The sequence below is a fragment of the Acanthochromis polyacanthus genome, chromosome 15 (genome assembly GCF_021347895.1).
Source record: "Acanthochromis polyacanthus isolate Apoly-LR-REF ecotype Palm Island chromosome 15, KAUST_Apoly_ChrSc, whole genome shotgun sequence".
NCBI classification, from domain to species: domain Eukaryota; kingdom Metazoa; phylum Chordata; class Actinopteri; family Pomacentridae; genus Acanthochromis; species Acanthochromis polyacanthus.
In genome coordinates, this window is record NC_067127.1 from 8821883 (window position 1) to 9054981 (window position 233099).

General features: G+C 40.2%; 13 protein-coding genes across 18 annotated transcripts in view; 7 read left to right on the plus strand and 6 right to left on the minus strand.

Annotated features, from left to right (window-relative positions):
- The first annotated feature begins 5864 nt into the window (after positions 1 to 5864).
- Positions 5865 to 15904, plus strand: LOC110945529 (filensin). The gene is made up of 8 exons (XM_022187120.2): positions 5865 to 6934; positions 7876 to 7936; positions 8103 to 8198; positions 9807 to 9899; positions 11575 to 11688; positions 12988 to 13208; positions 14060 to 14151; positions 14366 to 15904. Exons 1-8 carry the CDS (start codon positions 6567 to 6569, stop codon positions 15352 to 15354), a joined length of 2034 nt encoding a protein of 677 aa, XP_022042812.1. The 5' UTR covers positions 5865 to 6566; the 3' UTR covers positions 15355 to 15904.
- Positions 15905 to 17095: 1191 nt separating this feature from the next.
- On the minus strand, positions 17096 to 45252 carry pcsk2 (proprotein convertase subtilisin/kexin type 2). Of its 2 annotated transcripts, XM_022187130.2 has the most exons (12): positions 45064 to 45252; positions 43107 to 43211; positions 38392 to 38505; positions 37868 to 37976; positions 37014 to 37051; positions 30996 to 31072; positions 29958 to 30046; positions 29205 to 29380; positions 24961 to 25176; positions 23479 to 23579; positions 22023 to 22250; positions 17096 to 18192 (listed from the first exon to the last, which is right to left on the minus strand). In XM_022187130.2, the coding sequence occupies exons 1-12, from the start codon at positions 45250 to 45252 to the stop codon at positions 17703 to 17705; spliced, it is 1932 nt and encodes a 643-aa protein (XP_022042822.1). In that variant the 3' UTR covers positions 17096 to 17702. The 2 variants fall into 2 exon arrangements, with proteins under 2 accessions (XP_022042822.1, XP_051816268.1); XM_051960308.1 differs by lacking the exon at positions 43107 to 43211.
- A 388-nt stretch (positions 45253 to 45640) lies between these two features.
- gtpbp2a (GTP binding protein 2a) lies at positions 45641 to 77514 on the plus strand. 3 transcript variants are annotated; one of them, XM_051960309.1, is made up of 14 exons: positions 45641 to 45764; positions 48928 to 49721; positions 51142 to 51247; positions 67967 to 67993; positions 68413 to 68597; positions 69013 to 69121; positions 69213 to 69410; positions 69638 to 69812; positions 73142 to 73361; positions 73509 to 73644; positions 73769 to 73827; positions 73930 to 74101; positions 74305 to 74469; positions 75293 to 77514. In XM_051960309.1, exons 5-14 carry the CDS (start codon positions 68464 to 68466, stop codon positions 75473 to 75475), a joined length of 1551 nt encoding a protein of 516 aa, XP_051816269.1. In that variant the 5' UTR covers positions 45641 to 45764; positions 48928 to 49721; positions 51142 to 51247; positions 67967 to 67993; positions 68413 to 68463; the 3' UTR covers positions 75476 to 77514. The 3 variants fall into 3 exon arrangements, with proteins under 3 accessions (XP_051816269.1, XP_051816270.1, XP_022042861.1); XM_051960310.1 differs by having other exon boundaries at positions 45674 to 45764; positions 49676 to 49721; XM_022187169.2 differs by lacking the exons at positions 45641 to 45764; positions 48928 to 49721; positions 51142 to 51247 and adding an exon at positions 66344 to 66930.
- On the minus strand, positions 62917 to 64324 carry LOC110945561 (otoraplin). Its single transcript, XM_022187144.2, has 4 exons — positions 64093 to 64324; positions 63796 to 63935; positions 63420 to 63530; positions 62917 to 63305 (listed from the first exon to the last, which is right to left on the minus strand). Exons 1-4 carry the CDS (start codon positions 64205 to 64207, stop codon positions 63282 to 63284), a joined length of 390 nt encoding a protein of 129 aa, XP_022042836.1. The 5' UTR covers positions 64208 to 64324; the 3' UTR covers positions 62917 to 63281.
- On the minus strand, positions 77487 to 82755 carry polh (polymerase (DNA directed), eta). The gene is made up of 10 exons (XM_022187158.2): positions 82459 to 82755; positions 81411 to 81545; positions 81100 to 81332; positions 80815 to 80993; positions 80628 to 80731; positions 80384 to 80503; positions 79956 to 80079; positions 79802 to 79867; positions 79533 to 79705; positions 77487 to 79439 (listed from the first exon to the last, which is right to left on the minus strand). The coding sequence occupies exons 1-10, from the start codon at positions 82593 to 82595 to the stop codon at positions 78473 to 78475; spliced, it is 2238 nt and encodes a 745-aa protein (XP_022042850.2). The 5' UTR covers positions 82596 to 82755; the 3' UTR covers positions 77487 to 78472.
- A 1170-nt stretch (positions 82756 to 83925) lies between these two features.
- On the plus strand, positions 83926 to 89640 carry LOC127537604 (uncharacterized). 3 transcript variants are annotated; one of them, XM_051960313.1, is made up of 9 exons: positions 83926 to 84897; positions 85112 to 85438; positions 85560 to 85892; positions 86101 to 86224; positions 86614 to 86705; positions 86797 to 86831; positions 87979 to 88047; positions 88134 to 88202; positions 88346 to 89640. In XM_051960313.1, exons 1-9 carry the CDS (start codon positions 84852 to 84854, stop codon positions 88400 to 88402), a joined length of 1152 nt encoding a protein of 383 aa, XP_051816273.1. In that variant the 5' UTR covers positions 83926 to 84851; the 3' UTR covers positions 88403 to 89640. The 3 variants fall into 3 exon arrangements, with proteins under 3 accessions (XP_051816273.1, XP_051816271.1, XP_051816272.1); XM_051960311.1 differs by having other exon boundaries at positions 83926 to 85438; XM_051960312.1 differs by having other exon boundaries at positions 83926 to 85438; positions 88137 to 88202.
- Positions 89641 to 90793: 1153 nt separating this feature from the next.
- On the plus strand, positions 90794 to 91752 carry LOC110945263 (polymeric immunoglobulin receptor-like). Its single transcript, XM_051960099.1, has 2 exons — positions 90794 to 91130; positions 91318 to 91752. Exons 1-2 carry the CDS (start codon positions 90794 to 90796, stop codon positions 91632 to 91634), a joined length of 654 nt encoding a protein of 217 aa, XP_051816059.1. The 3' UTR covers positions 91635 to 91752.
- A 1667-nt stretch (positions 91753 to 93419) lies between these two features.
- LOC110945587 (polymeric immunoglobulin receptor-like) lies at positions 93420 to 103809 on the plus strand. Its single transcript, XM_051960100.1, has 20 exons — positions 93420 to 93538; positions 93730 to 94029; positions 94165 to 94225; positions 94355 to 94443; positions 94564 to 94598; positions 96549 to 96605; positions 96967 to 97023; positions 97124 to 97150; positions 100107 to 100131; positions 100266 to 100328; positions 100598 to 100915; positions 101104 to 101403; positions 101538 to 101589; positions 101696 to 101790; positions 101911 to 101945; positions 102218 to 102271; positions 102377 to 102430; positions 102730 to 102816; positions 102918 to 102992; positions 103189 to 103809. The coding sequence occupies exons 2-20, from the start codon at positions 93822 to 93824 to the stop codon at positions 103240 to 103242; spliced, it is 1746 nt and encodes a 581-aa protein (XP_051816060.1). The 5' UTR covers positions 93420 to 93538; positions 93730 to 93821; the 3' UTR covers positions 103243 to 103809.
- Positions 103810 to 105132: 1323 nt separating this feature from the next.
- On the plus strand, positions 105133 to 111632 carry vdac2 (voltage-dependent anion channel 2). Its single transcript, XM_022187221.2, has 9 exons — positions 105133 to 105280; positions 106601 to 106672; positions 106794 to 106843; positions 107450 to 107602; positions 107744 to 107796; positions 109539 to 109766; positions 110130 to 110280; positions 110390 to 110447; positions 110599 to 111632. Exons 2-9 carry the CDS (start codon positions 106606 to 106608, stop codon positions 110688 to 110690), a joined length of 852 nt encoding a protein of 283 aa, XP_022042913.1. The 5' UTR covers positions 105133 to 105280; positions 106601 to 106605; the 3' UTR covers positions 110691 to 111632.
- A 1632-nt stretch (positions 111633 to 113264) lies between these two features.
- Positions 113265 to 116978, minus strand: LOC110945619 (neurofilament light polypeptide). Its single transcript, XM_022187210.2, has 3 exons — positions 115869 to 116978; positions 115661 to 115785; positions 113265 to 114962 (listed from the first exon to the last, which is right to left on the minus strand). The coding sequence occupies exons 1-3, from the start codon at positions 116811 to 116813 to the stop codon at positions 113729 to 113731; spliced, it is 2304 nt and encodes a 767-aa protein (XP_022042902.2). The 5' UTR covers positions 116814 to 116978; the 3' UTR covers positions 113265 to 113728.
- Positions 116979 to 118452: 1474 nt separating this feature from the next.
- Positions 118453 to 122022, minus strand: comtd1 (catechol-O-methyltransferase domain containing 1). Its single transcript, XM_022187229.2, has 7 exons — positions 121855 to 122022; positions 121638 to 121756; positions 120180 to 120285; positions 119464 to 119582; positions 119019 to 119073; positions 118801 to 118934; positions 118453 to 118681 (listed from the first exon to the last, which is right to left on the minus strand). Exons 1-7 carry the CDS (start codon positions 121907 to 121909, stop codon positions 118529 to 118531), a joined length of 741 nt encoding a protein of 246 aa, XP_022042921.2. The 5' UTR covers positions 121910 to 122022; the 3' UTR covers positions 118453 to 118528.
- A 69724-nt stretch (positions 122023 to 191746) lies between these two features.
- On the minus strand, positions 191747 to 194646 carry znf503 (zinc finger protein 503). The gene is made up of 2 exons (XM_022187237.2): positions 194014 to 194646; positions 191747 to 193654 (listed from the first exon to the last, which is right to left on the minus strand). The coding sequence occupies exons 1-2, from the start codon at positions 194266 to 194268 to the stop codon at positions 192221 to 192223; spliced, it is 1689 nt and encodes a 562-aa protein (XP_022042929.1). The 5' UTR covers positions 194269 to 194646; the 3' UTR covers positions 191747 to 192220.
- Positions 194647 to 208381: 13735 nt separating this feature from the next.
- lrmda (leucine rich melanocyte differentiation associated) overlaps positions 208382 to 233099 on the plus strand; it is a 207079-nt gene continuing 182361 nt past the window's right edge. The window contains exons 1-2 of the mRNA XM_051960316.1: positions 208382 to 208626; positions 209138 to 209238. Of these exons, the coding sequence (XP_051816276.1) occupies positions 208585 to 208626; positions 209138 to 209238 (143 nt within the window). The 5' untranslated portion in view covers positions 208382 to 208584. The remainder of the gene's footprint in view (positions 208627 to 209137; positions 209239 to 233099) is intronic.

Consider the following 233099-nt stretch of genomic DNA (forward strand, 5'->3'; position numbering starts at 1 on the left):
TTGCGATTTTTCTTGCTTTTCTTGTTTACTGTGGCTGTCAACATAATAGATATTAGTTTTGAAGACCTGGGAGAAGTGGCATATTGTCAGATAAGCAGCCTTTAAAAAAAAAAAATCACAAACATATATAGCTGTCAGTGACTAATGATCATACTCATGTAGTCTGGTTACATCAGACACCAGAGCCATGCCTCATTTCTTTCTTTCTTTTCTTTTCTTTTTTTTTTTCAGATTTACACTGGAAACTTATGAAAATGAACAATATATAACAAACTAATACAAATACATTCCTGATGTCTTTGTTCTAAGAAAGGACTGCAAATACACCACCAACCATGTGGATTTTGCATTTCATTATCTGAAACTGCTCCATGAATTTGCAAACATCTTGACACATTCTTGCAGGCCATGTCACACAATGTCATCACCTCCAGAGTGTCACGTCAACACTTGTAAGTTTTGTTTGCTTATCAGTTAAATTGTGGTAATAAGCAACTTGTACCTTCTGCAATACATTGCATGACATTCAGGCAAGTAGCATTTTATTTTTGTTTGTAATGTATCTGCAATACAGGTCAGGGCCAAAGAAAAGCGGGAGTTCAGAAACTGTCATCGTGATGCTCCTCTTCCCAGAATTGTTGACCACAGCAGGGAAAGAGTAAACTTGCTACCCCACCATTACATTGCCTTTTTGTTGTCAGTTTCTGTGCAAAATACTGTGTAGCTGCTGGGTAAATGGTACCCTCATTCCCAAGAGAAGAAAAAAAGCTCCTACTTTTTTCTGATCACTATTGCATTGCACAGAGTCCCATCCCAATGCCATCTGTAGCTATTTGCTGGTGCCCCATAGAAAACAAATCAGCAATTTCGTGCAGTGTCCGACTGGTATCATGACGACTCATATGAGTAAAACAGTGTGTTCCTCTGCTTGTTATCAGAAGGCATTTTTTGTTTTGCATTTTTGAAGTGTCATTGCAAACCATGAAGTCTTGATGAAAAAAGCCATCCATTCTCACTTCAGGCAGACCCTAAACTCTGGCCTGAAACATTTCCTGTGTCAATTTAATGCTGCAAAATGACACATGAAAAGCTTAAAAAGTATAGGCTTGACATGTAAAGTTTCCTTTTAGTGGCGTGTTATTTATACAAATCCCATGGTATCCTGCCAGCCATGCTCGCTGGGTCTTCATGACAGTTATGCTTCACTAAGAAGACATAATGGAGGTATACAACTCTGCTTCTATAAAATAAACATTGGGAATGTTCGTCTTTTCTGTATTCGTTCTGATGGATATCTGCTCTGAAGAGTAGAAAAACCTTAAAATATTAACCAAACACTACTCAAATATTTTGGTCAGACTGGAATTCTGGCTTTTCCTTTAATCATGTAATTTGTAAACACCCATGCAAACATGCAAAGAGAGAAGCCCCACCGCACATAAGCTATGTTTGGATGTAGTTTGTGAGTGAAAACTGTAAGACGACCAAAACCAAAACTTAGATAGTAGCAAGAGTTAACCATAACTGCTTAAACACAAAAGAATAGTGATAAATACAAAGAAAAAAGGGCTAGTGGATGTTGCTAAATCAAAGAACCAAACAAAACCAAATGAAGGCTAACATAGCTCACAGACTATCTAAACACAAACAAAACAACTAAACTCCATAGTCAAACTTATACACAGAAGCAACACCCACTACACGTAATAGAAACTAATACAAGCAGTGTGCAGAACAAAGTGCCTCTGAACATACACATTTAGCGCAGGCTCCACACGGAATTAGCAGCCGCCAACAGATGCTCTAAATGTCCGTAGTCACCCCTCAGTGACTACGGAACTGACGGACCATACCAAAATACAAACAAGTCACAAAGAGGCACCAGGGTGAACTGCTTACATCAAATCAGCCACCCCGACTGAGAGTCTTGGCTGCAGGTATATACTAACGTGCAGTGATTGCTGGGATGTTGCAGGAGGAAGAGTTGTGTTGAGATGTGGAGGACCAGGGCTGGGAGGAGGTCTGGAGCTCCAAGCTAATCACTCCTCATGAATGCCAGGTGGGAATCTGGAGCTCAGTCTTCAGCCAGGTGTAATCAATCCATTCTCCACAAGACTTCCAGACACAGAGGCTGTACAAAGTCCATTTCCAAACACATGCCTCCCAAAGGTCATAATCAACATCTACATAGTTTAATAAGACACAACATACCTGCTGGGTTCGATTACTGAAAAAGCATCTCTTGTGATACCAAAAATTCTTCAACAATGGTGGTATTTATAATGTGAGAGTTCTCTGGAGTTGATTAACTTACCTGAATTTGGATAGCTTTCATTCTCCCATAATGCAATTTGACAGTGTAATTATCGTTGGTCCATCATTACATTTGAGACCTCGCAGTGAATCACTTGTGAGCAAGATGTCAGATAATCTCTGGTTGCAAGTGCTCTTGTGTTGAGGCTAATGGCTGTCACTGACAATGATTGCATCGTGGCTTTGGGGAATGTAATCAGCCGTCAGTGGTGAAAGTTCATTTTTCTGCTGTGAAGAAATGCTGCCTCCTTTAAATTTTGCCATCTCCGATTAGGTTGCTTGCATGATGAACTGCAGCACTCCTTGGAAAAAAAATGCTATACCATTAAAGCAGCTATATGAGAATTAGCGAAATTGCGAATGGAACCTGATCTTCTTTCTGTTGGCGGTCATTGGTGCATAGGCAGAGCTGTGGAAAGCTTTCAGTGCCGAATGTCTGTGGTCAGCCACCCTGAACAGCAGATAAACACACAGAGACAGCAGCACTGATGACTCTTCAGGATCAATTTCTTATTGTGATGGAAAGCTACTGCTGCTGTGTTCTTTTTCTTTTTTTACATGGCCTCTGACAATCATCTGTCGATAGCAGCGAGATGGCTTTCTGTGTCCTCTTACATTCAGTGCAGCAGGCTGGCAGGTATAGTGGGCGCAGTTTAAATATAATAATGAACAACTGGACTCGCAAGTGAAGCAGCAGACAAGCCCTCATGTGATCTATAGTGGGCACAGGAGGTGAAGAAACTTGTTTTCTTTCCTACAACTTGAGCATATCCACCCCCCACGCTCACACAAGAGACGAAGGAACTGTCTTTGCATGCTCCGATTAGTTTTTATTACCCCCTAAATATTAGCTACTTGCTCAGCCTTGCTGGTGTCTGTCACTGTAGCCCAGGAGGCCTGACCAGCAGGATAAACACTAGACTTTCATTTCCAGCGACAGACAGCTCTCTAATCTCACCCAGGCCTCAGATTTACTGCCACTCGTAACCAGCGAACATAGATGGAAAAGAGAGGAGAGTGATTCTGGTGTCCTCTCCTCAATCATGGAGAATATGCACAGCACCTTTAATCTATAGTCGCTGCATGAGGGTGGACGGATTCCGAAGTAGTTTATCGGTAACAGCAGGCGTGAAGCAGAATCCATACAAACATCTGGGCCCTGAACAGCAGCAGCCGGTTAGCACAGAATGCTGATTTTGCTGAGGACAACATGACTCTCCATTCTACATTCTAACTCACTTCAAGTATTTTTCTCTGTGGTTCCTTATCAGCCACTCATTAATTCTCTGTATGGACTTGTGTGAGACAGGTTGCTAGATGTCTCATTGTCTTTCTTCGCCTGTGCTGGACACTGGAGTAAATTAATCCGCTTGTAGGAGTCTTACTTCCGACCTTACTGAAAGGAACACACCTTTGTGAATCATTCCCTTACTGGTTCTATGTTGAAGGTGCACTTTAAAGTCACAGCACATTTTCTTCCTGGCTGCAGCTCTAAAGCTCAGTACGTGGAAACCAATTCAACAATCAAATCTCTGTGACATGTGTTTTCGTGAAACAAGTACATCGATGTTCACAGCACCAGTATAATTGCAGGTAATGCAGCGTGTAGTCATGTCCACACCTGTGACATACATCGATGATCAATATCGCTTAGTATTTGTAATCAGTACATGTAGCGCAAAAGCTTTAGGAGTCAAGAATACAGGCTGTTTTGTAAAGCATGCGACGATTGTATTACTGACCGATACGGATTCCTGAGTACATCTGGAGAGTCAAACCAGCAACAAAACACAACAGGAACTCCCCTCGGAGGCTCATTCGTTGAAAGAAGCATTCAGGGTTTTGGTGCTGAGGGGAATGCTTAACAACAGAAATCATTTAGAATGCAGTTTCAAATTCTTTCTTTTCCACCTTGGGTCAATGACCTGAACATTGTTTTGCTTGTGCTTTGTGTCTGGCAATAATGGAACAGCCCAAGAAATTTTACAATCGATTGAAGAGCAATGAAGCTTTGCAGGACATTTTTCCAAAGGAATCTGAGACGGTCATGTGCTTTGATACAAGAGGGGAATCTTTTCTTGAACCGTACTGTGGCTTTGGCCCTTATATGGAAATGCAGATCATAATGCACTGTAGGAACTTGTACTCCTGGGAATGTTGTGGACTCAGAAAGTTGCTAAAGCTTTTAGTGTAAAAGCACCTTGTGGTAATATTTGGGTCAATATATAATTGAGGGACTTTTGAAGTCCATGGGATATACTTTTCATACATTTTTATTAAAAGGTAAAAAAAAAGTTTATTATGGTCATGTCTTTAAAAATTCCATAATTATTTCTTATGGAAACAATCATTTATTTAAAAATGACCGGATTTCGCTAAAATGTCAACTAAATAACTGTCCGAATTTAATAACAACCACCTTCTAATTAGCTAATAATAATAAAATGAGCTCATTCCAAAATTGTTTTGATTGTGTTCTTTTTCTTGAGTCCAGATAATCATGACACATATTTCTTTTTTTGGCAATATATCACATTTTATATGGAAAATAACAAATTATACCTGTCTAAGAAATCACTTTCAATTGAATTACCCATTACAAAAACACCTCTCATGGAAGTGTGTTAATTCCAGATCACAAAAAAAAAAAAAAAAAAAAAAAAAAAAAAAAATTCCAGATCACATGACCTGCTCCATATGAGGTCATTTCCTCCTGAAGAAAAGACTCCAAGGCTTTCTAAGTTATTTAATATAAAGTAGTGTGTGAATCAAGTGTAGATTTATCACATGTCAACAGGTTTACTACAATATCTTCATACATAACTTTCAAATTTCAATTTTACTCAATTGTAGTTACATTTAGAAGAATCTTTCTCTAAACATGCCATGTGGTGTATGGCTATAGGCGGCCATGTTGATTTTAGGCCTGAAAACAGCAAAAATGTCAACTATGATACCTGTCAACTATGTTCCAAAGTCCTGCAACTATTTACTGACCCATTTAATTGATCAAACAACTGAATGTGACAGAAAATAGCGCATCTATTGCTTGAATGAGACATCAGTGGCTGTGCAGCATTATTTACAACCCTTTAGTAGCTTCATTTCTGTATCATCACGTCTGTCCCTGAGCCGTGGGCTTTGCAAGGTACAAAATACGCTGAAATGCTGATGTAAACCCATGTGACGTGTGTTTCATTCAGCTGTTTTGCTTTGCTCGATCTGTCCAGAGAGATATTTTGACTGACCTTAAAACACAGCTGGTCAAAAAGGAGCCAAAATAAGGAAGCGGTCCCTTCCTCATTTTTCCATCACTCTCACTTTGAGAGACGCAGAATGGAAATACAGCAGGGAAAGAAGGAAATACAGATATGTCGACTAATCCTGAATGACAACAACTTGGGGATTTAATTTTCATTATTTAGGAAAATGCTGCAATGTTTCTACTTCAAAGCCATCTTTTGAGCAAAACACAAACATTGCCACTTACTTTGAATTTGAATATCGGCTCTGCTCTTTGAATGTTTTCATTGAAACAGATAACACATTGTGCGGAAACAACAGCAACAAAAAAAATCTGATTAATTACACCTTGTTTGTTTGATATATTTCAGCAAAGAAAGTCAATAATTAAATTCTCTACATTGTATAATCAAGTACTTCAGTCGTCTGTCTAATGAATCAACAAATGTAAATTAATGCTTTGTGTGATGTGTAATTATGAACTAAAAACATAATTAGTACCAACCTGTAGATAAAATAGCTTTTACAGCATAGTGCGTCAACACTTAGTTACATTTGGCTGGAATATTTCTCCCCAGTCCCCACAAATTGCTCTGCACGAAATTTCCCCAGTGTCCTGTGGTGGGCCAACGTCCAGTCTGCCATATCAAACAGGGCTCTAGAAAGCAGCTGACTAAGAACCAAAAATAATGGCGTGTGACACCCCAGTGCTTTCGCGGGCTACCCGATTGTTTGTTTTCGTGTTTCTGCTTTGTCATCAACAGCGTGGCTTTTCTAATCTCTGCCACAAAGGCGACAATAAACTCTGGAAGGCCCCAGGCTCGCAGCATGTGCGCTAACGGCCAGGGGGAGGTTTTGGGGGCTATTTCGTCTACAGCCAGTGCTGCGCAGCATTCAGTCTATCATGAGACAGCCAGGGGTGAGCACCCAAGTTTTCACACAATAAAGGTGCTGAAGGGGACCAAGCACTCCGGGGATACCACCGACCCAGGGGAGAGAAGTGCGCCACCATGTTCAAGACCAGTTACCTGCGCGAGGTGCGCAAGGAAAAGTATGAGCGTTCAGATGTCTTCGATGAGGAGGCCGAGGACTCGTTTGCAGGCATCTCAGCCATCCAGGGATGGGAGAGCCTTCAGGAGCTCAACAGCCGCTTTGCCCGGTACATCAACAGGGCTCGAGTCCTGGAGCAGCGCAACGCCGTGTTCCGCAAGCAGCTGGAGACACTGCAGCGGATGGAGGAGGCCAGTGGTCTGGAGGAGGCCTTCACGGAGCAGATCGAAGTCAACAGGCAGCGCATTAGAGAGCTGTTCTCCGACCATGCCAAGCTGGAGCGAGAGCTGAAGGAGGCTTGCCGCATGCTGGATGAATACACCAGCAAGTAAGGGAGTGGGAATTTGTTGGTCTTGTTGTGTTGTTAAAGATCAGACGTCTTCCTCAGAGGTGGAGAAAATCATAGAAATGCCGTCAGAATTAGGAGAAACTGAGAAAAATCTTGAAAATTCAAGTGAAGATGTGGGTTCTAAAATAAAGATATTCCTCGGAGAATACCGGAAACCTAATTAGATGTTAAAATGCCTAACATTTGAAAAGGTTGACAAAGGTATCATTGCACTGCCTAATTTTATGTTTGGATAATCATGAAAACTATAGGTTAGTCATTTAACCACCAGCAGCACCATTAAAACCCAAGATGTTATGCAAATATGGAACTGAAATAAAATAAAGAATCAGTTTACTCGAAAGGCCAAAACAAAAACCTATTTGTTTATCACCTGTTTGATAGAACCAATCTCCATAGTACTGAAGATACTCTGTTGAATATAATCTGTTCAAAGGCAGTATTTGAATGCAGCTCCAGCTTGAACTGTGTGTACTAGTGTCTGTGAGTCATCCAGAAAAAACGTTGTTTAGCCTCATACGCACCACAAACAGTTTTTCCGTTCCCTTCCCATAACATGTATAAACATCTGCATGGCTCCATTACATACCATTAAATAGAGCAGTTTTGTAATTAGCTGAAGCATTGCTTTAATTGCAGCTGTCTAACATCTTGTAATCAGCTGTCTACAAAATGCCTAACCACATTATTGATGAGTTGAGAAGAATATCGATCAATTCTGCTTGAATTAGCTGGTGAAGGGAGCTGGATTTCACCATATGTAGGTTTGATTAATGACTCCGAAACATTACAAACACAGACGTGTTGAGTTTCAAGATAGGCCTTGGTTTAGTTGACTGTATGAGCTGTCGCTTAATATAAAAATGTCACGTTTCTTCTGTCTTTACATTAACACATAATTGAGAGGTTTTCTGTTCCAGATATAGAAATGAATGTGATTATCAAGAACAGCTACGAGGCACGCTTGAACAGTTAAACAAGGTACAGTATGGATGACATTAAGTATGTTTGCGCAATTTTCCAACATTTACACAAAGAAAAACCTCAGTGTTTTTTGTTATAAAACCAGAAACACTTCACATTGTACCTTTAAGTGTTTTTTTTCTTTCTTTGCTCCCCAAATTTTGTGCTCCTCTCGCTCTGACAGGAGGCCGACAGCGCTCTGCTGAAAAACCTGGAGAACCAGATTCAGTCTCAGTTCCTGCAGGATGACATCAATTCCACCAGAGATAGACACAAGAAAGTAAGTGGCACTAATGAGAAATGATCGGAGTTAACTAAACTGAAAAGGAATAACATGTTGTGCACATTCTCAGACATCTCTGCCGATAACCAAGCTTCTTTAACTGAAAAAAATATTCATGCAAGTTCCTGGACAGAAGATATTGATGTATTGGTGAGATCTGCTATGCTCAATAAAAACAAATAACTTGGATTGATAGTACTGACAAAATTAACATTTCTAAATGTTTATGACAGCCATCTAAATTTCGTACATTTGAAAACAAATACTTTTTTTGATAGAACATACCGGGAAATACTGCAAAGCACCACTCTGAGACCCAAGTGTGATCAAGATGAACTATATTAATCGACTGAACCCACTTTGGATTTTTCAATATTTCACTAGGACAATCTGTACCTGATCTATCAAAAGATCCTTCAGTTTCTTCAAGCAGATATTATATTGGAAAAAATGGTAACCTAGAAAAATAAATGAGATCCTTGTCTCCCAAATTGCAAATCCTTCCAAAAATAATTTTGCAGTATACGATTTACAGAAGATTGAATTGCTCCCAGACAAAGCGTTGCAAATTCTTTTGCTGTTATTATGTGGTACTTAGTGTGCTCTGTGACAGTGCTATGATTGTGTACATCATATAGTATAGGCCTTTGAAATGCCATGGATATAATACACATTTATTTTTGTTTGCGACAAAGAGACAGTGCTTTTTTTTTTTTGTTTGTTCATTTCGACATTGCATTTAAATCAGTATGAATTGATAAAAGAGCACATATGGAAGTAAATGTGATGGTATCTTGGATGTCAGGACAGTTTATTCTGAATATAGATTTACCGGTTTACTCACACCGAAGCCACATCAAAGAATATTAGTTCAAAGAGTTTTACATTTCTGTTGCTTTTGAGCACTGCTGACCTCGGGCCACTACTCTGTGACTGACAAGGCTCAGAAGCTTGACATCGGTGCCAACGGATGTGTTATGATTGTTCCAGGGCTTTAGCAATAATTTCCTTTGTGTGAAGTGAGTGAGGAAAGGATTGCACAGAAAATGTAACACCGCTCTTCACAGGCATTGACACATGACACAGAGGAGCGACCAAAGACTGAAATATTGCCCTCTGTGCCAGAGAAATGGCTGGAAGGTCCGACACAATGGCGACAAAACATGCTGAGACAAAACAAGACTAGAATGTTACATCCAGCAATTTCTCTCTTTTTTTTTCAGTTTCACCCAGAGTTGTTTTTGACGATGAATTAATCCATGACTCTGCAGTCCTGAGATAACATATGAAAGGGCTTTCTGTTACTGTATTATGTGAGAAGGAATATGGAGGTCGTCTCCACAGAAGTTCATCATGCTGTACAAATGGATTTGAAAAGAAAGTCTCCAAAAGAAAGTTTGTGCCATTTTTAAATATATTTCAGCTAAACGAAAGCCTTCTATTGGATGTTTTTTTTTTTTTTAACTTAATCCCTAATATGAAGTTCAAAGTAACCAAGAGGTTTCTGAGCAAATGGTCTTAGTCTGCACAATGGAAAAGTGTTTTTCTCCTTTTGCTAATTTGTACATTTGACTCGTTCCTTTTATATCATCCTCCTCCACACAGAACCTCGCAGAGATCCAAACCTATGTCAACATTCTGCAGCAAATCAACCAGACACTTCCCCTTGTTCCCAATGTGTCAGTGGGCATCTCTGAGGTGAGGTCACTAATGTTGTCATTGTGTGTACGTGTGTGCATGTGTGTGCGCGCGCTATCCCTGGGGGGAAAAGATGGTGATTGCATGTGTGTCAGCCCTGGCTACGTGTCTGGGGTTGATGAGGTTACTGGCTTTTCTCTCCAATTGGTTGCCAGCGCCTGCCTGTGCGTTTGTATCGAAACACATTGACAGACTAGCAGTGTCAGGGCACATAATGAAGAAAATGACATGGTGAACGCCCGCGCATGCTAATTTTTAAGTAGCTGTGCCACACTTGGGAGATTTATTTATACACGTTTCCCACAGGGAGAGCTTCCCTAAATTCAAAAATTGTTTAATTGGTTGGGTTAAATCTCGGTAGGTAGTGACAAAGAGCCATGGCACTGAGCTTAAATCAAGAAGAAAATAAAAGAGAGAGAGAAGAAGAAAACAGCAAGCAAGGAGTTGTTCTTCTCTGTCTCACAGGGTCAGCTGTAGACAGATGGGTGACAAATTAGAGGAAACCTCTAATTAACAAGTGGTGAAACATCACAAATGCCGATCTTTCCATACAGGTCCCTGAATGATGTCATCAGTATTGAAAAATCCTGTAAATCAAATAATCTAAAATACATTTTAAATTGTACTACTCTCGATCCAAATCTTTCAAAGGCAAAATATTTTTGTTTGTTTGTTTTTGCTTTTCTAGGAGAATATTGTTGACCTTCCAGTATACCACAGGAATTACTGTAGATAACCTTAATACAAGTCTTTTATTTTGGATGATGCTAGTTTTTCCTCCATTTTTTAAGCTACCAACATGCTAAACTAAGTTTGCTGCATGCTTATGACTGGCTAAAAACCTGCTTACAACAATAATGTAAACAGGTCAATAATCAAATCTGGATGAAAAATCGCTGTGACAAATGTAAACTAGTTTGGAAATAGATTTGTCTACAACAAAACTCTTGTTCCAAAAAAAACAGCAATAATGTAGTTGGTTCATGAGTGAAACTGTATAGCCCTGCGAGCAATTTCATTTTAATCATTTAATTAAATTGAAATTGCATATCTAACCTCATTAGCTTCACAATTAATTAAATGGAAATGTCTCTTTCCACTTGCTTTGCCACTTTAAGACAGATAGCACACAGCAGTGATAGTTTAGGAAGCACACTGCCTGCAAATTTGTTCACAAACTTCCTATTCAGCTTTGATTCATGATATAACAGACGTATGCTTAGAAGATGACCACAATTTATATGTCTAGCAGCAATAATAATGTTTCTCAAACATAAATTGGAATAGAATTTTAAATGTGTGCAAATAGAATGTTTTGCTGTAATTAAATGATTGAATAGGTTATTATATAATAAACTGTAATAATTTAGAACATTTGTTATCTGTCATGCTCTAAGGAAAACCATGCCACTTCACTATTGTGAATTTAGTTTCTGAGTAGTGGGAACTTCAATGTAAACATTCACAAGCTTCATTTCAAAAAGCAAATGAAGGGAAAACATCACCGCTGTTAGCTGGACAATTGTTACAAAGCCCTTAAATAAAAAAAAAATCAATCAGTGAACCTTTACATCCAGTGAGAGACACTGTTGTGTTGTGTTGTGTAGCCTTTGTGCTGTAAATACGCACTGTAACACTCTGCATGTTGTCATCGATTTGTGCTGAACGTGTGAAGGAGCAGGAGAAGCTGCTGGCCCAGAGGAAAGTACCAGGACTACAGAGTCAGCTGGAGGAATACAAGAGCGCCCTCTGCCAGCTGCAGGGCCAGAAACAACGCCTACAGGCTGAGGTGGGTCACCATGACAACGGGAGGCATCACAACCTTTTTTTCCCCTTTTTTCTTTTCTTTCTCTCTCCTTTTTTAAACCAACACACTGATAATTACAGAAAGACACAATGAAAAGGATTTCTGAAAGAAATCAGAGAGGGCAGACGCCACTAAGACCAGTCCAAACTCCTCTGTACAGTAACTACACTTGTCTTTGTAAATCACTGGTACATTGTGTGACTCTGCAAACTGACTCTGATGGTGACATCTGGTGATTGTATTTGAAACATTCATCCCAGAGCTCATGGAGACATTTTTTAAAGTCCTAATTTTGTCAAAATTCCAAAACATAATTTTTCTTTCATTTTGCTGTCATGTAAGACTTACAAAATGACAAAGTTGGCACTGATCATTTTTGGCATTTGCGCTGTAAAGATGAGTAAAGCAATGCATCAGAATTTTGTTAAATATCACTTATTTACTCCTTTTAACCCTAATTTTTACAAAATAAATCGTCATTATCCAAAACCTCTTTAGAGGAAAAGTGTTAGGGACGTATTGTGAGAAACACAGAAAAAAACACTAAAAATTAATTAGACAACAGTTTACTTGTTATTTTGGCCTCTGTCAGTCAGTACATTTAATTTAATGTAATACATGTTTTGTAGTTTAGACTACACTGAATTGATTTTTCATTTTACTTTTTTCACTTCACTGTTTTATTGTATTAAGTAAACAATGATCAAGTATTCAATAAGACCTCACCTCCATAATATTGTGCTGATAGCTACACAGATTTACCACTAGGTGTCAGCCATGACCATTTCATGACGGGTTTGTGAAGGCAATGCTTCCTTTTAAGAAAGACAAACAGTACTGCTTTATTATAATGGAAGAAAAAACACAAATCAAATTAATGTCTGCTTTTTTTTTTTTTTTTTTGCATAGTTCCTCACAGGTTTTGGCTAAAGATACAACTGTACTATGTGCACCAATAATAACCTTTATTCAGCTTACGTTATGCACCAAACATGTCTCATATATGTGGGCTCCAAAGATGTTCCCAGTGACATATGTTTAGTCCATATTCAGGTGTTAATTGCAATGTCTTGTTTTAATTTTATTTCTATAAAATACTGAGGGGCTTTATGTATTTATTTCCTTAATTATGAATCTTGCTGAATTCTTTGTTTCATTAGCAACACTTATAAAACTACCATTAATGGCATTTAATTTGCTCTTCAAGAAGGTGCCATTTATTAATCGTTTAATTAATTCGTATCATCATTTCCCAATCCCTGCTTCCGACTCTTCTTTCAGACTACAATGTTGGAGCAAGCCATCAAAAGCACACAGGAGAGTTACGACGACGAGATCCAGATGCACAACGAGCAAATCGAATCTCTGCGAAAGGAGATTGAGGAAGCTGAAAGGTCCCTGGAGAAGTTCACCAGTGAATGTCGCCACCTGGCCATGTACCAGACGTCTCTTGAGAACGAGCTGGAGAGGTACAAGAGGATCATCGAGAATGAAGATAACAGGTAGGCTGTCGCCGTTTGGTTGCTGACACACACTGAGAAGTTTAACTGTTCAATTCAGTTAAATTAATTATAAGGAACTGGCCTGTAGAGGATTGGAGCTCTATTTGAATCCCAGTAAATGCTCCACAAACATAATAGGAAAAAAATATTTTCACAGACAAAGCATCACCAAAACAAATGTGTTTAACTATAAAATTAACATGACTATAGATTACCAGTAGAAAAAACATAACAAAACAAATGTCTAAGGATTATTTTTCCACCAAAAATTTGAGCAAAAGCAGAGCTACAGCCTGAAACTCAGAAATTATAAGGTCACTCCAAGATTCAAACAGCCCAAGATATGTTTGACTACAACTAATGAGCAATATTTAATTATTTAATGATAGTTTCTGTAAATGTTATCTTTCAGTAATTTCCTTAATGCTCTTCATGGCTTCTTCCACACATCCAAAACAAGAGGATCTAGTAATTTCTCTTGTACACTTGTACCTCAGTTTTACAATGCTGACTCCTTACTTATTAAAGCCCCCACATTCCCAAAAAGAATGCCTTGGTGGCTTATAGGTATATAAGTTGTGTTCGCTCCTTATGACATAAGCAGTTCATGGTTGAAAAGACATAATGTAGACTGCAGCATTAGCCAGTAGATGGCAATGTGTGACAACATTATTTCCTTCTATTGCACAATTGTAATCTTTTCTTTTTATGTAAGATTAGATTTGTATGTATGATTTACAGCTACTCTTGCGCCAAAAAATGTGAATTAATCATTTCCTTACCAGATTTTCCTGAAAAGGAAAGCTGTTCACTTCAACGCTGGTGACATTTCACTGCTCTCTTTCTTGCAGGTTGAATTCAGCGATAATTGGCACTCCCATTACCCTGTTTACCACTAATTATCGCTACACTCACACACCCACTGCATCAAGCAGGGGGAGAGGTAAGGACACCGTGAGCGCATGACAGCTGGTTTACATTGAGAATCAACACTGCATGCAGAATCAGCTTCCTTTATAGTTGAAGCAGCAGTCTTACACAGCTAGCAAATCTCCTGGCCATTCAAAGCAAGATTTAGGTGTGCTGGTTCATACAAATTAGATTTTTATTAGCTAATTAGTTCCAGCTAGTTGACTTACAACCTCATGTTTTTTCAGATATCACCCAGGCTATCCAAGATATCACCAGCATCAAGCCAAGACAGAAGATACTGGCCAAGAAAGTCCTAAAGAAGAAGGAGCTGACCCCGAAGGATGTGATGGACAACGGCCAGGAGGACAGAAATGGTGGAGCCAGTGGAGAGGCTCCAGATGAAGAAACTAAGGTGTCGTCTGAGGAGGTGCAGGAGGAGAGGGCGAAGAGAAATGAGCAGAGACCTGTCCTCACTGGAGTGTCTCCACAGGATGTCCCTGACGGAGCTCAGATCAGCAAAGCCTTTGACACTCTTTGTAACATCGTCAGAGACAGAATGAGGAAGTACAAGAAGCCTGAGCCAATCGCTGATTTCTACACCAAGGGTCGTTATGTCCTTGTCACTGGCGATGGCAGCTACCTGGATCCCTGCTTTTACACCTCCACACCATCAGCAGGCCACATCTACGTCACTATCAGAGATGGAATGATGTCTCCCTATGAGCCTTACAGGGGTCGCTCACCCTCTCCTCCGCCTATTCAGCCCATGCCAGACCCCAGGCCTCTCAGTCCGGACCTGCCCTCTAATGGAGGAGGAGGAAAGGACAACAACAAGGGTGGAAAAGCTAAGGATAATGGAGGTAAAGGTAAACATAATAACGGAGAGCCTCACCCTCACCCCAAAGGTCCGAGCCCAGTCCCTCCACCCCTTGGCCCAAGCTCCGGCCCCACCCCAGCACCCAGTCACCCCAAGAAACACAGGGATGACAATGGCCCAAGTGGGCCCACTCCAAAGCCTGCACCTCGTGGTGCCAGCACCAGCTCCAGTTCAAGTTCCAGCACCAGTACCAGCACCAGCTCCAGCAGCTTTACCCCCGACGCTATGAGCTACGAGAAGGTGGAGGTGGTGGAGTCTGTGGAGAAGTTCTCCAATGGCCGCAAGATCAAAGGTTACGAGGAGACTTCCATGGTGGTGGAGACCATGATTGAGAAGTCTAGCAAGAAGAAACACTGAGACGATGCCACCTGACATTAAGAGTCATTCATCTCCACTGGGGTCCTACATGCACCAGGTGTTCTACACAATGCGGATGCTGGTGTCAGACTATTTAAATAGCATTGTTCCTCAAACTACTGTATTAACACTAATGTTTTGGTCTCTTAGGGAGACCAACCATGCATTAAGGCGAACTACACATTCCTGCTCTGAAATCTACTGCTCTTCCATTTGCTTGCAGTCTCTGGTCAGGCGTCCAGAATCTGTTTTGCTGGTTCCATAAGTGCCGCTGTAGTTGTTCGACTTGCACCCATACTCATGCTATGAGTCCTTTACTGTCTGAAAACTTGGGACAAAAGAAAACAAAGCTCTATGCCACCAATAAAAAAAAAGAAAATGAAAAAAGAAAAACCTAAGAAGTTGTGCCACCCTTCTGAACTCTGTCTGAAACTCTAACTTCCCCCTTTGAGCTCATTTGTTCAATTGGATGCCACTGCCTGCCCTCAGCACAATTTTGCTGTGTATTAATTTGCTTTGGTATATTGAATAATAAAGAGTCAAACATCAATTGATACTTTGCCGTGTTTGCTTTTAGACTGACACTGTGTACCAGCGCCTCATACGTTTATTTGAAAGGTCATAAAACCACTTATACATGTGTATCGGTAGATTAGAAAGATACTGCATGTTTTGGTAGTAGTGATATAAAACTTATTTATTGGCTTTTAAAATATGCCTGTTGCTATTGTGTTGAAGTCTGTCAGAGTATATTACAGCCTCACTCTGGGTTAAGTCTTTAAAGAACTGCAGCATCCAAAGGAAACTCATTCATTTTTGATGTGACCTTGAGGATCACAGTGCCTCCTACATTTAGTCTAGTCTGTCTTTAGAAAGAATTAAAATGTGAAGGGAATAAGTAGACATAGAAAGATGCAACGATGAATCTGTGTTGCAGGAGATTTCTGGGGAAAAAAAAGAAAGACTGGATCTAATTAAGATTTGTTTGTGATGGTTTGGTATATTTAGACTAATGACATAATGACTGTTAATTAGTAGTTCTTGGGGCAGTAATACTGGAGGGAACCATACTTCTTATATCTGTTCCACAAATAGTGAGTGTGTGTGTGTGTGTCTATCTGGACTGTGCAAAATCCTGAAAATCTTAAAAAAAAAAAACCTTCCCTCCAGGGATTATAGTTTATTTTTTTAGATTCTGAATTTAACTAAGCTACAATAGCTAGGCACTAACTGTTTTCTTTTGGCACTGCAGGGGCATGTAGTAGAGTTTTGGACTATTTAAAATATTTCTCATAAGTATTTTGCCTTCTGTTACAAGAAGTGTATTTTTCAAGACTACCCTCCTTCTGCAATAAACAAATCTGTTATATTTTTCTTGCAAAATCCAGCCAGTAGCAATTTTTATGGGAGTTGGAGTTATTCGTGTTTTGCAGATTTATAGTGGATGCACTCCTCATGATGCCAAGTTTAGTTTCTTTATATAAATTGTATCTATAAAGTGAACAGTAGGAGGACTTTTTTCTTTATTAAACAGCACAGAATGACTAAAGAGTGTTGAATAATTAAATTAAAAAATTTAAAATTAAATCAAATTATTTAAGTCATTGCTGACCAGGATCCTCCTTGTGCTCTGCTTCTTTAGAATATGCTTTGGCTTTCCGCATTCCCTGTCTTTGGTCTACATCTAATTAATGACATTTATCCAGTGTCTTCAGTCATGTGTTCCAAATCACTCAAGTGCTTTAATAAACAGCTGAATAGATTTATTATAGTTTATGTCAAAGATTATGAAATATGAACTGATGACCACAGGCTGCAAAATGAATTACACATTCCTTTCCTTGTTTATATAAACAGTGCATGTCACAAAAATATAAACAGAAAGAAATATCACTGCTCTGTTTGCAAGATATTAAACTTTAAGTAGAATGACACAGAAAATCATTTACAGTCACAAACTGTACAACAGTTGGCAGAAGAGAGGTGCAGGGCAGTTAAAGCAAGAGCATGAGAGCGTGGCTTATATCTGCTTTTATGTACAATTCTGTAGAGTGTAAAAATTTAAGTGGTATAGTTTGCTTTCTCTATGTAGAACAGATTATTGAAGGTTACACTTTTATCATGATTGGATTACAAGAAACATTCATTGAAGGGCGGGGCTAAGTGAAACACTTGATAACCAAAAGCAGGGTGAGGAGGGGACAGAGAGGTAGACAAAAGGAGGATGCTAACAAGAGACGGAGAAGAACTAAGGAGATGTAGTGAGATTTGGAGGAGGACAGAGCAAGACTGCAGACAGGGAAGAAAGATCAGAGAAAGAGTTGGCAACATGCAGATGGGATTTATTTTTAGTTGTTTTTACTCAGCAAACTCTTCAAACTTCTCTCTACAGCCTCATCAAGCTCCTCCTCCAGCTCCTCCTTTTTGGACATCGCAAGTTTGGACTGATAATCACGCACTATCTGGTCTATGTAAGGGGCACTTTGTGTTCCGTGCAGCATGAGAGTCCACTCCTTCAGGACTCCCCGCTCTGGTTCTTCGCCCTGAAAGCCCACCTCGAGGACCCAGGTCCCGCGGGGGTCCTCTCCCCAGGTGTGGGTGGTCATGAAGGGCCACTTGTCGAAGCCCACCTTGGAGTCGTCGTCGCGGGGCCTTCGGCTCAACAGTATGGACTTGGTGCCCATGGGCGAGGTCATGTTGATGTTGAGGTCTCCGCGGCGGCTGGCGTTGACCGTGATCACCGCCTGAACGTGCTCCAGGTAGCGGACAAAGTTGTCCTTCCCCTGACAGGCTTCGGTGGTGATGGCCAGCAGCAGCTTGTTGCCAGATTGGATTTTGCTGGTGAAAAGGGAACAGGAAACAAGTGAAGAAATAGTATAGTGGGAAGAAGAAGACTCTGAACATCCTTGTAGCTAAGACTGAGAGAGAAGAAAAGAAATATTGCTTCTGCCCCAATCCTCTCTGAAAGCCCCAATAAATGCAATACTTGACCTATTTTTCTCATAGAGCCATCCAACCCTGACGAAAAATGAGGCCTCTTTTGAACTTGGTCTCTCATCGCACAACAGCATCGACAGCTGTCATGTCTGCTTGCTTTACCGCGTAATTTATTTTTGATGGTGGGAGCAAAATGCACTCCTCTTTGATCAACAATTTACTGCCATCTTTTGTGTTTGGTGCCACACACATTTTGCCATATGAAGTTCTAGTTGTACCCAGTTTGAAGTGATTTTTAAAGCTTGCTTTCCAAAAATCCTAAACTCCTAAAGCCGCTCTGGTTTTATTCAGATCACTATCATTTCTCAGTTACCTAAATATGCATTGCACAAGACAGAATAGAAAGATCTTTCACTTAAAGTTGTTGTGCATCAAGAGTTGGAAGTGATGCAAAAGTATTATTAAACCAAAACAGATGAGATGAATTTATCATTCTGTGAACGCCTGCGAACGAGCTTCAAAACAGCCTACAAATAGAGCTAAAGGTGATTAACAACCACATTTTAAGTAAAAAAACAAACAAACAACTAATTCAACTCCTATGACATCTTCTCAGAGCTTCAGCTCATGTCTTCAAAATGCATCCAGTAGTCCAACATCAAACTGCCACATGTGAGAAGCCTGGAATTGAAAGTGTTTGAAATTTTGCTCGATAAATTATCAATTAGAAACAGTTGTTTACACAGAAGCAAAATTCTAAACAGTGTGCCACGCATTGCTTTGCTATTTATTAAATGGAATTAGACAATCATATCGTGGAATAGTGTTTATTATTTACTCATATATGGAGCCAACTCTGACTCTACCCCACTGTAAATGTGAGTACATGTCATACACTCAGCCACGACTGAATCTTAGGTCCTTTTCAGTACGTGTAAAGATTTTTATATACACTTTTTTTGTCACAATGGATTTGTTCAGAACATAGTGTTAAGAGCAGGCTGATCTTGCTATTGTTGCTGCTTTGTGTTTAGGAAGACATACTGCTTTTCCATCTCTTTGGGTAATGGAAAGACAGTGAGAGCACAGCAGGGCAGGGGTGGTGGCCAAAGGCTGTGAAGAGGCTTAATAACATTATTATAAGCAGAGGCCGCATCGCGAACGGTGGGAAGTGTGTGTGTGTGTGTGTGGGGGGGGGGGGGGGGGGGGAGTGAGGTGGGTTTGGGGGGTTGTTGAAAAGGCAACGGGGATAAGACACATACAGAGGGAGACGTGTGGAACAACACTCAGTTTGAAAAATGATTAATAGAACACTATGCTGAGCACAGCAAGGTGATGCAGCGGTGAGCCGCTAAGGGCTGATGAAGTGAATTACTGTTCCCAGAAAAACAGAACAATTCTAAGTGGCGTGCTGCGTTACACTTTACACTCGATGCTGTGAAATATGACACATAAAAATATTAAACCGTCTTTCCATTAACAACATGACTCTACATATGTGGGCTGTTCTGAATAAAAACAGCAGGAAAGTGAAATGAAACACCTCGAAAGCCATTTTACGAACTCACAATTTACTCAAAAGCTTTACACTTCAACACAATTAACATTAAAAGTCTCATTAATACTTGGGTTGAATTAATATCAGAAGATTTTAAGTGCGTTTGACTGTGAGTATAAACAAACCTGAGACTGAATATGTGCAGGTTTTACTTTTGCCCTCCGAGCAGATTGTGTCTGCAGCAGTTGCACCGTTCCCATCAGATAGTATGCAAGAGTAATTACAGCAGTCGGTCAAAGAGCAGGGAGAGGGATGCCACTGAAGGGCAGGACCTGCTGAGATTAAAAACAACCCCAAAGCACAGGGGGGCACCGCTTGCCAGCTTCCCTGATAATGAGAAGTTCTCCTCCAGCTAAGTAAGCCGCAGCCGACCAGAGCAGCTATCAGATCAGTGCTGAACGGTGAGTTTGCGAGCATGGTTGTGTTGGTGTTTATTGCCTTTCTCTGGTGATACACTATCATCGGAGGTGGGCTTGTTGTAATTATAGCTCTACCACAATAGAGGCAGCACAAGCCCTGCAGTGCTGCTGTGGAAACAGTGAACTGATGAAAAATATGACACAGCCAGCAATACAGCTTTTTGCACAAAAAGAGATGTTACTGTTGGCATTTCCCACCCATGAACACTGTCTGCTTGAGCAGCTATTATTCAGACATTTAAGGTTTCTTCACGTCTGAGCAGATGCCACTTTCTACAATGGAACCCTCTGCATAACAAGGCAGGTCCCCCCCTTTGTATGTGACGGATGCAGTAAAAGCTTTATGATGTTGCTTTTTTATTATATCTGGCACTGCACTCAGGGGAGGGACGCAACCATAGAGGAACACTTTCACAACATGTTGTCGTGACTGCATCTGTGGAGCACCGATTAGAGACTAAAATAAGGAACTGGGGGTGTAATACACAGACGGACTGTATTCAGTCTGCTTTTTTATCTGCACCCACACACTGACAGTTTCACAATGCATGTTAAAGCATGGGGTTAGGTCACACACATCTGCACACCTCCGCATGGAATCCCTCCCTGGCTGTCAGTAAGTCTAATTGACAGCGTTTCCAGGGCATGCCAAGCTGGGTCATTTGTGGCACGCTAATTAGAGTGAATAAGAGGGCTAGCCACAGGAAACCACCAGGCATCACACTTGAGAGCTCAAAGCCTCAGGATACGCTAGATGAATGGATAGCACAGCCCTAGTGGGGACACGGGAAAAGGGAGGAGGGGGAGGGGGAGGGGGAGGTGGAGAGCATAGGATGATGAGGATGGAGGCTGAAAGCACAGAGGAAAAAAGTGAAAGCAGGACTGTAGATGGATGAGATCTGGGGAGGGAGATAGGGCGATGCGAGGGGAGATATTGTACGGGCACTGGGAGGATGAAAAGGAAGGACGTCTTAACTACAGCTGCATCTATGACAGATGAGGGCAGAGACTGAGGATCTTGTCCAGAGCAGAGGCCATAGTTCGGTTCTTATCAAAATGCTAAGAGCTTTGATAGATGGAAGTAAAGACATTCAACCTTGTGTTTGTTGTCTGCTTAAGTAACTCTATTCAAAGTTAAACTAATGCACACCTATTTTACAAAAAAGTCCTCCTAGTAAGGGAACCTCACACTTAAAGATGAACCATGCCTCTTTCAACAGATAGCTAAATAAACAGTTCTCTGTCAAGCTATGTGCATGCACCGTCCTTCACTTTAATGCTCAAACATCCAAGTGAAGTGAAAATGAGCAAAACTGAAAAGGAGCATCAGTTACAATCAAAACAAAACGACACTAGATGACACCTCAGAATCTTTTCAGCAGTGTTTTGTTGCGGGTGTCTGTTGTGATCTGTCATACAGAAATCCTATTCCGATGTCAAAAGACTAAAGCCACAACAAGCAACAACTGTCAGACAGATATTGTCATTATAAGTCTATGAGATCACCAGACAGACTGAGCAGCCAATCTAAATAATACAGGTTTCTAAAATAGACACTCCCATCGCTGATGTTTTATTGACATAGGCCGAATTGGAATTACCCACTAATTAGATGTGTCTCTTGCGCTCAGCAGGGTTTCCCTTTCAAAATCTTGGAAAGGACAGTCTGAGATAGTGGAATATTCAATGTGCCCATGTAGCATGCAGTGTGTGTAGTATTGAAAAGCTATAAAATGAGCAGAAATGTGACTCACTGGGCTTCCTGAATGGATCCAGCTACGCAGTGGAAACGCTCGGGCACCGTTTTCCATTCCTTGGCCATTTTCACCATGCCCCCGGCGTCCAGCACGCCGTAGCCGAACAGATGGTTGAACTCGAGGCCCACGCCGTTCCTTCTCCATTGGTGGACTTCGTCATGGAGCTGGTTCCTCTTGGAGGTCAGGACTGACAGGTGCTGCATGTCTCTCCATGTCAGGTTGGGACTGGGATGGACAAAGAGTCAGACTGTAGATTAATCATGGGCAGGCTTATGAGAAAAATTCAACATTTAAAGTTCAGTATAACACCTAACAATTGCAAACATTTCTGACTGATTTTTATTTATTTTTTTGCTTTAATCAAATGCTTTCAGTTACATTAACATCATAGTGTCTGTGCTGTGAGGCAGATGGCTGCTTGTGTGTGGGTCTCCCTCCATTATCTTGGCCATGTTTAGCGACAGCTTTGTTCTGGCCGATTCTGACTCCTGCTGTTGCATGGTTCAAGTGTGTTTGGGCAGTAAAAAGGCTGGTGGGTTATTTGCCGCCGGACAGGATGAGCATCCGCTTCTCCCAACAGCAACATCATTATTGTGTGTGCAAAGCAAACAGGGTTTCTTTGCTCAGCTCCACTCGCTGGTGTCAGTTAATGGCTAGAGAATCTTGTCAGCCTTTAATGTGAGAAATGAAGCATCTGAGAGAAGGGAAAGTCTCTCCTCGAGGGTTTGAGAAGCTGTAACTCTCCAGGTTTGTCTAACTACGTGTGGGTGAGTTTGCTTAAATGGTTTTCAGTTTTTTTTTGTCCTTAAGGAACAATCAGTTTTGGATTTACATAGATTATTAAACAAACTCCAACCTTTACTACAGTGTTTATATGGCATAGTTCACAAATTTTGTTGCAGATATGAAAAACAGAGATTTTTGCATCATTATTTTCAGCATGTGAGATGATGATGAAGTACTGCAGATTTTTTCATCATCCAAAATAGTGTGTTTGCTTCAAGCCTAAAGGAAGTGCAGTCACAAATAAAATATAAGAGTTGAGCCCTTTTACCAGCATATGAGCGAGATGTTTTTAGCCTTGTGCCGAGCTACAAAGAACATTAAGCCACATGTGATCAGTGTCCTTGGTACAAACATTTGTATTTAAGGAGTTCTAGCACAAATGGGAAAACACAGAATAAACTATCAGTGGTTAGAGGTTGACAGAGGACATCAAAGATGCTGCGTCGGTGCAAAAGTGCTCAGATGTGCTTACACAGAAATAACATCTCATGAATGAATAGCTTTAAAAACAAATCAAACATTATCGCAATCTAATGCTTGGAATTATGCCATCTGACTGGCACGCTCAGCCGAACGAGGTAACCTAATAATGCCTTATACAGACAGTCCATCTAAATCAATAATCCCAATTATTACAGGTCGGTGGAAGGGCCAGGAGAGAACATACTTAGCCTCAAGAGCCAAAGCAAAGACGCCAGCTGCCTCTGGAGCTGCTGCTGAGGTTCCAGAGTGACGGAGCGTGCAGTTTCCATACAGGTCTGTAGTGGCCTGAAATAAAGAAATCACAGGAGAGAAAGAGCAGAACTGTTGAGGTGTCGAGGCTACACATTCTGCAAAACACAAAAGCCTCCCTTTTGGGATCTCCCAAAGAGAATAAAGACAACATTTCATTGACAGAAGTATGCCAAGATTACAAAATTATCAGCTTCAAATTAACCCCTAATATGTCAATAACTTCTAACAATAATAATGGCACAGTCGCTAATCCATTCACTTAAATTTAGTTTTTTGGCTTCAGGACATGCCCACAGTCAACATAACCTGCCTGCTTTAAATATAATAAGTCTTGGAACAAAGATAAAAAAAAAAGAATAAATAAGACTGACTCGTGCATATTGGCTAAGCAGTTAGGCACACACCTCTGGAGCAGTTATGTTTATATTCAGCAAATAAACATTTATTTCATTAATTTGGCGCTTAATTAGAAATGATAACAGATTGACTGCAATTACAGAGAGGACCCTAGGGAAGAGCCATGACTTTGTCAACAGCCAAATGTGATTTGCATAATGTCTAAAACACTGCCGCCTTTTATACACTTTATTCACGTGCATTTACAGAACGTCTATGTTTACAGTGTGTGCATGCTAACATACATGCGCATTCATTGTCGTAACACGCATCAAGGTCAGGCATTCGTCCTCAGGCACAGATGGATTCAAGCTTTGGCTGTCTCGTCCACTCATTTCTTCAGAGATTCAACATTAAATGACACAATTTTCAACATAAATGTCCAAATAGCTAATAGTTAGAGTTATGGGCCATTTCTTTATGTCTCTAGATTCAGCTTGGCGTCTCAGCTATTTGCCCTGTTGCTTTTCTTTTAAAATACATGCAGAGAGAACGTTAACTTCTTATGGCTAAAAATGGAGACAATGAAAACACATGAGAGACATGGGAAATGTTTTTTTTTTTCCATTTCTCCTAAGCACAACCACCATGCCATACATGCTGGGATCAACAGAGTATGGCCACTACTCTGAGCACTGACGCCTAAATGACCCATCTGGATGTCCGGGAGGGTAATCAGGTAAAAGCTATTCCTCCACCTGAACCTCCACTTTTCACAAACAGCCAGCAATTACAGCATAACAGCTTCTCAGGTTTTATCCCGGATCTCCTGCAATCTCCTGAAAGGTTTGGGATACACTGCCAGCTGGCTAAATTGAAAATAAGCTGTTTACAGTTCAATCTACCAATAAGGAAACATATTTGAAAGACATAAAACATCATAAACTAGAACTGAGTCATCTTTGAATGCTACAAGAGCAGGAAATGACAAATCAAAAGCGACTGATTACAACAAATATTTTGAGATTATTTTCTTTTCATTCATTTGAAAAATGTAAGTAAACACAAAGATGCTCACAACGCCGGCCTCTGGGTTCCTCTTGCGTCCGTTGCTGAATGTAGATGCCAGAGTGGAGGAGCAGCTCTCATCGTACAGGGCGGTGCGTCCATCGTTGATGGCGGAGTTGATGGAGATTGTCCACATGCTGGAGGCATAACCATCACAGTTGCAGTCGTCATAGCTGCCGCCGTCTCCCGATGCCCAGACGTAGATGCTGCCTTTTCCTCCGCGCCCCTAAAAAGAACATTGTGATTATTCAAGTGAAGTAAAAATATGTCACAGTTTTGCTTATTACCAGTGGGATTCACATGGCTGAAATGAGAGCAGGGAGGGTGGGACTTTACCCTGACTGTAATTATAACAGTAGGTGTCAGTGTGTGCTATAAATAGCCTGTAAAGCGCTTTATATTCAGGCTCCTCTGTACATTTATGACTTGCTCACTGACTACAATTCAATCAGACTGGTGGTTTTCTAATCGTTTCTGGACTCATTTCTTTTAGTCACCTTGGCCCTGCTCAATGGGACTAAACCCCGCAATCACACATCAACTAGTGAGGCCTGTTTTTTGTGTGTCTGTCGAGGGGTTTGTTGTCTTTGCCACGTGGTTGTTTTATTTATTTCATGAGAGAGAGAGGAGAAATCTGGGGGGGGGGGGGGGGGGGGGGGACTGACAGATATTAATGGAAGAGTAAACTATTTTACACAGTACTGACAAAAAACATAGTATTTTAGGAAAAGACAGGAGAAATCTAGGTTCTAAAATGCTTAACAGTCGCCTGCTTATTAGTTTTAAAACTGTTTTCTCTCCAGACCTAAACAGTTTAGGAAAAAACAGATGTTTTGGGTTCTAATCTGTGCATATAGTATTTTGCTACATCAACCAGCCCTCTGTTTTTATGAAAATAACAGTACATTGCTTCTGTTTTTCTTCTCCAACAAAGTGTTTTCCCACTTGGTGAGTAAAACAGCTTTATTATACTAACTAATTTTAAAACCGACATGGCTAATACTAATGATTGGTAATGGTAATCGGTATGAAAAATAGTCACCCAGTCAAGAATCATTCTAAAAATGTCAAATTCATAAAAGACACGTGAATGTACAGATAAAATGATTCATATTTTATCATATCAGCATAATATATCAGTTCTTCATAATTGACATGAATACCAATGACTTGCACGCATGTATGAGTCATTTTCACTGTTTTAACAACTTGATCTAATAACCGGTGTTTTGCTGTTCCGAGCGTTTTATTAAATCTAATTTCACTTCCATGGTGTGTTGCCCTTAAGGCAGAATTATCGATGTACTTTTATTTTGAAGTTGTCTGTTGACATGTGTTACTTCCTGTCCGCTATTTTGTTGTTTAACTTTACACACGTACGCGCTTTTCTGGATGCACAGCTTTCTACAGAGGCAATGTCGTAAGTAATTAACTTCTTTTTTGGACTGACTGGTTAAGGTAAAAAGGTCTGTTTACATGTGTTTATGTTGTTTTAGTCTGTTTTTGTTGCAGTTTTCACTCTGTTTGCAATGTGTATCAAGAGCCACAGTAAAGAAGTCAAGTTTGCTACTACTCACGATTCATTTTGCAAGCACGAGTTTAACTAGTTTGATAGCTGCAGCTTTTACCATCACCATTTTCTTTGAAAAGAGTCTGACTTACACTTGGGAGCCATGATGAAGGGCAAAAAAATTAGCGAATGTAGCACGACCCGAAGCGGTGTGCAACGGAAAATGTAAACAAGGCCGTCTTGTACCGCCGCATGATGACGTATTCGTCCGCTCCGCTCGTACAAGTAGTTCCATGTAAGCAGTTATGACATAACGCCGGAGATCGAGGACGTCATACACCGAGGACCCCCTGTTTGAGTGTATGTATATATGAAGAGTTCATTTGCAAAAACGGGTAACTCCGTTTTCAGAAAACTCATTTTTTTATTGTTTACTTGAGATAATAATAATAATAATAATAACACTAATAATTAATTTTTTCTCTATTTTGTCATGTATTTTTCGACTGAGTCAAATCCACTCAACTTCAGTTTGATTGATATTATCTCAAGCAAACAATAAAAAATATGTTTTCTGAAAATTTATCAAAAACGGCGTTATCTGTTTTTGCAAACGAACTATATATATATATATATATATATATATATATATATATATATATATATATAAACACAGGCCTGTTTGGTCCCGTTTGTCCTTTCCTTTTTTCCTAGCAGGTAATAAGCATTATGGTAGTCAAGGTAAAAAAAAAAAAAAAAAAGAGAGAGAGAGAAAATTTTATCCTTTTTGTTATTATCTAAACCTCATTTCAAAAAGGAGCATAAATCCTTCTGTACATTTGAACACAGTAAAATGTCACCTTTGTTACTGCGAGACTGCCTTGAAACATGAAACAACGGACTGTGGCTTCACGCAGAGAGCATCCTCCTCACCAAATGGTGCACCTGTTTTCACAAAAGGCCGACCATTTCCACACAGAACAAGGGATCAAGTGGAGGAGGAGTGGCATGTCCTTCCCTTTGCTACGCTTATTTATGTCTCTCTATTTGAATTGCAAAATGAGATTCAAGCATCGTTGAGCTCACCTATGTACTTCACGCCTTCTCCATTCTGTCTCCGGCGCAATTCAAAGTGATTTAATTTCCCTTCCTTTTATGCGCATCATTTTCAACCTACACAGTAGCTCATATAAGCGATCACTACAATCTAAGTGGCAGATCACTGCTTGATTACTTGTGTTTACATGATCAAAGATTACAGTAAGCTTTGCTCCTACTCACCCACCCTTCCTGAGACAGAGTCACATCAGATCAGCCCACACCTCCCTGCACATGGTGCATGATGATTGATCAAGCAAGTAATTGGCAGTGGCACTGTTAGCATGGCAACTCAGTGTGTGGGTGTGTGTGCTCATGTGGCTCCAAGAGGACTGCCCTTCAACCGGAGGCCCTAGATGTAGAGCCCTGTTGGCAGCTTTTGCCAGTTGGGGCGTTTCACCTTGCTTAAGTGTCCTTTCTCAGGAAACAGAACAGAATATCTAATCAGCTTCAGAAACCCCCCAATGTCCACTCTGACCTTCTGGAGTGCTCGGTTAATTAGTAAGGAAATACTCCTTTCTGAAGTAGTGGGGAGTTAAAAGTAGCATCACATATAAAGGTAGTTTGTGGAAAATTAAACTTAGAGCTGATGGCAGTGCCAGATGAAAATGTGCTCCATCACCAAAATTATTGCAATTTGACTTCATGATGGTGCCAGAGGAAAGTCAGGGGATCAACAAAGTCATTAGGACTGATCTTTTTGGTACAATGAATGTCTCATAAACATTCTGTGAATGTCCATCTAATAGTTGCTGAGACACATTTGTACCTTTCTAGACTAACCATCCAGACACTGCAAAATGATAGGTATAAAGAAACCAAGGAACACACCCATCCTTTTAGCAGTTTTCAACAGGACCTGTTACATATCTCTAAGAAGGCAGTAGCTGACGGAATAAAAGACCTCATATACCTGCTAGTGCCTCCTCAAAGGACTTAAAAACCTCTGTCCTGATGAAAGCAAATTAAATTTGCTTTGTAAAGGGTGACTTGGTACAAGTGGCAAAGAACTGGAACTGTTCCACATTATTATAAAAGTCTCAGCACAGCAGATGCTGCTTTACTGTCATGGTCCAGCTGTACCTTGTCCCCTATTCCCAATGTCCCTCCTTTGTCTTATCTGCCTGTGTGTGTCTGTCTGGTTGTGACATTCTCTTCCTGCTCTGCTGCCAATCATCCAGCATAGCAGAGGTTCATCACTCATCATCTTCACCCGTATATCAGCCCCAAGTTTTCCCTCCACTCTTTGTCAGATTATTCAGTTCACCTGTGTGGGACTGATGCAACAGCTAGCTCTGTTGCTCTGACAAGTTGCTGTTCTTCATGTTTTTTGATTCCTGGCTGACCAGTGTTTTGTGTGTGCCTCAGGGTCACTGTCTCCTCACTAAGTCTGCCTGACTGCTTTAACCCAGCGTTTGTGTAACCACCTCCCCCACTAGTCCGTCATGCAGCCAACAACCCTGTTCACCCAGCCAGACTCAAATCAACCTCAGATTCACTTTCTCCCAGTTTGTGTTTTCCATTATCTCATCTCCTTTTGGCCTTATCATCTCAAACTCTCAACTTCAGTATTAAATCAGTGTTAAATTGCCATTTCTCTCTGAGTCTGCTTTTGGGTGCTAGAGTTGTTGCTTATGACATTTTACCTTGTTGACGCCATCAGCCATAGCCTGCAATGTGAGCTCTCGGGGTCCGTCCACCGTCTTGCCGTCATCAGTTGGTCCCCAGCTGGCGCTGTAGATGTCAATAACCTGGGGCATGTGGCTGATGGATGATGCCTCAATGATGTCAGTCATGAAGGGCTGGTCCAGCATCCTGATTCCTGAAAGAGGAACATTCTGGCTGCAGTTGGTTCACCGTCATGTTGCTGCTGGAAGGCAGCTGTAAATGGGTTTTCCAGCAAAGTGCACGGTTACAATATCTAAATTATTAATGCAGTATTCATTCAAACTCGTAACAATGGCAAAAAAAATGTCTGCTTTGTAGCAGCACTCAAGCTGTCAATACAATTAAATGATTTTTTTCCCATTCAAAATTACTATTGTGTAACTTCCATTTCACATTTTTAAGAAAAATCCATATGAGACAGATGGATAGAGCTGTCTGGATTAATGGTGTTGTTTTTTTCCTTATGCAGACTATAACTGGCCTCTTCATTAATTTGCAGTAATTCTGTGAGTAGAGGTTTACCATTTAAATGTGCTTTAACAATGCAACAATATTCTTCCACAGTGACCTACATTTTATATAACATGCATTTAGTATTTTCCCTCAGTGAATCACCCTCATCAAACCTCTTATCCTTTCATCACACCATTATCCGAGCTGTTATTTAACAATCTATCTTCTCATTTTTATTCCTCTCAGTGTCCAAACTGCAGGGTCAATATGACACACACCTGCCACCTTAGAGTTGTAGGCGACTCCCACACCGCAGATGTTATTGTTGGCTGCCGCAGAAACCTCTCCAGCACATCGTGTGCCATGACTGGTGACAGTAAAAAGCAAGGAAACACTTAAGAGGATTTGCATGAATTTGCATGTGTTTACAAAGCATGCATTGTGGGTCGTATCTGAGCTAAGATTACTCAGATTAAATCTAATATTGAAAACTAATAGGTAGGTTTTGCATTTATTGTAACCATAAATCAGCTGAAATTAGCATAAATACTTTAATTCTGTGACTTGAGAAACCTTTGTTTGAGGAGAGGCAACAAAATTTCCCTCCATTTATCCATCGGAGTCTGACTGCATATGTTTGCACATTTCAGTGTTTTGTGTTCTCCATGTGATGTGTGTCTATCTCTCCATCCCCTCGCTCCCCACAGGGACACTGCAGAGAGTCAACCCCTCTTTCCCAGCATGCCGTGGTACAGGCAGGCAGCTATTTATAACAACCAGCTGATTAGCCAGCGAGAATTGCCTGACAGTCAGCAACTGCTACACTACCATACCCAAATACTCCCTTCTCCTGCTCACATAGGCTGATGTGTCTGAGCAGACGGAGGCACAGTGAAGAAGGAAAGGTGGAGAAAGAGTACGGTTCTGTTTGTTGTGGTGCTCGACATGTGTTTTAGTGGCAGTGGATCACCTGGTGTGATTGGGAGATGGGGGGCAGATAAGGAGTTATCAGACAGAAGGGCACCGCTATGAACACTCGTCCCTGAGAGCGGACTAGACTTGTGCTAGTCCTCCTTTTTTTATCAACCGTATCTCCTTCAAGTGAGTGGGTAAAAATAGGCCCTGTGTTTCCTATTGTCTTGTGTTGGACAACGGCTCTGTTTGTGCTGCACCATTATGTCTTAATGGAACTATGTGGAGAGAAAATCAATAGTGGAGAGCTGCCAGACTCCAGGGAAAGCAGTCACATTTGCACATGAAAACACACTGGGTGTATGTGTGTATATATAAACAAAGGTTGTCTGGGCGCGCTTTACCTGTTGAACCAGTCATCTGTGTAACGTGGAAATGGGAACGGGTCATTGCTGCTGAAGTCGTAGCTGGCATCGGCATTCTGAAACGACCAAATGGATGCATTTACAAAAACAACAGCATGGACTCAGAAAAGAAACAACAAGAGAGAGAAAAAGAGAGAGGAGCATTGCGTGATGAAGTGCTGACCTTATCACAGTCTGTTGTCTCATCTAGGCACAACACTTGGGGATTGATTCTGAATTCTACCAAAACAAAGCTTTCTACTATGGAGGTTTACTAGGTACACCCTGCTATAACTAACCTCAGTTTACCATTTTAAGAAATATCCTTATTTATGTTCTTGCCAAAGAGTTCGATGAGATTTGATTAGTTTAGAGGGAAGATAGGATACAGTGGAAAACAGATAACCTCAAGAACTTTACTTTTGGACTTCATCATTCAACCTTCATGAGCTGCTATATTTCCATTTTCTGCTATTACATTGCATTTCGGATGGACATTTTCTTCTTTTTGAGACTACATTTGGCAACTGGCGTCATGAGTTCCTTATGAGCACTGTCACATTCTTAAAAATTAAGCCATTGGCCTCAACATTTTATGGTATGTCCATGAGTTATTTACAGTCCCACTAAAGATAGATTTCCCTTTTAAACTTTTACATATAGTTTCGATTAAAAAACTTTAAAGGTCCCAAATCTGCCAAAAGAGCAAAGTTTATAGAGAAGCCTAAAGAATTAAATTCCAATGTAAGTATCAGAACTTTTTCTTTTTTTTCTTCTTTCTTATCAATTCTATAACCCCTCAAGTTTGTTTTGTGACCCGCTTGAGGTGACACAGTGCCAACTTCAGAACCACTGGACCAAATTATCTACCTGTGATTAAAACCAGCTTGCTAGCTATAGTCAATACATCAGTATCAAACAACTCCTATATATATAAGAATCAGCCACAAAGATCTATTTACTAATGTCTTGATTCCATTTTTTTGTAGATTGTAGTTTGCAATACTGTTGAGCTAAGATGGTTTTCACTCTGTGCTTATGTGTAAAAACAGGTTGGACAAAAGCCTGAAAAACCAAACCAATAAAATCCACCCTGCACATTATAACCTTCATGAAGGGGAGATTTGTTGTAAGACAACACTGTATTATTGTTGTTCTTCGTAAATTGGCAGCTCAGTGCATGCACATTAACCCTGATGCGAACACCTTGATGCAGTGATAAACTCCGAATTTCACGATTGCAAAAATACGGCAATAATGCATGGACACAGAAGGGACTTCAAGCTGAGAAAATAATAGGCCAATCACTGCTAGCATTTAATTTCACATGGCCAAACGTAATAGGATAAGAGCGAACAGCAACGGAAAAGCAAGAGAAAGAAGACGCAGGAGACACACATCTGCCGGGGAGACATTAGTGCAGTCAACATAATTATCAGAATAGCCATGTCTGGACGACACACGCACAATAATATTCTACAGACATCCTTGGGAAAGTGTTACACTTATTGCTCTTGCTGTAAGACACTTTGAAAGCCCATTAAGGCTGTCGCAGTCTGCTGTAGTCTCTGCTTTACTTATCAGTCGGGAGTGCTATCTGTTTTCTGCGGTGTAACCAGCAACAGGTGCTTTGTGTGGTCATGAGAACGGAGAAGTCGAAGCCATGTTCATTAGCTATAGACCCAAACACATCAGATCAGGCTTGGAGGCTGTATCCATGCTGTGGGCTGGCATTTAGACGAGATGACTCAGTCCAAGCGGCAAGGAGAGAAGGCGACTGACAAAAGCATACTGACCCAATGGAGAACCCTGTAATTATCACGATGTGCAGCAGATAACTAGAGGAAAGTAGAAACGCCTGCAGTGAGCAAGGTTACATGGACACAGGGTCAGGCCTTTGTAATTGTTTAAAGAGAAGAGGTGATAAACAGAAGGCTAAATGCCATCTGAACTTTGTCATTGATGATTATTCCCCTTTCTCTTCACTTGTCTATTCTCTCAGTAAGATGAAAAAATGTCACAGAAACAGCAAGAAGCAAACACACGGCAGAATAAAAGAAGAGAAGCTCTAAAAAAAAGTACAATAATTGGCTTTAAAATGTTATTATTATTCATAGCAGGACATTTCTGAAAAGAGAACATGTCGCCCCCAGACAGATTTTGCACTCATGTCAAAAGCAAGAGTGTTCTCTTTTTTCTTTTTCATTAAATGGAGTGAAAAGTGGTGAGTACTGGTAATAAATAACACTGGGGCATGTCCATGAATTACTTGATGTGCTTCTCAAGCTCATATCTTCTGCTATCAATCAGACTCTACTCTTCCTCTCGTGTCCTGTGAGCAACCAGGGTCAGAATAATGGATTTTACAGAGCTTCAGCCCCCTCACCTTTCCCTAGCAGCCCTTAGATGTTCCACTGTCCCCACAGCAAGTGGCACTTATGCGAGTAATGACTCCAACTTGCTATAGTGAGGCCACTATGTTTTTCTAGAGTCAGATATAGGGAAAACTGAACCATAAGAAAATGACGGTGACATCATGAGCTTGATGTTAATGATAACAAAAAGTAAAAAGATTTTTGCAGTTGTGGAAGGTAAACATGGTCATTTGCTGAAGTACTGTGTACATTTTTGGTATTTGTACCGTCATATTTCCATTGTCTGTTACTGCCACATTTCAGATGGAAGTCTTGTTTTTTGGATGCTGCATTTATTTGGCAACTGGAGTTATGACTTACTTGTAAGCATCACATTGCATTCTTAAAAATTTAGCCAAGGGCCCCAACATATTACAGTTTGTGGCAATAGTTTGTGTGTCACTACAAAGAACTAGCCTAGCCGCGCTAGACAACCCACGGCAATGAATTTAATTCTCTGCCAGGGTGGGTCTAGTTACCCTCCATAAGGCTCGAGGCTGGATGCTCCTAAAACTGGCCGGACGAATCACCATGAAGTGTAGAGTCAGAAGGCAGGCGTAACGAAGTGACGACAGAGGCGCGACGATTCTGACAGAAAAAAAACCATAGATATGGAAACAACCGGCGCACAATAAACAGTTATCTTTCGACTCGGCTTTGGCCACAGCCCTTAAAGATCAGAAGCTAAAATTCAACTTGAAAGATAAACAAAGGACGGCACTGAAGTGTTTCATTGAGAAGAAAGACGTATTTGGACTTATGCCAACGGGATATGGCAAATCCTTAATATACCAGTTGGCTCCGCGGCTCCGCTGGTTGGGAAGCTAATGGGACTTAGCCACAATCCGCCGGCGCTCTAGGAACTACGTCAGCCTATTCGTTGCACTGATTGGTTGTATACCTACCCAATTGCTGCAGAGTGATTTGAAAGACAACCTTTTAGCCCGCCTCCCTCCCTGTCGAGCGGTCCTAGACCCTTGTGCCTTCAGAACATGGGTCTAGCGCGGCTAGGCTAAGAAAGAACCACACTATCAGTTAGTTGGAAGCTTGTTTGTTTATCAGATGCAAATGAGTGTTAAGTTGGTGATGAGTGAGCTGAGCTGATGTGATGTTGGGAAAGCTTAGTCAGGGATGAGCAGTCGACGGACACCTGAAAAACACTCCCAAAAGAATGAAGTGAGGAGTGTCTGTAGTGGTTTGGTGTGGTTTATCATGTGTTGAAAGCTCTGAGAGTTTGTCAGAAGTTGAAATAGTTGAACTTTGTTGTCAGCGAGGTGTCAGGTGAAAACTTTCTCTTAAGCTTTCTGAAGACCAATGTCGATCAACACCTGTCGCAAATGTGGGAGTGTGATGAATGTTTCTGGGTGCGCTGAGAGAGTGATTCAGCTTCTCTGGAGGCTTGCCTGCTTCAGACATAAACGCTGGCAGTGTCCAAAGTTAATCACTGTATCAGAGATTGTCTTTGTTGTCATTGTATGAGAACAATATGCTGTATAGTGCTCTAAATATGGGGTTCGGAATTTTGTAGTGCTGTCCGAAAATTAACTTACACCCAAGCAATATCTACCATCATGCATTGCTCCAAGGAGAATGCAAATGAAACAAACGAGAGTGCGAAATCTAAAATGTAAGTCATTTCCCCTTTTGGTTGTATTGTTGAATTTGACTTTACCTGTTTCTTAGCCATGTAATAAACTGTGAATTTAATGTGTTTGCACTACGCTGCTACAGCAAATTTCTCAGCTAGCGAGCTACGTAAATAATAGCTCAAGTAGTGTCCGAAATGTTATGTTTGTGCAAGTGTTCCCTACATAGTTTGCTATAAAGTGGTGCCTAGATAAGGAGCAAGGAATGAATGGATTCCTAAAGTGTAGAGGGACAGTCACACAAGAAACAACATATTCCACAGAATGGAAACGCTAACTTAATTCAACACCTTTGCTTTTTTCACACGGTGCTCTTTGAAACGGGAATAAAAAGGCCACCCGGTGATCAATTTCGCCATTACTTAGACATCCTCTAAATACTGTAGTAGCCATGCAAAATACCAGTATTGATCAGGTATTGACAAGTGTGTAGATAAAAAGAGCAAGTGCACGCTCCTGTGCAGGAATTAGGTCAAATCCAACACCTTAATTGTCCTATTTCATTCCACCGGTGACATTTACTACTCTATTAAACTCATATTACAGTAAATAATCTGATCGATTAAAGGTAAAACAAAACGGGAACTGTGTAACTGTTATTTTAACATTTAGTGTAATGCTAGAATCTGTAAAGATGTATTTATTCATGGTAAAATCATCTAAAGTACTACGACCATTAGCATTTACAGATAAATGTGGCATGAAATTGAACTATCAAGTTAGAAATTCCTCATTTCAGGACACGCTCGGATTTGCAATGAATTCACCATATGAAAATATATCTTCAAAACTGTTCAGGTACGATTATCACATCACATCAGGAAATCCTGAAAAACAAACAAGCAATCCAAAACCCTGGCAAAGCAGATACACAAACAGATCTGCCCGCAACTAATTCAAATCACACTGAAAGGTGTGATGAACCCAAAATGAGATTTTATTATGCAATATGCATTTTGGCTAATGTTTTTATTCAGCTGACGGTAGGATGTCTTTGTTGGTCTGCAAAACTCCATGACAACGGTAATAATACAGGACTGCATGCACAGTATCAGGCTCTCGCATGCAAACACACACTTTAGATCTATGCACAGCGTGATCCATCAGTCCAGTGGAGCATGTTGCTGCATCGCCACAGCTGAGGCTAAGTGTTATTTTTGGGCCACAGATCATCTTTGTGCACAAGCAGAACCATTTAAAACCAAGCAAACATGCTGGTGGTAAGTGTATAGGACGCAGATACAGTACATAGCACAGAATAAAAAGCACATTTTTGCTAGAAACATGTAAAATACACGTGCACAATAGCTGAAGCAGAAATGTAAAACGGAGAGCACACTCATTCATGAGCAACTCTTTGAAACAATACCTGAAGCAATAGGTGAGATAAACACCTCTACTACAGGCATTTCTCAAAAAAATACTTGTGAAAAAAGCAGTTGTGAGAAGGGGGTGTTTTGGCACCAGTAAAGCACTTCTCTGGAAGGAGGTGTGCATTTGTACATCCCTGTAATGGAGAAGATGGCACAGTGCAGTGACAAAACTGCAAACATTACAGTGAAATCAAACTAACCCCTCTGCATCCCTGTGTTCCATTTAGCACTGCCTCTTGTCCTTTAAGGTTTTATCAGTATTCTGGAGATAGAGCATCACATTATGCAGCGCCAACTACCCTGGCATTATCTCTGCTTGTGACAGATCGGCCTGCCATTGTGCCTGCCACAGTGCAGTGTGCATTAACATTAAACAGCTTGGCTGGCCGTCTGCCTGTCTTTGCGTCCTCCAGGAATACAAGGAGACTCGGCAGCCATGAAGCCAAGTTGGAAAGCACCTGTCACTGCCAATGACAAACCGCATAAAGCCCATGAAATCCACCACCTGAACCCTTTCTTCACGTATGAAGAGCAAAGCGGAGGAATGAAGCAAAGTATGAAATTCAATAACACTTTGGTACTCACATAATTTGATGCCAGGTCTGGATGTAGATAGTCGATACCTGAAATGGGATATTGACATTAATAAGTGATATAATTAGATGAAGAAAGTGCACAACAGAGGATAGCATGACTTCAAATACTGCTATTATGCCACATTTTAATATTTTTCTTTGTTTTTTCTCTAAATGACTGTGACATTGCTGAATAATTTCATGGTGGCAAAAACATGCAAAACAGCAACCAATAGGGAAAAGTGTGGAAACAACGAGATGATCAGTTTGTTGAAAACTATCCACAGTATCGGTTTCCCGCCTTTTGTATTTGATGAATTAGATTTTTTCCTCTGTCCCTCTGTCTGTTATTGATTAATTCATTGATTGATCATAGTTGCAACATTTCTCAGCAGTGCAGATCTATCATAAATGTGACGTAAATAGCAAACAGTAAAAATTAAGCCTATAATCAACTCCATATTTGGTCATTCTTAAACATACAGAAAGGATTAAATGCTGGCTTATGAGCTGAGAAAACATAGTATTTCAAGCATAACAATGGAAGTTTTGGAAAGTATGGAAAGTTTGTACTTGATGTTCATTGAGGATTGTGAAACTCTGACGAGTAATACATCACAATTTGATGTGACACACCTTAAACAGGAAATAGAACATTAATCTATATATGCTATATAATGATTTCAACCTGTCAGTGGTTAGGATATATATTCTGTAAGGCAGCCCTTGGTTACTGTCATTGCTTTTATTTCAAATTAAACTGATACAAAGTAATTAATTAAATCTGTGTGATGGATGCACAAAAGTATAATCAAGTGTTTCCTGACAGGGCTCAAGTGTACAAACAAGGGACTTGATGCTCACCGTCATCCATGATTGCGATGGTAACCCCCTTGCCCGTGTAGCCGAGTTGCCAAGCTTCGGCCACATTAAGATCCAGCCCTGGGGTCCCGTCGGCCTGGCCTGTGTTTATCTAATCACTCAGACAATATGGAGAATATCCATGACTCACGGCACCCAGGTGAGCCACCGATAGAAAATTAGTCAACATGGTGGACGTGCGGGGAGGTGAGTTTATGAATGAGGAGTGCTTGGGGGTGGGAGAGTGAAGGGGAAGTAAATGTCAGGGATACTCCATTCAGGTGAGCTTGGTGCAACGAAAAAGGCACGCTTGCCAGTTTGGGTGAACAAGAAGGGAGGAAACTAGAAAGTGTAAACCCAAAGATCAGATGGCATTGAATTGGAAAGGATGATTTAAGAATGAATAACAATGTTGATATAGAAAGTAGTGGGGGAATATGCCTGGCCTCTGAGTAATTAAGGCGGAAGTGGTGGGTTGCTACTAAAGGTCAGGCAGCATGCAGACAGCTAGTTGGCCGATTACTCACCAGATACCACTGTTTGGTGAATAGAGGGTCACTCATGTTGACTTCGATATCGTTGATATTTCTGTAGCCTCGCTTCTGACGATTAAAACCCTCCTGCTCAAAGACATTCTTCACCTGCGGTAGGAAGCAGAAGAAACGCAAGGTCAGTTTACAGTCAATAAGGATCTCACGAAACATTGCATTAAAAGATGGCACAAAGAACGCAAGGAAGCCCAAGCCGAGCAAGACACGATTTGTCATGATGGTTGGGATGTTAGCGTTAGAATACCCCAGCTGTGCTCTACTGTATCGCTACTGAAGGCAGAACATTATGTAAATCAAAGGCGCTATTCTTTTTCTCATTGTAAGAGATGCTGCAGCTGGAGACAAGGCTTACAAATGCCGAACCTTCCACATGAGATGAGCCCCCCCCCCCCCAACCCCCCTTGTTTCTAGTGTGCTGAAAAGCCACTGCAATTACATGCCTGTGTTTCTGTGAATCATCAAAGAAACTTAGGTGGATGAACAGCTGTGCTCTGAATTGCAGATGCTTCCTGAGAGCTGCCACAATACCATTATCAAGCACTAAAAGATAACATAGGACAGAGAAAATATGAGGGAAAATGTCTTAAGTGCAATTTCTGTGTTTGATTAACTGGCGGCTCAAAGCGATCGGGTGTCTCTGACAGTGATGTTGTATTAATTTTCTTTTGAAAGATCAAGTCACAGAGCAAACAAAACCCTCCCAGTATTTCACCACCTTTATCTCTGCCAGTAATAATGAGGACAGCAGGAGAGAATGATAGCCTTTCAGTGTGAATGCTTTAAGTCGGAATAGCATCTCGTTTCATGGGAAGCTTCAGTGAGTTTTATCAAATAGCCACCCTTACAGATTTGCAAAAACTGAAGAGGTTAAGGACAGGTAAAGGAAGGACAAGTCATTTAATCTATTAGAGTCTGGCAAAAGCTAATTCAACCCTCAAGTGAAGCTTTAAATTTGAAATTTATCACCAGCATTCTCCTCATCACCAAGCTGTCACAGACAATGATCTCATTTCACTTTTTCTCTCTTTATACTTGAATATGTGTGCAGCATCACTGGGAAAACCCCAAATTTGGAATTTTTTTTAGCTCAAACTGCCAATAAGCCGAAACGCCTCATTAATAAATATTCATTCAATTCTATTTTTGTACCTGAAATACCGATGCTGACAATAAAAGCACTCAAAATGTCTTTTTTAGAGTTTCAACGCTCCATTTTGAAAATGGGTTCCTGGCTAAATGTTCCTCTTATGCTTCCCCTTAGGAAATTCACTCTAGTGTGTCACAGAGAAACAGACATTGTCTGCTGTGTTTACCACCACAGATAAGAGAGCAGAGCAGCACTTAAGATGTCCCTCTTAAATGGCCTATTCATCCAGATCTCTCTTTTATGGTATACTCTAAGCAATCAGGAGGCACACACATTGTAAATCTGCACATCAGTGGGGCCTTTAAATGAAAAGGCAGTCCTGAATATCTGAAACCAGCGTATTTACATATATATTTTACCTCTGTAACAGTATTTTGGCTTGATGCTACATTTGTCGTTGCATCTTTTTATTCACATCCAGAAGGGAAACGAGCAGCACTTTCGACATTATCCCTGCATTTCCCCTTCTTCTGTCCATCCGTCATCAATTTATTCCATCACTTGGCAGGAGAGCTGGTATTTCCCTTGAGACAGCATGTCATACTGCCCACTCACAACATCAAACAGTGCCCATGCACCACCGTTGCTCTCCGCCTTTTGCCCGCTGCCTGCTCACAACGCTTCACTTCACTTCAAATCAAAGAGCTCCGCTGCCTCTCTCCTTTCGCCTTGTCCTCATTTCCCTCCCGGCTTTTCCATGCATGTGTTGCTCAGGTTCAGGGAGTGCGGCTCGCTCGCAAGAACATTTCCACCTTTGTTTGCTTCACTCCCACTTCCTAAAATACAGTTTGAATGTCTTTGTGTCACGTTAAAAGATATACATGGGTAGAAGGAACCATCGGTGGATGGATCGATGCATGGATTTTATTGGGTTAAGTCACGGATGTGTGGATGAACAGAGCTCTCATTGGGGCTTGAGATGTAAAGGGACAAGACAGGACAAGAACAGGCGAGCACAGAGGAAGACGCAAAAGAGAGACACAAGAAAGTGACAGTGGGTGAGTCAGAAGTGGGTCAACAAGCTCCACTAATAGAGTCCAAGAAAGAACAGGGCTCCTGGGACACCATCCAATTCAGTCATTGCAGCTACTCAATTAGACATGTTTTTAAGTATGTTAAATGAGTGTGTAATGCCTCCTTTAAAGGCGGAGTCTGGGATTTCGATCCAATACACTCGTCAGTCCAGCAGATATCTGCTAGCTGTGTGTCTGCTTTAACAAAATGTGCACAGCCTTGGCTCTTACTGTGACCTCTGCTTGTTTATGTAGATGCTTGTGCACAAACAGAACAGGTGAAAATGGATGAAAAGGCAGCAGAGGAAGCAAGAGGGACAGTAAATGTGGCACATGCAAGTTATCAAAACATTTTAAGTAGCTAAATGTAAAGAATCCAGAACTACAGAGTCCACTTTTACAACTACAAGAAGTGATACTCTTTTCTTCAGCCATTTGCATATATTTTTTTATCATAAACATGAAGATTCAAGATTATCTCTTTGTCAGACAATTATGTGCACCTCAGCATCATTCCGCTCAAGGGATTAAAAAAAAAACCTGTCTCCTTCGTATTTCTTTAAACCAATCACAGTTGTCAAGGGGAGAGGCTAAGCTTTGGTTTTTCCTCCAAATAGTGATGGAAGGAATTCTTTTGCTGGGACATTTGCATGCAGGGACATTAGCATCGTGATTAAAACTCATAATTCTCCCACCAAAAAAACACACTGCACGATCCAAATCCTTTGTAAAACTTGAAATTTTCAGTGTGGTGTTTTGCTAGAGTGGAGGTTGTTGTTGTTGTTTCCCACTAGTAAGCTTCCACTGCATCCTACATCCAGTGAGTCAGACTGAGATGCAACCAACTAGTTCCTTTCTTTTTGACAGAACTGCAGCTGAAAAGTCCATGGTGCTGGGTTGAAAGATGGCAGAAAGACACTTCTGAATGACAAACAGGCAACATTAAATCATACTTTCTGACCACAAGCATCCACAAAAATCCAAAATTGCAGTGTCAAATACGAGCATGTCAAGCGTCTGATTAAAATCCAGCAACTGGAATGTAGACCTGCCCATGTCCGTGTTGTCTCTCTTCCATTAGCTGTATTAGCTCGGTGGAGTGGTTTGCATTTATTTTCATTAGCACCTCTCACAACTGCAATTAGAGAGGTTAGTTGATTGTCTGCAGCAGGACCTCCACTTTCACCGCCTCCAACAGTGGACGGAGCTAAACACCCAGAGCTCAGCACACAGTCTCACTGCTGCATCACCAAAAGAGCTTGAAGACACAACACATCCTTGCATTCCATAGAGTTTTAGGAGAAAAAACTAAAACTATTTATCAATCAGTCAAGTGCGCTCATTGTTAAATTGTCAAGTGGGCTTTTGGTCAGACAACAAAAGGCTTTTAGAGAGTGTCACTTGAGGATCTGCTAAATAATAATAGACTGTTTGACTGCTTTATTAGGCAAAATAATTTACGATTAATGAGGAAAATAATTACCAGATTAGTTCTGCCTGAAGAGTAGAAAAAAGTGACAAACAGTATTCCGAAAGTTCTTATTACTACTTGCCTCACTGTCCACATCCAAAAGTATGTAATAGCAAATATATCAACACTGCTTTAAGTATATAAATATATGTTTGGTATTCAGACAGCATATTAGCATGTTGCAAACAAAGCTTTTACAATTTACAATGATGTTTTATTGATATTGTAAATGCAGCACTACTGCTGCACCGACTGCTACAACAAATAGTCTGTTTTAGAACATGATTCATCAAAAGGCTTTGCAGAATTGCACAGAAACACAAATCACAAAATACAAAATGGAACATAACAAGGACGTATATTCAAAGCAATATTGAGAAAGAAGTCCAAAGCCGTGGACAAAAGGCATGTCTACAAAAAAAGAGTTTTAGACAATGATTTAGAGCTGGATATTGAATTTGTGGCATTCCACAGGGTTTTCATTTGCCCTGGTGGGGGAAAAAAGCAAATTTTTTTTCTGGCAGTAAATTGAAAGAAAGTCAGAACGCACCAAGGATCTTGTGTGGTTCATCATGATATTATTATATATCTACAGTGTAATAGCATAGCAGCCATGAATTCTTGTTCACACAATAAACCACCACACTACATGTCAAGACCAGTGATTTTATCATTATAGTCGCTTCAGCACTTCAATAGTAGCTTCAGTTTGAAAAAAACGAAGAACATTATGTGCTAGTTTCGCTTATCTGTTCAAATTTCTCATATCCTGCAGTTATCAAGTGGCTTTTAAAGTAATGTGCTCTGTCCCTTGAGGCTCACTTTACTTTGTGTTTATCTTTGGCGTATTCTGCACATCAGAAATTGTAATAAATCCCCAGAAATTTGCTAGCTAGGTGAATCAGCTGTCTTAAAGTTTAGGGCTTTGTAATACATGGATGCTAGCCTCAGAATAACAGTTGTCATGCCAAGTTAATGTGAAGCCATACTGATGTATACTCATGCATACAGAAAACACAGAGCATGTTTTTTTGTTGTGTATCTCTGCAAGCACACTCACTCTTCTGTCTTTTTGTAGTCGCTGTCTGCTGTGAGCGCTACGTTTGCTCCGCTTCTTTGAAGTGCCCTGAGGATAGAAGTGAAAAAGCCCCTCTCCAAAGGGAAGCTGGGAATAAAAAAAAAACAGATAGGAAAATGAATTAGGAGCAGAGTCAGAGATGAGAACAGACATAGAGGCTGCAATCATAAAGTGTGAATGGCAAATCAAAATACAATGGGTCATAAATGGAGGAGAAGCACAGCGGGTCATCTTCTAGATGCAAGGGCATTGATTCTCTGCCTTTCACAGGGGATCTATTTTAAGGCAATGGAGAACAGTGCTGGAATCAACCATAATAAATTGCAGGGGCAGGGAAATGAGATGCATCATCCAGAGCTTCCCCTCCAGCACTGTGCACGGATTAAAGACCCCCTTATGCTTTAGTAACAGCCAGGGTGCAGGTCAATCCTCAAAATAAATGCTCTCAGATGTGCCTGTCAGATCTAATGTGAAAATGTAATTCTCATAGAAGAATAAAGATGATTCTTATCTCCCATTGCTCTACCAGTTCAACCACTGTGGACAAAAAATTACCATGCAAAACACTGCACTTCCATCGAATGCTGTCTCAGTATTTCCGTTTCTTTTTTATCTCTGTCTTTTGCATCTCTTTGTGCTCATGTTTGTACACGGGTCCCAGCTACGTATCTCAGTCTAGTTAATTAAGCAACTAAAGGAGATAATACAAACACCACAGATATTGTTTAATGGCGCATATCCCATTAAGACAAATATAGCTGTAGATTACATAACCTGGGAGGCAGTAGATGGCGGAAATGATCGAGTGCCTACAAGAAAACGAACAAGCAATCACAAAACTGGTGATGCTGCACAGCGACCACGCAGATCTCACATAATGATGAGTTACAAATTGAAACAGGATGTGTTTTTGTTTTGTTTTTCTTGTTATTGTGGCGATAAAAGATGAAAGAAAGAGAGAAAATCCTCATTCAGAGGAGGGCAGACACCCCTCTGTTCACTGCTACGCCTCACTGATTAAGGCTCCAGCCAATTTCACCCACACATTTATTTTGACATGTGACAAGGAGCACACACTGTCAGGGAATTATTTAGATTAGTTTGCCATAAACAGCCTCTTTTGACATTTGACATGTTGCGAGGTGCCTTGCGTTTGTCAAGCCGTTTAATGAGATGCATTGTTTCAGGTGAGTTAAACGGCATGTCTGCAGGGAAGGCCGTGCATGTGAATGCAAAATGTACACATAGAGGGCAGGAGATGTGTTTGTTAAATGTCATGGATTGAAAAGGACAAGTGTTTGTCCCACAAAAATAAGGATGTATCTATCATGTTTAGATAGGATTTAGAAACTAAATACACTATTAGATTGTCAGGGATGAGATCACACTACAAGTTGATGTTGTGAGAGAAGCCCCTGCTGATGTAATGCTTGTGTTTGTTTTTTGAAGGAGCATTTTTCACAAATAACTTCCTTGCAACATACTGAAATGGGATACATTAACAATACACACACACACACACACACACACACACACACACACACACACACACACACACATATATATATATATATATGTATACATAATGTAAATTGCCCTCTATTCCAGCGGGCAACCTACAAACCATGGTCTGCATTTCGGTGGGAATGACGTCATCAAATTAAGCAAAAGTGGGATGAAGTCAAACCAGAAGAAAACCACGAAGAAGCCTCTCAGCATCTCTTTTAAAGGGCAGCCTGTCTCACTAAATGCAGCATGCGTGACTATTTTGACAGTGAGTGTGGATGGAAACGTCGCCAAATGCGTAAATATTTGATGCAAACACTTGTGATGTGTAATTAGAAGCCGTTTATCCATGATTGGTTGAGTCAAGAGACACAAAAATAAAATCTGGCAGTGGGTGGCTTTTTTTTTCTTCTTCACATCAGAGCATCCCTACCTTTCGGGCACTCTGGAACCCATGTTGTGTTGCAAGTTGGTGCGCCTCGTCCTGTGCGTCCTCATGCAGCTGAACCAGGAGGTGATCCGTTAAGGCTCCCTGTGCAGCCTGCGTCGCCAGCAGCAGCAACAGCGCGTTCAGCAGCACCATAAATCCCACGGCTGTCCCATGTCGGGGAGATCCACGCATCGTGTCTGCCTTGTGTCAAGTCCGCCCGTGGTCTGCCTGCACCGTCGGAGTGAGATCAGCGCGCGGGATGGGAGGAGGAGGACGAAGAGGAGGATGTAAAAGGAAAAAAAAAGGAATCAAAGCTTTTGCGGACGCATCCTCCCCGTCGTCAGCCGATGACACCACTGGATGGAAGTTGTATTTCACCGAGGTGCAGCCGCTCCTGCTGTGTGGGGTTGGATGTGTGTTGTGGAGCAAACCTGCATCCTCAGCTTTCTATCTCTCCTCCTCCTCCTCCTCCTCCTCTTCCTCCTCATCTGTAATTCATTTACCTTCCTCGCTCGGGTAGTTTCTGAGCGTGACGTTGTACCAATGGGCTCTGGAGGGTGTGTCCTCCTCCGGATGGGCTTCGGGGACACTTTTCAGCACCTTGGAGAATTCCTTCCATCATCCTCAGAGCTGATGGGAATTGTGTTGATCAGAGTGCTGTCTGGTGAGCGTGTCATGGACTGTGTAGTGACCTTCATTTGAAGGTAAACCGCCTTATTTCTATAGAATTCCTATAGATTCTACAATTTAGGTCCTTAATTCTCTAGTCATACATCTGTTTTGACCGTTTATGTGCAGTGGAATGTCAGAAACAATGGCACTGCTCTCACAAAGACAGCTCATTAGGCTCCAGCTCTCTTTCTGCCCCCCTGCTGCTTCATGCTAGAACACTGGGGCTGCTGTGAGGTGATGTAACACTAATGTGAGAAAATAGGGGTAAATTGTGTGTGGTAAAGTGTGATGCTACTAATACTACCTGCATAGACAAGATGCTGTTGCTATATGACCTTTACAGCTCCACCGCAAGAATATGATAGCGGTTAGATGATTTGTTGCACTGGTTTGACTTAAGATTCCCCCTGAGAGTCCATTATTTACATGCTCGTTTAGGAATCAACAAGTTCTATAATTAAACAAACTCCGTTTGTGTTTTTGCACATGAGCAGTGGATCAAGTGCAGCAGGATTTTTGACCTTCAGTCATATCATCTGTTGTAAATAATCCTGTCATTCCTTTAATTAAAGTTGTTGCAAGGCTTTAAACGTCCAACACATCTGAAGCACAGAATCAAAACAAAAGCAAGTTTCATAAAGGTGTCACCAGTCCCCATATTTCAAATGCTGCATTCATTTTAAGAAACAGCTTCATGAATCTAAATGTACGCGGAAGAGAGTAAGAAAGGCCTCATTATAATGTGCTTATGCATATTTTATTGACCGTGTTTTGTATTTTAAAAATCATCTCTCTTCAGTCTGCATCCTAATCCGTCACCATAGTGGTGAGCTGTCACGCGTGATGTTCATTATTATGTAATAACATCTAAAAAGGTGTGGTGACAAGAGAGCATAAAGGCACGTGGATCAGAGAAGTCTGGAAAAATAATGAAGGTGGATTTTTCTATAAGTGGATCCGCTTACTAATCACCGTTTCCATGCTCCCTGCAGACCTCCTCCCACACTCCTGCCATTCTGCAGCCAAGAGATTATTTATTTAGCCTGGGCAAGTCAGCGTCCTTCTCCTCTCCATCAGTGTACCAGACTTCACTGCTGAGTCCTCGTGACTGATGCAGTCCTGCACTGATTGCCGAGTCCCATGTGCTTTATCATCTGCATCATACAGTGTATGTCTGAGCTGCAACATGTTCTGCTTTTAGAGAGTGAGGGAGGGGGTCTTGATAACAGTTTTGCTATGAGAGGAGTAGGCTGTGGGATGCCTGTTACAGGAGGAAACAGACTCAATTTGTTTGGTGGAAGTCTGTTGTTTGATACACGTTGTGCTCTTGTTCTGTTATATGGCCCCTATAATAAAAATACAGAATGGTGAGTGAATTATTGCACAATAAGATATATTTAGGGTCTATTTTAACTTTAATGTTAAAAAAACTAAAAACACTATTTTCCTCATTTTTATGAGAATTGCTCCCGAAGATGAGTCTAAGCTGATGACATGAGATGTCAGAGGTCATCTACACTGAACTTCCTCTGTTTGACCTCTAACAGAATGAAGCTGTGGTAAAATTCAATGAATTCTGATGATGCTCTGTATCTGTGATCGGTGTTGGCATTACTTTCTATGCCACACTGCGCCTTCCAAATCCCAGACAGTTCTTGTGAATTTCCATTGGGATTCGTAACAGTTTGTACATAAGAGATGTATTCTCAGCACATGGGTGGATGAAGACTGATTTTTTTTTATATTTCAGTGAAGTACAAGGAATCCTGTGAAATATCCAATTAAATATTAAAGATTGTGAGCAAACATAAATTGAACAGCTCATACTTATTAGGATTTTATGAAGCAGAAGCTAGTTGTTATTAATTATTTCTGTTAAACTATTTATCAAATATAACTGGAGCTTATGAAACAAGATGACTGGACTCATGTGATTGAAACAGAATGTAAAATTACAATTTTTGAGTCAAAATAGTTTCCCAGGGAGACAGAGATGGGGAAAAAATAGCTGTAACATCTTGTGCCCTTTCAATCCTCTTCTTTTATAACTTTTCTATCTCTGAGAGACTCAACGGTGCAATTCCATTAAAGATAAAACTCTTTGCAATAGTTTGCTTTGCAGTTTGCTCACTTCATTGGAAACTGAAGACGCTGCAATTTGAAATGTTTTAGACGTCCATTAAAGAAATCTTCAGGAAAATCACCTTTTTTTTTTTTTTTTTTGCCATATTTGATTTCTGTCAAATATGGCAAAAAAGGCTCCTTACCTTTACTGTACACAGTACACCAATCCTGCTTACAGTTCAGCAAAGCCGCCCTCCAAAGCCCCATTCATAGAAAAATGAAATAAACATCTAATATCGTAGATTAAATATTTATTTCAATCTCTGGAGTTCTTTAGAAATTGCATTTCCTACAATATTGTTTCATAACCAATGATTAGAGAGCCCTCAGATGACATGAAATAAATGGAGCTGTTAAAATGCATGGAATATGTGTCTGCAACGGTGTCGGAGGAGGAGCTGAGAAACACGGATCTTTAATTTTTTATACTTGCCTGAGGCTGTAGTGGATGCGGGCTGAATGTCAGAGATTCAGCAACCTGCAAGCTTATACTCAGCAGATAATCATGCATGTACACACACACACACACACACACACAAACAGTGCAAAACACAAAGATCTGTAGCCTTTGACACCGACCTCCCAACCAGACAAGGATATGGATGTTTGATCCTGCGCTCTGTAGCATGTGTTCAGTTTAACAGAACAAAAAAACTATGAAACAGTGAGTTTGCACGAACAAGACTTCGATTTTATGAACAATGTTTTGGAATTTACTAAGACACCAACTGTGTCAACCTCAAACCTGCCAATGAAAACACGAGCCGCTTAACATATTGTCCTCTTTATTCACAGAAATTAAAAGCAGCAACAAAACAAAAAAATAAGAAAAGAAAAAACTGAAGACCTTTCTTATCCCTCCCTGTAGTTAAGCTGTCATTTCAGTGGCAGTTCTATATTATACTGCTCCGTCAGTGCCAGCCAGTGCTGTGGGATGGGGCTGTCTCTGAGTGAGTGTGGGATTGTGGTTACTATATCTGCATTGATTGCAGTGCGGATACTGTCAGGAGCTTCGAATCTGATGGTTTCATTTGCTCTGTGTGTTTCTGCTCCACTGTGCCTTCAACACAGGAAGAGATTTCACCTGCTTCTGGCCATGGGAGATAAGATTCCAACCTTCACAGGTAGACGGATATCAAAACCAACAGACGACGCTGGTCTTCATAACGGCAGAAGGGTGACAAGCGACGACTTATCATCACCTCTTGCTTGAAATCGCTCAATATGACTTCAGCTGGACATGAGAGCAGACACTTAAAGTGATTCTCAGTTCAGTCACATGCACTAGTTATGGATGTTAGCTGTGACTGCGCTGACATGTGGCCTATTAGATGTGAGATTTGGTACGTGTGCCCAGGAGATGTAAAGTCTCCTGCTTCTGATATTCTGAGTAATCCGCTGTGGAAGCAGGATTTAATTGCAGCTCCTCTACAAGCAGACTTGGCTGTAACACTGTGTTGTGCAGATCCATTACTTCCGTCAGGGCAGCTGGAGAAGCAGATAGCGGCAAGCAGAGGGACGGAATGAGGTTATGTCGGGCTTAATGTGCTGCAAGGCGTGGCAGACAGCACGGCCAGCTCAGGTGGAAGCGCCAGCTTGATTTATCGTGGACCACACAACTCAGCGGAGAAGATTAAATTGAACTCTACTTCTTTCCCCCCCATTCCCATCCTTTATATCCCCTCATTCTCTCCCTCCTCCCCCTTCTCCCTTCATGACTTTCTTCTGCAAAGCACTGTGTCATTCAGTAGTCCCTCTCTCATCTACCTCCTGAAATTGTTATGTTGCCATCTAAGTGCTATTTACATCCCCCCTGCAGATCTGAGGGAGTCTCAGGAAGGACTCTTCTGTCCTGTAGGAAACAGGTAATTCAAGTTGCAACACCCACAGCTTTCATTTGTGAGGTCCAGTACTTGCACTGCTGTGATGTTTTGATTTTCCTCTCCACGGGGTGCAAAGCCAAATGGATACTACTGATATTCCAGCCTGTGCTTCTGCTTAGCCTTGAGTCAATATGAAGCATAATACAAACTCGTGTCTGCAAAACTGCAGTTTTTATGGACTCAGTGGGCCACATTCAACTAATGTTTAATGTGCAAACCAAGCAGGGCTAGCATATTACGTTTTATATTTCTAAGAAAAGATTTGTTCTCCTTTTGTTTATGTAGTGAATCCATTTGCACAGCGTTACCTATTTCCACATCCAGCAGATACAGTGCTTCTGTCTACCTCACAAATTATCCAAGTCCAAAATTCTCTCCTTTTAACTGCATTTTACTCCTCTGTTCATTTTAGCAGTGTTCTGGTAAGCAGTAGTATAGCCAAAGTGCTTAATGTGCCTGGTATACATTTGCAATACTAACAAATGTCACACATCAATGTATCCATGTATATTATTTTGATGTGTATGTATTTATAGCAAACATTATGAAGAGGGCAGTCCTATTATCGTGTAAACTTCACATTTTGTTCAATGTTTTAAATGTGTGTATTGGGATCAACGTGTTCTCTAAACTGCCAGCAGAGATTGTTTTCAAATCTTAAAAGCAAAATTATTGCACTTCAGCTGCACTATTGTGATGATAGGTGAACTTAATTTTAAGGGAGAATGATTTTTTTTACATATTGCACCCAAGAGAGCAGCTTACATTATCCACCTCAGATCAATACTGGCAGCACTCAGGAGAACACTCATTACAGTGTTTCAGTCTTGAAGTTCACCATATTTTAATCCTAATTTGCCACAATACCACAAGTGCAATTTAAGTCAAATTTGAATGTAATTCACACAAATATTTTTTTTACAGTATAACCAAATGAGACCTGAATAGCCATTATCCTGAATGATGACCCAGTTGAACAATGTTTCATGCTTTGAATACTGACTAAACTATCCTGACTTTTAAATATAAGTTATTTCAATTTGTGACAAACATCAATGTAGATTCAGTTTTCTGCCTGAAAGATTAAGATAATCTTTAACTAACCCTAACTTTGCCATTGCTACCAAAAAAGATCTTGAAAATATTTAATGCTAAATAATTTGTCAAAAACATGCCATCACTAAGCACTATGTGGTGTGTTTAACAGTCCATTAGCAAACAAGCTACAAAGCCTGATAGTATTCATGAACATTAGAAATGATTATTAGCTTCAGAATTTGATGTAGCTTCAGTCTTTTATTTCGGTACTGTATCGTTAAATCATTACATCTTCCATTTTACATTTTTTAAATTCATTTCTAAACTGTATTTCTTTTCTACATTCTTCTCCAATTCCCTGTAGAAACTGAACAGAGACTGACAAAACAATACACTGCTGCAGCCTGCAGCAGTGCAACGCTCACGCAGCTCTCCTCACAGACAGCGATGGAGGTGCAACGAGAGCAAAGGTACCACCTGCTTTGATATTCAGAGCATATTCAGAATATAAATTTAGTTTAATTGGAAAAGAAAAACAACGGTGCAAGCAAAGATTATGCATAATCACAATAATTATTTCCCTCTGTGTATTACTTATTTTGAATTGAGTATTCGGTGCCTGCTAATGAATGCACCACCTAGGAGGGAATTAAAGGACATGCAAATTAGCTTTAGAGATGAATCACATTGGAGAGAGAGCAGATGAAAAAAAAAACAACAACAGATTCAGTCTTGATTTGATTAATTAGCAAACTCACTTGGACTCTGAAGGAAATAATTTTTGCAGTTTGCTCGAAAATACCCAAATTTTAAACGTGTTTCAAGATTGCAGGTAGTTTGCCAGTTTGTGTCCAAATTATTGAAATAGTTTACACTTTTCTCAAAACATTTTGGACGTTTTGTTGCACTGTCACTGGAACATCTGATCCTGTCATTATGTGCCTTTTACTATCTGATCACACTGTACAGCATCTTCTTTCATAAGGTCTTTGGGTTCCTGCTGTGTTGCTAATGGAACATGTCCAAACAGCAATATCACCAAGGTATAATAATTTAATTGTCGTCACTGTAGTGTTTTTAAAATCGGTAGCTTTGAAATATGTTTTGACCCTCAGTTTGTGGGGGAGAAGAGTATAAAACATGGTTGTATTTTTTTCAGCTAAGCCCATTTGCCAGCAGCTACTGCTCTGTGTCACATAATGGGATCATTTGTCAAAAGCACAACAGTAATCAGCTAAATGATATCAGTGGGTGCTTCTGAGTTTACAGTAAGTTTGCGGATAAGCAATCCTCATCACCGAGATGAGCTTTCGTGCCCAGCGTGTGCTGTGAAATTATGTTGATGTCATGACTGCAGCGGTTTAATTGCCATTACCAGTGTATCATGCTGAGAGCACCCAACCTGCCAGAATCAAACACCTCAAACACATTTGTTGCTGATGATTCTGATTGGACACTGTGGAAAATATCACCTCAAAGTTAATTTTTTCTAATCAAGCCCCCTGAAGCTGGACCTGGTCCTCAGCTATTCATAGCACTGCCAACTTCCCCATTTCCTTTCATATGCTCATTAGGTTGTCGGTGAAGTCAGCCACCTCCAGTCTGATGGGAGAGCAATTATGAGCTTCAGCCGGGCTGTGACGTTCGACTGTTCGCTGTTTAACATTGCATGTCCTTTTAGAGAGAAACGCTGACCTTTGAGGCGCCACAGAAAATACTCAACATTTTATCTCAAACTATCGTCACAAGCCCTTGTTGCTCCATGTCCTCAGTCTGGGCATACATGTTGAACAAAGGCCTGACTCACATGGAAATTGTAATTTTACCGAGAGGTCATCCTTCCCATCTGTTGGGAAGTTACAGACGTCACAAATGGTGTGTGTAAGTGTGTTCGTACATTCTCCCTCCACGCAAGCACTTCAGACTCCTATTGTGTCAAAAATCGAAGTGTTGAAAGCTGTAAAGATGACTATATCATAACTGTAATACGAACACTACAAATACTGGGAATAGTGCTCAACATCAGCCCATAAGCTTCAGAAATGTGCCTGTTTTGTTTTTTTTAATTCTGTCTAAGAGGCTAATTTCTAATGTGTCTGTGACTACAGGAAGGGGACAGGCCTAGTGACCTTGTCAGGATGTGAGGACAGAGAGGTTGCATCGCACAAACAGCCTACACAGCAGTCTCTGTGTGTGGGCTCTGATGCTCTTTCCATTTTAAAAGGACATTAGGGCTAATGGTAATGGTATCTCAGAGGTTTCCAAGCCTCTTTCCACTACTGTCCTATACACTTACAGCCAAAGAGCATAGTCCATTAAGAAAGCAAACAGTGGATATTTTTCATAGGCCACACAGTGCATAGGGTAAACAAGCCTCAAGCAATTAACAATATATCACGCTTTTTAGTGGTTTTGCAATGTTCAGAATTCTGAATTATCTTTCCACGATTCAAACAAGAATAAAGGAACAGATGAATGAAACAGGAGTTAACATTTCTAGGAATCTAGACACAAAGTCATTACCGAGACCACTGGTGAGCATTAAGCACAAGAAAGGTTACAATGGATACTGAGAGATGCTGTTGAAAGACAAAAACATCCATTGTGTCTATTGTTTGTGTGCATGAACGAATGCACAGGTGGATTCTTATCTTTTTCCATGTTGCTATAGTTGAGAAGGCTCCCTCTGATTATGCCCTTTGTGTATAAGCTCTTGTAAGCTGCAGCAGTGGCTCTCATGGAAACATTTAGTTTGACACTTTTCATATGACTCTTAACAGAGATGTGAGAACCTGCATCATTCGAGCCAGGCTGGGATTAGTGGTGGCGACAGTCTCTTTGTAGCTCAGTAACCGTGCAGGGTTGACAGCAGCTAAGCGATAAGCCTGCCATTCCGTCTACTGACCGTGAAGTCGGCTAATTAACAGTTCTATTCTGCGCTGTTTAATTTATTCCGTGTAGCCTCATTAATTTAATCGAGTAAAAGTAATTCATTTGAATATCGTTTAATTGTTTTCGCTCCATAACTCTACTAACCGAGGCCACTTTTTCCATTTGCATTAGTAAAAATCTGCTCACCATTATAACCAGCCAGCTGTGATGGATGTGCAATGCTTCCTTTCTTCATAGAGCCATCCTGGCATTGTATAAGAAACAGGCTACACGCACCATGTGTAAATAAACCCTGCACTGGTTGCTCCAGGAGGGTCAATAAAACTACAAGCTGAAATGCATTCAGAGATCCTCAATGAGAGTCTCATTGTTCATTCCACCCCTGCGATTTGCGAGGATACCCCAGCCAATCAATACAAGGACCATTAGGCTTAACAAACCTGGGTTGTCTATAAACTGCCCGCAGGCTCTCTAGGACAGCCTGCCTACCTGTAAAGGCTTAGAGGCAGGTGGTTTATACAAAACAGGATGTAATTTTGCTCTGTATTCTGACACTCAGTTCTCTTTTAATACCAAGAACTTCTCATGTCTACCCCTTAGCTAATACCCCTAATGTATTCTGCTTGATGATTTGACATTTAGCAAATATTGGAATACATAAACATTTTCCCCATAATGAGAAGTTCTATTACAGCTGTTTTTATTTCCCTATCACTGTCAGTCATGTTACTGCCTGAAAACAACCCCTGGGTGGCTGCAAGACTGAGATATGGAACTTAAAAGGAACAGGGCCAAACCTAGTAGATGAACCGCAGCCTAATTCTGCATGCTGACACAGTACATCAAGATTCAGCATTCAAAATGAGAACTGCTGGGCTGAAAAATCCTTCCATAAATATTGTGGTGGTCTGAAGTCACAACTCATCAAAGACAGCACAGTTGTACAGTTTGACATCTGAATGTTTGTTTATTGTTGCCTAATTGCTGTTGACTGGGAAGACTCATTCAATTCTAATTTATCTTTTGTTACGCCCTGTCAACAACCACCATTATCTAAAAGTAAAGAGCCATTTAAAGTTATTCTTGCTACTTGTTGTGCACAGCAGTACCTATTCCCTGCAAAGTGTGTTTCCTTTACTAACCTTATGAACCCCAGAATCCAGCAGCAGGTTAAAAAGGCATGTTGTCGTTTAAAAAATGGCCTAAAAGCCACCATTTTTCAGAGACAGGACAGAAAGAATACATATTTAACTTTCTGACTGTGATTGTGGTTCTTCAATTAATGTGTGATGTCTGGTTCTGTCTGGAAAATTAACCAAATCCAAGCTTAAAACCATAGCACTTGGCAAAAAATATCACTATTGAAGCCATATTCTACTAGCCTAGCCACACTAGACAACCCACGGCAAGAATTTAATTCTCTGCCAGGGTGGGTCTAGTTACCCTCCATAAGGCTCGAGGCTGGATTCTCCTAAAACTGGCCGGACCAATCACCATGAAGTGTAGAGTCAGAGGCGCACGATTCTGACAGAAACAACCGGCGCACAATAAACAGTTATCTTTCGACTCGGCTTTGGCCACAGCCCTTAAAGATTTGAAGCTAAAATTCAACTTGAAAGATAAACAAAGGACGGCACTGAAGTGTTTCATTGAGAAGAAAGACGTATTTGGACTTATGCCGACGGGATATGGCAAATCCTTAATATACCAGTTGGCTCCGCTGGTTGGGAAGCTAATGGGACTTAGCCACAATCCACCGGCGCTCTAGGAACTCCGTCAGCCTATTCGTTGCGCTGATTGGTTGTATACCTACCCAATTGCTGCAGAGTGATTTGAAAGACAACCTTATAGCCCGCCTCCCTCCCTGTCAAGCGGTCCTAGACCCTTGTGCATTCAGAACATGGGTCTCGCGCGGCTAGGCTAATAATCTACGGTAATCATTTTTGCTTGACTGGGTTGAACTGTGTGTTTACACAGAGCAAATGAAAACAGCAAAATATCTCTCTTTTTTAAAGCTTTATGGCAACTATGTCCCACTACACTGAAGACATATTTGACATCTTTCTACTTCTATCATGTCAGTCAGGCCATTTTTGTGCAGCCTTTATTGCATTTAAAAATGAGCCTACAGTGAGTAAAAAGTGACGGAACTAGAAAACACCCAGAAAGTGCTTAAGGTTGAGATTCTATTTCTTAATACTAAATTTGAATATCCCTATTTGTAAAGTAAAAAATATGTAACAGAACACCATTAAAAGTATGTGTAAAATACATAGGTTTGCGTAAAGATGGGCATGGAAATGAAGCACATCACAAATATCCTTATATAAAATACAAGAACATCCAGCTGTCTTCAGGCATACATTTGCAAGCAGAAACACACTGCAACACACAATTTAGTTTCACCACTTAATTGCCTTACTTAGCCTTGCTGCTTTTGTAATGGGTAATTGGTTGTCATGACAAACACTCAGTCTATTCATAGCTCAGAGGCTTGTGCAAAAAAAAACCTCTGCAAAAACATTCAAAGTCAGGACGTAGAAGATTCCTGATGGACGCTTTCCTCACATGCATTAGCTAGAAATAGTAAAAACAGCTTGTTAATTTCTCTACTCTCCATATAATACTCAGCCTGATGCAGGGATACTCCTCAGAACAGAAAGGACCGTCTTTTAGTTACATGTAAGAAAACCGCAGTCTCTTACTTCCAAGAACTCTAAAGCATACTATTATGTGACAGGTTACTAAATCATTGTGTCTCAACTAAATAGCTTTTATGGTGTTTATATACTGAAGGAAAATAAATAAAAATATACAAAAGGAGTCACTTTCATTGGTATCACATTGAAATCCTGCAAAAAACACTGAAAAGCTGACTTCTACTGAGATTAAAAATGTGTTTTTTTTTCTTTTTCTGCAGGCAAAGTCATAAACATGTAAGAATCAAACACATCACACAACATTGTCATCTGAAACATAGTGCATTATGTATGTATAAGGTAACTTTGCCCTCCAAGCGGCAAAAGTACAGCAAGATGAATAAATAGAGGATGTCTTTTGTTGACTACTTTCAGACGGCTTCATCGCTCTCAGCTTCTTCAGTAAGGTCAGTTGGTACAAAAGAACTTTTCAAAGCTTCGCAAAACCCAGACATGCTTACAGGATGATGTGCTCATACTGAAAAGACTAAGGAGATTCTGTCTATTCATGCTTGTCAGACATTAGATAGGTGTGGGGAGGGGGGGTCTTAGACTATGTCTGACCAACAGATATGCCACCAAAATGTATACACTGGCTGTCCAAAAATAAAATCGCCACCTGGATTTAACTAAGCAAATAGGTAAGAGCCTTCCATCAGATAATTACTGCAGTGATGAATATGTTTCAGCTGCAACACCTTATTTAACCCTAGCTGATGCAGCGAGCAGCTTCTCATTTCTTAAACAACCGTGTTGGAAGACATATTCTGTGGTCATGGAAAGGATGTTAATCTGTTTCAGAAGGATTAAATTATTAACCTGCATCAAGAAAAGAAAACAACTAAGGAGATTTTGTACCATCCAGCACATTATTAAGGATGAAGAATAGTGGTGAACCATCTTCTTCAAGGAACAAATGTGGTCTGATGAGTCCAGATTTCCTCTGTTCCAAAGTGATGGGTGCATCAGGGTAAGAAGAGAGGCGGATGAAGTGATGCACTCAACATGGCTTGTGCCCACCGTACAAGCCTGTGGACGTTAGGGTTATCATCTGAGGTTGCTGCAGTTGGTCAGGTCCAGGCTCAGCAACATTATGTGCCACAAGAATGAGGTCAGCAGACTACCTGAATATACTGAATGACCAGGTCTTTTCATCAGTGGAGTTTTTCTCCCCTGATGACAGGGGCATGATTCATGGGGCTCACATTGAGACGGAGTGAATCAGGGAGCATGACGCATCATTTTCACATGTGGATTGGCCTCCACAAAGTCCAGACCTCAATCCCATTGAGAATCTTTGGGATGTGCTGGAGAAGACTTTGTGCAGCGTCCCAACTCTCCCATCATCAATACAAGATCTTGGCAGAATATTAATGCAACTCCGGGATTCGAGGAGGGGGTCCGAGGGGGACTCGACGTGGGCAGACAGGTCGGGAAAGGATCCGAGCAGCTGGGTCGTACTAGGGGGAAGGAGAGGACAAACAGGGTTAGTCACAAGTCTTAATTTAGACAGTTTTAAGACAGAGAGGGGAAACTGACTATGAAGTCAAATGTACATACTGGCGGCATGTGGGTGCAGGAGCCGGTCTTTTATGGAGGAGTTTGTAATCAGCGGATGAGCCTCAGCTGCCCGGATTCTGGGAAGAGAAGCAAATTGCCAAGTGGAGGCAGCCGTGAGACTGTGCTCCACCTGGTGCAGTGCTGGAGAGAGAGGGGAAGGAGAGAGAGAGAGAGGGAGAGAGATAGGAAAAAGGGATTTGGATGCCAGGTGGGACAGGGGGAGGATGAGGCCCTAACAACATGGGTCAAAAGATACCCATATTCCAGTGAATATGGTTCACTTTTGACCCATCAATGGGTTAAGAAATATCTATGAAAACATAAAAATATGCAAAAAAAATATACACAAGTATTAGTTCAGATCGTACAAATTCCTTTGGATGTGGAAATAACGATATTGCACATATCAGTGGTATTGCACAGATTTTTTGCACAGAGATACTGGTAGAGACAGATTGCACAGATTTTATCTGTACGTGTATTTGGTGTTATGGGTATAGGTTTCTGACAAATGTTACTTCAATATCCAGGATAGCACACTGACAGATTTGTTAAAACTGCAAAATCTAAGTGCCTAATGATATATATGCAATATGCTTCTCTGGATTGTCTTCAAAATTTAAATCTGATGAGATTGCATGCAGATTTCTTTCTTTTACAGTAGGTGATACCTACAAGTTCTTAAATAAACTTTGGATAGCAACAGATGACAAATTGTTTCATTAATAAAACACTGCTAAAAGCTACTTTTAGTAAAAATTATAAACTCTCTGTCATTCAGTGATGATTCTTAGATTTTTTCGACACCGTACAGTCATACACTCACAAGCTGGACTCTTTTGTATCAGTTAATGCACCTATAATACATCAAAGCAGTCTCAGATTGAGGCCTCTTGATTTGCATTAGTTAAAATTCATATGGTAGTGCGTCTGATTTCCTCAGAGTATCATTCATTTCCTGCCTTTTTCTTTCAGCCTTATGACCCCACTGACCTTAAATAACACAATTAGCCAAATGGAGACAGTTAGTTGTTCCCATAAAGCTCCTCTTGGATCACGGTTGAAGGTCCGCTGATGCTAATTCCCCCAAACACCAGCCGCACACATATACACAGTAACCTTTCACTGACTCATTCTGGTAACCACGGTGACTGGCAAAAACAGAGGAGAAAAAAAAGAGAGAATGAAAGGAGGTTGGTTTTCTCGGATGGACAAGGTGAGGAAAGGGTTGTCTTGAAGGAATGGGTTTATTCAGGTGTGACAAAAAAAAAATGGAGGTGAATGCTGAGTTGAGAAGAATGGAATAACCGGAAAATCATCAATACCTCATTCACACTCATTCAGACAGTCTTCTTCCTCTTCACTCCCACTGAGGCCATCCCACACACACTCTCAATCTTTCTAGAAGACATTTAAGCTGTTCATTGGAGGATCTATGTGCACTGACTCACTTAAAAGGCAATTGTAGTGAACAAATAGTGTAAATGTTGCCTATTCCACTATTTATCACTTGTCTCTCCTTTTCATCCCTCCAAACTGCAGGTTCTCATGTGTCTTTCTTCCTCTAGAATTGAACAGTAGACATCAAGCAGTGGATACAACAGAGTCCCGAGTCGTGTGGAGGGTTGAACACACAAGAAAAGAAATCAATGGTTTCTTTGTGTTATTGTGTGACTGAGAAAATGGGAGGGAATTACACTAGCTCTTGCAATTACATGACTCAGAGATATAACAGACGCAGTGAAAGAGAGGGAGAAAACGAGAGTAACTTAGATAAATACAGCCAGAGAGAGAGAGAATATCGTTGAAGTTGCACTTTTCTTCACAATGAGTCACTTCTTTTGTCACGTATCCTTGAAATATGGCAGCAAGCACATGACACGGTGAGCTTTTTTGAACACATTCTTGGCACAAAGCAAGACTGACAAATGCATTTGGAAATGTAGGAGATTTTACTCAAGCAAGAAGGACACCGCTGATCCGCAGGCTTTAGAAGTGATTGATTGGAGCCGACTGATTGATTGATTAGTTCAAAACAAGCAGTGAGCTGGCATTTTCTGACATTCTGAAGAATATTTGCACCGACAAACCCCGATCATTCAAGCACCTTGAAGACACTACGGATTAAGTCAGCTCTTTGCCTGTAGTTATGCATGTATACATAAAGCAGAGAGGCTTCCATCACACTAGAGGATAGTAAATTGGTTTTCTGTCTGTCATTGTCCTGAGTAAATACCTTTTTTCTCAGGGGGGACAACGGGACCTCCGTTTGCCAGTGGAAGGAAATGAGCTGCTTCAATGAAAAACATTCACGCTGAGTCATCCCATGTCTGGGGAGCACTACAGCATGTTTGCGCTTCAAATGTTCTTCGAAATCTTTTTATTTTCTTATTGTAAGGTTACATCATTTCTTCATGACTTCAACACAGTGCTCAGGGTGCTTTGTCATATCCAAGAACTTTTCCCCACACAATTTCTTTTTGTGAAATTATCTTTTACTGGTAATATCTTTCACTCCTTTTCTTATAATTGCTTTTTCTTTGAAACAAGAAAACTTACGGTTTTATAACCAACACTGCATCACCCAGACATGATGACTTTTTCTGGAATGGAAACGACAACAACAAAAATATTGTTTTCCAACTCTAAAATGTCACACTCAGATGCTAACCAGATCTGAAGTTGTTGATCTCTCGGCTCTACAGGGTGCTGTGCTCTTAGCTGCAGAGGTGTGGGTGGGACACTGGGTGGAAAAAAAGCACACACAAAAGAAAAGAAAAGAAAAGAAACGCACCTACTGTAGCCTGCATTTGGCAGCTGCTCCTTTAAGCTCACAAGGAGGACGCACACACACATACACAAATGTGTGCGGATACATCAATCTCTTCTGTCACACTACCCCTGCCTGTCACCATGGTAACACCCTAAAGCTACAGCTGTCTCGCTGAAGATTGACTTAACTTGCTGTGATTTGTGGATTTTGTGGATTTGCATAGGCCCACGCATGCACGCTCTTACAACTTCAATTGGCAATCAGCTGAAAAGATCCTGAGCTTTTCACCTCGTTGGGACAATTGTTAGTAACAACCCTTGAATTCAGCATCCAGTTCCTTTGCGGATACTCCGTAATGATTCCAGTTTCATTGCAATAGCACTACATATTGAGACAGATGCTATTTTTCTGAGATTATTTTCTCAAGTGCATTAGGAAATATCTCATCTCATCTCATCTCTTCTCTTCTCTTCTCTTCTCTTCTCTTCTCTTCTCTTCTTTTCTCTTCTCTTCTCTTCTCTTCTCTTCTCTTCTCTTCTCTTCTCTTCTCTTCTCTTCTCTTCTCTTCTCTTCTCCTCCTGTCTTCAGACATGCCTCAGCTATGTTTCTGCTGACTGACATTTTGTGATAGCACATCTGAAGCAGGTTTGTATTGATCTGTGCTGAGTAGGGGACAGCGGGAGATTGATCGTTTGTGTGACAGCCCTATTTCCTAAACTTGTAAGCACAACCAGAGAATGCCTCTGGTCAAACAGAAATAAACTAATGAAAATAACCTGTCTGCAGCGGCCGCAAAAATCAATGCATGCAACAGTCATGCAATAGACCTCCTGAGATAGCAGAGAAATTAAATGGCAGCTCTAAAGAACATAAAGTTTTCCTTTATCAAAATGAAAGGTCTTTGAGTTTTAATAATCCACCCTTGTGAATGGAGGGAGAGAAAAAAAAAGATTTGAGATGGTATATTCGTCCACCTTATCTGGATGGGGGCAGTGACACAGAAAGAAAACATGACAGATGACTCAAAACCAATCAAAAAGAGATTCCAGTCGACCTTTGGAAAGAGTCTTAACAGCGAAAAATATGTCAGGCCACGTTTAATCATGATACTTCTTTGGAAGCTGTGTGGGTGGGTGCATGAGACAGACGGACTGGTAAACAGATATAATCTCCTTGAGGAAATGATAATTTCATATCTTGTCTTATTCAAGCATTTTTGAACTCAAATGCTGTATTTACAAAATATTTGGAATACTAGCAAAAAGCAGTCTTTGCAAGCTTCTAAGGAGGTCTGGAGCTGGAATACTGACATAATGCAAGGCAACAAGATATAGCTAACAGATTTAAGCAAAACTGGTGCAATTTTTTTGTTGTTTCTGTTTCACAGTCAAAACACAACATGCACACAAGAGGAGCAGCTAAATCAACTGCACTGTAGCTTGCTGATTGAAAACTTTTTATGCAATCCACCTTTGTAATAGCATTTAGACTGCTGATTTTACTCCAATTTGAATATGTGTTATGCCATATAGTGTTTTTGTGATTTGCTTCAGGTTTACTGAGATCTCCTGAGCAGACGCCGCGCCACATATCATCAAAAGTCAGCACCTCACCTGTACGAATGGTACTAAAACATTAAATTCATCAGAGATAGCTAAAAGGCAAAACAGACATGGTCGACAATGAATGGATTCTGAGACCAATATATCTTTGTGTCATTATTTCTTCCTGTGACCTCGTCCTCAACTTCATTTTCATTCTTATCTTTTTCTGTCATCTGAATTCCTCATCCTCCTGTCCTGCAGTAACACCTTTTACCCCATATTTTTGTAATTTTCCTCCCACATTTAGCACTTGTTCCCATTTCCCCATTAGCCCTGCCACTTACTTGTTCAATTTTGCTCTCTTTTTCAGTTTGTCATTCTTTTTTTTCTCCCCAATGTGTTCCAGGTATTGCCTGTAACAACCATGCCAGTTTTCTGTATCCTAACTTGTACTTGCCTGCTATTAAAATTACTCTGCATCTTGGCCCTGAGCTCTGCACACCAGTGATGACATCTTCGCACAATTATTTCTCTAATATCACATTTCTTTTCAGGAGGAAGAGATAATCAATTGACTTCCTCCCCTCTTGCTTTAGAATGATTAACGTGTAGCACGAAACTGTCTCTGATAACAGCATAAAAAACCTTGACACTCAAATAAAAAGACCACATCAGGGGAACAAATTGAATCTGATCATATGTTTGCGGCAGGTAATGGTCATCACAGCTGTAGCAATTGCACGGAAGTTACTAGATGTGTCAGCAGAAATGCACAATAAAATTACAAGTCTTTTGAAAATCAAATTAGCAAACTGGAAAATTGATTCTTATCTTTCATATCATCACCATTTTGAATGTGGGGAATTAAAAAGGTTTATTGAGCAAAATATCTTAAGCAACACAGAGCGCTTGAGTGTCCAGACACAACAGGATATAATGACACAGTCTGACACAGGGACTCAACCGAATAACTCTCCTGTTAAAGTCAGAGCTACGAAAAGAAAAGCTTGAAAGGAAGTTGTCAGTCTGCCATGCCTTAGTCACAGTAGAAGTCCATGTCCTGAAAGAAAAGCAAAGCATAATGTTGACCCCATCTACAGTTCTATAAAAGAAATAGAGGAAAAAGTATTCATCACAAAATATAAAAAGTCATAAAAGACATTAATATACTCACAGTTGTTTGCATCTTGACTGTTTCTACTGCAAACTTCTGTGTCTCCTTCACCACAGTTGCAGGAAAGTATCCAATGATGCCCATCTGGTCCACATACCGCTCACTGTAAACCTGCCAGCGAAAAGAACAAGGGCCTCTCTAGCAAATTAGCATGCACCACACTGTATATGTTTTATGCATTTAACCGTCCTTGTAAAACTTGACATAATTATAAATGCTTGCTCATTTCAGATACAATGGAATTCTATATTTAACCAAATGTCTCTCTTGACATTTTGCTCCTGTCAAGAATGGCCAGGATGTTTGCCACAGCAAATCCTCTGTACCTTGCAAGTGTGCAGTGCTGTTAAATAACATGCCACAAATATGCACATACACTTCCAGACCAGAAGACTCCAGTGCCCTCTGCTGGTACGAGTTTAGAATACACATAAACCATCTGACCCTTCCTGATGTTGATGAATCTGCAGTCAGGGGCAATGAAGTCATCCAGGGCTGTGGCCATGGACAGAACATCTGACAAAGCACAGAAAACAAAACAGAAACGTGAAATATAAGAATCTTTGAAAACGCTAACAAGCATATGTATTTTGTTATATGGTTTTGATATGAAATAGCTTTCCAGATGCATTCTACACTCATCATCATGCTTTTATTTAATGTTCTAACTTACATGAGCATTCTGCATCGCCACAAATCTTGTTGTCTGCTAGTTTGTCCATGACGACAGCTCTCGCAGTCTGATGCAGAAGTCCCACACAGAGCAGAATCACCAGTGGATAACTCATGTTGATCAGAAGAGCAGAACCAAGAGAGTGTCGTGTACGCGTGCAGATGTGAATGGGGATGTTTGAAGGAACTTAAGGCTATAAAAATCCCAAAACACTTCTCTCAGCCAGGACTGAATGGGCTGAGCCCTTGCATCAGAGGTCGCCTGACCAATCAGTGTTGAGTTTCAGAAATGCCAGACTCTGAAACTATTCATTCCCACAGGGGAGTTGGCTGACTTTTCTCAGATCTCTGTCTCTTTTGCAGGAACAGGGAGCCTCAGTTCATAGGAACTGTGTGTTTTGAGCTCTGTAGAACAGCTAATAAATGCTCAGAAACACAGTATATTGCTTTTTCAAAAGGCCTTTGTGTGGCATATTTGTGGACAGACTGCACATACTACTACTAAATCTATCTGACCATGACCCATCTTAAGTAGACTTCAAAATGAGTTTGGAACATATTTAGCTATAATTCAGAACTTCTGTGATGCTAAAATGGCTAAAATAATAAGTCATGCAGATTTGTTATAAATTGGAAACTTACAAACTGCAAAAAAATAGTGTAAATAGAAGGGATGAACCTGGGTTTGAAAGAGTTCAAAGAATCACTGTACAAAATGTGAAAATATTTAAAAATAAACTATTTGAATTTGAAAAACCTAAGAATGATAGAACCAATGTACATGTGTACTAGGTACTGTAAGTATCTGTAGCAACAGAAACAAATGCAGCAAAGCTTGATGGTGACTTGTCATCTAGTCTGGAGGTAAATTAACCAATTTGCAAGACAAATTATTAAATTTGAAAATCTTAAACATCAGGTAAAGTTTAAACTATGATTTAAGTACATAGGGAGGTCCTCTTTCAAATGGCATCAAAAACTATGTCAGCATACTTGTAAATTTAGCATTACAACCTTTTAGATTTTCTCAAAGGGCCCAACATATTAGTATTTTCAGAACACTTTCAAAACAGAGCGTCCTTAGGGGCGCTCTTGTCCCTTCGCTGTCTCTGCAGGAAGACAGTCACTGAGCTCTGTGAAATTAAGAAACTGCTGAGCAGAAACACCTAATTTTGTTTTTTCAAAGGGTCTTTTAGTGACATATTTGTAGACGGACTAAAATTCCCAGTGTAAGAAGGAGATTAATTACTTTATACGCACTTTGTGTGTCTAGTTCAACACGTCTGTGAAGTATGTTTATCCTACATACACAGTGCTTGTGTGATGCTAAAGAGACTCAATAATGTGTCAGTGAAAATAGTTTGAACTGGAAAACTTACAAAATGCAAAATATAGAGTAAAAAATAAATTGATTCAGACTTAAGGAGCTGGGGAAAAAACTGTGTCCAAGATGTGATAATATTGGGAAATAAATCATTTGAAGCCAAATAACCTGAGAATAATACAATTAATGTATGTATAATGTCCAGAAAGGCATAGTAACAGTAGGAGCAAATGCAGTGAAGCTTGTGGTAACAACTTCTAGCCTGGAGGTAAATCAGGTAATTTGCATAACAAATGTACTAGGAATTGGAAAAAATCCAGTACAGCCTTCATCATGATGAAATTGTTGAACAATGCTTGAAATACACAGTGGTGCTTTCAAACTGTATCAAAAATTTACCCAGAATACTGAGAGGTTCTCTCAAGGAGCCCATTGAAGCTCAGATCAGTTAAGGACACTTATATTGTGTCCCTAGGGAGCATTTTTGTCCCCTGGCAATGTTTATTTTTCCTTTGTGTTTGTTTGTTTGTTTGTTTGAAATGGGAGGGGGAGGTAGCAATAGATATATAAATATAATAGATATGACTACCTAAACTCTGTTGTCAGCTTTTAAGGGTGTGATGAGAGCTTTAAAGAACGTAAAACAAACCTTAAAACAAAACAAAGTGATCACAGAGTGAACTCCTTTTGCAGCCAAAATAACAAAGCAAACACGTAATTGAAAAACAAAAATATTGAGAATACACAATATCAATGCAGAACTGAAAGGGTATCAAAGCCTCTAAATGCCAGCCTATAGGTCAGACACTGCGTGCCTATGCTGATGACACATTTCTTCGATTTTGTGTCATCATCTTTTGTGAACAGACTTCTCAAAGTCTTTGTAAACAAGCACGAAAATATTTCCTTTTTCGTCTGATGCAAAGCGCTGCAAATCGGTGTGTGCAGGTGTGTGAACGCTGTGTCGACCTGGTTCAGATAGGCGGGCGGAGTTAACAATACAAGGCGGCCAGAAAACAAAAGCAACCGCTCAACCGCGTTGTGCAGTTAATTAAAACAGGCTCACCCTTGACATTTCGGGTCGTGACGCTGTAAACGCAAAAGGATAGTCTCGGACGGTACTGTTATTGTTCGGTTTCAGGAGTTTGGGGGGAGGTCGGTGCTTTGTTTTTATTCTGGGGCTGTAAGCTACCACTAGCAGAGAAATTTCGCTTAAATGTTAGCAACTTAATTCCTAGCCTAAGGTCTTTTTAAAAAAAATAACATAGCGCCTTATTTCGTCCAGGTAGTGGTAAGCTAAGAAGTTAGGTCCTAAAGTAGCCGATGGAAGCGCGGGTTTCGGACTTATTTGGCTCAGGAAATGGACACGGCTCTGGGTCTCAAGGTGTTGCGTCCAAGTCGGGGAATGGCTTTGGGGTAGCCCCTAAAAGGTCTTCAGCAAAGAGCAAGAAGGCAAAAGCTCGATTCTCTCGCAACTTCAAACCAAGCAATAACACCCCGTATCTACCTCCAGAGGTAAGCCGGAAATTATGGACACAACTAAGCTAGGGCAGTCGAGCTGATATTATTTACGACACGTATATGGTGGTAATAACAGAAAACTAGCCGGTGTTTGGGTGCTTGTAACGCTAATGATGAATGTTTGGTTTCATTTCCTGTCCCCGGCGTTAGCTTCACTCCTCCTGACTTGAACCTGTAGTGACACGTAGCTCGTCGGTAAAGGAAAATGAATGAAATGTTGGTTCCAAGATTAGCAATTTCACATTAGCTATGAACTGATAATTTGCAATTTTCTGTGCTTTTTTGGAGTTACAAGCTACATGTGTGTAAATCAAAAGCCATGTGATATAACTAAATGGCTAATATTATGCTAGCTTAGCATTGCAAACAGCTGTGTTTGTAAATAGGGGGCGGGTGCAGCCTAAATATAGTGTTACCAAGGATTGGACACTACACAATAACGAAATATCACTTGGATATTTTTAATGCGTGAGTTACTTCACTTTTGACTCACACAATAGTTGCCATTGTCTTTGTTTTCTCAAAAACGAGGAAGTAAACATTATGTTGACTTCGAGCGACCATCATATGCTACCTTGGAGTCAAATGCGAAACATATTGCTTTCAGGTCTAGATTGTGCTGTCATTTTAATAAAACTCACATGCAATTAAAGGGATAAAGTGTACTTTATCACAGCACCATAGTCATAAACTGTTTATGAGACTCAACATATTCCATGATCTAATTGTTAGTGTATATATGGATTTGTCCCACTTTTAGGGACGTCGCCTAGTTACCCTTACACATATTTAAAATAACTTTTCCACTTTAATACTGCATTAAGTATATGTGTACTATTAAGGCTAGCTAAGCAGTTAGTTTGTATAGCTGTCAGTGTTTGCCTATTCACAGGAGGACAGTGGCTGCTCAGTCAGTCAGGATGCTTTTCTTTTTGTCTTTAAACAAATCAATAGCCTGTTGTCTCACTTCTCTACAGTGTGACAGCTGTTGTTCCTTTTCTCTCTCTTTGTCTCTCTCCCCATCTCTCAGGCTGAAGAGGGAAACATAGAGTACAAGGTAAGCAAATCGGCTATGATGCTAGAACCTTGTTTTGTTCAGACTCTATTTTGGTTTCCTTCAGAGAGAGCTAGTTGCCATAGATAAAACTATGAAAATGGTTCATGTAGGCCACACTGCTTCATGTCAGTAATGTAGATGTTATAGCTAATTTATTTTTCCAGTCAGTCAGCAATATATACGTCAGGATATACAAGTACAATCTCACCATGGAAATTTAACACCACAGTGGATTAGCAAGAGCATTTTTAGTATCTGGACAGCTGCTTCTCCTTTACACCAACACTGACTTTATTCCAGCTTCTTATTGCCTCTCACCTACAGTAATCCTTTGTAATGTTAGTTATTTTAATCAGTATTATTAAATACTCTCTAGAATTTAGATTTAAGGTAAACACTGTTGTCTTGCCCTTGTCTAGCTGAAGCTGGTGAACCCCACACAGTACCGCTTTGAGCACCTGGCCACGCAAATGAAATGGAGACTGCAGGAGGGTCGAGGTGAAGCTGTCTATCAAATAGGTGTTGAAGATAATGGCATGTTGGTGGGACTATCAGAGGAGGACATGAGGACGTCACTAAAAACCCTCCATAGGCTGGCAGAAAAGTAAGTCCACAAACATAGATATTACTTTTATATATCTTTTTCACAAACATATGACAGACATATGACTTGTCTTTGCAGTAAAACCACAGAAGTAACAAAAGCTGAGTTCCATTAAGTGTCTAATTAACCCATGTCAGCCAGCCAGCAAGTACAATAAATACAATGCTTGGAAAGGGGCTCACCTAAATGGATTGCAGCCATTGTTTCTGTTAGCAGGTGCACCTGTGCTTTTCCTGGGATAACCTTGTCTGTCATGTCTGCTGTGAGAAACATTTAATATTCCACTTTGACAGTGACATTTACCCTTAGATTCCATAACTAAACCTGACCTAAACTAATGGAAAATAAAAACTTACCAAAACTGGTGAGAGGTTATTGTACAATTCAGATATTAAATCTTTTTTTTTCCTGACAGAGTTGGAGCTGACATCACCGTTCTCAGAGAGCGGGAGGTGGACTATGACTCCGATGTGCCTCGTAAGATTGCTGAGGTTCTCATTCGCAAGGTGCCAGATGACCAGCAGGTTAGTGGGCCTACTGTGAAGGCGTGTTGTTTGTTGACTGTTCATTTTTAACTGTATGGCAGTTTACCTGTTTCCCCCCCTCCCTCTGCAGTTCCTAGATCTGCGGGTAGCTGTACTGGGTAATGTGGATTCAGGAAAATCCACTCTGTTGGGTGTTTTGACACAAGGTGAGCTAGACAATGGACGGGGAAGAGCAAGGCTCAACCTCTTCAGACATTTACATGAGATCCAGACTGGACGCACTTCAAGCATAAGCTTTGAGATCCTTGGCTTCAACAGTAAAGGAGAGGTGAGAAAAGAATGAATGCCAAAGAATAAATAATGTATATCCTAGTTATATAAGCTTACAACATTTGTCTTAAGTATCAGTGAGAGTTAAATATGTTATGTTCTTGCAACTTGGGTTAAACTCCTGTACAATTTAATGCCATTGTTCAAATGAAATTTTCATCAAACTGCTGCATCAGCAACTAGTGTGACTAACTGATATCTAACTTTACTTTTTTTCCCTCCTAGGTCGTGAATTACAGCGAGTCTCGGACAGCTGAAGAGATTTGTGAGAGTGCCTCTAAAATGATCACATTCATTGATCTGGCGGGTCACCACAAGTACCTGAAGACCACCATCTTTGGCCTCACCAGCTACTGTCCGGATTTTGCAATGCTGGTTGTCAGTGCAAACACTGGCATTGGTGAGCATTTCTTTTCATTTGACTGTGTTTTTTTTTTTTTTTTTGGTGTGTCAATTGAAATGTGCTTGTGTCTCCTCATTCACTCTTCGTCCTTTGTCTAGTCACATGGATATTTAGTTAAGCCAAATTAAGAATGAATCTTTCACAAGCTGGTGGTACAAATCTGCAGGGCTGATCTGACTGAGCCCATGTTTGTGTACACCCCACTCCACACTGTCGTGGACTTAACCAGCTGTGCTTGACACTTTGCAGACATGTGATATCTGAGCTTACGTAACAAACTGCCCTTCCTACCACGCCCCCTTTATCCCTCCTCCTTGTCCCTGCCTGCTACAGCCAGTCCCAAAATATCTCAAATACCACTCATTCATGTCGACCCACTGGAAGTAGTTCTGTGCTTGATCTGAGTGTTAACCGGCAAATGTGTCCGTAAACTTGTGTATTTTAACATTGCTGACTTGGCTAAAGGACAAAACAATTCACAGTCATTCCCTAAATACCTACAGGCAGCCTTTTAAATAGAGTTAAGGCTTTCTGTTTTGTGTGAATAAATACACGAATGTTTTTTGTTTTTTTTCTGAATAAGCCGATTATTTTAGACTGTATTCTCCACTCCTCTGAAAGCTGCTGTGTTTCTTTCAACAAGGAGACACTGTGCAGGATACAGGGCAAACAACAATCAGGCAACAGCTCAAAATACACTCCTGGTACCATAAAAAGGCAAATAGGAAGACCATGCAAATAAGTTGGTCATGTGCTACAAAAGAACACAGTATTTACACGTGATTTGTGTTGCGAAAAGGATTTTCACAGTACAACTTCACCCAAATTGGAACCATTTAAAAGCAGTTAATATTTTTTATTTAAAGTACTTTATCCTCAATTCTGCTCTTTACCTGTAAGAGGACAATAATGAGCCTCACTTAGGGTCTCATATTTCAGCTCCTTGTTTTATTTATAGATTCTATAGTGCATGATTTGCTTTCACCAACCCAGACCCTTTATGATAACACTAAGTGAAACTGAGTGCAGGAAGTCTCTTTTCAGGGAGAGACATACTTTGAAACCTGAGCTGCTTAAACTAGTGGAACAGGCCAGACTGTTACTGGGCTGACTGTACTGTGCTTGTGATGATATGTTGTTTGTTTACGCTTGTTGCTATAAAAGTAAAACACATTATAATGTAGTTTGTAGGACTTGGTATTAAAAAAGAATGTTGTCAAAAGTGAGGTTCAAATCCGCATATCTCTGTTTAGCTCAACTCTGTCAGATGATGGGGTGAAGGTGACACTTTGACAGTCACAAGTGAATCTAAGTAAAACCCCCTCTGTGTGTCTGTGTGCTTTTGAAAGAAATCACATTTGATTATTTAGAAATCTGTAGCTATATTTCATTTTTCAAGTTGCAAGGAGACCTGTATATGAAATCTGAGCCTTTGAGACAACACTTGTTACTTAGCACTCCAGGTCGCTGTCTGCTTATTAGATGAACTATATTGAGCTGTTGTTACTGTACAGCTGGCTGTGTTTAGCTATTTTTAGGGTCCTTTTTAACATAATTTGGGTAATTTTTCAAAAGGTTGTTGACCCAAACACGCAGAAGAGTTGTGCATTTGTGAGTTATTTTTGACTTAACTTTATTTTTTAATCAAACTTTTTGTTTACTTTTGTCTAACCAAAGTAGTAGGATATGTACAGACACAAGCAGAAAACTATTAGAATGCTCAAAGGTTTTGTTAGGCATAGTCCCAGTGTGTTTGGAAACTGACGTCAGTAGAAAAAGATGCAAATCTCTGATTACTCTGTCCTTGGCCTGGATGTGACCCTCAGTATACAGTCAGTGTTTTATTCATATTTATTCATTACTATTATGCCACCGCCAAGAGGAAAAATATACCCAGTGCTGTAGAAACACATAATTAAAATATTTTTTTCTACAAGGAAATTTAATTCAGTCCTGAAGTTTAGAAATAGAGATTTCCCCTGATAAGAAAGGACATGTGTATTTGCTGTTTTGTTATTTTATATATTATAAATTATCTGATTTTGAAATTGAAATCTGAGGAAAAAAACTCCATCTGCAGTACTACACATTTTTAAAGCCTGCATCTACATCTTCTTTAATTGATATCTGTGCTTGAATTTCTGTATCGCACAGTAGGCATTGGTGTGTTTGTGCGTCTGAAGTGGGGCATGCTGGGGAAAATGAGGTCAAGAATGGGGACCATCTTAGCTACACGACAGACAGAAAGGGACAGGCTGTCTGCAACCCAAGAGCTACAGCTTTAATTATGAAACACAGTAATTGATCTGTGTAATGCATAGCGCTCGTCTTAGGTTGTAACTGTGACACGGCAAAGGGCAAGTAATCAAAGTCTAAGGATGAGGTACTACACTTTCTTCTATGCATCTTTACCTTGAAAGCACCGACAGTAACACATCTAGCAAAACACTGCAGCTCAGCGGACAAGAGGTCAGGTTGTTTTGAATCTCTGGCAGTCAAATGTATGTTATGGGACAGTATCCTTAAAATCCTCCGTGACCTTACACAAGTTGAGACCTATACTCAAATGGAGACATAACCTACTGCTGGTATCGTTTTCTCTCACGTGCCAGCTTTGTTTACAAAGAAACATAACCCACCAGACATGCACTCAGGACACGGCTGTCTTTGGAACAAGTCGCTTGGTTTAGACTGGGTATTAATTGTCATTCTGGACGACATACATTATGCATAAGTGACATAGTTACTATATATGGTATATATCACTCTGCTCTGCAATCCTGTCCGTTCTCTCCAGTTACATAACAATGTACACGTCATGGGAATTCTTCCCAGTCTTGTCAGTCTGTATGTCATCTTTGACTTACATTAATTGCCAGCTTCTGGATAACCAATGTTATCTGAGGTCACAGCAGGTCTTAACTGCACAGATTAGAATGCTGTAGTATTTTCCAAAGGACTGCTTGCCATTCCCTGAGAGAGCCACTGTTGTGTTTGTACACAGAATAAATTTCCATACTTCAGAAGTCTCGTTGATTTGATATTTTAAGTTCACTATGTTTCCCTGTGTGCATCGTGACATTTCCATACTTGGTGGTTTGTATGTTTGATTCTATCTGAGGCATCAGTGTGCATTAATATGTTCTTCTTGGTCGTGTTTAAGTAAGAGACTGTATCCCTTCCTTCTTATTTATTGTAAAATATCCTTGGATCAGATATAGTCCATCATATTGAACAGATCAAATAAACATGGCCTCAGTTGCGAAAGCTCTTTTAGACAATTTATCTACAATTTATCACTTCTCCCCCTTCTCACTCTTTTCCAGCTGGTACAACACGGGAGCATCTTGGCCTCGCCATGGCACTGAAGGTCCCCATCTTCATTGTTATTAGTAAGGTGGACTTGTGTACACGGGCCACGGTGGAGCGTACAGTGCGGCAGCTGGAGCGAGTCTTGAAGCAGCCGGGCTGCAACAAGGTGCCTATGGTTGTCAGCAGCACAGATGACGCCGTCACAGCAGCACAGCAGTTTGCCCAGTCACCCAAGTAAGAAACACATTCATATGCATCAATACTTGAACTTGTCATCTATTTAATGCTCTGTAGTTACATGTCTGCTTCCTCTAGTTGAAGTTAGAAACTAGACTGTAATATCTTTGTGTCCTGATGATGTTCTTGTACTCTTCCTTTCAGCATAACACCCATCTTCACCTTATCCAGTGTGTCTGGAGAGAGCCTTGACCTGCTTAAGGTCTTCTTCAACATCATTCCTCCCCTTAGCAACAGCAAAGAGCAGGAGGAGCTGATGCAACAACTAACTGAGTTCCAGGTAAATCTTGGTATAACTTTATTCTTGTATGCCCATAATCAGCTGGCTGGAATACACACTTCTAGATGCGATGTAAGTACTAGGTGATATCAGATGTGATTCACGGCAGAGTGCATCATTACAGGTGGATGAGATCTACACAGTACCAGAGGTGGGGACAGTAGTGGGAGGTACTCTGTACAGGTCAGTGTGTGGATTTTTTTTTTTCCTTCAAGTTGCTTTTTTTCATTTACTTCTCCATTTAGCATGAGCTACTTCTGATTCGCTATTTTTAAAAACATGCAGTGGTATTTGCCGTGAGGGGGATCCTCTTGTGGTAGGGCCCACTGACTCGGGCCAGTTCCACAAGTTGACCATTGGCAGCATCCAAAGGAATCGCTCGGCATGTAGGGTACTCAGGGCTGGCCAGGCTGCGACACTTGCACTGGGCAACTTTGACCGCTCGCTACTACGCAAGGTCAGACTCTTGACACTTACTTTCTACAGTGTGTCTGTCGCCGTTTTTAAAGGAAATATTTGTTTCTTTATGATGGTGCCAAAGTTGCTACTTGAATTCAGTTTTTAAGTACATATTTTTTAATATTAACACTGTATACTAACTGTATTTTATTATGTGACACGTGTGTAAACCATCCATATCATCTTCTTTGCCATTGACAGGGCATGGTAATGGTGAGTCCAGAGATGGATCCGACCATTTGCTGGATGTTTGAGGCTGAAATTGTGCTGCTTTTCCATGCCAAGACCTTCCACAAGGGCTTCCAGGTCACTGTGCACATTGGCAATGTGAGACAGACTGCAACTGTGGAAGCAGTGTATGGCAAGGTTAGTTAATCTACTAAGCAAACACTCTTCCTGTTGGACAGTTAATCCCAGCATAAATCACATTGTTACCTACTGTATTACAACTGTGTCAACAGAAAATGTTTCTCTTAATTAGTCTAATTTATCAAATACATGTTGGGGTTACAACTGCTTTGGTCAAGGCGAGACTATAAAATTACATAAGTTGACACTTTAATACAGGTTCTAAATCTACCTGACACACCTATTCTCATTAAGTTTTTGGTTATGTTGCTCAATTGTTAGATTTATATGCATCGTCAGTTTGGGCGGATATGTTTGCTTAATGGAGCAAGGCCGGTTTTACTGCGTTGCATATATGACTTGTGCTGAAGTTCAGTAATCCTTTTACCTCTAGTAGTGCTACAGAGCTGTATTTGTGTGAGTGGGTCTTTTGTTTTGCCTTGCTTATCTTACGCAGGCGCATATGCACGCACATGGGTGATATGATATAGTCCTGCTAATAGTGTCACACTAATCCACAGCTGTCAGAGGCGTGCTAAGATATGCAGAAGTGCTGCAGCAAATGCATGACTGATTTTTAAAAACTGGCTTTGCAAGTGTTTTATGAGGGAGAGATTCATTTCATATGTTTGTTACCCCTTAAGGATTGACAGTATTAACAGTGCGTTTTAGCAAGTAACTTTGAATCTAACCATTTGCTTTCAACAAAGCATCACAAGGTTATTTTAATTCATAATAACTCAATACCACTTAAACCACAGTCTTTTGCTGCACTTGATCCAACTGACCAGTTCATAATGTTGTCTTTGTTGTATTTTTGTGCTACATCATTGTGCCACAGGAGGAGCTGAGAACAGGGGAGAAAGCAGTGGTTCTCTTCAAGTTCATCAAGCACCCAGAATATCTGAAGGTGGGAGCGAAGGTGCTCTTCAGACAGGGGGTGACCAAAGGTATCGGTCATGTCACCAAGCTGCAGCCCATCGGCCAGTACCGGCCATCCCAAAGGGAGGATGAGGAAGCTTAATGTCGCTTGGACAATCACGGCAGAAAACACCGTCCCACCCCAAACAAGGTGCTCTACAAACCACCTCCTGCTTTCTCCAAAGGCCACTCTGCCCTTTTCCTGGCACAGTAAACCCCTTTTACAGGGTTTTGTTGTTGTTGTTTTTTTCACCCTTTTCCAAAGCCTTGTTACCATCTTACTTGTTTATCGTTTTCAGCCTTTTTAAATGACTGCTGATGTTTTAACGTGCTTTTTGGTGTTGAGATTTAAAAGGGTGTTGCTTTTCATGGCACTGATAAGAGGTTACCTCTCAACCATCACTTAGCAACATCTACCAAAGTGATATAGAGTGAGAGAGAACATGTTGCAATGCACAGATCAATAGATGGATACTAGAAAATTGCATTCTAACATCTACAGTGAAGTGCTGCTTACAAAGTTTACACCAAAATGCACTCCTAACACTCGATTCAACCAACATGCTCACACACACTTTGCACTGAAACATAAAAGCCAGTGTTGATATACCTGTGGCAGATAACTGATTACAAACTCAACAACTGTAAGTATGAGATGCTTTGACATGAAGGTTGTACTCTGTATCACCAGTGTGATACCCCACAGCAGCTTGTCTGTGTTACCAGCATAGTGCCTGACTGATAATTACAAACCTCTGATCTCATATAATTGAATTCCCTTAAATCATATCATTTTCATAGTAACTGCTGCTGAATTATGTGAGATAAAAACAATGAGATTCAGTAATGGGTTTCACATGACTTGTCAGTCACACAGAAGCTAAACCATCTCTCTTTAAGCCATGTTACTGACAACGGCACTTTACGAAGGTGAAGGAGAGCGTTGTGAGGTAGGACTTGACCCAGTTTGTATGTACGTCTGCCAAAATAACTCACATTGGCGGTCACCTTTTATCTGTCACGTCTGTCTGTGAGAATTATTTTTTATTCACAAATAATGCCTCACAATAGTGCGGTGAGACCGTAACAATCTTGCTGCCTATGTTTCAAGTGCTTTAGTTACTCAGGTCAGTGTACAGTAGATATTGTATTAGCATTCCACTTTCACAGAACTACTCCAAGTGGGTTTCTGTTGCAGAGGGGAGGGGTAGTAGGGAGATGTGAGGAAAAACAGACAAAAGTTGTGTCTCCCAAAGAGATTAGTTTGATTATGCATTAGTAATGAAAAGTCTACTCTTACAGCTTTGTTTAAAAGCAATTATATTTGAGGTACTTGATGTCGTCTCTTCACCTTCAGTTACTGATGTCACTAACTTTGAAGGGGTTTATCACAGTGCCTAATGGAACTACAGTTTGAGTAGCCTTCTATTACAGCCCAAAGTTTTTACAACTACTTAAGGTGGTGCTACTACTAGAAACAGCTTTTGGTATTTAGTAGACAACTTTGAAAAAGAATGTTAAATACTACTCTGTTCTGTTGTTGGCCTCACCATCTGTCTTATTATTGCATGTTATAGTAATTTATACACACATTATTGTCCGACTGGCATCAGTGGACAACTGAACTCTGTGCTGGTTTCTTGCTCCTTTGTTGTTAATGCACAGTTTGTGTGCAGTCAAAGACAGATAAACTAAGAATGCATTTCAACCAAAATATTTTATAGCATTTATAAAGAGTTCAGGTGTTGAAGCTTGTTTTAATGCATCTCTGAAGTATTTTATAGATTTGTAGTAGTTCCAGATTTTACAGTTCATTCAAACACATTTTTCACAGTTGCAGTGTTCTCAATAACACCGGCACATCTTCACGTTTCGGAAAAATCACATTTAAGGCCTGTTTTCATTTGAATTGAAAGCATAATATTTTGATCATTGTTTGGGTGAAATGCAATATTTATGTACAGATCCAATTTGTGTATCATGATGTACATGAATACAACTTTTATTGCCTCTTTAATTGGTGTTTTATTGTGTCATTTTCAAAGTTGCTCATCATCAACCCTGAGGTTGCCTTCTGGCGTTCACATCACAGCATGATGAGTCACTAAACAAAATTGAATTATAAAAGGCTTTATTTCCTGATATGACTCCTCCTATTTTGTTTCTCATCTGATACAAGACAGTGCAACTCGCTCAGGTCTTTCAGTGCACATGAACCGTAGAACAATAATCACCACGACATAAAAACATAAAGAGGGTGGCTTTATGGGTGCATTGCTCTCCTGGTCCTACTGTCAGCTTGGTTAAAGGTCTGACACACCTGTGGCTCCTCATGATTTATGTCCTAATGAATAAAGTAGATCACGATCAATCACAGGCTTTTGAACAAGCACCTTATTAGTTCCCTTCACATTTTTTTTCACATGTAGTTTCAGTTACAAAGGTAGTTGTTGTGCTAAGCAGCAGAATTACTACTTTTTGTATTTGTCTAAAAGAAACTAAAGTCGAATCTTCATGTTGTTTGTGCAGGTCTTATCACCAGTGTGACCGGTGCTCTGGGTTTGTCTGATTAGTCATGTTGTTTTCTAATTAAACACGACAGTAAATAGAGTAGTGTTTGAGCTGCTCACCAACATCACTTGAATTTACTGGCATTTCCAATACTGTATAATGTTTCACAGAACCAATAATTTTCTATTACTTAAATTCATAAAAAAGCTTTATATTGACCAAGTGATGTTTTTTTCTATATTAAAGTGAGTACTGGCACCTGGTGGTGTGTCAGAGTACTACAACATATTGTGCGTTATTACTAAGTGTAAGATTGTTTTTATATACTTCAGTTCACAAGAGCATATATATATAACAAATCAAATAAATAAGCATTGTCTTCTTTAATTTGTACACTGATATAATATAAAGCACAGTAACATTGATGATTTAGAAGTCCTAGTGTATCTTAAAAGAATACAGCTTTCCATTCTTTGAGCAAATACAAGAACAAATCACATTACCTATTCCACAAATTTTGCTATAAATATGTGTGTAATCAGAAGTTAGTTTCTCATTTTACTTAAAAATGCAGTTCTGTGTCACATCTTCAGTTCCTCTTGAAAAAAGAATCCAGAGTACCTGTACTTCCTCCTTGGGAGCGGTGCCTTTTTGTCGGAGGTCCAGACTGGCCTCTGGTTTTTGTCTTGCCCCGGGAGGACTGGGCTGTGCCTGCTGCTCCAACTCTGGGAGCATTTAGAGAGGCACTGGAGGAGGAAGAAGAAGAAGAGACGGCGGATGAAGAGGAAGGGATGGCTGCTGACCCTGTGGATGAAGACAGTGAACTCTGGAGGTCCAGGGCAAAGTGATAGTCGTTGTGTTCGGGCATTTCCCAGACCAACACCTCTTGACCACAGCGTTCACATTTTAACAGGTCTTCTCTGGCCACACTGGGAGGAAGGTGATTTAATTCTGGATCAACGTCCACTTCATCCTTTAATTCTTCACATGGTGACTGGTGAGATGTAAACTCTGAGGTATGGTTTGACTGCAGGCTTGACATGCAAGCAACAGTGTCTCCAGAGTCTTCGTTTTTGACAGATTCAGGCATTCGTTCTGTTTCAGGATCAGGTATTGTTGAGACTGAGACCTGTGAGCTTTTTTCAAGGCTCTTCTTGTGGAAGAAGGAGGAAATGCCAGAGCGTGGACCAGTTTTGGTTGAAGCAGGGCAGCTGGTATCTTTATCCAGCTGGCTATCAGCAGCTGGGGTTTTGTGAGGGGAGGAAGACGTGAGGAATCCTGTGGAGCCTAAATCATCACCACCCTCATCTACATCCTTTGTCGCCTCTTGTTTTTGTTTCTCAGCTGCTTTTTTAAAGAAGGACTGGATGCTGCCAGGTTGTTTGCGTGGAGAGTCATTTTTTGGTTCAGAGGATGACTGGATGGAGGTCTGTGTGTTGGAGAAGAGAGGCTGGGTTGAAGTGACTTCACCGGAAAGAAAGCCAGCAATCCCTCCTGCAGTGGGAGCATCACTGAATTTGCTAGCTGAGATGCATAGCAGGGTGAGGGGTGGAGTCCTGGGGACATGGCACGAGACAGAGGGTATAAATCACACAGCATTTCTTCAGCTAATGACTCTAAATGTTACTGCATCAGGACACTCTAATTACCATGCAGCCTGGTGGTTTCCTGCCGTGTTGAGACTCTTGATAATGGCAAAGCTGTCACTGGATATTTTGGTCGCCTCGTAGCGAGCTAAAGCACAGCATCGAGAGAAGCTGCTCGCCCTCTTATCACCAAGCTGACGTACGCCAACTGTCAACAACTTAGCCACTCGACCATTCTGTAGGATGGTGACAAATGACAGCCAGTCACGTGAAGGTAGTTGTACTTAATATATCTGACATTATTAACTCCATTTAAGAACCCCATAGCTTACCGCATCTCTGTCTTTGGTCAGCCTCTCCTCCAGCTCAAGGGCCAGTTGGTGAAGCCAGTATTGTACCTACAAGGAGGTTATGGATAATTAACAAGATAGATAATACATTTAATATGGTGGTGTAACAAAGGGAAAAGAAAGTTATGGCCTGTACCTTCTCTTTAGTTGCCAGCGATGTCCTCCCAGGGAAGTTTTTACTGCAGCCAATGGACTTTGGAAGCTGTCTGGGTTTCACAGCTTCAAACTCAATTCCCCGACACAAGTCATACAGCCACTGGCTACAAAGCAGAGGGATTCAATAATAAATGCATTTGGAAATCAATTACAAACACACCTCCAGTGGATTGCTGAAGCACCTTATTAAACAGCTTGTATTTCTAGGTGAAACTTTGATATAGATTCCATTTTGTGGCTAGACAATAGGCGATGTTAAGTAAGATATTAGGGAAATAATGTAATGATTATCTTAACACTTTGCAATCATTATGATAGTGAATGAGTTATTAAATGCAAAGATGAGGTGAGTTTACCAGTCATCTTATGTCACTTTCAACTTCTAATGCGGAAACTGTCTTTTCTTACCCCGTTTTATCTCCAAAGTGCTGTCCCAGTTGGGCCTGAGAGAACTGAACGAGATCTCCCATGTTCTGTACTCCCAGAGTCTCTGTAATTGAAGCACCCAGCTTGCCCCCCAGGTTACGACTGCATGAGTGAAATAAGGAAAACAAGAGTACAGGAATTTGTGAGTATTTGTTTTGTTTTGTTTTCACGCTTCTAAGTTAGACCATAAGTAATATGTGATGAATAAGTGATGCTTTGAACTTACATCTTGCTGATGGGCAGAGAGTTAAAAAGTTCTGCAACAGAGTCCAAAGGCAGAATAGTTTGCCTGTTAGGTTTGTTCAGACCACAGGCTAGTTTAGCCAGTACCTGATAAAAACAGACAGTAAGTCATTACCATTCCAAAGATTACTACTGCACTTACATTAGCATTACATATGAGCCTGGTCTACCTTATTGTGGGATATCCCTGCTGAACAGCGGAAACCTGTGTGTTTCTCCACTGCAGTTCTCATTTCTTCAACAATGAGGGCCCCAACAGTAAGCTGCAGGTCTGCAGAGCTCTGCCCCCCTGATAAAGGGCCAGGTAAGGATGGCAGCCACTGCAGGAGACCTCTGGACCGTTGTTCCTCTGCGGACAAAACGTGATGCTGTGATGGTTTGCTAAGTGTCCAGCTTCCTGTGTCCAGTGCTGAGACAATTCAGTGAGTAACTGATTGGCCAAAGTTAGGTCATACCTTTATCTATGACAGAGTCCTCTGCTGGTGATTCCAGCTGAGGTGAGCTTTGCGGGTACCCCTGGATGTAAGTGGTCTTCAGGAGGTGATGGTCTATTTGTTCATCACTCATGTTTTTCAGCCGCTGCTGGACTGCAGCAGTCAAATCCATGTAGGCCTCATCAATGCTGGCTCTCTCAATCACAGCAAAACGAGACATCACCTCAATCACCTCCACACTCGCCTCCCTGTAACTGCACAGGACGAAAACAGAATTACAATTCGTCCAACTAAAAAGAGGAAGTTTGAGGGTGCCCATCATCGGCACTTACAGTGTCAAGTCTGCCTTGCCATGAGACTCGCGCACTCGTGCCACCTGGAGATCCTTACATCGTGTTTTTGCATCATCCACCCACATGTTCCTGGTGACACCATGGGCTCTGGCCTCGTAGCTCACTGCTATGATACTAACAGAGGACAATATTTAGTTAAAAACCACGTAGTCAAGTTTTGCTGTAAGAACATGTTAGTAATGAATCCAAAATGGTCATCTGTGGGACATGAGGGTGAGTGAGTTGCCAACATAGAGATGACAGTCTAAATGGCCAATACAACTGAACTGTGAAACACTGAGTACAGGTTCATCTGTGTGGATATGTGTTGGACAGACATATATTTATAGTTTGCTTAAATAATATAGCCACCATCTAGTTACATGCTGTGTACTAAAATCATAGACTGTAAGGGGTTTCAAGCTTTTAACCAGAGATGAGTGAAGGGCCAGAGAAAGATTTTAAAAAAAAACGTTAAAGATCTAAACCAAACACCATCTTTTAGCTCAGCAAGAAAAGGATCACAGAGATGCACACTTCACTCCACAAAACTGTACAAACTCCATCTGCTGAAGAAAAATTTGACAGTAAAGCTATAGAAAAGCTAAAAAATAATGTGTTCAGAACTTTAGATTCTTTTTCTTTGTCATAATTAACTCCAGGTTCAAGTTTTCTGCAAAAAAATCTCGTTAAGTCATTTATCAGGTTCTAAAGCTTATTGTTTTGAGTTTTATTTTCTAATAATTATAATTTCTCTGGGAATAGCCATCTCTATTCTAGTATTTAAGCTCCTACATGTTAATACAGTAAGGGTGGTTTGACAAGTATTTTTCTCATAGCGGGAACGCTGTCTCGTGAAACAGAATAAGTTAAACTAATTTTAAAACAGCCGCGAATAAAAGAAGGAAACAGATGTTTGCATAACTTCCGGTTTTGCTATGAAATGTCATCCAGGTGTCCAGAGGTTTGACAGTTTGTGAAACGGTCTCAGCGCTCGTAGGCAGTTGTGTTGGCCATTAAAACTTTCTTCTCTGTGTCTGAAACTCACCTGCCTCCTTTCCACGTCTTGTACTGGGCAACCACACAGGGAGTGTTCCTCAGAGCCGGATTCAGCCTCTGTTCCACCTGCACGTAAAAACAGTCCATGTCGACTAACGCCACCACTCTCTCCTTGCCGTATTCCATTAATGACGAGAAGAGGTGGTTTAGTGGGAAGAAAGAAAAAATACACCAACACTAGCTGGAAAGCTGTAAAGTCACTGCTTTCAACCTCAGGCTCTGGGTGGTCAAAGAAGTTAAACTGAGCGCCGAAATAAACCTCTGTCGCTTTGCATTTCGCGCACTCATCCGTAGTTACATAAAAACGTCATCAACAGTCGACGAAGACGTACACAGCAGCAGCGTCGGAGGTGAGCGGCCATGGTGGTGAGGTCATGTCGGAACTACATAACCTACTGTTTTTACACTGTAAACACAACTACAGTTTTTACAGTGTAACAGTGGGAGTTGTTTTGCTATTTTTATATTGTTAAGACTTTACATTTTGTGTCGTACTTCATAAAAAATTGGAATGTGGGAAAACAGGCACAGGTTTTTGGCACTAAAAGTTAAGTGATAACCCTTTCAAAAAATAGCAATGATAGTTTTTTATATATATTAATTAATGTGCACTACAAAGAAAAAAAATCTAATCAGCATTTGTTGTCTCCAGTCTTTGTGTTCAAATAGCATCAACTGGCCTTGGTATTCATCACCACCTGTTGTCAAGGTACATGGCATTCATGGTTGTTTGCTTCTTTTAGATCTTGCCTGAGACGCTTCTGTCTCTTTGTGTAATGGCAGACTTATGTTAATGGTAATGTTGGGATCTGTACTGTTAGGCTTACATTGACATCAGAACAGTGATGGAGGGGAGAGAAAGACCTTTAATCAATGGGACAAAAAAGCAAATATGAGTTCTACGCTCCTGTTTACTAAAGCTTGACTGGCCTAATTGATTGTATAAGCCCATTTAACAAGTGGCAAAAGCAGGGTTTGTAATAGATATTTTAAAGTAAAACCAACAACAGCAGTTTGAGCCATTTTTGAGGGGGGGGCTGCCAGTGTTATATTTGCATAGTTTGTCGACCATACAGACAGGAAGACCCTACCATGCTCTCACTTAAAAGAACAGTGCGACTCACACTTCTGCAAAGTTACAGTCAGTGTTTTGGAAATGTCGGATGTTCACATACGATTTTATAGATAGTTTGACAGATTTAAAACTGAGACACAGAACTTTTTCAGAAATAAGGGCAATTTTGAACCCTTTAAATCTGATTTATGACCGTCGCTTGTCAAAACTGTATAGAACTGCCAATGTTAGAAGACCAATGGTTGAACACTAAAAATAAACATGTGCACATTGAGAAATGTAAATGCTTTTTGTCTTGTTTCTGTAGTCTCAGTCACACAAACAGTTTACTGCAAGTTTGACAAAAGGTAGCTGGAACATGATCTCCTGTAACTTGCATTGTATGGACTGAAATAAATGCTTATAAATTGAAACACTGTTTAAATCAACACATTAAAATTATTAATTATAACAGATTTGGTGACAGATTATTTTAACTGTCAAAAATACCTAATCAGTCCTCCTCAGTCCTTCTCAAAAAATGTTTATATGTATACTTTTTCAGTTTTGATACATTTAAATTGACACGTTGGCCTTTAAAATCCTGCATCAGTCAGGTCAGGCTTTTATTGATGCTTGCTTGAGCCCTTAGCCAAACATCAATTGCAAATTCATAATTAATACTTCATATGAAAAGAGGCATGTCAAATTTTGCATCTGTCTGTATGTTGAACTCTATGTCAGTGTTTGATCCTAGATAAAATGCAAATGCTAGCATGTCTGGAAAACTAACTTCGTCGGAACAACAGCCTATCTTGATTTCCAAGGAAAAGCACTGGGACATGGTTGACTAGTTATTAGTATTTTGTTTGGTCTGTTCAGGCGTGAAACATCCACTGTGCCATCTAGCGGTGTTTAGAACTGAGCTGGTCCTACTGCTACTGTAGTACCAGCAACTTCAACTGGAATTCAAAGCTAAACTTTATGAGATTAAATGTAATGTACAACATCACACCTAAACGATCAACTCTAATAAGATAGATGTTTGTGTATTGTACATTGTACTTTTTCAGCTTTATATTGAAATATAAGGCAAATGTAAGTTTAACAGTATAATGAAAGGTCTTGGATAATGTTTAACTTATGTGTTAAACATTATCCAAGAATAATAATGTAAATTACCTTTTGATAGTCTTGTAAATGAAAGCCTGAAAAACTACAACGGCATTTATAGCAGGACAAAAGGAACCAAAAAGAGGAAGCAACCCGGTTAGAAGTAGCATCTGTCATACTGAAAGGGCTCATTTGCTGAAACCACTGATGCCAGCATGGCTTTTTTATATATTCCTTATCTAATTCTTGCTGGACTTGTGGGTAAGTGAGCTAAACCCTGAGCTGTTCAGTCATAAAATATGAACTGTTGCATTTAAAGTGATGAGTCACTATTTTTAATCACTAATACTGGGTTTTGATGAAATTTACAGTCTGTGACAGAGATGTTGGCTATGTGGCAGTGACCTATGGATGATAGTAACAGTGCATTTAAGGAGCATCACTGCAAATCACCTGTCTGCTATTGCTTTGTCAGGAATTCACTGTGAAATTACTACAGTGAATAAAGTGCCAGTGAAGGCCGGAGATTCCATTTCTGTCCCTTGTCTCTATGAGCAGAAATATGAGGACCATGTGAAATACTTGTGTAAAGGAAATCCATGGCTTTTTTGCCAAATTGTGATTACAACAAACCAACAACCTTGCTCAGAAAGGTTTTGCATCTCTGATGACACAATACAAAGAATCTTCACTGTGACTATTAATAATGTGACTGATGAAGACAAGGTTTTCTGGTGTGCTGTGGAAAGAAGTGGACTTCTAGCAGATGTTCATCAGCGTTTTGAGCTGTCAGTTACCACAGGTAAAACCCTTTAATGTTTCAAACAATACTTTCTTTTAAATACCTGTTAGAAAAAGATAAAAGATTTTCCTGTGTTTAAAATACAGTCAGATTATGCTTTATTTTGTGTTTTTTTTTCAAGTTACACCAAGTCTGTATGTGAACCAAAAGGAAAAAATTACAGGACATGAAGGGGGAAGTGTGACTGTTCTATGCCACTATAATTATCCAGAGGTAACACGGTGGTGCAGACTGGGCAGCAGCTGTGTAACAGCTCAAACTGGATGCATAGATGGAACAACTCTGGAAATCAATGCAAGTGTCCCTAATGTTTTCAATGTGACAATGAGTAAGCTGAGGACTAAGAGCAGTGGCTGGTATTGGTGTGCCAGTGAAGACCTACAGATGCCAGTGCATCTAACTGTTCATGAATTACCCTCAACTACTGCAGCTATACTGATTCCCAACACAACAGGTAAGATACTAATCTAACTCATTCATTTTAATCTTCTTAAGTTAGAAACTTTTTATGAAATGATTTGAGATGAAATTAAAAAATGATTCCAAATCTTGTAATATACAGCCTGCTCACTAACTGTAATATAATCCACAAAAAGCAATAGTAGACCAATATGATGTACAAAATTAATTTACATGACTTGCTACATTAATAAACCCCACAGGGACGCCTTCAACCACTCACCAGACTTCCTTCTTGCTCACAAGTACTGAAACACATAAAGCTCCAGCTGCAAACGCCACCGTGAACGGAACAGGTAGTGGTAGTTCCCAAGATGAACACCAGAGGTCTGTACTCTAATTTCTTTCACTTCTACAACTTAGTAGGTTCAGGTCTGATTTCTGCATGTCCTCCCCTCTCCACTATCAGAGTTTTTATCTGATGTGATCCACATAAAGTATCTTTAAAAAAAAAAAACACCAGAGGACAAATTTGGGCTTGAGAGATTTTTCTTCCACATCAGTCTTGAAAATAGATTTTTTTTTTTTAATCCGTTGAACTCAAATTCTCTGTAACACATAGATGAGAGATGATGGCATTTATTATTATTTTTTTAGTATATAAGAATTATATAAGCAAAAAGGAGTTCATTTCTGATAGCATTATGACTTGTACAAGGAGTGTTTTATTAAATACACTTGAATATTTGACACATCTGCATATCTCTGTCTTCTAGTGTCACAATAGTAATAGCTGTCACTACCACCCTGTTCTTGGCACTGGTAGTTGTACCTGCCGCTTGTTTTGGATGCAGGATGATCATGCGTAGTAAGTCAACTTTAAACTCTGCTAAAACAAATTCACTTTAAAAATATATATATGTTTTTTAATCTCTTTTTCAAAAATGTATATGTTTCAGATAAAAGCAAACCTGAAGTAGGGGACATCAATGTGGTGAGTGATGTCTGTTTGTTTTGTAATAGAGATAATATTCATCATCATCATCATCAATTGCATATTTCCTCTTTTCTTGGTAAATATTTTACAATACTACATATATGTTCTGCTGATAAAACGGAAGAAGTAAACATCATTAAATAACTTGACTAATCAGGTGTACAATGTAGTATAAGTTGCTGATTACAAATTCGTAGATTGACATCAGCTGCACACTCTGGGAATATGTTGAATTACGTTGATGAAATTAAAGAATGAAGACATTTTTCTGTCATCTGAACACTTTAGACTCATCAGGTGCTGAGCATTGTAATTGGATTGATACAGACCAGCATAAGGATTCAAATTCATGAATATTATCAAACATTTTAAGTGTAAATGGTCTTTTCTGCTACATTTGAAACATTTGCCGAATTGTTATTTGCAAGTTTACCTCTTTCCAAGCAGCCTGAGGTACATATCAGTCAGATTTGTAAGCATTTAGACAGATGATACAATTTTCATAACGTCTCTGCACAGCACCACAATGGATTTACAACTAAGCAGTCAAGATGTGATTAAAGTGAAAACTTTCACCACTAAGTTAAAGAGTTGAACAAAAATGGTTGCACATCAATTTAGCAATTATAGCCTTTCTGTTTATTTATTTTACACAGTCATTTGTCAGCTTTAAACTAATTGGATGATTAATTAGCAGCTTTATGGCTAGATGTGATCTATTTCCTTGTAGGGTTACGGCAAATTAAGGATAAAAGGTTTTGCAATTGATTTCAAGTGGTTATTTGATACCTGTTCAAAAACCTACAAATAAAAATACAGCACATGCTTGTGCATTAAGTAGTGCATGACCATGGAAATAAATTGTGAAGTAGGGTAAAAAATAGACAGGCCCAAACAGGAAAAAACTGTGGTCTTGAATAGAAGTCCAGGTTATAAACATACAAATACATTTAAGCAGAGTTTGCAAAGATTTTATGCTAGTGCTGCTGGAGATACCTAGAGTTTGTCAGTATTCAGTATAGCATTTACATACCCCAGTGATTTTCAAATTAAACAAACCAATCCTCACTTCGACGGGAGGAGCAAGCAAATAAATTGAACATATTGTCTATTTATTGTTATAATTGTAATTTATTCCTCATAGGACTATCCTGATTCTGATGTGACTTACACTACCATTGTTCATAACCAGCATGCAGGAGCCAAGACAAAGGTGAACACTCTATATAAGGAAAACTGTGCTGAAGAATTTATTTCCCCATAGATTATTTTTTCATATTCTCACCATATCTCATCCAGCAGGACTGCATTCCTGTGGAGAATGTGACATACAGCACCATTGTCCTGAAAGATAGCATGCAACAAATGGTACATGATTAAATTTCAGTTCATACAGACCCCAAAATATCTTGGTTATCCGTCAATGACACACATTATGGTACTTAGTAGTGTTGTTCTGATTAATTGATAGATTTTCAGTGTCACTTATCAGGGCTTGTTTTCTTCCTTAGGCTGAACCAGCTGATAGAAGTGTGATCTACAGCACCATAAAACATGACGAGCCTTAATGAGCAAAATGGGATGAGGGGACATCAACCCAGAAAGTTTACAACACAGATGGAGTCATTGTAATGTGCACATAGTAGTTGTATCTTCAATTAAATTTGATAGATGAATCAATTCAGCAGTAGGTTTTAGAGACATAGTTGAGAAACAGCAGATACAATGACCCACGGAACAAAACTCTATCATTGTGCTGAACAGTGTGACAGACGTGTTTGGGTGTGTGAGTGTTACCATTTCCCGTGAAGAGAAACAGGACATTTGTAGTGTACTGTACATGTTTGTATTATAATTTCAACACTCATGTAACACTGGTATTTCTAAAGTTTCAGTAACTTACTGTGCAAAAAAAAAACCACAAGCACATTGCAGTTCCTCAAGAACCGAGAGCGAGGAGAAAGAGAGATTTTACAAGCCACAACTATTTGAATATTTGCAAAATGTAGTAGCATTGCAAATGCATTGAGCCTTATGTGATGTTTTGTTCTGTTGTATATAATCTGGAGGCCCTTTGTGAAGTCATCACTTAGCATAACGATCTCTATGCTATTCGAAACAATAAATATAACTATCTTCAATAGGCAGGTCAGGTTAGTGTGTGTCATTCTATATGGGTTTTTTTATGTTGTTTTGTTTGTTTTATTTTGCAGGAAATAACTACAGTGATTAAAATGTTGTAGAGGTTCAATCTCAATGCAATCATTACCCACAATACAGATCTCATGTGATGTACTTACATATAGGATATTGTTTGACCTTTTGCGCACATGAAGTTAAAACAAGCCATGTACATGTCACTAAAAATAATCTGGCAGATGAAGACACTGATTATTACTGCTGTTTGTTAGTGGAGTCTTTATTCATTTCATTTGCCAGAGTTGATAACATCACGAAATGTATTTCTGATCTTTTCTACAAATTTTCCTTCACTGACAACATGAATGTTGGATTTGCTGTTCACTGTAATGTTTATTAGGCCTAAAGTTCATATCTGTAAGTAAATATTTATTATCTTGTTCTTGCACTTTCGTGACTTTTGCACTCCTCTGTTTTTTGTTTCTAAGAGCCCTGTAATGTTAAATTTCTCCTTTGTGAGATTAATAAAGTCTATCTTATCTTATCTTATCTTAAATAATGTGTGTGTCATATGCAAATATGCTCATACTAACAGGAATAACTGGATTTGTAAAAACATCTGATTAATTAGTGTATATTTCCTTATTAAAATTTGCCTTGTGCTTCATATTGTTTGTTCCTGTTTTTAAACCATCCATTTATTGCCAACAGTCTTGTAGAATCTAAGCCAACACTCTTACAACACTGAGGTGCTGCACCTGGATGACCTGGCAGATGTGCTGATTATCAAACCTGATCAATCACAGTCCAAAATATATCTTCCATAATACACAACAAACAGTAACATACAGAACCACAAGTAAATTCAGCAACAACAAAGGGCTTCAGTGGGGATAAGATGTTCACCTTCTGGGTGAAACATCTGATTACAGAAAGACCGTTTCTTACTCATAGAACTGAACTCTAATTGCTTCCTACAAGGCTGATCAGGCAATCCAACTGTTCAGGTTATTGATTATTAGCATTTGTATGTATAGCAATGGAGAGTAAAAATTGTTTCCTGTATGTTGTGTTTAAGAGTGGAGTAAATGAGACAGCTTCCCTAATGAACTTGCACTATGTTGTAGTACTAATAACTTCCAGTTTTCATTTACCTCTGGAAATTCCTACGGAAATTCTGTGGCACTGTTTCCCTTTTGCAGGAAACACAAACTTGACAACACTGCATTGACGCCAGCTGTGAATGAGCCTAAGTAAGGAACTGGCTTTTACTGAAGTTACTCAAGACTTGACACCTTAAAGACATCTGAAGATGTTCTTAATCAGTGGAAATCCTTTTTTTTGTTAGAGATGAACACATTTGCCATTTCAGATTTAAGACATTTTTTACTCATTCTATAAGTATTTTCTCAGTCACTTCCAGTACCTTCAGTTTTTCCATAAGTGGGTTGCCAGATATTGCTAAGAACGTAGCAGGAGAGTCACCAGCTCACCAAAGAATAAATATTTTACTAGCCATTAGTCAATTTGGATATATTAATATTTAGGACTTTTGGAGAGGAGGAAGAATGACTGCACGTGGCCGTGTTTGCATAATTACAAAAATTAGGAAGTGTAGAATAAGTCTTGTAGTGCAGCAGTTCAAGTTCACATCGATATGGCTGTTCATCTTAGCACTGTTCTTATTCTCACCGGACTAGCAGGTCAGTGTCGTGGGTCATTGCATATATATGACAATAAATGTTATTTTTCAGAAGTTGTGAAGATATCAGTGACTTTATATACAAAACATGCAGGTTTTAGAGAGTGTCTGCATTGAAATGTTGTTTGTTGTTGCAGGAATTTGCTGCCTAACCACAGTCAGTGAAGTATCAGTGAAGGCTGGAGACTCAGTCACCATCCCCTGTCTCTATGACAGAGCGTACATAAACCACGTTAAATACTTGTGTGAAGGATATTATTGGAGTTCCTGCTCATATGCAGTTAAAACAAATCAACCAGATAGATCAGGAAAATTTTCCATCTCAGATGACAAAAACCAAAGAATTTTCACTGTGACTGTGAAACGGCTGACGAATAGCGACACTGATTACTGGTATGTTGTGGAGATTAACGGAGGCTCAGACATCGCACATTATTTTCACCTGTCAATCACCAGTAAGTGCCCTTGTTTTTGAACCTTTACTAATTATAAAAAACTTGAAGGACAAACCCTAAATAAGGTCTTAAATGTGCAATAGCAACTGTTTGTATTTTTACTGTTACTTTGCCAATCAAAGTTTATGATGTAAAATAAGTGTGAAGTCTTTATGCAACCAATGATTTCTCTTTGTTTGCCATCAAGGTACGCCCAGTCTCTATGTGGATCGTCAGGAGGTGACAGGAATTATTGGAGAAAACATAACCATCAACTGTCACTACAGAAACACTGGAATAATGGGGTGGTGCAGGCTGGGAAAGAACTGTGTAACAGGGTCATCTGGATCAATAGATGGAACTAGAGTGACTATCGATGCACGGTCTTCAAAGGTTTTCACTGTGACTATGAGTGAACTGAAGGCAGAGAGCAGTGGCTGGTATTGGTGTGCCATAGGAAACTTCCAAATGCCAGTGCATGTAACTGTTACTGGAAACCACTTCAGAAGTAAGTCCTCTAAGTGATTCTAAATTCTAAACATACATACTATGCTGTTAACAACTGGACAATAACTATTCACTTCTCCTTTTTTATTTTGAGCTATTACATTTTTTTTCTTCACATAGTTGCCAAAGATTTCTAAAGAAGCACTGACCTGTTTTGTCTTTATAATTTTATATATACATATGTATATATATATATATATATATATATATATTTTATACTATAGATGGCAATGTATTGGGTCCCTTGGGGCACCAGCCAAAAGCATCCAGTTCTTCCAATACATTGTAGGTCGATGGGATTTTTTTTTTAAAAATTGAATTTATGCTTGCAATCGGTCCTAATTTGACGTCTGTGCTCTCTTGACAATAAAATGATGTTCAGCACCAGCAATATGGCGCATCATTTCATGAAAAAAAATTATCAACCAGCAAATTGAATGTTTATCATTTATGAAATAACTTCAGACTTAAATAGTGTCTCATACGCGACATAACATGCAGTCTTAGCTCATATCGGACATGGTGTAAGTGAGTGGGCGAAGGAAGCAAGGTTTGCAATGAAACGGTTTGAGGAAGTTTGCTTTGTTTCTCAGCACTCCTCGCTGATGAGTGACAGCACAAGGCATATTTTCCATAATACACAACGAACAGTAACATACAGAACCACAAGTAAATTCTGCAACAACGAAGTGCTTCAGTGGTGATAAGACTGTTTACCTACTGGGTGAAACATATGATTACAGCATGCTGAGTTTAAGGGTGGACAGCTTCCCTGGTGAACTTGCACTATGTTAAAACAGTACTAATAACTTCTAGTTTACTTTTACCTCAGTTTTGAAATTTCAGCTGAAATTCTGTGGCACTGTTGTAGCTGTGATGTAAACCTTTTGCAACACACAAACTTGACAACACTGCATTGACATTAGCTGTGGACTCTGGTGGTAAAGATGTGTTGTTTGTGTCACAGCAACAGCTGTTTGAACAGACAGCAGTATGAGTGAGAAAAAGTGAGCCATCATATTTAGTTGGCTTTTACTCAAGTCACTCAAGACATGCCATCTTGTCACTGAAGATGTTCTTGATCAATGGAAATCCTTTTTTAAAACAAATTAACACATTTGCCATTTCAGATTTGACATTTTGTACTCATTGTATAAATGTTTTTCTCAGTGACTTCCAGTATCTTCAGTTTTTCCATAAGTGGGTTGCCAGATATTGCTAAGAATGTAGCAGGAGAGTCACCAGCTCACCAAAGAATAGACATTTTACTAGCCATTAGTCAATGTGAGTGCATGAATATTTAGGGCTTTTGAAAAGTGAAAGAGTAAAAATTACTGTGAATGCAATCATGCTTGCATAAAGAGAAAAATTAGGAAATGTCTGATCAGTCTTGTAAAGCAGCAGTTTCAGTTCACATCAATATGGCTGTTCATCTCAGTGCTCTTCTTATCCTTACTGGACTAACAGGTCAGTGTCATGGCTCATTGCATACATATGACAATAAATGTTATATTTCAGAAGTTGTGAAGAAATCAATGATACCAAATGCAAAACATGCAGGTTTTAGAGAGTGTTTGATTGAAATGTTGTGTTTGTTGTTGCAGGAAATTGCTGCCTAACTACAGTCAGTGAAGTATCAGTGAAGGCTGGAGACTCAGTCACCATCCCCTGTCTCTATGACAGAGCGTACATAAACCACGTTAAATACTTGTGTGAAGGATATTATTGGAGTTCCTGCTCATATGCAGTTAAAACAAATCAATCAGATAGATCAGGAAAATTTTCCATCTCAGATGACAAAAACCAAAGAATTTTCACTGTGACTGTGAAACGGCTGACGAATAGCGACACTGATTACTGGTGTGTTGTGGAGATTAATGGAGGCTCAGACATCGCACATTATTTTCACCTGTCAATCACCAGTAAGTGTGTTTCTTGTTGATCTTTTATTAACTGCAAAAAAATGATTGAAGGATAAATCCCAAATAAGGTCTTAAATGTGCAACAGAGACTGTTTGTATTTTTACTGTTACTTTCCCAATCAAAACTTGTGATGTTAAATAAATGCGAAGTTCTTAGGCTCTCAATGATTTTCTCTTTGTTTGCCATCAAGGTACGCCCAGTCTCTATGTGGATCATCAGGAGGTGACAGGAATTATTGGAGAAAACATAACCATCAACTGTCACTACAGAAACAGCGGAATAATGAAGTGGTGCAGGCTGGGAAAGAACTGTGTAACAGGGTCATCTGGATCAATAGATGGAACAAGAGTGACTATTGATGCACGGTCTTCAAAGGTTTTCACTGTGACTATGAGTGAACTGAAGGCAGAGAGCAGTGGCTGGTATTGGTGTGCCATAGGAAACTTCCAGATGCCAGTGCATGTAACTGTTACTGAGAAACCCACCACTAGTAAGCACACCAAGTGATTCTAAATTCTAAACATACATACATTACAATCATCTGTAAATGTTTTGGTAGAACCCCATCAGATATAAGGAATAACAATTGTCACACTACTAATAGTTGTCTTGTTTTGAATTATAGCCACAAATTCTTACAGTACTGACGTTGGAACAATCACCACAGTTACAAATGGACAGAACAGGTCAGAAGTCTTTGCATGGTCAAAGAAAACATCCTTTCTAAGGAGCGTCTTCATAAATGTTTTAAAGATGTTATCATAATTGATTAAACTTTGCCAATTTTCTTTGTCTTCTTGAAATGTTTGTCGCAGTGTTGGCCTAAAGAGCCTCATCATCCGTCTGAGTGTGTTGGTCTTCATTGTAATTGTGAGTTTGATCGTCTGGTTTATGTTGAGATACAGTAAGTGCGATTATTCTTATGTGCCAAAATTCTTTGTAATTCTTTAGTATTTTTACTTCCACTTTAGATTAATGTGCATTGTCACAGTGAGTCAGTAACAGCAGTTTTGTTTTCCTGTAGAGCAGACCAAAGCAGAATCATCATCCAGAACAATGGTAAGTTATTCATTCATTTCCCTGCTTGCATGATCAGTGATACTACAAGAACTGTGAAAGTGAATCAGACAGAAGAGGAGGCTGTTGTCTTCTGCTAAGCTCTTCAACACGATAAGCACACCTGCAAATCACCATACTGACACTGTAATTGAGAGCATTTTGTCATTTCTTTGTCAAGTTTTTACTACTTATCTGAGCTTATCTGAGATGAGTATTGATAGTTTCGCAAATGTTTCATTTCCGACTGCTTTCAAAAGAATTCATCTGCTGGATGTAAAAATAGATCATTAGTCAGTACAGGCCTGTCTATAAACAGAGTCATACCCTCCACATTCACTTTAGCTTAGTTGGCAGCTCTTTATCTCCTGCCTTTCCCCTTTTCCCTCGGGTAATCAGCCTAGTGAGCACACCTGTGCCAGGAAGTGGCTCACCTGCCACAAATGACCACCGCTTGGCGTAAAAAATGGGCTCATCTCAACATTCAACGCAGGACCAATGATTAGACAACATTCAGTCAGCTTGGACCAAATCCTTCTGCTAAGTTGTTGTTTGTTCTAGTTTATCTGTCTTTCCTTCTGCTTTGTGCTTCATTCTGCCCCCTGCTCCCTGGAAAACGTTCCTCACACTGTACCCGACAGCCTCTTGTCTGGACCTCGGCTCTTCTCTGAACCTTCATCCCTGGACCTGGAAAAGGGTGCTCAAGAACAAGCTTTTCGTCAAGACTGAAAAGTGTGAATTCCATGCCCCAACAGTCTCTGTTATAGGCCGTATTATCTCCATGGAAGAGCTGAGGATTGATCTGGCAAACTCACGCCTCTCAAAGACTGTTCACAACCTTAGAACCGTAAGCAGCTACAACGTTTCCTGAGGTTTGCCAACTTCTACCGTCGACTCATGTACAGTAAAGTCGCCGCTCCTCTCACTGCCCTGACCTCCACCTCCAAACCTTTCCTTTGGACCCCAGAAGCCCACAAAACCTTTCAAGATCTAAAACTTTGTTTTGTTCCTGCCTTCATCCTTGTTCAGCTCCTTGCTGAGATGCTTCTGACACCAAAGTGAGAACGGTCCTGTCTCAACAATCCCAATGTGACAACAATCTCAACCTTGTGCTTTTGTCTCCAGAAGACTCTTCCTTGCAGAGTGGAATTACAACACTGTGAACCAGGAGCTGTTAGCAGTTAAGCTCACTTTGGACAAGTGGAGACACTGATTGGAGAGGGCAGACCAGCCATTCATCATCTGGAGAGACCATAAGAACCTGGCCTATATCCAAACTGCCAAGAGGTTAATTTCTTGCCAAGGCCTGTTCTTCGATAGATTCAACTTCTCACTGACTTACTGTCCTCATTCCCACAACATTAAACCTGATGCCCTCTCTAGACAGATCTCCACAGAGGACTATCCTGCCTACCACCTGTTTTGTCTCCTCCCTCTGCCCCTCCAGGTCATTGTTCTTTGTCTTGTCATACTTGGTTTTGGTCAGTACCCCTCCTGAGAAGTGTATATTTGCCCTCTAGGTTTAATCTGTAATATTTGCTTGCAGCAATTTTGTATAGCTTGGCCCCTCTAGATTCTCGTAGCCTTTCTGGATCTTGGTCTTGCACTATCCAGTCGGATAGCTTATTTCACCCAGCTACCTCCAGTGTCACTCTAGCTCCCTGTTTGTATTATAACTCTATTGCCCCAGTACAGCTGTTAGATAGTCCCCTGGTGCCTTTCACATTCAACGTTCCCCATCCGAATTATTCTTTGTGTAGTAAATTCCCTTCACGTAAATCTAGTCCGCTGTGTTTTCTGTCATTGCGTGGGTCTCTGATTTCCTGTGACAAATAGCTTTGGGATTATTTTTTCTCGTGTAGCTGTATTCTAACTGATGGATTTTTGAAGTTATCTATAAGAAGAATTGCGGAAAGTCTTCTGACATGATTTTGGTCTTCTCCTTCACCACAGGTGGATGAGGGCATAACATTCTCCACAGTCAAACACAATAATGAACTGTCCAGCCAGGTAACTTAAAACTGCAGTGTTATTAAGAAATCAAGTTGAACCTTTTCAGTGAATGAATAGTCTCTCAGTGTGTAAGCAGCAGGACTATGCCATAACAGATGGATCTTTAGTATTCTAATTCAAGAGAAAAATAATATTGTTCTGAAATTTGTTATTTTTCTTAACATTAATTGTAGAGTGCAAAAACCGTCATCAGAAAAAAAAATCGTGATTACTTGGCCATATTTTGCCTCCAGTAATTCTACAGATTTTGATGGGTTTGTTTCTAAAGGGGCTCATTGTTAAAGGAATACTTATGATGAACTGAATTCAACTATTTAGTCTTTCTGTAAGTGACAGTTGGTTTACTCATTTAATACAGACTCAAGAGGACGCCATCTACTCTGAAGCTGAATGCTTTAGAGAAAATTCACCTCAGGTAACCTGAAGATACTAACACTAAATTTGTACTTTAAAAAACTGTTTCAAATTAAACAGATCAGGAAAATATTATGTTTTTCATATCTGTACTTACCTAGAGGTCAAATGCTGAAAGTGATGTGGAGGTGATGTGAAGTTCTGTAGCTGCCATAAAGAAAGTGCACAAAAGGTAAATATTAAGAGATCTGAAACCAACCTCACATTGTTTCTAACTTTCAGTTTTGTATTAATTTCAAGTCATTTTTGTTCTTTGTTCCAGTGTGTTATGGGAGTTCCCTTGAATTAAACTGAATTTGGCTGCCTTCATGTCATGTTTGAGGAATTTTTATGCCTTTCTTTGCTTTTCCTTTCTAATCTCTGTGTTTACTTCATTTCTCCAGCAGGGTGAAGCTAAAGATGTGGATGTTCCATATATCACATAAGCAGCTGTGCACCACCAAAACCTTTAAATGTTATAGCTGTTTGTCTTTTGCCTGTATCTTATTGCACTCTTTATATTGTTGTCATGCCGTGGTCTCTGCTGTTAATCACTAAATAATAACTTTTCACTTCTCCTTTTTATTGTAAGCTGTTTATTGTAAGCTGTTACATTTTTCTTCTCACATAGTTGCTAAATATTTTTAAACAAGCATTACCCCATTTTTGTCTTTACAATTTAATATATATTTGTATATATAATATAGATAACAATGCATTGGGGTTCCTGGGGGCACCAGCAAAAGCATCAAATTCTTCCATTGTGTTGTAAGTAGATTGGATTTTTCAAATTGGATTTATGCTTGCAATGGGTCCTAATTTGAAGTCTCATCATATAAATATTTTTGTCTGTGCTCTATTGTCAATAAAATAATGTTCAACACCAGCAATATTGTACATCATTTGAAAATATATATATATATCAACCAACAAATTGAATGTTTACTTTCTATGAAATAGTTTCAGACTAAAATAGTGTATCATTGTGGTTTGTGCTTGAGATACAAGTTGCAATTTGTTTTCCTACACTTTGTGCAGATTAACATTTTTCTCATACAGTCTATGGTTGGAACATAGCAGCTCTGTAAGAGTCTCACTCACTTGTACAGCTGAGAAGCTATCTAGTTGTGTTGGATTCTTGTCAAATATTTGCCTTATATTAGTTTGTTTTTGGGGGGTCCCCGGGGATCTCAGTATTAAAGGGCCTAAAATTCATTTAAAAGCCCTGAAAGCAATGATGAGATTTTCCAAAGGATCAAAGGAACCACTGTCAAAAATGAGAAAGGCTCCCAGTTAGAATTAACCTCTGTGGTAATGAAAGGGTTCATTCACTGAGACCACTGATGCCAGCATGACTTCTCCAGATATTCCTTCCCTGATTGTTTGCTGTTTTGCTCATATGAAGTCAAAACATAACCATGTTCCAGTCATTAAAAATAATCTGACAGATAAATACACTGATCATTACTGGTTTGTTGTAAGAAAAATAAAAATGGAGGATCAGATGTTGGTGAGTCTTTTTACCTTTCAGTTGCCACCATTATGTGCATTTCAGATCTTTCTACAAATTTTCCTTCACTGACAACACGAATGTTGGATTTACTGTAATATTTATTAGGTCTAAAGCTCATATTTGTGGGTTTATATGGACTCAGTGCAGTAATGGAATGCCCTGGGATCAGTAGTGAGAAACAGCTCCTTTTGTTGTTATGCTGTATCATTGTTAGTATGTTCAGCGCCCTCTGCTGACAAAGCTTTGTCTAATTTAAAGTCAGACTTTTGGCCTTTCAAAAGGTTTCGATCAGCCCTCTGCCTTTGTTATATCTAGGTCAACCTTGTTCTTCACCAGATTGCAAATGAAAACTTGTCCAAATTTTACAATTAGCTGTATAATTGAAGCTCAAAATCTAAAAACACAAGTCATGTTTTAAGCAATTGGGTATCTGCTGAGATGATGAATTATCTTTTAAAGCTCACATCAAGGAAGTCACTAAAAACATATTTAGTTACTTACATAAATTAGGCTTCTGTTTTTTTTTTAAAAGCAGGGTTTCTCCTTCAGCAGTAAGTTGAAGATTGTTCTGAAAGCCTTTCTATCAGTGCAGGAATACACACATGGGGTTTACATACATGCAATTCCTCAGACCCTCAAGCCTAGTGATGCTGAGTTCTTTTCAGAGTTTTGAGAATGTTGATGTGGCATGTGTGTGTATCATATGTAACGAACAATCTCACAGAAAGAGCTGGCTTTTCCAATACATCTGGTTGTATTCATATGTATTGTGTGTATTATGTACTAAACATGGCCTGATGCAACATATTGTCTTTCTGTTTCTGAACTTATATCTTCCATTTACTGCCAACAGTCTTGTAGAATCCAAGCCAACACTCTTACAACACTGAGGTGCTGCACCTGGATGACCTGGCAGATGTGCTGATTATCAAACCTGATGAATCACAGTCCAAGACATACTTTCCATAATGCACAACAAACAGTAACATACAGAACCACAAGTAAATTCGGCAACAACAAAGTGATTCAGTGCTGATAAGACTGTTTACCTTCTGGGTGGAACTTCTGATTACAGAAATACAGTTTCTTACTCATAGAACTGAACTCTAATTGCTTAATACAGGGTTGATCAGGCAAACCAACTATTTACTGATTATTAGCACTTGTATGTACATCAGTGGAGAGTGAAAGTCATCTCCTGCATCCTGAGTTTAAGCGTGAGCAGCTTCCCTGATGAAATTGTGCTATGTTGTAACAGTACTAATAACTTCCAGTTTCAAATTTCAGCTGAAATTCTGTGTCACTGTTGTAGCTGTCCTGACAATCTTTGGCAAGAAACACACAAACTCGACACCAGCTGTGAAAGGACCACAGTAATTAGTTTGTTTTTACTCAACTTACTCAAGACTTGACACCTTGTCACTGATGATGATCTTGATCAATGGAAATGCTTGGTTAGTTTTTACACAATAACACTGTTAGCATTCCAGATTTAACATATTTGTACCACTGTGCTCATTTTGTAATTATTTTTCTCAATGACTTCCAGTATTTTTAGTTTTTACAAGAGTGTTTTGACAGATATTGTTCAGAATGTAGCAGGAACTTTCAGTGTGGGTACATGCAATATTTACTTCATCAACCGACATTTGAAAAGAGACAGCCTGTAAAAGAGGAAGTGATTGCAATGCGGTCGTGTTTGCATAATTATAAAAATTAGGAAGCATAGAATCAGTCTTGTAGTGTACCAGTTTTAGTTCACATCGATATGGCTGTTCATCTCAGCGCTCTTCTTGTCCTCACTGGACTAACAGGTCAGTGTCATGGCTTATCTTAAAGTGGCTCTTTATGTGCTTCTTCATCTTCATACTTCTAATGTCAGATGATGTTTTGTAATAACCAGTAATCAGATTAAGAATCAGTTTTTTTGCCAACAAAGTTTTCACATACGTGAATTTGACTGTGTTTTAGTGCATAACAGTCAGTGTTTCATTTCTTAAATTGCAAAATATCAGTGATTTCATATGCAAAACATGCAGGTTTTAGAGAGTGTTTGATTGAAATGTTGTGTTTGTTGTTGCAGGAATTTGCTGCCTAACTACAGTCAGTGAAGTATCAGTGAAGGCTGGAGACTCAGTCACCATCCCCTGTCTCTATGACAGAGCGTACATAAACCACGTTAAATACTTGTGTAAAGGATATTATTGGAGTTCCTGCTCAGATGCAGTTAAAACAAATCAACCAGATAGATCAGGAAAATTTTCCATCTCAGATGACAAAAACCAAAGAATTTTCACTGTGACTGTGAAACGGCTGACGAATAGCGACACTGATTACTGGTGTATTGTGGAGATTAACGGAGACTCAGACTTCGGACGTTATTTTCACCTGTCAATCACCAGTAAGTGCCCTTGTTTTTGAACCTTTACTAATTATAAAAAACTTGAAGGACAAACCCTAAATGAGGTCTTAAATGTGCAATAGTGACTGTTTGTATTTTTGCTGTTACTTTGCCAATCAAAGTTTATGATGTAAAATAAGTGTGAAGTCTTTATGCAACCAATGATTTTCTCTTTGTTTTCCATCAAGGTACGCCCAGTCTCTATGTGGATCATCAGGAGGTGACAGGAATTATTGGAGAAAACATAACCATCAGCTGTCACTACAGAAACACTGGAATAATGGGGTGGTGCAGGCTGGGAAAGAACTGTGTCACAGGATCATCTGGATCAATAGATGGAACAAGAGTGACTATCGATGCACGGTCTTCAAAGGTTTTCACTGTGACTATGAGTGAACTGAAGGCAGAGAGCAGTGGCTGGTATTGGTGTGCCATAGGAAACTTCCAGATGCCAGTGCATGTAACTGTTACTGAGAAACCCACCACGAGTAAGCACACCAAGTGATTCTAAATTCTAATCATATATAAAATACAACCACTTGCTTTGGTAGTACCCAAAGAAATATAGGGAATAGTAATTGTCACATTCCTCTACTAATAGTTGTCTTGTTTTGAATTACAGCCAAACCTCCTGACAGCACTGGTGATGGAGACACTACAAATAGACAGAACGGGTCAGAAGATGCTTTAAGAAAGTGTGTTTATAAATGTTTTAAAGATAGAATTATAACTTATTAAATTTAACTAATTTTAATTGTGTTCTCAAAATATTTGCTGCAGCACTTCTGTTGACCTAAAAAGCCTCGTCATTCCTCTGAGCTTGTTGGTTTTCTTTGCAATTGTGGCTTTCATCGTCTGGTTTATGTTAAGACACAGTAAGTCTGACTGAACTTCCGTGTCAAAATTTGTTTTAATTCAATAATCATTTTAATTCAAGTTCAGACGGATGTGCATTGTCACAGTCAATCAGTAACAGCAATTTTGTTTCATTATAGAGAAGACCAAAGCAGACTCATCATCCACAGAAATGGTGTGTTATTCATTTTGTCTTTTTTTCCCTCATATTTAACACTTTACTGAATTCAACTGAGATGAGCATTGATAGTTTAACCAATGCTTCTTCTATGACGACATTCTAAAGGATTTATCTGTTTTGTCTCTTTCAGCACAGGATTCTATGTTGACTAATTTATCAAACAGTGTAGAGCTATTTTTAATGATCTACTGCAGATGTGTTGTAATTCATGGATTTCTGAAGTTATGCAAAGGTCGCTTGACCTCTGGTCTGCTTATTCACTCCAGGCGGATGAGGAAGTAACGTACTCTAGACCAGACAAGAAAAAAACTTCAAGCCAGGTAAACAGTGGAGAGCTATTTAATCTACTGCAGATGTGTTGTAATTCATGCATTTCTGAAGGTACGCAAAGGTAGCCTCACCTCTGGTCTGTTTCTTCAACACAGGCAGACGAGGAAATAATGTACTCTACAGTAAACAAGAAAAAAACTTCAAGCCAGGTAACCCGGAACTGCAGCATTACTTTGGAATCAAGTTCAACATTTTCTGTGAACAAATAGTCTCTTAGCAAGTTAGCATCAGGACTAAACCACAACAGATGGATCTTAAATATTCCTCTTAAAGTGAATAATACTATAATGTTCCGTGATTAATAATCGAGCGCAGTAACCACTATCAGAAACAGATACATTATGTGGTCACTAAACCATGTTTTGCTTGAGGTGATTCCAGAGATTTTGACGGGTTTTTTGAACTAATGTAAATAAGGTAAACTGTTCATTCCTTCTGTAACTGGCAGTTTGCTAGGTCTGCTCGTTCAACTCAGCCTCAAGAGGAGGATGTAACATACTCCAATTTTGAATTCACGAGAGAAAGCTCCCCTCGGGTAACCCTGTTATCAAAATTAAAATTTGTTCTTTGAGTAAAACCATTTCAAATGCATTAAAGCTGGGAAATGTTCATTTTATCACATCTGTCCTTACCCAGAAGTCAAATCCTGAAAATGATGCGGAGGTGATGTACAGCTCTGTGGTGACCACAAAGAAACCAAAGAAAAAAAGGGTAAATATTAAGAGACCTGAAACCAAGTTCACATTGCTTCTAACTTCCAGTCATTCAGTCATTTCAAATCATTTTGTTCTTTTTTCCAGTATGTCAGGGGATTCCCTTTAGTTTTCCTGTCAGGCTTGAAATTTTTTTTCATGTCCTCTTTTGCTTTCCATTCCTAATTTTTCTATTCACCTCTGTTCTCCAACAGGCTGAAGCTAAAGATGTGGATGTTACATACAGCACGTTAGCTGAGCACCACTGAAACACTTAAATATTGCAACTGTTTGTCTTTTCGTCTGTATCCTACTGTACTCTTTTTTTTTTTAGATTAGTGTCATACTGTGTTCTCTTCTATCATTGATATTATCTTGTTTTATTATAAACTGATGCTATTTTTTCTAGATGCCAAACATATTTGCATATACATAATGAATAATCCTGATATTTATTGTCGAGATGTTTGGTTCTCAATGTATATATTTCACATTTTTTATTTACATTTGGATATATATTTGTTGATGTTGTGTATTCAGGAAATGCATTATTTGTAAATGAATGGATAAATGGACAAACTTGCTGTGTATAGAATAGCTGAACTACATCAGAGAAAATTTTTTTAAAAAATCTGAAAAAAATTATTAATTAATAAATGGTAATTAATTATTCTGTTGTTGCTACTGTAATAACTCACTCTGCACAGCTTTTAAAAATGTTTGTCTACAGCAAAATATACTCAATATTTTTACACATCTTACTTAGGGGGAAATGGCAGACTGGCAAAGTCGGACTGTTATATTTGCATATATGAATAAACCATGAAGTAGATTAAGATCTGCGGCACACTTGTTCAGTGTTGTAGTCTGCTCACTCACTTGTCGTTTTGTTTCTGATGACCTCTTCTGCGTGTTTTCTGTCTTACTTGGTGCTTTAAAAAAACATTTAAGATTATTTACTGCACTGTGTTCTGTTGATGATGTTCAGTCAAAAATACAGTACATCATTTCATGCTAAAATCTTTTTCAACCAGCACATTAAATGCTACTCTTCTATTACAAAAGATAAAACTAAAATAGTATGTCATGCATATGATACACTTCAGACAGTCAGAGCTTGTATCGGATATGATGTTCATGTGGGAAAAAAGCACAAATGTAACTCTTTTTGAGGGTGAAAAGGAAGGAAGGTATGCAAGGAAAAGGTTTGAGGAGGTTTGCTTTGCTTGTCCAAGATGTGTTTGACTTCAGTAAATCTAGAATCTATCTCAGTAAAATAGTTTTGTATGACATCAGTGTTGGTTATTAGGCAAAAATAGAGAGCAGATGCATCATTGCTTTTTGTTTGTACTTGGTGTGTTTACGAATATTTAAAGATTAGCATGTATTTTGGTCTTACACTCTATGCAAACTAATTAACATCTCTCAAAAAAATCCTTTCAGATTGCACTGATTTCATAACTAATTAGTGTAGAGAAGAAATTTGTTCAAGGCCCCATATAGACCCTGCTGTTCGTGCTGTTCTAAACAGGTTGTTTCTGTGTTGCTGCTGTCTAAGCCCCCATCAGGAAGAAGACTCTCTGCATCTGTCTGTGATTGACAGTGTGAAGCATAACAGCTGACCACCAGGCAGCCAACACAGAATCCTTTTAAATTGGGGTCAGAGTTCAGTTAAACTTCTGGTCAGGAAAAATAATCTGCCCTTTATGAATGTCATATGTAATGAACATAAGAATGATCTAATATATTTTATATATAAATTAACTCATGTAATAAAAAAATAGTTGTTTCTAACTATGTTTCATTCAACAGCTTAAATTTTGCACTATTGTTATTTAATTTAGTGTCTTAAAGTTTCATAAGCTGACGGATCAGCATGTTTTCTTGTCAGCCTATTTGATTACGATGAATTTTTTATGGGAAATGGTTGTCTATGACAGTGGACATGCTGTAAAATCTAAAATAAAATTTTTTTTTAATAAAATTCTAAATAGTGAGATGTTTTAGCTCTAAAAAGGCAGGAAGTAACAAAAAAGGTTACATATATTGAAAGATGCTTTTCCCCCCTTCGGTTCTCAAGATGACATTGGTGGCAAATACGCGGACGACAGTGACGTAAAGCCATTTCTGCTCAGGCACATGTGCGGCCCGCCCGGGTCCTGAGGCGGGATGTGATAGGTCTGGTTTCATTGCAGTGCAGTCTCCTTCAGCTCGCCCTCCAACCGGTGACGCCTGCTTTGGCCGTGCGGTGTGAGGAACATCTCCAAAAAAGTCACTTTAGTTTACCACTAGCTCCATCTCTTACCGGTAAGAGACTCTTTTATTCACTTTGACACTGTTGTTCTACTTAAAAACAAGAGAGAATCTGTGTTAAAGCGCGCTTTACACACACCGGCACTCTGCAGGCTAACAGTTAGCTATGCTAGCTGCACTTAGCATGCTGCGTCTGACACATGTCGGGTGAAACGCGCAGCTTTGCGTAATTTCACACGTTTCCTTCTGACGACAAAAGCACGATGTGTCCTTTAAAGCTACTCTGGGAGCAAGTTAACAACTTATATTTTAGCCATTGACGATGTTGGTGTTGCTAACTTCCCTCTGGCCTAGTTCACAGCTTGGTTTAACAAGCAAGGGGACGGTTTAATTAACACATCCCACTAATTGGCACAGGCATGTACCTTGCCACGCCTGGCTGTGGCTGCCAGTTCACGGCTGGAGCAGTTTAATAAGAGCCAGGCCTGAACGAGGTGCACTAGTGCGTCAAAATGGCTCCTGTCTTAGTCAGTAACCTTGTCTGTCGACTGGTAGACACTGCTGGGACTACCTGCACCACTGGAATACTTGAAGATGTGTAAAATAAAAAGTGAAACCAACTTTGTGACTGTCATGGCTAAGATTGGGAAAGTCTAAATACGACCACGAGGACTTTGTTCTTGAACCTTATTCCATGTTGGAGAAAGAGGCTAACAATGAGCATTAAAGGCTGTATTTCCCACAAGATTGTACATTATGCTCTGACACTGCAAAACAGTCATATCTGTGGAAGTAATGAAGCCCATTCATCTGGTTATCAACAGGATGATAAAATCAGTTAAAAATGGGCAACAATGAAAAGGCCCAGCTTTCCTCAACAGGTGTGACAACTGCAGAAAGGTTACATACTACTGCAGTTGGTGTCCTCGGTGTGAACCAGGCCTGTTTTCTTTAGCCTTGAAAATAAAACTATCCTCTGTACTAGATGCAGAAATGTAAAATTACAAAGTTGCTAGCTTGAAAATGCATTCATATTGTTACTACAATGATTCAGACAAACTTTATGTAACTGAATGGCTTATGTTTACTGCAGCTTGTAGATTCATGACATGAATGGTGTATTTAAGAGATCTGCCCATATGTTTAAACATTGGTATCATCCAACTCATACAGAGAGACTTGTCCAGCTTGCAGTTCAACAGTTTACTTGCATTTTCGGTTGTTTAATCAGTCTGCATATGTCATACTCAGGGATTTTTTTAGTAGTGTTTTTGTAGTCCACACAATTCCCCTTTTGTATTGTTGTAACTGTATGCTGTAAATACACTTAAACTGTAAATCAGGGGCATAATGGTATTTTGCTTGTATGTACAGATACAATGGCTGTGCCTCCCACATACGCCGACTTGGGCAAGTCTGCCAAGGACATCTTCAACAAAGGCTATGGTATGCCACCTTACAGGTTGACCAAGTAGTACTGGGATGTTAAAGTAGCTTAATTGCCAAATCGAGTTGACTTAGTTTACCAGCTATGAAATAATCTGAATAATACAAATCTTTCTTTCAGGATTTGGCTTGGTGAAGCTTGATGTCAAGACAAAGTCAGCCAGTGGAGTGGTACGGTCATTTTTCTTTTAATTTTATTTGTGGTTTAAAAACGGAAACTAACCCCTGACTTCATGGTCACTCCACTTTGTGGTATTTCCAGCAGTGACAATAGTAAGCTACCTCACAGAAAAGAAACTTAATGCTCATCCACATAGATTCTCTGCAACTGATTAGTTTTATTTATTTTCTCTACATTATGTGTGTTTTATTTATTTACATATTAGGCATCTAAAATTTGCCAGAGCTTAATTTGAAATCTTGAAATTGCTTGTTTTGTCTGAACAACAGTCGGAAACATCATAGTAATTAATTTACGGCATTATACAAAACACAGCTGCAGACCTAACCTCACGTTTATGAAATTTAAACCTCTTTCTGTTTGGCATTTTTCCTTGAAGTTTATCATTAAATGTGCCGCTTTACTTTGTTAAAATTATCCTTTGCATCAACATTTTATGTGAAGTAATTGTCTTTCAAAATATTTTTTTGTCATTAACAAGATTTGCTAACAGTCCAGTCAAACTCAAAGCAGGCTTATTTTATATTCAATATTATTTCATCTACAGTAACCTGCTTTTCTTGTGACCGGCATTCTTCTGATTCTGTCTTTTGCAGGAATTCAAAACATCTGGCTCCACCAACACTGACACCAGCAAAGTTGTCGGCAGCCTGGAAACTAAATACAAGAGGTCAGAATACGGTCTGACCTTCACTGAGAAGTGGAACACTGACAACACCTTGGGAACAGAAATCACTGTTGAAGATCAGGTGAGCAGACTTCTCAAGTATTTTCTCTCTTATTATGTAGCAGTGGGTGTCAAAAAGAAAAGTGCCTACACATTACACATGCATGACCTCCAGTATTCATTTCATTAATTGTTAAATGGTTTGCATTGTTGCTTCACACAGATTGCCAAGGGACTGAAGTTGACTTTCGACACAACCTTCTCACCAAACACTGGGTAAGGTGATAATTAAAATGAGCTTATTTGAATTTCACTTGAAATGTGAACAAATGTGGGCTGCACTGCCTGCCGTCTTTCTACACGAGTAATTATGGCAACTTGATCTTTGCTGCACATGCTTCTGACAAGTGTCACTGCCGACCATGTGACCCTAGTCCCCAGTATGAAGCCAGTCTGTCGGAACACTTTACTGTGACGGATTGTCAGTTTTTGCTCCATTTGTGTCTCTCAAGTGTGTTTAAGTTCACTGGAAAGAAAAAAAAAAAAAATCAAAGCAGTTTTAGTAATGTGCCCAGATGCTCTGGCAGTTTCAAAGGTGTTTGCTTTAGAAGTTTAAGTCACATGAAGAACAGAACAAGTGGCCCAGAAGACGCGTGTCCTCTTTCATGTTGACTGCTGTAGGGTTGGTGTAGGGTGGAGTTATGTGCCTACATTGAGACACCATGTTCAGGGCTACATGTCATGATCAGAATGGCAAATAAACACCAGTGCTGAGCAAAATGCTTATTTAGTAACAATAATTGCAGTATTAAAAAAAGAAGTTAGTAGTGTCTCTTTATCTGTTAACGATTTTAAATTGTTTGCCTTGTGTTTTAAAGGTTGAACCAGTGATTCTCAAGCAAGATTGATATTTTCTTTAGAATTTGTATATACCTAGATTGTGTTAAATTGACCGTGGCTCTTGCTCCCATGGCTCCTTTCCACAGTCCTGTGTACAGTTACTCCAGGGTTCCAGATGGACATTTTCCACTGGTAGCACCGGTACAAGCAACTTTTCCAATTGGTCGCATCTCCCACCTCGTCACAGGCAAAACGCATAACTTGCTGAACACCTATTTATTGACAGACACCAGATTTATCGATGCTCTCTAAACGCCCCATATTGTAGGCTGTGGTAGCTGGATAGTCATAGTGCGCCCTTACAGATGTGACCAAAAAATGACAGTGAAAAGACTGAACTAGGGCGTCCTAATGTCAGATTTGTCCTAGATGAAACTGAGTGATATCTTTTCTGCAACTTTTCTGATAGGGAAAATAAATTCACGAGAAAACTGCAGTAGATAGTGATCATATTCATTATTGTGATTAATATTCATTTAATTTTGTGATCCTACTTCTGCGTTAGCCATTGTAAGTGAATGCATGGCTTTATTTCCCTTCACCGGTTCGGTATCTTCCTGCCTCCACCTGTCTCCTGATCATCAGGTGTGTCTGTCGGTCGTCTTGTTGTGTGCCTCTTACCTCTTTTTCTTTTTAAATCATGAACTACAGATCACTTTATCTTTTTAATACGCATCAACTGAACAGCTTGTTTTACGCACCAGGTCGGGACCGACTGACAGAGCCACAGAAGTTTTTAAAGTAATACAGCCACACCGATTGAGCGAATAATGATCATTATTCACTCGCACAAATTTCAGCTCGAACACTCAAAAAAAGGGTCACTAATGCAGCCATTTTCATCGCAGTCTGGAGCCCTGTGGTGTGGATCACTCCAATCCACTTTGTTTCCCCATTTACAGAATGAAGACTGTGTAGAAATGCCACATTTTTGTTTTCCATACTGAATGAATTGCAAATGAGTGTTATACTTAGTATCATAATTTTAATGTTTCACTCTGATCGAGTACTCTATTCATCTCCCCATAGAAAGTTGCAGTATAAATACAGCATTATTTATTTGCAGTAGGTAAAATGTGGGTTAGTTTGAGCTTTGAAAGGGTTCTTCTTATCAACAGCAAGAAGAGTGGCAAAGTTAAGACCGCCTACAAGCGTGAGTACGTCAATCTGGGCTGCGATGTTGACTTCGACTTTGCTGGCCCCACCATCCACGGGGCCGCTGTCGTCGGTTACGAGGGATGGCTCGCTGGTTACCAGATGAGCTTCGACACTGCCAAATCCAAAATGACCCAGAACAACTTTGCCATTGGCTACAAGACAGGAGACTTCCAACTACATACCAATGTGTAAGTAGAGACTGGATTTATATCATGTTTGAATTTGTTTTATTCTAATGAGTCTTGAAGGCTACATTAAAAATACATAAGCAACCACAGAAAGATCTTATACAAAATGTGCATCTGTAGGTTGCTGTATTTATGCATCTTTCTTTTTTTTTTTTCCTTCCGTCATGGTGGCAAGAAAGCCAACCAAATACCATTCCTGTATGTGATATGCGATACTGAAATTGTTTTAAGCTTGTAACAGAACATGACTAATCAGAAGGACAGAAGGTGGAAGAATATGGTTTTGCAAGCAGATGACAAGACCTCAAATCCTCATAAGTCTCCTGTTGCATAACATCTTCTCTTCTTTTACAATATTTACAGCAATGATGGTGCTGAGTTCGGTGGCTCCATCTACCAAAAGGTCAGTGACAAGCTGGAGACAGCAGTCAACCTGGCATGGACCGCTGGCAGCAACAGCACACGCTTCGGTATTGGAGCCAAATACCAGCTGGACAAAGATGCCTCCATCAGTGTAAGTAAAGGCAGCTGAGGATTGAAGGATGAGGTGGATGAGAAGACTGTAAAACCCAAAGAATTGATTGTCACTGACTGACTTGTATGTTGTGTTTTTTTCCCTACAGGCTAAAGTGAACAACAATAGCCTTGTTGGTGTTGGGTACACCCAAACTCTTAGACCAGGTAGGTTGGTTTCCTAAAGTATGACTGACCACTGAACTATTCAGTTCATTACCTCTCTTTTGGGGAAACATCCTTCAGAACCTGTGTTTGAGATGAGTAATTTTCCGTTTGCACATGAGGGTTAATGTTGGTTGCTGTTGTGTGTGTTCAGGTGTGAAACTCATCCTGTCTGGCCTGGTCGATGGAAAGAACATCAATTCAGGAGGCCACAAGCTGGGCCTGGGCTTGGAACTGGAAGCTTAAGCTTTCCTCAAACTGCAAGGGACTAGGGAATATCAGAAGAATCTGGCCTTAAATGTATGTCCAACTCAAACCAGCAAGGGGATATCTTGAAGAGATTGGTTCAAAGGCTACTGCAACAAACTCTTAACTTGAGTACCACTTCAAGCTGGTGCTTTTGTCATTGGTACATTTTACCTTTTGTTGCTTTTTACTTTGTAGTTGCATCTACTCAAGAGACAGTTTCTGACATGTTATTTAAAAATCATGTCTTTGTTCCTGTCCAGCACTGCCATAATAATTCGATCAATACAATCCCTCTGTCATCAACTCTGTGTGGCTTTATTGTGCTAACCCCAGACACTCCGTTTTGTTTTTTGTTTATGTGAGAACAGTAGTTCACGGATTTGTGTGGTGAGCGTTGCCATACTTTCTCTCTGATTTCAAAAATCATAATCATCTGATATTCCTTTGTCATCTGAACAGTGTTCATTTGCAAATAATGTTAAGTACACTAGACATTTTTTTCTGCTGATATTTAAATACTGCTGCATCCCTCCTGTTCATGCACACGAGGACTAAGTTAAAGCTCTGTAATGTTCTGGTTTGCGTCGGCCATCGGGGTTTGTGATGTTCTGCTAAAGCTGCACACGTGACCATCCCTTAAACTTGGCAGTTTTTGGGTTGCTTAAAGTTGGATCTGTAAGTTTGAGAGAAACCTGTACACACGGCCGACCAAGCAGAAGTCATTTTTGTTTATTCTGTACTGACGGATGACTCGGGAGCACATCATTATTGTTCACAGCAATGCCAAACTATCATTCGTGGGGAGAGGTGTGACTTAAAGTTGCACATGTGCACACTCAAAAGTTCTTCCCTGTACTGGGCAGAGACACAGCCCACAGGAAGTCTTGGAGGTCCTTATGTGTATGTATAAATTTTCAATAAAGTCTTTGAACTCCAAAATGCATCTTAGCATGTGATGCTCACTAATGTTAACCACCAATCTCAGCCCTCGGCATCAGTCTGGTTGATGGAGTCTTATGTTCACCGTTAGCTAGCTTGTTTGGTTGAACAACTGTTTCTAGTTAAGTATTCAAATGAAACTTCTTCATAGGCTTAGCTTCTCTGGCCTTTTTACGCAACACGGAAGCTTTAAAGCTTTATGTAATGTTTTATTTTACAGCATTTCCTGGCATCGACGCACTCTTCAACACAGAAAACATGTTTTGAAGCTGTTGCAAGATATATTTTTGGTAATAGAAGCATTGCTGACAGCAGTCATGACTTTAAATATTCAATTTTCCATTTCAATTAAAGCAGTTTCTGCTGTTCCTCCTTGTGAACCATCTCAAGCTCTGACAAACCGAATAGTTAGCCTTAGGAGACTGTTTTAAAGTCCAACACAGTCAGATTTGATTAACTTTAAAGCTAGCACGCCACTCAATTTTGTTTGAGGCGCTTTCCATGAAACCGAGATCCTTGCTGTGTACTTAAGTTGGTGTCTTTAAAGTGTTATTTTGGGAAGAAGGATTATTCCACCTGTAAACTCTTAGCTCTTGATTAGACCAGAGTAAATGTAATTGGTAAAACTCAGTATTGTTCCTGTGTGAATTCAATGCTGTGAAACTGAGCTGATGTTTAAAATGTTTTCGAATGTGCATTTGAAAGCATCTTAACATGTAGACTTGAAACTTTGCAAAGGAAAAAAGATGGATACAAATGTAGAGAAATTTTCCTGTGAAGCATCAAAAACACAACTTTGGAGCACAAAGTGGTCAGATTTTCTTTTAACAGGAAACCACCCTTGACAAACTGAGGAGAAACAACACCTGGAGACTAAACACGCATTTATTGGGTTTCAGAAAATAAGACCTTCAGAAGTGATGAATGATGCCAAGAGATTGAAAAAATCAGAAAAGTAATTGTAATAAGACTCTTTAAATTGTCTGCTTTGATACAGAAAAACAAACTGGTCAGGTAGCTTGTCTTCTAGTCCCGTTAAGTTGTGCTTGCTTGTACTAATGGGTTTGGTTTACCCACATGCTGACTGTAAAAAGGTTAGAGGAAATATGATAGATGACACTTAGCGCTGCACTTTCCTGCAACATGCGGAGGCGTCAGGGACGCAGTGGGGGAAAAAAATGTCTATGAATGATGCTCCTTCATGACAGCAGAGAAACCTCTCTATGCAGTAGTGCAGTCAATGTTAAAGCTGCACTGTAAAATGCAATCAGGATGATGTCGCATAATGTTGGATTTATTGCCGAGCTTGTCATTAGTGCAGGGTTGGGTCTGGCCTTTGTCCCTGTGTAAAATGATTATTACTAATGTAACGATGTGATAGTAAGCTACGGTGATTTTTTTTTTTTTTTTTTTTTGCTTTAAGTACAAGTTCTTGGTCTGTGTGTCGAAACCAGTCGATCTGATGAAACGAGGCTGTTTAGACACATAGGGACAGACAGACTTTGAAAGGAAGTTACATTTATAGAAATACAAGATGTGCCAGTGGACTGGTTTTATTTCAAGAAAGCTAAAAGAAAGCATCTGTCAGCACACATATCAGCCGTTTGAGAAATGTAACCCAGAACCACAGTATCTTTTGATATTGCATTTATTTGTCAGCGCATTCCAAAGCAGATAAAGATCAGCAAAAATCCAAAAGTGGACCCTGCATTTACATTCATAACCACATTAGTTTTATGGTGAGTCAAGACATTTTTTTTTTTAAATTCATCACATTTAAAGTTCAAAGGCAAAGCTGCTGCAAACACTAGAAGGATCATGTTCTCTCCTTTAAAATCTGTGACTTTGAAGAGAAATTACAGCTTCGCTCTTTTGGCCTGACTCAGCTTGTGCCTTGAATTTGCATTTGCATCAGATATGCCATTCGCTATTTTCAGTCTCTCTATCCCTGATATTTGCATTCATCAGTTTCTGTCTTTAAAGTGGAAGCGTCTGTTATCCTTTCTTCCTCCTTCACTGCAGATATGTCTGTGTTTTTGTGCACTTTTCCTTGTGTTTCTCTCACTTTCCTCCCCACTCTCTTAGTTTTACCTTGATCATTTATTTTCTGCAGGCAGCTTTGCTTTCTGAACCTGGCTGCTCTCTGCTGCCCCCTGATGTAACCCTTTGATTTCTGCAACCCCAGTAATCTTTTCTTTTGGCATAACAGTTTGAACTATTTGGATGTTATCGCCACTGTTTGACTTTGTACCCTCCATTTTTGGAAGACTTTTTGTAATGGATTTAACAGATGACTCTTCATCTTTATTGCTTTCATGTTTTGCATCTTGAAGGCTTTTTGCTACTTTATCGTCACCATTTGCAGCATCAGGTTTACTGATTTCCTTTGGCCCTGCGTGACTGTTGGCCTTTTGTACATTTTTTGGTGTTGAAGTTACTTGACCATTTTCTAAAAGTTCCCCTGTCTCTTTGGACAGAGTGCTTTTTGTCTCTGCTGTGAAATCTGTTTTAACCAAATTTTTGACTTTATCCTGCACTTGAGCAACACTGCTTGGCTCTGGAGTTTTGTCTGATTCTTTAGACACTTGACTCGAGGTTTCATCTACAGGCTTCTTTATGTGAGCTGAGTCCAAACTGTCTTCCTCAGCATCTTCTTGTTTACTATCTTCAGATTTCGTTAGCTGTTCGCCATTCACAATGACCTCTGGCTTTAAATCAGCCAATTTTGGAGACAGATCTGTCTGATCTGTTTCTATGATCACTGCGGCTTCTTTCTCATCCTCGGTATTTTCTTTCTTTTCCTCATCAAAGCCCTCACTCAGTAAAACTTTGCTTTCAGTATTTTTATCTATGCCACTGTCTCCTTTTTCGTCAACTGCCTCAGTAACCTCTCCCTCTTCTTCTCTATTTTCATCTTTTTCACCATCATTCACCTCACCTGGGCTCTCCTCACCCTTATCATCACCCCCATTCACTGAATCTTCCCCTGGCTGATCCTGCTGACCGTCAGACATCTGGTCACCTTGTTCCTCTCCACTGTCTTTATGATCACCGTTCTCTTCCTCGCTCCCCCCTCTCTCTCTTTTGGCACACTCATCTTTTTCCTCCTCCGATCCCGTCTCCTCAAACTCCGACATCTCAATTTCCCTGGTGGTCTCCGTGATGATCTCCTCCACGAACTTGTAGTGGGGCTCCACTCGCCTGTGCGGGCCTCCTGGCCGGCTGTGGCAGGGCAGGGTGTAAATGGGGGACTGGTGGTAGATGTAGGGCAGGGAGATGTGGGTGTCGGACATTGTGGAGAGCCGAGCCTCCTCACCACAGAGAAGTTTCCTGCAGGATGGGGGGAAAAAAACACATTTTATCTCCAAAAACCAATGCAAAGTGATGATATTTAATCAAAGATAGTAGACGATAGCTACTAAAACAAGTGCAAAAACTACTCTTATATCATTTTGCAGTGCGCTAGACTTAACAAAAATGCTGTTTTTAAATATACTGTGGGTTGCATTTATGGCTTAACTGCTTGTATGGATTCTCCTTCAACTTTTATTAGGCAATTTAATTACATATTCGCATATTATGGGCTGTTGTGATACTGTGATTCCCAAAGTACAACATAGTGCATGTTTGTCCAGGTACTGATTATTACATTTAAATGCAGCTTTCATGACAGATGAATGGTAAATGGTCTGTATTTATATAGCGCTTTACTATACCTGCAAGGTACCCAAAGCGCTTTACATGATACATCACATTCACCCATTCACACACACATTCACACACTGATGGCGGAAGCTGCCATGCAAGGCGCTAACAGCGACCCCATCAGGAGCAATTCGGGGTTAGGTGTCTCAGGGACACCTCGAACACGACGGGGCGAGGATCGAACCGGCAACCCTTCGGTTGCAAGACGGCCACTCTACCGGGGGCGGCATGGCTCAGTGATGAGGCTCAACTGTGGACACTTAGAGCAAAAAAAAACAACAACTATCATTTAGACATTTTTTCATCTTAAAAAATACTTATACCTGTAAGACAATATCTCCACATCCAAAGCCATCTTCACATTTAACAGGTCCTGGTACTCCCTCAGGTATCCAGACATGTCAAATTTGCAGTTTATGAGCTCATTTTCAAGTTCTTTGATTGTGTTCTGCAGCAAGAGAAGAAACATTTGTTAGTGTGTGTGTGTGTGTGCATGTGACCAAAAAGCACTTATTCATTCAAATGTTATACCTGATAGTGAATAATTTCCTCCTTGTGGCGATCCTCCACATCATGAAGTTGCTTCTCCATTGCCTCTCTGGTGCCTTTAGCGCAGTCCAGTTCGACGGTTTTGGCCTGCAGGCGCCTCCTGTACTCCTGGATCTCTTGCTGGGACGCTTTTAACGCGTCCCTCTTGCTCTCCGCTGCTTCCGTTAGTCGGGCAAACTGAGATCGGAAAGTTTCTCCGACCTGCTGGACGTCGCACACGGTGTGACCTTCCAGCTGCGTCCTGATGTCCCGGAGTGCCGCAGTGACGCCGGGGTGGCCAAATTCGTGCGCTCTCACAGTCAACTGCGCATCCTGTATTTGGTCAAACATTTCTGACACCTCGACCTCATGGTTTCGCTTCAGAAAGTGGATTTCGTCCACCAGAGACTGCGCCTTCTTGTCCAGCTGCAGTTTAGCCTGATACGCGTCGCTGATGTCCTTCTTCAGGACCATGATGTCTCGCTCTGCGTCGGATCTGCTGCGCGCCTCCTTCTCGTGTTGTCTCCTCAAGCTGGACAGTTCCTCCTCCAGATTCTGATGCTCAATTTCAATCTCATGCTTCTGATGAGTGATGTCCTGAACCAGCTGCCTCAGGTTCCTCAGCTCTGGTCCGTACTCCTCCTCCAAACACGATGCGGGCTTTGCTTTCCCTCGGATCTCTTCGATTTCTCTCTCCAGCAGATGGTTGTGGCGCTCCAGCTGGTGCACCTTCTCTATGAATCCCGCAAGTCGGTCGTTCAAGCCGTGCATTAATTCTTTCTCATTAAACTTTCCAGATATGGCCTTGGAGGAATTCATGTCCGCTGACGTCCCCCTAATGGCTGCACTGGTGTTTAATCCCAAACGTCTCGGTTGGCGCTGTGAATACGCATCTTGAGCGGTTCTGTTCAAGATGTCGAGCCTGTAATCAGTCATGCTGTGAGTCATGCTGCCTCCGTGAATCTCCGGTGCAGAAAGGCTCCATGCGGGCTTTTATAAGCGTCGCCATCTGCTCGGTCTGCAGAACGGAGCTGTCCGCGGTGCTGAGGAGGTGAAGAATCAGCTGATGCTTCAGTGAAGCGCTTACTGCTGGGTTTGTCGCAGGCAGCACTGACGCAGGTGAACTGACTGTAGATGTCAGTACACATATAAATAAGTCATTATTATTATTGTTATTGTGCTGCATTTACTCAAGTACAGTACTTAGATACACCGTTAAAAAAATCCTCAAAAAGGTGAAAATCTGGCAGAAAGAATGCTAGAAAAAAATACGTTATATCCAAAACTATAGAAATTATTTGGCTGATTTAAATACAGTAAAACCGCAACATACGTTGTGAAATCCAAAATTACTATTTGTAAAAGTACAGGTTTTAAATTGTGACGTAATTGACAGTTTTGTTTTTGTTTTTGTTTTGTTTTGTTTTGTTTTACAGTTGGTATGTTAGTTGGGTCAATATATAATTGAGGGACTTTTTCTATCATGGTTGACATTTTTTGCTGTTTTCAGGCCTAAAATCAACATGTCCGCCTATAACCAAACACCACATGACATTTTTGCAGAAAGATTCTTCGAAAATATTATATATACAATTGAGTAAAGTTGAAATTGAAAGTTATTTATAAAGATATTGTAGTAAACCTGTTGACATGCCATAAATCCACACTTGACTCAGACACTACTTTATATTAAATAACTCAGAAAGCCTTGGAGTCTTGCCAGTCTTCTTCTTCTTAAATTACCAAATAGCAGTAAAAGAATTATGTTTTTTTTCTGATTAAGCCAGAAAAGCCAGAAAACACTCATCTACTACACACTGTAAAAGTATGAATTACTTTACAATAAGTTATTTGTAAAATTACAGATTTTTATGTTGACATAATTTATGGTTTTGTTGATTTTTTTTGTTTCTTTTACAGTCGATGTGTAAATGAGTAATTTTGTCTGTCATTTTGCTAGTTATAGTCTGCAACTGAACAATCATCAACTGTTAAAAAAAAAACGAACCATGTTTTTTTCTCAGTTTGCTCAAGAGCAAGATTCTTTTACACTAGAACTGTAGTGCAGTTTTAGTTCTAGTGTGAAGGATTTGGTGGCATCTAGTGGTTGAGGATCCAAAGTGAAATCCCCAGAATACAGCTTGCCTCCCCTTCCTCTTCAAGAACACTGGTCTTCCACTGAAAATATGAAAAGCCCTGTGAAGTCAGTGTTTGGTTCGTCCAGTTGGCTTACTATAGAAATACTCCAATGAAAACACAATTCTATTTTTCAGTGATTATGAATATGATGAGTAAATGCCATTTCTGGGTCACCGTGCCACTGTAATGATATACACTGGACCTTTTGACTGAAATGTTTACCAGTTCAAAGGTACTTCTATAATATAATAGAACGTGTTAAAGCCACTGGATCACAGAAATCAAAACACGTGCCTTGGCTTTATTACATTTTTTGATGTGTGATCTGTTGTAGTTGCAGTCATAAATGTTCATTATCTCATTCTGAGCTGTAGCAATGTACTATTTATTGATTTTTATGCTTGAAACTAGTTGTGTCGAGCACTTATAAAGACAGTAATCACAGAGAGTCAGTTGCAATGTTTAATCTGATGTACGATATACACACTGCTAAGAAAAAGATGTGCAGTTTCTAACTAGGGATTTCAGCGTTTCATGGCAAGGGTCAGCCCATCTCCCACAGTGAGCATGCTCAGATCAATCCTCTGGTCCTTGTGCAGCTTCTTATTGAGAGCATCCAGACTCTGAGAGGTCTGGTCATCGGGAGCAGGATTCACAACCTTTCCGCTCCACAGCACCTTCAAATACAGCAAGAACAGAGATGTTTCATTCGGCTCACAGTCGAGACATGATGCACTCTCCTCAGTACCTCAGCGTGAATTCTCTAAGAAAGGCTTCTCGTGTGAAATGTGCTTACATTGTCAATCGCGATAACGCCTCCTTTTCGTATGAGCTCCAGGGACTTTTCATAGTAATTATCATAGTTGCCTTTATCGGCATCGATGAACACAAAGTCATACGTCCCAGCTTCTCCAGCTGCTATCAGTTCATCTGATAAAACAGAAATGGCAATTAAATTATGAAAAATGGCATTTTTAACCGAAAATCATGGCTGACACATACAAAGGCACTTACTGAGGGTCTTCATGGCCGTTTGATGTTGTATATCTATCTTATTTTCAACTCCAGCCTAAAACAAAGAGCATAGATTGAGAGTTACACAACGATTTTTTTCTTCTTTAAAGAGAATGTTAGTGAAGGCTAAAACAGGAATTGATTTCACAGCTTAGCTTTGCATCTTTATGTGACACAGTTTCCTGAGCCGACACCTTTTACTGTCCAGTCTGCAGGATTCTGAGGAGGCAGACTGACAGCACCTGGATGTACAGTTTGCTGTCTGCTGCACAATTTTGCTCTGACAGAAGCAACAATCAACGGTTCCTTAATTTGCGAAACGTCAAATTCTAATGTTGTACAAGTGGAAGGAATTGAACATTATGCACTTGTGTCAAGGGACTTTTACAAGATTGAAAAAGAAAAATCTAATGTAAGCAACATATTTATGGATGACTGTTCTCACCTCTTTAAAAAATGGTTTGGAGATGTTGATGTAGGAGTCCTCTATTTCACAAGCTACAACACGTCCATTCTCTGGCATGGCCAAAGCCATACTTAGTGCATTATACCCCGTGTACATCCCTGCACAATAAACAATGGTTAGATTATTTTAGAGTTTCATTATAAGTTCTTTTAAAGTCATTAAGAGAACCTCTGAGAGTAAAGAAAGGCAGTCTGGATCTGAATGTTTATCAGTAATAATCAGTGAATACTTAGCGTTGTGATTTGAAACATCTGTCTGAGGATGTCTTAAGGTGGTGAATTATCCTCTTTGAAATTTCTAATTTAATTTTATGCAATCTGAAAAACTGGAGCAGTATGTATTAAAAAACATGATGGTTGGGTTGTTCAAATTATAATTTAAATGTATTTTTTTATTATTATAAATGCACAATAAACCTGAATAGATCCGAACTGATTTCTGTCATTTAAAAAAAAGTCTTTGGAAAGTCATGATCCAAAGCAAAACAATTTGAAACAAACAACAACAACAAAAAAGAGCAAAAAAGAAAAGAAAAAGAAAAAAGCAATCTTAAATCTTAAATCATAATTTAAAAAAACTGTGATAATTTGTTGTAATATTCATTAATAAATTAATTCCACAATTAGATGTTCTATTGCCTTCAAAATTAACTTTCTTTGCCTCCAAATCTTCCAGTCAGTTTCACATAATCTCACCAACTTCAATAGCTTTAGTGGCATTAATCAGTCTGATGAGATTTGCCATAAACTGGGCTTGGTCAGTGGAAACCATCATGCGGCTCCACTGGTCTTGCAGGGTCCTCTGAAATGCAAACATCAAATAATTCAATGAACAGTAAATCATTTTATTGTCTTGACAGTAGACTGCATGTGGCTGTGCAGTTCTGTGGCACTTTGCTGCCTTCTACTGGCCAAAATATGAACTGCTTAGAGCCTGAAATCATGAATTACGTCAATGATGCATTTAAGTCCTTTTAAGTTTATTATACTTTGAAGCAAAAATACAAATAGACCACAGATAGATAAATAATAAATAAACTGATGAAATTCCAAGCAGGTACTTTTTAAAAATCTTCACTGGTGTTAAATCTAGTAGCAGTGAGGTCCAAAGTTTAGAAGTTGCAACTTCAAAGTCACAATCATCTTTTAGCTTGGAGCACAAGACGACCAACTGGCCTTCATCTGACCTAAATAACTTGCTGGTGGCTGCAGAAGGTAGATTAATGCTGGCAGATGTCTGCACATGCAAAGTGAAAGTTGATCAGAAGAATCCTGATCCATACATTAGCTCTATCCTTAAGGGGTGCATGACAGAAATCTGTCATTCCAGCTGAAGTTACAGATGGGTCAATATATAATTGAGGGACTTTTGAAGTCCATGGGATTTATCTTGCATACATTTTTGTCAAAAGCATAATAACTGAAGTTTTTTATGTTCATTATGATCATGTTTTTACAAATTCCATAATTATTTATTATGGAAACAATCACTTACTAATAGAAAATGGCTGGATATCACTAAAATGTGAACTAAATAACCACCTGAATTTAAGAACAACCACTTTCTAATTCGATAAACAATAATAAAATGAGCTTATTCACAAATTGTTCTGATCGTGTTATTTCTATTAAGCTGAGATAATCATGACAGATATTTCTTGTTAGCCAAGATATCAAATTTTATATGGAAAATAACAAATTGTATCTGTGTCCAAGAAGTTATGTTCAACTAAGTTACCCGTTATAAAAACACCTCTTAAGGAAATGTGTTAATTCCAGATCACATGACCTGCTCCACATGATGTCATTTCCTCCTGAAGAAAAGACTGGAAAGACTCCAAGGCTTTCTGAGTTATTTAATATAAAGTAGTGTTTGAGTCAAGTGTGGATTTATCGCATGTCAACAGGTTTACTACTATATCTTCATAAACAAGTTTCAATTTCAATTTTACTCAATTGTATATAATATTTAGAAAAATCTTTCTCTAAAAATGCCATGTGGTGTTTGGTTATAGGCGGCTATGTCGATTTTCGGCCTGAAAACAGAAAAAATGTCAAATATGATACCTGTCAACTATGTTACAGAAAGTCCCACAATTATTTATCGACCCCAACAATGAAAACATTATAAGTCACTGACTAAATTTTCTTTACCAGTCTGAGTTTGGTGAGGACCGGATGCTCCCTCAGTGAGTTGTTGAAGACATACTGCAGCACAGGATCTTCCACTCCTGAACCGTGGGTCTTCCCAATTAAAGCAGACTGTCCCACACCTGATCAACAAGGAATTGAAACAGCAGTTAAAATGACCGACTGTAAGAAATCTGAGTCACCTGCCAGGTCACATCTCCTCATTCTAGTTCTCTCGTACCAGTTAATCCAACAGCAAGTCCAACACAGAAAAACATTTTAATGTCAGCAGCCATTGTGTCCTGAGCTCTGGGCTTCGTCAAAGAAGACACTGAACAGCTCTTTTCCTGAATCCGCTGGATCTCTCAGTGTCCGTTTTTTTTTTTTTTTTTTTTTATACACAGCTCCATATATGTTTGCTTTTGGTTAACCTTTGAGAGGGAAGCGCTACTTATTGATTTTTCAAAAAATATTACATAACGGGGGTCATTTTTGTATGTGTAGTTAATTTAGGATGTTCCAGAATCCTCTAAAATGATCTAAATATTCATCAAAGCGGGTGAATCAGGTTTGGCATTCACTTTTAAAGAGGCTGCAATGATTCAATGAAACAGTTGAAAATCACATCAGATTTTGCCACTTTTTTTTTTTTACACATTTACTAAAGGCAGTAACACTTTCCAGTAGTTGTTATGTAAGTCAGCTCTTTTTATTTGCTGAATCCCTGAAGCTCAAAAATACTGCAAACAGACCGTCAGTCATTTTGCAATCCAAGACAAGCACCCTTTGAACTGTTTCATCTGTGTTTGTTGTTCCGACTGTCTTCACCACACTATTACTCAGTACTCTGTATCACTGGTGTTCAGCTGAAGCTACTTTTAAGCACTTGTGTAGTTCACAAGACTGTCACTGTCATACATTGAAGCAGATAGCAAGCATTTTGAGATACAGTTTATTTTAGGTAAAAGTCAGAAATACAATAAAGCATTTGTTCTAATTAAACTAAGCAGCTGCAATTCTGAAGAGGCTGCAGATCTAAACGACATTTCTAGCTAGTAATGTGGATCTAAGTATATTAAAACCAACAGAGATATTCATTGTGTTTTGCTTCTATTTTTTGTTATTGTACGCACTTCAAAATGATGGACATACATTCTTTGTAATCTTTTTTGATAGAAACTTTAGGAAAGCACTAAAAAATGACTAGAAATTTCTGACAGAGTGCAAAGATCGCAGCAAACAGTTCAAATGTGTGAGTCAAATGAACTTTTTCTGATTTGTTTTCTTGAAAATAATGACAAATATCTTCCGCAAGCCGACACTTTACAATCGATTACGGAGAATATTAGACTGCTGCTTACCAGACAGGCCTTTTGTGTGTATGTTCCTTCCCTTTGTTTTATTTCAGGTAAATCCTGTGATTGCTCTCTAACTGTGTGATGCAAGGAAGCTCCACATTGGCCTCTACATACATGAATCAGCCTATTATTCTTGTCGGCCTTCGATTGAAGAGGACACCAGCAGGAGTTCAGTAGCTTCCCCTTGTGTCCACTGTGTCTGAATGAGCTGTGCTGGTTTGTATAAAGTCTTTGTTGAAACTATGATAAGAGCCGTGGTAGGAGGTTTGTAGATTCAGAGAAGTTTATTGCATCTGTATGGATACACTAGGTTATTGGTTGGTGCCACCTTTATGCTATTCAGAGAAGCCTTGTTCTACACTAGCAGATTAGGCGTTTAGTTTCTGCTTATGTTCAGCGGTAGAAGTGTGTCAGTTTTCTGTTCTATTCACATTTTGTGAGCCTTTTGTCTTGCTGCACATTTGAGTTTAATTTGAGCTAAATAATTAAATAAAAGTGTAATTCCCCCCCCCCCCAGATCAATTTTATTTCCCTCACATTCTTTGATTAACTTGTTTCCCTCTGTTTACATTCAAAGCCAACATAACATAGATTAACACTTTTATTACTGGCTTTCTAGCTGACAATGCTGCCTCCCTGTGGTAGATATATGAAAGAGACCTTTTTTTATTTGAAACAATCCATACAATAATAGATGAATAGAATAAAATTTTTATTTAAACTCCCCCAGCTGATTGCATACATTAATATAATTGTAGTTTGAATTATTCAAAAATGTTCACATTGGATAAAACCAGCTTTATAGTCCTTGTTTTATATTGCTGATATATTGGAGCAAAAGGTGTTTTTTTAAACAAAGTTAATTTCATATATCTCTTTGTGTCACTCAGAAAATACTGTCAACAGAAAGAAAAAATGAAATTTTCCCTGTTGTCGGGAATAAAATGTTGTAATATATAATATATATATAATATATATATATATATATATATATATGATATAAAATATAATAAATCAGGCTGTGAATGGTTTATGAATAGACCTGTCAAAATAAACCTTCAGACTATAGAATAGAATAAAGCTGGTAAGATTGGTGTATGTAAGTGGTACTAAAGTGGACATTTTTTTGATCTATGAATAAGAAACAACTCATTTTGACAAAACAGCCTTTAAAGCTGTGGATTGTAATTGGAATCCACGGGCACAAATAGACAAAGTGTAGAAAAATAAACCCCTAAATGTGTATTTTAGGTGTTCCTCTTCTCCACCAGTCTGAAATCAGATAATTTATGGAACCCAAATCACAAAACTGACCAGTGCAGAAGAAATGATTGTATTAGACATTACAGTTATTGTGAAATCCCATCATAACCTTGTTGAAAGGTTTGCATTAGCTGGACCTTATCAGGCTGCAAAAACTCCATTTGTCTAGTGTTTAGGTTTCCTGCATGATTACACACACAATGACAGATTTGTCCTCGGACCGAGAATGCTAAATTGAAAATCCCTAGAATTTAAACTTATAAAACAGGTGGTCTTTGCGGGGTATCTCAGCAAGTCAGCAGTGATGGCCTCAGTCGGTATTTCGGCCGATGTCATTCGAACCTGCAGTGCTGTTTATTCAAAGGCAGAGTACCCATCAACCCAGGCCAGTGTGTGCAGCCTAAGGGCTCCCAAAAACAAGGCAAAGGTGTGTTGAAAAGCAACAGTAAGAGAGAAAAAGAGGATAGGCTATGCAACCGGATAGCAATATTAACACAATCATATATTTAGAAATGACTCATATGCAATAAAACACAGACAGTGCACTCAGGGGTTTTGCAGCTACAGCACCACTTAGGTTAAATTAGCCAATATTAAATAATGTTCGCAGATTTTAGATGGATATTGCGGTGGAGCTGGCATTATTTTTGTGAATCTTTTCTGCTTGTGCCTGCACTACCTTTGAGTCACACGACTATAGAGGAAGAGGCCAAACAAAGGTTAAACCACAAGCAACAGTGACAAAGCTTTCAATGCATGAGTAAGTGCAGTAATGTAATATTGAAACCAAAGCGAACCCTAGCAAGCAGCTACACGTGTGTGAGTCAGCTACATGGTGCTATAACATCACAGGAAGAAATAAACGACAGAGAAACAACACTAAGGCTGCACATTGAACAACTGTCAGAGTCTGATGTTGGCAGATTACTTCTTTTACAAACAGAGACATTGAAGATTTTACCTTGCTTACAACAGCTGTGATGACTGAACTACATATTTACCCTGCGGCATATGATGGAAGGTTAGGGCTGATAATGGTCCCCAGTTCTGTGGCAGACAGTTTGCGTTTAAGTCACTTTTTCACATCTCCACCTTTTCTATTTGCTCAGCGTAAAAAGGAAATTGTTAAAGAAAACCACCCTGCTCAAAAGCTCTGTTTTCTTGTGTAATTTTGGTTAAATGCTGACGCCTTACGTAAATGACAGGCTGTATTTCTATCCATTTCCGTGGCTGCATGGTTGACCTTACAGTCTACAGCGGTCCGCTCACACTTCGATGTTTCCCCACAGGTTCACGAGCGTTTTCCAAAAATCAAGCCTGTCATATTGTATCCTAAATGAAGTAGAGGCTTCAGCAATTCTTTAGTGAACTGGAACGCAGGTGTTAAATATTCTGGGACGTCTGAATAATCAGAACAAGACAGAATAATCCTCACACTAAGCTGGAAGTCAGGGCAGTCTGTCTCACCTCTGTAGTTTTGCTGAACCCAGTTCATGCAAAGCATCACACAATTTACATATTACAAGGGAAATCCCTTTACCAGGAGTTACTTTTTTAAAATTAATTTTCAGAAATTATTAAAAAAATAAACAAAATATAGAAAAATAAGAGTAAAATCAGGCAAAACACAAGCACAGTGTTAAATCTATCTCATTTACAACCGTGAAGAGTTTTTTCTAACTTTAACTCTGATAACTGATGTGATAAAAGAACCCTTGTGGAATAGATTAGAGAATTTTTGTTGTGTTTTTCCCTCCACTTGATTAGAACAACTTCTCTCTCTAACTTTTACTTTCCCTCTCTAACAGTGTATTCATGTTAGACAGAGGTCACTTCACGGCCAGGAAACGATTTCAGTAACCAGTGACTCATATAGTTATGTGACTTTTAAGACAGACTTAAAACGATCTGCATTTTGGGCCTGTACAGAAAATATTCCACTTCATTCTTTTTAATGTTCAACATTTACTTTGAGCTTCTCTGTCAAACAGGTAAAGCTTAATGAGCAATGCGTCATAAAACAGGACTGGTAGAGTGTTTTCACAAACCATGCTTTCAGATCATCTCGTCTTGTAACTTCAAAACGGGAACAGGGAAGACGGTAGCCAGGAATGTTCAAAAAGGAATTTTGGGGATGTGAGTGGGATGCAAGGTCTCTCCAAGGACACGGAGCTTCCTGTGTCTATTCCCTAATTAAGAATGCACAGATACAAACAAAAACACGCCGCCGACAAGAGCGCATCACTTAAATGAGCCATGACACAAACTGTCTCTAAAAATGTTTGAGTTGTGATGAGGAAAGGAAGAGGATGTCTCAGAGTGTGCGCACAGCTCTGCTAAAGTCCTCTTGGTGAAAATGAGATGCCGTGTTTTTCCACCATCCTCTCCCTCTCTCCCGCTGCTTCAGGCCTCTGCTTATGTGACGCTAATTGTTTCTGCTACTTGTGCCAAGTACCTACTCTTCCCCGGCACATTCTACAGACAGGCCCTGGTCCCTCAGCTGCTTTTTGTGTCTGTTTAAGGAATGAAAAAATGTGTGCTGCCATCTGCAGCGAGCACACCACTGTTCCTCCTCCCGGCCGTTACTGTCATGGTGCCACAATGATACACATTCACATACTCTCTCTGAGGTGGAAGAAAAAAAGAAGAGCTATGTGGTGGAGAAACAAGAAAACAAAACTGACACGTACAACTGCTAATATGAAACAAAATAATTCAAGAGGTTCCTGTTTTGATGCATTTAGCGCGTGGGAAGGAAGACACTGTACATCTGGAAAAAAAAGGCTTTTAAATTTTGCAAACTATGCAGAATAGAAATGTAGGTGTGTAGCAGATTAAAACAACAAATCCAGGGCTGCATTTGAAGCATTAAACAGAAACTCCTGCAAGAAATCTGTACAAGTTTTAGGCCTTACAGGACAATCTGAGTTCAGTCTGGCTGTACGGTGCCTTTATTCAGTGCATAAAAGTGACCAGCAAGTGGCAGTGTTGATCAGCTAATGCACATACTTTCCTCTGCACAAGCTCAACACGAGCTCATGGCACAAAGACAGCCAGGCCCTCAGTCTGCTGTCTGGCAAGTAATATCACTTTCCTCTTGTTGAACTGACCTGTGACACCATCAGAGAGTATGCTGGTGCCATATATTGACATGCTTGTAATGCCACACGGCTGTTACATCATCCGTGTGTTTATCGCAGGGGAGGCTGCGTCTGATGCACTCTTACAACAAGAGTCAGCTTGGCACCATCTCAGCAGTCAGATAAGCTCGCATGAATATTAAGTGATGCTAATCACAATGGAGAGACCAACGTCAAGACGACTGACAGACATTCCTCGGCATTCAATTGACATCCTCAGATTTGTCCTGCGTTTGACAGCAGCATCTCCCAACATGACAAGTCTGTTTAAAGCTTCCAGAAGTGGCACACACACACACACACACACACACACACACACATACACACACAAGCACCGGCACACACGATTACAGATGCATTGACACTGATTTTACTCAAACTGGGCCACTGTGTGTGCAAGACCTAATCTAGTGTTTCTCAGCTCATGTGCACACAAAGAGGCGTCAGTTTATGTAGGCCATTCACAGGGCTGCAGAATGTAGAGGAGGATATAATAAAATATTCCCAAGAACTGCTTTTCAATCATGGAAATCTGAATTTATCGTCTCTGCATTAGACAACACTGTATTTTGCAGCAAGAATGTTGAGGATAAGCCATTCGGTTCATTATCATCCTCTTTTTGTGTATTCAAGCCGTACAGAACAAAACACTGGATCTGCTTCTGTGGAAGAAAGAAAGGGGGGAAAAAAAGCAGAAATGAATGGCAGGTGTGGTTGTTTGACTTTCAAATCACCTCGGCATCTATTCTATTAACCTGCCGTGTAAATAAATACAGAATTCAATTTCCATGGAGTCACGCAATAAGTTGACAGTCCTCAAGAAGATCAAACAGGCTGCTCCAGGGCACATGAGCCATAGTGAAAAAAATCTCGGGCATATGAAAGGTGTTGACACCTTGAGCAAGCCAAGGAAGAGACAAATGTCACATCCTCAAAAACAATTACTGGATGAACCCTTGGTTTTAAGCCAGCAGGTCTTCCAGCATTCCACATACAGTAAAGCTGCACCTCACGGTGGTTGTCAGTCTTCGTGTCAGAGGAAGGGTACTTGCTCTTTGTAGCGCAAATATTCTAACTGGCCATTTCCAACATTTCTCTAATGTTTTGGGTACAGAAAAGTTGCATTTTTATTCCCTCATCTCCACAAATACTATCTTTGCCTCTGTTCGTGTCCGAAGTCGCTTCATCCTCACTTTCGTTTAGTCTCACTCTCATCTGACTGCCGTGTCCCATTGTGACCGCACTTGAGGCACTAATGATAATGTTATAACCCAGACCAATTTGCCATGGCAATCAGGCTCACTTAATTGAGTTGATTATAAGCTCCCTGTCTGAGATGACCCCTCCGGTCTTGGAAAAACTGAACAGAGAGTGGGAGAGAAAAGGAGGGTGTGGATGGAGTTTCTTCAGGCATTCCATCACTGTGCAATAGACACATGGAATATGACTGTTTGGAGGCATGAACTGAGGCATATGTGCATGTGTGTGTGTCCATGACAGTTCTTCGTGTAGGGAGATGGCGTGTTTGGGAGAACAGGCCTTCGGGGTGGTTGTAAAGGAGGAGAGGGGTGGGACAGCGGCTGAGGAAGAGGGTCGTGACGGAGGGGACGGAAGGTGGGGGAGGAGTTGGGCTCGAGGTTTGAAATCACAACAGAGTCTGTGTAATAGACCCGGACACACACCACATCTGAAGTTAATCCAATCAGGGGGAAGCACAGCGCTGCCATCCGCTCAAGACACACAAACATAAGGTCAAGAGCAGCTTGTATTAGCGCGATGATGTCAGGGAGAAGTGGTGTAGATAATTGACTTTCAGCATGTTTAAGAGGCTAAGAGAGATGAAGAAATGAAGGAAAGCAGAGGCTCTGCACCAGTTCCAGACGAGCAGATGTGAAACGAAGGCCAAATGAGTCAGTATTTAACCAGCAGGTTGACATCAACTTTTGTTTTACAGGTTGTCTGGCTGTTTTACTGTTTCCGTTTGTGCTTGTAATCCAATAATACACACCAGTGAATACTCGCAAACATTCATGACAAAGCGTCCATATCAAATTAACCCTTTGATAGAATGTCATACACTGATAGCTTTAAATGACAAATTTAAATCTTATATCCTGTGCTTTTCTTTGATGGCATATTTCCAGATTTAAATAAGGGTTATGTTATGTACACTAATATATTTAGATACAAGTGGCAACATTTGAAAAAAAAAAATTCTGTTTGGTAAATTTTAAAAAAGGGTACAATGTATCTGAAAATATGTTTACGATCTGATATTCTTCAGAGCAAGGTGTCAAAAAGTGTAACAGCTCAGTCGTGACTTTGCCATCTCGGAATAGTTTTTAGCGGCTTGAGGACGTTCAAAAAAAAAAAGAAAAACAAGAAGAAAAAGTTTGAAAACCAAATTTTTGAAAGTCGGAATTTAATTTGTTCTCATTTTTACCCTGTAATTGTCCCTTACATTCATTTTACCGTACTTGTGGGGATCTTTGTGGTTTGAAACACAGTTTTAAAGACTTACAGCACAAAAAGAGAGGAAACAGTTTTGAATGCCTTGTCATTTATGGTTACATGAGTAAAAAAAAGAACATGATGAACAACATGAAACATATAATCAAGAGGTGCAATTGTCAGTCAAGTGTTGTTTGGCAGAAGGTGCTTTAGTTTAACCAGTTCTGCAATATTTAAGTGGAATCCCCATACATGCCAGCACAGATACAATACATGCAGTGCTGCTTAAGTGCTAAAACCAGAAGTACATAAAGTACATATGCGTAAATGCACATTTGGAATATAACAATGGAGGACAAGCATTGCAAGGCCGCGCTGAGAATTGTACTGTTTTATTTACAGTAAAACAGGACACACTAATAAGAGATACAGAGCACCGTGCCGTAATATCTGGGGATGGAAAGCAAATGGGCTTTTGAGAGCCAAGTATACCGGTCCCTTTCATAGGCGACTTGGTTCCACCCATGATCGAATGCAACATTCTAAAAGGACTATTTACTCTTTTCATTTCCTCTTGTGTATAACAGACGAAGGAGCGTGTGGCTGGCTGTATGAAAACAGGACCTGGCCTAATGTTGCATGAAGACCATGGTGAATTCATATTGATGGGAAAGCAGCCTCTGAAGCCCAGCAGCCATGATTTTTCATAAGCCACCGGGAACAAGAAGTCAGTCAGCTGACAGGTGCTAACGCCGCCAATTGTGCCGTGGATAAGAGATGGGACATGGAGAAAAGAGGGAGAGAGGGAGAGAGAAAGCAAAGGCAACAACTGGCTCCTCTTTTCTAAAGCGCTTCTGTGTGCAGAATGTGTACGTGCTGCGTTGTGTGTGCTCCCTGCACCCTGTTCCCTTCTATAGCTGGAGAGGATTTTACGGAGGAGACTGTGTAAACACCAGAATGCATGTCAAATATGATGAGTCTTGATAGCTGTAAAACATACCCAAGGACTGCTCCTCACTTATTATCTACAACCAGAGCCCTGGAGCTATGTCTGCATCCTTCTGCCTTCCCTCCACTCATGTCGCGCCACAAGTCCCTCTCTGGAAAGCATTGATTATTTTGGCATGAGCCAGGGAGAAAGAGAGGTGTGATTTCTTTTGTGTTTCCTCAAGAAAAAAATCAGCAAAAATAAATATTTTCGCGAACATGGTGCAGCCACAAGAAAAATACGAGCACATTGGGGAAGAAATAAAGATGATGGATTTGCTAGCTGACGTGTGCGCATGCTTGTGTTGCCTTGTGGAAGAGTGTGTGTGTGCGCGCGCGTGTGTGTGTGCATTTTAGCTCTGCAGAGTTTTTTGGCTGCTACAATTGGTGCGTTGCTTTTCGCTCACGTGAGCGTTGTCTCTGAACTGTACATCTGGAATAGTATTATCTGTATGTAATTGTGTACGCCTGTTTTGCTGTCTCTCTCTCTCTCTCTCTCTCTGTGTGTGTGTGTGTGTGTGTGTGTGTGTGTGTGTGTGTGTGTGTGTGTGTGTGTGTGTGTGTGTGTGTGTGTGTGTGTGTGTGTGTGTAAGAGGCAGAAAGACTGCATGCTGAAGAGAGCGACCGAAGCTGCAGGCAATGTGAGGCTCCAGGGAACCACTTGAGATTGCAGGCAGAGGGACTGATAAGGCAGCTAGCCATTCATCAGGCCAAATGAAGGCAGTAAAGTTGACTGGAGGAACCCAGGCATCGCCCCAGGATGGCTCTCGGCCCCTCAGTGGAGACCTGTGACTAACACATGCAAGCGGGCATGCATACGTGTACGTACACACACAAACAGCTGAAAGAATGGGGGAAAAGGACAGGATGAATGAACTGGGAGGAGGTATAGAAGCCTGGACTGGGGCTCAGGAGAGCAGGGGCATATAAGTGTAATAGACCTCTAGGAGCAGAAGCCCCATCTCCTCAGAGCTACACCCAGCGTCTCAGGCTCCTGTCTGGGGTGCACGTGGCCCTCTCCACTCAGAAAACATCCATCAGACAGATATTACTGTAATCCAGAGGTGATACATTAGCTCGGGTGCCAGGGGGACAGTGTGTACTGGTGATGGATACCTCTAGAGCTCCCAGCCGTTGTCACAGGGACCTCTCATTGAGAGAACTGCTCGGCTCACCGCAGCTGCTGCTTTATGTCACAGTTTGAATTTATTCCGCTGTAACTGTCTTTGTATTTTATTCTTAATCACATCACCCAAAGGATGGATGCATATTTCCGCCAAAGAAGGTGCTACAAAGTTGCACACTTATGAAAACAATACATTACTTAAGCACTTAGGCCGGCCGAAGAGGAGAGATGAAGCTATTTCAGAGTGTAGCTGGTGTGTTTATAAGACTATATTAGTGTCTCACTGGTGCTTTGATAGAGCTTGTACCATCAATTTGCACAAAGACTCTATCTTTGCTTACATAAATCCCACCTCAGGGTTATTATGAATCTGATTTATTTGCTCCGCTTATGTTTATTATTGTGTTTTATGGTTTATATTCTGTGTTAAACGCCATCAATAGGACTGCAGAGCATGTGTGTCTCATCCTGCAAGGGATGAAAATGGTTTATGGAGCACTGAGTGCCAATAAACAGGCAGCCACAGCCTTTTGGATGTACATCTTTAATGTTTTATGCATGATGAATTCAATAGTTTAGCACAGGTTCAAGGCCAAATGGTAAGCGCTGACAGGACTTCCCGAAGGCGGCTACACACGACAGGAACAGGAGATTGAGCTGTGCGTTCGAATAGGGATCCTGTCATATTCTGGTTCTTCTGGGTGCATGTGTGTATCTGCCAAATGGACAGAATGAAGGAACCCACGAGCCAAACAGAGCATACGCATTTGGCAGGAACACCAACCACCTTCTCATCCACGTTTAGTGTCTGGTCATCTGGACACCGTCATCCTCATGTTGTCTTGGGCCAATAAAGAGGTGTGGTGTGGGAACTGTGGGCCGCGTACGTGATCTGTCTCAGGAAAAAATGAAAAGCAGACAGCTCACCAAGGACAGCACAACAGATTGATGCTATCACCAAAGCAGCGTGCGGTGACACACTGTCTTCAAAATGTTCTGTAGCAGCCAATAATAAGAAAATAAAGGCAACCGGTGTGGGATTTCATCGTAATAGATCACTGCTCAATTGATCACAATATCGACCATCGGAAATATACGACTGGACTGCTTTCTGCTGAAATATTGGCCCTGCTGTAGTGCTTTGGTTGCATGACCATCCCATCAAATGTTTACTGCTGAATGATTTGTCACTTGGAGCTTACAGAAATGACCAAGAAAAACAAAGAAGAGCATTAGAACCAATGCTATTGTTTGTTAGAGGCATGTATTAAGAATTAATAGAGCTGTGTTAAGGCATTAATAAGATCAGCTTTTGGTTGTATACCTACTGTGTTGTTTTGTTTTAGTTATAGCCGTCATCTTGCTTTGGTGTTGTATATTCAATTTCTAAGGACAGTTATTTCCAATATGTACTAACTTTAACATTGATTTAATTTAATTTCTTTTGCTATTTTGGATGGATTTATGTAGTGAAAACACCAAATAATGACAATTTATGCATGTACAATATATAGCCGCAGACATAAAATGAAAGTCCGTCAGTGATCCTGATTAAAATAACTTTCTAAAAAAGCACCAAGATGAATTAAAGCTAAAAAGACAATGTGAGATAAAGCGAGGATGATATTCACTGGGTAATTTTGCAACCTGGAAGCTCAAATGTAAAGCATTAATAGACTAAGTGCATTTGATTAGTCCAAAGCAGTATCTGAGCACAATAATGTAATCTAAGTAACTAAAATATTTTTAATTTATAGTACACAATGCACTTTTTATGCTCATTGCTTCGAGGTCAGGTGAGAACAATCAGCTCCATCACAGACCCAGATTTCACAAAGTTTATACGGCAGGTGTAAATGAGCGAATGTGTGGATTTCCTCGTGTTTCCAGCCCGGCGCCTGTCTCTGCTGTGAGTGAGTCTTTGATAGCTGCTGCACTGCGAGACAGACAGGCCTGTGCCAAGACGATGGCATCAAAAAGCCCACGATTGACAGCTACTGACAGCCATCTTCCTCCTAAACACACTTCAGGTCCCCTGCGCTCCCTCTCTCTCTCTCCCCCAATCCCCCCCCCCCCCCCCCCCCCTCCCTATCTCTCTTTTTTCTCTCTGTCGGGGGAAATTGAGGAGACTCAGAGATAAAGAGAGGGATGTCGTAAACTGGCACCTGTCATCATGTTTTGTTTTGGTCAGGGCACAGAGAACATTCGTAAAGTTTTAAAAGACATTTTGAAGGATTTAGTACTTTCACAGCTACAATTTGAATCTCTAGGTGATCTGCATAGTCCCTCACATTGGTTTATATAATTTTTGAGCATTAAGATGAGTATGAAATATACTGTATGTGTGTGTTTGAATTGATACGAGCCCAAAGGGTGACAATTTTCCATGCGAACAATCTGACAAATTAATTTTTTACATTAATTTGGCTAAATGGGCTGAGACAAAGTATCTAGTGGAGATACTTAGCCTTCTCAGTTTTGTTTTCCAAGGCACGGCACATCAATGTGAAATGCTGTCACCGAGACTGAGACGCCTGACATGAAACACAAAGAACGTGAGATCTTTGCCAGGCAGATATGCACACGCACGCGCCCGCAAGAAAACAAGCCCACATTTAAACACACGGATAAACACGCACGCACATGGATTTCTCAGGTTGTTGCTGGGTTTCATCAGCTTCAGGTTTTTAGCCAGTGTTTCTTCACGGCATCTCAACCTGTGGAGCCATTATCTCATGACACACTTATCCTCCTCTAAATGATTTCTCTTCATCTTCTGCAAGTCACCTAATCAAAATTGAAAGAAGAGAGCTTAATGCCATTCAGGGATCCCACTGCTTTCAACTGCATTTACTGTCATTATGAAAATGAATGGCGGCAGCTGAGAACTCAGATGTTCTTTCACATCGTGACGGAGTGCCTCTTAATGTGTCTTATGATCTTTGCCGTTTGCTGCCTTTTGAGTGAAAGGCCTTGGTTGGGGACCCGGCTAATCACGCTACACATCTCACGCATTGCATTTGGTTTCTATATCATCTCTGTTCCTCTTTTTCTCACCCGCTGCCTGTCTCGGTAGCGCATGTGTTGCTCATCGAGATCATTAGTGCATGTTGAAAAGAGCACAGACAGAAGGGACGTATAAAGTTTCACCTAACTTGAAGCCGGTGGTCTTTTTGTGTAATGACAGAACGTTGGCTCAGAGGAGTCTAATAAGACAAGGATTGTCAAGCCTCACATTGGACACTGGGGGAGGAGGAGGGAGAGGACTTGAAGTAAATGTCTTTCTACTCGGGGAAACCTGACATAGATGTTCACAAATATAACAACAAAAACATTCCACAGTAGCTTGAAATAAAGTAATTCTTTACAAGGATAATCCTCATGATATTTTCTTGTGTGTTAAATAAATCCAATGATACACTGAAGCCAGTAAAAGGATTTCGGTGTAAGTTCAGTGTGACACATAATTAGTTTCCGAGGTTGTCGTGTTTTTGTTGCGATGAGGTGTTGATGTTCCTCAGAACAGCTTGTCTTTGGGTTGTCACTGCTGCACTAACTCCTACACAGTTGAAATTTATTTGGAGACTTTTTTTTTAATTATTATTGAAAGAACCTATCACCAGCTGTGGGTTTCAGAGTTATATTCCAGATGTGCCATTGTGAGGATGGGGGATGACATCTCCATCTCACCCCTAATCCGCGGCCGTCTGCTGGGCGTGTTTGCTGAGGTTTTATACGTGTTTACAGAGAATGTAATTACCTCTTTTAGACATGCAGCTGTTAGGAAAACTGATTTTTATGGATCGTGGCCATTGCCAAAAAATGTAAGCTCCCTTGGCTTAATTTGTCAATTATTAAATCATAATTACTTTTTCTTTGAAGCCATTAGTTACAGGGGTTTAACAATCATTTTGTATTAGGCCAATAACTTTTTCTTTTCCACAAAAGAAAAAAAAAGTCATTTAAATCTCAATGATGTGTCTGAATTCTTTACCCCAATTTAGCCAACACAGAGCAGAGATGATTCATGGCAGATGGAGGCATGATTTATAATTAGATTATGGCTTGATAGAGTAGAATTTATTAATGACGAAGACACACACACACACACACACACACACACACACACACACACACACACACACACACGGCCTTTAACGCGTTTTTCCTCCACACTTTTCCCTCCAACTTCATCGGCACATTGCTCACTCATCTGTAGTCAGCTGCTGGGCCGAGTTACCAAGTTGCAGTAACACATTCTTACAAGAAATTATGCACAAGCACGGACGGGCCAGCCTTTAAGTGATGGCCACAATATGCATTTGCCTTTAAAACTTAAAGGGGGAGTTTAATTTATTGAGGGTGTCACTTGGCAGGAATGAGTAATTATTCCCAACACCCCTGTGGACCCCAGTGGTTAATGTATTCCAGGGCCCTAGGGGGAGCTGTCAGGAGGAGGACACCCTCTCTGCAGCTCTGCTCACTGGCCATGTTGGATGGCTCAGTGTGCAACATTCCCAATACAACACCACAAATTATCCTCTGGGTATGTATGTTTTGTAGCCTAGCCACGCTAGACCCATGTTCTGAAGATGCAAGGGTCTAGGACCGCTCGACAGGGAGGGAGGCGGGCTAAAAGGTTGTCTTTCAAATCACTCTGCAGCAGTTGGGTAGGTATACAACCAATCAGTGCAACGAATAGGCTGATGTAGTTCCTGGAGTGCCGGATTGTGGCTAAGTCCCATTAGCTTCCCAACCAGCGGAGCCAACTGGTATATTAAGGATTTGCCATATCCCGTCGGCATAAGTCCAAATACGTCTTTCTTCTCAATGAAACACTTCAGTGCCGTCCTTTGTTTATCTTTCAAGTTGAATTTTAGCTTCAAATCTTTAAGGGCTGTGGTCGAAAGATAACTGTTTATTGTGCGCTGGTTGTTTCTGTCAGAATCGTCGCGCCTCTGTCGTCACTTCGTTACGCCGCCTGCTGACTCTACACTTCATGGTGATTGGTCCGGCCAGTTTTAGGAGCATCCAACCTCGAGCCTTATGGAGGGTAACTAGACCCACCCTGGCAGAGAATTAAATTCGTTGCCGTGGGTTGTCTAGCGCGGCTAGGCTAGCTGTTTTGTGCTCTTTCCTCTAAAGCTCAACAGAAACCATTAAGGTGTTATTTGGGTGGTGCTTGCTAAAGTTTGTTAGCTATTCTTGAGGCACACAAATGGCTACTTGGTTTTCCCCCTCAACAGTTGGGGAGACAATCAGAGATGTCATGGCAGGAAGGGAAGCCATCATAGATTTTGTGTTGGTTTTTTGAAGTCGGAGCCATCAAACATTTGTGTTTATCGCTTGAGAGGACCATTGTTTTGTTGTCTTCCTGTGTTACTGTTCAGTGTGAGGTTCTGGCAAACTTGTCATTTCTTGTCTGAGCAGCTGTTGACAATAACTTATAGAGCAGGAGAATGCAAGCTCTGCCTTTGATGTTGAGCTGTGTTTTGGGGAGGCGGTCAGAAACTGGGTCAAACTACGCTTACAAATAGGCCTGCTTTTGTTTTAACCCACTTCTTGAGCCAAAATGGTGCCATGCTCAGTATTAAGATTTAGCTGTGACTGTTGGTTGCTTTAGTTGTTGCTGTCTTGTCATAAGTTTAAAGCTGCTACTGTCTATATTCTGTAGTACACAGTGGTGTGGTTGCACCTCAGTATCATTCTGCTAACTGCAGTCTGGCTCGTTTGTATTCTATGAACCGACTGCAAAACCCAAAAGCAGAGGATGCAGCTCATTGTTCTGTCAAAATGGTGAAGGCTGGAATTGTTTTAGTGAAACATTTGCACACAGATTGATGAGCACTGTCAATAACATGGACAATCCCCTGAGGAAAAACTAGCAGGGCTGCTCAAATCCTGGACATAACTTGAATTTTCAGAGTGGTAGGTTACTAACCTGGAGGTTGTTGTTGTTTTTTTTCCAGTAGCAAAGGGAATTTTGAAAACTATATCCGTAGCTCACATCTGGTGAATCAGACTAGCATCACAGAGGCAAAACCACAGATATTGTATAGCTTTTGAGAACACAACTTTACTGTTTTCCTTTCCTCTCACAGCATGCAAATGTGAAAAAGCTAAAGCAAAACTGTAAAACACAGTGAGCATTTAGCAGGTTCATTGTGAGGTGTTTCTCTCAGGAGTTGGTGGAGATCAAAAGAGAGCTAAAAGGAGACTGAATATCACCCTAGAAACATGATTTTAAATGAATGCTGCTTCATGTCTGCAAATTTTGCCATATCAGCTTGAAGGCATGTCACTGCAGTGTGCACAGCTCGAACTACTGTCCATAAAAAATGATTTATAGATTTAAAGCATAAATACTTAAGAGCACTTTGAATAACACATGTTAATTAAAAATATCAGTTCATTTTTAAGAACAATTTGTAGTTTAAATAATGTGATTTTAACTTCAGAAGGTTAAATTGTTCAGGATTTTCTTATATCCTCAAAAAGAGGCAAACTAAATGTTATCGTCAACCTATTAATTTTATATATTCCTTTAAAAGGTCTTGTCCTACAGGCAAAACAAGCGCAAAGCTAAAAATGAAAACATTAGCTCCTTTGTGATTGTGATGCATAGTGTTGGTAAAATAGTACAACTGTAAATCGAGAGCCATCATAAGCTTCTGCACAAGAGCTTTTTTCAGTTCTGGAATAAGGTTTTGTTCATTCAGATGCTCGAGCCTCTACTCGTCATAAGTTGACACAGTTTAGAACATGTCTGAGGCATTTGTCTGGAAACACTGTGAAACTGCTTTTACAGAGTTCAAGCAAAGTGTAACTTTTATTTGTAGCCCTCTCGCTACCCGAGAGTGTAGCTCAAAGACAAATAAGAGGCCTTGCTCTCTTAAACAGCGCTGATAATAACCGTGCCTTTTGCATCCATGAGAAATCTCCCATTATCTATTGATTCAGTCTCACCCTGTGTCTCGGTGACTTACGCCTCCCTCTAATTCCCATTACCGGGAACACTGTACCCTTATCAAGGGAAACAATAAGCCACTTGTCAGCGCTGCAAGAAAATATGAGGAAGCATCTGCCCGAACCAGAGGAACTCATGACTCTGTGGTGAAAAAGCGCTCCGCCTCCCTCCTTCTGTCTGCCCTCTCTCGCTGCAACCCTCCCCTTTGTCAGTCCTCCCTGTGACCTCTGGGAAGGCGTGGAGGCAGCGGCAACTGAACAGCAGGGTAAATCTGATCATCGGGGGATAAGTCAGAAATTAAATTTTGCTCCCTCTGCAGGGGGCAGCGTTTTCATGTTGGGGACAGGAGTGATAGGAGTGTTTGGGCTACACACAGGTGGGTGTTCAGGGAGGTGTAGTTAAGGTGGAGGGGGACCTCGATGCTTCCTCATCTTCCACCCCCAAATAGCAGCCCTGCTCCTGAGCTGTAAAACCTGTCACTGAGATATGTCTCTGTCGATGATGGCATCCGACTTTTTTTTTTCTCTACTTCCCCCAGCTGCCCCCGTGCAGGGCTGTTATCTCCTTCCTCCCTGCTATGTCTCCATGCTCTTTAAGACAAAGGGTAATAAAGCTATAAATTGTGTGGTCTGCGGAAGGTATGGACATTCTGTCTGGGAGACGCTGTAAGAACTGCCATAAAGCACCCTCAAAGTCATAGCTAAAGATTTACAGTTATTTAACATCCTCCTCTTCCCCTAAATCACAGTGATAAGAGAATTAAGTGATGGCTATAGGTTCTTTGTCCTTAGTCTATTGATTTTCTTCGCCCCTCAGAAGGATCCTGAACATTATAATTATTGAGTCCTGCAGTTTAATGCAGGTTTACAGAGTAGGAGAGGCGCCCTCAGTTCGATTCTAACACAGTTAAAACAAAAGGCACCCGTTTTTCAATTTTGTAATGGGCTTCCAATTATGCTTCATTTACCTTGTTTGGCCAGAAAACGGTTTATCCGGGGCCTCTGTGCTATAAACAGCTTCTTTGTGCGGTGACAAAACGTCAGTAACAGCTCTATTTATCTTGAATCCTGGCCTGCTTCTTCAGCAATTATTCAGCCGCGTGGATAGAAAGGTTTTTTGTAACCCAGTTTTTCCCCATTAAGAACGTGGCTCATGTAGTTAGTCATTCTCTCAATACAGCGATCCATGAGATCATAAAAGCATCTTCTCTTAGATAAAAATCAACATCAGCTGGTGTGTGTCACTGTTTATCTCCACATTATGAAAGCTTTATCCGCCCTGGAAATTGTTGGTCTGATAATAGAACAAATTCTTGACCTTTTGCAGACGCTTGGTCACGAAAACTTCGGCCTTATCTTCTTGAAGTCTTCACTCTGTGTTTGTGAAGGTTGCTCCCATGAATAAGGCATCTCGAACGGTTGGTGATCAATACGTATCTTCGACAGCAGACATCTTGATTGATTTTGGATTGGAGAATTCAGCTGCTTCAGAGGAGGTCTCAGTCTGTTCAGAGGTTTGTTTGTGAGCTGTGTGAACGTGTACTGTGTGTGTGTATTTGCATGTGCAGCATTTAAGTAACAATCCTGTCATTTTAGTCACATTTACTTGTTTTTAAATGTAATGTGAAGCCAAGCCTGAAATTACCTGTTGTCCAAGGTAGCAAAACTCGCCCAATTACGAAATCATGTCAACTTTGAATAGAACGCAGAGGAATACAGAAGGTTTTTATGTTTGCTGTGATGGACTGTGTAGCCTGAGACATTTTTCAGGGAGAATTAAAGGCAACAAATGTCCTTTTCTCAAGGTAAGATGTCACATTTGCTGCTAAAAACACAACTTGGCTTATAAAAATAGTACAAGACAGTATGGTGGTCAGAAAACAAATTCTTAGTTGTCAAAATGACACGTTTGCAAATGTTAGCCAGTGATAATTTTTCAGATTGTGAAATTCCAAAACCAAACATCCTTATTCATTTCTAGAAATTTTGTTCTTTACTTTCTGCTTTTAAATGAGCACCATTTAGACAAATAAGCATGCTAACTGACAAATCCTCGCACGGAAAAATAATTTCCTTCCTAAAACATCCACATCACCATAAAAAAAATGTTGAAAATGATTTTTTTTTTAATCCATTACCGCTATGATGAAAGTTGCACTCATTGATATTTTTATGTTAAAAATGGATCAAACAACAAGAGTAACATGAACCGGGTTACAGCATTACTTTTCAACTTTCAACACTGTTCTTGCCTTAAGGCTAACATTTTGCTGTTTTAGTTTAGTACTGATGTTGAGATCAACGCTGTTTTATGCAGATGCAGTTGCTTTGACTTGATAAACTGCTTGATAACTGTGCCAAACTGTACACAGTAAAAAATAGCAACTAGCTTGTGAACATAATTGGGGAGTTTAGCAGCGAGGGAACAGATACTTCCATGAGAAGGTGGTGGTGACCCAAATAGAGCTAAAAGGAGGGAGAATATTGGACTGGGAGAAAGATGGCTGCAAATAAATGTTAATGCTGCTTTTCTGATATTATAATATATACTAGTCAAAGTGTGTTTATGGCTTGCTCTGCTGCCATCATGTGACCAAAATCAGTGTTATATAGGGCACTAGCTACATACAGTTGTCAGGAGTATGCCTGAAACGTTTGTCTTCTGCATCGGTTGCCTTCCTTTGAAGACTTTTATCCTTTGTCTGAACAGCTAGTTTGTTTTTTATGTGGAGCATTAGAAACTACACTTAAGTGCTTCCGAGGTTTTGCCACCGCAGGTTCCACTGTCATTAAGATTACTCCCCTCTTCTGCTCTGACCAACTAATAATTGCTGGTTAGCACAAAACTGGTGCAGCAGACCCCCAAAAATCTACAATGCTATCAGATTTTAATCTCTGATATACTGACAAATACAGAGAGAATTACCTGGCTCTGATAGGTTTAATCAGCATTGTCTGAACCTGCTGGACAAGAACTTTAATGTAATGGAAATTAATTGATTTGTAAAATCCCACAATCCAGCTTTACTACAAACTACTTTGTCAATATTAGTGAAGGATAATGTTCCTAAACGAAACAAACCAGTGCCTGTAAGAAATGAGATGTGCAGTCTATAGTGTATCCAGACCATGTGTACATTCAAGTGGTTCAACCCAATAACAACGCTTGTGAGGGGACATCTGTGTGTTATTTGTACCTTTTTTTTTTTATGACAAACAAAAATACAACTACTCGAGCTCGCTTGTCAAGAAAACACCATCACAGCATTTTGAAGACGGGATTCTGTAGACTCTCAAACTTGCAAGCACATTTTTTTGTAAGTATACTAATACATTCTGCCTTTTTTCTTCTCTTTTTCATTTTCTGTTCTATGTTAAAAGGACACACACTCGCACGGAAAGGCAAACGTACTCACATTCACACACCCACACTCACCCCTGAGGCGCCACAGAGGGCCACAGCCCCACTTACCACTGCCTGACAGTTGGCTTCTTAACAAAGACGCAGGGAATATAATTAAATCATTTACCTTTGATACTCAGCCAGCTTTGTAATTAATTAATTCACCCAGGGTGTGCAGGAATTACATTCAACACGAGAAGAGAGAGGGAGGGGGGTGGGGGTGGGGCTGCATACTTTGGGGACAAAACCCGATACTGTAACTCGCCTTCCTCTCTCCGTCGTCTACCTGGCCACTGCGGTGTCCGCGGAGACAGGGAGTAAAGAAGTTAAATGCTTCTCTAGTTGAAATAATGACCCTGTGCTGATGTTTAGGCCTCATCAGCCGGAGTGCCTGAGGCCAGATAAGACTGTGGCAGGAGGACAGGCCCTGCTTACACATCCCTCTCATTTGGTCTGACCTTTGCGGTGGCTGTGATGTGGGAAGGTGATTGCTGTCAACATCATCAGTGTGACACGGCTCCAGGAATAGCCTCGACGGAGATCGGTGGTACCTGTGGAAGAGCAGGGCGTAATGAACCCTCACACGGGTTATAATGTAAAATCTGCACATCGTGTCAGGCATTAGTGACACTCTTTATATTCCAGTGCAATCAAAACATATCCTTAAATCATCCCTAAGACTGTTTCTGCTTCAACAAGATCTCTGTGTTGTGTTTCTAGTTAGACTATGCAAATAGAGTCTGTTTGGTATGAATAAGTGTTTTTTTTTCTTTTTTTTGTACTCTGCGCTGTCTGTTAGCTCTTTGCCTTGGGTGCGTTTTTGCCGAAATGATTATCACATTATTATTTTTTTTGCTCTGGATCTGAGTCAGACCTCTGTAGTGCTGTGCAAGAGCAGAAGGCAGCCTAAAGCGAATGCTTCAGTGTCATCCTTGTGCCTTTCCAAGAACATCAAGCATTTGAATCAATGAGCTTTCATCAGCTATCTAATTTTTTACCCCTCCGTATCACTTAGCTACTGCACTGCCAGTCAAGTAGAAGAAATACAGCGGTGTTGTTTTCATTTTTTTTCTCCTTTCCTCTCAGTTTGTAAATTACTGCCACAGCAAAGTTAAAAGCATCTGAAAACCACTTCTGTAAATTATTGTCAATAAATTGCAATGAATCATATGGATCTGCAAGAAGTTTGATTTATAATTTGAGGCTGACGTGCGCGTGGATATATTGCCCCGAGAGCTACTTGGAGGATTTGGTGGGCTCTATGGGCACATTCATCATTCGATACTGATGCCATTTTTTAATGTGTACCACTATTACAGCTTGTACTGTTCTGCCTATAATAGGATCATATACAGGCTTCTGAGTGTCAGCCAGCTATGCTTTCTATAGTGTGCTTTTGTCTGAAATTTGTCAAAAGTCTTGCAGAGGACAGCAGCATTTTGTTTGTAGATGCATGGTGTGTGTCTGAAACTACTATATATCACATATTTTTCCATTTTTGTCATAGTTTTTCATCAGCTGAAGATGTATACCAGGCTCTGCGAATCAGGTTTGCCACCAGCACATTCCATGGACGCTCTGGAGAGTTTGGAGGCCAAAGATGAACAACTTGGGCTCTTTGTCGTGTTCCTCAAGATGTTTTTCTGATGTGCTAGGGTCCATTGTCTGTCTCTGGTTTTAATGTTTAGTGTTGTTCACATCAGAGGCTTTGTATCAACTATTGCTCAGTTTCTTTGTTTCTTCCGTTTTAATTTCTTTCTAAATTTTAACTTCATGACGACTCACTAGTATTTTACAAACCTGCTCTGCAAAATTTCTAAAAACAAAGAAAAAGTCCATCCCTTGATGAACTCGGTGAGGTGCAACTAAAATCCTTCAAGCAGCATATAAAATAATTTTGCTCTATTTTCATGTAAATATGAGCACATCAAGGGTCAACTTAATGTGTTTATACAAACATGGAAGCATTATTTGTGTAGTAAAAATGCTTTAGTCAAATTTGATCAAAATGTTCTGAGCAACAGGAAACAAACATTCATCAAAAAATAAATTAATTATTATTAAACGGCAGCTAATGGAATTAGATGCAAAAAAAAGGATATCATTACTTCTGGATTTTTGTAGCTTTGTTGATGCTGTTGACAATATCTTGGTCAGGTCATATAAACAGGAATTGCTAAAGATATTAAGTGGAAATGTATCTGCTTTCAAAGTTTGACATACTACTCAAAATAAATAAGGTTTCTAACTGGGGGAGGCATTCACTGTATGTCACAGTAATTGATTTTAGTGCATTTTATTATTCAGTGTGTCCATTACTTTGTCTTTTAATTCTATACATACTGTGAATGTGGTTAAATGGAGCTGCAGTAATAGGAAAAAAATGACATAGAGGAGAGCTAGGTGAGAGTCTGAATTAACTTTCACTCTCATTTAGTTGTCACTACATAAACATGTTTATTATTTATATGGAGTTTTTCACCTGCCCTAATCACCCCTCTAATATTACCAGTTTCTCGCCAGCTGTTTTGAAATGTGGGACTCATCAGACTAGGTGACCTCCTTCCGTTGCTCCACCTCTAATGCTCGCATTCCCATTATAGGTGCTTCTGGCGGCGGGCAGGAGTTAGCATGGGCACTCTGCCCAGCCTCCATCTAGGCTGGTCCCATAAGTAGCAGGGCACAGTGCACTGTGTGCTGTAACACATTCCTCCCATACTGTGGCCTTCTTGTGCCACAGCAGCCCTCCTGTCAGATAGAGAAAGATGGGTTGTTGCTCTTTTGCAATGATGAGTCTTGGGTGTCCGACACCTTGTCCCTGGATTTTAGACAAAGGGATTCATTGCACATCTGTTTATTTGAGACAGGTGCAGAGGAGATGATTGAACATTTCCAAAAGGACACTGTCTAACTTTCAAAAATGCATTTATTCATGGCTTTCTGATGCTGGACCGTAATCAGATTAAATCTTTAATATTTTGCAAAATGCTCAATATTTTTTGGAGGTCATACAGTGTTTGGGAGTTGAAAACTTTTGTACTCTGTCCTTTTTCAGCTACCAAGTCCATCATCTGCTCATAATTATTTGGTCCTTGTCATTTCCTTGCATCCACAAATTTCAGATAATCCATGTTTTTTGCTCCATTTATGTACAGCATGATATATGCAAGTTTGAAATTTAACAAGCAACACCCTGAGATGCTTGGGATATTTTTAAATCAAAAATATACAGATAAAGTTTGAGTGCATTTGAACTGTACTTAAGTAAAGTAAAAAAAAATTCCACCACCGATTACCACATAAATTTTATGTAGCATGCAACAACCCATAAACTATTTTAAATCTGCCCACAAATGAGTAATAATTACTGATCATTATCAATGTGCACAGAAGGTTGTTTGTTAAATCTTTCCATTTATTTTTAAGAATCTGTACTGTTTGCTGTACAAGCTACTAATTCTAGAAAAGTGCACACGCCTCCGCCCGAGCCTGCAGGTCAAGATATTGCATGTATCAGATGGTAACGAACGAGGGCTTTCATGTCCCGCGGCCATGAGCAAACCAAGGGCAGTCATGTGGTGACAGCATTTACATCCCTCTGAGATCTGAAGAGCATTTACCCAAACCATATGCTGCCTTCATAATGGTTAGTGATATTTGTGTGAACGCACCCAACAATTAACGAGGGAGAAATGAGGCTGGCGTTAACCTCTGGGTATTCCTTGGAAGTTAACACCCCTCTCCCTGAACCTCGTCTCTCTCCCTGTGCTTGCCCTTCTCCGTGCTCACTTCATCGAACTCTCTCCATGCTCGCATCCCCCACCTCCATCCCTCTCCTTCCTTGCGCTTGGGGTCCAGTGGAAGTGATTTATCTTAGCGTGAAAAGACTTGTGATGACGCCGAGACAGGAGGCCCCAGGCTCTTGGCATTGAATGCTTCAATGGCGTTTGCATGAAGTTCACGGCCCCCGAGCCACGATAAATGTCAAGTGCAACAAACGTCCTGTAAATAAGATAGAGCACTGCCAAAGCCGTGGTCTGCTTATTGGCTGCCCAAGCAGAAGGTGGTGTCAGTTTGTTTGTGCATGTGCGTGCATGTTTGTGTACAATTGTGTTTCATTGTATAAACCCCAACTTTATTCTCTCTCAGAATAAAAAGCAACAAATCTTGGATTTCATAGACACAGGCTATGCTCTCAGAGCAGTTATGAGCTTTCCTCTGCAGTGGTTTTATTTGACAGCTATGTAAAAATGAGAAAATGTTGAAGGTGAAGACCATTATAAATGTGTCATTAAAAGAGTGTGTGTTCTGCACATTGTCCAACACAAAATCTGCTTAGCTTCAATGTATATCCGGAGGGCAGCTCTTTAAACTCTATCACATATGACAGAAAACTGCCAGAAGGCATATTTTCTTGTTCCCTGTCAGGGCTAGCTAGTGGCTACTTAAATTCTAAAATTTTCACCCTTTCACAGTTGATTTGTGAAAACAATACACTTCTATTTTTTTATGGATTTTTTTATGGAAACAATTTCAATTTTAGGTCACAATCAGTGCTGCCTCCCAATGGATCTCAGTTGGATTAAAGGTATCTTATTAGATTAAAAAAAAGTAGAAGAAGAAGAAAAAGCTAAATGATTTTGCTCTGTAATGTGAGGATATAAATTCAGAAGCCACGAATAGATAGGATATTTGTTGCAAAATAATCACATAATACATCCTGTCAAGAACATAGTGTACATACAGTTGGAGCTCCATCTGCTTCTGTTGGTAGAGGACACACATACTTCTGCCATGTGTTCATCCTTTCTACACAAACATTTGTGGCTCGAGGCCAGCAGACACATGTTGGCCTTGGCTATATCACACACCATGTCTGTTCTTTTATTAAGCAAGACTCTCAGATTATTTCAGTCCACACGTCTCCAGCATGTGTGCGCATGGTACACATCCTTTCTTTAAAACTGCAGAATGAAAAACATCTAAAAATTGTTCTTCAAAAGGAGACACCTACCAGAGATGGAGGCTGCCTCCCCCCTTTTTTCTTACTGGAATGACAAGGTGCCTTTATTTAATTCTAGGATGTCATTTAAGGACTTGGCGAAGCCATCATGGGAATCAACCACAGACTTCAAAGTATCATTTTATTTGATCAACCTCTCCTACTTCAGGAATTTCCCTGTTGGTTGAAAAGGAGAAACAGTAGAGGAACTTACAGGGCTTCACGTTATTAGAGTTATCTGGGGAAGTACAGTCCTGCATATATCACCTCTGCTGGTGTCATCCCTTAGTTGATAAACTGCATTTCCTGTCAGTGGAGGACACTGAAGGTTGCAGCTGAGATTAAAAAGAACAAAACAACCTCCCAACTGGAATGGTGACACATTCTACCAGCTGGAGGGCTCTGAATCATTTTGATCATTCATATGAGGAGGAATCTATGAAACCTTGATGAATCCTCCAGTGAAGCCTGAATATGGATATAATGACAGTGTTTAACGTGTTATAGACTTTCTACATGCGTGTGAACATCCACACATGGGGACCGGATCACACGCTTACATTTGACTTAAAACATACAGCAATATGCAAACATTTGACTACATGCACTCAGCTGATTAAAAAGGCGCATAAATTATTGTTCCTTGTCATTTTTTTGATATAAAGGCACTGGGTTGTTCCTCCCTCTATTGAATTGACTCACAAACATCACTAGCAACACTCAGAGTTGGTTCTGCCCAAGGAGCGTGGCCTGCTGTATATCCAAACCTCAGCAGGGACCATAAGCTGCGTTTGTTCACCAGCTCCAGACACACTGAGGCAATTTATGAGCCTCTGGCTGCAGGCTGATTAGAGCACCGCTTGTAAAATGTATTTTGGCATGTATGCAGGGTTTTACTGGATCTCTCCCTGTCACACATTACCCATACATCAGCGCTGAAAGAGAGAGGTGAAACAAGAGGAGCAGAGGGAGGGTGGTGGTGTTCGTGTGGAGAGAGGGCATTGTTTAATCCTCAAGAGCCTCCATTTTGGAAACGGTTTCCATCAAAATGTCAACACCTCATATTTTTAGGGATAAAAACTAAATGAAGTTTGATGATAATCTACTGCCTTCGCTGTCCTTCATTTTTAGTTTTAAATCCTGCAGTGTTTATTAATAACAGGCATCCTGGTGTATAGATCTCACGATTCTGAAATATGTTTCTTAAATCATGCCAGATTTTTATCATTGCCCTTCACAAAATCAAATGTTCCTGTCCTTTAGTAAATCCATCCTTTGAAAATTTTTGCTCAGACATTGTGCAATGCTTGGTTTTCAACAAGACAACACAACAGCACGTGCAGGCACTCCCTGGCCTGTGTCCAAACCTTCTCAGGAAGCATCCATGAGCTCTGCTACCTGTCACCCAACTTTCAGCGTGATTTGTGACAGCAGCGTCTGACCAGAACAATTGCATTAACAAGCGCCGAAAGGCCCAGCCTGTCAGGCTTCGCTGATACCATGTGAGATCTTTATTAAATTGCAATTATGAGACGACAAATCCTCTCATTGTTTCACCTTATGGTCCGCGTTTGGACACGTGCCATCGTCACATGTGAGCCATTTCTCAGGAATGGCTCTTTACCATAGCTTTGGTGAACTCAGAAAATATGAATTGAGAACCTGATATGTCATTGATAGACTCTTTCTTTTTTTAAGAATTGCTCTGTCTTGTTGGCTAATTTCATTTTATGCCACCTTTCGATGTTAGGCAAATATGATATCGACAGGCCAACTTACAGCACACCTTCTTTTTACTGCAGACATTCTGACTTGTTATAGCATCAAAAAAAGAAAAAAAGGTGTGATTAAGAACTTTACCGATAGCTGCATTCCATTAAGGTGAAGTCATTCCTAGTCTGACTGTTATACAAGCTGGTGCACTGGCAGGGCTTACTGGGACACTAGATGGAACTGAGCCATCATTAGGGTTATTAGTAACACCTGTGCTTCCCTTGGTGACAAGCCAAAATGTCTGCTGTGGAAAAGGAACAGAAGAACTGCTAATTTAATCATTGAAAATTACTTCAAATAAATTATATCTTGCTATCTTGTGGACTTAAAGTATATTCTTTAAGTCCAAGTGATTTAACTAATTAAATCAGAATAGGCTTAAATATATCTTGCTGTTCAGAAGTGGAACCTGCTGACAAGAAAACGTTCACTACAGTCAATGTGTCTTTTTTTTTGAGTGTGCGTTGTGTGAAGGTAGCTTGCCAATTAGTTACTGTATCCTTGTAAAATATCCAAGAACTGAAATGAAATATAGATTAACAATTTGACTTTTGGTAAAAAGTGTAGGTCTGCTGCTATCTTCATTGTGAAGCCTGTTATCTTCCTTTTTGTCAGTGAAATAAAAGGTGGACCTCCATTAATTAACATCAGGTTGATGATAGTCCAAAAAGGCTACCTGTCTTGTAGGGGGTCATGCCATCCTTCTGAAGACATTTTTAAATTATAGCTGTGTTAAATGGACTTGCTCTTCACCCAGACATTCACACACTAATCAACCTGCAACATCAATCAGTATACATTCATATACCAGTGCAACAATCACTGGTAGGCAATTCAGGGTTCAAACTTCGGCATGCAGCCCATGACTAGGCGAGAGCGGGAATCGAACTGCCGACCCCTCAATCATTGGACAACCTGCTCTACCACCTGATCCACAGCCGCCCCTGAGCCACAGCCACCCATGTTAAAGTGCATTGTTGTGTAAATATTTTGTTTGCAAACCATATTTTAAAGAAGCTAATGACTAACTGGCACTGTTCACTGTTTACTGTACATTAAGATGAACAAATTCTAAAGGTTTCCTGAACAGTGAATTTGAACCTCAGTGTTCTTGCTCTGGCTATTACTGTCTTGGCATGACCTGATTTAGCATATCGCATGGTTAATCCAAAACTAAACAGAGAGATGAAACATTAGTGGAGATGAGACGAACGATAACCTGCTGTATGATGTCATTCAAAGTAGCTATGCCCTTAATTGTCCATAACTTTGAGCCTTAGTACAATTTTATTGGGTGAATTATATAAAAAAAAATTACCACCAGAAGAGTTGCCATTATTAGCAAAGTTAGCTATACAAACCAAAGTTGTTTTTGTACTGGGCTGTAAACATTTTTAATTGCCATGTAAAGTTGGACATTTTAACATAGGGATCAGAGGATGGACTCATTTTTGGAGGCAGCCTCAAGTGGCCATTGGAGGAACTGCAGTTCTTAGCACTTCCACATTGACTTACATTCCAGCCCCCAAGGTGTCCACTTGACTGGCATTCAAATGGCATGTTTACACATTCAATACTCATTAAATATCATTCATCAGCTGAGATTTTGATATGCACACAAGTCAGCAAACATAAAAATTGGTGTGTTTAAATACACCTTTGAAACACTGCATACTGCTGTAAATAGAGAAAACAGAATTTTTCAGCGTCTTGGAATCACACCAGTCTTAAGCTAAATATTGAAGTGCTCATTAACCACATTGTCAAGCAAGTCCACTAGGAAGCAAATAAACAATTACTCTGACCACACCGCCTTGGTGCATTAGCATTATTTATGACCCGGGTGTAAATATAAATCGAGGTGAATAGGAAATGAAGCCCTCTCTAGGGTGTCATTCAAGTTGTGCTGGCATGCAGTAATTCTCAGATGCAGAAAACAATACAGTCTGCATATGATAATTCTCCTGGTGGATAAAATATGCCTGATACTTGGCATGTGTGTGGGCTGAGGCAATCACATATGCAGAGAAGCAGCAAGCGCTCCGGAAGGATCAATAAAGTGCATAGGATTTGGGATTTATGATGACGTCCTATCGATCATTTAGGAGCTGACTGTTTGAGGCACTCAGAGATGCCAATGGGTATTATAACTAAATCAGAGGTTAGACAGAATTACTGTATAAGAGAAGATAAACTATAGCATTTCACTCTGACAGTTACTGTCGCACCCTTTCAGGACCTGAAAAGTGTAGGCGAATACAAGCTGATTGTGAGCCAATATTGTCTGCTAATAGATGAAGTGACTTTATTTAGTTTCCAGAAGTCAAGAAAATGTGTTACTATAGCTCAGTAAAATAAGTTTAAATGTTCCTTGGCAAAGCTGCACCTCAAGAAAACTCTCTCTCTCTCCTGTCTTTGGTTATCTCTTAGCATCAAACATGCATGTTAAATATGTCCTGTAGGCCATTGCTGCATGTCATGCATATCTTTATTTCTGTTCTGCAATGCTTTGTAGATTTTCAGTCACACCGTTTCTTCTCATCCTCAACAGTATGTCTGCAAATATCAGACAGAGGGCTAAAATGAGACGGAAAGCGAGAAAAACCCTCCTCCTGTTACTTCTCAGGGGGAATGGAGTCATTTAGTAGATTTCTCTCCGTGAGCCTATCACTCAAACCGAGCTGCTTTCACCACACAGCTGATAATCATACATATTCTATGCGCCAGAGCAACATAAATCTCTGTCCCTGTTTCATCCCTCCGTCATTCATCAATCACGCAGAGAGCAGGATGAAACACTGCCTGCTTGAAAATATATCATATTAGTACCTGGGATGTTTACCAAGATAATGTGAGACAACAGCACAGGGTGAAATATAGCACCACTGCATTGCTTAAATTAAAAGCACTCCTCCTCCCCTTCAGACTACCCTCTGCTGTGGGTGTCTGACTTTTATGTCTACAAGGAGTCCTGAAGACTGTGCTCAAGTGTCCTTAGCCTTCTCTCGCGTTAATGCGTAACTAAGTTTCGAGGCGAGACAAAATACTCACGAGAAGACACTAAACAAATCATCTGAAGCCTGTGCTGTGCTTTTTGTTACAACACAGGAATGCAAACTACAAATTGTGTGTTGCATTGAATAAGCGACATCAAACCTAAGGGCATCTAGAAAACAGGTTTGTATTCAAAATAACAGTAACAACTGAAAATGCACCGTTCTCAGTGTTTTGCTCCCCAAACACGGAGTCATCATCTCGGCTCACTCTGGTGCCCCATCACGGACAGCCGCTCCAGACCTCAATGGCTTACATTCACCAAACTTGGACCATGAAATAAATTGCGCCTCGTAAAATCAATACTGATCTAAGACAGATGGCCTTGAGTGACTCAGAACCCAATTGAGTGGATCAGTGGACATCCTCACTCAATATCCCTGCACCAAATTTTGCAATTAGTCATCAGCGTTTGAATAGGCCTTTGATATCCATATTTCACTCTTCTTTGCTTTTTTCTAATCTTCTTTATTACTCCCCTGATATTGAATTTTTTTAATCATCAAGTTTCTTCAATCAAGAGTTTCATGGAATTCCAACTTGCTGTCACATTCTCAACAAGAAAATAACTCAGAGAGCACAGTACAGCGCCAAGGCTGTTCATTCCCCCATAAGGCACTGTCAGAAATGCAGCTGTTTTTTTTTTTTTTTAGAAATGCAGCTTTTGTCTATTAGTTATTGATGATCAGAAATCCAGACACTATCTAAAATCTATGTCTGAAGCCGCATTGTCGTCGGGCTCAGTGTCTGAAGTCCTGAGTTGCTCGATGCTCATGTCCAGGACGTCATTAGTTTCCTCCTCAATGCTCCTCGTTTTGTCTGGCACTATAATTACACTATTTTAACATTTTTCGGGTTTTTTTTCAGATTTTATTTTAAAAATAGTTTACTGACATCACTCACATGACGAGTCACCCTAATTCTCTTAAATAATAGTTGGCTTGCTGCTACTGCTCCATGCTATTACTGCTTGCAGGCAACATGATAAAAATGCTGAATTTCACAGCGTAACAGTCGCCAGCATTGACAGTGAGGTCAGCAAAGCCTATAATTCGTCATCCATCTTGAAATAACTTCTAATGTCAATCCTGACGTCTTGATAGAAGTGTCACAAATCAAGAGAGGACATGTAACAACTCATAGGACACAATCTAAATGTGATGTCTGTGCCATCGTCCCCAAAAGGCTCTATTTCCGCCTGTCCAGACTAAAATACTCTCCCGACGTTTTCAAATTAAAATGAAGTCAGCCATTTTAAGAGTCCAAAAACACAGGAGTAGTGTAGAAGCTAGGTATAGCTTGGTATTGGATGTAACCTGTTACTCTGCACCTTCACTGACAAATGATGGACATCAGACCACATTGTAAGGCAGAAATGTTCAAAAGCTGTTCAGAGAAACCACACTGGAGGGTTTCGTACACAAAAATAGTTGTGTAAAAAATAATAAAGCATTTTAGATGGTCTGTTTCAAAAAGTTATGAATGCTGTTCAACCATAAAGTACTTCAGTCGGAGCAATCTAATGCCTTTCTTGTGTTTCTCTAACCCATAACACTACTTTTGTATTCAGCAGGAAATGTAATATTATCTAATTTGCTCTGTTGTCATTCCTACTCCTGTGTCTACTTCCAGATTTTCTCCAGACTATCATTGTTCAGTTGGTGTATCGGGAAGGCCTAACAAGCAGGACTTGTTACTTTCAAGTAGTTTGCATAAAGGAGACGTTGTTTAAAGTAAGCATCTCTACTGAGTTTGCACTTGGTTCCTTTAAAAGTGTTAAATGTGCACTGTGAGTACTCTGTTGTCAGTGTGACGTATAACAAAGAAATTGCATTTTTAATGGATTTCATACTGTTTGGACAGACTGCATGTACTCACTGGATTTCTGGAGATGTGTTTTCATCCTGTCTGAGCACCATTTTAGCAGTAGTTTTCAAGACACTTCAACTGACAAATACGTCAATAAAACTTACATTACACTGTATCTTCGCTCACATTAACAACATTTATACTATTGAATTTCCATCGGCATATGCTGATGGCACGTATCATTCTGGAAATCATTAGCAACAATTACCTCGGGCTAATATCGCTTATATTTTATTCACCAGTGGGGAAAAAGATAGAGTCCTGCTTTATCGACACTACGCATCTCAGAGCACATTTTTCAAATGTATAATTAGTGTTTTGACATTCTATATACATCACGGTTCTTTTTGATTCTGTGTATATTTGGAGTTTAGTGCAGGGCTGTCTACCCAGGACAGTAAGCTACAGGCTGCATATAGCACGCAGCTCACATTGAAGGTTCTTTCCCTCTCTAGTGTATCCCCTTTTAGATTAGAAATGTAATTTTCGGAGATGAATGCATTCTATTCCAGTTTGCTGTGATCAGGAGTACTGCTGTGCAGAAAACAGCATTGCTTCCCGATTATTGAATTTTTATGGCCAGGTAATTAATTGCAGATCCCATGTTTTGTTCTATTTCTTCCTCTCTGACATTTTAATTTCGACAAAAAGCCACGGTCTCCACACGGCCCTTCTCTGGAGATCCTAATGGCCTATAAAACACGATGACTTATAGATATGGCAAGACTTCACTTCGCCAATGATTGTTTGAAACCTTGCTGATCACACAGAATTTAGTCCCCCTCTTGCTTCCTCCCTGCTGCCATATCATCCCTGCCTTTCCGTCCCAACCTCCTGAATTCATTTCTTGTCAATTAAACTGCAGCTACAGTGCCCCATCTGAAGAATAGGAATCTATCAATGTGTCATCGACCGGGAATTCATTATTGGATGCGGCCTGGTAACTTTTCAAAAGCAGCGTTCGGGCCATTATTCCTTAAAGACGATTGTCATTACTTGACCGGGCAGGCGAGTGTCCTTGGCGTGCATTGCAAGCACTGCATTTAAGGGCAAGGGGGAATCAATCGTAGCGAAGGGTGACAGACGCCATATCTCAAGGCAGACAGGTTTGAATGCTTATATCAAATCAGAATCCTTTGCTAGCACAGGGAACATTAGTTACCCCGGTGTCAGGAGCACATGTAGGCTACAGCCAGCTATCCAGGAAGAAAGACGGGGGGGGGAGAGGAGGGGCGGTTTGTTATTTTACGCAGGTCGACTAAAGTGTCCCGAGATATTGATGAGCAACTATAAAACACAATTCTCTCTTTTTTCGCACAGTGAAAGCATATTTTAATGCCTCGGCTTTTGTGTTATATTTATTTATTTATAAAGCCAGAACAGGCATGCAAATGAAAAAAATCTTTCATTGCACATTGGTAAAATACTGCATGTTATAATGCAAATTCAGCAAGCTTATGTTAAGACTATGGCTCATTACATTAGGCAGCGAACAGACTGTATTAGCATTTAACAACAGTGCTCCCTATTATAGTAAGATACAGAAGAGAGGATGATATGAATAAGTCTAGTCCTCAGCTGAAACACTAATCTTTCCTGTGCTCCCTGCTACTCTAATATATGTCCACGGGATGCGTATCCAGCAGTGTTTATTTATCATCCCTCCTTTGCTTCTTTCTGCTTTCTGCTGTCCCCTTGTCATGGTGCTCCTTTCTGCTGTGTAAGCACAAGACGGCGCAACATATCACTCCTGAAGCATACCCCCTCCTAACCTTCAAGAGTTCTCCCTGTACAGTCTCCACAGCTCCGTAATGGCTGATGCAGTTACCATATTTCAGTCCTAATTGGGTCGGAGCTACAGAGCCAATTTGGGACGGTAGTTTGGAAGAGAGTTCCTCTGCGACATTGTTAGGCATTGGGATGTCTTCTGTGTTGCCAGGTGCGGATTGTAATTGCCACTGAATGAAAAGAGCACCTCAGAAGTGGAGGGCCGCTGTGGTTTGTCGGGGGTATGAGGGTACTTTATCCACAACAGTGTTTTCCTCTGCTCCTGCTCAATAAGTCAATACAGAGAAGATGAGATTGGGCGACTTGTCTTGTTTACATCTTTCAGGTCTGCTTTTGAGGAGTTCCTTTGCCCTGAGAGAACAGTGTTTGTTCTGTGCAACCAAGTTGTGCACTCATCAAAATGACGTATTACTTACCGAGCGCCTACTGTATTCTATTTTCTGCCTTCATCCCATTTTCTTCGCTGAAGCAAATGTGCTATCTCGTCCATGAAGCATTGCTCAAAGATGAAGATGCGTCTCACTGTCTGACCTTACATGCCGCTCCTCAGAGTCAGGATCTATGGCAGCCATTTTCTCTCTAGCCAGTCATGAAGGAGCAAGAGATGTAAATGTCAGTCTGTGTCTCCTTAACACTCAATAAAGGGCTGGGATTGGGCCCTCCGCTCCGCCAGTCGATTGGCCATCTAATGAGGAGAGGCCTTACCATAACTCTGGAAGATTCACTACTGTTTGTGTTTCACCAGAGGCCCTAGCACAGTAATAATTCCAAGTGGATAAATGTTTTCCCGATAACAAGCTGAAATAACCTGTCGGGCTGAAGTTGATGTAGACAAGAAGAATCACACAATTAGCGATCAGTGGGGATTTATCCCAGTAGCAGAAGACAGAAGGCAGGAGGAGCTTAGTCCTTTTCTCTGTCTGGCAAATATCAAGGCTACCTCGATCAGATGTGCTCTTTCTTCTGTATTTCCTTGGCCTGGGTGTCATCAGTCACTGGCTTTACCTCTGTAGCAGCCCTCTGTGTTTTTACCTCTAAATGCCCCCTCACACTAGCATTTAGCTTGTTAATGTAATTGAAGTCACTCTGAGGGGAAGGTGTTATGGATGACGCTCTTGCAATGAGACAATGCTCCCTAATCTCCGTTTATCTAGAGGCTACTTCCCACCTTGAAAAAGAGAGGTGGCCCTAAAATCCATTTAGATTTGTTGAAACGATAATAATAAAGAAGGTTTTAAATTAAAGGCATCAGTTATTTCAAATTATGTTAATGGTTCAACCTACAATCGCTGTTTAACTGCGCAGATTGCATAAAAGGAGACAAAAACCGTCTTTTGCAGAAGCTTATTTGAATTTTTGATTTTCTTCGTTAATTGGCACTTTCTCTGCAATCATGTCGAATAAAGGGCTTATTTGAGTATCCTAAAAAGACAGAGATTACATTATGTCAGACTATTATGCCTCTCCACATCTTATAATGTTACAAGGCACTCTAAAGTTGATTAATAACAACCAATTTCGTCATAAAGAGGTAGGACTACTGTAGCTATTGTAATTAACCTTTAAGTGTGATGGACTTTACCGTATATTTCCCATTTCTATTACTGACCCACATAGATCAAACCAGGATGTGCAGCCGTTCCTTGCATTCAGGGCCTCCCAGGAGCCTCGGCGTACACTCTGTGTCCGATGACATCATATCCCCACGGGAGTGTGAATTATCTTGTTTTCGCCAGATCTCTCATATGTATTTTCTCTGCTGTTCTTGCACAAATGTATCATTTAAACCATTAGCGGCACCTAGCTCTTTCATTAGAATGAACTATATCATCCCCTCCCCAGAGGCACCCGCAAGCCATCGGACTGTGAGAATACATTTCACTGAGAAGGAATACTGAAGGCGGCAACATGCCTCGGTAAAGTATTACTTAATTTATACTGCTAATGTATAACATTGATTCTCTGTGGGGAAAATAAAGGACAACATATTTTCAGAGCCCACATCATTAAGGTTTAATAATTTAGACCCAGTTAGCGTGATAATAAATATACTGGGGGAACTTAAGTGAGGGTTTTGGTGATGAATACAATTAGAAAACGTTGCACTTACATAGAAGAGTAATATGAATGGGGTGTAGAAATTAATTGGAGTAGGAGCAATGGTGTGGCCTGCGGTGTTTCACGGGAGGGATAAAAAACAGCCTATTTTTCCAAGAGCCCTTTCCAGAATACTAACTATCCTCTGCATGCTGAGTTTCGTTATCGATATCTACATAACTAACAAATGGCCGCCTGAAAAAAATGGCCTCCTGCCTCTCCGCTTTCTCCAAGTGCAGTTTTACACGTTGAAATTAAAAGACAGTGATAATTTGGGATTCTTGTGAAGCGCTTCATTTTATTACTGTTTCGATATGCGGCTTTACATCATCCACAGTGGTTCTAGTACATCATTAGATGGGGAATAATGAGATAACAGTCACTGCTACGTATGCAGACTCCAAGATTCATTTGCCTCATACAGTATGTATCAGAGGGACTGTGATAAGTCTTCACATCTATTTATTATATTGCATCTCAGCTTCCTATAATGAAGGTACATAAAAATATAAAGCAGTGATGATTAAAGTGAAATATGACATTAAACTAAAGGATTTAACATGTCCCTTTTGAAAAACGGCCTCTACTATCCATCTTTTAAAGAAGTCCTGTTCAGTTAAACTGATGAAAACGTCTACTTGCCGCAGTAATTTATGCCTAAACAAATGTCATTAAGTCAAACATGGCTTTCAATTAATGGCTGTCTCAGAAATTAAAATAAATATAAGTTATAGTGTGTAAAATGACATGCATTTTGTGACACAAGTGAGTAAAGTCTGTAAGAATTCCTGTTGTGACTGCTCTACGTGGTTCAAAATTTAACACTTTAGGTCACATCTAAAACGCATCAATATGCACAAAGGAGAGGTTTTTAGGTTTTCTTAAAGGAGCTATAAATAAATATTTTAATCATAACTAAGGCTAGTTTATCTGCTGTGCAAAGTGGACAACAGTGCAAGAGCCCCAGGTGTCTAGAAGCCCTAAAATCCACTGCATCACTCCAAATATTTAGATTTTAACACAGAATTTGATTAATCACACATTTCTTAGTACAATACCAACTATGATGGGTTATCCATCTCATCATTCTGGTCTTGTAGAGTCCCTCTAGTCGCTCTCTTACGACAACAGCAGCTACTAATTATTTTCATTATCAACAAAACTGACAATTATGTTTTGTTCAGTGCACAAAATGCAATCAGAAAATATTGAAAAGTTCCCGCTATTGTTCCCTGAATTTCAAATGAACACAGTTAAATGTCTTTTTTTGTCTGATCAGCTGTCAAAAGCCCAAAGTGTGTTTGGTTTAGTAGCACAGAAAACTAGCAAATATTCACATTTGAAAAGCTGATACAAGAGAATCTTTGATGTTTTTATAATTCTTTAAAAATTATTTAAACAGTTAATCACCAAGTGGTATAAAATTTTCCCTCTAATCTTGTGATCAACTCATGATTTTAGCCATAGAGCAAGCATCGTCTGGTTGTCTTGTATAGTGGAGGCCAACAACTAATGTTTTGCCCTCGGGTCCACTAGAACGTCCAGCTACATTTATAGGGAGTTACTTGGAGTTTTAGTTCACTCTCATAACGTTATTTTCTGTAGAAAAAGCTATAAACTGTACAACTGCCATCTCAACACCAAATGCCAATGGCAATTAGTGATTGGCTTTTAAACGTTCTGAGGCATTTACATGTAAAAAGCCTGATATGGGTCTAATAGAGAGCAAAGGGAACTAAAAAATTGGCTTAGATTCATCAGGGGTCAGAAACACAGCTCAAAATGAATGCCAATGTTGCTTCAGAGCAGCTGAATGCGCAAGTAAATAGTAAACTGTTTGCTAACAAGTTTGTCTTATCATTTTTATGATAAGACAAACTTATCCTTTTTATCTCCATTTTCAGACTGTACTTTTCAAGCCTTCCCCGTGGTTACCATCTAAAAAGCAATGGACACTTTATTTGTAAAGTAAATAAGAGCATAAATCAGAAGAACAAATTGTCACTGCCTAAAAATGCTACAATAACTATTTATTTGCTGTAAGGCAGTTGTCTCAACTCTAGTTAGTTGTGGAAGGTGCCCTGAATTGGCAGTGCAAATGTGCATATGTTAAGACATATTTTATATGAATGTGTTATAATGAACTTACAGATGTACTAAACCTTTCATCTGTACATTGCAGATAGATAGTAAACCCTTGAAGTGCAAATGGTGTAATGAAAAGTTGCAATTAATCTTTTTGGGTGGTATATTTTCATTTATTTTTTTTGCCACAGTAACAAGAAAGCAGTGACAATCGTGCAGCATTGATACATCGCCAGTGGAAAAAAAAAACAAAAACAGCGAATCGGGGGCAAATGTAAAGGTTAAATTATGTTTCTACTATCCAAATAAGCATAGCAATGTTGGAATTTTCAGATATTATTTCTTATTCTTCTGTTGCTAGGTACAAAATGGTCAAGTTTAGTCTGATTTTATCGGTTGCAAAAAGCTGCAGCGCTGCCCCTGAAAATATTGGTTGATTTCTGACTTCATTCCAAGCAAGTCTGTCCAAGGAGACTGAGCTATGAGGGGTAGAATGTATTTTCCAACACTGATAATGTTCCAGTCAAAGACCTTGCTCTTCTGGAAAAAAAAAAAAGGTGGAGAGCTTGCAGATTTTTTGAAGAGCTTTCCCAGAGCTGGCTTTTACATCCCACCAAAAGATTAATAGTACGCCGCCCTTGAAAAATGAAAATCAAAGGTATCAAAAAGCTCCTAGGGATTACAGCAGGGGAGTCTGATATCAAGCCCAGTTTACCCTTTATGATGTCATTTTCTTTTTATGGTGGAAGCAGGGGGTGAAAGCTCAAGACAGATATGGGATCCAGGTTTTGGGGGTAATCTCCCATATACCACAGTGCATAAATCTGCACCATTGATCCCCGGAATCACGCTTCTATTGACAAGAGCGAGTCTTTCTTTTTGAAAAGTGATAACTGTGCGGGGCAGTCTCACTAAACATTTATGGATGTCGTTCCTGCCTCGGTCTGGGCCCCTGCTCTGTAATAGCTTTTAGCGTCATGTAACACTCCTACGTGTGAGTGAATGCACAAATGTGTCTGAGACCCTGCTGAGTAAGTTTACGCTTGCCGTTAATCATTGTCTGGGCCAGCTGGCTGCAGCCACTGGGCAGGTGGGCCTGTCAGGTTGGCAGCCTCAATCATGTAGCACTGAAACCGAAGCCTGAAGGGATGGCCATGGCCCTGGTGTCTATTAAGACCCCCGTCAACTGGTGCTTACTAAGTGCTATTTTGACCAACACATTAGATAACGGTCCAGTGTGTTGAACTTGCTCAAGAGTGGTAATTAAATCCTAATAAACAGACACATAAAATTGAAAAAGAAGACATGATGTTTTAATTTTGTGTCTGGTTTCGTAACAGTGAAACATTAGTTGGATTAATTCACCAGCTCATGGAATTGGATCCCTTTCCACTGCACTGTAAACATGGTCTCGATGCTCGAGTGCTGTACTTTAAAAGGAAAATTCCGATATTTGCTAACAGTCTAATGTTTTTGCTAGTGGTCAGGATACTATTTTACTCCACTGTGGAGGTTTTTTAAAACACAGACTCCAAGAACAATGGAGTCTGGGTACCATGTTGCTATGGTACCTAGTGCCTCCTGAATCTTTCAAAAAAACTTCACTTCAGCAGGAATAATCTCAAATGCTTGTCTTTGAGTCTTCCCAAAAGCAAAGAACAAGAACATGCTCCTATAGCTGTTACAGCAACCTGCATAGCATAGCATAGGGGTTTGCATAGATTTGGGGCTCACTCGCATATAAATATAGAAGCTGTAGCAAACACAGGACAGTAGTTTGTGTCTGCACATTTTTATTTATTTATTTATTTATTTATTTATTTTCCACTTGTTTATTGAGGGTAAGATATTGCTTGCATGGATGCTGATTTCCCCCAGCTGAAGAGCTAAATTTGTTTATGAAAGTAGAAGTTTTCCCAGAGCTCAAAAAATATGCTGTTTAATGCTCAGAACACATTGTCTTTTTATTTGTTTATTTATTGTTTATTGCTGTAGTTCTTTAGTAGCTGTTACTTCTGTCTATTAAATACCGTCTCCGCTGTTTAATTTTGTTGCAAATTAAATTAGTCACACCTCTAGTGACAGTCCCACAAATGCTCAGCTCATCCCTTACCAGCATCTTGTCTTATATGAGTTGTTTCCACATGCTGACCCTACTGTCACAATAGATTTGATAGAGTAGTGTAGATTAGTAGAGCTGAGGAAAAGAGATTCCTGCATGGAAAGGAGGTGTTCATTAGTTTGGGAGTGCTCATTTGTTTTCTGGTCGAGAGTTGGATGAGAAGGTTGATATTCCTCGTGTCGAATGGATAACTACAGAGCTACAGTCAAAAGACAATTAGCTTAGCATAGCTTAATGGCAATATTGGAAATGGGGGGAAAAGCGAGCCTGGCTCTGATCAAATGTTTAAAAAAGTGTGCACTATCGCCCCTTGAAAGTTCACAAATTAACACATTAGCCAAAGCAACAGCGAGTTGTGGTTTTAAAGGGGGTTAATCGCTGAAACCACTGGTCAGCTAGGGAAAACTATAAAAAGTGCTCCCTGGCTGGCTGCTGAGTGAGGATGTGATGAGTGACACTGGTTAGGAAGGGTAAGAATGTTGAGATTAGTAAAGTAAGCCAATCAGATGCAGAGTAGGGTGGGTCCTGCCTTCACCACATTGCAAAACAAAAATTACCAGCTAGGTATAGTGACTTGTAGAGGAATCTACTATGAAGCATGATTTGAAGTTAGGAAGGTCATTTTATGTTTAACCTTGGATTTTCAGGACTACTGTGGTGGTTTACGTCTTACCAAGGTTAGTCACCACAGTAACTTTTGCTGCTCCCCTAACCTGCTACAGAGAAAATGGATCCACATATATAAAAACACCACGAGACACTCAAACCAATTTGTACGCCGTTGTAATGTTAGTCAGATTATGCCTTATTTGAGACAGTGATATTAAGTCTATTAACTCACATTCACACATCTTTTTTTGCCAGCTATTCTTTTTTTTCTTCCTGCAAAAGCATAACTGGACATCTTTGTTACTGTTAGCCCATGTTATATTCCAGTATATTTCCATTTCTGGCATTGGTTAAGGATTATAGTTTGTTCTAACTGAGAAGAATATGAGGCTCCAGGCCTGTCCATGATTGATGCTCATAGCTAGAGTTAGAAAACTTGGCTTGATTTCCTGATTTGATAACCAGCTTCATGTGACTGCAGTTGTTAGGTTTAGCTAAGCCAGGTTTTATGTGGCTTAACTAAACCTTACAACAGCTGGATAACTGAGGGATAAGTTGAACTTGCTTCATAGTACAGGCCTCTGGAGCTTTGTTGTCATTGTGAAGTTGTCAAGCAACTAGACTTCACTATTTGGCATGTTCATATGTCATTTTTTGTACATAAATTACATAAAACATATTACTTAGTTAACTTTAGAGGTGCGGGAATGTGAATGTATGTAATATTAGACATCTAGCTATTTTTGTTCAAGCTGTAATGCTAAGATGCTAGTTACTTCCTATTTGCTCCATGTTTAACTTGTAGTGATCTTCTCATCTCATTCTTGGCAAGGAAGGGAACTAACATATTACCCAAAATATCGACCTATTCTCTTAAACCAAGTGCTCACTTTGAGGCATTGGTTTACTGCACCTTCAGACTATGCATGCATGTGTCCACAGCCGCTAACTAGTATCACACATGAAAACTCTCTACTGTGTGTTTTGTGAGCGATTACAAGATGAGTGATTGAAGTCAGCAATGAATTAGCAGCTCCTGTGCACTGGGAACTAGTTGGTACAGTTTATAAACGGCTTGAAAACAAACCAGCTTGGCCTTTCTTGGGTTTCACACGGCCATCAAACTGTCAGGTCCAGGATCAGCCATCTACCCTTTAGTGTCTCCTCATCCCTTGCTGTGCCAGTAAATTCTCTAAAGAGCAAAGACTTCTTTACTGCAATCTTTCAGCGTTACACTGACAGCTATCACAGCCCGCCGCTTTCTCTCAACTTACATGCATATAATAGCTGCTCTTGTAAATCTTTAAGAGCTTTACAATATGTTAATTAAACATTCAGGGATGATGCGACGCTTATTTCCGGGAACCAGTATACTTTTGGGTACGAATATTCTTGATAAAAATCAAAGGGTTTGGAAGCAGAGTAGGACATATTCCTCTACACACAGCTTGTTCCTTCACCCTCATTTCGCAGCTCACAACAGTGATAACTCGCCTCACTTTTGCTATTATCTCCCGAGCCCAGTTTCTCTCAGAAAGTTGCAGTGAAATTTGTGATCCTGTGTAATGAGAGCTGAGGGTGCTGCGAGAAATCACAGTCATAAAGGTAGGTGCTGTAGATTATATTGACAGCATAAACACATGCACATTGCACACATAGTCACATCACTCACGGCTCTGTTTCCAGTCTTCTGTTCAGCTGCATTCCTGTGGGCAAGATTTATAAAAGCGCCAGTGACAACACATCCTACTTGGCCTTTAAGACCCGCATAAGTGTTGCTGTGCTGAGGCCAGCTGGGTATTAATAGCTGGCATGGGGAAACGTAAATTATTGCTCTCTTACCAAAAATGTCATTCAATCCCTACCTCAGCTTGTCAGGCTTGTCCTCTTGAACTGCTCAGTAAATCAAACCATATGTTCTACCCAGGAAATAGTCCAAATCCACAGGCTCAGCAATTGCCAAATCAACTTATCAATCAAGCCCAATGCCTATCAATTTGAGGAGAGTAATTGTTTCTCTAAAGGGTCCTGTGTCCTCTATGCTGTCCTCTATTCTGTAACTGGCATTCACTTTGTCCAGCAGTTTAATAAAGACACTTTGTGTCTGAGGCATTCATTAACTGCCACGTCCCATTGTCCAGCCTGTCAAAACACAAGTGTTAAAAAGAGATACTCTGGCCTATTTTGAGCCAGGATAACCTGAGGGTCAGTCGAAGAGGAGGGCAAAGTGTGAAGGAACGGACTGGCATTGTGTGAACACGCAATCACTATGCAATTAGCATGGCCTGAGCTGCAAATCACACAGCTGACGCTTCGCTGATTACAGTGGTCGTCCTGATGCACCAGAGAGATGAAAGTTGGAGGCATGCTTAACTTACATCATCCAGTTTATATATTTTTGTGAAGCTGACCTATGATTAATGTATGTATGGAAAAGAAGATAAACAGTGGGATATACTCAATCTAGCAGTTTGGAGACGGTCATAAAGCTACTTCTGTTATTATCACATTGGATTTGTTAAGATATTTTCTGACATGTTGTAGCACAATGCTTGGATTTATTAACTTATTTTTTGGACTCTATTGCCTCTGTTGTATTATCAGCAATTTCCAAAACTAAAACACGTTTTAGTGTTTAATATACCCATGTTTCAGGTTAAATAAACCCATGAACTCAGTACTCTGTAAAATACAAGCAGATCAAAACGGTTAATATTTGGAGCACATGAGTTTCTGTTACCTCCAAACTGGTCCACTTTAAAGGCGCAAGTGTGATCTGGTCCAGTGGAAATGAGAGGTCATTTTAAATGCAGTTAGCACTGATCACACTCGGGGGGATTGTTTACCCAAATATGATTTAGTGATAAATGAACTCAAATTTGTCGTCATCCACCCCTCCGTGTGTAAATCCTCTTGGCATCACCGGTGAAGCGGTCATGAGGATAGGAGCGGATTCCCTCGCTGGCGTGTGAACATCTGCTGGGCCATTTAGCCAGCTAATAGATCAGCCTAGAAACAGGGAGAGAGAACGAGAGAGAGAGACAGCGAGAGCAGAAGACATGCAGGTGTTCCTGGTCAGAGCCAGAAGACATCAAACCAAAAGCCCAGGCCAAATCCACCAGAGCACAAGCTGAATGACTCACAGCCTCTCACAGATAATAAAACACGCATAAAGTTTGCTTAAGGTACAGGTGGGGGTGTTTTGCACCATACTCAAGAGAGACCCAGTAGAGGGAGAAAGGTAATTGGGTGCATATGGGAGGAGGTAAATGAAAGAATTTTGAGGCTATCTCTGTGGAATACCTAATGGGGACAGGACAGAAAAGGAAATTAAAAATTATTCGAAGCAGATGGACTGTTCTTTGAGTTTTTCAGGGAAATTTATTAGTGCCGTGAAAGAAATGTGTCTGTTTATTTTTCGCTGCCATGAAATGAATGGCCTGCTGAGTTGCGCTTGTGTTAGTTTATGACTGCCTCGCCATTATTCATAATTTAGAATGCGTTTGTTATCGATTCATGATTTAGCGTGATTTATTGGTGCTTGTCAGTTTTCATTCAAAACTCCACCACTTTTATTTCAGCAGTGGGCCCCGAGTTTATACAAAATATAAACAAAGTTGGGCGATATGCGGATACTGTTTCATTTGTACCTCATTACATAACAGCCTTGGCTGGATTCAAATGGTGCTTCACTGTAATTCATTTGTTCCTGTTATTTCCTGATTGCCAACAACAATAAAATGAAACGTTCTACAATGCAGTATCAGTCAAGAAACACTTTGTAATGGAAATGTTAATGGGAACATGTCAAAATCCCTCCAAGTTCAGACGCTGTTTAAAGTTCAGCGTGGTCAGGTAGGAACACAATATTAACAATTGATCAGGAACAGCAGTTAAGTATTATGCCGGTCCCAAGAGGATTTGTTAGGAAGCTGTTCTTTTCCTATAGCAAGCATCATTAAATTTACTGACTCTGGACGTCTAGGAACATAAAGGTTAGCATCGATATTAGCCCCACATATGGTTCAAATTTGGAAGAAATAGCTCAAGATTAAAAGTCTTATATAAGAGGGTCAACTCAATGTGTTATAGTCGTATACATTTAGTTGTAAATTTAGCCATACTTATAACTTAGCCTTTACTTTCTCCAACATGGCTGTTACAACAGGATTTTAATCATGTTCACTGCCGCCACAATTTGTTCTATATGAAGAACAAACACTGTCACTGACACAAAGCAGCTGATTCTAGGCTGAACCAGCATCATCAATCATCAATCAATTGCACAGCCTGCAGTTTTATACTTTTAGTTTGAATCCAACTTGCGCTAGCTATTGCAAAGAAAAACAAATGCAGCACCAGTTTGAAATTGTTGATAAATGTCTGCCAAAGTATACCATCTGCAGAGATGGAAAATAGTATGGCATGTAATGTGGTACTTGCTCCACCTGTACACCAAGTGTTTTAATGTTGTTTCTGTGGGTCCATATATATTTTGCAGTCGTAGAAAGAAAAATGATTTGTGAACTAATACACATTTTTCTTTGGACCGGAAAAGGTTATTGGAAAGCCAGTTTTAAGAAACATAAATAATTCTATATCCTTTACATTTGCTGCTAATTATATTTCTGTTTGTGGGTGTTAAAATCCCCAACACTACCACTGTACTCTGCTTTTCGTGTGGAATTAGAACTCATCTAAGAACTATAAAGAAATTGCTTGATTGACAGCTGCTGCACATATTAGTCTTGTTGTATCAGTTAAGATGGTAGAAGTAATGCCGTACTGGTTCAAGTCAGACAAGATCACCAAATTTCAGTCTGAGTGAAAGTCTAAGTAAGTAAAAACTAGGGATGTCTGATATTGGCTTTTTTGCCAATAACCGATATGAAAATATTGTCCAACTCTCAATTTCCAATTCCGATATCAACTGATACCAATATATGTGAGCTTGGAAATATTTCCAAACCACAGACATGTTGTCAGTCAGGCAGAGCAAGCTTGTTGGGCGGCTGTGGCTCAGGTGGTAGAGCGTGTCGTCCAGTGAAGGGTCGGCGGTTCGATTCCCGCTCTCGCCTAGTCATGTGCTGTTGTGTCCTTGGGCAAGACACTTTACCCACCTTGCCTCCAGTGCTGCTCTCACACTGGTGTGTGAATGTTGGTTGTGGTCGGAGGGGCTGTAGGCGCGGATTGGCAGCCACGCTTCCGTCAGTCTGCCCTGCGGCAGCTGTGGCTACAAATGTAGCTTACCACCACCAGAGTGAGAATGTGTGAGTGAATGAATAATGGATCCATTGTGAAGCGCTTTGAATGGCCATAAAAGCGCTATATAAATCTAATCCATTATTATTATTGTTACTGCAGCCTAGTAACGATATCGACCGATATCACATTTTTATGCCAATATCGACATAGCTAGTAAAAAGTGTTGTGTAGGAGCTTTTTAATATTCACTGTAGCATAGTGAGTGACAAACAAATCAGTATTCTATTTTAGCTAGTGTGATATTATTAGAAAATGTTAAACCTTACACAAATCTCATGCATTCGTAAGACAGAGACTATTAAAAATTAAACAGAAGATGTTGTTAGCAGCTATTGATTCCTTTGTCTGTCAGTTACAAACATAACATCTGCAGATCTGCTTGTCTGAACTGCTGCTTCCTTTCTTCTTGGTGATACAATTTTACATGTGAAAGACTGACCAGGTGACATTTTGCCTTGACAAGTGTCCTTGAAACTCAAGCATCTACATGAAATTTAGTCGTTGCTAATTCCATTATTTACCCACTTACTATTCCAACCGTGTCGTATCAAGCAGCTCACGTTGTAAAGAACATGCAACCTCCTCAATGCACTTTTGAGTGAGTTAGATGCCCATTCCGTGAGGTGCTCTGCATCTAAACTGGACTATAAGCACTATACAGCCTCACTGTGAATACACTTGAACTTTTGTGTTGAGCTACTCGTTACTTCAATTTTAGATAACAAAGCTTATACCTAGAATTCGGGACAAGTAGTGAGCAAAAAACATTCTATACACCTTTGTTAGGACCAGATGTACTATTGGAGACCCTATGAGACCCTAAAAGACCTTTCATTTCTTCACAGATAAAAAATGCACACACATAAAAAACACAAAAGACAGACAGAGATGTCTCAGCCTGAATCATTCACCTCCTCTTCATGTGTGCCCCTCTGAGCTGCAGGCCAAGAAGGAAGATATGTTGTGAGAATTGTGAGAACAAAAACAATTCTCACCTTGAGATAAACAAGAGGCATCACCGAGGCCGGCTCCCTTCCTGCTGTGTTCAGTGAACAGTTCCATCCGAGACAACCAGGAATTCACCCAACAGTGGAGTTCACCCACTGTCAGTACAAATAAAAACCTAGATCCAATGAGTTCTGACAAAGAAGTGCACTCTGGGATTTGATTTCTGTGGGCACAGATAAGAAGCAGCACCAAGTTGGAATTGATGGAACAGATGATACAAAAATGAAAGAAGTAAAGAAATAATAAACTTGTTTGCATAGTTTAAGAAACATCTTTGTTCTCTTGCAGCATCCAGGTATCGTTTTATTTGATGAAGCCCTAAATGTCACGCAGCCTAAAATAGCTGTGCTGGTAGGAGCAATTAATGTTTCACTTGAACTGAATGTTTATCAGAACAAAATTAATTTGGTTAAACGTAGGAGCAGATGCAGCCCAGCGGTTTGACTTGTATGATTATCTTTTCAGTAGGCAGAAGACACACCCTCACATCACTGGACTGCACTTGTTTCATCTGGATCTAAACCGAGCTGTACCTTTCAAGTCTCAGATTGACACAATTGAGTGAAACAAACAAAACCCTTCCCGACAGCTCAAAAGCCTCTCGGTATCTGTCTGAGGTTAGTGACGCTCCACCGGCTGACACATGGTGGAGGAAACAATTGCTTCATTAGCAAGAAGCAAAATAGTTTCAAAAAGACCTCGTTCGCTGCACTGAGCGAGAATTAATAGGTTTCACAGCGCTGACTGAACTGAAGTAAATTAAGTTCAACGCTGACAAAATCATCTGATGATAGAGCTGCCTCTGTATTTTATAGGTACTTGGCATTGCTGATGAAAAGGGCAGGGGCTGTTATGTGAAGACTGACCCCCATTTGGATGTAAAATGATGAAAATTAGCTTAATTGAGGGTAAAGCACTGGGGAGGTGTCAAATCAAAAGGTATAAATCCGACTGAACAGATTTAAAAATGCATTTTGACATATTATTAGACCTACCCCTATTGTGAAACAATTATAATAATGCTGCATTAACAAAAATTAGTTATGAATAGTAAGGCATGAGTGTAGACCATTAAATTCAAATTATTCTGCTTATTTTTATTATTTCAAACCAAAGCGTTTACACTATTTCTTCACTGTCATTCTGCATTCCCATGCAGTAAACAAACTACATATAAACACACAATGAATATCCTGGAAAAGATGCATTCATGCATTGTAGGTCAAATGATTTTAATGTAAAAGAGAAGGAAACATTTGAATCACAAGCATCAGTATTATCTTTTCAAATGACATTCTTGACGATCTTCTGTAGTGTTTTTATTAAAACATCGTAACGTGATGAAAGCTCTCAACTCGGCTGTGAACAAGTACACGAGTTGCTATTCTTCTGTTGCACGTCTGAGAAAGCAGCTGCTCAAGGTGTGTTTGCTGCTTCCACTTGTCAGTACATGTCATTTCACACAGGCCTCTGGGATCTGTATTATTGAAATGCACCTGCTGTTGCCACCAGTAACCACAGGCGATGACAAATGAACTAGGACTGAAACCTTAAAGCTGATTTTCTTCATATTGCTGTATTCGATAACTGCGTAAAAGATGCTGGCCACAGTGATAAACACACAGAGAATTATCAGCCGACTCTTTGGTGAATTTACACGTGTTTTGGCTTGCTGATTATTTTATTTTTTTGAGTGTTAATGACAGTGTTTTAGTTCTGGCTCATCGCCCTTATCAGCGTTTCTAGCAAGAAGCTCAGACAAACCTACTTTATACTACCAAATATACAGCAACTAGTCGGTGAACACAGCCAGATATGTCCTTCAAGAGCCAATAGAGACCAAAACAAAGCCAAAATGGAAGTGGACTGCAGTTTTTTGGCACTAAAAGTATACTTGGTGTGGTTTCAAATATGCCTCCATGATGTTGAGATCAGAGCTCTTGGGGAGCCATATTGTCTGTTGCTGAACTTTTTGTTCTTCTTGTCACTGAAGATTAGTCTAGCTCACCAGATATAGGCCTTCTGCATGTTCGAGTTCTCAGATATTGTCTGTGTGATGTAAAATTTGTCATTTCCCAGTCTACAAAAGTCTACACAGTCCTCCTTGCACAAGTCCAGGTGCCACCCAAAATGTATGTCCAACAGAGGTTATACTAGGACAGAATGGAGTCCTTCAAGACAAGAAGAGAAGTATATTAGCAATAACTACTCATTCACAAGCAAGTATGATCAAGACTTCAGTCCAATGTGCATTTAGTGCAGCGCTCTCATTTCATTATGTTATTCCTAATTCAAATTCCATTTCCCTGCTAGGGACAATGACAACAATTAGATAGCATCCTATATATCCTCTATTTGCTCAAGATTTGGATCATGAACTTGGTTGCTTGCAGGTAACTGTGCTCACTTCCCAGTTTGCAAATGTTCTACCCAAACACTATCCCTCAGCACTATTTTGCAGGGGTACCATCGCTGCATCCTGGGCTTACCACTATTCAAGGCAATTGTGACTGGTTTAAAGAAATGCAAAGAAGCCAGGGTGTCTTTTTTTGCCTCTGTCTGAATGATCATGAGGTCAGACCAATCTGCAGCGCTGACAGCACTGTGGAGATTGGTCTAAATATGTGAGACTGCTAATGACTCTTGACTCTGGCTGTATGTTTCGGGTTGTTGTTTTATAGTGCAGAAATATTTTGGGACCAATCCAATGCCTTCCTGGTGGTACAGAGTAAAGGATACAAGTCTAAACATCTGAAAAACCTAAATATTTCTCTCTCTATTGTATATTTGATAGGTAGAAAGACATGCAACTTCAAGTTAATATCAGTGTTGCTGCATGTCTGACAGAGTAAACAGGGAAACTTGTAACTTGGTCACTGTAAATACTTAGAGTTGATGATATATCAGTGCTATAATGTGATATGGCAACTGAAACAACTTTCACATTGTTGTATTATTCCATAGGTCACATGGTGATAATTTGAAACCTGTCATTAACATTTTGAAACTTGCAGCTGCTCAAACTCGAGCTCATAGATAATAGATTGAGCTAAGCAGATGTAAGAAAATCACATCCTACTAGGGGATATCAAGCATCAAATTGAGAGTTAAAGTTCCAACAGGAAGGTTGCAATTAGTTACAGTATGTGCCCCTCCACCCACCCACCCACTGCAACCCAGGCACAGACACAAGCACTGCTACCCAACCCTTCCACTGTCCTATAATGCATGAGCGCCTTGCTTGAATTGAATTGGCATGTCAGCAGGAGAGCAGGGCTTTGTCGTTGTAATGGATGCCAGCATACTTAACCCCACCATTTTAGACATTAGCTTCCCCCATTGGAACTCCTGAGAGGGCTGCTTCTGGAAACACTTTTCGTATGCAGTCAGTTTATAGCCTCTCCCTCTCAATCCCGCGAATGCTTGGCAGGGAGGAAGATCTTATGATTATACCAGCTTTTGTTTTCATCCTCACCATGCCTGGATGGGTTTGGCTTTCAAAGAAGTTCAAGATGTGGCAGAGAGACGGGGGAGATGGAGAGCTAGAGTGAAGGTGAGAGAGAAAAGAAAGCAGCGTAGAGAAACATGACTGAACTGAGAGTGCAATGCAGTCAGGATGGAATCTGTCACTCAGCTTATTGCATGTTGATGACTCAGGGTAGTTTCAGCTGTAAGCAGCTCCTGATTTATGGACAGTCAGTGAACTCCTGCAGCCAGTGAGGTAGGGAGGAGAGGGAGATCACAGCCCCACAACCGCAACAGGGCCTCCTTTTTTTTCAACAGAGCAGATAGAGTGAGAGAGAGAGAGGCAGGGCCTGCGTTTTTCCCCATGCCAGACTGCTTTGCACGGCAATTAGCTGTGTCCTCATTTAGTTTGCCCTGTCCCAAAGGGTAATGAAAGTCATACATCATCTTCAGGGCCTGCTAATTATCCAGCTCAGTTGCAGGTAAGCTTTGTAACCATGAGAAGGCCTTGTCGCCAAGATATTTATTGCTCTTCCAATAAGAGGGTAAAAAAATACTCTCTTGAAAGGTTGCCTCTACCGCGCTCCTCACATCCTTGACATACCTTTTTCGCAAATGTGCTAGTCAAAGGGGAAATGTCTCCATTCCACATAAATCATCTCTTCTGGTGCAGTGGTGCAAAATGCTCGACCGGAGCAGTGCGCAAGTGCTGGAAACCGGAGAACATAAACATTTTGGGGGTGAGCTTGTCTGTGTTGATTTACATGTGGATGGCTAATGAAGGAAACACCAGTGAAATACTCGGCTCAGTAACACTATACCTGAAGGACTGCTCCTGCTGTTTCACTACCTGTTACTGAGAAACATGTATGTTTGGGTTGGGTTGCTCTGGCCTTGAAATGCGTGGCAGTTTTCTTGTCACACTAAATATACTTATTTGGATAACAAACTTAAAAGCTTGCAGGTAGTCTTCACTCGATACTAATAAAGACAAAGTACTGTACATGCATTTAAATTAGCATGAGGTATTAGTCCAATTTAACAGTTGCGTTTGTTTGGATTATTCTCAACAGTTCTGTTTTATTCCCCAAAAACTTTTTTTAATTCCTCTACACTACACGATATTCTAAAGTCTCAAAATGTAGGATATTTGTGTAAATAAGAGCTGCTACAACTGAGAAAGACAGGCAGTGCGCATTGAGTATAACGTGAAGGAAAAGCAAGCAGATCATAGAGTATTCACTGCCATCCCAGCTAAGATGACACCATAAATCCACCGTGATGTCCTGACATGTTTGAATGTTTGGACCTACATTTGCTGTCACCTATGTACACCGATAGGGAATCTGTCTCGGTCTACTGATTGTGGTCCTCATTCCTTTCTGACTTCCCGCTGTCATGTTCACCCCGCCGTCCTATCCGCTTTGAGCTTGGCTGCCAGTGCAGTCTGGGTATTGGAGTCTGGAGAGCGCGAGGTGAGAGCTGGAAGGCAGAGAGGAGACTTATTGTCAAGGTTATGCCTCGGAAGATGATTGATGCCAGGCTGGGCTTTCCTGTCAGCCTGTCAGGAGGCAGGAATGTTTAATGTTCTCATTATTGGTTACGCTGTTGTGTATATTTCTCTGTCAGCGCCGCCGAGCCATCTGAACTGCCAAAGCACTTCAAAGGCCTGCAGGTCATTTATCTTCCCCTGACGCTCCCAATGCTCAGCCTCAGCTGAGTGCCAGTGATTTGTTATGACTTGAGAGCTGGCTGACAGACAGGTCCTCTGTAAGGAGGGAGAAAAAAGGAATCCTTTTTGTCACACTGTGAAAACATCAATGTTCCCGTAATGGGCTACAACTGTCAGCGGAGGCCAGCACCTGACAGTTGTGTGGCCTCACTAATTTGCAGTCCTGGTGACTTGCACTCTTCCCAGTTTAGATTTGGTTGTGGTGTCACATACAAACAGGCTGCCATCTGTTGTTCACCGCTGCTGGAGAGGGCGGAGGAGAAGAGGGGAAGGCTATGCTAATTGAAGACTCCTCGTCATTTCATATTAATCATCAAGCCTACATATTCTTTTCTTTTGAAGTCAGGGCAGAGGAATGAGGAGAGAAATAACTCTGTCTTGTACGAAGACGGGAAAGAAGATGTGGCTAGGGAACACTGTCCAGAGCACGGGTGAAGAAAAAAAAACAGCAAATAGAAGGCAGAGAATAAGAGATAGAGGAGGGAGGTCTTCCAGAGAGGGTGAGAGGAGGCTAGAGGGGAGGAAAGGAAGAGGTGAGGAAAGAGGAGGGGCATGGGTGGAGAGAGAGAGAGGGAAGAGAGGAAAATCAGATCTTTGTTTCCTTTCCCAGGCCATGACATGATTAATCGTTTTCTTCTGATCTAATTTTGGAACATGAAAAACAGCACATTTGTCTTGAAGAAAAATGATGTGCCGCACAGTGCAGATGGAAATTTCAAGCCCTGAAAAAGATTAAAGTGAAATTCCACTCCTTAGACCTAATCATGAGTTGTAGATTATACTGTCGTCTTAACCAGATGGTGGGTTTGATTCCCCAGACCCTTCCTCATATTAATGAATGCTAGACTGTTATATTTGACTTTGGTAAGTGAAATGTCTATCAGGCCTAATGGACTGCCAGCCAAACTAACACACGCTGCACCTCTTTCTGCTCTTCCTGCATTTTTCATGCCTTAGACTGGTGCTCTATGTAGAACATTGTGCTTCTCTTTCCCATTTCTCACAGTGTTGTCGCCCGCCCTGCCTGCTAAATATTTTCACACAGAGGGTGGAGAACAAGAACAAACTTGTGTCCACAGCTAATTTCCTCCCATAGGTTAGGGCCATAACTCTGGACTTACAAGCGTCACCTGGGGCAAGCAGGGACGGGAACTCAATAGCAATGTGATTAAGCTTCCAGTCAATATGACTGCATACACGGCAGTATGTTAACCAACCTAATTATGAGAGGGGTGATAAAAGGAGAGGAGTGGGTGGCCAGGCATTTCATCCTAGCACACATATGGTTACCCTGTGGCACTGTCCTTTCCCTACCAGAGACCCTCATGCACATATGTGCACGTACACACACGCACACACTAACCCTCCAGTATTTCATTTTGAGGATAGCCTTTGCTGCAGACAAATTGGGTTGCGCGATTAGTTGTAGCAAACTATCCACTAGAATCCACACTATCGTCTCGAGCGTTAGTTTTGTTGAGGAAAAATGGATACATTTGTTGCATAACTTCTTGTGATGATATTTTATTCCTGTCAGAGTAGGATGATGACATTGCACAGTACAGTACTTATTAAGTAACACTCATACTAATTTCATTTTTTTTGTGGAACTCTCTAAGCTCAACTGCAAAACAGCTGACCTCAGCTTGATTTAATGTTGCCATCTATTATTCTTCTGCTCCATCTGTTTACCTTCTGGGAATAGTCCCACCTCATGAAAATACAGAGACAATACTTTTGTGGGTTGTTTTGGCTGCTAGTAAAATACTCAGAGGCCCTTTTTTTTTTTTTTTAAAGCTAACTCTGCTTACATTTTGTTTCATAAGGTAAATCCAGTGTAATGCTGTCCACTTTCTGGCTCAGCTTTAGCTGTCCTGTTTGCTTCTGGACAGCCTGAACTGTAAAATCTGGTAGCTGATGAACTCTAGTGGCAGGCTGCCACTCTCCTTGTTCGCTAATGTAGGGAAATGCAAATGTTTGGAGGAAAATCTATGAACAGGGAACAGACCAGGGGGAGCGAAGGGAGGGAGGCAGCACAAAACTTTATTCATGAATATGCCAGGCGCAGACTCAAAACAACAGCCCCCTGAAAGTTGGACGCCATGGCGAACCGCGAACATGAACGTAGGGAGACAGGGAGAGCACAATGCCAATATGTCACACGCTAAATAGTTTTAAATTAGAGCCTGTATACGCCTGTTGGAGACTACATTCATCATACTCAATGTTGGTCTGTTTCTTGCAACCCTGGCAGTAAGAGCTTCCACATGCCAGTGTCGGCGCTGGGGAGAAACAGAATCGGGTTATCAGCAGAAGTTTACTTGTCTTTAATCAGGCTGTAGCTAATTACCAGGCTTCCACACAGTGTGGCCATAAGTCATTAATCATGTGGGGCGTCTGGGAGCTCTCAGCTTTGTCCTGGACCACTGCAGCAGACAGGAGCTCCCTTTTCCATGATGGAGCTCTTTCCCTCTCTCCCTGTCTCCCTCAGAGCTGCGATGCCTCTAGCGGCTACGGCGTCGCCCATTAGGGTGTAAATTACAGGCTTCATCGTAGATACCCAAACAAAGGCCGTCTGTTGTACTTCCAATTTCCCCTTTCCAGCAGCCTTTTCCCTGCTCCTCTTACAAAAGATGACTTCAGAATTACTTAAATGCGACCCACGCATGTACGCACGCCAAAATGTGTCGCATTAGTCTGCGCTTACATTATCAATCAATAAATCAGCGCTAGAGGATGATGTCAGTGTTTTAGTGGCGAGCTCGCTTGCTAGTTAGCTTGACTGACATTAGGTTCAATCAAAAGTTGCCTTGGAGAAAAGTGCTCCGGTAATATTTCTCAATGAAAATGGAGGTGAGAAATAAAATTGTCATTTAGCCCGACCAGGTGATTTATCATTCTGTCCATGCTGCAACGCCCTCACTCACCAGTGACTAAATGGGCCAGGGCTGTTTTCAAATTATAACACTGTAGTCTCCACAAGGATCCATCCACGGCATGCTGAAGGCACCATTTTTAATCTGTCGTCCATACTGCTAAAAGGATCGTCTACGTGACCGTCAGAGATAGATTATTCTGTTGAAATGTTTCTAATGGTGACATCCAAGCAGCCACCACCATGTGTAAAATAACAGGACAACAAGAAGGAGACCAAGGAAATGAATGCTGAGAAAGAGAGAGAGAGCGAGCAGGGAGGATGTCCTCTTCCATCACTCTGATCCCTCGGACAGCTCCATTCACCGTACTCAATCACTATTTGACAGGGATATTTCCTGTGACCCAAGTTCGTTTCCGTGCTACTAAAATTCCATGTTCAAATATACACATACAAGCATCATTTCAAAGAAGAAAACCTTTGAAAGGAGCTGGCATCTGCAAAGTGAAGCTTTCAGCTGCTTTTCATGCAGCCGCATGGCAAACTACCATGGCTGGCTGAACATCTCCAACGACCAGGTTAAACAAAATATCCCTTTGTCCACATTGGAGGTCAACATGTTTCCTATCATGAATAACACACACATGTAACGCACAAAATATCTAGTGTTAAATGATTTTTATTTTTCCAGATTTGGATGTACAAGCGTTTGTCAGGAAATATGAATGGTTGCCATTTACTCCTTACTCTTCAGCTATTTGCTCACAAGGTTGTGAAGACAGACAGTGCGTCATGTAAAAGTAAAAGACTGGCATCAAATGAAAGATTGTTTAAAGTCAGAACTGCCAAAGCTTTATGCCCATCATTTATCTTGTTATCAATAGATCAAATTCACTTCATGGCAGAGTCATAAAAATGTATGAGAATGTAAATGGCTGAGTGACCCATTCGTCTTGTTTAAAGTGGCAAATGTAACATGCTTCTCATCCTGGGTGATAAACTCATACTTCACTCTTTTATGAAGGATTCATTGTTGATGGTGAAACATCCTGAATTTCATTAAGGCAGCAGGTAGAGAAGCTCTGCTAAGGAACTCCTGCTGTAGTACAGTATCAGTAAATCATCTGAGCTGTCTAATGCTCACAATAAACCAGAATGCAGGTTTTTTTGCAACAAAGTCCAGTCTGACCTCAACATTTTCTCTTGCCATTTTGTTAAAGCTCTTTATCCAAAAGTCAAGCAGAATGCTTCTTTTTCTTTCTTTTTTTAAATTCACTTCACCTTTTAAAAAATAAGATACTATGTGACATTTTCACTTCATGCGCATTCTTTGATGTTGTGTCCTGAAAATAACATCAATCATTCTGATTTCCTTGCAAGTAGAAAAAGTCCATGTGAGTGACTCCCATTTGCCTTCCACAGCCTGAAAAGTTGTATTTCAAAAAACCTCAGTGGACAAAAAAAAAAAAAAAAATGCAATCATGCCACTAAAACTCAATATTTCTGCTGGACACAGTGAGTGGTGAGTGAATCAAAGGGCAGGTTTTTCCTTCACACCAACCCACCCACATACTGTACACACACACACACACATTCAAAGTGTCACATATACACAAATACACACATGCTCCTATGCAGAAACATACACACATTAGTCGACAGGGCAGTACACTGAGGTGGTTTATGCTTCTTGTCAGTTGGAGGGCGTGATGAAGTAATGATTAATATGGGGGATGTTTGGAAATGTAAATCTACGCTGCAGCACAAATAAACCAGGGGGGTTTCTGGGGATGATTAAATGGACATTTCACAGTTGATTGAGCATGCAAAAAGTCATCCATTTCCCCCCTAACTCTGTAAACAGCAACGGCTGCCCCCTTTCCTGTGAAGTATATGATGGTCGTTGTGGTTTTATATGCACACACAGGCCATTGAAGACGAATGAGTGGCTCAATTTATATAACCACTGGGATCTCCTGATTAGGTAATTTATATGGAGGACAGGTTTATAACTGCTAACTCACCGTCATGTCCCGCAACAATTATTCCCGAAATCCAGCTGTAAAAGCAGACAGTAAATTCTGCATTTTTCTTTCGCTGTCACCGGGGCCCATAACCGGAGATCTGATTTTCCATCAATCTTTTTTTATGAATGAAGGGCAATTACATCAAGAGAGAGAGACTTTCCAAATTGATCTGAGGAGTGAAGACTGGCGTGTATAGTGTCTATCTGAGGTCGCCCTCAGTGGCCTTGGCGAATCTAAAAAGCTTCCAATTTACAGAATGTGCCCCACATATGAGTCAATGGAGTGTCGTCTCTTAAAGGGGCAGAAACTCATCTACTAAGGGAACAAACTCCATTAATTTTCTCCATGACATATCAGAAATAACCAAAGATTCAACAGCAGTAAAGCAAATCAAGATAGAATTTCCATCAGCAGTTGTGTAAACTCCTGCTACCTCAGTTTGCATATAACCATACATCACAACCGGAGCCTACAACACTGATCACAAAGTCAAATATAATCAGTGACAGTTTACATGACTGTCAGGTAGTTTATTTTGCTGTTGGCCCAGTGACATAGACTCTGGAGAGCTTTATTGTCATTGTCTCCGGCGAAGAAAATGAATTTGCATCTACAATCAGGCGCCATCAAGGAAAAGAGTCATCAAGAGTTATAAAAATAACAACATAGGCGTATAAACTACACAGTATCAAATTTAACAAGAAACAGAGCCGGTAATTAAAAAGAGGCACTACCAATCAGATACAAATACAGGTGCTGTGATAGTGAGTGAGCAATGAAATATAAATGTGGTGATAAAAATAGATATGAACATGTGGAATACATGCAGTTGGCAGAGAGTAACAGCAGTTAAAATTTACAAAGTGAAAAGGTTATCCGTGACATTATTCCTCTTGTTGTTGAAGGGAAAACTGGTTTGGGCATTTGACTGTAAGTAAACAATGAAGAAAGTTTTCTAGGTCTTGGAGATATGTGGTGTTTGGCTGAGGCACAAAGCAAGACTTACTGGATTTAGAACTTAATGTTTTTGGCGAGGCAGAAAAAAAGCTCGGAGACAAACTAGTCAGGCTGTTCAGTAAACCAACAAATCATTAATAATGTTTCCAAAAGCTACTGTATGCTGTTCTGTAGGCTGGTTTTTGATATGTTGTGGATGTGGGACAACAAAACAACACAGCAAAATAACTACAACTCAAATTAATTTCTGATATTATAATGTTATTTGATATTATTGAATGCAAATGGTTGAAAGTCTATTGAGACATTTCCTAGTTTCATACTGTTTTGTACAAAGTGTACAGTTTCAAACATAGCCTATCATCTGTCTGCCAAAATAAATCAATACAATAAGGTCATAAAAACACAAAATAACTACGAGTTGCAGCACTTCCAAGCTACTTTCTAGTTTACTGTATGAAGGGGCCAGCTTAAAAATAGAAAAACCCCTGCATAAGTTGCATTAAAACTTTAAAAGTTTAATGCTGTGGTCTTGCATTCCTAGAAAATTGGTTTCGACATCTCTCTCAGTATATGTTGGTTTGTTCTGGACAGCATCTGGTGAGAAGTGGATGTGTGCTATTAACAAGTCCTCTGGTTGGGGTCCCACCCCAGCATGCCTGCTTGTAAATGGCACTCTCTTATGGAGACAAATCACCCACTGGTTAGGTTTCAATGAAAGGGGATACAGTTAGAGTACATAAATATAGCCGTAGGAAGCACCACTAACCATGTGATACTCAAACGATAGACTTTTTGTGGCCAAGAGCCAGGTTTCACTCCAAAGAGACTCAGCTACCAGAGCAGCTAAAAGCTCATAGTATACAGTGTGTATGGAAATTAAATCTGTAGCAGAGCCTCGGCTCAGATAGTTTTCAACAAGCACATTTAGCAGAGCAGATGAGATGGATGAACCATTAAATGGCACACAGAAAAATACAGAGGACAACTGTGTGTTGGCTCTGCGATGTAGAAAAAGGCTTCGGCGCTCATCGAGATTTTAATGTGCTTTTCAGCCAAAATAGAGTCAAAGAGCTGTGGAGAGGGTCTAAGAGTTAATCAAGAAAAACAGCACAAAAACATATATCACTGTTGGTTGCTTATTAAAACCTGACAGCTAGAAGTGTGTGTGTGTGTGTGTGTGGCTAGTGTGAATGTGCAAAACTGTATGTGTAGATTTAATATTTAGGAGAACCACAAAAAACAAAGTGCCAGGAGGTTGCAGCTCCTGTGCCAGATGTCTGCACAATAAGATATTAAGAAAAACCTGATATCTCAGTTTAATTTTATTTTACATGCACAATTACTGTTGATATTAATGTTAAAAAGCTTGTAGCATAGTTCGTGCACAAGCAGCAGAGATCCATATGCGATTAAATGCATGATGGAGGGATGTAAAGCTCATTGTTATTAATTGAAACCAGTTTATTGAATGCCTTCATAGCATGAGAAGATGCGTACAGTGCAGACAGAAGGATGCGTGATATGCTCTCCTTGACAGACAGTGGAGCACTTTACCATGAGACGCTGTACCACACAGCTCATGGATCAAATTAGCAATTACAACTTTGAAGTTCACGAGATTTAAGGAAGAAGAAAAAAGAAACATTTTGCATCTCCCATGGCTGACTTCCCCATCATCTTCATATGTGTTCACAGCTGTCACATTGATTCTCTTTCTTTTTGCCAGGAACAAGGGGATATTGTTCGTTCGTTCCAGAGTGAAAGCATGCAGGCACTCAACCTGTCGAAACCATGCTGGGCTGTGCTGAGCTCTGAACTGGAAAATGCTGGCTGCCTCCCTGCAGTTTTGGACTGTCTAAAGCAGTGGTTCTCAAACATTTTCATGTCACAGAATTCCAGAGAGACACACATTAGGCCAACAACTAAAATTCCATCCCCTTTGCTCTCAAAAGGCTAAGGGATAGTAGCACTGTGCTTCTGTTGTCACTCTGACACACTCTGTACATGAGTTAATTGCCTAAAAACAGTAAATTTAGACTTTATTAAACCCCAAAATCTATATAACGTACTGTTAAACAAGCCACCGGTCTAACAGTAGATGAAATTAATGCTACTAGCAACTGAACAAGTGTACTCTCATGAAAAGAATGGGCGGCTCAGCTCTTGTCAGGGAGAATAATCAACAGGTGCTCTACAGTAAACACTCAGATGATTAATCGCTCACGTATCAAGTCTCTATTTTCCAAAAGAATATTTTCAGATTGAACGAACTGCCAGTGACATTAAACATTAACAGAGAATAATATGTAAAAGAACAATGCCTTTTGATTGTCGGCATCCATGCAGTGAAGTTTAAATGACATAGCAATGAATAATGCTCTCCGGCTTTGTTTGCACACCAATAGCCGGGCCTTCTACAACGGTGCTTTTATTTGAACTGGCATTTAGACCAGCAAACACAAACATTTGCCAAAAAAACGGAGCCATTCATATTTCATAATAGGGCTCGGATTAAGAACACAGAGGGTAAATCACACATCAAAATTTTAGAACAGATCTATTTTTTATTTGCACTGCATCGGATCACTCGCGTTACCTGTGGCGCTCGGCACTGAGGCCTATTCACGAATGCATACAAAGCACACAACACATTCAGCTGCACCTCGGCTGCTGCTGGTTATGCAGTGTTTCCCGACACCCTGTTTGGAGTGAAGTACCGAGCAGCTTATTAATCAGTGCTGAGAGGTCTCCCATCCATCCAAGCATATGGCTGCTTGCCTGTGGAACATTTTAAAGGCAAACAGGTCTATACAACAACCATTAAAAGCACAGAGAGCCATATCCCTGTAAATTATTTAGCTGGGAGAGGGTAGTAAATCAGTGTGAGTGTCATATACTGAACATGGCACATGCTGGAGTGAAAAATGCATACAGAGCGACTATTCACACTTGGCGCTGAGCATGGCATTTAAAACCCCATGTCGTCCACCATCTCTCCACAGCCCTGTCAACTTCAGTCACAACTAATTCACTGAAGTTGATTCTGAATGATCCATTTTGGGAATTTGTACAATTGCTCTCTGCTGAGTATCGAGCTTATGTACACTGAAAGCGGTAGCTTATGCTACGTTTCAAATCAATGCTTTTCCGCATTGTTATTTCAAAGAATGAGGCAAGCAGAAAACCTCTCCAGTGTATCGTAAATGGAAAACTGCGCTCGGCTTGAAACATATGATGAATAGAACACTGACTTGAAGCGTTTTGTGGCATTAATGGTCATCGGAGGAAAGCTTTTGCTGAAATTTGTGCTTTCAGAGCGTTAGTTTTTGTACTAAACATTTTGTAGTTTAGCCATAATCAGTTTTCCTTCACACAACTGTTCAAATATTCCATTTGTAATATTTGAGGCAAGAGTTATTCCTGAACGTCAGTGCTTGAGATCTGGCTTGTCGACAGGCTTCACTGTGACTGACACACTCATCAAAATGAGAATCCTTCTTGCCTGGGGGAACTGTGATACCTGTCAAATGGTGGATATCTTTTAATGTTCCTGTCTCAAATGCATGTCAGAGCAAATGCCAAGTCATAACATCAGTTATTACCTGGATGTTCAACGCCTGATTCCTCTTATTTACCTAAGGTTTCAAAAGATCCCTTCACTTGTCTTTCCGGCTTTCTTTGTGGTGGGAATCATCCCGGTGACAGTTTTTCTATCTTCAAATTTTCAGTAGATTTCATCTGTTTATTTTTTGATTGACTCCTCGGCTGTGTGGCATGTGTGCATGTGTGCGTCTCTTATAATATTTAAAGCCTTGAAGGTTGATAACTTGCATTTGCCAGCTTCCAGGTTAAAAAAAAAAAAATTAACTGTTACAGACTTTCATATCAGGAACACTATGCAGCTTCCTGCGTGTTTGAGCTTATTCATGCACTGACTGTCTATAGGGGGTGCAGTTCAGCATTTGACTGTCACAACTCTTTGCCTTTTACAATCTGAGGGATGTTGATCATCAGATGCTATATTACAGTTAAATATAAATAATTAGATATAATGCAAAGGCGTAATTACAACAAACTTGCTCCCATGAAAGTGTTACTATACACCTGTGGAAAACACAGGTGACATCTCAAAGGCAGATGCTGGATCACCTGTCTGAATCTGAATATCTACTTGAATAGCAACATGAAATGAAGATATACAGCATAGTTGTTCTTTATCTGTCACAGGACATAGTACAGTTGGACTGATGTAATGGCCCTGTTTACAAAGAGATGTTCCTCAGGTGGCATTTTAAGGACGAAATCAGCATCTACTTACAACATGAGATTGTTAACTGGCATTCAGGCTAAATTAAAGCATGATTTATTGGTAGTTTACAGTATAACTCTCTATCTTTGTGTTATTTTTTTTGCAAATGTAATCAACTAAAAATATGCAGCAGTCGTATTGTTTAATGCGCTATGTATTTCCTTTTCCTTATCACATAATTTTCTTATAATGGTATTATCTGCGAGGCAATATAAAATATCCTTCCTGTAACTTTTTACACAATCCTGTTTTAAAGAAGCAACCTGTTTCTGAAGAAAAACCAACATATTTGCTTGTTCGGCATATGGCCACCCATAATATTACCACTACACCTTCTGCAGGGTGGAAGACAACAAATAAAAAAAGGGGGGGAAAAAGCAAATGGATTGCAGGTGATTTGAGGTTCAATTTCACAGTTAACACTAAAATGCATTAAAGCAATAAAAGTGATGCGAGACCCCATATTTCCTGGGGCTGTGTTGCTGCACGTCTGGCCAAATTTGTCTCCCAGTCAGGCCCATTAGTCTGCTGCGCTCCCTTCTTAATACGCTCCGCTCCCCCAAATGCCTCAGATCAATGTGTGATACATCGCGGCATCATCACTTACTGCATGTGGATGAGTTGAGAAATGTCCCCCTTTTTCCTCTTATTTCCTTGGAGAAGTCTCTATTGAAAGTCATGTGGGCACTGAGCAGGGAGAAGTAGTTTGGTTTGGGCTTGGTGGTGCAGAAGGGGGCTGGGGATTGTTTGGTCTGCTGACATGAATGAATTGCTGGAGTAATGTGGAAGCTAGTAATAGTTGAATAGTTTATATCAACGTGATAAACATAGCTCTCATAAATCACACAAGTGTTATATATTGCCTTATTTTTCTTGCACTTGGCTCCAACCAGGAAACTCTGGAGAATATCATAGTGGAGGGTACACTTCCTTTTTCTCCCCCTATACTGTAAGTCCTGGGTCTTCGGTGTTCTTTAAATTGGATAATGCTTCTATGGAGTATCACCATTACACAAAGAACTATTAATGCCCCCTTATGGTTCTTTGCAGGTTTGTGAGTGATTATGTTTGAAGAAAGCTGCTGAGGTTGGGAAATTCTGCTCAATGGTGCAGTGCAGACAAAAGATAACCACACTGGTGACTGTTCCCTTATTTAAGTAAGTAGTAGTCACCAGTTTACACAGAACTTGGTTCCAAATTGCACCTTTTGTATCCAGAGGGAAATATGTGCAAACCTCTCAAGCATAATCACACACTGATTTGATCTTGACTTGGCTGAGAGAGTGGTTTTAGCCAACTAGCAAATATGCTAACCAAATGCCTTTTAATAGTGATAATATGCCTTTACTCAACAAAAATGTTTTAGGGTGACATCAAAAACAACCGAGTTCCATTTATTTGACCTAAATCCAGACTCTTGCTGGCTGACTGGAACACTTGATATAATTGTTCAAAGAAGTCTATCCCAGCTGACTTAGTGCGAAGGAAGGGGACGCCCTGGACAGGTGGCCAGTCTATCACAGGGCTACACATAGAGACAAATAATTACACTCACATTCACACCTACGGAGAATTTGGAATTACCAATTAACCTCAGCATGTTGTTGGACTGTGGGAGGAAGCTTTAGTACCTGGAGAAAACCCACACATGTACAGGGAGAACATGCAAACCAAGCAGAAAGATCCCAGGAAGGCTGGGACACAAATCGGGGATCATCTAGCTGCAAGGCTAAAGTGCTAACCATCACTGTGCAGCCTCCAGAGAAATTTAAATACATAAACAACACAAAATGCTTTATTAGAGGTCAAAGGAAGCAGGTATTTTATAAAACATTAATATGAGGCAAAGTTAGCCGCTCCACACCACTGGCCTGAGGGCATCACTGCCGGAAATGTGATGAAGTTTTGTAATGTAACTTTTGGTTGTATCCACTTTCCTTCAACCGACTCAGTCTACACCCACTTCAGTTTGTTAGCCTCTTTGAAAAATTCCTCTGAGAGTGTACTTGAGCTTGTTGCATCCCGCCAATAGTTTTCATGTGTAGGCGGATCAAACAATGGCGACACATATGGAGCAAGATTTTCCGCTAAAGAAAAAGGTCGTAAAGCCAAGTCGTCACACTTTTCCTCAAAGCCGACACATACAGTGGCTGCACAGAAATATGTTTTACTGAAGCTAGTGTTGGTTGGTGTAAATGCTATCTCACCCACTGCCATGATGGAGTTCTCCCTGGAAAAGAAAAGAAAAAAAAATCCACAAAAATACGCCTACATACATGGCAAATTACACTTTAGAGTATCTTATATTTGTGATGATCAGCAAACAGAACTTGGTTTTCTTTGTCCTCAAGCTAACTAGCATATGCACAAAGTTAGATATTTTAACAAGGATTGCTCAGGAACTAAATTTCCAAGTAAAATCAACATGTTCCTTTATTCACAGTCACTCCTCTCACATCTTATTTCCAAACACCAGTGTTGTTCTTTTTAAAATTAATTAATTTGAAATGGTTTATGATTTGCTACTTGCTTTTTCTTTCGTTGCACGTTGTATTTTTGATATATTTCAATACAGGTTTATTTGTCATGTTTGCAAGTGCAATACCTCTACTGCTACTCCTACTAAATAATTAAGTTTACTGCATGACATTACATTTTTGTACATCTTGTCCAACTGGTAACACAATTTACAAATGTAAAATTGCTATGATTTTTGTAGTTTTTTAGTTCCATTGTATGATTTTTTTAAAAATTATTTTTCATTTTTGCCATTATTTTGAAATTAGTATTCAAACAGAGACGGAAATAAGGATGTTTGCACTCTATCGTACATTTAGACATTTTCTTTTTCTTAATCCACCATCAAGCATGGATAAGCATATAACCACTCCATTAGTAAGTCATCCGGTCAGCTGATCACACTGCAAAAGGTGCCTAAAGCGTTTACAGCAGAGGTGGCAATGGTACCCAGACATATAATTACCACAAAACACCAAAATGATTCCTCCAAAATTACAAGTCAAAGACTTAGTTTTGCGTGCTTCTATTACAAGCCTGGTGTTGGTGCGTTGGATGATCCGGTAAAAGCATGAGCAGTAAATCATAAAGTAGGCCCAGGATAAACAGCGCCGCTTTGATTTACATACAGTAATCAACTGTGACATTACAAATGCTGTTTATTCCAGTTGTCTAAGTCGTGGACATTCCCTGGAAGAAATACCAAATGGAAGCGTATTGACTAATCATTATATCTTCATCCAATACAACATAAGACTCAGATTTATGCAGTTAGTAAGCATGTGAGTCATGGTAATTGGTGGCCCATGGAAATGACATCATGTACTCACTGTCATATAGGACCATGAGGGTTTGCTCATAGACGGGCGAGAACAGCAGAAGACAGCAATTATGCGGTACAGTGAAACCTCAACCTGTCAAAAAAAAAAAACAACTTGGAAAGCAAATGCCTTTATCTCAAATTAAGATGGAGGACTCGGTCTTTGATAGTCCACTGGGTAGCTACACATAAAGACATAAGCTGTCTTATACTGTATCCACACAGCCTCAAACAATTAGAATAACCTTGCGATTGTGCACCGTAACGCCCTAAAGACACGGTGCTTAGGCACCGCTGATTTCAAATGAAGGCAAAGAGCCCTTTGGAGTCGAGCCCATCCCTGACATTTTCTCTGCTTTTTACATTTATCAGTGACAGACAACAACCTCATCAGCTCGCATACTACTCCAGCATACTCCATTAAGGTGCCGGGAATAAGGGTGCATTTCCATAAAATATTCTTTGTCAGAATCAGAAAATGGGCAAATTATCTGAACACTAAAACACCCCGGCGCACTGCAGAGCCCAAAGCGGACAGAAATGACCTCAATTAGGCTGTCTAAGCACAAGAAAGTGTCTCACTGGTTAGAGATCTGAGTGGCACAGATAGATCAACACTGCCACTTCTCTCACATCACCTGGATGAGCACTTTGCATTTGTAAATCAATGAGAAGGGTAACCACATGTAGAAGAGCTGGGAGGGATTCCTGTCTGCCTTGGCACAGATTTTGAGAACCAAATTACCTCTATTACAGCGCTCAGTTGGGGACTGCATTCTAGGATCAGTCTGTCAGGAAGGGGTGCTTTAGTGTTGATGGATTTGACACGTGACCAGTGACAATGTTGATTTTCTCCTGTTTTTTTTTTAATATCAGGCAGATTTTGTATGGATTTGCCTGCAGCAGTTGTTCTTGTTTACGAGCGCTGAGTTTCTGCTTTGTTTCACGCTGCTCACTTTATGGCTTCATTACTACAATCTCAAAGCTGTGGACACCTCAACAGCCTGCATCACCATAAATCACACGCTGAGATAATGACAGCCGAGCGCTCCGGCTAAGCTGACATTTTTTACTGCAATTGTAGTGCTAAGGTGCACATGAGCTATAGGTGCGCGTACAGTACTGAACCCACACGGAGGCGGAGGCAAACACCAGCCTCTGTGATATCTTACAAGCAGATGTATAATCAAAGTGTATTTGAAAAGTAGCAATCTATACTTGTAAAACATAACTGCGAGTAAGAAATATCAAGTGCCCATAAAGTAAACAGTGCAAACAAAGCCGTTATTGATAGGTCTCTTTTTCCCATCACCCAGAGCTTTTACATTGTAATCACAGCCTGATAAAAATGGCCACACACACATAAAAGTTAATAATCTCTTTTTGACTTATGTCTGGCATGGGGTTGAACATTATAGCAGCTTCTCCTTATTGACACAGCTGTTCCCCAAACTATAGACTTGCCACTGTAGACGACGGCATGTCTTTATATTGTGCCACACACCCACTAATGACAGCTTTAGTGCTGGTAATTCAGTGCGGTTGAATATGGGGTTAGGTGTGTGAGTCACGTCCTGGGCTCCCCCCTGTTGCCAGATGTCCTGCCAGGTTTCCTGCAGTGTCGCTCGCTTTCTGCCTCCTTCACTGAGGATGCAAGCGTGTCCCAAGAATCTAAAATGGCTGCTTTACGTCCTGGCCAGAAGTCTGAGGCGGAACAGTGTATTTCAAAGAAACGTGTTTTACATAATGTTTACATTCTTGGAATATTTGTCCTGTTTGTGAGCTAACACTGATGTACATTTTTGAGCTGAGGCACGAATGAGCGAGACGGAACGCAAAACATATCTTTGGAATTGAGGAAAACACACAACTTGTTGTCATTTTTACACTTACGGCCTCCTTAGATTGCCTCTAAAAGGTAAACCCCAAAAGCTATCGCGTAAAGTTGTCATTTTTTCTGCCTCACTGTTACAGATTCTAACTATTTTGCTTCTAAAATGAAGAAAACCAAAAGAAAGCCCTTGAACTTTCATCGTTAATGTAAATTATAGTGGGCCAAATTAGGGTTTACAACTATCATAAACTTGAGTTCATTGGCTCTTCTGTCCCATTTGGTTAACCAGATCATTGTTAAATCAGCAAAAAAATTTTAAAAAAAATCATATAAACTAGGTTTGTGAGCAACAGTGAAAAAAATACACTCCATTAGCTCAAATCTCTACATTTAGTAATATTCTGCTCATGTTTTCATTTCATCTGGAGAGCCTAGTGTGCACCTAAACGCGCTTTTTTAAGTCCTTGATGGACAAAGTGAATATGCACTTTAATACTCTTGCATACTCTAATCCCCCCGTGTTCCCTCTTCCTCTGTGTCAAATCTCCACAGTGAGGGGGGGAGGGGGGAGGGGGGCTGGAGGGGAGGGAGGGTTTGGTAATTCATGCACACATGTGCCTGCCTGTTCCTCCAGTGACAGGGCCAGGGGGAGGGGCACATGATAAATTGCCTTCCACCGGGGACCTCCGAGCACAGCCACCATGATGTGGGTAAAAATGGAAATCGCTCCCTTTCACCGTCATTACATCAGTTTAGGACGCGTGTGGGCCTTATACACGCTACAAGAGTTTTTTTTTTTTTCCTTTCTTTTTTTTTGTTTGAATAGCCGCTGTGCGTTAGACAAGGGACATGAGATATCCTCAGTATAATAATAATAATGATAATGCAGCTGGATCAACGGCAAAGAATCTGAAAGTATATCATTACTGTAAAGAGTCGACACATGAACAATCTGTCTGATTTTAAGCCATGACACCCCAGTGTCACAATGTGAAGTCACTTGTCCACCCAAAGCACCGATTTTCATTTTAAAGTTTCCCATAAAAGCTCAAAAAAGCAGCTGATTTTGCCCTAATGCCATTAACAGCATCGTCTGGGTCAATATGTGTTCACTGCCGTTATCTAAAAGAGCTGCATAAATGTTGTTATTTTATTTTATTTTTCATATAATTTAAAGTATTGCCTTCGCTTTGGCCTTTGCAAAATTCAAACCAGGAGTTGCCAGTAGTTTGTTCCTGCATGAAAATCCCACAACTTTGCACGAGTCACATCTTTCTTTCTTTTTCTTTTTTTAATCACAAATTTAGTGCTGAGTACAATTAGATTCACAGGTGGACGAGATTATCCAACGCAAATTAAATAACATCACCCTGGTAATGATCATCCAATCAGAAAATAAAGCAGTTAAAAAAAAAACTCCAGCTCAGTCTCATTCCCATAGCTCAATCATAAATAATAAGAATAAAAAAGTGACCCAATAGTCTAAAACGCTTGTGGAATTTCTAGTGCATTAAACTTGCAAACCAGCAAATGGCTCACTTCAAAAGCCCATCTTTCTTTCAATGTTGTAAAATATATTGCCTATATATTTAGTAAATCAACGTGAGTTTAATTATATACATATGAATTTTACAATTTAAAATTCGTGTGCTCGTGTTTTTAGAAACCATAGAAAAATCAGCTGTCCATTTTTTCTTGGCGTTTTTCACACATTTTACACGTCAGCTCTCAAAATAAACAAACAAAAACAAACAAAAAACTGCCAAACTTTAAAAAAAAAACAACGTATTGAGAAAACTCTCCCTCCAGCAAACTAAATTCTCTCCTACAAATTCAGTTTCTAAAGTCCGTACAAGTTGGTGTTCTCTCTCTCTCTCTCTCTCTCTCTCACACACACACACACACACACAAACACACACACACACACACACACACACACTTCCATTCATTTTATGTAAGGTTTAAAACTTCAAGAGCGTGTCAAGAAAGAAAGAAAGAAAGAAAGAAAGAAATGCAAATTAAATTGTCCTCATATAGCAGTTAATCGTGTCCATGACAGCCTGTAAATTCTTTAAGGCCTGTCTCGGCGAAATGATCAATTACGGTTTTCTTAATCCCAATAATTTAACAGGCCGATTTATTTTTTTGAAAAAGTAGGTGAAAAATAAATGTGACTCCTCCCTTCAAGCGAATAACGTTAACACTTCAGAAAATGAGGCACACGGAGATATGGAACAGAATTGTTTCTTATTTTTTTCCAGAATACATACAAAAAAATACCAATTCTCTTTTCCATGGTGTACACCTGAAAAATAACGGCAATTTAAAATGTGGACAATTTCTGAAATTTAAGAAACAAACATGCATGTAAATTATTTTTTTCTTCTCAATGAGACATTAAATAAGAACAAATACAATCATAGCAATTTCAAATTAACATCGAAATGAGGACCCCTACTTTAATTAGTACTCTAACATATGTGTTTTCACTTTACCTATAGAGTTCGGTTTCAACATAATGCACTTTTTGAGTTGCTCAAATATTTTCCATTTGCAGCTATCATCGCCTGCTTTTAAGCCGACATATAAATAAATACAGTTGAAGTCCACGGATCCCGCCCATAAGTTTAGCGCAGTTAATATAAAAGTCTTTATATTTGCATTCTTAGTACTATAAACTTTTCAAAGTCATTTTTCTCCCCTCACTGGTATCCAAGCGCTGATGCTGTGGTGAGTCTCTGGCCGTACAGTGCGTAAGGGGAGTAGTAGGGGCCGGTGGCTGCGGGGACGGGGACAGGGGCTCCGGGGGTCGGGAGGGGGCTTTTGGAGTACGGATGGTAGCGGCTGCTCAGTCCTAACGCGTGATGCGGGCTCCTGAGAGCCAAAGTCCCGGGACTCCCGGGGGCTCCTGACGGTGGCATGTGCATATGGCAGGCCATGGCCGCTGCTGCAGCGCTGGCCAGAGATGAGGAGCCGGGATACCCAGATATTAACTTCTCCGCCCCGGTAAAAGCAGTGTGTGTCCTCAGGTGATTCAGGAGCTCTTCCGAGGTGGAGAAACGCTTGTCGCACGGTCCATTAGCCGACACCCAGTTACAAACATGAGGGAGAGGGTCGTTGGGGAGCATGAAACCGTACGGGTACAGGGGGTGTCCGCTAAACGATGGCGCCGAGGAATGAACGCCATGAATGGGGTGTGTCGGGTACATTAGTGGGTAGCTGGACTTGAGGGCGTTAGCGGCAGCAGCAGCTGCTGCAGAGTCGTGCGTGCAGGAAGCACTGGCTGCGCCCGCTAAGTGACTGGCACAATGGTAACTGAGGCAGTAAGGGTCTCTGCACAGGCTGGCTGACATGATGGACGGTGGAGAAGCTCCGGCCAGGGGGCTGGATCCAGCCTTACTGCAGCCCAGTGAACTAGCCAGCTGTGCGTTTACCAAGCTCCCTCCGTGGGGCAAGAAGTGCTGAGGGTAACCGGCGTAGGCCCCAGCCAAGCTACCTGGGTAGGTCATACCAGCAGGAGGCAAAGGGAAAACTGTCTGTCCCGGTTTGTACGGAGAAACTGGCGCCACAAGTCCTGACCCGAGAACGGATGCGGAGGATACAGAAGTTACAGATGAGGACTCCGAGGATGACGTGGTTTTAGTGCCAGGCGTCGTCTCCTGGTGTTGGTTCACCTCCACGTTAATTCCACCACAACTCACGCTTATCCTACTGTGGCTAGTGGTGCCAGAGCCGTCCGTAGTGCCATTTTTATTACAATCAGACTCTTTCTTTTCATCCCTTTCCCCACATTTCCCCTCCGATGGCATAGGAGAGGCTGAAGTGCTGGAGTTGGGGCTGCCAGTCCGCGGCGTAAACGGCTGGCAGGTGGCGCTCGGCACTCGGAAACCAGACTTCTCTCCGCCTGAGACGCCCGAAGACGAGTCCTTCTTATCTGAAGGTTTAGAATAAGGTTTGAAGCTAGATTTGTCATCCACACCAATGTCACTCAGTTTCAAAGGGCCTGATTTAGATTCCTTCTCACTAGATCCATTTGATGTTACGGAGGATAATTTGGAGGAGGGTGGTGGGTCCGGTTTGCCGATCTGAGAGCAGGTCTGCGCCAGCAGAGCCAACGGACTTTTCTTGGCATCTAGCTGCAAATAAAAAGATGAAATAAAGGTTTATACATGCTACTAAAACGCACAAGGACAGATTCTTTCTATGTACAAACACAGAGACGGTCATTTAATCGAGATATTTCCTGGCATTTCTAAACGGACATTTACGTGTATGAATTTTACGCACGGCTTTTCTGTAAACAAAACAACTACCTTGGTGATAATATAAAACAAATTACGAGGCTTTACACTATCCGACAGATAATAGACATAAATAACAGAATCATAGTCGGGCAGGACAGCGTATATCACGGGATAGCAGAATTATGCTCCCCAAAAACACTGCGAAATGAAACATTAATAACTCAAATGCGTTCTAAAAACGCTCACCATACCTCTATAGGACTAATCGGGGTAGAAGGCAAAGGCTGCAGATACTCCGGGTGCAAAATGTGTCCCGACCGTGCGGTAAGCATTTTCAAAACCTTGATAGGAAGTCGGTTTGCTTGCCGTAGTGGATCAGACGGAGGTGCGGAGTGAAGAAAAGGCTTGTTGATGCTCGCTGAGCTGCTATTCCGAGAACTGCTGCTTTCCCACGCTACACAAATATCACTATTTTTCAGGGCAGACGCCGAGGGCGATGTGATCATGTCCCAATTGTCAGAAAATTAGATGGCGATGCTTTCGTCAGATTCATTAAGGAAATGAAGAAAAAAAGAAAGCCTTTCTCACTGAGGGGGAGAAAAAAGTCGTAAAATGCGTCAATAATAGGTAATCCTGGTAATAAAGGAGCAAGGCGCGGCAGCTGGAAGGAGACCGTGCGAGGTTATCGCAGATCCGTGGCTGCGTCTTGCACCATGAGCGCTGCGCCTTGTGTGCGTCTGTCTGCAGGTCCTCGCTCTGTACTCCCGAAGTACGAACTGGTAGAAATTTTCACTTCAAAAGCAGCTGAATTAGTCCGAGATTAAAGCCTTTGCCGCCTTCCAATCAAATGGGACCCTGAGGTGATTGGAGGGTCAAGGGGATGTGACGTTCTCCTCTTTGTAAGCGCCTCTATTTTGACAGCTCGGGGGAGGAGACAGGAAGAAATATTTAGGTTGCTGTGAACGCTCACGCCGTTTGAGATGCGGCGCTTTGGGCACGGCAGAATGGAGTAAAGTGTGTGAATATTACGGACAACCCATGCGCTTTTAAGATTGTGGACTATACTTCGCTTATTTCAAGACTTTTAATTCATTTCGTCTAATATGAAGCATATAATCGACTTTTGTGGAAACTACATAGCATTCAGCGTATTAATCTATCTTTCTATGTCGAGTTAAATCATATTTTAATCATTAACGATGCAGTAATTTTCATATGAGCTTAGAACAAGTTCGAAAATTTGGATGGCACGGTCATTTCCTGATCTCAGTGGCTACTGTCACACAATACCAACTGTTCTCATTACATTAAAATTTTACTGCTAAACTCCTGATCCTATAATCTTTACATTTAGAACTATATCGTTACATGAACAAGTGTTTTATTTGTTCTTCTCCAACTGTCTGCAACCCGAGAAATGCCCAAACTGCGCGCATTTTACGCACGTCCACCACCAGGACTTTCTCCCTCCACCGGCAAACATAAAACCAACCACTTCAGCTTGAATTCCCTAAACAGACAAGCGTTGACAGGAATAGACCAATGTAGTGATGGAGGGATGTGAATGTCACATGTTTTCAGTATAATATACACCGCCCTTCTATTTCTATCTCCACCCCTCCGTCAAGTGTCAATTCTGCTCCACCGCAATCAATCAGTTATTTGTCAGACGCTGTCAATCCACCGCTTGATTTATGTCAGCTATTGTGGCTGATTACATGCAAGTGTGACTGCGGGGAAAAGAACAAATGGGGAGAGAGACATTCTGCCAGAGACACACAAGTTTTCACAGGAAATAAGTCGATTCTCGCGTTCAGATCTGCTGTTTCAGACGCACCGGCGATAACTAACGTCCACAGACAATGTGGAGGAATAAGAGCTAGAAAACTGGGGACAAAACTTAATATCCATTCAGTCGGTTGTTAAATAAAGTCTGGGAACTTTATTTTCTGGTTTGGAGCTCTTCATGAAACACCTCGGAGGCGGTGTACATGATAAAACTTTAATAACTTGCAAACAGTCCGGCTCACATGTTCCACAGAGAAGCTGTTTGTGCTTAAGGTGCTAAACTGCTTTTGCTCTAATCGGCCTTTTACGGTGTTAACAAGAAGCCTGAGGGAAAAACACGAAAAAAAAAGAACACGAGAAAAAGGCACGTTGTTCACCAATGAAATGTAATTTGTAGAATTAAATTTCAAATAAAACACATGCATAAAACGGATAGTTAAATATGGTAAAATGAAATAAATGCATATTTTAAATTCCTTCTATATTTAAAAACAGCCCGTCCTTCGGAAAAAAAAGTTAAAGAATGTGCCAAAGTAAACCTTGATTTAATTTTTAATGCGCAACAACCCGGTCAAACACGATGATCTCTCCACACACACAACCCTGTCCATTTTGGCTGTACGTATCTGCTTTTGTGTTGTTAAAACCTGTCATGTGCCTCGGGCTCACTGTCATCTGCAACAAGAATAACAAAGACGAGGAACAAAAAAAAAAAAAAAAGAAAAGAAAAGAGAAAAAAATCCAGACATAATACGTTGATGTCAGCTCGATTTTATTTACATACAATGAAAATGATTTATTTTCTTGAAGAGGTAGGGAGAATGAGCGGACTTGGGGGGGAAAGAAAAGAAGAGAAATGGTCTGTCAGGCCGTTGAGAAAAGAAGTTTAAAATGCCTTGAACTATTCACCACTGAGATGGCTAATCAGTATTGAAGCTCCGGGGCAATCGGGCAGCTTTTCAATGTGGTTTTCCCTTTCATCTCAATCGGGATGGAGACGCTCAATTAAAAGCCTATCAGTTTGTAAGTAAATCAACGCCTATCAAAGTTGTCACATCAAACAAAACGATTATTATTGCAACCCGCCTCTGCCATTAATCTCTTTCTGTGGTAATCTGTTTGACAGGTCAACTTGGAGAGCAAGAAAACCTGGAGTGGACAGTGAAGGGGGCCAAAATATGTTTTCAGGAAGTAGAAAATAAATGTGTTGGAGTCCAACATTTCCTGCAAAGGCAACATGGGGCGAAGGTTAGAGTGAATAAAATAAAATAAAGCATTAAATCCACAGTAAAAAGTAGAATCTGTTGCAAAAATTGACATTTTAAACTTACACTAAAAGTAAAAAGCTACTTTTCAGGTAACAGGGGGAAAAAAAATCTGCTTTAAAAAATCGTCCACTTTTTGAAAAAAAAAAGGTGTAGTAATAAATAAAAACAAGCAATTATCTAATTGTCTACTCTATGAGCATAAGTCATAATTCTGGGATCATGTGCAACATAAATAATGGCAGCTCCAAAATACCACAACAGCTCTTTTTAATTTAATGTGTGAGTTTCTAAGAGAAGGAAAAAGTCAGCGGAGCTCTATTCCTCCAAATGTTTTCAGTTCTTTTTTTTTCTGGCAGAAAAAGGGGGACGTTTCACAATATGCAAAGATGTGTGATTGATAACAGGCTTGCTGTTTTCTGCAAGGGATGTCAGTCCGTGACACAATATGTGAGTTATTAGGGCAAAGAAGGGCAACCATAAATTTTCACTGTCAGGCGAAAACCCTCTTTATTGTCCGTATGACGAATGGGGCTTCTGCACCAGACACCAAAATACTCGGCATTCCTCTTAAATGGGAACACGTTTTGGCGACCATAATTCATGATATTTAAATAGAAAGTTTTAATATCCTCGTATATTTCATCGCACTGACATGTTTATGAATCAACTCCGCATGCAAATACAACTATTTACATCTCGCGAGGAAATATGTTGGACTTGCTGGATTCCTGGGAGCTACTTTCAGGGCCGATTCTTTGCTATGGAGCCAGGGGGGGAAAACAAATACCAATTTTACACATGATTTTAATCGCCACATTTAATAGAAAACACACAATTAAACAACTTTCCTAAATGCAGACAGCCATATTTTACTAATATTTAGCTTCAAATTAACTTTTTCCTACACCTAGTTTGTTTTAGAGTACTTTTTGTTGTTACCATTAAGTTAAATTAATTTTATTTTTGCGCGTTTCTTCTTTATTATTTACTTTGAGGTTATATCCCAGCAAAGCCGCAACCCTGCGCCTTTTTTTTTAAGAAAGAAAAAGGACACACTCCATATCCACGCAGCAGTACCAGATAAAAGAAGCAGCACTCTGCACACAGGAGGCTGTTAAACCTATTAAAACGCATGCAAAAAGGCGGATTTTTTTTTTTAAGTCAAAGAAGGAAGGACAGGTTTACAGGAAAGTCCGCGGCGCGACATTACCTGGAATCATTTCCTACTAAGCTCCGGTGCAAAGCGTCTTAAGAGGTAAAAGGATATTAAAAAAAATGCATTTAACAATATTAAAACGTAGTCCCTCTGTATAAAGAAACGTATTTACAATTAGTCACACACAACCACACGTTACATTTTGCCGAATGTGAAGCACCGCAAGGAACACAGTGAGGACTGAACCATGCGCACTCAGCCTCTCTCTCTCTCTCTCCGGGCGCAGCAGCAGCAGCAGCAGCAGCAGCAGCCGGGAGAAATTGAGCTTTTTCCGCGTATGGGAGGTCTCAGGTGACGTCACGCCACATGCAATAAGGCAGAGGACTAGTATGGACTCTAAAAGTTTCTGATATATCTCAAAAAAGCAATCACTGCGACCCAAAAGTATGCAGATTTTCTCCCCACACTTCATTACAGCAAATGATTTTACTCATGACTTTCAATTACAAAAGGATACAAGCAGCAGTGAGGAAAGTTGCTTCAGTGTTTGTCTGCACTGGACACAGATGTTGATCCAAAGCATAAGAAAATGTACTTGTTACTGCAAAGACAAACAGTCAAGAAAAAGCCATGCAAAATCATCAAGTCTGAAGAAGAGATTTAAAAGGGGATACTAAGTTGCACAGCTAAGTGGCCCGATCAGCATGGCCTGGTCACCGGACTTTGGAAACAACAGTAAAGCCCTACTGGAGAATCTCAGGCAACTGGAGCCTGATCATTCAGAGCTTTGGAAACTACCCATTTGAGCTCACAATCTATTCTAAAACTCAGCGGTAATCAATGAAGGGTAGCTAGGATTAGGGTAATGGGACAGTTTGTGTCGGTGCATGTTAAAAGCTGAATTGACTGCAGTCTTTGGATGTTGGTACCAGAATGATGTGCTTTACTGTAGTCAAGTCTGGAGGAGATGAACGCATGTCTGACCTTTAATAATTTTTTGGATTAGAGGAATGACCTGACCTTAGTTGGCTCTTTCAGTTGGGCAAAGCAATGCTGCATTATTTTGGTCACCTGAGGATCAAAAGACATCTTAAAACCTACTGTAGGTGTTCTTCAAAAAGAACCAATTCCTGATAAGGGAAATCAATGGACATGTGATTTTTAGTTTCAGCACAGCAGGATATAATGTAAGAGGAGATATTGGTGGTATGAGGTCAATAAACACTTGGGTGTCATCTGCAATGAAATGGAAATCAATGCCATGTCTATGCATGATATGCCCCAGATATATAATATATATAGGAATGGACCCAACATAGCTCACTGGGAGAATCCACAGGGGGAATGAATGACAGTTTGGTTGACAAAACCCTTAGTTTTTGTAATGAGCAAACAATAACTTATTTTCATCTTGTAACCAGATTTGTTTTAAATCATTACGAGTGAATAATCCTGTTTAATTTCTTTAGGGTTAAAAAAAGGACTAAAGACCTCCTGGATGTACTTATAACACAACAAACCCATACAATATGATAGGTATTGTAATTCATTCTCACTGTTTGGAATAGTGGTTGACAAAACTGCAAACTCTGGCGCAGTTGAAAGCTCTGATGAAAGCATAATAGACCCCAAGTCTTAGTTTGCCTTTTCATATTTTGTCAGAAACACAATGAAGTTTTAGGTAAATAATACAATATTGCTCACAGCTACTATGTTTTTATGTAGTTTTGCCATTGATCAAGTGCCAGATCTTTCACGTTAAAAGCCTTTACACAGATGGGTAATAAATTGGAGGAAAAACTAACATAAAGTGTCTTAATAAGGTGTTGTGCCATGATGTAACACCAAAACAGCCCCAATACACCGTTGCATTGCTATCTGGAACTCTACTGGAAGGATAGAATACCATTCTCCCAAAAGATATTGACTTATTTAATGTTTTGATGATAGTGGTGGTGGAGAATGATGTCTGATAAGTCAACCTATAATTTCCCTGCTCAGCTGGGTTGAGATCTGATGACTCAAAGGACATAACATACAAGTCACATCATTGTCATGCTCATCAAACTATTCAGTGACCTCTTGTGACCTTTGAATGAGGACATTGTCATCTTGGAAGAGAAGACACTCTCATTAGGATACAATGGTTTTAACCGAGGCTAAAGGTGATCACTCAGAACAACATTGCATTGATCTGCAGTGACCCTTTCTTCTAAGGAAACAAATGGACCCAAACCATGCCAGCAAAACACCCATCACAGCATAACAGAGCTGGTAGGGGTTCAGGTTTTCCTTTCATTAGTCACAAATCTGCTAGTTTTATCACTGGATGTAGACTTTGAGGCTAAAGGCTGCTATTTCCACCACACATTCCACAAGCTTTCTCCTCCCCTTCCACTATCTGTATGCTACCGTTTTCAAAATCCCCTTTGCTACAGGAAATAACAACAGACTCCAAGCAGCAGCCCATGTGCTGAATATATTAAGATTAAGATCTGAATTGGAAGGCAGCCCTGCTCAGTTATTTTTCAGTTAATTAGTCACTTTAATGACCATAAAGACCTCCCTGCTTGCAAATGTTCCATCAAAACACTATCTTGCAGGGGCACCGTTGTTATATCATGGGCTTAGCACCTCCCAAGACAACTGTGATGAGTTTGAAAAAATGCCAACAAGCTAAAGTGTTTCTTCTCCTGTAGCATGTAGAATGATGATAAGGAGCAATCAGACCATTCTCCAGCACATGGAGATAGGTCTGGCTATGCAAGACGAACCATCTACTGAATCGTTTTACCCGCTTGAGGGTGCAGGTCTATAGACAATTACAGTTTCACCACTGCCCTTACACCCCTGGAAGCAATTTGATAATGACCCAGTATTGCTATATCTTTATCCAGTTATCTTTTCAGTGTGGAATTCAGGGATCCATAATCCACTTAGATTTGACCTGTCAGATTTATTTTCATAATTACATAGAATTATTAACTAAATTAACATTTAGGCTGGCATTGCACATAGAAACCCAATCTGTACTATAAAGACAATACATTCAATCCTAGACCTTGACCAAGCTATGCAAGTTTTATTGAAACTACAAGTGGTTCAAACTGCATCAGTAAATATAATAGAATATTTTAAACACACTCAGTTAATCAGGTGGTCTCTATCAATGTATTCAAAGTTTACTTGCAGTAATGGGAAGATATGTAACTATTTAAATGGGTTAGGGTTAGGACAAGTTAAACCTACATGTTGCTAAATGCACTATAGTAATAGAAATAATCAGTTTATGCTGAAGAAAAACCAAGCCAAAAGTAAATCCTGTGTCACTCCTGCAAACATCAAACGTGGCCTCATCAACTGAATAATACAGGTAGTGCAACCATGAAGTCTGAACAGAACTTCTTCCTCAGAATAGAGAAGTCTACTGATACACTGAACTAAGAACATACATTCTTAGTTAAGGTAAATGGTTGTATTTATATAGCGCTTTTATCCAAAGCGCTTACATGATACATCACATTCACCCATTCACACACTGATGGCGGAAGCTGTCATGCAAGGCGCTACCACGACCCACAAGGAGGCAATTAGGGGTTCAGTGTCTTGCTCAGGGACACCTCGACATGAGCTCAACGGGCCGAGGATCAAACCTGCAACCTTCCAGTTACAAGACGGCCCACTCTACCCACTGAGCCATGCCGCCCCCAGCAGAAAGTACATTCTTTAAAAATTATCAACACATTTGCGTTTTTAGCCATTCTTTTCCTCTCAAACGGTCTACTGCAGATGTCAAATGCAGATGTTTTTGCCTGGCTCATCTATCATGAGCAAACTGAATATGACTATACCCCTAATTAAAGAGTTAAACACCTGACTAAGGAAGCCCTACCCTCATTTCAGACTAGCTTATCCACCACATCCATCCATTCCTGTAAGCTTAGACTACAGAAGCAGATGATATCCTACTGGAGGAGACTTTTATCCAGTGCATAGGCTATATGGCAAATTCATTACTTCCTCATCCGTTAAACATTAAAAAAAAAACATGTAACATTGTTTTAATGAGGCTGGTTTATCTTGTTTGGAGAGCCTGAAGCAAAATCTTGTTATTCAAATCCCAACTGACCAGTAACAAGTCCTAGTTGCTACTTTAGTTACATGTAACAACCCACCAAACATGCTGTCAACAGATCTCATAGGAGCTGTTACTCTGGTAGAAACTAATTCCAATGAAACTGTTACCAGCAAGGTGGCAGGAAGACAAACTTTCACAAAGCCTGTAAATGAAACCAGAACTTTTTTTTCATGGCTATCTATGTCACTAGGAGAAGTGAGAAATGTGATGGTGTTTGCTAATTGAATGAACCGATTCTTTGAACAGAATTGTTTTGCACTGAGTTCAATATGTCATGGCATCCAGAAAAAAATGGCACAAAGATGCAAAGACCTTAGCTGTAGCAAAGGGTTACTTGGATGAGTCCCCAAAAAACTTAATTTCCTTGGGGCGCCCGTATAGCTCAATAGGTTAACCGGGCGAACCATGTACAGGGTTCAATCCCGCTCACGGCCCTTTGTTGCATGTCTATCTCTTCACTGCACCTGTCCAATAAAGGCCAAAAAAACTTAAGAATTTCCTAGAAATGTGTTAGGTTGATGAGACAAACTCCTTCAAGAGTAAAGATGAAGAGATGTATTTGGCAAGTATATCTCAGGTTGAGTCCCAGTAAAGAGCTGCCCTTAACCTCCAATCCCCAGAGGTATACAGTGTTGGGCAAGCTACTTGAACTGTAATGAGCTAAGCTACCAGCTACTCAGTGTTAAATCAAGCTTCACTACACTGAAAGCTATGACCCACAGAAATGTAGCAAGCTAAGCTACAGCAATATGGCCAAAGTAGCTTAATACATTCAAGTTACTTTTTTTTCTTACCAAAAAATTTCAGGGACTAATGAAGTCAGTCAAACGGAGACAAGAAAATGCTGACTTATTTATTATTAAACCATCATTTTTGTCTCAGTGCTCCAAAGTTAGTAAGTTGATACACTGAGGAATATGTGGAGCTATATTTAAAATGAATCAACCTTTTTACATTAGAAATCATTGTTCTGATTTTCTTTTTAGTTTGTATTGCAGACATAATGTATCTGATAATTAAGTTGCAGTAGCTTATATTAACACACCACTTACATTGGAGGGTATAATAGGTTACATTTGATATCATTTCCACATACAGTAAGCAATATTATAGTAAGACAATTTTATACGTAATTTGGGTATTCACATTGGGTATTAAATCAAGTTTATTTCTTAAGTCTAATATCTATGTAAAATCATTCAATGCTTTCCCAAAGTGCTGTATCCACTACTACTTAACTCAATTTTGGTCTTGAGTGTAAGATTAAGATATTTAATCATTTATGCCATCACTTTGTTACCCTTTCTGTTATTTTTTTCAGCCATTTGCTCATTAGTGTTAACAGTAATACTGAAGAAGACAGATTTTGGTTTTACTGTTACCTCGTTTTCTCCCATACCTCCCATAATTAAACTGATATGTATCAGTTTAATTATTTAATCCCCCAATTTATACACATTCACACACTGCCACCACAACCTTACGCTTAATTTAATTAATTTACTGCCACGCGAATTTTAGATGTTGAAAAGTAGCTCGTTTGTGTGTAAATCTTATACTGCGGTTGACATGTGGTGGTTAGCTAACTGCTGCTGGTTGTGCATATTCGGTAGTCACCTGTATATGGGTTCTCAGATTTGTATTTGACGTCTTTGAAGTTGACAGAAACTTCGCATTGGGTTGGCACAGTAGGTATCTGAAAACAACTTTTCTCCGTTTTTTCACAAAAACTCAAAAACTGAAGCGAGCGTCTGTGTGTGTGTGTGTGTGTGTGTGTGGATCCAGTGGAAGGGATTGTGAATGACGACATCAACAGTTCCTCCGCTTCTATTGGTCGACACAGACATGTCGGCGTTTGGAGAGGATGTCACTGTCTGATCCTTAAAAGTGTGAGATGAGACTGCAGCAGAGCAGAAAGCTCCGCTTCAAGCAGTTCAACATTAATCATTTTTAATGTAGCTTTTGCGTTCGCTACCGCGCTACATGACCAAAAGATTAGCTAAGCTGTTGAAACGTTTTTTTGATTTGTAAACAACGACGCTACCACGTCGTTACAGAAAAATGTAGTTAAACTACTAACGACGCTATTTGTAGTGACGTTACTGCCCCAACACTGGAGGTATATGTTTTGTCATATTCTCACAGGTGCTTTACACTACCATTCCAATTCATCATTGGTTCCTATTGGACTCATATTGTTTTGTCGTTAAATAAAGTAATTTTGACAATTCACTTTTTTTTTCTACAATTTTGAACTGCCCTTATGTAGTTGAACACACAATATTTAAATCTCGGAAACAACAACTTTGAGTTAAATTACATGCAATATTAGGTTGATTCAATTGCCAATATTATCAACCCAACCAGTCAACGTGATGTTAAAAATTATACTTAAAAGGGGCACCGAGGAAGATTTTAGCGGAAATGTAGCGTTGCCTACATTTCCCGTGAGCCTCGGCGCGCACTGTCGCAAACCGTCATAAACGAGCGAGCGAGCCTCAGGAAAGCCGGCGGAGTTGAAATCATTGTTGAACAATAACGTGTGTAAATGACTCCACGGTCTAATGTTGTAAAACCGAGTTGTCAAAGCTGCTCCGAGCTACGGAGTTAACCGAACGTTAGCTCCGAGCTAACGTTACATTAGCCAATACCCACACAGTGTTTTTGCCACAAAGTTAGTCAACTAAACCAGTCACAGTCAAACGTATCCCATAGTCTACTAACCACACATCGCAAGCAACACACACAAAAGAACTGTATCAAACTTACAAAGAGCTAAAGTTACGTACCTGTCTAGGAGAAGCACAGCCAGCTCGGCATCTGTTTTGATTCCTTTTTGCTCCCGGAATTCTCTCCACCTCTGAAATGCCTGTCCAAGATGAACTTTTCTTTCGCTTCGTTGTCGATCTGACAACCTTTTTGCTTGCAGACTTTGCTCCGTTCGCTTCCTTTGCGCTCCATGTGTGCCGTCTTCTCAACTAACTCTCCACTCTGCTACTGCTAAAAACAACTAGCTCCGCTCTGCTACGCACCGTCAGCGCACGCGCACGCGCACGCGCACCGTATTTGCTGTAAATCGCTCCGTCTCTCACAGGAAATTCTAGACGAGTCGACAAAAAATTAATAAAACACAAATATTTACAAAACCAAAATGATTCATGAATCGAAATGGGGGCATTAATAAGTGTAAATAACTAGATTCATCCACATTAATATGAGACTTTGTTACGTCTTTGTTAAGTCCAATCAGTTTAATTAAACACAGCTGGACTCCAATAAGGAAGCAGAACCATCTCGAGGAGGATCAGAAGAAATGGACAGCATGTGAGTTAATATGAATGTCGCTGCAAAGGGTCTGAATACTTCTGACCATGTGATATTTCAGTTTTTCTTTTTTATTAAATTTGTAATATTTCTACATTTGTTTTTTTTTCTGTCAAGATGGAGTGCTGAGTGTACATTAATGAGAAATAAAATGAACTTTTTGATTTTGGCAAATGGTTGCAATGACAGAGTGAAAAATTTCAAGGGGTCTGAATAATTTCCTTACTCACTGTGTATATATATATATATGTATATATATATATATATATATATATTACCACAAATGTTGTTTTTTTTTTTATAATAGTTTATCCTTGGGGTCACCAAGGTCCCCAGACTGCAATCTTTGTATGATAAATATAACAAATGTATAGAAACATAGCACGTAATATTTTAATCAATTCTATCCATTCTTTTTAACATAGGGCAATAAGAATTTGTTGGTGCATCAATTCAACAGAATGGATGACATGAAACAGCCAAGTAAGCACTATTTTGGAAATGAAAATGAGCAGATGGCGAGGAGGTCTCGAGTCAGTTACGATTGTGTGCACCATTTGCATGGTGCCACACATTTGCAATGTGTAAAGCTAATGAAGTTGTGGATGTTATTTGTGAAATGCTTTCATGCTCTTTGTGAAGGTCTTGGAAAAGTTGGTGGACATTTGGGGGAGAGAGGATCACATTGTTGGACATGTCTATGTGGCAGATTTACCAAGCTGTCTAAACCAATTCCTTAGACAGCAAATGGTGGAGTTGTGGACATTCAAGTGTTTGGTTACAGCCCTAACTGACAGCCAGCATGCCAGTAGGTCTTCTCTCTTCTTGTCATTTGTTGCATTGTGCCATTTGGATAAAGCTGCATTTTAAGCTGAAATTAAGAAGTAGCTGGTCATTGTACTAAATTGTGTAAATGTAACCTGTTTTAAATCATAACACAAGAAAGAAGGTTTCTAATTTTTCCCCCTAAATTAGAAAAGAAAATCATTTGTATTTACCCTGCAGGCCAAAAGTTTGGAAGCAACTGTTCACAATGCCTTTCTTAAATTCAGTATGAATTCTATGGATTTGGGATGTATATGCTGCATGATCAGGCTCTACTTACACTGATATTTGCCATTTTCCTCAATTTACCTTTAGGAATACATTGATGTTAACAGACAATTGCTGAATAAATGTTAAAAGAAAAGAAGGGCTTAGTTTGAGGGTGGAGATGATTTAAAAGAGTCACAACTTCAGTGCAAAAGTCAAGAACAGATCACAGCATGCGTTATTCACTTCAGCTCTTAGACTTCTAAGAGTTTGCATACAAAAATCCCAATAAATCTCAAACTGTGTCCATACCTCTTTAACTACCCCAGAAGTGGCAAGAAAGAAACAGCCCAATAAAGAAACAAGAGTACAGATACATATACCTGATAATCATAGTAAAAATGCATTCTGATGAGTGACTCTTTATATAATAATCATGTTTATTTTGTTGCAAGGGGTGGTTAACATCATCGCCTTGTAGCTAGAAGGTCCCTGGTACTCTTCCTGGCCTGGGATCTTTCTGCATGGAGTTTGCATGCTCTCCCTGTGCATGAATGAGTTTCCTCCGGGTACTCTGGCTTCCTCCCACAGTCCAAAAACATTCTCAGGTTAATTGGTGACTATAAATTGTCTGCAGGTGTGAATGAGAGTGTGCTTCTTTGTCTCTCTGTGTAGCAGTGCGACAGACTGACGACCTGTCCATGGTGTCACCTGCCCTCTCCCTAAGTCAGCTTGGATAGGCTCCAGCCTCTCTGCAACCTCAATGAGGATTAACCTGTGTATAGATAATGGATGGATATGTTGTTGCAAAGTATACCAATCAAACTCAAACAAGATTTTTTTTTTTTTTGCACAAATCTGATCTTGCTTGTAAACGTCTGTCCTGCAGTTAGACCCTCCAGAAAAACGCGGGCAAAAATCCTTGATTATGCAGGCTAAAATCCTTGATTATGCGAATAAATATGCGGGGTTTTTATGCCATTTTATGCGGGGAAATTGCGGAAAGTTGCAAAGTATGCGAATAGTTGGGAAATATGCAAAAAATATGCGCGATTCACCTGCCGTCTGGCCGCGGAGGGATGTGTCCTCTAATCAGACACTGGGACTGCTGCAGGGTTACTGGACTGACTGTCTGTGCTTTGGGACGGGGAGAAGCTGACAGCAGCACCTGCTGCTCGTTGAAAACAGTAAATGCAGAATGATCCGAGTTTTTCTGTCAGTCTCCAAAACTGCAGAAAAAGTCGCTAGGACGCTTTGGAAAGTCGCTAAGTTGGCAACACTGGCGCCACGCTCCGCATCGGCTCGTGGTTCTACTGTGTGTGAATGCGCCAACTGATGACGTCAGGCAGGGCGTCACATAAAAACTCACAACTACATTTAGTTTTCTCATTTTATGCTGAAATTGTGAAATCAAGCGGGACCCGCATATTTCTCTTTTTTTTCCGTGTAAATGCGGGAATTCATGCGATCGCATAATCGCGTTTTTCTCGAGGGTCTATGCAGTGTATGTGCAGTCTATGCTGGAATGATGATGATTCAACTCTGGTGGGTCACTGGGCTACTTCAGCTAGCATGGGTAAAACTGGGGCAGTACATTGAGGTTAATGGAATCTTTGTTTACGTACTTTCATCACATGACTTGTTTGGCTCCATGTGTATCTGAGCTCAGCTGTTCCTTGTGCTCTCCAGGTGTCGATGGGACAATCTGAGTGACTTCATTTACACATCTTGTACAACTTTGAGGTGTTTCACTTAAAGCAAGCCGGCTGATAAATAGCGTTTTGGTACACATGCAGGCTGGGTCTAATGCTGTCACCACGAGACAGTCGGAGGCGCTCAGATTTGATCAGCAACAAACTGTGACCGCGTGCTTCCGCACAGCAGCAGGTCAGCTGATCCAGTTGGCACGCGGAAACTGTAAAGGGAATTGGAAAGCGCAAGTAGATCTCTAAAGTAGCAGGGCTGCATTCACATTCCACGTTAACAAGACCGGATTTTTTTTGTTGTTGCTGATGTGATCAGCCTTCTTTTCCTCCTTTTTTTTGTTGTTGTTGTAGAGATCCTACTCAGATCCAAAAACAACAAACTACTGCGCTGTCATCCTCAGGAGGAAGTTATGGCACACAGCGAACCACCGGTAGCTTTGAATGGGTCTCAAGTAAGTTTGTTTAGGAAACGCTTTGTGTCGGACTTTGTCCTCCTGCATGTTTAAGAGGTAACTTTCATCAGCAGCAGAGTTTACCTGCGCTGGATTCTTGCTTGTTTTGTTTCCTGGAGATCACCCCCGTCATGTGACACACTGAGACTACAGTTAGAGACGTGACTTTCAATTTGTTTTCTGTTCCTCCTGCAGCTTTACTGGGAAAAAAAAACGTCTTTAAGTTGCAGCAATACGGTGCAATAAAGTGTGCATATTGCATGACAGCGTGTTTGAACTGTTGCACACTTGATAATGCATAATTATAACCGGAAAACGGACAGTAAAAGATGATTATCTCCTTGCAATAATAATAATATGACGTGTGGTTAATATATCACCTGGCTGCTTTTACACACAATCTGCATCCCAACTGTTGCATTATGTGGCTGTTTACATCATTCAGATAAACTTTTAATTATTATTTCTACTCATCTCATTATTTCTCCATTTTTCTTCTTTATTCTTAAAGATTTCATACATCGGACATGACTGTACCAACATCCCAGCCTTCCTTGGAGATGCATACGGCCACTTTGCAAAGAGGCTGGATCTGAGTTTCAATCAGCTCAGGTAAGAAGATGAGCCTCCAGACGTGTAGTCGCCCTCACACGGCGCCTGTCTCCTCTGTCTGTTAGTGGGAGACGTGCATCTGTACATCAGTTGAATGTGTGCCCTCGGTCTACAGGTGGTCAGAGTGTCAGCAGAGCATCAAAGAGCTGAATGGGTGTTAGAATTGGGCCGGTGCCATGCTGGGGCAGAATAAAAGACGTGATCGATAAATGTGACATGCTAATTCAGGGGGCAAATAGAAGAAAAGATTCCTCTGTCAGGACATGAAGGAGCACCTCATGGCAGCTGCTTCAGAGGGGGCTGCCATTTCAACAGCAGGACTAGCATAGCTGATCTGGCAAGTCAAAGAAAAGAGATGATGGTTATAAGGTGCTTTTATTTCTGAAGCCCCTTTCATGACTGTCAGGCCATGAAGCCATCTCAGCAGAGGCAGGTTTTTGTTCGGAATTGTTGTCTGGAGGCAGTTGTCTATGCTGGAGATTTGGGGTCCTCAATTTAACTGATTTATATTGTGTCATAGTGTAAAATATCTCATTTATTCGCAATGTTCCGAGCAGCTGTTCGGGGTTGAGGGATATTTGATTTAACGCACTGTGAATGTGTGTGTCTGGAGAAAAAAAAAAACATGAATCACTGGAAAATCTTTGACCTACTGACCTAACATTTACTGTCTTCGTGTGCAAACAGATTTCCGAGCAAGGGTCTTATCTTTACACAGGGTGTTGTGTAAATCTGAATTGCTATAAATGTGCCATAACAAGTGATAACTCAGACAATTAACGGGGATGTAGACTTTGAGGCCTGGCCTTGGTTAAACCTGACTATGCAGCTAATTTGAACTGCATGTGTATGAATAAATACGGTAGAAAACAAGCTTAACAAGTGAGAGGAACAATTGGACTGCAATTTAGATTTTTCACCTTTTTATTCCTTCATTTATGTTGTTTCGATAATTTGATCAAATTGGACTAATCTAACACCTGTCGTTGCTAATGTTCTGTTGCCCCATTAGTTTTGTTTTCATGCTGTGTCTAGAGCTGTCACTTTGTTCACAAGGTACAATCAAGCTGCTAAGTAAAATGTGAAGGTGAGCTGCCCTCTGGTTGTTTTTTTTAGGTTTGCAGAATTTAGCACTTGAAGCTCTGCGATTGAAAAACAAACATTTGTAATAGTATTTTTCGTGACCTGGATCAAGTAACCTGTCATTAACATACTAACACAGCTATCCAAAGCAGGTTCTTGGAATCTTTTTAGTACAAATGTTGTTTACTTGTATTAACTGGTGGACTTGTGAGTAATACAAGTCACAAAACTAGACTTGCACTTCAGTAGTTTTTTTTTTTAAATTTTCTGTAGTTTTACTATCCTTATATTGTTTAAGCAGAATGCATGAGCATTGTACAAAACACTCTGATGGACACTATTTGTCTTCGTGTTGCCTCAGAGGAAGTCACAGCCTGTTTTGTCTCACAGAGAGCATTATGAAATCTGACTGAAACAACTCTTGTGCGTTTCGGTTTCAGGAATATCAAGGCCGGCATTATGTTTCTTGCCCTTGAACCTGTCACATGAAGGACTTGATGTTTAGAATCAAATATTTATGAGTCAGATATTACTAATTTATTATTAGTTTTCAGTCCAGCTAATCTCAGATGTCAGATATCATTACGAAACTTCAAAGGGCGGCGTGGGCAGAGAGGTGGTGCAGAAGTAACGAAGTCTAACATGAACCATTTGAGGCTCATATCAGTGCACTATTGATTGATGGTTGGCTAGTGGGGAAAGTGATCTGTTACACAGCGCTTCATGCTTTTCTGCAGACATGATGTTTAAATAACTCCTATAGGAAATCTGGATCATGAGCTAACATGAAACATGTAGGGATAATTTTCCTTTTTTAATTCTAAATCTCTTCTACACTTACATCTCCTTCTGGATGTTGTGCAGATACATTTCCAGACTTGTGTTAGCTGATTCCAAAAACCAACACCGCATAAGATTAGCTCCCAGTGGAAGCTGTTGTTTGTTCACTGTCAAATCTTTATACGTAGCTAGAAAGTATACAGTACTGACCTGCGTGGTTATTTAAACCTTTTGACTGAATACACTTCTGTAGGTGTCACATGACAACATTAGGAGTGGGGGGTGAAATTCAGTAAGTAGCTGAACATGTGATTATGTTATATACTAACTAAGACACAGCATCACCCCAGTTGTTTTTATACACACAAGTATGTAACTATTGAACCCCCTAACACAGCTTACTAATTCTTTGTGATGCTGTGTGTGTGGCTGTTTGAACAGGGTTTGACAAAGACTAAACTGAAAACCGCATGCGACTATATTTTACACAAGAATACTGTAGCTATCGATCTATTAAAACACTAAGATTTATATTTAGTAAGAATCTAGCACTTGTACTCTAAAAGTTGACAAATATTTTCCGGTTTGTGAGACTATAATTAGTTTTGATTTTATTTTGAAGGAAGTAAGACATATTTGAAAGTAAAGTGTGGCTATCCAGTAATTTCTGTAATGTAACACCATTGGCCTGTTGTAATTTTCAATAAGTTGATCTTTTAGCTGATGATTGTACTTATCTTCATATAATATTAAACTCTTCTCTGACTCAGTGTATCTGTGACCATTCAAAGAAATAAATACCAATCTCTTAAGCTACAAATGTTAAAAATATTAACCTACCTTAACATTTTCAAACATACTTTTTGTGGAATTTTAGCTGAAAGATGACTGCTGTGTTGGAAATACAGAATCTAACTCATCAACAGCTCTTTTAGTTTGCACAGAGAGCCAAATATTAGCGTTATCCATCTAAAACTTCTCCACAAAGAAGAAATTAATTCAGCTATGTAGGCAAAAAAACTATGTAAACTCCCACATTTGCCCTTGTAGAAAAGAAGGTGATCATCCACATATCAAATAAGTGGGACATTTGCATCTAAGTATTTATCTGCTAGCATCAGCAGTCAGAACTCTGCTGCTGTTGTTGCATGTCAGGTAGTAGAGACATTTATGTATTGACACCATGACCCCGTTTCACTGTCAGTTCAAGCAAACCAGGTGTAAACAGATGCACGTTAGTTAAACTCAGTGGACTGCCTTCAGCGTCGTGCACTTCTTCATGCTTCTTGACTCAAATCGAGAGGGAGACGTTGCCAGAGTTAGTTTTAGCTAATATGCTTATTTCTGTCAGCTCAATTGACAACACTCATCCAGCAGCCTGACAATGAGTCACAATGAGAAGCAAGGCGCTGGCGTGAGCTTTAACTGACTCCTGTGTCGGCGTGCGTTGCTGGCACATATGTTTCCGTTTTTGTGTATGCCCGTGCATGTTTGCTTGCATGCGGTGTTTGTGCATCTGTCTCTGTGAGCATAACCGTGAGTGGCTGGGCAGGTAATGGCAAGGATGAAATTATGGTAGTGGGCTGTCACACCCACACCTCTCCTCCTGTGTGCTGCGGTGTCAGCCTGTCTCATCAATGTGTTGAAAAGTGTGGCTCACAGTGAGATTTCTGTCTCAGCGACGGGCTTGGTTAGTATTGTGTTGTCCACTTTGTTCCAGGTCAGGTGTGTACACAGTGCAGTGAGGGGGCAGGTGCCATGCTGACATGATTTCTCTCTGTGACTGGGCTGCACTTTTGGTGCCGCCATCTGCTACATGCAGTGTTATCACCCCCGACACATGAGGACTGAAGAAGACACATGTCTGTGAGTCACAGGAAGAAGCCTAACATTGTTAGGACAGTGATACTTTTCTTCAGAAATCTGACAGAGCATCTTGACCAAACCGCATGTGTGAATCAACAGCAACTGTGAAACCTTAGACCTGAACTGTTTACATAGATCTCTTTTAACTACTCAGCTTTTATATTTTCTAGAACTCTGCATTTATAATACACAGCAAAATAGTGACCCGTGTACAGAAATATTGCAATCAAACAGCCTTGCAATTATTCCCAACTTCAGCTTAGAAAAATATCAGAAAGACGCTCAACTTTATGGTAGAGTTTGTAATTGTGTAGGTTTTAAACACAGCATAATAAAGACATTTTTAGTGTTCTGTTTCATGTGCTAAAATATTGGAAAACTAAGTGTAACCAGTCTTGGAGCATTCATCTTACTGTATTATCTGTACAAAACAGGTAGCCGTGCAGTCTGTAATGTACTATTGCGTATATTTACTGTATGTTCGCTCATATGCTGACCTAAAAGTGTATTAGTTATTTGACTAGAAATTATTTTTTGCATATTAGCGTGGTGTAAAATCCTGCGTATGATATATTTATTTTTTTCTTGTTGGATTCACAGTTCCACTTGTATACTATTAATAAAGTCAAGCAAATGGTTCGTGCAGAAATTTCACTGCAGTGTCTTCAAATAACCATTGATGCATTCAACTGGTTGCTGTGTCTCCATCACTGGTGACTTATTCTGCTGTGGACATCTACACATCTTGTTCTGTGTAATGCTTTTAATAGCAAGCCCGAATTAGGTAGTGTATCACCTTGCAATGTTGTGTTTTCACCTTGTGCCAAACTGGAGTGATTTAAATCCTTTATTTATAGTGATACATCAATTTATACATTTTTTTTTTGTTGCTGATATGATTGTCTTTTTTTTTTTGGTAAAGGTGATACAAAATTAAAGCCAAATGAGTCTGTAACCTAACATTGGCCTGAAATGAAGACATTGCTCTCTGTAATTTTTTTTAAAGCAGATAAGCTAAGTTGAAATTCATCCTGCCATTAGTAAAAAGTGGTCCATATTGGACTTTGGTGCGCACTTAGAGCTAAACTGTATGTGTGTGCATGCACAATGTGCGTGTGCCTGTGTGTGTCTGAGGGGGTATGCGCTCACCCAGGCCATGTTGGTGATGGCAGGCGTTTTGCATTTTAATGACAAATCAAGTATGCTAACTCGCATTTTAAAACGAAAGTGTCGCCCGGCTGTCAAAATGAGATGTAAGTAGTCTGATGAAAAGAGAACAAAGAAGACAAAGTAGGGAGGCCTGGTACACTGAGAAATGAAATAAAACCTTGTATGGCCTGTCAACTGTGTCGTTTTATATTCATATCTAAGGAACATTATAGTATTACTCCGCCGCTCAAGCCTCACTCATCTGTCTCTTTTAATTCGTCACAGCCACCGCTCTGTCTTTCAAGTTGCTGTATGTCAACACTGGAAGGGGCCTGCTAATTGACAAATGAGTGTCACAGACATCAAGTGTTCCTTTTCTATCCAAGCTAGGTAGACTCTGGTTGTTTGATGGTGAGGGGAGGAGGAGGAGAAAGGAGGGGGACGTGTGTTATTGGCAGAAACCCAGTAAGAGGCATTAGACTGGCCCTAGAATGAGAAGTGACAACAGGAAGAGAGCCTGTCATTGTCTTGCCTAAGTGTTCAATCTGCAGAGATGCTGGTATGCAGATAAAGTGTCAGTTAGGAGGAGAGGATATGAGACATTGGCAGTATGAAGTCCTCAAATCACTTAACTGGGAGCGCGGAGTGTGTGTGTGTCTGGTAATAGTGGCGGTGTACTCTGTTCTGCTGAGGAAATATATTCCATATCCGATCTATCAGGCCTGTTTAGGCTGATATTCTAGGATAACCTGATCTGTGTCTCATAAATTAAGGAGTATGCAGAGCTCTCCCAGCCCTAAGAGATTTAAACCAGATAGATGAAAGGGACACGTCTGACAGGAAATAACTTATTCATTTGAAGGACATTGATATTTTGAATCATTCTGTGGTACTGGAAAAAAAAGATCTTTTTAATTTTCAACAGGATGTTTTTTTTAAATGATGTACTACTCCTGGGAAAGTGGTGGGACGACATAGAGCTAAGGATGTTATGCGTATTGGATGGCTTGTCTTGTTCGTATATCTGTCCAATTTGAGTTATTTTTTTGTATGCGACTCTTTCAAACACTTTTCTCACCACTGAGGACAGTTGAAACAGTGCTAACACAGAGTCTGGGCAGAGAAATAATGGGACACGTGTGGCCTGTGATGGCTCAAGTCATTAAAATGAGGTTATATCTTGGACGGTCTCAATTGTAATGTCTTTGGATGGATGGTGTTACAAAACTGAGCCAAAGCCTCTTTCTGTTATGGATGGTCAATTAACTTGTGTATGAATGAAATCTCTCCCACAAATTGCAACCACAAATGTGACTTTCATGATGTCTTCCAACTGCCGATGGTTTATCGTTTTGTTTCTGTGTCTTGTGCGTCCAGCAGTGTATCTTCACTCATGCTAAATTTACCGTAATATAAATCTACCTGGCTGAGCAGATGATGTTTGCAGACGAGTTGCAGATTTTATCCACATGTCCTCACCAGTGCAGCTCATCAAATGTTTTACTTATCATCTAAGGCCAAGTATTTGTTCAAATCTATTTGATTTATGTTTTTACATCTGGCCTTGTGTTTAGCGCAACCTGTATTTGGACTGCGATTTGAAAAAGAAAAACACATTTTGAATCACCTTTGGCAGCTGGTAGGAAGCAGGAAGAAGAGAGGACCTCTATCTTTCTACCATCATCAGTCATTGTAAGAACCGGAGGTCATGTGTGGCTCATGAACCTGGTGGACACACTCAGCAGCTGGAATCAGGCAGTAGCCGTAGAGCTTTGTTGAGCAGTCATATAAGAAATAGACGGTTTTGTCAGATTGCAAGCAGTTCATTTTAAATTTTGATTTGAAAATTTGATTGTGGTTTCTATCTGGGGAAGGAGAAACAGTCAGTATTCGCGTCTTTACTTGTTGAGTCGACCTGATCAGCAATCGGCACAACCCATTTTGAGCTCAGTTTTGTATACAGCTACTAAACTACATGTACAAACCAGACTGACTGCAGTATATCTTCAGTCAGTTAAGCCAGGTCACTCTTCTCAGTGTGCAAGTATGTATTTAAGTATGGTTTAAACAGAAACCTCTTGTAGAGCAGTATTTTCTGTTGTGATTCACAGCTGAAGGCCATATGAAACACATTTGGATGTAATACTCTCAAAAACAAAACATGAACTCATAAAGTGGGTTGAAAATTTGAACCTGATATTCTAAATAATATGGCTGCAGTATCTTATTGAGTTTGTACAGTTTTTATACAATAAGGAATCAGAGGCACCACCTAAATGAAAATGGTGACTAAAACCCCAGCCAGTTAAACTGGAATAGAAGGACCAGTGATTTCAAGCTTAACCTGATTTCAGTTCTGTTGTACTTAAGACACCAAATCACAGTATGTTGCCTTCATCTTTTCATAGTGCATCACCGCAAATCTGGCAACATAAACATTAACTGAGGCCAAAAAATGTACAGGTGGCATAATGACACTGTGAAGGTCTTTATCTTTCTGGTTTTTGCAAGTTTGCTTTCACCCATGTTAATCATCATGACAAAAAATAAAACAACAACGTCAGTCTGTGGCTCATTGGTGTGCTGATAGCTTTTGGACCACAATAGAGATCCACAATATAGGGGAATAAGGCCCATCAGGATGTGGTTGCACATGCTATACTTGATCTAAGGATAAAAGCATTGCAGGTTTTGTTAACTTTGTGGCATTTTTTTTGGACAAAAAAAAACAGCTTTGGAGGTGTGTCTTCTCAGACAAAGACTGAGCCTATAGAGAAAGTGTTTCAGCTGCTTTTTTTCAGTTGTCCATTTCATGCATAGAACAGGTTCGCTCATTTAAATTTATCCAGTTGTTTGTACATAAATGCACTCAAAGGTGTGCGTTATGCCTTTTTTCCTGTATTTGATCAATGCAACTGCTGTGATTATGTACTGAATGTGCCTAAATGTCGATCTCAAACCGCAGCTCCATACTGTGCCTGAACACCTCCAGCACAGAGCACCAGAGCTGCTTCTGCTGCTCTGCTAACATGCTGCTAATGCTACACCTACTACGTAGACACAGTGTTAGACCAAAGAATAGCTAGTCTATCACTTTTCAGCTTCATAGTTCCTTTACCCAGAGTATAACATATATATATAGTATAAATCTTTATCTCACTGTTAAGCACAACAAAAGCCACGGAACCATCACTGTCAGGAGCTGCCATCAGCCGTCCAGAGCTTTCCACAGCCTCCCTCTTCTTCAATCTAAGACCATCTTGCAGTCGGGGTTTCTGAATGGAAGGGAACATCTTTATGTTCCTTTTGTTCACATTATATATACTGGGCAGTGATGCCATTCCTTTTATGACTGCGTCACATTTTTTATTGTATATCCCAAGACGGATGGCGTGCCACTGACACCGAGATTTACAGGCCTTCAGCTTGCAGTGGCAGAGCTTTAGAAGGGCCTGCTGACATCTAGCCAACACTTTGGAGGAGGAGAATAAAAGCTGACATTTTATTGGCTCTAAGAGAGAGAGAGGAGTTGGGGTTGTGGGGGAGCACTGAGGAAGGGAGCGAGGAAAGAAAGGAAAAGAGACTCTGTTTCTCTACTTTATATTTTTCAGCACTGCCAGCTGTCATGGGGACCTTGCTAAAAAGAGCGGATTTATTGGGTATTATTTAGAAACTTGTCAGTGGTAATGACTACAGCTATGATTTCAATTATCACCCACTAAATATAGCTTAATTCACTGCCTCGCCGACCATAATGAGCCACCCTGACATAATTTTTCAAGAATTCGATACTGTGCTATTTTAATATTTTATGTTGACCACTGATTTAATTTTCCTCCCTGGTGCTTGGCATGTGGCAAGGTCCCACTCCTTCATGCGCAGTTGGATAGTCGGAGCTATTGAGTTCAAAGCTGTCCCAGGGATATATTTTTTCCATTGACAGAAATCCAATTAGTTTTAGTACACAGTATGGCTGAATAAAAAGGGTCTTAAAATCTACAATATGTTTCCTTAGCGTTTTAGCAGAGTGCAAAGCCAGTGATGGATCTTTATGATTTGAACTGATGGGGCCCAAGTGGACATACTCCCTTTTCTATTTTGGCAAGTGAAAAACAAACCATCCATATGTCTTATTCATTTTGATGGGCAGAGCGAAGTCTTTTGATATTGCGTAAACATCTACTGTATAGTGCATGCACCGGCTAAGATCTTGACTCTCCTGCATATTTAAACACTTATTAAATACTTTACAACTACTACACAAATTCCGCAGAAACACCATGTAAATATGAGAGAGGGGGAAAAAGTCAGATGTATAATTCATTAGTGACATGTTTAGTAAGTAGACCATTTGGGAGAGTTAATGTGTACTCAGGTTTTGACATGAGGGTGTGCATTTTTAAGCGAACATTAAAAGGGAGATGATTAGAACTGGCACTCGGCTGTCAATAAAAGGCTTGCTGCCTGAAGTTGATGATATGGGTGCATTTTTATGTTGGAAAGCTGATTCTTTTCTCATGTCCTCTCCCACTGTGACAATGGTTTTTAAGCGCAGAACACATGCAAAGTCATTTAGGGTACCTGCGGACAGTTAAGGCCTCCACGTATTGGGCATTTTTCCCATTCAAAAAAAAGTCAAAAGGCAGCAGTTTATCCCGTAGACACAACCTGTGTCTCTTTTAGTTCATAACTCAAGCACTGTTTATGTTCATCCCATCACATTTACCCATCTCCTTGATTGATGATGTAAGCAACTGGAAGGCATGGAACATATTAGAACAGAGCATGAAGAGGAGCAGCCATACTTCTGCTTCCCCTGGCTGAATCCCAGATGGAAAAAGGAAAAAAAAAAAGGTTTTGGAGCCTGTTTTGGATGATGAACAAAGGAGCTTCCTTTGGTATGGTCTAGGCAGTTTTGGTCGCTTCATGGCTTTCAATCTCCCCACTGTCTTTCCTAGAGGGCCCAGGGGTGAAAAGTGAAGACAGATACATGCGTGTATCCATGCCAAGATTTTTAGAGGAGATTGCAGCTTTTGCCATGTTTTGAATTTTAGGGGATGCTTATTTTAAGAGGACTGCATGATAAATGTTGTCAGTAGATGAATAAATCCTTTGACCATATAAAACGATTGGAGGCTGTTATTAGATATAGCAGCTCTTGAAGGCCACACTATTAGTAAAAGAATTTGCTCTTACATATTGGTGAAGACCAGGGACCCATATAATAATTTTTGAACCTCTGTAGTTTGAGTCCGGTTTAATCATAGTTTCCCACTCCTGATGTGATAAACCTCAGTACACACAGGGCATCGTATTTGCTTGTTCTGCAATTTCAGGCCCCTAACAACCTTCGTGGGTGAGTTGTTGTGTCTTTTTTTTCTGCTCTCCTGTAGAACGCTTAAACCATCTCTGGCCCTGGACAGCTGTGCCACATTCTTAGCACAGCTGTGGCTCATTTCCTGTTTCCATTTTAGATAAACTTACTCACATCTTTCACAGCTTTCACTTATAGAAACCACTAACTGTCCTTCCAAGCTGCCATCCCAAGAACTTGATATTGGTCAGACTGGAAGATTTGCCTCAGATAGCAGCCTCTCACTCAGCTGCACTCTTGTTCGCCCTCGTCTTGTTTATAGTCTACATTTGCTTGTTCCATTTGCGAAGCATGAAGAATAAGTTTAGAAAACTGTAGTTGAGAATGAGCTCAGAAATCAAGGGTAAGCTACGGTTCTTTTGAGGCTACATCTGACATCCATCAGCATGGAAATATGTTTTAATGGTCAGGCAGGCTGCAAGACATCAGTAAGCTGTTGCCTCACTTTTCCACCCAGGGACATATTGAGATAAGAAACAGTGACGGCATGTTTCATATCCATGCTGCTGACAAGTCTGTGCTGGAAAACTACAAGGAACAACCCTTCCATTTTAGGGCCAGCAGGCTGCGTAGTACAGTATTCCAATCCTCTGTTTTGCCTCTTAAAACACTGTTTATCCATTAGGATAAATGCATTGAGTCCCATCATACTTGTTCCACTGCAAGCTGCTGACTGCACTATTAGCTGACAGTATGATTATGTGAACAGCAGACCAAACAGCCTTCTGATCTTCTCTGTCTGTCCAGACGTTTGGTGATGTTTAAGAGTTTATCCCCAGCGGTAATGGAGAGATAGCTTTTGTACTGGGGGCACTGTAGAGTTTCTTTATTTTCTCCCTCTGTCTGGATCCCGGGCCCCTGGGTCCTCCAAAGCTCAGAACATGTCTGTACTCAGATGTTTCAAAAACACCAAACAGCAGAGGAAGACGAGGAAAAGGAGGAGGCAGAGGAGGAGGAGGAAGAAGAAGGGATAAAGGAGAGACGAAGGGAAATGGGAGGAGGGTAAGGAATCCTCATAGGGACAAAGTGTACATGTACAAGCAGACCAGGCAGAGAGGCCCAACAGGGTCTGCAGACTTGTGATCTGAGGGCCGTTTGTGTGTCAGCCAGATCAAAGTGTGTGGAAGAGTAGGAGAAATCCCTTTACCTTCTCTGACTATGGAAACCCTTATTGGCAGCAAGGTAGAAGGAGGGGGATGTTAACGGAGGGCTGCAGTGAAGCGCTTCAACTTGTGATGGTTTTCATTGTTTTTGTTTCACTTCAAGAAAAACCACAAATCCTTCAGTTTTACTCATACAGCTTCAGGCTCATTGCTTTGGATAGCATTAAACATGTAGGCTACATGGAGCATTTTATTGCCAATATTTTATGGCCATATTAATTTTAAGACATTTGATACTTTGGCACAGTGACTGCCAAGGCTGTGACCTCTGGCCCCCAGTTCTGTATTTCACACAGAACGGCTGTGTTGCTGTAAGCTTTGGTTTATTGTATTAAAAAGGACAACAGCTGTTCGTCAGAGTAAACAAGAAGGCTTTCATAGTTTATTACAGGATGAGTGTTTTCCTCCTTTTAAACAAGAGAAGATTGATTGGTTGGCTGATTGTAAATCATCCTTTTTTTTGTATAGGAAACACTCAAAACATGAAAGAATACCACAGTGGAAGATGGGCAAACATGTAGCAATATGGATTCCTAAAAAATTGAGGGGTTGAGAAACTATATCACTGATGTGAGATGCAGTAAACATACTGTGACACGGTGGTTGTTTTTGCTGACAGCTCCTTTAACTTTACCCTCTAGTTTAGATAAAACAATAGAGCTTGAGGATTTTTTTTTTCTTCTGAGCACTCTCTGTACCGATGTGCAAATGTATTTGGTACAAGGTAAACATTCAAGAAGATTATTTCGAACTGTTTTTTTATTTTATGTTTTCAAACACATTGAGCTGTTGTTTCCTTGTGTAAGAGCACATTATTATCTCCAAAATGTTCCTCTTTGAGTGAGATCAGGCCAGAATATGAAGGTACAACTCAAATCTAAAGGAAGAAGAAGTAGAAAAAAGACCTAACCTGCTCATTATGCTGCTCATGGTTTTTGAATAATAGACAAATAAAAGACATTTTTTTGGCAGTGTTTTAATGTTTTCATTCAGCTGTGTTAAGTCAAGCAAACATTTTCTTCTTTGTGTGTATATTGAGACGTCATATCAGTGGTATTTTTTCATACACAGTACATGAACAAGCATCAGTTATTACCTCAGAATTTGGCTTTTTTGATTTTTTTTTTTAAATTTTTAAATGCCTTGAATCAAGTGCTGATCTCGTTATTTGTCCTGTTGTCCTCACAAATCCATACAGAAGTTGTTAATTTTGCAAACATGTATTGCGATTTGCAAGTACGATTTACAAGTTTGAATGAATTACACTATTTCTTAGAAGTGTAGCTGCTGGAGCACAGTTGTTTTCCAAAGAGAGTACAATAGAATAGAAATACTTGATTGATCCCAAAGGGAAAATTCGATTGTTCCATTAGCAAACGGAAGAGTAAACCACCACCAAAATAGAAGTAAATTAGAAATAAAAACATGCTAAAGTACAAAATGCAGTGCTAAAGTGTAAAATATACTCTGATTAAAAATGTACTAAAGTGAAAAAATGAACTGTAACATGTCAAATGCTAAATACACACCGAATGAAGACATTAAAAACCTGTAGACATTAAAGTCACTGGAGATTATCAGCTAAACACCTCTATGCCAGTCTTAATTGACCAGTGATGAGCCTATATAACAGTCATTAAACCAAGCCAAATGGTTAAATACTGCTAATCAGTGTGTATGTATTTAGCATAAAGCTTTATAAATGTGCAGTAGTAGCCATTTGGGGCAACAACAGGGCATTAGTGCAACTCTGAACTAAATGAACAGTAGCAAGTCGGACATACAGTAGACCTATATATACACACAGCTGTTCCTTCCACAGAATGCCAGACAGTCCGTCACTCATACGCAGCCCCTCATGCTGGGAACCTGCAGTGAGTGTATCCTTCCATGGGCCTGGCTGTTTAAATTAATTATTAGTTTTATAGCGAACCCCGAGGCCTTGCACAGGCAGCTAATCCCTGTAGAGAGCTAATCCGACCCCACGTTACAGAAAATCAATGCTGGTCTTTGGTGTAGGCATGCCATCAGGGCACGGGGACACATGTCAGACAGGCCTCCTGATTTTTTCATGAGGTGTGTTTTTGAAGTGGTTGAGCCGGTGGATGATGCTCGAGGTAGCCAGAATTGAAAAGTATATCCGGAAGCGATAAAAAAAGGCTTGTATGACCAAATTTCTCATGGGGTGCAAGTGATGCAAGTGTGTGGGTTTTTTTTTTAGTGGATTCTTTTTTTAACTGAAAATAGATATTGAGATGGATGCATGGAGAGGACTCATGCTGTCACAAATATGTACCCTTATAATACAATACTCCTCACATATAAAGCTTAGATTTTATATTTGTGATCAAATTAATAGTCCCTGGCTGATAAAACGGCTCCTGTAAATGAGTTTTGTATGTTTCTTTTGAAAGGATAACACCACCACAAGATACCACATGGCTCTGTTACAATGACCTTCTGGCAACCTCTGTGATGATAGATGTGTGTGTGGTGGATGAGTGTCCTGCAGTCATCAAGGATTTAGGGGATTTTGTTTGCAGTGACTGTCTGCAGATCAAGTAGTCTGAGTTATGTCATGCCGGCTATTTTCACTGGTGTGGCAGCGGCTCAGGGTCGGTGCCAGTCGAGTCTCGCTGTAAACATCAGGCCATGCCATTTTCCCTGATAATTTGATGAAAGAGGGGGATTGGAGCAGTCATTTTGAAAATGTCAATTTGTGTCTTTTTAGCAATAAATCTTTTTCTTATGACCCAAAATGAGAACATCCTATTTTGTCTTGGAAATGATGCAGACAGTCTGTGATTTGAGATCAGTTTAATGTCTTGTCAGATTTGATACATGGTAAAAAATTGAAACCACCATTCATTTTCTTTTACTCTGTCAGGGCTTAATACCATTCAGAGAGGATATGAATATTTCTCATTCCTCAGTCTCATTTCATATTCTCAACTGTCTGTCAGTAATTGGAGGATAGAGAGAGAGATGATCTGACCCAGTCCCCTACTTTTTTTTATTTTTTTTTTGCACCTCTCATTCTGTCTATTAGTTTTGGCTTACCAGCTTTCTCTCTCTCACCGGGGACTGGCATGTGAAGATAATAGGTTTCATAATGTGTGGAGCTTCATTCCAAGCTCTTCTGTGCTTCTCTTTATGAGAGAACAAAAAATGTCGAGCCAAGTCAGCCTATTCATTCTTTTCTTTTCCTATTGGGAGATTAATGAGAGAAACAGTGCTGTCTCAAGCCTTTTGTGACAGGCTTCAAAGTCCCTGTACTGGAGGACTCGCATGTAGAGTTCACACACGTGCTCATTTCCTGTTAGGCTGTGATAGTCGATTAGGGAGGCGAGCACATGATCAAAACTATATGCTGCAATTATCTCAACATTTGTTGCCAAATTTGTTTAACATAGGTGATGTGATCAGATATTAACTGTCAATAAGAGGTTTTTCCAGCTCTTTTTAATTGTGGTATTTTAATCGCTCAGTAACTGTTTTAAGTAACATGAGAACTCGACGCTAAATATTGTTTGTTGCGAATTTGATTTCATGAAGTGAAACCTTTGTGGACTGACTGATTCTCTTGAGGCGGGATGACACTAGTGAGGAAATAACATACACAGAAAATCTTGTGTGTTGTCATAAGACCTTTGGGTTTGTCAGTACAGTGAAGTACAGTGTACAGAGTACAGTGAAGCATTCATTCTCAGAAGAGTAAAATTAATGATTTGTTTTTTATTACTTGCTTTGATATACTCTCAGTCCATCAGTCCCATTTTATCATTTCTTACCACTTGGATATTTTTATGATGTTTTATGTTAATAATACATTGAAAACTGAAATATTGTCACATGTAGAAGTAACTGCCCCATCAAAAAGTCAAATTCCTGTCATACACATCTCTTCTACGTAGTGATTAGCATAATGGCTATGAGGCTGTGCAAAAGCAATATGCGTCTTAAAAATCTACGTTTGCCGCTGTTCCTTGGCTGCCATGACCCTAAGCAGTTTCTGAAGCATCAGTTTAAAAAACATCTCTTGTGACAGCAAAAGTGTGCCAGATTCCCATCATATGACGGACACAACGGACAAAATCTAGACAGAGCGATCATTGTAATGGTTGCATATTTTTTTCTTTAAACTCCCTAAATTTAGAGTTGACTTAGTGCCAGCGCCTTTTCTTCATCTTTGATCTAAGGCAAAACTGTTCCCCCTCCAAGATATGCTGTTGGCGCTAATTTTAGTGATGGCACAGGAACAGACAGTTCTAAGTCGATGCCAGAATTTAGAAAATGTCACAGTGCTTGTTTTTCTATGGTGAACTGCAAGTTCCAAAGGATGCTGTAGATTCTGGACAACAACTCCAACACGTGGAATGGTCTGCTGCAGCTTATGGCTGTACAAATAAAACAACAAAAGGGAGCAGTTCAGGAATAAATTATAGAGGAGAAAAAAAACACAATGTAAACACAACAAATAGAAGACACACCTTAAATCTGTCTAAGCGACTCATCTCATCTGGTTCTTCACACAGAAATCAAGGTGGGCAATTGTAAGTTGTAACAACTTTATATTAACAACATGTCATCAACATATTCATGTGTTTTTTTTAATTATTGTTTCTTTTATTGCAGCAATCACAGACAAATGGTATGATTGTTTTAAGCTAACATAGCTACTTCTTCTGATGTTTTATGATAGCTGGCAATCTGCATTGTGGCGCTTTCCTGGCACCTTCTGAACTGGAGCCTGACTTGGGATCTTATGATATGATATACTTTTCTGTTAAGATTGTTCTTTTCCAAAAATATGAATCTAGCAATAAACCCAACATGCCCTGAGTTCAGTTGTAGCAGTTCTTGTAGTTATTAGCCCATAATCTAGGGTCTGCTTATAGCATTAGTACGCTACTGTCGTCACTGTCTGTCAAAACATACTGTTGTGTCTTGATACTGAGACTCGGGAATATTGAGAGAGAGCCCCTATTTTAATCCATGTTCACATGTTTAAAATGTCTGGATAAATTATAGTAATCAGGTCCACACAACCCAAAGCATGAAGGCCTCATGCTGAAATTTATGTTTGCCAACTCTGTTCCTCTATTCCATTATTGCAACTAAGGAAAGCCTTTGTATTTCTTTTGCATAAGAAAAAAACAACAAAACAAGTGGCTGTGAAAGCTGACAGTAAACTGGTTGCTTAAGTGGATGTAAATACAGTGACTGTCACTCACTGTTTCTTTGATTGGCTGAAGTTCATAATGTAAGCTGCGGGAGAGTTACTTATCCAGGTATCAGCACTGTATATTCTGTCATTCTTCATTTTCTCTTCTTCTTCTTCTTACCCGAGTAATCAGACTTTTTTTTTAGGGGACATATTGGCTTTATGCCAAAACATCTTTCAAAAAGTGAGACAACTGGGACAGATTTGGAGGGGAACCAAAAATCTCTTGTTTGTAGAAATGCTATAGTGCAAACCTGCAATACTGTTGTGAAGGATGAAGCTCCTTAGTTCAAAAAAACCCCCCCCAAAAAAAACCCAGACATGACAGACGTACATTACTCAGAATTACTTTCCAGAAACTGAACTTTTTTTATAGTGTTTTACTCTGTAGTTGTCACACAGAGCTCCTTTGGTAAACCTATCATGTGTTCATGAATACAAAAAAGTAATAGCATGCGTTAAACATTGATGTTTTCATGACTACACAAAGTTAGGGAGAAGGTAAAAGAGGAAAAAAAACATGGGAAAAACTTTGTTTTTTTTTTGCCTGTACACGGACGACAGGATTGTATATTTTCTTTACATGGCTTTGATTAAAGGTTTTGAGAGAGAGGAGACATTTCTTTTGCTTTATGGCTCTCTTTGCCAGCTTGGCAGCAGCACTAGCATTTAAATGCCCATTAACAACCTTTTAACTGTCAAGATCTTTTGAAATATGGATATTTGCTTTCCTCGCCGCTTCAGAGCCACCAAAATTACTTTTAATAGCACAAGTGTTGGTATTAATACGTTCCTTCATGAGCAGTAGGCTAGCTGCATGCCATTCTAGTGCAAAAGGAGTTTGCCAGTGATGTCTGATTAGGAGTGCAAGGGGAGATTAATAGATGTTTCTTCCCCTCATTTGTTATCACTCTTTTAGCGCATTGACTGACTACAGCGTGTGATAAATAGAGGGAAGCCTCCGCATTTCCTGAGTGTGACACTATCTATCTACTCGTCAGCCCAGCCCTGTGTTGATGCGATGTCTCCTCTGACAGCACGTCCAAAGTCAGCTTCCTAGTCCTGTGCAATTTCAGCAGCAGAGGGAAAAGGTGTTTGGGATCTGCATTTTAATCCTGGTCTGTTTAATGTTTGCCCCCTGACAATCTGGGCCAGACATCATTTTAATGGTATGTACAGTGATAAAGCCAATAAAATGTCAGGATGATTGATAATCTGAGCATTATAGCAATATGACTTTCCAGTTCTCCTCTGCGCTCCAATGATGGTTTCCAAATTGAATTCTTTATGTGTGCGTGTGTGTATGTTTGCATGCGCATTCACATGGCATACATGTGTGCGTCTTCGCCTACAACCTTAGGTGAGGGGGGAAAACAGAAGAAATCTTGTTAGTTTCTAGTGAATCGGTTTTTAGTGCTTATGCAATACATTATTTCCAAAATAACAAACCATATCGGCTGAATAGATTATCTCAGAAGTTTTGGCCCCGCTTACTGTATTTGTCTGGAAAATATGGATTGGAGTGGGAACAATTATAAGGATGATTACCATATTTCTTCTGTTAAATAAATGATATGAAATCCTGCTTTCCTCTGGGTGTCAGGAGCTGTGAATGTATGAAGCAGTCTGGTGTGTGTTTCATATCAAAGCCGGCTTATTTTTGTCTACCGGGGGCGGTGGGGGAGAGAGAGAGGATGCCATTCATATCTCTTGACTTATGAACTTGTCCAAACACAGGTGGACATTGACACGCCACAGATGCTGCTGGAGCAGTCAAATGTAGCACTTGCATTTTGTCTTTAAGCTTTTGTTTTGATTGTTATAATTTGTTAGTTCTCTCCCTTTTTTTCGTACTTTTCTTATCGATTCTATTTTCATCTGTTTAAACATTAACCTGTCTGCTCATTTAGAGTTATTCTCTCGCCTGGAGTCTTATGGATGAGATCAGATCTATCTGATTTATTACTTGCTATTTGCAAACCAATAGCAGGTTGGAGATTGACACCACATGAAGTCCAGGAGTGCAGTCCATGTCTCTTTGGACCTATGAAACGGCTCCTTTTATCTTCAGCAAAGTCGAGCAGTGCTGCCTCTGACTGGCAGTCATAGAAAGCTCTTTGTTTTATGTAAATGGTGATTGATGACATGTCTGGCACAGCCTGCAGTTTTTGACAAAAAGTATTGATGGCTGCTCTCAGTAAAGTGTTAGTCCAGGTGACAGAGCAATCCATTTTAAGATGAATGAGAAAGAGAGAGAGAGAGCAGCGGAGAGACTGAAACAGGAAAGTCATCAGCACTTTCTGGAACGGGTTATGCATTTTGTAACTGTAGTTCCACGATCATAGGCTTTCAAACAGAATACACACACACACTGATATTTTGCTTTAATTAATGTGGGTCGTCACACAGCTCCATACCAGCGTAATGGCTACACTGGTCCACCGAGGAAAACATGTTGTTACAAAAGATTGTGAGATGCTTACGTTTTTTTGGGGGGCTAATCATCGGGTTTGACTTGTCAGCATAACAGTGAAAACAGCTGGAGCTTTGTGTTTACTGTCATCGTGGGTGTATGTTAACCAAAACCATGATCTTTTCCTAAACCTAACCAAGTGGTTTTGTTACCCAATCTTAACCAAGTGGCATAAACAAAAACAAAACCCCCACAGAAAATGATAAAAAAAACAAAGGGGGACTGAAAATAAAAGTAAACAGCCATTGAAAGCATTTGAATGGGTAGGTTTTAACCCAAACCATGCTCTTTTTCCTAACCTAACTAAGGGACTTTGGTGCCTAAACTTAACCTAGTATTTTTGTAGTGTAAAGTAAATTAAACGGTGATTGAAAATTGCGACAGAAAACAAAAGTTAACATTGAGTGGCAGCATCACAAAACTCGAATGTCTTGGACTAAAGTGATTTGTGTCTCTTTCACCCCTCCTTTGCTATGTGGGCCGTCTGACGTGACTCATTCATGTTAAGTCTTGCATCTTGTGGTTGGTCAGTTTTTTTTGTTGACATTAGGAATCCAGTTTGAATGATCATTTCCTGTCTTCCCTGAAGACTTCTTTCTTCCTAACAGTGGGAGCTCCACGTAATTTTCACAACGGTCGGTCCTCATTCGGTGCTCAGCCTGATGTAGAGGATCAAAGAAGAGCCATTTGACCTGGCATTGATTTGATAAAGAGATGAGGCACATTAAATGAGATGGCTACATTAGGCCGGGAACAACTTATTGAAAAAAGTAGGTTCTCTGTCATTTGGCCGGCCATGATAGTGTGGTGAAAACTGCATTGTGTACACTGGTGACATTGACATACATTTTGTGCAATTGCAAAGACATTAATAGACTCTGCAGAACATTTTGCAATTACTTTGTGAAAGGTTGACTCCTCTAATTTATTCTGATGTTTTGTGCCATTAATCTGCAGCGTCACCCGACTTCTATTCAGCTTTAGGTGGCAAGCAGCTACCATGACGTTCTCTGGTAAGATACCTTGGTAAATTTAGAATTTTTTTTCCCCACTCACTAATGACAAACTGTTACTCAAAGGCTGTAAAGCAACCTCAGTATGTTTCCTCCAACATCCGTCACTGTTGGGAAGTTTCAGTGCCCTAATTTATATTATAATGCTGTGTGGTCTTCCCATACATTGCTTTAGCTTGGTGCTTACTTTAAGGGATAGTAGTCGCCGTTCTCCATTGACTGTTTGTTGACAGCTTGTTGAAATAAATTTTGCAGATTTTCTAGCTTTCAGGAAATCAATATATTTTAATTATGAATGTTGAAGAGCTCTCATTTGTTTATTTGATGTGGCTCACATCATCAAATGCTTCTTGTAGCTGTCAAACTCAAAATGTTTGGGTTTTTCCTAGAGAAACACGTTGACTCAAATTCAAAATGACTACCTCAAAATTACCAAAGTAGATGTCCACGCTCTATTTAACCAAGTTTTGACTTTTACTATGCAGAAAAATGACAAATGAGGTGTCTTTCACCTAAAAGGGTATGTTTGAATCACATTTTAGTCTTGATTTCCAACATTTCAGAGAAAAATCCAGATGAATCCAACCTTGAGATATTGATTTTTGGACATTATCGCCTAGTACTCCATAATGCACTTGATACATTTAAGCTATCTGAACTTTTTTCCAAATTTAAAATGTCTAAAAATGAAGAATATCCGTTGATTTGGATGTTCTTAAAGATACAGCAATACTTTCTTGTTCTGCATTCCTGTTTCTGATGCTTTTATGCTGATTACTAAAATAGCCCCCTAAAAATATACTAAATGAGGGTAACCTGTAAATGAAAAGGCTCTTATGTCTTGTCAAAATATACCTGTCTGTCAGTTAGGGCTCATTTAGTGCCTGTGGGACTCAGATTTTACAGCCACTGGATTTGTTTGAGTTGGATAATGGGTCCATGATCCACAGGGGCAACTTCATCCCCCGTACTCCATCTCTTACCTGACTCTGGGATGATGAATGTGAATTTACATTTGCTCTCTATGCTTTTACACTCGACAGTAATGTAATTTCACTAATGGAGCCTCTATCAAAGGGAAGTTTACTTTTGGATCTGTGTTGTGAGGAATGTTCATACGGGACGAGACAGCCAGAAGTCTGATTGGGAGAAAAAAAAAAAAAAAAAGAGAAATGCTGCTAGTCTGCATGTATGAAGAAAATCTATAACGCAAACTGCTCTAAAAACGGACCTGGTGCTGACGTGTGTCTGACAAAACCAGATTTAACAGATGCTTCAAGGGGACCTTAACCCATGAAATCACGCTGTCCTGCATCCAGAGCCCCACCCTCTAACTGCTGTATAAATAGATTCTCGTGACAGGGTAATTCATCTCTGGCCATGAAAACATCAGCTTTAAAAGACAGCTCGCTGAGACCCTGCGCTTGTTAGGGGCCAGATCAGCAGCCCAGATGCCTGGGATGTAAACTCATGAAGAGAAGATTAATTTATCTGTCATCCCTGACTTTGACAGTTGTTGTAAATTTGACTCTGGCCTCTGCACACGGAAGGGAAGAGGTGGGGGGAGAAATGAGAGACGAGCAAAGATATGGAGAGGAGTGTGAAGAGGGAGGATGGCATTGGCGAGGGAGGGGTAAGGTAGGGGCGAGCGTGTGTCAGAAATTTCAAACATACAGCACAGTATTGACAAGAGAACTCACTCACTCGATGCTGGTGTGCACCTGGACTGCATCTCCAGCCCAACCTCTGCAGATGATGTGTTTGGAAACCTATTGTTGGGAGACTTTTAGCAGCGGTTTTAGCTCACGTCTCTGCCCCTTTTCTTCGAAATGCGCCCTTCCTCCTCACCGTTTCTCACCCCCCTGCTCTTTTCAAGATGGTGGCCACATAAGGCACACTGGAAAATGAGTAGTGGTGGTGTCAGGGAAGCCATTTGGGGTCTGATTGATGGTAGCAGGCGAACCACAGCGGCCATGTTCTCTGATCTCCCTATGTGCAAGCCATGCTTGGCGCTCTCTGCGAAACAGGAGAAGTTTTTTTAAAAGTTAATGCCACTGCCAGACACATTGCATTATATTTCTCATCATATCTGTGTCAGAGTTTCAGAAAATAGATGATGAATTGAGATGCATGAAATATTTATCACTGGAGAGGAAGATGAGCTGGCTTTGGAAGAAAAACGGCAAAAATGTATCGATGAGATCATCAAAATCTTGTTTACTGTGGCATGCACGATCACCTGTGTATAAATGGGTTTTATTTCTTTGATGTAAATTGATAATTGCTGTCATAATTCAGATGGTGTATAGGTATTAATACATGGATGTATGATGAACAATTTACAGCATATCTTCCCCAAATTACGTATTGCTAAGTTTTGTACATTATATATTTCATCTGAATGGCAGTTTTTAAAGTTTTATGTCCAACCACTTTTTTTCCACAGCTCTTTATGCCAGTCGTGCTAACTTTAAAAAAAAAAAAAAAGTTTTATAGAGCTACAGATGTGGATGTAGTTATGAATCTTGGCATAGATGCAAGACCGGTGCCGTCAATAAAGAACCTCCCTGAGCTTTGGGTCTGCATAAGAATTACGATGACTCCTCTTGGCTTTATTTGACCCTTCTCGCTTTCTGTAGCGCTGCCATGAATGCTACTGAATTTGCAGCAACCACACTTTTAACTGACACACTCGATGCATTACTAATTTATTTCTGTGAGCATTTCAAGGAGCATCCACTTCTGAGTAGTCCACCTCTTCATTGGATTTGTTGTGTGTCTGATCATCCCAAACACAGAGTCTAGCATGAAAGCAAATCAGTTAAATTTGGTTGTATGTTATAAACACCCCTTATATGTCTGATTGCACCTAAGGGAAGTGACAAATATAGCCCAGGAGATCTTCAGCTTTTATTGTGGATTAGCATGCTAATAGGCTTTCGACTTGATTTGACAGACTTCGTTTCCCCCCGGAGAGGGACAGCCTCGAGCCAGAGAGAGGGATTCTGTATGGGGGTAAGCAGCGGAGAGGAGGGGTGGAGAGAAGAGGGAAAAGCGGGTTTAAAAAGGAGCGTACTGCCGGGTGGATGTGGAGGGAAAACGGGAGGCGTTGCAGGTTTGAATGAGTGTGGAAGATATTGCCAATTAGCATGTGGAGGAAAAAAGGTTCTGACAGGAGAGGTAACCCAGTCATGATAAATATGGTGACTTAACAGTCTCTCCTCCTCCTCCCTTTTGTCTGTCAGACCCCACAGCTGTGGACTTAAGAACTCTTTTCACCTAAAAGGAAATCAGAAGATAATCCCAAGTTTGATGTTAGGAGAAACTCTTGAGTCGGAGGGGAAAAGGGGTCACTGGTGTATAGGGCAACGGGTTTAAGCTGTAAACCCTTCACAAAAGGTTCTGACAGAGCGAGTTCCTCCCCAATCTCTCTGAGTATATTTGGAAAGTTCTGAGCACCTTCTCCGCGCATGACTAAGCCTACTGAAGAAAAGGGAGATAAAGGAAATCACTGGCTTTAAGCAAAAGTTTAATTTCCCTACGAAAACAAATACCTGGTATCAATCGGTGAGGTGAAATTGAATCCTCTCACCTGTTCCGTGTTTGTCAGAATTCTTCAGTATAATTTAAAAAGCTACCCGAGTTTGACTGGCACTCCTCTCTCATAGTTTTGTCAACATCAATTGTTGGTATTGGTGGGGTTTTTGGCATCTTATTCCAAGAGGATGATGAAATT

Excerpts from the sequence above, each read along its gene's own strand:
- LOC110945529 (XM_022187120.2), top strand. The coding sequence starts at position 6,567 with ATGTTCAAGACCAGTTACCTGCGCGAGGTGCGCAAGGAAAAGTATGAG. Across the intron at positions 9,900-11,574 it reads TGTCAGTGGGCATCTCTGAG|GAGCAGGAGAAGCTGCTGGC; the intron begins GTGAGGTCACTA and ends GAACGTGTGAAG. Across the intron at positions 13,209-14,059 it reads ATCGAGAATGAAGATAACAG|GTTGAATTCAGCGATAATTG; the intron begins GTAGGCTGTCGC and ends TCTTTCTTGCAG.
- pcsk2 (XM_022187130.2), bottom strand. The coding sequence starts at position 45,252 with ATGCGTGGATCTCCCCGACATGGGACAGCCGTGGGATTTATGGTGCTG. Across the intron at positions 43,212-45,063 it reads GGTTCCAGAGTGCCCGAAAG|CTTCCCTTTGGAGAGGGGCT; the intron begins GTAGGGATGCTC and ends TTTTATTCCCAG. Across the intron at positions 31,073-37,013 it reads CAGACCTGGCATCAAATTAT|AATGCCGATGCCAGCTACGA; the intron begins GTGAGTACCAAA and ends TGGTCGTTTCAG.
- LOC110945561 (XM_022187144.2), bottom strand. The coding sequence starts at position 64,207 with ATGAGTTATCCACTGGTGATTCTGCTCTGTGTGGGACTTCTGCATCAG. Across the intron at positions 63,936-64,092 it reads TGGCGATGCAGAATGCTCAT|ATGTTCTGTCCATGGCCACA; the intron begins GTAAGTTAGAAC and ends GTGCTTTGTCAG. Across the intron at positions 63,531-63,795 it reads GAGTCTTCTGGTCTGGAAGT|GTTTACAGTGAGCGGTATGT; the intron begins GTATGTGCATAT and ends TTTCGCTGGCAG.
- gtpbp2a (XM_022187169.2), top strand. The coding sequence starts at position 66,739 with ATGGAAGCGCGGGTTTCGGACTTATTTGGCTCAGGAAATGGACACGGC. Across the intron at positions 67,994-68,412 it reads AGGGAAACATAGAGTACAAG|CTGAAGCTGGTGAACCCCAC; the intron begins GTAAGCAAATCG and ends GCCCTTGTCTAG. Across the intron at positions 74,470-75,292 it reads TGGAAGCAGTGTATGGCAAG|GAGGAGCTGAGAACAGGGGA; the intron begins GTTAGTTAATCT and ends ATTGTGCCACAG.
- polh (XM_022187158.2), bottom strand. The coding sequence starts at position 82,595 with ATGGAATACGGCAAGGAGAGAGTGGTGGCGTTAGTCGACATGGACTGT. Across the intron at positions 80,732-80,814 it reads CAGGGATATCCCACAATAAG|GTACTGGCTAAACTAGCCTG; the intron begins GTAGACCAGGCT and ends TGTTTTTATCAG. Across the intron at positions 79,706-79,801 it reads TGACCAAAGACAGAGATGCG|AATGGTCGAGTGGCTAAGTT; the intron begins GTAAGCTATGGG and ends ACCATCCTACAG.
- LOC127537604 (XM_051960311.1), top strand. The coding sequence starts at position 85,048 with ATGATAGTAACAGTGCATTTAAGGAGCATCACTGCAAATCACCTGTCT. Across the intron at positions 86,225-86,613 it reads TCCCAAGATGAACACCAGAG|TGTCACAATAGTAATAGCTG; the intron begins GTCTGTACTCTA and ends TCTGTCTTCTAG. Across the intron at positions 86,706-86,796 it reads ATGCAGGATGATCATGCGTA|ATAAAAGCAAACCTGAAGTA; the intron begins GTAAGTCAACTT and ends TATATGTTTCAG.
- LOC110945263 (XM_051960099.1), top strand. The coding sequence starts at position 90,794 with ATGTTGTTTGTTGTTGCAGGAATTTGCTGCCTAACCACAGTCAGTGAA. Across the intron at positions 91,131-91,317 it reads TTTTCACCTGTCAATCACCA|GTACGCCCAGTCTCTATGTG; the intron begins GTAAGTGCCCTT and ends TTTGCCATCAAG.
- LOC110945587 (XM_051960100.1), top strand. The coding sequence starts at position 93,822 with ATGAAGTGGTGCAGGCTGGGAAAGAACTGTGTAACAGGGTCATCTGGA. Across the intron at positions 94,444-94,563 it reads CTGGTTTATGTTGAGATACA|AGCAGACCAAAGCAGAATCA; the intron begins GTAAGTGCGATT and ends GTTTTCCTGTAG. Across the intron at positions 101,946-102,217 it reads ACTCATCATCCACAGAAATG|GCGGATGAGGAAGTAACGTA; the intron begins GTGTGTTATTCA and ends TATTCACTCCAG.
- vdac2 (XM_022187221.2), top strand. The coding sequence starts at position 106,606 with ATGGCTGTGCCTCCCACATACGCCGACTTGGGCAAGTCTGCCAAGGAC. Across the intron at positions 106,844-107,449 it reads CAAAGTCAGCCAGTGGAGTG|GAATTCAAAACATCTGGCTC; the intron begins GTACGGTCATTT and ends TGTCTTTTGCAG. Across the intron at positions 109,767-110,129 it reads TTCCAACTACATACCAATGT|CAATGATGGTGCTGAGTTCG; the intron begins GTAAGTAGAGAC and ends CAATATTTACAG.
- LOC110945619 (XM_022187210.2), bottom strand. The coding sequence starts at position 116,813 with ATGACTCACAGCATGACTGATTACAGGCTCGACATCTTGAACAGAACC. Across the intron at positions 115,786-115,868 it reads AGGAAATTATTCACTATCAG|AACACAATCAAAGAACTTGA; the intron begins GTATAACATTTG and ends CTCTTGCTGCAG. Across the intron at positions 114,963-115,660 it reads GTGGAGATATTGTCTTACAG|GAAACTTCTCTGTGGTGAGG; the intron begins GTATAAGTATTT and ends CCCATCCTGCAG.
- comtd1 (XM_022187229.2), bottom strand. The coding sequence starts at position 121,909 with ATGGCTGCTGACATTAAAATGTTTTTCTGTGTTGGACTTGCTGTTGGA. Across the intron at positions 119,074-119,463 it reads CCAAACCATTTTTTAAAGAG|GCTGGAGTTGAAAATAAGAT; the intron begins GTGAGAACAGTC and ends TCTTTGTTTTAG. Across the intron at positions 118,682-118,800 it reads GCGTTATCGCGATTGACAAT|GTGCTGTGGAGCGGAAAGGT; the intron begins GTAAGCACATTT and ends CTGTATTTGAAG.
- znf503 (XM_022187237.2), bottom strand. The coding sequence starts at position 194,268 with ATGATCACATCGCCCTCGGCGTCTGCCCTGAAAAATAGTGATATTTGT. Across the intron at positions 193,655-194,013 it reads CCCCGATTAGTCCTATAGAG|CTAGATGCCAAGAAAAGTCC; the intron begins GTATGGTGAGCG and ends TTTTATTTGCAG.